The sequence below is a fragment of the Stegostoma tigrinum genome, chromosome 12 (genome assembly GCF_030684315.1).
Source record: "Stegostoma tigrinum isolate sSteTig4 chromosome 12, sSteTig4.hap1, whole genome shotgun sequence".
Classification (NCBI taxonomy): domain Eukaryota; kingdom Metazoa; phylum Chordata; class Chondrichthyes; order Orectolobiformes; family Stegostomatidae; genus Stegostoma; species Stegostoma tigrinum.
In genome coordinates this window covers 71,359,762-71,648,119 of record NC_081365.1, presented here as the reverse complement: position 1 = coordinate 71,648,119, position 288,358 = coordinate 71,359,762, and the positions used below count along the sequence as shown (strand labels likewise).

The 288,358-nt window shown below is 40.5% G+C and overlaps 4 protein-coding genes and 2 long non-coding RNA genes across 9 annotated transcripts in view; 4 read left to right on the top strand and 2 right to left on the bottom strand.

Moving 5' to 3' along the window:
• kpna3 (karyopherin alpha 3 (importin alpha 4)) overlaps positions 1-31,919 on the top strand; it is a 97,902-nt gene extending 65,983 nt beyond the window's left edge. The window contains exons 10-17 of the mRNA XM_048540400.2: positions 2,435-2,479; positions 6,074-6,205; positions 11,204-11,332; positions 14,755-14,859; positions 15,995-16,066; positions 23,552-23,714; positions 23,899-23,993; positions 29,828-31,919. Coding sequence (XP_048396357.1) covers positions 2,435-2,479; positions 6,074-6,205; positions 11,204-11,332; positions 14,755-14,859; positions 15,995-16,066; positions 23,552-23,714; positions 23,899-23,993; positions 29,828-29,926 — 840 coding nt within the window. The 3' untranslated portion in view covers positions 29,927-31,919. The remainder of the gene's footprint in view (positions 1-2,434; positions 2,480-6,073; positions 6,206-11,203; positions 11,333-14,754; positions 14,860-15,994; positions 16,067-23,551; positions 23,715-23,898; positions 23,994-29,827) is intronic.
• A 15,841-nt stretch (positions 31,920-47,760) lies between these two features.
• On the bottom strand, positions 47,761-68,211 carry spryd7b (SPRY domain containing 7b). Its single transcript, XM_048541133.2, has 5 exons — positions 68,061-68,211; positions 56,993-57,109; positions 55,379-55,545; positions 53,132-53,234; positions 47,761-50,902 (listed from the first exon to the last, which is right to left on the bottom strand). The coding sequence occupies exons 1-5, from the start codon at positions 68,164-68,166 to the stop codon at positions 50,805-50,807; spliced, it is 591 nt and encodes a 196-aa protein (XP_048397090.1). The 5' UTR covers positions 68,167-68,211; the 3' UTR covers positions 47,761-50,804.
• A 23,697-nt stretch (positions 68,212-91,908) lies between these two features.
• trim13 (tripartite motif containing 13) lies at positions 91,909-117,856 on the top strand. 2 transcript variants are annotated; one of them, XM_048540636.2, is made up of 2 exons: positions 91,909-92,052; positions 115,271-117,856. In XM_048540636.2, exon 2 carries the CDS (start codon positions 115,402-115,404, stop codon positions 116,371-116,373), a length of 972 nt encoding a protein of 323 aa, XP_048396593.1. In that variant the 5' UTR covers positions 91,909-92,052; positions 115,271-115,401; the 3' UTR covers positions 116,374-117,856. The 2 variants fall into 2 exon arrangements, with proteins under 2 accessions (XP_048396593.1, XP_048396592.1); XM_048540635.2 differs by having other exon boundaries at positions 115,210-117,854.
• A 9,984-nt stretch (positions 117,857-127,840) lies between these two features.
• Positions 127,841-146,987, top strand: LOC125457277 (putative potassium channel regulatory protein). Its single transcript, XM_048541266.2, has 2 exons — positions 127,841-128,508; positions 145,695-146,987. Exons 1-2 carry the CDS (start codon positions 127,937-127,939, stop codon positions 145,948-145,950), a joined length of 828 nt encoding a protein of 275 aa, XP_048397223.1. The 5' UTR covers positions 127,841-127,936; the 3' UTR covers positions 145,951-146,987.
• Positions 146,988-159,650: 12,663 nt separating this feature from the next.
• LOC125457013 (uncharacterized) lies at positions 159,651-208,807 on the bottom strand. Of its 3 annotated transcripts, XR_009446570.1 has the most exons (9): positions 208,581-208,807; positions 208,447-208,482; positions 207,585-207,936; positions 178,632-178,762; positions 170,805-170,848; positions 165,165-165,246; positions 163,653-163,898; positions 163,352-163,387; positions 159,651-159,879 (listed from the first exon to the last, which is right to left on the bottom strand). It is a non-coding gene; the product is annotated as an uncharacterized LOC125457013 (long non-coding RNA). The 3 variants fall into 3 exon arrangements; XR_009446571.1 differs by lacking the exon at positions 165,165-165,246; XR_007248553.1 differs by lacking the exon at positions 207,585-207,936.
• On the top strand, positions 196,654-238,881 carry LOC125457014 (uncharacterized). Its single transcript, XR_007248556.1, has 3 exons — positions 196,654-197,337; positions 201,006-201,150; positions 238,320-238,881. It is a non-coding gene; the product is annotated as an uncharacterized LOC125457014 (long non-coding RNA).
• The last annotated feature ends 49,477 nt before the right edge of the window (positions 238,882-288,358 follow it).

Below are 288,358 nucleotides of genomic sequence, written 5' to 3'. Positions count from 1 at the left end.
CTCCCTCGCCCTCCCTCGCCCTCCCTCGCCCTCGCCCTCGCCCTCGCCCTCTCTCGCCCTCCCTCGCCCTCGTCCCCTCCCTCGCCCTCGCCCTCGCCCTCGCCCTCGCCCTCGCCCTCGCCCTCGCCCTCGCCCTCGCCCTCGCCCTCGCCGTCTCTCGCCCTCGCCGTCTCTCGCCCTCGCCGTCTCTCGCCCTCGCCGTCTCTCGCTCTCTCTCGCTCTCTCTCGCCCTCTCTCGCCCTCTCTCGCCCTCTCTCGCCCTCGCCCTCTCTCGCCCTCGCCCTCTCTCGCCCTCGCCCTCTCTCGCCCTCTCTCGCCCTCTCTCGCCCTCGCCCTCTCTCGCCCTCTCTCGCCCTCGCCCTCTCTCGCCCTCGCCCTCCCTCGCCCTCGCCCTCCCTCGCCCTCGCCCTCGCCCTCCCTCGCCCTCCCTCGCCCTCCCTCGCCCTCGCCCTCCCTCGCCCTCGCCCTCCCTCGCCCTCGCCCTCCCTCGCCCTCCCTCGCCCTCGCCCTCGCCCTCGCCCTCGCCCTCCCTCGCCCTCGCCCTCGCCCTCCCTCGCCCTCCCTCGCCCTCGCCCTCCCTCGCCCTCGCCCTCCCTCGCCCTCGCCCTCCCTCGCCCTCGCCCTCCCTCGCCCTCGCCCTCGCCCTCGCCCCCTCCCTCGCCCTCGCCCTCCCTCGCCCTCGCCCTCCCTCGCCCTCGCCCTCCCTCGCCCTCGCCCTCGCCCTCCCTCGCCCTCGCCCTCCCTCGCCCTCGCCCTCCCTCGCCCTCGCCCTCCCTCGCCCTCCCTCGCCCTCCCTCGCCCTCCCTCGCCCTCGCCCTCCCTCGCCCTCCCTCGCCCTCCCTCGCCCTCCCTCGCCCTCCCTCGCCCTCCCTCGCCCTCCCTCGCCCTCGCCCTCGCCCTCGCCCTCCCTCGCCCTCCCTCGCCCTCGCCCTCCCTCGCCCTCCCTCGCCCTCGCCCTCGCCCTCCCTCGCCCTCGCCCTCGCCCTCCCTCGCCCTCGCCCTCCCTCGCCCTCGCCCTCCCTCGCCCTCGCCCTCCCTCGCCCTCGCCCTCGCCCTCGCCCTCCCTCGCCCTCGCCCTCGCCCTCCCTCGCCCTCGCCCTCCCTCGCCCTCGCCCTCGCCCTCCCTCGCCCTCGCCCTCGCCCTCCCTCGCCCTCGCCCTCCCTCGCCCTCGCCCTCGCCCTCCCTCGCCCTCGCCCTCCCTCGCCCTCGCCCTCCCTCGCCCTCGCCCTCCCTCGCCCTCGCCCTCTCTCGCCCTCGCCCTCTCTCGCCCTCGCCCTCCCCAAACCTGTGTTTGTCTCTTCCCCCCCCCGCCACCTCTGTCTGTCTGTGTCTCTCTCTTCTCTCCCCCCCACCTCTGTCTGTCTGTGTCTCTCTCTTCTCTCCCCCGCCACCTCTGTCTGTCTGTGTCTCTCTCTTCTCTCCCCCCCACCTCTGTCTGTCTGTGTCTCTCTCTTCTCTCCCCCCCCACCTCTGTCTGTCTGTGTCTCTCTCTTCTCTCCCCCCCACCTCTGTCTGCCTGTGTCTCTCTCTTCCCCACCCCCTATCTCTCACTCTCTCCCCCACACCTTTGTCTGTGTCTGTCTGTCTCTCTTCCCCCGCTCTCTCGCGCGCGCGCTCGCCCTCCCCCCTCCCCGCTGAAAAGCTTAAAGTCTATTTTGTTTCCAGTTTTGACTGCAAATGTGCATAATAATATAGCAACCATCATAATTGTCACTAGGCTACATCAGCTTCTCAAAATCTGCCTCTTTCACTAGGCTTTTGATTATTGTTTTGAAGTTTTCTTTTGTTGCCCTGGTGCCCATTTTTGTTTCATGGCATCTCTGTGGGACTTGTCTGCCGGCATTATATTTGACTTCCTCCCAGAACTCATTATTTTAGTTTTTCTTCCCTTTCCATGTTTATTCTTGAAGTTTGAAATGGTACTGTTCAAAGTTCTGCACGTGTATACTAGTAAGACGGTTATTGACCGTTGCAAAAAAGTTTTACTTTGTTTATCACATATTATTTCAGTGGTCTTTTAACCACAATATACTGGTTTATTAAAATATTATTTTCAATTTAATTTTTTAAAAGTCTAAAGCACGACTGATTATTGCCAGTTGTGCATGAATATATTCATGAGCCCTACATTAAACTGATCTTTGAAATATAAAATAAATTGTCATTAATTGGTATTTGTACCTTCATTCATAAGAGATATTGAAAATTGTGCATGCTGCTTGGTGTCAGTGAGTGGAGCCATAGTAATATGTCTGTATAATGAGTAAAAACCGCCAAATTGTATAAGTACTATTGAGTCCAGATTGTAACTAGTTTGTCTTGAATTGGTTATAAAAACATGTTAGTGCATTGGATCATGTTTAGTTTGTGCTGTTCCATAATTGAATTGCAAATTTAATCACTGAATAAATTATTCAATTTTTCCCTCCACAGATCCTACCTGCACTCTGCGTGTTGATATACCATACAGATATTAATGTAAGTAGTGTACTAACTCCTGGCAAAGAAGATGTGCAACCTCCATGTTTTCAGAATAGCTGATTTATTTTTTTCTTTTGAAAGATAGGAAGTGTGTTTGTAATGAGGCCAGCATTTGTTGCCTATCATTAATTTCCCTTGATAGTGTTTCGGGTGCAAGGGGATTTTCATGACCGTTTGGGACATTTTAGCCAATAGTAAAGCAGAGTGTAATACTTCTCTTCCCTTTTGGAAGAATGTTGGTCTATTTTAGATTTTAATTATTCAAATGTTAAATGGATTTTTAAAGTGGATTATATTCCATGAGTTGACTTATTTTGCATACTTTTTTTTAAACTTTTTAAATTTGAAGTGAGTTGGCCTCCTTCAATGCACGTAAATTTTCCTGATCTTGCATAGTATTACAGTCAGTAATGCAGAATGATTGTCTATAAATCTATACATGAGAGTAGTTACTAATTGCACGCCTTCACTCTAACAAAGAATTTCTGAGAGACTAATAACCAATTATCATGCTGTTAAAACAAGTTCAATTATAATACAAGCCCAGTATAGTGCACAGGTATAGACAGGGTGGATAGCAAGAAGCTTTTTTCCCCCCCAGAGTTGGGGGCTCAATTACTAGGGGTCACCGTTTCAAGGTGAGAGGGGAAAAGTTTAAGGGAGCTATGCGTGGAAAGTTCTTTATGCAGAGGGTGATGGGTGCCTGGAATGTGTTGCTAGTGTCACTTCAGATGTATCTAGACAGATAAATGAATGGACAGGGAGTGAAAGGATACAGATCCTTGGAAAATAGACAACAGGTTTAGAACATATAGAACGTTACAGCACGGTATAGGCCCTTCTGCCCTCGATATTGCGCCGACCTATGAAACCAAACTGAAGCCCATCTAACCTACACTATTCCATTACCATCCATATGTTTATTCAAAGACCATTTAAATGCCCTTAATGTTGGCGAGTCTACTAATGTTGCAGGCAGGGCATTCTACACCCTTATTACTCTGAGTAAAGAATCTACTTCTGACATCAGTCCGATATGTATCACCTCTCAATTTAAAGCTATGTCCCCTCATGCCAGCCATCACCATCAGAGGAAAAAGGCTCTCACTGTGCACCTATCTAATCCTCTGATCATCCTGTATGTCTCTGTATTACGTCACCTGTTAACCTTCTCTTTAATGAAAACAGCCCCAAGTCCCTCAGCCTTTCCCCATAAGACCTTCCCTCATACCAAGCAACACCCTGTTAAATCTCCTCTGCACCCTTTCCATTGCTTCCACATCCTTCCTATAATGCGATGACCAGAACTGTATGCAATCCTCCAAGTGCAGCCATCCCAGAATTTTGTACAGCTGCAACATGATCTCATGGCTTTGAAACTCAGTCCCTCTACCAATAAAATCTAACACACAGTATGCCTTCCTAACAACCCTACCAACCTGGGTGGCAACTTTCAGGGATCTACGCACGTGGACACCACGATCTCTCTGCTCATCCACACTACCAAGAATCTTACCATTAGCCCAGTACTCTGTATTCCTGTTACTCCTTCCAAAGTGAATCACCTCACACTTTTCCGCATTAAACTCCATTTGCTGCCTCTCAGCCCAGATCTGCAGCTTATCTATGTCCCTCTGTAACCTGTGACATCCTTCTGCACTATCCACAACTTCACCGACTTTAGTTTCATCCGCAAATTTATTCACCCATCCTTCTACACCCTCATCCAGGTCATTTATAAAAATGACAAACAGCAGTGGCCCCAAAACAGATTCTTGTGATACACCACTAGTAACTGAACTCCAGGTTGAACATTTCCCACCCTCTGTCTTCTCACAGCTAGCCAATTTCCGATCCAAATCGCTAAATAACCCTCAATAGATAGAGGATCTGGATCGGTGCAGGATTGGAGGGCCAAAGGGCCTGTTCCTGTGCTGTAATTTTCTTTGTTCTTAATACTTAATTTTTTAATGAGTCAGTAGTTTGTTTTCAAGTTAGAAATATCTGTTGACCTGTTTTTAACTTATCAGTTACGACAGTGTAACTGCGCTGAACGTAATTATTCTTCTGAGGCTGCCAGCAACTTCTGACTGCACGCATATTAAACTCCAATCAAAAAATTGTTGTCGATGTATTTGTCCTCCCTGATGCACTATTGAAGTTCTTGGAGACTGTACCCAATTAGAAATTATTGAATTGACTAGAGCTTTCCCTTTCTGCATTTAGACTGTCTGTCTGTAAGGACCCCTGATTAAGTTATCATTTTTTGAATGTGGTAAAGCTAGATTTTTAAAAGCTCGTTAACGTATTAATAACTTGAAGCAAACCCTCTGGCCACAGAAGGAGAATTTGTTTGTGGAATATCGAATTTATTTTTATGGTGCAAAACTTCAACATTTTTCATGTTTTATATTACTTTCTCCTAAAAAAAAAATTAGACTTTGTCAAATCTTTTCACTTTCTATTAATTGGGTCAATTCACAAGAAATTTATTCAAAAGTAGAAACATTCGTTTGGTATAAGGGGGAAGTGCTGATTAGTTATAAACAAAGTTGGCTGATAAATTGTCAGTCATTAAATGCTACGTTTTCCGTGGCAACGTCTTTAACATTCAAGGTACACTTGTCAACCAGGTAGCACTCTTCATTTGCACAGTAAAAATGCTTTTTTCCCTTTAGTTTGGTATTTCTTGCAAATTGTCCTGATGAGACTAAGATGAAAACCTGGGACAAAATGTTGTCTTCTCAGCAATTCTCAAGTTCTTTATTGCCAGACGATACTTAAATGTTTTGATATTTCAGCTTTGACCTTAAGTATGTTTGTGTGACTCAACCATTTATTTTGCGTTTTCTAAAATAATTAAAAAAGGATAATCAGTATATTTTACTTGCTCCTTTGCTTTCTGTTTGCAAATTTGAGTCTTATTGTTTGCTTGCTCTGCCTGGTGATATCACTGTTAGATGCCTGGATATTCTCTGAAGTTGACTTGACATTAAGTCTGATGTCAGTAAAAGAGCTAATGCAACCCATAGAGATCTCTAGATCTTTTGTGGGCAGCTTTCTTCAAGCTTGGCAAGTGTTGATAGAAATCCTGGAAGTTCTTTCTGTCACTGGTAAAAGGTCAATGTCAGTCACTGCCCTAAAAACCTTTTTGATCTGTCCACAGAAGTAGAGATATTTTGGTCTTTTCTCCTCTCCTTTATGTTGGTACCTGATATGAGTGTCATCAAAAAGAGGCTGAAAACTGTCAGCATCTTATAGCATATTGCAAGTTAGATAAATTTCCAAGTGGCAGGCTGTAAATGTAAATTTGTTGTCTTTTTTTTTAAACCGTAGCAGAGGTTGTGAACCAATTGGTGTTTCATTGTACTGTGTCATAGCATGATTATGTAGTTTTTCCTTCTTGGAAATAAATCAGTACAGACCTTGGACCAAGTGATTCATGTTGCACACTCTTCTCACTTTGCTTCATCTCACCCCATCGACATCAGTTATCTTTTTTCCCCCTTGAGTGCAACAGTGTCCTTCAGCTCTGTGTGAGTGAGTACCACATTCTAACTTCTTTCTAATTTTCATTTCAAAATATTCAAGATACTCGTGGACACAGTGTGGGCTTTGTCTTATCTGACAGATGGAGGTAATGAACAAATACAGATGGTGATTGATTCAGGTGTGGTGCCTTTCCTTGTTCCACTGCTCAGTCATCAAGAAGTCAAGGTTCAGGTGAGAAAAGAGGTTTTTTTTAAAAAAAACCTATGGTGTCTAGAATATCTTGACAAGATTTTGATCTCAATTAAGGCTAAGATTGGATGCAAATTAAAGCCATTTTGAGCTTTGGGGAAAGGGAAGGGTAAAACGACAAGAAGTATTATGTCAAATAGAAAAGAAAGCAGCAGGTTAACACGCTCAGGAGGGTTTAACTACATCGAAGACTATGAAAGAAATTAAAAGGAAGGAAAAGGCGGGGGATATTATTAATGGACATGTTAGAATTCAAAACATATGGTATTAAAGCTACCATCAAATCACTTTACCTGAAAGCTTGTAGCATTCAAAATGAGGTAGATAGTTAATGGCACAAATCATCACAAATGAGTATGATTTAGTAGCCATTATGGAGACGTGGTTGCAGGATGGTCACAACTGAGGGTATCAGACAGGAAGGTAAGCAGGGTGGGGGTGATGCAGCTAAGATACTGTAAGGATGGCATCAGGCCTGTAGTAAGAGATGATACAGGTTCTATGACGAATTAGGTTGAATCCATTTGGGTGGAAATTAGAAATTCAAAATTCTAAGAAGAAAAAGTCACTGATGTCTGTAGGCCTCCAAATAATAACGTCACATTGTGGCGGGCAGTAAACGAAGGTAACAAATACCTTGTGGCATTTTAATCTGTATGTCGATTGCCTTGGCTGACCTGGTTCGACCAGCCTTGAGGAGTTGCTTATTCAATGTATCTGCGGTAGTTTTCTTGAACAGTGTATAATGGAACAGATGAGGGAGCATGCTATCCTAGTTCTGATCATTTATAATGAGACAGGAATGATTAACGATCTCCTAGTTAGAGATCCTGTTGGAAAGAGCAATCACTGTATGGTTGAATTTGGATTACAAGTGGAAAGTGAGGAGGTAAAATCCAAAACCAGAGTCCTGTGCTTAAACAAAGAAGACTACAGTAGGATGAGGGAGGAGTTGGCTAAAGTAGACTGGAAGCAAAGAATTTATGGTGGGACCATGGAGGACTTCCAAAGCAATTTTTCAAAGTGCTCAGCAAAAGTGTATATCAGTGAAAAGGAAGAATTGTAGAAAAAGTAGTAATCAGCTGTGGATGCCTAACAAAATAAAGGAGACTATCAAATTGAAAGGTAAGGCATACAAAGTGGCAAAGACCAGTGGGAACACGATAAAGGCCAACAGAAAGCCACAAAAAAACTAAAGAAAAGTAAGATAAATTTATGAATGGAAGCAAGCTCAGAATATAAGGACAGATAGCACAACTTTCTCCAAATATATTAAAAAAAGAGTGGCTGAGGTAAATATTGGTCCTTTAGAGGATGAGAAGGGGAATGTAATAATGGGAAATGAGAGAGCCATGGCATTGAACAGGTATTTTGTGTCAGTCTTCACAGTGGAAAGCAAGAATAACATGCCAGTAGTTAATGACAAAGAGATCAATGTAGGTGAGGACCTAGAAAACAATTATTATCACGAAAGAGGTAGTGTTCGGCAAGCTAGTGGAGTGAAAGGTAGACAAGTCTGCTGGCCCTGATGGAATACGTCAGAGTACCGAAAGAGATGGCAGGAGAAACAGCAAATGTGTTCATGTAGTTTTACAAAATTTGCTGGACTCTGGCGCAGTTCCAGCAGATTGGAAAACAATAAATGTAATGCCATTGTTTTAAAAAGGAGATAGGCAGAAGTTGGAGAATTACAGGCTGGTTAGCTTAACTTCAGTGGTTGGGAAAATGTTTGAATGTGTCATCAAGGAAGAAATAGCAAGACACCTTGCAAAAAATGGCAAGATAGAAATTGTCCCATTGGACACACACAGTATGAGTTCATGAAGGGCAGGCCATGTTTAACCAAATAAATGGATTTCTGTGAAGACATTGCAAGCATGATGGACAATGGAGACCTAGTGGATGATGTGTATCTAGATTTTCAAAGGCATTTGAAAAGGTTGTGCACAAAATGCTGCTAGATAAGATCAGTGTTGGGATTGGAATTGTTTACAATTTACATAGATGATTTCGAGTTGGGGACCACATTTGTTGTGACAGAGTTTGCAGATGGCACTAAGATGGACTGTAAAGCAAAATGTGCAAAGGCCTCTTAAGTTCGCAAGGAATATAGATAGTTTAAGTGAGTTAGCAAGGGCTGGCAGATGAAGTAAAATGTTGATAAATGTGAAGTCATCCATTTTGGTAGGAATAACCGTAAAAAGGACTATTATTTGAACGGTAAAAATTGCAATATGCTACTCTGCAGAGGGAGCTGGGTGTCCTTGTACATGAATCACAGACGGTTTGGTTTGGAGGTGCAATAGGTGTTTAAGGAAACAAATTTTGTCCTTCATTGTGGTAGGGATGAAGTTTAAAGGGAAGTTATGTTGCAGCTGTATAGGGGACTGGTGAGCCCACACCTAGGGTACTGCCTGCAATTTTGGCCTTCTTACCCAAGAAAGGATGTACCGGCACTGGAGGGGATGCAGAGGAGGTTCATTGGGTTGATTCTGGAGTTGAGAGAGTTGGCTTATGAGAAGAGACGGAGTAGACTGGGACAATACTCATTGGAATTCGGAACAATGAGGGGGGGATCTTAGAGAAATAGAAAATTACAGAGGGGATAGATAAGATAGAAACAGGGAGGATGCTTCCACTGGTGGGTGAAACTGGAACAAGAGGGCATAGCCTCAGAATTAGGGGGAGCAAATTTAGGACTGAATAGAGAAGGAACTTCTTCACCCAAAGGTTTGTGAATCAGTGGAATTTCTTTCCAAGTGAAGTAGTTGAGGCTTTTTTTTAAAGCTAAGATAAATAATTTTTTGAACATTAAAGGAATTAAGTGTTATAATGAGAGGGTGGGTAAGTGGCGTTGAGCCACAAAAAGGTCAGCCATGATCGTATTGAATAGTGGAGTGGGTTCGACAGGCTAGATGGCCTACTCTTGCTCCTGGTTCTTACATTTTTATGTGTGTTGCATTCCTGATTCCAGCTTTAATGTTTGAGCTAAGTTGAAATAAATTGTTATATTTGAAAAAGAGTTCAACATAACGCAGAAAATACAAGTAAATCTTATTCTTTGTTGGAAAAAGTAAATGCTGACTTAAAATATTTTGTAAATTGTATATTTTCTCAATTTATATATGTAAGCAAATTTGATTTCATTACACCATTTTTATTCTGCAGTCTAGTGCATTTTTTTTTAACGGGGCAGAGTTCGCTTTACTCGAGGCTTGATGTCTCATAATTTGTTATAAATAGATTGAGATTTAAAACAAATCTCTCTGCCTATGCTCACCAACTAACTATAAGCAAATTGTGATTGTGTTTCCCTGTTAAGTAGTGGGGGCATATTTTCCCCCACCCCTTTTGGTGGACTTTTGACTTTTTAACTTGCATTGACATGACTTTATTTTGCAACCAATTCTATCCTTAAGGTAATAACAGTAAATGCCAGTAACTTGGATTTGGTATGACTGAAAAATAATTTAAAAACTCTGAAAACTACGAACATATAAAATGTAAGCATTCTTCCATAAATATCAATAATGAAAGTGCCTGCATATTTATTGGCAAGGTCAACACCTACACAGAATTGTGGCAACCAGCCTGGAAGATGGGACAAATCAATTGAGCTAAAACAGAAATTTACCCTTTTTTTAAGATAGTACACGCAAAAGTGAGATCGAACTCACAACTATGCTGTGATATACTCATACTCAAACCAGAGGTACAGTTTATTGTACATATGAGGGTGCACTTTCCAGCAGGAGTGCCCTGACAAACATGTGGAGAGAGAGAATTGGAAAAGGTGGAGATTATTTAATTAGGCAGAACTTAAGTACAAAAACAGAACCAAGCAATACTAGTTTAATCATGTTTTTGCTTTTATGGTAAGTCCAAAAGGGGAGTTGGTCTAAAATTTCTTCTTATTATTCAGCCATGGGGCATGACATTGCTGGCTGGCCAGCATTTATTACCTAGTTGCCCTTGAGAAGGTGGCGGTGAGGTGCCACCTTGAACTGCCATTGACCTATCATGCTATAAGGAAGGCAATTGCAGGATTTTGACCCAGCGACAGTGACAGAACGACGATATAATTGAAGTCAGGGTGGTGAGTGGCTTGGAGGGGAATTTGCAGGTGGTGGCATTCCTATGCATGTGCTGCTGTTGTCCTTCGGATGGAAGTGTTTATGGTTTTGGAAGGTAATGTTGAAGATTCTTTGAATTTCTGCAGTGTGTCTTGTAGTTAGTATACAATGGTGCTACACTAAGTATTGGTGGCAAGGGAGTGGATGCTTTTTGATGTGATAACAGTCAAGCAACTACTTCGTCCTGGATGGTGTTGAGTTTCTTGATTGCTGGAACGGCATCTGCCCAGACAAGTGGAGAGTATTCCATCACGCCTCTGACTTGTGCCATATGGATGGTGGACAAGCTTTGGAGAGTCAGAAGGTGAGCTACTCACTCCAATATTGCTAGCTTCTGATCTATTGTTGTAGCCACTGAGTCCAGTTGAGTTTCAGGTCAGAGGTAACCCCAAAGATGTTGGTAATGGGGGTACTCATTGAGTACTCAGTGATGGTAACACAGTTGAATGTCAAGGGATGGTGGTTAGATTGGCTTTTATTGGTCATTGCCTGACATTTGTGTGGTGTGAATGTTTCTTGCCACTTGTCAGCCCAAGCCTGGATATTGTACAGAGCTTGTTGCATTTGAACTTGGAATGCTTCACTATCTGAAGAGTCGTGAACGCTGCTGAACATAGTGTTGCAAATAACCAAGGGTCTGTAACCCGTTTCAGAGGTTGTGCTAAGTTATTAACGCACCATCTTTTGAATAGGTGTGACTTGCAAATTTATTTAGTGGGTTTCTTGCAGATGTGGAGGGAATAATAACAATGAAGTAACAATGCCATCATTATCATTCATACTTGAAGACATTTGCAAATAAATCAAATCCCTCAAAGTCTTTTTATTTCTTCCCCTTCTTATGCAGACAGCTGCACTGAGAGCTGTGGGCAACATAGTGACGGGTACTGATGAACAGACGCAGGTTGTTCTCAATTGTGATGTACTATCACACTTTCCAAATCTTCTAACCCATCCTAAAGAGAAGATCAACAAGGTAAGTTGGCAGCCAACTTGACTTACGAGGCTCTGCTAATTTCACTGTACAGTCTTTTGGCAGCAAAACAGTTTAGCTTCCTAATTTCTATTTAAATATCTGTTGGTGGATCTCCATAATTGTCAACATACATAAAAATCTGAGCATTGTGGTGACCTGTCTTGCCACTGTTGTTTTTGGGGAAAATGGGGAATCCCCCTTTTTATCTCCCTTCCCTTCTGGGGGGAAAAAATGTGCCCTAAGTCACTTAGATCTACACGAGCATTTTCAACTGTTGAGCTTTCTGTAATTCATTAAGAAATATTTGCAGGTTGCAATCTGCACAGTCACATTGCCTGTTCCCCCTTTGCCCCATCCCCATTAAAACTGTTGTTCTTCATTACATGTCCCTTACTCCACTCCCAAGGCGCATACAGTTTAATGTCTTTGGCAGATAACAAGTTAGCTGCTGGTCATTGAATTTGGTTGGGCCACATAAAGCCTCATTACGATTTGACCTCTCAAACCTGTTTTTTATTTTAAGGTCATCTGGAATGCAGAAAAGACCTCCCAATACAAACCATCTTCTTAAACCAATTCCTCTCCTGGTTCTTCCAACCTCATTTCCCACAAGAAGTGTAAGGCATTTGTGGACTTCATTATGAAAATTTCAGACATCCATCCAGCTGTCTTAACTGTTTCCCTCCCTTCCCCTCACTGACTGGGCCAAACTTCCAGAAAGGTTCCCTCACAATTTGCTTCCAGTTTCAAACTCCACTTTCTCTAGTTTATCTCTCATCTCCCTTCATATGCTCTTCAAGGCCCTTTTGCCTATCTCCTTCCATAGCTCTATTCCGTAACAGCGCTCATGTACATTCCAGATATCAGTTATTAAAAGACCCATTTATGTGTATTTTTTTCTTTTTCTGCCAAACCGATGTTCTCCTATCTATGCTAGTATATCATCACTCCATGGCGAGTTCTTACTTTGCACAATAACCTTTTAAGTGGAACAGTGTCAAATGCCTTTTGAAAATCTGTAGCCTCCCCTTTAATCTATCGTGTATGTTACTCTTTCAGAGAACTGGAATAAGTTGATTTCCCTTTTACAAACCCATGCTAATTCTTTCTGATCACTTCGAGTGCCTAGCTATAAGCTCCTTAATGATCAAATCTTAAAACCCTACTCAAGACAAACTTTGTTTTGTACTGTGATAGAACCTTTTCAGAATCGCATTAATTTTGAAAAATTAACACCAGCGTATCTGCTACCTTGTTAGCCACCACTTGTAAGATCTTGGCATGAAGTCCATGAGGATCCAGGGACTTATAAGCCCACAGCAGTATAATTTGCTCAATACCATTTCCATCATAATTGTAATTTCACCAAGTTCCTTTCCCTTTTCCTGATATAACAGCTATAACTGGAATGTTTTTGTATATCTCCAGTGAAGACAGCAAAATATTTGCTCATTTAATTCTCCATTTCTTTATTGTCTATCATCATGCTATTCTGACTCTAAAGAACCAACACTCAGTTTTTCTTTTACTTTGTTATTCCCTGCCTTTTTTTATATTCTATTCAATCATTTGACCTGTGTCATTATGCAGCTGTATACTTTTTCTTCCTGTTTGATGCATTCCTTTACCACTCCTCTAAATAACTACAGATAAAGGGTCCTTCCGTTAGAATTTTTTTAATCAGTTATAACAAGTGTATGGAAACACCCCATAATGGTCTGCCTGTGTGTTTGTGTTGATCTGTCTTTTAACCTGGCATCTCCGTTCACTTCAGCTAGCTCAGCTTTCATGCCCACATGGTTTCCCTTATTTAACATTAAAAAACCATTCTCACATTTGAATTGGATGGAAAATTCAGTTATGTTTTGGTTGCTGGCACCATGGGTGCCTTAACTAAAGTCATTCATTAATTGTCATATTGCACAACAGCAAGTTTAATATACCTCTCCTTGAGTTTTGGTTCAGGATGTGCTGCAATAAAGTACATTCTGTGTACTCTTCATCTCAGAATTCCCTAGAATCCTATGTTTCTATGCCTTCAATCGGATTTCTTACCCTGCTACAATACCAAAGTAGCACATGTCAGAGTCAACTGTTTTACCAATGTTTTTCTGACTGTAGTAATTATTACCATGTCATTCTTAACCTGTCTATTGCCTTTGGCATCTTTTGTCCAACAGCATACCTCTTTCCCCAGCTCAGTGAGACTGCACTTGACTGCTTCTATTCTGGTCTATCCAGTCATAGCTAGAGTCACTCTTAACATGCACGTTGTCATCTCTGGAGTCTCCTGAGATTAAATCCATGCCATTTCCTATTTCTGTGATAATGGGAACTGCAGATGCTGGAGAATCCAAGATAATAAAATGTGAGGCTGGATGAACACAGCAGGCCAAGCAGCATCTCAGGAGCACAAAAGCTGACGTTTCGGGCCTAGCCCCTTCATCAGATGTCTCTGATGAAGGGTCTAGGCCCGAAACGTCAGCTTTTGTGCTCCTGAGATGCTGCTTGGCCTGCTGTGTTCATCCAGCCTCACATTTTATTATCCGTTTCCTAGTTCTTTTTTGTTGCATCATCCAAAAATATGATGTCAGATTTCATCTTGTATGCTGACAGCAACCAACTCTTCCTCACCGCTACCCCCACCACCACATTTTCCCTATCCACTATCTCTAATTTGTTACACTGTTTCTGATATCCAGTATTGGGATAAACTAATTTGTCATCAAAATACTGGGAAGGTGAAAAACACTTGTTTTTGGTCCAATTTTCATAGATGGATATGGCAGAAATGCACAACTTTGCTTTGATGGCTCATTGGGGATTAATTAGTCTAACTGTAGCATGCTGTTTCTGTAGTTGCTGTGTTTGTGATGTTTTTGAAGTATTATTTTAATTACCATTAATTTGGTGCTTTAGAAAGCAATTTTGAAGACTTCTCAAAAGAGCTATATAATATGAGATCAACTGTTCTTTCTGTTCCATTGGGTATAATATATATTAAAACTGAAACAATATTTGAAAATGCATGTGGGTGACGGAGAGAGAAGGACCATCTTGTGTGACTCATCCAACCCAGCTATAGCACTTGCATCATATGAAACCGCTGACTCAGCTGAGAACATCCCAGTTAAGGACTATATTTATTTGACTCCATCCAGCATAAAAGACATGCGTGTCTTTCCCATTACCGTAAACCTATTTCATTTTGTCTCTCTGATTCTGTGTAATGCTCTGCTTGAACATTTAAAGGAGTAGGTTGAATCTGAATCAGGTGTGCTTTAAAGAGCAATCCCTGGAACAGTTTCTAAGCATTTCTTGCTATTATATGCAAACCAAACCTAACCTGTTTTTTAAAAAAATGCAAATTGATAGGTGATTGGAATACATCATTGATGCTTTGCCTGACTTGTTTTCTGTAGGAAGCTGTGTGGTTCCTCTCCAACATTACAGCAGGAAACCAGCTACAAGTGCAAGCTGTAATAGATGCTGGTTTGATTCCTATGATTATTCATCAACTGGCTAAGGTGAGCAAAATATGAAACCAAATTCAGTATGCAAATCAGACCACTTTGCGCAGCTTAAAATCAGATCAGCATGAATGTACGTTACGTAAAAGTAGTATTAAATTGTCATAGCAAAGTGTCATCAGTTATCCACTACCCTTTCTTGAGCTATTGGGGATCAGCAATAAATGCTAGCTGGAGACACCTACACCTTTTCAGTGATTTTTTTTGCTGTAACTTGAATATCCCTGCATATATCCCTCCTAGGAAAATGCAATCCAAACGGTTTGTGAATTGCACCTGAAATGGTGGGTCAAAGTGCACAGGCATCTTGGAAGAAAATGTTTCAATTTATGTAATTTTAAGAATGTTGACCCTTATTGGTTGTAGATGAGAAATTGAAAAATCAGTGAAGATGGGAGAAAGAACGGATGTTCATCTATTCTCATGATATGGAGGTACCAATGTTGGACTGGGGTGGACAGAGTCTGAAATCACATGACACCAGGTTATTTGAAATCACAAGCTTTCAAAGCCTAGTCCTCCTCCAGGTGTTAGTGAGAGCGGTAGTATCAGACAGAATTTATAAGTAAAAGATCAAACGATCACACCATTGAGGATGTACTAAACAAACCTAAGATGCAGTTAAATCTTCAATCAGTTCGAAGGTTTTAATTGATTAATATGGTTAATATTCTCTCAGGACTGTGACTTGAAAGGAATTCGGGGATTTATATATGCATATTAATCAATTAAAACCTAACTGATTAAAGATTTAACAGTACTTTCGGTTTGTTTAGTACATCTTTATCAATGGTATGAACCTTTGACCTTTTACTTACAAATTCTGTGTCTGATACTACCTCTCACTAACACCTGAAGAAGGGCTGAGGTTCTGAAAGCTGTGTTTTCAAATAAACCTGTTGGACTATAACCTGGTGTCATGTGACTTCTGACTACATCCTATTTTCCTTTGCAGTTCGTGTGCACAATCTAGGTGGAATGATTCCATTGTCTACTTGTTCATCTATTTCTCCTGCTAAAATAGGCTTTAATCAATATTGTCTTTTGTTAGGCAAAATGAGAATCTTTTAGTCTGAAGTAGCTATACTCCTGTTGTTGGATTAATGAAAATTGAACTTCTTTTTTCTTGCAGGGAGATTTTGGAACACAAAAGGAAGCTGCATGGGCGATCAGTAACTTGACAATTAGTGGCAAAAAGGAACAGGTAATCATTTGTCAAGTGATGCTTGCCAGATGTATCTGCAATGCCATCTATTATTAAGTACCAGCATATCACTACATATGTTTGTGCAGGTTATAAATTGTGGAGATGTAGGCAAATAAAGGAGTAATTTTGAGGCTATAATTGCACAATGCAAAGGTATCACACTCAAATATTTCCTCTCCTGGGGAAGTTTAGTTCTGATTTTCGCTTTGTGGTCTGTTCTCGGAAGTAAAACTAAGTTCCTTTAAGCAACACTTGTAATAGTTTAAAGAATTTAGTAAGAGGAAGTTTTGCTAATTGGTCACCTCAAGGCTATTTTTCCACTTTCTCCCTTTTATTTCTCATCTAACTGAGGGTATACTGCAACTCTGTGTAGACTTCATACCTGAAATAGGGGAATAATGGAGATAGACCACAAACAAATCCTTTTTGTTCAAACATGCTCCATATCTGGGAAGCTAGAATTTAATGTCAAATAAAGTCCCAACATTGCTTCATCTTACAGATCCAATTTTTAATTTGCCAAATGGATTTATCCATTGTAAGGACTACATGTATGTTTTTGGAAATACAAAATGGACAAAAAGAAGTTGAGTTTATCAATTTTTTTTAAACTGACTTGAAGAGAAAGTTTAACCAAATGGTATTCTTTTGCTGAAACTGGACTTCATATCCAAAGACGTGATCTGAACATGTCTCATAAAAGTAGCTGCTAAAAAACAGCTTGTGGATTAGTTGTAAGTGGTATTTTGACAACAAATTGAGAGGAGAACTTTGCATTGGGACCTCCAAAACCACTTTCTCTTTCCTTCTCTTTTCTCTTTTGAATGGGAAAGTAAGATTACTCAGAGCCTTCACAGGACAAAGCAGCTGCTAGCTTGAGACAAGACCTAGGTTCATCTGACCAGCTACCAAATTTAGGATCACCACAGTTAATGGCAGCATGGTAGCTTTATTAAATACCAAACATTATGAGAAAGTCATAACATTTTCCTTTGCACTTGGGTTTCTTCAAACTTTGATGTGCAAAATTTGTGCCTTTTTGTCTGTATATTTTTCATTATAATCTTCCTTTTAAAAAAAAATGTCTATTGGTCTTGTCCTTGCTGTCATCCTCTCAGTGAATGAATTTGTGTGTATGCGCGCACACATTTGGATTTAAAGGGGGTAGATTAGGTTTGCAAGCTAGTAATTCATTTTCTTGCCACAGGTTGAGGATGAGTTAATTGCCATAAAACCGTTTTTCCTCACTCATCGTAAAACCTGGTGTTTGTTTATTTTATCACAGATAGTTGTCACTGCAGGTATTAACCATCCTAGTGATTAGATTGGCATGTCTCTCATTGTGCCAATTTGTGGAATAGCAAGGGGTGACACCCAGCATTATGTTCCCATGACATGGATTGGAGTTTGGTGTGGAATCTTTGAATGTGAGCATGAACATGAAGTAAAATTAATTGGTAAAGCATAAAAGGCCGGATACCAGGTAGCTCATACTGTAAAATGAGATGGCATTAGAAGCTGCCAAAACTACCCTGCAGGTTAGAGGAAAGTAGACCTGACTGATTTACAAGATTTAACGAAGGCGAAGTCCATAAAAATTGGCAAATAAGTTTTATAGGTGGAATTTCCTGCAAAAGCTAAGAAGGAATAAATCATTAAAATATTAGCACAGCACTTAGCCCTTAAGAAAATATACACGCAATCAGGTTCGCAAGTGTTGCGAGCAACTGTGAAAGTGAAAGCCGTGAGGGAATTCCCTGTTCTGAAAACTAAATGGGAAATCATGAGGTTTCTAGGATTTTTAAAAAAAATTAAAGTACTATAGCTGCAACTTTTAACAGATTAATTGTGAAAATATATAAAAGTTCGGAACAGATTTTTGAGAGGCTTAAGGCAGTCCTAATGAATAAACAGGTGTTGGCCATCCCTGATTTTTCTAATGCTTTTGAAATACTAATTGGTTGTAACTTTCTGATGGATGTGGTCTTCATGCAAGATAATAATCAGGAGTAGAGAAACCAGTGGAGTACTTTCCTTTGCAGAAACTAAACCAATGTCAGAAGTAGTATTGTCCAATCAAAATGGAAAAACATGGGATTGTTACTGGCTCTTGAACATCTTGAAGTTTATCTGTCACAATCTCAACATTCTCAAATTTGGTGAGGCAAAAGTTAGAACACAAACCAATGCTCTTGTGTCAGTGATTGTTGACGTTAGGAAGATTTTCTTTCAGGCCTTCTTGAACTTAAGTCAGTGGAATGCTCATCTGATTGTCAATGTCTAAATTGAGTTAGAGTTGTATAGCACAGAAATAGACCTGACACTGACCAGACATCCCAATTTGACCTAGCCCTATTTGCCAGCATTTGATCCCAATCCCTCTAAATCCTTCCTATTCATGTACCCATCCCAATGTCTTTTAAATATTATAATTGTACCACCGCCACCACTTCCTCTGGCAGTTCATTTCATACACACATCACCCTCTGTGTGGAAAAAGTTGCCCCTCAGATCCCTTTTAAATCTTTCCCCTCTCTCAGCTTAAACCTACGCCTTCTATTTTTGGACCCCCTGACCGGGGAAAAAACACCTTAGCTATCCAACCCATCCATGTCCCTCACGATTTTAGAAATGTCCATAATGTTACCCCTCAGCCACAGTGCTCCATGGAAAAAAGCTCCAGCCTATTCAGCCTCTTTCTATTGCTCAAATCCTCCAACCCTGGAACCATCCTTGTAAATCTTTTCTGAACCATTTCAAGTTTCACAACATCTTTCCTACAAGTAGGAGATCAGAATTGAATGCAGTATTCCAAAAGTAGCCTAACCAATGTCCTGTACAGCTGCAACGTTACCTCCCAACTCCTACACTCAGTGCATTGACCAATAAAGACTAGCATACCAAACACCACCTTCACTATCTTGTCTACCTGTGACTCCACTTTCAATGAACTGTGCACCTGCACCTCAAGGTCACTTTATTTAGCAACAGTCTCTCAGGCCTTACCAATATGTGTATAAGTCCTGCCCTGTTTTGTCTTACCAAAATACAACACTTCACACTTAAGCACATTAAACTCCATCTGCTGCTGCTGGGCCGATTGGCCCTTCTGATTATGACTCAGATGCCATGATCCACAACCAACTATGGATTTATTCGTCAGTTGTGAGGAATTATGGGCTTAACATCAACCTGAAGGAAAGAGGTTTGTTGTAGAAACATGTATTCAATAAATTGTACATCCAGTTGGCCACTGATGCTGAAGAAATTGAACGCCATGCCGTAATGGACTTTTTAAATTAGTTCTGAAGGTGTGGTCATTGCTAGCTAAGCCAGTATTTGTTAACCTACCCCTAACTGTCCTGGAGAAGATGATGGTGAGCTGCTGCCTTGATCTTCAGCTTTCCATGTAATTTAAGGATGTGAATCCATTGTGGTTTGGAATGGAGTTTCAGGACTTTGTTCTTCACTGTTAGCAGGGTCAGCGATTGTAGTTTAAATTGGACTAGTGCCTAGTTTGGAGGGGGACTTGTAGATGGTGGTGTTCCCGTGAGCTCTCTAGATATTATCGAGCACTTGTTCTTGTCAATCATGAAGTTATGTGCTCACATCAGAACCATGAGTTACTCCTTTTTGCAGGTTTAAACAATGAGTCATTTAGCTTGGCATCAATTTTCACACTAAAAATAATGCTCCAGGTTTATTACTTGCAAGCCCAAGTGCTGTGAATGCTTATGGCTCAACATCAAGTACAAGTTCCTCTTCAAGCTCATGATGCACTCCAAATGCTGTGAACATAATCAATAAGCTGAAATGTGGAAAATCAACCACTGTCAAGACAGCACAATAAATATGGTTTTGCTGGGAAGGACTTATACTGTTGGTGAAAACTGACACACATGCTGTGCAGTGAGTTAAGTCAAGGTAAACGTTTACATGGTAGACAAATTTTAAAACACTGTAAAAATGTACAGAAACTACTACATTGTTGCAAACAGGATGAAATACAGAACTATAATCAAGAGAATAATTTTGCTATCAGCAGCAATTGAGTGACTAAAACCAGTATTTATTTACATGCACACTAGACTAGGAGACCTAACTATGCATAGCTCCATTGAAAAACAGCAATTCAAACTTGGTCAAACCAGTGCATTGGTCTAAAGGGATGTGTGTCACAAAGTACTTAATTTCTGAGCTTTTGAATCACCAGCACCAATGATTGATCCTGAAATGTAGCCTTGATAAGACAGTACAGATTTGCGTGTACTTCCCTTTTGGTTCAGTTTGTTGATGAATATGACTTTTTTTTTGTTCCCATATTGCACTTTGGTTTACCTTTGACAAGGTTTTACTAATCAGTCAAACCAGATTGCATAGGATTCAGGGTGAACTCATCAATTGAATACAACATTCTCTTGACAGAAGCAGGTAGAGGATGGTGGTAGAAGGTTGATTTTTGGACTTGAGGCCTGTGATCAGTGGTATTCCATAAGGATTCGTACTGGTTCCACTTTTTTGTTGGCATTGTATAAACTTTTTGGATGAGAACATGATTAGCAGTTTTGCGGATGACACCAAATTTGGTGGTATAATTGGACAGTGAACGAGGTTCTCTAAGATTACAAAGAGCCTTTACCAATTTGGTCCATGGGCTGAGGATTGGCAGATGGAATTTAATTTGGATAAATGTGAGGTATTGCATTTTGGGAAAACAAACAAGGGCAGGACTTGCACAATTAATGGCAGGGCCCTGGACAGTGGTGTTGATTGACCTACGGGTTCGGGTACATAGTCTTTGAAATTTGTATCACAGATCGACAGATGGCTAAGAAGGCATTTAGCACACTTACCTTCATTGCTTGCTCCTTTGAGTGTAGGAGTTAGGATGTCAATGCGAGGTAGTACATTGGTGAGGCCTCTTCTGGAGTACTGTGTGCAGTCTGGTCACCCTGCTGTAGAATGAATATCATTAAATTGGAAATGATTCGGAAAAGATTTATTAGGATGTTACAAGCTATGGAGGGTTTGACTTGCAAAGATGGGCTGGAAGTTCTTTTCCTGGAGCATAGCAGGTTGAGGGGTGGCCTTACAGGTGTTTATAAAATGGTGAAAGGAATAGATAAGGTGAATAGCAAGGGTCTTTTCCCTAGGTGGGGGAGTTCAAATTTAGGGGCCATATTCTTAACATGAGAGGAAAAGGATTTTAACAAAGACATGAGGGGCACCTTTTTTTCACTCGCAATCGTTCACATGTGGAATAGCTATGAGGAAGTGGTGGATGTGGTTACAGTTACGACATTTAGAAGATATTTGGAGAAGTACACGAATAGGGAAGGTTTGTGGGAAAGGCGGCCAAACAGGCCAAGTGGGATGAGTTTAATTAGAGAAACTTGGTTGACGTGGACGATTGGACCAGAAGATATGTTTCCATGCTGTATGACTCTACGTTGCAGTATTTGTTGAAGATCTCAGGATCGCCAACCTTACAACATCTTCAAATGCAGACCAGAATCTCCTGGGTATTTTGCTCCTTCTGAATTCAAACACTGTTCAAGAAGGGGAGTAGAGACAACCCTGTTAATTATAGACCAGTGAGCCTTACCTCAGTTGTTGGTAAAGTGTTGGAAAAGGTTATAAGGGATAGGATTTATAATCATCTAGAAAAGAATAAATTGATTAGGGATAGTCAGCACGGTTTTGTGAAGGGAAGGTTGTGCCTCACAAACCTCATTGAGTTCTTTGAGAAGGTGACCAAACAGGTAGATGAGAGTAAACCGGTTGATGTGGTGTATATGGATTTCAGCAAGGCATTCGATAAGGTTCCCCACAATAGGCTATTGTACAAAATGCGGAGGAATGGAATTGTGGGAGATATAGCAGTTTGGATCGGAAATTGGCTTGCTGAAAGAAGACAGAGGGTGGTAGTTGATGGGAAATGTTCATCCTGGAGACCAGTTACTAATGGTAGACCGCAAGGGTCGGTGTTGGGTCCACTGCTGTTTGTCATTTTTATAAATGACCTGGATGAGGGCATAGAGGATGGGTTAGTAAATTTGCAGACGACACTAAGGTCGGTGGAGTTGTGGATAGTAACGAAGGATGCTGTAGGTTGTAGAGAGACATAGATAAGCTGCAGAGCTGGGCCGAGAGGTGGAGAATGGAGTTTAATGCAGACAAGTGTGAGGTGATGCACTTTGGAAGGAGTAACCGGAAGGCAAAGTACAGGGCTAATGGTAAGATTCTTGGTAGTGTAGATGAGCAGGGAGATCTCGGTGTCCATGTACACAGATCCTTGAAAGTTGCCACCCAGGTTGACAAGGCTGTTAAGAAGGCATACAGTGTTTTAGCTTTTATTAATAGAGGGATCGAGTTCCGGAACCAAGAGGTTATGGTGAAGCTGTACAAAACTCTGGTGCGGCCGCACTTGGAATATTGCAGACAGTTCTGGTCACCGCGTTATAAGAAGGATGTGGAAGCTTTGGAAAGGGTGCAGAGGAGATTTACTAGGATGTTGCCTGGTATGGAGGGAAGGTCTTACGAGGAAAGGCTGAGGGACTTGAGGCTGTTTTCATTAGAGAGAAGGAGGTTGAGAGGTGACTTAATTGAAACATATAAAATAATCAGAGGGTTAGATAGGGTGGATAGGGAGAGCCTTTTTCCTAGGATGGTGATGGCGAGCACGAGGGGGCATAGCTTTAAATTGAGGGGTGAAGGATATAGGACAGATGTCAGAGGTAGTTTCTTTACTCAGTAGTAAGGGAATGAAACGCTTTGCCTGCAATGGTAGTAGATTTGTCAACTTTAGGTACATTTAAGTCGTCATTGGATGAGCATATGGACGTACATGGAATAGTGTAGGTTAGATAGGCTTGAGATCGGTATGACAGGTCGGCACAACATCGAGGGCCGAAGGGCCTGTACTGTGATGTAATGTTCTGTGTTCTACTTCAGAATATGTTTGGATTGGAATAGCATCTTTCACTTTGGGGGGGCAAATATCACTTGGATGTTGTATCTTCTAAAGCCGAATGGTTTTTGTGCTTTGGTTTAATTCTTTCTCTCAACCTGCATTCGCTTCTTGAAAACCTGTTAGGGAGAAATTTGAGAAGGCTTTTCATATTCCAAAATTCATCCACTCCTGAGATTACAGCATGGAAGAGTTTAATATCAGACATAGATCTGACGATGCCTGAGATGCCTCTGAATTTAAAACCTTTATGGGTATGAAAGTCAGATGCCCTTTTAATGTTCAGCAATATTTAGGATGATTTTTTTTTAAAGGCTCGTACTGTAAAATGAGTTTAAAGAAGAAAATGTGATACAAGTACAATTTAAACTAATTTATAATTCATTCTTAATTATCTACCCATAAAACTGCCTTCAATACATTGTTTTAACCAGAAATGTTAAATGTCTTTTATAAATAAGTTTCACTGACTGGAATACTTTGACAGCTTATTTCTTCCCTTTTTATTCTAGGTTGAGTATCTTGTGCACCAGAATGTAATCCCCCCTTTCTGTAATTTACTGGGAGTCAAAGATGCTCAGGTGGTACAGGTTGTACTTGATGGACTGAACAATATTTTAAAAATGGCTGGTGAGGAAGCAAGCACGATAGCAGAAATGATAGAGGAATGTGGAGGTAAGCTTCCAGAACTTGTGTTCTTATTGAAATCATTGCATTTTTGCAGACCCCATTTAAATCCTGTGAGCTGAAGAAACGTCTGAGTTTCAGGAAAAACTCAGTGCCAGTCCATGTTGTTTTAATCATATTTCTAAATGTTCTTCGCAATTGTTTCACTAACTTATAATGTTCTTTTTGACAGGTTTGGAAAAAATAGAAGCCTTGCAGCAACATGAAAATGAAGAGATCTATAAACTAGCTTATGAAATCATAGATCAGTACTTTTCTGCTGATGATGTAAGTACAGAATTGATTTGATGAGCTCACAGAAAATTTGTAGGAAAGGGCCAAGAGAATGTTGGAAAAGTGTATTTTATTCCTCAATTCCTCTCTTTAATCTAGGCACAAATGCAGTGACATTAATTCAGCAGTGAGTTCAGTTCTTGAGGGTGCCAGTTCTGTATTCTTGGATGACATAGGAAATCACTGCCTGGCTTTTGCTTGTGAAATAGAGAAGTACTTTTGTTGCAAGTATGCAAATGACAATTAACTGCTTCCTGTTGAAATTTTGAGTTGTAGTTGGAATTATGGAAGTAAACATTGTTATACCTGTATTATCAACCCTGAATTTAAAACCCTTATGGGTATGAATTCAGATGCCCCTTTAATGCTCAGCAATATTTAGGATGATTTTTTAAAAAGGCTAGTACTGAAAACTGCACTTAAAGAATTGCACCCTGATTTTTTTTGTTTCTAAAATTCGGAAGTAGATTAATCCAGAGTAGGATGCTGCTTGTGCGTTTTATATCTTAGTGTGGCCTATTACATTGTGTGATGAAGAGACTACACTAAAGGATGAACCTGTCCATAATGAAAATAGGATGACCCTGTATGTAACGTAATGAAAAAGTTTTATACATGCTTGTCCCTATATTCTTCACCTTTGCTCTCCTTTTATCACTTCTGACAGAAAGCCAAAATGATTCCTGGCCACCTTTTGGAAGTTGTCAAAACTTTTCCCCTGATCCCCTTGATTTTACAGTCTCAAGACTAAATTTGAAAACCTGAATCCAGTTCCTTCCAAGTCCAGTGTTTCAGGGCCTCTTTTGCAATTTTCCACCTAATTTTTGTGTTTGATTTTTGAATGTAGTCACAGTTTTTCTTTTACAAATGATTTAAAATAGAATGATAATGGTTACAGCAAGAGAAAATAATTAAATCTGTTATTCAGAATAAGTTCTCCACGACAGAATTCAGATACTCTACTCATTCATCTTTTCTCTGTAATCATGCAGTTTAGTTTTTTATGCTTTCAGGAGCTTATCCAGTTCCCTTTTGAAATTCACAGTTGAATCTGTCTTCACCCTCTCAGGCAGCACATTCTAGAACTTAATGACTCACAGCATTAGAGATAATAGGAACTACAGATACTGGAGAATCTGAGATGACAAGGTGTAGACGGATCTAGGCCCAGAACGTCAGCTTTCCTGCACCTCTGATGCTGCTTGGCCTGCTGTGTTCCTCCAGCTCTACACGTTGTTATCTCGGATTCACTGCATTATTCTGTTTTTTTTAAACCGATTACCTATCACCAAGAGGAATACATTCTCTTCTGAACCCTTCTTTCAATCCTTCTCAAGGGACAAAATTTGTTTTGCGACTGCAGTGTACAGCTGGTTTTTACTTAATTTGAATGACCAAGGTATATTTTTCATAGGATCAAATCAGGTGCTGTGCTCAGTAGAAATATCAGTTACTGAGCGAAGGAAACTCTCTTCACTATTTCTTTTCAAAAAGTTAATTCTTGGGATGTTGGTAAGGCAGGTGCTCATTGGCTATTCCCAGTTCCCCTTGAGAAGTAGTGGTGCGCAGTTATCTTGAAGGTGCTTTGACAATGCTCTTTAGTAAGGCACTGCAGACTATAATGCATAGGCTGTGAAGGAATAGCAAAACATGTCTCAAGTCATAGTGGCCTGTGAATTGGAGATGATATTCCCATCCAAAATGCCTTTGTTGTAGGTGGTGAAAGGTGAGGATTTGAGAAGTGTGGCCAGAGAATCATTGAGGATTCACTAGGATGCATCTGGTATGTGATGCTGCTGTAGCAATGGGTACTGATCGTGGAGGGAGTGAATTCCTAGGGTGTGGTTTGGATGCTAATCGAGTGTGCTGCTTTAGTGCCTTGTATTTCTCAAGTGAAATGCAGGTGAATTCATGCAGGCAAATGAAAGCACATTCCATTTTGCTCGTGATCTTTACTTCATAGGGAGTAGTCAGGAAGTGAACCACATTAGGTCATTCAGCCTCGACTGTCACGCTGTTTACATTGCTGATTTTTGCTCAGTACTTACTTCCAGGCTGGTGGTGTTAGCGCGTTTCACTGGTTGCTCTCCTGAGGAATTGTTGAACTCCTCACGGCTGTCGGATACAGTGGACGCTCAGTCGAGACAAATTTCAAGTGAAATATTGAAATTAAGCCAGATAGTGTGATATGTAGTTTTGGGGTGGCCTTTGTAATGGAATTACTGATTTATTTTTCACCTTTCAAGGACAAAATTTAACTAATTAATGAAAAATAATGTCCAAACCCCACCTTCCCCAAAGTGTTTTTGTACTGCTTTCATTTTACTGTGTTTGTTTTTAATATATTGTTTTCATTGATTCCCCTTGAACTTTTGGATTAAATTTATTTTGTCAGCTACTGTCCTAAATCAGTATCTGATACCAAATATTGCTGCTTTAAGCTCTTGTTTTCCAGTTCTAGTGTGTAAAATAGAAAGTGATAAGTATCAGAGATAATGGGATCTGCAGATGCTGGAGAATCCGAGATAACAAGGCGTGGAGCTGGATGAACACAGCAGGCCCAGCAGCATCAGAGGAGCAGGAAGGCTCCTAAGATGCTGCTTGGCCTGCTGTGTTCACCCAGCTCCACACTTTGTTATAAGTGATAAGTATCAGTTCTCTTTGTGCTTGACAGTGGAAGTACAAAGACCCGTGATAGATAAGGATACTGATATTCGGTGTTAAAATTTCTTTTTGAATTAGTGATTCATGAGCAAGAAGTTAAGCTTGAAATCCTCAAATGGATTGAATATCGAAAGGAAAATGGATTGCATGTGTTCTCAAAATAACTTCTGAATTGTTGAGGAAACCTAGTTAAGCAGTTTAGAGGAAAACTCAGTACTGTTTGAACAGTGGTATTTTTTTAATAAAACGGAAATGGGTGAAAAGAATTTTTTTTTAAATAGCAAGGTGTAAACAGAGCAGGCCAAGCAGCATCAGAGCAGCAGGAAAACTGACGTTTCGGGTCTGAACCCTCCTTCAGAAAAAGAAGGGCCCAGGCCTGAAACGTCAGCTTTCCTGCTGCTGTGATGCTGCTTGGCCTGCTGTGTTCATCCAGCTCTACACACCTTGCTATCTCAGATTCTCCAGCATTGGCAGTTCTTACTATTTCTGAATCAGTTTTTTAAAGATGAAGTTAAAGTTACATTTGTTATATAAACCTAAGAAGCAGAAGTTGGCCATTGGACTCTCAAGCCTACTCTAGCATTCAGTAAAAATCATGGCTGAACTTCTACCTCAATAATACCACCTGCAGTAATCCCATAAATCTTGATTGCATTATTTACTCATGATGTTGATCTGTGATTTGAAGGCTCTCAATGACCGAGCATGACCGACCAATCACTCTTCAGAAATAAAGTTGTAACTTCTGAAGAGTCATATCAAATTCAAAACCTTAATTCTTTTTCACTCTACAGATGCTGTCAGCCCTGCTAAGTTTCTCAAGCACTTTGATTTCTAGCATTTGCGATATTTTGCTTTCATTTTCAAGTAAAGGCTGCCAAGGTATGAGAATTAATCACCCTTGTGCAGTGATTTGCCATGGATTTTGATAGTGGGGTGTCAGTATTGTGCAGTGGGAGGATGCTGGTAGAGGCTGTTTGTATTCCACATGTTTAGCCCAAGGCCTATTCTTTCATATGCCTCCATGAATGTATTGACAGTAGCTTAGACCTCAGCCTCTATGTGCATATGCAAGCATCTTCTGAGCACTGTAGCTTATTGACAGTTAGGTGTGGCCTCGTTCTTGGATTGAAGGTAGCATAGGCTTCCTACTTGTCCTGCAGTTTGGCTTCTCACTAGAGGAAAGTCTAATGGATGTAGGGGAAAAATTGCTCTAAGGAAGGTGGAGAAAAAGGACATTGTTCTGATGGTAAAATGTGAGGCTGGATGAACACAGCAGGCCCAGCAGCATCTCAGGAGCACAAAAGCTGACGTTTTGGGCCTAGACCCTTCATCAGAGAGGGGGATGGGGTGAGGGTTCTGGAATAGAGAGGGGTAGGTGGACCGAAGATGGAGAGAAAAGAAGATAGGTGGAGAGAGTATAGGTAGGGAGGGGATAGGTCAGTCCAGGGAAGACGGACAGGTCAAGGAGGTGGGATGAGGTTAGTAGGTAGGAGATGGAGGTGCGGCTTGGGGTGGAAGGAAGGGATGGGTGAGAGGAAGAACAGGTTAGGGAGGCAGAGACAGGTTGGACTGGTTTTGGGATGCAGTGGGTGGAGGGGAAGAGCTGGGCTGGTTGTGTGGTGCAGTGGGGGGTGGGGACGAACTGGGCTGGTTTAGGGATGCGGTGGGGGAAGGGGAGATTTTGAAGCTGGTGAAGTCCACATTGATTCTATTGGGCTGCAGGGTTCCCAAGCGGAATATGAGTTGCTGTTCCTGCAACCTTTGGGTGGCATCATTGTGGCACTGCAGGAGGCCCATGATGGACATGTCATTTAAAGAATGGGAGGGGGAGTGGAAATGGTTTGCGACTGGGAGGTGCAGTTGTTTATTGCGAACTGAGCGGAGGTGTTCTGCAAAGCGCTCCCCAATCTGTTCTGATGGTGCAGCCTTGCTGACCCCAGGTTACACATTTATTGGGTCTATGGTAGAATTGTCGGTAAGGATTTGGGCTTGCTTACCATTGTGCTACAGACAGAGAACGGTGATGAATTTCCGTGAACAAACAAATTTCAGGGCACTCCACAGTCCGTTTTAGGAAATGAGTTGAAGGCCTTTGTGAAGAGAAGGAAGGCAATGTATTGAGGCTGCTCCTGCTGTCTGCACTTTTCTTGAATTTGTGAAGATCATATCAACTGTGCCTTCTGGATAATCATAGAATATTGAATCCCTACAGTGTGGAAACAGGCCGTTCGGCCCAACAAGTTCACACCAACCCTCGGCATTCAATCCAGAACCATTCCCCTATAACCCAACTAATCTACACATCTCTGAACAATAAGGGCAATTTAGCATGGCCAACCCACGTCGCTTGCTCATCTTTGCACTGTGTGAGGAAACAGGAGCACCTAGAGGAAACCCACTCAGACAATGGGAGAATGTGCAAACTCCACACAGACGGTCGCCAGAGGGTGGATTCAAACCCGATTCCTGGTGCTGTGAGGCAGCAGTGCTAACCAATGAGCCACAGTGCCGCCCCTAATAGTCCAATATAGGTAAATAATATAATAATAATAATAATAGGCAAAATCCATATTGCGACCTCTGGAGGAGCTCTTCACCCATTACAGGGTGGTAGTTGAGGGCAAATTTTGGTGCTGGGCAAAACGGTGTTTACGATCTATCTTGGTATATCTTGAATCAAGGTTTACGTTAAGTCTAACGTTTTTGGAATCTCAAATGTTGGTACTTATGACAGGAGACCCCTCAATAGTCTGCTATATATGAAAATGATTCAAGTTTAGTTTCACCTCTTAACATTTGTTGGTTAACAGATGACAATGAATGACTGCTTGATGGAACAAAAAGGCATCAACTACTTTGGATTGTTCTCGGCATTCCAGTTCCTCAGTAGGTCTAAATTCCGTTTTTCCCTGAGTATAATTGAATAGGAAGCAGTGAAAACAGGGCTTTCATCTTGTCTAAGGTTTCAGACTAAAACGTGAAGCCGTAGCTCAATGTTTGATAGTTTATAGTTGCTGATGAGGTGTGAAGAGCCCTGAGCAACTGTTAATAGTTACCAAGAAGTTATGAGACAATTTAGATCATCCAAAATGTTTCCTGAATTAACCACTTTCAAACAGTACAGGATAATGCTTTTTTTAAATTATATCTCCTCTCAATAGATTGATGAAGATCCAAGTCTCCTTCCTGAAGCGACACAAGCTGGAACTTTCAGTTTTGACCCCACAGCGAACATTCAAGCAAAGGAGTTCAATTTCTAAACTGAGAAGATGCTGTAGCTTCCCTGCCCCTTGCCAATCCAAACCACCAAAAAAAATTCACCAAGCAGAAGTGTGATGGAGGCTCGAGAGACATCTGCGCATCTACATTTGATGCTTTTTGAAAAGCCTAATTATCAATCACTCAGCAATTGCCAAAATTTGCTACCACAGGGATTGTTGACACGTGTGCATGATTCTTGTGAGCCCATGAGTAACTATCATATCAACAAACTAGAGTAATCCCCAACATTGCCTGTGATTCTGCCTTTCCCTCCCTGGTACCTCATTCCTGTGACAGTAGTAGCAGTCTCACTTACAACGTTGCATATTAGGCACACAAGATAGTAGCTGTCTACGTAGAACAGAAAGATTTCTGAACGATTAGAAGTTTAATAATGAGACTTGCAAAGAGACTTGGCTTTGATGTGTGAAATAGGCTTCTTAGAAGATTTTACACCGGGGGCTTACAATAGAAGGATTTGCAAATGCCGTAGAACCATCATTGGCCAGAGTGGTCCATGGATGAACTAAAACCAGGATTTTTTTTCTGGTAACTGCAACAACATTTTTTTGCTATAGGGTGGTCTAACAAAAAAAAGTCCTGCTTGCATCCATATTAGGTTGTTATGCTTGCACTGCCTCTCAGACTAGGCTGGAAACTAAACTTAATGAAGGAGCCAAGTTTAACCACGACTTCTTGACAGTTTGTGCAAGTCTGTGAAAAGAGCCCCAGCCGATTACTACAACCACTATTAGGAACCTGTGTTTTAATTTTCTCTCCCTGCTCTTTCGAAGTACTTATCAAATGCTGTGCATGGTGTTTTACCTGAGCTGCAATTATTATATCGATGTGACTTGAGCCTCTGCTTTAAGCTGAAAGCAAGATTCACCCACATTTCATGTTCACATTCAAGTTTTTTGCTCCATTAGGTAAATCAGAGTCTGTACACTTGAAAAAAACTTAAAATTAACCATTTAATCTGCTGCGAATCTTGCTTCCAACTATTAGGTGAATCAGTATTTTTTTAATTTCAGGTTAAGCCAATCCAGTAGTAAAATAAATTGTTGGACTTTTAATGGGTTTAAACTGTGGAGCTTCCATGTTTGCAGTGACACACAGTCTTACACAGTCGTGCATCGTAAATTGACCGTTCCTTACTGTGGATACTGCTGATAGCTGAGAACTAGCAGCTATTTTATTAAGATTTGGTCATGGACTTGAGTATTATCGAGAAGAATCTAAAACCACACTTTTTATTCAAATGATTAGAAGCAAATTTGAAAAGGAGTAAAATGTACGAAAAGGAGTGTAAATCTTTACAGGGAATGTAAGCATTGTATAAGGCTGTACAGAAGCTTACAGTTAAGTGTACATCTGGTCCGTTAATGTTGAATGCTTTATTTACTGTATTTAATACGCACCGGGAGGTTTTTTCATAGGTATTAGACTAGTTGACACTATTCAGGGATGGGGTTTGTTGCTGTGGTGACTGGATGTAAACTTCCCCTCATGCATTAATGTAAAGGGACAGATTGCATTTGAGCTAACTTAGTTAACAAGTGTGGGCAGTATCTACTGTAATTGAATCTGAAAAATGCAATCAAGCTCTGCTGATGAGTTGTTTCTCATTGATGAACAAAATTGTGCAGGTTTATATCCATCTTAATACCTTGCCGTCAAGACTGAGCCACTTTAAAGACTACCATATCTTGTATCTTTAAGGATACAAGCTTATATAAAACTGCAAGATTTTTACTTGCTGATGAAACTGTTTTAATGATACGAATAGTGTTTTGGCCTCGGTTATTTATATCCTTTTTATAAATTTTAAATTAAAATCTCTCTTTAAGGTGGCTCATTTCAGCTCTTCTGCCTGAAGAATGAGTTGAATTTCATTGTGCCTTTGTTTTTCCTATATATTTTTATGTTGTAAAATCTGCTACATATGGTAACTGCATAATATCCATTCGCACAATATAGAATTTAAAATGTTTTGTGTGTGATTTACTATGTGGAAAGAGACATTCAGTGTAAAATAAGTGTAGAATCTAAAGTGCAAACTCGTTTAAAATCTACCTCTTGTTTTAGAAGTGTGATGGTCAACATATATTCCCTCGACAACCCCACCGCCCCTACCAATCATTCTCCATCCCCAACCTACCCACCCAAATAAAATTCCTCCTTTTCCTTGCAGTGTTGATACCTGACTGGGATACAGTTCAGAGGGTATCTCATCAGCAGCTCTGGAACTACGTGAAGCACCAGAGTCCAGCCATCCAAGCCCAGCAGCTCAGTGCTATTTGCAGTAGTCACATAATGATCTGTCCAGTTTGAATTTTCTTGTCTTGGGAACGTGTGTGTTCATGGATTAATCCTCATTAGAAAATCACAATCTATGCAAATTAATTGAGGCATTTAAATGTCACATATGCCCTGCAAGGATCCTTGACACATGCTTACTTAGCTCGTGATGATAGGTTCTAGCACCCTGAAGATAAAAGACAATACATAGTTTCAGCTTTGAAATATCAGTGGTGTCTGTGGAGTATTTCATTCAATGGTATCATGTTATTATTTAAGGTGGAAGTCTTGTGTCGTAGGGATTTATGTTTTAGACTACATGTCTAACAATGTGGTCACGTTTTTCCCTTAAGCCTTGAGCTGTTTGGCATGATATATTTTGGAGGGGTGAACTTAATATGCTGTTTCCTGCTTTTATTGGGTAGCTTGGTTGCTGTACCATTTGAGAGTTCTGGTGGAAAAGTGCTTATCTCTTCCTGTGCTTTATTGTGGAAGAACATTCAAGGTTTGGTTTGTTTTGGGAATAAGGAGTGATACAAGTCCTGGGAGTATATTTCAGAGCCAGACTCTTCCCTTGCTATTTTTGCATTACAATATCCAGAATGTTGAAGATATTTTAAGTCATTAAAATAATTTTGCAAGTTAATTCCTTCGTGATTTTTGTAAAGTATAAATGATATTAAATGACCTGTCAGTATCTCCGGAAGGTGAAAATACTGTCATTTAGCAATTTATTTTATGGTTTTTGTACAAAGGTTCCTGTTTTAAAAAAAAACTTCCTTTGACACTTCGGGGAAAATGGTTAAGAAAATTGGGAGATTACTAGTGCTTTGATGTAGATGGAATACATCAGTCAGCAGAATTTTGACTAAAAGCAGTTATGAATACTGGTAATTTGAAATAAAGCAGAAAATGCCAACAACTCAAAGTTTCGACCTGACGCATTTCCCCTATTTTCTTAGAGTTTAACAGGCCATGGGTTTACCAGATTTGTGTATGCCTCAGTTGAATAAATTGTATCATCATTGGTAAATTATTCACTAATTTGTAACTTACAGTTCTGAATATATTACACTTTTGCAAAGTTGACTTAAAATTCCAAATTAGGAGTACTTTCCCAATATGTACAAAAACTGACAATTGAAATGAATGCAATTAATCACAGAATTAATTCATTGATAGCTCTGACAGTTATTTTCTTTAAAATTAGTATCTCAGAAATACTGTCTTTAATGTGTCAGTGTGTTCACTTGACAAGACCGTGCAATTTTGCACACTGCTTTTTTTTTGAGTTTTCCCTGAAGTCGTCATTGCCAGGCCCCACTGATCAGTTAATTGGAACTTGGGATTGCAGTAGACTGCCGTATTTTGCCTCTGAGCTCCTATGTTAGAAAAGGGGAAAGTTCAGCTAGGGTTTCTACTCATGAACTGCTGGTATCGCTGGGCATTGCACAGTATTCACCTTGGCCCTGGTACTTCCATTGTTGGAACAGCCGGTGCTGCTCATTGTGCACAAGTGCCCATCAAGAATGGCCACTTGGATGAGGTATTGTAGGAATTCAGTTGCAATTGGGGTCCTAGCCCAGTGTTATTGGGTTCGAGCAGACTTGCATTGAAATCTTAAACTGATGATTTAGGACACAATACCATGCCACACAGGAATAACTGGTTCTGATGAAAAAGTGTGGGTGTAAGCTAAGCTTGTATAGTTAATTTGAACTGGTTTTTTAAAAAAAAGCTAGAATTTAAAAAATGTTTTGTAAGCTTTTTCTGAAATATATGACTAACCTCTCTGGCTGCCTTCACTTGCTTGTTATCAACATAGCTGTGCAGATATACAGATATTTGTAGTTTTCAGATCCTTGTTTCTACCTGTGGTTTTATCATGACCTGCTTTTATTAAAATGTTCATCGTATTACATACAGTTCTATACCGCAGTGAAATGTATGTTCGGGTATTCCAGGGGAAAGTAATCAGATTGCCACTCCACTTAAATATTGAAGTGTTTATATAAGCCCTGAATTTCCCGCCAGGACCTCCAGTCTGGCTCCTTAAGAAATGTGGGGCTGAAATCAACACACATCCCACAAAGTGTAGGATAGTCGGGGGAAATTTAAAATGCTCCCTTTTGAGGCAGTCATTGAGCTGTGTACTGAAGTTTAAATATTCAACAACACAACCAAATGCTTTAACAGCTGCTGTGAAGAGGTAAGTACGTAAACTATGTGTGGGGTTATTGTGGCAATTGGTTGAGAGATTGAGGTTCCAGGTAACTACTGGAGTGCTCGTGGTGGGTTGGACTGGGATGGGGAAAGTCCGTACTGGGTCACGTACAGGGTTGTATTAGATTGGGAAGGCTGGTCAGGGGTGTACCAGGTTTGGGGAAGTTTGTATGGCATGTTGGGATCAATAATTAACCAGGAATTAGACTAGTATGTCATTGTCTGACTTTTCCCTCCGTAACTTAAATGAGATTCTTCTGCGTCCTCTGGTGTTAAGGATTTATTTTTTGGATAATTCCAGATTCAGGGGAATGACCTATTGAAATCTTCAATTTCCCAGGCAATTCCCACAGATCTGGGATTCTGCAGGATCCTGATGTGCAATGTAGACTGTGCTGCTATGGCAATTATCTGGTCATTGAAGTGTTTGTGCCAAAATTTATCACCACAGCTATCTTCAAATCATCTCTGCATTCCATCCCTTCCATGGTTGAAAAAGACTGTTTACAACCTTGGCATTCTGATCAACAAGGCACATCAAGTATTGACCCCGTTTCAAAGTTTGCATATTTTCACGACTGTGCTACTGAAATGCTTTGTCACTGAGTCAATAACTTCAATCTCCTATCGTCTGTAAACTGCAGCTCATGAGTAAATTTTTTGCTGACCAAACGTAATCTATTCCCCGCCCAGCCCCCAGTGTTTCATTCTAAAATTCTTGCATAATGTTTAAATCTCTCCACAATCACACCCTTCTCTGATTCAATTTCAAGCCCAATAGACCACCTCCCAAATTTTCTGTTTCCCTGACTCGTGTTTTGTATATCCTCCTCCTCCTCATTAGGTCCTAGGAGCAGTGCGTTTGGCTCAATCTCAATCTCAATCTCAATTTCTGTCATTCACAATTTAAATATTTTTGCTTCTCTGCCATTCTAGTATATGAGCCTCTGCCCATTTATACCTCTTGTTTAAAGAGATGCCTCTGCAATGTTTTTCCGTGTCAGTATAAATTCCAGTTGTTGTGTGGGTTGCTGTGGTGCAGTGTTCCTGTTTCTGGGCTCAAAGACCTCGGTTCATGTTTCACCTGTTCCAGAGGTGTGTCTGAATAGGTTGATTAAAAAGTATCTAAATGCAAGCTGTTAGTGCATCATTTGGGTTAGAAACTCTGCTACTAGCATTCTGTATAAATGAATGATATTCATTCTGAAAAAGCTGGGTTTTGCCAGTGAGGAAGGGCAAGAAAACTATAATATCTTTATTTCTGGATTTTGCATCCATGTCCTGAAAAACCTGTCTCAGCCTGTGAAATATCCTGACTACCTTTGGGGCCAATCAGGCCTGACTAATGGATACTTCAGAGGGAATATCCTTTTTCTCCATTTGCTGTGCTTCAGTTCATTTTTTGTTGTCGGTAAACTAACTTGTTTCAATTATGTCATATTATTCCAGAAAACACTGGGTTTTTATTCAAAGGGGGAATTCGTCTCACATCCATCACCACCACCACCTCCAGATAAAGTAAACTGCAGTAGGATGCAGCAAGTTCGTCAGATGACCTTACCTTGGTTCTCAAGTTTAGAAGGTGGCCAATTTGTTCTAGAGAAGTTTGAACTTACATTCGGATGATGAAGTCTGTATCATCTAGCCCAGCATTCACATGTTAGAGGTGCCTTACCAGTGATACTCGTAATATCTTTGGCAGTCTCCCAAAAAAGTGTGATGTTTTGACCTTGGAACTATTTTTCAAGTATAGTACCCTAATTTATCTTTGGAGTGAAATTTATTGGTAATAAGATGAGAAAGATAAGCAATTAAAGGTGGGTAAGCTACCTAAAAGCTAAATGAATAAATGTTTAAAAATTCAAACCTTTTGGTTTAATAAAGGGGTGCATTGGACCCTTTTCCTCATTCGGAAAGTTGCTATTATTTATTGCAAAAAAAATCTTGCGAAGTTGGCCATTTAATTTCTTTGTGGATTCTGGGATCTAATAAAGTCAGGGGATTCCAGCTTAATCTAATTCTTTTTTTCAATTCTAGAATTGAATATCAAAATAGAGAAGTTCTCATGTCTATTCATTGGAAATTACTTAAAAATGTTAGTTAGAAGCTGGAGTGATGAGAGTCATATCTTTATAAATGAGGATATCATGAGAAGGAAACTGAAGAATTCAGATGGTGTAGGGTTTTCTTAAAATCCCTGTGGAAAGTGATAACTTTCAAAAATAAACTTGAACTTCCAGTTAATAGTTGAGAAGAATGACAAACCAAGATTTCACATCACTAACCTTACTGTACCATGATTAAAAAGGCTAAACATTTTTTGTAGGGAACTTTAAAAGTTCAATCCTTTCTGCCATTTTAAACTTCTGATATAAGTACAACGTCTGAGTCTATGCAGAATTATAGTCCTCTCCAAAAAATAGTCCGTAATCTCTTTCAGCTACCAGTACATTTCCCCCCCCCCCCCCACCACACCCCATCCCCATTTTACCTAGTAGTGACCTTAAATGACAACTTCCAGGTACTTCCAATCAGTTTTAAGAGTTTCCAAAATCCATTCCTGCAGCAAAACCCATTGTAATGATTCTTCTGGAACTCAGCAGTGTTCTCCCAGATACCTTTCACTGTGGAATGCATCTCTAAATAGAAACCATTTAATTCCTGCATCAGTAACTTGTAAAGAACCAGGAGTTTCTTTCTGCTGATTACACCAGCTGTTGTTCTTTACATGTCTTTCATTTCTTTTCTGCACAAAAGTTTTGAGGCTGACAGGTCTGTGTATTGTTAGCACAGCTGCTTTTTGCCTTTTGTTCCCAGGTGTCAGTGCTAACTACACACTTGATGAGTAGGCCTCATGACATAGCCAAGCTTGTCTGGTCTGATTTAGAATAGTTGAATGACTCACTTCATATTAACCTAAATGCAAAGAGGCAGGAACAGTTTTAAACACATAATTGTAACAGTTTCTTAGATGTAGATCTTTTTTAGCCAGACTGAACAGGGCGGCAAGGTTTCAGAGTTTTTGCTGACCTTGACAATTGTCAGTTGGTGCTAATTTTTTTGCGATTTAGAAGCATGCATTTCAGATTGTACCTCTGCTTCCATCAATTCTGTGGTAGTGTTTACAAATGGTGAAAGCATTCGTTCAGCCAGAAGAACAACTGGGGATTGTTTAAAAACAAAAATTTGATTGGCAGAACTCAAAAGCGAATGCTGTGCCTTTGTGGCACACTTTGACAAAAGTCCAACTTGATAGAGGTGTACAAAATGATCAGAGGTATAGATAGAGTGGACAGATAGAGCCTTTTTCCTAGGGTGGAGGTAGCTATTACGAGGGGGCATAGTTTTAAAGTGAGTGGACGTAGATATAGGGGAGATGTCAGAGGTAGGTTCTTTACTCATTGGTAGGGACGTGGAATGCATTGCCGGAGAGGGTAGTGGAGTCGGCGTCATTGGGGCATTTAAGTGGCTATTAGATAGGCACATGGAAGATAATGTAAGGTAGGGGTGGAGTTTAGATAGACCTTTAGGGTAAAAGTTCGGCACGACATCGTGGGCTGAAAGGCCTGTACTGTGCTGTACTGTTCTGTATTATATGTTCTAAAAGGGTAGAGAATCTAACTAGTTTTACATCTCTACTATAGTAGCAAGGTCTGGAAGATAACCAACTAAATAACTCTGTGAAGGAAAAGACAGAAATGAAAAACTGGGATAACTAGCTAATTTAATATCGACTATGAGCAAATTTGAAACATGCATAATGAGTGAGCTAAGGATAGATAATAAATATCTAAATTATGATGCAAAGTAGGCAGTAGGATGTTCAAGCATACTCATCAAGATCATGGCTGTTTGTACTCAAAGTTCCTATCTATGCCTGATAACTTTTGATTCCCTTGACAAAAATCCATCTGCCTCCCCCTTTAAAAAATATTCAATGTCTATATTTCCATTGCTTTCTAAGGCAAAGTTCCAAAGTGTCTCAACTGTCTGGTAAATAAAAAATGCTCTGCATTTCTGTACTAGAATGGTGACTCCCAATATTAAAACAATTTCCTTAGTTTTGGACTCACCCACACAGTTAAACCTTTTTCATGTCCAAGTTACCAAGACCGTTCAGGACCTTTTAAAATTCAATTAAATCTCTCCTTGCTCCTCTAACTAATGAAAACAAACGTAGCTGATGTTTCGTAATAAGACAGCCCGCTAATTCCAGCTATCAATCTGTCTTCAACGCATTTACAACTTTTCTTAAACAAGTAGACCAAAACTGCATACCGCCTGTGAGGTGTGATCTCACCAATGCCTAATAACCTTTATGTTCAGTTCCCCTCATAATAAAGGAAAAATCCCATACTTGCTGTAACTGGCATAATGTTTTTGTAGACCATGCGTTTAGAACACTTGTATCTCCTTGTACCTTAGAATTCTACAGTTTAAATAATACTCTGCTTCCTTATTCTTCCTGCCAAAGTGAACAACTTCACTTCTTTGTCAGGTTTTTTGCCCCACTCAGTTATCCTGTCTACCGTCTGCATCCTGTTATGTCATCTTCACAGTGTTCTTTCCTGCCTACCTTTATGCTTTCTGCAAATTTAACCAGCATACCTTCAATGGTCTCGTATGTTATTGATGTAAATTATAAAAAAGTTGAGAGCCTGGAATAGACCCCTGTAGGACCCTATTATGGGTAAGTAGTTAAATGTTTTTTTCTGAGGAAATGATTCAGTAAAGAGAATGCAGTAGCTGCATTCAGTCATTTTGTGTCACAGTGATGCCATCTGCAAACGAGGAGGAACACCTCATATTCTGCCAAGGGAGCCAACGGCCCAATGACCTTTGAACATGGAACTCACCAGTTTTAAAATCTCCCCATCCCAACCTTATTCCATGTCCAAGCCTCCCTCTCATCTCCACCTCCTTGACCTGACACAACCTGTCCATCTTCTCTCCCACCTAGTCCCCCCTCACTGATCAATCCCCACCACTCCCTACCTGCACTCACTTATCATCCCACCTACCTTCCCCAGTCCCACCCATCTTTATTTCCCAGCTTCCTTCCCCCCCCCGCCCCATTTCTGAAGAAGGCTCCTGATCCGAAATGTTAACTTTCCTGCTCCTCTGATGCTGCCTGGGTGTTGTGTTGTTTCTGTCTCCAGCATCTGCAGTTGTTGCTATCTCTCAGTAAGTTGCCTTGGTGTTTTGAAAAATTCAGGTAATTTGGTAGTGGATAGACTAATGGGCGTTAGGTAGGTTGGAGATGGGGTAGACTTTGGTGTTCAATTTTTTTTAATATAATTAGATACATGTTGAAATGTGCTGGTGACATTTTTGGCAAATGGGGAGGATTGTGAAGACCTCAGGAGGACATTGACATGTTAGTGATGTGGGCAGTCAGTGGCAGATGTAATTTGGGACAAAAATTGGAGTTGAACGAAAAGGTGTTTAAATATGAGGTAATACTGCTATGAATTTGTGTAGTTTATTTTGGAGGTCTTGGTATATGAAAACTAATAGGTTTTATCAGTAGAAATATAGAGATCTAAGATTGTTATTAGGAAAATGCAAGATTGACCATGTGCATAAAAATCCATATAGTGTACTGTAGCAAAACCAGAAAATATCAGAGTTGATAAGTTATTTTGAGATATTGTAAATCAATTTGACTTTGATCAATTTGCATTGGAGTATTGAAGGCCAAGGAAAAAGAAAAGGTAATAGAAATCTTTAAAGTTGCAAAGGCATTTTGAATGATGATAAAAGGCTATTTCTTCTGATCAGTTAACTAATGATCAGGGATCATTAATGTAAATTCTCAAGGTGAGAGAGAGAGATCAGAAGTAACTTATTTGTGGTATAATGGGACACTTGATTGCTTTACTTAAGGAGTAGTAATGGCTGAGATGTTGGATCCTTCAAGGGAGCAATAAACATTTTGCTGGAGAGCAAGGTATAGGGTATTGGGTTGAGTACAGTAACATTATTAGTTTTGTGTGCTGGTGCAAAGGTGTAGTATATAAACAATGGGCTGAATGGTCCTTTTTGTGCTGTAAACATTTGGTTATTTTTAAAAATTCTTCACCTCTGAAATAAACATTGTTCCTTTCTATGGGTGCTCACTACAATTGTCAGGTAACTATTAAGGTACATCCTAGACCCCTCTTTGGGCTCAATTTTGGAACTCCCTAACAATATTGTTAGTGGACCTGCACCCCACAGACAGCAGTTGTTCAGGAAGCTGTGTCATCAACACCCTCTTGTGGGCACTTAGTCGGGCAATAAATGCTGCATTTTGTGAAAGAATAAAAGACTGTGTGTCACATTTTTGAATCATGAGCAAGTTTGAATGATACCTGGAATTCTTCCTTTCATCACATACAGAGGTATCGCTGATGTCAAAAGTTTTTTTTGTCATGCCCTCAACAGGACAATTCATAAGATGCCGATTTAAGGGAAAACCAACATTTATACTGGATGAAAGGAGAGTAAAAATTGATTAGCAGGAGGACTACTTATACAAATGCAGATATCCATCAGAATTGGTGCATAATCAAGTCCCCATACCACTTGTTTTGCACACATCCAGTTTTGTGGCAGTCCTATTAGTAACTAAAAGCTGTAGACTGAAGTGGGCATCTTTCTGCTCTTGAATAAGCTAAACAATGAAGGGAAATATACTAGCCTGAAGCCTTGGGTTTCCAGTTCCTCTTTTAATTATGAAAAAGTAGAATCCAATTAAACAATCCTTGTATGCAAGTACACTTGATTTGGGAGAAGTAGGGTAAGGTCACAACAGAATCATCTGAATTTCTCGTATCGGATCATAATTCACATGATTCTTAAGCAAAAATTCATCTGAGTCAATTGAATAGACTTGCAACTAATTACAAAAGATGAGAGGATTTGATGGCTACTGAAACAATTTTTTACTGCATTTCACTTAGTTTTAATTAGATTGGGTGGAAGGGACTGTTGTAAACTCTAGTTTATCAGCCAAAGAACTGTTAGCAAATAAATAAAAGGGAACGATATCTAAAATTTAGAAACTCGATCATTACAATGTATTTTTATGTTAGTTAAATTCTTAAGATTTATTTATACTCCAGGCTACAAGGGAAAATTTGCGTTCAGGTAAGATTGAATATTTTCTTAACTGAAAAGGTCAGTACTATCACAGTTGACATATAGGTGGCACTAATGGTTGGGTGGACTAAAACATTTATTGAGGGTTCAGAGATAAGAAACGTCACAGAATTGATTTGTGCTCTGTCAAGTTATCTAATCTCTGTGGACATGCTCGGACAAAATTTTAAGTCCTTTCTCCTCCACCTCCAAATTTTTCTCAATCACCAAGCTCTAATGCTGCTGGAATATTTGTGTAGTTATTGGATGGCCTGCTGAGTTATTTTGAGTAAGTTCACATGAAGACTGGCAGGTTGGGTAAATCACATTCCTATAATTGTTTGTGAGTAAGTCACTAGATTACGTTCCACAGCTGAGAGAGTGCTGAATTATTTTGGTTCTACTGATTTTCATTTCCAAGTTAATGCTTTAATAAATTCCACTTGTTTATTTTGTTTTATTCTTAACATTGCATGCTGGAAGTAAACTTACTTCACAATCAAGAATGTAATGTTCTGAACCACTTCCCCGATCACCTCCCATTTCAGACCCCTGTTGTCCCCCTAAATCACAATTGCTTAAAGCCTTTTTAATAATACCTTCTAACAAGATTTCTTCTAACAAGATTTATACTAACAAAGTCTAACCAACAGAGGGATACGTGTTCATACTAATTCCACATGATGAAGTATTACTTAAGGAAATTTGGCATTATTTCCCTCATTCTGTAGCCAAAGAGATAAGACGACTTAATGCTGTGGCTGTTGGTGAGTAATGTCAACCATGGTTGAAAACTCAGTGCAACACATATGTGATATTAATTTGATGTTCATGAACTCTAAAACTGGACTGAGTTATCTGCAAGTAAAATTTGCATTTATCAGTTGAGGGAATAATCATATCTGTAGATTTAGCAATATTCTCTGAACAAATTTGACTCCGTTGCTTCCTTTGCATTTTCTGGAAACATGATTTAAGGAAAGGCACAGAATATTGAGTTCGGATCAGAAATTTGAGGTTGTCAGGAATGAAAGCATTTGAGATTTTTGAAAAAAAAATTCATTAGGGTATGGAATTTGCAATGAGAAACTGATGGGAGCAGAGTCCAATCTATACTTTCAGACCCAAAATACACTTGTTGGACTGTGTGACCTTTCTCTGCACTGCAACATTTCTGTAATGTTTTATGATATTAAATGAGTTATAGATTACATGTTTTTCAACTCTAATTTCTGTTGTATACAATATAAACTACTAAGAATAACAAGCTCAGCATGGCATTTAAGTTGCAGTTTTAGTTTAGTCAGTTTGTCGTACTGTGACATTCAGGTATACCTTGCCACTGTCTCTAGTCTGTCACATTTTTGCCAACATTCAATATTGGACAAACAGAACTTCCCTCTAAATATTAGGAATCGGTGCTAGGTACCTTATTTGTCATACTCATGGGGATGATAAGTTTGCAAATGACACAAAGATTAGCCGGGTTGTTGATGGTGATGAGGAAGGTGTTAGGTCACAGGAAAGACATAGAGCAGATTAATGGGAAATGGAATTTAGCCCTGATAAATGTGAGCTGATGCACTTTGAAAAAAAGAACAAGATGAGAGAAATCAATGAATGGCATACCCTAGAGAAGCTCAGAAGCAGAGAAATCATGGGTGCTTAACCACAGATTCCTGAAGGTGGCAGGACAGGTTAATGGGACAAATGAAGTGGCAAACGTGCATTTATCAATTGCACTGTAGATTATGAGAGCAGGTAGATCATGTGGAATTGTACAGAACTCTGCTTAGGACACAACTGGAGCACAGTCTGGTCACTACTCTCTTGGAGGAATGTCTTTGCATTGGAGCGGCTGCAAAGGAGATTCATCATGATGTTGCCTAGAAAGGAGCATTTTAGCTATGAGGTGATACTGAATAAGCTAAGTCTGTTTTGCAGTTGTTGACTTGTTCACCAAGCTGACATGTTTGTTTGCAAATGTTTCATCACCGTACTAGGCAAGATCATTAGTGTGCCTCTGGTGAAATGTTGGTGTTCTGTCTCGCTTGCTATTTATGTTTCTTGGTTCACTGGGGTAGGCAGCATCACTTCCAGATTTGTGTCTTTGTGGCTGGTGTATAGGGTCCAGCTCTACATGTTTGTTAATGGAGTTCTGGTTTGAGTGCCAGGCCTCTAGGAATTCTCGAGTGCTTTGCTTGACTTGCCCTCGGATAGTTAAGTTGTCCCAGTTGCACTGGTGATCTTAGTATGATGACAAAACATTTGCAAACAAACTTACCAGCTTGGTGAGCAAGTCAATAACTGCATCAGTAACCTGAACTATAAATCTTCTCAAAAACTTTGATCAGTCTGTTTTGTTTTGGAGTGAATAATTTTGAGGAAGTACTTGATAGAGGTGTATAAGATATAGGAGCATGGACAGGGTAAATCGAGAACAGATGTTCCCCGTTAGTCCAAGGAGGCATAATGTTAGAGTGAAAGGCAGGCTGTTTAGAGGTATTTGAGGAAAAACATTTTCACCCAGAGGGAAAAGACCCTTCAGTCTATCTAGTCCGTTCCAACCAAGTTCCCAAACCAAACTAGTCTCACTTGCCTGTGTTTGGCCCATAACACTCCAAACCTATTGTTCAAATGTCTTTTAAATGTTGCAGCTGTACCTGCATCCAGTACTTCCTTTTGCATTTTATTCCATATACAAACCACACCTATGTGAACAAAAGAAAGTTGCCTCTCGAGTCCTTTAATGTTCTCCCAACTTTTAAACTCCCTCACCTTAGGTTAAAATCAACCCTTGCTATTTCATTTTATCCATGACCCTCGTGATTTTATAAACCTCTATAAGGTCACCACTGAACATCCTAAGCTGCAGTGGAAAAATGTCACACCAACATGACCTCTCAACTCCTCTCTTCAAAGGTTTGAGCAATGAAGGCAACTGTGCTAAGTGTCATCCTCACTATTCTGTCTACGTGTGATGCAAATTCAAAGAGTTATGTACCTGAACCCCAAGGTCTCTCTGTTCTACAACTTTACCCAGGACTTTACCTTTAATTGTATAAATACTGCCCTTGTTTTACTGAAATGCATTACCTTGCATTTATCCAAATTAAACACCAGCTGCTATTCCTCAGCCTGTTGATCCAATTCATCAAGACCTCGTAATCTTAGATAAATTTCACGTCCACTATACCACCAATTATGGTATCTTCCACAAACTTATTAACTACGTCCCCTAAATTCTCACTCAAATCAATCATACAGCACAGAAACGGACCCTTTGGTCTAACCAGTCCATGCCGAACAAAATCTCAAACTAAACTAGTCCGACATGCCTGATCTTGGCCTGTATCCTTCCAAACCTTTCCTATTACTGTACTTATGCAAATATCTTTTAAATGTTTTAATTATACCCACATCCACCATTTTATCAGCAAGTTCATTCCACACGTAAACTACCCTCTGAAAAATTTGTCCCTCATGTCTTCTTTACATCGCTCCCGTCTCACCTTAAAATGTGCCTCCAAGCCTTGAAATCCCATCCTCGGGAAAAGACAACTAGAACAAAGAAACCTACAGCACAGGAACAGGCCCTTCGGCTCTCCAAGTCTGCGCCGATTGAGATCCCCTGTCTAACCTGTCATCTATTTTCTCAGGATCTGTGTCCGTTTGCTCCCTGCCCATCCATGTACCTGTCCAGATATATCTTAAAAGACGCTAACGTGTCTGCGTCTACCACCTCCGCTGGCAACGTGTTCCAGGCACCCACCACCCTCTGTGTAAAGAACTTTCCACGCATATCTCCCTTAAACTTTCCTCCTCTCACTTTGAACTCATGACCCCTAGTAATTGAGTCCCCCACTCTGGGAAAAACTACTGTTAACTCAATCTACATCTCTCATTATTTTATAAACTTCTATCAGGTCACTTCTTACTACGTTCCAACGAAAAATGTCCCAGCCCTTCTTTATAACTCAAAACTTCCATAACTGATAACATCCTGGTAAATCTCTTCTGAACCTTCTCCAGCTTAATAATAATCTTCCTATTACTGACTAGAACTGGATACAGTATTCCAGAAGAGACCTCACAATGTCCTGTACAACCTCAACATGACTTCCCAGCTCCTATACTCAAAGGACTGAGCTTTGAAGGCAGATACGCCAAAAGCCCTTTTAACTATCCTGTCTGTATGTGATACAAACTTCAAAGAATTATGTACCCACACCCCAGGTGCCTCTGTTCTACAACACTGCCCCAGGCCCGACCATTAATTGTATAAGCCCTACTCTTGTTTTTTGTACCAAAATGCAATCCCAGATTGAACTCCATCTGCCATTTTTCACCCCATTGATCAAGATCCCTTTGTAATCTGCGAAAGCCTTACTCAGGTCTACTATGCCACCAATTTGGTGTCATCCACAAACTTACTATGCCTTCTATATTCTCATCCAAATAATTTATATAGGTGACAAAAGTGGACCCAGTACTGAGCCCTGTGGAGCACCACTGATCACACACCTCCAGTCTGAAAAATAAACCTCCACCGTTACCCTCTGCCTCCCCTTATTAAGTCAATTTTGTATCCAATAGGCAAGTTCTCCCTGAATCCCATGTGGTCTAACTTTACTAATTAGACTACTATGCTACCTTTTATAAAAGGCTTTACCATGTAAACAATGTTTACTACTCTGCCCTCATCAATTTTTGGTTACTCAAAAAACTCAAACAAGTTTGCGAGACAATTTCTCTCGCACAAAGCCATGTTGACTATTTTAATTGTTCTTTGCCTCTCCAAATGCATGTAAATCCTATCTTTCAATATCACCTCCAACAACTTACCTACCACCACTGGGGATTTAGAATGTTCTGTTTGGGAGGGAAGTTGAGACAGGCAATCTCTACTTTTAAAGTATTGGATGGGAATTTCAAGTACCGTAACATTCAAAGCTGTGGCCTCGTGTGGAAAAGTGGGATTAGTGTAGGTAGTAGTACATTTTTCATGGTACAAACTCGATGAGCCGAAGGACCTCTTCTATACCGTATGAATCTATTAAGTCTCAGCTGTTGTCTTTCGTTCCTCCCACAAACTCGTCTGTTTTCATTCCTGGCAAGTGTCTTGAGTTAAGCTGACCATTTGCAACTAGCATTGTGTTTGATCTTAACTTGAGTATCTAACAACATATCCACACTATCACCAAGACAACTTCCTTCCACCTCTTGAAGTATTGCTATACTCGAACCCTTCACAGATTATCTGCCGCTGAAACTCTCTACCATGCATTTGTTACCCTCTAGGCTTGGTTATTCCAAAATTCTCCAGAATGACTTCTGGTTTTTCATTGTACATAAACTTGTGTTCATTAAAAGCTCTGCCTTTGCAACACATTTCACCGCTAAAAGGCCTTTGTGACCAATGGGCTCCCTCAATTCTGTTTCTTGCACTTGCTTGATTTTTATCGCTTTGCTCGTGGTGGCCAAGATTTGTTGCCTTTCAGCCCAAGGTCTGGAATTCTCCCCTCAAATCTCAAACTTTTTCCACTTGCAAAATGATTTTTTGTTTCAATAACCTGTATTTTCAATCAAACTTTGTCATCTTCTCTAATTCTCAATGTCATTTTTTTATTCATGTCATTCTTGTTCAGGATCTTGGGGCATTTTAACCAAATTAACATTAGATTTATGCAGCACATTTATTGGCAGAAGATGATTTAACCAGTGTGTTAAAACTAGTACTGAAATTTTTAATACTTATATGCTGAATAGATTTTACCAAATGAATTAGATATTTGGTAGTGGTTTTTACTTCTGTGTAAGGTGCCTATGTCAGCCAGAATGTTTTTCAGAATTAATTAGTATTTGTAGTATCTCAAAGGAGTGTGAAATCTTTAGCTTAAGTCAGGAATGGTAGTCCTGAGATTGGAGAACTGAAAAGAAACCGAATAATGTAAAGTAATATTTCTGCTCCATCCATGTCACACAGGCCTGTCACATCAACCCCAGATGCGTGCAGCTAGAATACTTTCCTTAAAAAAGGTCATGCAAAACCATTCCTGGTTGCAGCATCTTGTGTATGCTAAGGTCAGTAAAAGCGACAGATAAAGGTTGAGCAGAAGTTGTACAGATGATTTAAAGACTATATTCCCGTAAATAGTCTGTTTGACCTCAAAAGATTTTGTTACAATTCAGAGTGGAAAACCAAAATTTATTTTTACAAAATAACATTCAACTTACTTACATCCCAAAATCTATTTTTTTACAATTATAATAACTAACAGGCAAAATGTCAATGTTTATTATGTCACAGCTGTCACAAATTAACAGTACATTTCAAACAGCAGCTTTAATTAAATGTACACTTTAGTATTGTTATGCTAGTGTTGGCCACACTGACGACATATTTCATATCCTTGGCACAAACCAGTTTTGCCACTTTGCTTGAGCAATACAAAGCAAACAAAATGAAATACACAAACGGTGAACTCACATTCCCTTCTGGCTCTGAGTTTACTGTGACAATGACTTCAAGAGTTGATAGCAATTGAAAGAACAGTATTTCAACACGTTCATACCCCTGAAATTTCTTTTCCAAACTTTAACTCAAGTTACCTGCATTTCTCCCCCAACTGCACGATTCTGCTTAAAACCTATCTCTTCAGTTATGTGTTCTTCCACCTGTTCAAGTTCCTGTCCTTCATAAACCACTTGAATTTTATTTGTGGCAGAAGTCAGCAGTCATACATGTAAAACAGTTCATCAGATTTTGAACCCTAGCAGTATATACATGTGGAAAGTTTATAGTTATAAAATAGGTCTTGGGAATATAATCAAACTAACCAACTGGAGCTGCACCACGTTTTGTACAATGTAATCATCAGAATCTTTTTGGAGTACTTTGTAAGGGTCTGTAAACTACTTTTCAAAGCTATGTAAAAATATTGGATTAAGGAGGGAAGAGCGAGGAAAATATTCTCATTCTAGACGTGTGGAATAAAAGCTCAATTTCTACAGTTGAGAGAGAAGATAGCTCAGAAGAATACTAGATGATAAACTGGATTAGGTAAATTGTGCTAGGACAGCAATTCATTCAAGTAAACTAGTGAAAACTTAATTTAGATCTAGTGAGGGAGGGTGTTGTTTGCATCAGGGGCTTGAAAGAAGCTATCTGGAGGCTATTATCCTTGACTTGACCACTTTTCTTCCCAATGCCTTAATTTCTCTTTTAAAAACACACAACAGAAAAATGACTATCACTAGCAATCAACCAGTTTCAATGGCATGTTTCCAGTATTTGGATAAAAATCCATTATTCTTTTATCATGATAGCTGTGATAATGATGGCCTCTGAAATAAGATAACACATCAAAATGTTCATTACACAGTTCCACTTAAAAACTACAGTCCTTTTCAATTTTGTGTTTATGAAGTACCAAAGATATGGTTCTTCAAGAAGTGTTTAAATCCCTGTAAAAGCAATCTTAACTTGTCTGAACCTCGAACACTGCTCAATGATTTAATAAATAAATATTGACTCTGATTATAGCCAGTTTCTAGATCACTCTGAAGTGTCATAACACTAATATACTAACCCTCTTTCAATTCTCGAAAGTTTTTCAGAAAACTTAACTCTCAAATATTATGCACAGGATCCAATTTTGCTTATGCAACTGACCATAGTGTTTCCACTATACACTATTAATGGTTTTACACAACTAGTGATATAAAGGTGGTACTAGTGACATCTGTGGATACTCCAGAGATCTATACCATGATTTTTATGAAAGCGATTAAAGAGTACACTTTACGAAGATCAATCGCCTTCTCAACTAAATACAATTCATGCCATTTCTGAGATATTTGTTTCTTAAAAAGTACATGATTTCACAGAAACATCACATAATGGATCTAATTCACATCTAGACCTCAGATGTACAGTGTGCCAGGAATCAAGATTCTGCATGATCTTAATGATTCATCAAAGCTGAATTTGGAAGTTCTTTGAAAGTAAGGGTGAAGCCGTTTAAAGTTACTGGACCTAGCCATTTTCCACATCAGTCAACAAAGGTTTTTTTTGTCAAAGTTAAAATTAATTGAGGGGAATGTCTTACTTTTCTAATTCTCCTTCTATTGCTTAATCCTGGCACAGGCACCCTTAATCTCAGGGTCAAACGTGACAGTGATAATTTCCATCGTCAGTCATACTCATGATCTAATAACATCTAGTAGTTCCATCTAGAGAGTATAATTCCTGCGAATAAGGCACCAATGACCCAATTAAATAAATAAATTTTAATCATTCCTCAACTCTAACACAGACAAACTTCTTCCATTTGTTTCTTTTCTCTGTCACTCCTCCCTGGTTTTGTATTTGCTTAAGATTTATTTATTTATAACATTTTCTGGTTATGATAAAGGATTATTTAACTTCAAAGTTAAATCTGTTTATCTTTCAACAGACTGTCTGATCTGCTGTATTTTTCTTTTGAAACTTTCTATGAGGGAAACAAGCCCAAACGTGACCAAGCTTTTGGGTTCTACTATTCTTGTTTAGATGATAATCGTCTTCTGAACAGTTGACAGTCTGATCATAGGTTTCAGGTTAGTTTTGTGTCAAAATAACGTAGGCTTCAAGTCCTGAACGCTGGCTGTTTCTTTGCAAATAATTTATGTGCAATGCTGTACTTGTGACATTTATCAAGAACAATTCAACAGAATGAAGCAGCAAAGTGAAAGGTCAATTACTGTAAAGCTGATGACTGTAACAGCGAGAGAATTACATAGGAAAATAAATCAACTGCAGGGAAGAATACATTTAAGGATAGAACATGCTGTAATGAAAGGAAAGCACTAAAGATGAGAAATACAGCCATAGGATTAAAACTATATCAGTACTGTAATCTCATTCCTTGAAAGTACTGCGATCATTGTGCTGTATTCCACTGGGAGAAATAGCTGTAATTTTCTTTATCTTCCATGGAGAACCACATGCATAAGAGCTAATATTTACTGCACATCATGTTTATACATCATTGCTCACTTTAAAAAAAAGTGCTGTTGCCCTTAACGAACAACACAAAGATGAATGCATGATAAATGGGAATTCTGTGTTGCTAATTCAAACAACTAACATTCAAAACTGCAAACAAAACAAAAATCATGTTACACATGTCTGGGCAGGACCAGGCTAGCTAAGAGTGCAATTGTGTATATATGTTTACACAGTGAAAATCAGAAGATCTGCTGTTCAAACAAAATCTTTTCAAATCCAGGAGGTGGAGGGCTGTAAAATTCACTGAACTGGCAATCCAAAATTGCACTGTCATCAACTGGAAAAGAAGATGAAAAACCATCAGACAACTACATGCAGGTATGCTTGAGAGGAATTTAAAAATCGAATATAAAATGAGGTAACCCAATTTTTTACAGATTAAACCAACAGTTCTTACTCGTATCATATGAAAGCAATCAAGTTTGTATCATGTGAATTTGATGCTGATGGAGGAAAACAGACAGCCAAAGGATGTGTTGTCAGCAACTGGATCAGTGAGCTTCTCCATTGAAACAAGTTGGACTCATTTGGCTCCATTTCTTTTTCCACAAAAGCTGTCAGACCTTAATGAGATTTTCCAGTAACTGCATGAATTTAGAATTCATGTCTGCTGAATTTGTTTGCCTTACCATACAAACAAGTGGAGGCAAATAACAATGGGACCCTGATGTGCTGTGTCCTGACTGTCCTATGTGACACCTTAACGTAGTGTTATAACATAATCCTATACTATATCATGCATTACACCTGAAATACTTTGGCAACACTGCATGAGTGTTGTTTTTGAAACAAAAATACCACAGGGCAATTGGTACTCTTAAGAACTAGCCGCGAATCCTTCAAAAGAGAACAAACAGGAAGAAAATAAGACGGGTAAATAAATCAGTTTTTAAAACACTTTGATTTCAAATCCAATCAATATAGAATGCTTTCTGAAACAGGGAAATGTTTAAAACACCATTTACATTAAACGAAAAGTACATCCCATGCTGATCCAATAACTGAAAACAAAGCACAATGCCAGCTCAATTTCACCTAACAACTGTAAATCTTAGCACCCCCTAGTGCTTCAGAACTCCCCTAGTACTGCTGTGAAATAGCAGCACTATCATTGAACAATTTAAGTTTTTGGCCTCTACAAATTCTAATACTTAGACTCTTTATCATTAAAACAGAATTCCAAACAACTCACCAAGGGGGGAAAATAGTCTTTGTTACTTAACTGAAGCAAGGTCCACGACAGCTTCATGTAGTCCATGGTTACAGATTTCCAAACCCCCATCTTTTGAGCATAAATAATTTCCCCATGATCGTTCCTTCTGACTTGGCTTCCTACTTAATTACTAATTCAAGTTAAAAAGAAAATCCCAAGATAGAGGGATGAGGTGGTTTGCTGTATGAATTTTTGAATTGAATCTGGTCTAAGATCCTGGCATAATCTGTTTCAGGGGCAAATGGGCAAAGTGTACCTTGTTTCAATGTATACAGAAAAAACTATAGGGTAAATCACTTTGAACCAATACACACACACATGACGTAGTTCAGTTGCTGCAGTGCAACTTGCAAAAGTACACACTGCTGCTACACTGACGATTGGGGCCAGCGTGGCGGGGGGGGGTGGGATGGTGAAGAATTGTTGAAGTGTTAATTGAGGTGCCCATTAAGCAGGTGGCTCTTCCTTAATTTTGTGTTGAGCTCAGTGTTTTTGGAGTTGTACTCGCCCAAGCATACAGAATTCAATTACACTTGTGTCATGTAGTTGTAGGCGTTGAGCAGGGCTTTTAAGGAGCTAGGTGAGTTACTGTCGTTGAACACTCAACCTCTGACCGTTTCTTGTAACCACAGCAATGGTAATACCACAGAACGTGAAGGGGCAAGTACTGGACTCTCTTGTTGGTGATGGTCATTGCCAGGTACTCGAGAAGCACAAATATTAATTGCCCATCATGGCAGGGGAAGGAAAAGGAGTAAGCAGTATTTTTGAAATGGGGCAATGGGGATTGAATCAATGCAGAGGGCTCAAGAAAATTGAGGTTATCTGTAGTTTGCCTTCTGAGTGTGCAAAATAATACTAGAAAGTATGCCAGCCATGGTCACCTTGAACTCTAGCCTCTTCTCTACAAGGCAGCCTAAGAGGGTAGCTAATTGTAGTTCTGGATCTTTCAAATATTTCTTTTACCGAAATAAATAACAAAGTACATTTTGGTGGAGTATCAGAACTCCTCGCTCTTAGAACCTGTAAATCTGACTGTCAAAGAATAAGCAATTCAGTATTGTATTTATACATACTTGCTGTATGTTCTCATTAGGTTTTATGGGCCTCTATTTGGAAAGAGTTGCATTATTAGTAGATATAAATTGGGACATCAGTTCTGCACTGCCAAATACATGCAATTGCAAACAAATTTTAACATTGTATCCTCAGAGACCACAAACAATCATGTGAGTGGGTCAAAGACAAATGTAGTATAAGAATCTTTAAAGCTCAGTGCACAAATTGACTTACCATACACAACTGGGTAAACTGTGCCCCTAATTCCAGATGCTGGACAATGCATATTTTTTCCATTCAAATAAATGTTCAGTTCCACATGATCATAAGTGAGTCCCTTTGGGGAAAAGAATTAAATCCACTTACTTTATTTAGCTACAGAATGATAAAATAATGTATATATCAACAGAATAATTCAAGATTGTGTATCTTTAATTATGCATCCCTTCAAATTACCTCACTACCACACTTGTCACTCATGGAATAACAAATACAATACAGAAGAATTAGGTCAAATGACGATTTGATAACAATATATATCTGCAGCCAGTTTATAACTGAAACAAGAGACCTGAAAGATGTGAGTTTATAATTCTTGAAAATCTGAATGATTTAAACTTCTTTCTTTTAAAAAAAAAAGTTTTAGTCTGTGTAGGAGAATATAAATTATTCTGGTTCTACATCAATGATTCACTTGATGGTAAATTCCTAGTATCTTTCTAGGGGCAAGCAAGATGCACTGGATAACTATCAGGCACATCAAACCTACACAAATGTTTTCCCTACCTAGTTCAAGAATTACAAGGGTAGGTCCAGCACATCTAGGGAAGTGGTGATGTAGTAGGAATGTTCTGTGGACATGGGTCTGATACCTAGCACGGCATTCGGTGAAATCTGAATTTGCTCAAATCTGGAATTTAAAAAGTAGCCCTGTGACAACCGTGTAACTAAAACTAATTGTTATTAGTAAACCACTTGGGGTTTTTCATGTCCTTCAGGGAAGGAAATCTGCCTTCCTTACTTGGTATGACCCACATGACTCTAAATCCACAGCAATGACTTAACTGACCTCTGAAATGGCCAAGCAAGTATCTCCGCTCTGTTGAACTGCTACAAAGTAAAAAGATAGGGCGGCAGATTCTTGATTACCAAGGGAATGGTAGATTATCAAGGATATGAGGCAGTGTGGAGTTGAGGTTAAAATCAGTGTCATGATCTTACTGAATGGTGGAACTGGCTCCAAAAACTGCTTCTCTTGTACTCACTTCATCCACTATGCCTGTTCCCTCAACTGCTAATGACCTCTGAAATAAGTTATCTCAGCAGAACATCTTGTTTTATTCAGCATAAAACAAGACAGCATAAAACAAAATGCATTAACTTTCACTTTCAGATGAGTTAAAGTCTGAAAGAAATTTTGCTTGGTTAAAAGTGTGACCACCTAGTGTAGCAGTCAATTCACAATCACAGTACACTGTACTTTAATAAAAAAAAGTATTGCCCAAGTTTTTAAAAAGCCAACAGCAATACATTTACAAGGTCACATTTCTTGTTTTCTTTTCTTGGCAGATAGCATAGTTAATATTAGTAATTGGGTGACTTAGCACGGCCTGATACAATATTACTGTGATATTAGTTACAGTGACGGAATGAACATTACGTTTTTGTCAAGCAGGAAAGTTAAATCACCTTCCCTCGGAATTTCCAATTTAAAAGAACTTTCCAGATAGCTGCCTGAAATTAACACTGATTTGTCTTCAATTTGTAACTGTACATGCAATCATTATGTTGTCTTTTATTAACTGGAAGCCATGGCAATGGTGGCCTACTGTCCACTTTTTAAAAATTGTTCATGGAATGTTAGCGTGGTTGGAAAGGTTGGCATATATTGCCCAAATCTAACTGCTCTTGAGTAGACAGTATGAACTGCTTTCTTGAATCTTTGCAATTCATATGAGTAAGTGAACCCTCCAATGCTGTTAACTAGGACATTCCAGGATTTTAACCATGGATCAGATGCATGAATTAAGATTGTTTTAACATGGCTAATAACCTACACTTGCATTGTGAATCTAAAATAATAAAACTTCCTGGGCTGCTCCATTGGAAACACTATCAGGAAGTGTGGTACTGCCACATAAGAGATTTTGAATCAGGTATGCAAAAATTTAATCAGAGTAGATGTTAAGAAACATCTTAAAAGGGGAGTGGATATTTAGTGAAGAGAATTCCAGAGCTTAGATACCAGACAGTTTTGGTACCCTTGTCACCATAAGCATTGTCTCAACTGAAGGCTGAAGTTGCAGAGGTGAAATCATCTTGTATAGAAAGGGATGCAAATTCACTACCACTTCTTTTGAAGCAGCAGAGATATCAGGGATAATTATCCAAAACAATGCACTAAAATTAAAGAACTTTGAGGAAACCATTGAAAAGCAAAAGCCATAAATAGAATCTGCAAATCCTAAATTCTTTACGTACCACGACATCTCCTTCCTGAGGAATACTGTTAGCTGGAAGTCTGTTTCGTTCTTCATTATTGTGATAAATGGCTCCATCGTGCCTAAGCACTAAACTTTGTGCATCCCGACCAAATGGAATCTGATTAAGGTTAGCTTTTTGGGTAGCCACCCCAACTCCCCAGACTCCTGAAACAGAATAAGTACAATGTGGTTACAATACAACTTCATGTCCTCAAGTCTGAGCTTCAGCTCAGTTTGCTTCAATTTATTGAGTCACAGAATAGTACAGCATGGAAGCAGATGCTTTAGTCCAACTCGTTTATGCCGACCAGATATCTAAATTAATCTAGTCCCATTGGCCAGCACTTAGCCCACATCCCTCTAAATCCTTCCTATTCATGTACTCATTCAGTTGCCTTTTAAATGTTGTTGGTGTACCAGCTTCCACCACTTCCTCTGGCAGCTTGTTCCATGCACGCATCACCCTCTGTGTGGAAAAAGTTGCTCCTTAGGTCCCTTTCAAGTCTTTGCCCTCTCACCTTAAATTCTTGCCCTTTAGTTTTGGACTCCCCAGCCTGAGGAAAAGACCTTGGTTATCCACACTATCCGTGCCCCCTCACGACTTTATAAGCCTCTTTAAAGCACAGTGTGATTGAAAAACATCCTTGGAAAATTTAGCACCTTAACACATCACAACCTGATTCATAATCCAAAATTCCCTTGCATTTGAAGCTAAAACCAAATAATTTAAGAAATACAATATTCGACTTGTAACAAGGATTTTTTTTGGGTGGAGGGGGGAAGACAGCAATAAACAATACTGACGTACCAGAATATTATGCCCGATGGTTATGTGTGGGCTGACACTTAGAATAGCCTGCACCATTTAGTTCATTGTTTCATCCAATTTATTAAGGAAAAGGAGAAAATAAAGTATGGGAACACTAATATTCCACAAATGCACAGAGGGGAAATAAAGTAGGCACTCTGGGCTGCTTGCTCACTTAGTGGACGGACTTTACGGGCAATGGACCGGGTCACCATTCTGTCTTGTTTTTGAGACAAGTAAGAGTGTATGGGTGTGTGGAAATTTGTTATCAAGGTTGCCTAGTTTTTGTTTTGAAAGACAACTTAAAAATGGAAGTTCCTTCCAGAACTTGCTTACATTTATGAAGAAATGTTTAGCATGGAGGAAAAAAAACTAAAGATCCCAAGATGCTGCATAGAAACGTAATTGGAAGAGATGATTAAAGAAAGGGGTTCAATAGAAAAATAAGTTTGTGCAGTAGAATTCCCCACACAATCACATGGCTAACACAACTAAAGGATGATGGTTGGGGTAAACCATGTGGAAAAAAAATCCATCAGATGCTAGAGTCAATACATTACTGGTTTCTTTTAGAACTGAAATATTACCATACTAAATTTCATCTTATGTTCCAGTTGAAAGTTTATTGTTCACTTTGAAATAAGACTTCATTTTGGTTCCAGCTTAGAAAATATACACTACAGGTGGGATAGCAGAATTTTGTTTAGATGCTTAAAGGGAATGATGAAGGTTAGATCACAAGTGACACAAAATTGCCATTAAAGTAATACAGTAGAGCCACCCTTGTTCTTGCATTTTACTGACCTGTTGACTGGACTTTGAATTCAAAGTAACTTTTGTTCTGATGCAAAGGTGCGTTGGCCAAGCAGCCTCCTGTACCACATATTCTTCTCCCATTTTTCACAATAACGACATCGGTTCCTATGAAGATAGACAAAACTAATAATCTGAACAAATTTTTAAAAGTAAATTCATGGTTATAGAAAGTCTTGCATTTGTATACTGCCATGCATTACTAAAGTTATATTCTACAAGTGTTGGATGAAGGCTAAATATTGGCAGCAAATTCAAGAGAACTCCTATGAAATGCGAGCTAGTTAGATCAGTTAGCTCCTCAAACCTCCACTACCATTAAGATAACGGCTGATTCATGACCTCAATTTCATTTTACTACAAATTTTTTCCCATACTATTCACAGCTACCGTGGACTTAAATATATTTAAAGCCTCTCTGTACAGAGTTCCAAAGAATCACGATCCCCTGAAGAAGAAATTTATGCTTACCTCAGTCCAAAACAGCTGCCCCCCTAGGTTACTGACTTGCTCACCGAGCTGGCTTGTTTTCGCTCAGATGTTTCATCACCACGGTAGGTGACATCAGTGGAGCCTCTAATGAAGCTTCATTGGAGGTTCCATTGATGATGTCACCCAGCATGGTGACAAAACATCTGAATGAAAACATGCCAGCTCAGCAAACAAGTCAACAACCTCACCCACAACTTGAGCTATAGATCTTTGCCAAAACTTTAAGCTACCCCACCTTATTCTGAAACTAGTCCTAGAGATAAATGTTATTTAAATTAATATCACCTCTCGTTTTTTCTAAATTCCAAAGTTTAGACCCACTCTACTAAATCTCCCTTCATAAAGTGACCTTCTCACCCCAGCAATCAATCTAACAAATTTTTCTGATGCGTACCTTCTAAGGCAACCATATCCCTCCTCACGTAAGGGACCAAAACTGTGCACAGTAATTCAGGGTGACCTCACCAAAGCCCTGTACAGTTGCCTCTTTTTCCAATACAATGATTTGCAAGTCCACTTTTTCCACTCTTATTACCAAAGTGAATGACCACCTATTTCCCTTGCCTCTCTTGTTTCGCCAAATTAACCCATCTATTTTTAAAACCATCAATGGGATGTTGCTGGCTAGCCCAGGAATTTTTGCCCATCCCTAGCTGCCCTGGAGAAGGCTGTGGTGAGCTGTCTTCTTGAAGGCTGCAGTCCATTTGGTGTAGGTAGGCCCATAGTACTAATAGGAAAGGTCTTTTCCAAATAAGGATGATGAATGGCTTGAAAGGGAACTTGCAAGTGGTGATGTTCCCCTGTATCTGCTGCCCGTGTCTTTCTGGATATTGGAGGTCCATGGGTTTAGAAAGTGCTATATAGTGGATGTTGGTGAATTTCTGAACTACATTTTCCAGAATGCTGCTGAGTGTCAGTGGTGGCTTCTTTATCCTGGACAGTGTCAAGCTTTTCATGTGCCTTTGGAGGTGCATTCATCCAAGAAAATGGGGACTATTACATCAGATTCCTGACTTGTGCCCTTATGGATGGTGTATACACTCTGAGGAGACAGAAGGTGAGTTACTTGCTGCGGGATTCCTAGCCTCTCACCTGCTTTGCAGTATTGAAATGGCTAGTCCAATTCAGTTTCCGGTCACTGTTAACCCCAAGGCTACAGTGTTGCAATCCCAGCTGATGTTATTAGTGGACAAATGGTCTCTTGCTGAAACATAAGCACACAATGCTACAGATTTTGATTTAACAATAAAACATGAAATTAACAAAAGAAAGAAGATTAAAAATAGAATTAGCTAAATTATCTAACAAAAAATCAAATATTTTTGAAACAGTAAAATTATAATCCCATAACACCCCTTTTATAAATTGAAATGAAACAAAACAGCTTTTGTAAAATACCTAAAACCAACCGCAATACGGTATGCGAAAATCTCAAGTCATACAATCTTTACAGCAGAGTCCCTGTCAACAACACCTCAAATTGTTAAACACACTTGACATTTTAACTTAGGACGCTGACAATTATGGGCAACTATGCATGCGTGCCAATCCAGAAACGTGCATGTTCCTGCTTCCAAAACCCCTTAAGTCATTGTGTAAATGTCAGATGTTGTCATACACAAATTCTGCACTGTGTATGAACAGAGAAACAAGATTTTGATACAGGGTTCAGCGATGTGGAGTTAGGATGTACATTTGGGGGGAGAAGGAAGAGAGTGTGATGGCGTGATTCCCCTTTCCCCAAATATGCATGCATTTAAGTGGTACATAGCATACATATGGCGGTATCAACAAATGTGGCCTTTAACTTGTAGGCTGGAACTGCAGGTAGCTCCTCATTAAGTTACTATACACCTGACCTTAAGTGAACTCTGCTTTAAGTAACTTCTTCAGGGTTTTATTCCACACTTCAAGTCCAGGTTTAGGACGAATACTAGCTCTTTAAGATGATTTAGTTTCACTCTATCCTTTCCTTCTCAGGAGCACTATGTTCATTCAAGTGATGCTCGACTATTAATCTGGGCACTTGGGTTCAAATCCCACCAAAGCAGATGGTGGAATGTAAATCCAATATTTAAAAAGTCTGGAATTGGGAATCTACTAATCACCATGAAACCAATGTCAACTGTTGGAAAAAAAAATCTGGTTTACTTAAGTCTTTCAAGGAGGAAAATCTGCCATCCTCACCTGGTCTGGCTTACATGGGTTTCCAGACCCACAGCGATGTGGTTGACTCTCAGCTGCCTGCCAAAATGGCCAAGCAAACCATCAGTTGGACTAAAGACTACAAAGTGGCAATGAAAAGAAATCAGATCGATCACCTGGCATTGACCTAAGTACCAAAAGGGCAACGCTGTAAAGTCTTCCTTACCAACATCTGGGGACTAGTTCAAAAATTGGGACAGCTGTCTCACAGACTACTCAAGCAACATCCAGACATTGTCTTAAGCTATGATTCCGAGTGTATGGATATGTCATGTCCCACCCGGCAGGACAGACGCAGCAGAGGCGGCTGCACGGTGGTGCACAGTCAGGAGTTTCCCTGCCAAGCAAGTAATAGCTAAGTGACCCCACAACCAATGGATCAGATCTAAGCTCTGCACACCTGGCACATCCAATCATGAATGGTGATGGATGATTAAACAACTCACAGGAGCAGAAGGCTTTCCAAGTATCCCCATCCTCAATGATAAGACCATAAGACAAAGGAGTAGAAGTAAGGCCATTCGGCCCATCAAGCCCACTCTGCCAGTTAATCATGGCTGATGGGCATTTCAACTCCACTTCCCTGCACTCTCCCCATAGCCCTTGATTCCTCGTGAGATCAAGAATTTATCAATCTCTGCCTTGAAGATATTCAATGTCCCGGCCTCCACTGCGTTCCGTGGCAATGAATTCCACAAGCCCACCACTCTCTGGCTGAAGAAATGTCTCCTCATTTCCGCTTTAAATTGACCCCCCTCTAATTCTAAGGCTGTGCCCACGGGTCCTAGTCTCCCCGCGTCTACCCTTTCTAAGCTATACATTATCTTGTAAGTTTCTATTAGATTTCCCCTCAACCTTCTAAACTCTAATGAATACAATCCCAGGATCCTCAGCCGTTCATCGTCCATGAACGGTTAAATCTACCATTCCAGGGATCATCTGTGTGAATCTCCGCTGGACATGCTCCAGGGCCAGTATGTCCTTCCTGAGGTGTGGGGCCCAAAATTGGACACAGTACTCTAAATGAGGCCTAACTAAAGCTTTATAAAGTTTCAGCAGCACATCACTGCTTTTACATTCCAACCCTCTTGAGATAAACAACATTACATTCGCTTTCTTAATCATGGACTCTACCTACAAGTTAACCTTTAGAGAATCCTGGACCAACACTCCTATATCCCTTTGTACTTCTGCTTTATGAATTTTCTCACCACTTAGAAAATAGTCCATGCCTGTATTCTTTTTTCCAAAGTGCAAAACCTCGCATTTGCTCACGGTGAATTTCATCAGCTATTTCCTGGACCACTTTCCAATGATGGAGGGCCTAGCAAATCAAAAGATAAGGCTGAAGCTTTCACAGTACTCTTCAGTCAGAAGTGCCAAATGGATGATCCATCTCAATCTCCTTAAGAGGTCTCCAGCATTACAGATACCAGTCTTCAGCCAATTTGATTCAATCCATGGTTGGAGACACTGAATACTTCAAAGGCTACAGACCCTGACAACATTCCAGCAACAGTACTGAAGACTTGTCTTCCAAAACTTGCTGCTCCCTAGCCAAGATGTTCCAGTACAGTTACAACACTGGCATATACCCGGCACTATGGAAAATTGCACAAGTATGTCCTGTAATAAAAAGCAGGGCAAATCCAACTGGCCAATTACCACCCATCAGAGTACAGTCAAATCATTAGTAAAGTGATGGTAGGTATCAACCGTACTATCAAGCAGCACCTGCTCAGCAATCACATGCTCAGTGACACCCAGTTTGGGTTCAGCCAGGGCCACTCAGCTCCTGGTCCCATTATAGCCTTGATTCAAACATGGACAAAAGAACTGAATTTTAAAGGGGAGATGAGGTCAGTGTGACAGCCTTTGAAATCAAGGTTGCATTTGACCAAGTTAGTATTAAGGAGCCCTGGAAAAAGTGGAATCAATGGGTATCAAGGGCAATGTCTCTCGTGATTACAGTCATACCTGACACATAGGAAGATAGTTATGGTTATTGGAGGTCAATTATCTCAGCTCCAGGACATCAATGCAGGACATCCTCAGGGTAGTGTCCTCGGTCCAACCATCTTCAACTGCTTCAATCAATGACCTTCCGTCCATCATAAGGTCAGAAATGGGGATCTTCACTGCTGATTGCAGTACGTTTAGCACCATTTACGACTCCTCAGAAACTAAAGCAGTCTATCTCCCAATGCAACAAGATCTGGACAATATCCAGGTTTGGTCTGATACTTGGCAAGTAACATTCATGTTACACATGCCAGGCAATGACTACCTTTAATAACAGACAATCCAGTCACTGGCCTTTCACATTCAATAGTGTTACCATCACTGTGTCACCTGCTCAAAATTAGAAACTCAACCGGACTCACCACATAAACTTAGTGGCTACAACAGCAGGTTGGAGGATAGGAATACTGTGGCAAGTAACTCACCTCCTGACTCCTCAAAGCCTGTCCACCGTCTACAAGGCACAAGTCAGGAGGATAATGGAATACTCACCACTTGCATGAGTGCAGCTCCAACAACACTCAAGAAGCTTGACACCACCCAGGACAAAGTGCCCCACTTGATTGGCACTACATCCACAACCATCCACTCTACACACTGCTGTGACTGAGCATCAGTGGTGGAGACTATCTACAAGATGCACTACAGAAATTCACCAAAGATCCTTAGACAGCACCTTCCAAACCCACAATCACTTCCAAGGACAAGGGCAGCAGAAATATAGGAACACCACCACCTTCAAGTTCCTCCCCAAGCCACTGAACACCGTGACTTGGAATTATGTTGCCGTTCCTTCACTGTTGCTGGGTTAAAATCCTGGAATTTCCTCCCTAAGGGCATTATGGTAGGACCCACAGCAGGTGGACTACAGTCCTTCAAAGCAGTTCACCACCACCTTCAAGGGTAACGAGGGATGGGCAATAAATGCTGGCCAGCCAGCAATGCCCAGAGCCCACAAAATGAATTAAAAAAAACTTCATGTCTGCTTAAAACTGGGAGCAAAACTGAAAGAAAAAGAATCTCTTAAGTTTGGGTGTTTTTCCTAAGAGTTTTTAAGTTCCTAACCTTCTAAATTGCATCTCATTTGTTTTGTTCAGTTGTAAAACTGAAGTATTTTACTGAAAAAAACATACTAAAGCTAGGCTTCAAAACCTGTTTTTAAAAAACAAATCACCATGGCTACAGAAATACAGAAAGTTAATTAACTGCAGTTACACAGAAAACCTCAAGTACCTCGCTAACCCACAATCCAAAAACCCAAGTAAATGATACTAAATATACATAGATCACACCGTTTACTTCATAACCTTCTGCCCAAAGAACAGAAAAACTGTATCTTCAGGGCATTTTCATTATTCACCAACAGTCATTTCATGAGTTCTATTAATATTTGCAATAATTATTAAATATACACCAAAGCACACAAGTATGTTTTTACTTATCACACAGTAAATAAAGCATCTGTGATTACACTTTCTTTTCCAATCTTGTAATGGTTTTCACGTTATATATTTGGCATGTTGAGCTCCATTGAAATAATAGTAAATTCTTGTACAGAAAATCAAAGGATTGTGGTCTATGTAAATAAGTTTCTTCTTCCATGTTTTTGCAGATGTGTATTTCAAGGTGATGCACAGCGAGTAAAGACTTACCGTCCCTTTAATAATGGTTAATTTTTTGTTGATATGTATTTTTTGTAAAATAACTGATTAACTGTTCCACCCCCAAATCATTAACTTGCAATAAAACAGTCCCTAAAAAGCTGTCTCTGTTTTCAACTGCTGGTTTCAATAGCTTTACATAATTCAGCCAGTTAAAACTACTGCTGTTGGCAGTGCAGCATTCATATTTTCATACACAACTTTGACACTCTTGTATTCATTCAAACTTTCAGCCTTTTTTCAACAAGTTTAAGGGTGCAACAACATTGACAATGTTTGCAACAAATGTGATAGAATCCACTCATGCCAACATAATGTAAAATTTCACCTTTCATCTTAGATCCAGGAAAATCCAAACTAACCTTTCTGTTTGCTTCCCTACGTGTGAACTGACCTTGTCCCAGGGTATGGCCCAGATAAGTCACCTTGACCTTTCTAAATTCACTTGTGGCCAAAATTAAAGCTTTTTGGCTTTTTGTAGCTGATCAGCCAAAAGGTGAAAATGCTCCTCCCCAAGTCTGGCTAAAAACTGAGAGATTGTATTGTTTCCATCAACAATGTCAAAGTCCTGTAATTACTTTACTGGTTAATTGTAGAAACAGCAGTGTATTTTTCATCACAAACAGCATGACTGCACTGAAAGTCCATCTAGTATCATAAAATCCAGTGTTTCATCAGCTGTCATAAGATTACAAGACATAGGAGCAGAAGTGGGCCAGTTTACAGAGTCTGCTCCATTATTAAGGGCATAGCAGGTTGAATAATCCTCAACTCAAGTGCCTGCCTTTTTATAATAATCCTTGATTTCCTCACAGATTAAAAATCTGCCTATTCCAAACCTGTATCTACTTTACCACAGAGGGCTGTCGAGGCTGGGTGGCTAAGAATTTCACTGATTCACTATCTTCACAGAAGAAATTCCTCCTCATCTGTGTTAAATGTGTGACCCTTTACTCTGAGATTATGCCCTCTGGTCGCAGACACTCCAACAAGCAGAAACCATCTTTCTGCATCATCTAACCTGTGAAACCCCTAGGAATCCTGTATGTTTCAATAAGGTCATTCTTCTAAATTCTAATGATTACAGGCCCAGTCTATTCACTCTGTCTCACAAGACAGTCCTTTCATACTTGGTTTCGGCTTAGTCAACCTTCTCTGTAGTACTTCGAACGCTGGTATATCTTACCTTAGAAATGGGGCCAAAACTGTTCACAATACTCCAACTATGGTCTGGCTAATGCCTTGTATAGTTTTCGTGAAACTTCCCTACTTTTATTCTCCATTCCTTTTGAAATAAAGGCTAGCATTCCAATTGCTTTCCCTTTTACTTGCTGAACTTGTATTCCAGCTTTTTATGATTCATCTATTACATAAAATTAACATATATATAATTATGCAACATCAGCAGGTGACATAGAACATAGAACATTACAGCACAGTACAGGCCCTTCGGCCCTCAATGTTGTGCCGACCTGTCATACCAATCTCAAACCCATCTAACCTACACTATTCCATGTACGTCCATATGCTTGTCCAATGACGACTTAAATGTACCTAAAGTTGGCGAATCTACTACCGTTGCAGGCAAAGCATTCCATTCCCTTACTACTCTCTGAGTAAAGAAACTACCTCTGACATCTGTCCTATATCTTTCACCCCTCAATTTAAAGCTATGCCCCCTCGTGCTCGCCGTCACCATCGTAGGAAAAAGGCTCTCCCTATCCACCCTATCTAACCCTCTGATTATTTTATATGTTTCAGTTAAGTCACCTCTCAACCTTCTCCTCTCTAACGAAAACAGCCTCAAGTCCCTCAGCCTTTCCTTGTAAGACCTTCCCTCCATACCAGGCAACATCCTAGTAAATCTCCTCTGCACCCCTTCCAAAGCTTCCACATCCTTCTTATAATGCGGTGACCAGAACTGTACACAATACTCCAAGTGCGGCCGCACCAGAGTTTTGTACCTGTTTAACATTTTCCTTTAATCTTTTATTCTAAATTTTGTCTCTGAGTGGTACCACAAGGTTTAATTAACAAACTGAGCCACAGCAAAAATGCTCCCTTTCAACAGAATGATTCCTTGGCATTGTACAACTAAGTCGTAAAATATGAACATTCTTTGTCTAGGGCATATAAGAAAGCTCTCAGTTATACGTAACAAATGACAATTACAATTGTTATAAAGTTTACGAAGTGTAAATTGTAATAATACTTGTGTTCCCACAGCACTTGAGCCTTAGATTAATTAGGATGTGCCGAGTAATGAGGAAATGTGAAGGATTGAAAACTAGAACTTATTTTGGCTTAAAAATGCACATAATGCAGCAAAGTATGGATACTGCCATAGAAATAAGTAGTAATCGTACAGTTAAGATGTAGGAAATTGAAACATTAAAATGCTCACAACGTAGAACAGGAGAAGACACTAACTTGAGGCTGTGAAACTCAGAGGGTTTGTTTCTGATGTCAAATCTATGTCAGAGTGAATTAATGGTGAATAAAAAGGGTATAAGACATTATATTATGATGGATAAATGTGACTGTTTGATCATGTGAAAGACAGAGAGCGGGAAGAGAACGCTAGGCCTAATGCTACAAAGCTTTTCTTCCTAAAGCCTCTACATATTTTTAAAATTGAATCACGGCATTAGGGAAGTGTGTTACCATGACTGGAATCACTGTTAATAACACAGCTGATATACATCATCCATGATGTTATAATAATTATGAACCATATGTTGTGAAAATGTCTAATTTCATGAGTCACGTGCTGTAGGTATCTAACATCTCCTTTTTGAGGACAATTTAATTTTTAAATACAACGTAATTGAAACTCTGGAATTCAGGAAGGTGTCAGAACACGCAAGGTATTTACATATTGTGGATCTTTCCATGACCTATGAGACCAGGCCTATGTCTCCGGCACAGACGTGGCAGTTACAGGACTGGCAGTGATGGCACTGGTGGGTCCATTACAAAGACCCAGCTGATGTCAAGCAGTGAACGGAGGAGTAGCAGAGGGTAACAAGAGGAGGAGGGAAAGATGAACACTGCAATAAAATCTTGCATTACATTGTGTTTTCAGACAGCAGCACAGCATGGCAATACTGTGTTTTGCATGTGAGAAAACACTTTTCATTGTATTTTTATTTACAAACAACAATAATTCTAATTCTAAAAGATCAACGTTAAAATGCTGAGAGCCTAAAACAGATGGGCCTCTTCAGATGGAGAACCAAAGACAGCAAGCCTGAGAAGAACTTCCCTGTCTTTCTTAGACAAACAAATTATTTACCTTTCATAGATCAAAACAAAAGTATAAAAGCAACCAGTAAACAGGAGATGGTCTTAAAATATCCATGTACTTGTTAGATCAAAAGCCATGTCTGGGAAGTTATTTAATTAGTTGGCACCTCCATCTGGGACAAAGGGGTGTCAGATAAATTACAATGGGGATAGGTTACAGAGGTAGACTGTGTTTACTTTGTTTTTTTCCCCTCACACAAGTAAAGAAAGAGAGAGAAAGTTGCGAGCATTGGATGCTTGGGTAGCAGAGATCAGTAGTAGAGCGCTAATGGAAAAGATTTATTTTATTTTGAAGTCACTGAGCAAGAGAGCAGTGAAACTCTTCCTTGAGCTGCAGTGTTTACAATCCTGAAGTTCTCAAATGAGAAGTGGAGGTTCAGCTAGTTGACTGCTAATGGAAAGACCCCTAAAAAGACTCAAAGTCAGAGAACACCAAGATCATGGAGGGACATGTAAGCAAATTCCTTAGAGTAGTGTGTTCTTCAGTTTGGTCCCAAAAGTAAGGAATCTTTAAGGGACTGAGGTGTAAAGGGAAGTCTTTGATGGAAATAAAATAGACTTTTGGGATTAAAGAATGAGGGTTTACAAAACATAGCATTGAGTTAGTAGTGCGTGCTTTGTTTAGTTGTTTTTATTTAATTCGTTCCTCAGGAGTTACAATTTCGATTTCAACTTGTCAGTCTCTCAAGATCATAACGTGATACTGCAATTATTTTTCTTCTGCTGTTATCTTTTCTACATTTCAAATAATTAATTATTTAACAAATGAATACTATTAATTGGTATTGCTTTGTATCTCAATGCCTATTGATACACTGGTACCACAACCCTATCAACAGCACGTAACATCAGAACATCTAATGACACTTCCTGATGCCACAACTTAACAACACTGTCACAAAGATGCCACGATATCCAATATCGCCCAATGGCAGAAAACTAGCCACACATTGTGCTACTAACACTGAGATTTTCAGATTAGCGTGACTGAGTCAATGATTCAAGTTAGACGCGTATGTTTAAAATTGGGAAATTACGATTCTAGTTAGTTAGAAACCGCAGGAGACTCCAATGAACATCATTGCTAAACAGAAGTATTCAGTAAATACACTACAGTGTAAGTTAAAACAACTCACAAGCCGAAGGGTCATATAACAACAGCGTCTAAGGAGTGGGCTGCTATACATATGTGAAGAACCGTAGATGTGTTTAATTTTAGATGGTGTACACCAAACGTGCATCCGCATCTTCAAACAAATTGAGTGGCTGGCACCCAGTGTGTCAGGAGGGGGGGTGTCAACATCAAGGAAGTAATTGACATTCTGAGGTGAACCCTAATCATGGGCGTTAAATCTGTCCGCTTGCTGACTTACCCATGTGCTGCGTGTCTAACTGGACGGCGGGCATTTCTTTCAGCTGAATGTGTCCAGAGCCTCCATCTCCACACCATCTCAAGCAGCACAACACCGACGACGCCATCTTCCCAACGTTCACCTTCCCGACGTCACCGGTTCCCGAGCACGCACTGACGTCACGGGCCCCACGCTGACGCCACGGCGGTTTCACGCGGCCATCCGAGCGGGCCGCCCTCCAACGGCGCGACTTGGGGTTACTGCGCACGCGCTTTATCGCAGGCTGGTGGTCTGATTGGAAGTGCTTCTATAGACAAAGCGGCGACTTAATATTGGGACAGAATCCAAAACATTTTTCAAGCAGGGGTGAAGCTGGATGAACACGGCAAGCCAAGCAAGGAGCACAAAAGCTGACGTTTCGGGCCTAGACCGTGGCCGGGTCAAAATTGCTGAGAATCCCAAATTTGTCAGCACGGTCACCTTGACGACTGCAGCAGTTGGGGAAGATCCTACCGACTGCATAAGGGTAAAGAGGATTGGCCAAAATACGCCTACTTTCCCAAAAGTAGCTGCACCCTCAAGAAATGACAAAGACTAGAGTCAATTCTCTAGAGGTTTCACAAACCAAAAGGAGAGTAACGGCAATTCAGTGTGCTGTAGGTAATTTTATTTTAGGGAGGAATAGTTGGTCAAGTTTTTTTTTTATTTATCAACAGGATGAGGGCGTCGCTGTTTAGGCCAGCATTTATTGCCCACCCCTAATTTCCCAGAGGGCAGGTAAGAGTTAACCGCATTACTGTGTGTCTGGAGTTAGATGTAGTCCAGACCAGATAAAAATGGCAATTTCCTTCCCTAAACGGCATAAGTGAACCAGCAATCGACAATGGATCCATAATCATTAGACTCTAAATTCCATATTTTTAAAAACCGGATGCAAATTCCACCATCTGCCACGGCAGGGTTCAATCCTGGGTCCCCAGAACATTAACTGGATCTCTGGATAAACAGGCTGTCACCTCCATGTTGGCTGTTCTTCATTAAATATAGCTTGGGATATTATGTTCAGTAATAGGGTATGGGCAGATAGCGAGATCGGTTAGATTAGTTGGCTAGATAGCTGGTTTCAGATGCAGAGTGATGCCAGCAGTAGGGTTCAATTTCTGCATGGGCTTAGTTTACCATGAGGGACTCTCCCCTTGCCTTGGGCTTGGTGACCCTCAGGTGAAACCGTGATCATTTGTTTCAGTTGAAACAACAGCTCTATTCTCCAGTTGGACTACGGTGTACAAAAAAGTTCACAGTTTTTCCTCTACTTAGGGTCACATCACAAAGATCTCCAAAAATGTAGCATTATCCTGAAGCCCATGATAGCCAGACAATAAGGAACTACCTGTTTTAAAGTATGCTTATTTAAATACAAACTTTCATTTTTAATTTTAAAAAGTAACTCCTTTGTGCTTCCTGTCAACTGCCCAGCTTGATGGGATTACCTTGGCACAATTCTAACCTTGCTATACGATCAGAGAGCATTTCCAGGAATCGATTCTTTTCTTTAGTCTCTGAAGAAAAAATTTCTTCTAATCTCAAATGGGTGACTCCTTATTTTTAAATAGTGACCTTTAATTCTAGACTCTTCTACAAGAGGAAACATCTTTTCAATATCAACCACATCAAGACCTCTCAGGATTTTAAATCTTGCCTTCCTCCACCACCAACAGGCAGTGGTAATTTTCTAAGAGTCTTAGCCAGCACCTTCCAAACTCACCTCATGCTGACATGGAAATATATTGCCATCCCTTCAGTCTGCTCTTTAGCAATCTTAGCCACAGCCATGGGTTGGTCAGAGTGTCAGTATCTACATATAAACTAATAATATCCAGTTTTGAACTGCAGTTACTTCCAGTTCAATGTCAGGAAAATGAAAACCATTGCCTTTGGCTCCTGTTACAAATTCCATATTGTAAGTGATTTTGTCATCCTTCGTCAGTGTCCAATTTGATCTTAGTCTGGACTTCTTACACTAAATCCTCTCCATTAAGACATGGAATGTCTACATCCACATAAGTAAATATTGACCAAAAACCCACATTACTACTTCCAGATATATTTTTAGGTCAGGATGGTGTGTGGTTTGGAGGGGAACTTGGAGGTAGTGGTGTTCCCATGTTTCTGCCACCCTTTAGAATTAGTCATGCTTTGACTCATTACTGAAGCTGGTTGTCACACAACTCTCAAAAAAGCTCTCTTAGGTCAGACTGTTTTTTTCAGTTCAATGTTTATATCAAGATTTACATTCTTCATTGATACAGGGAAAAGTCTGCATACACCTGCAAAAAAAACTCGTAAGATAACCAATGATTCACTCTGCAAAGTGGCAAGTTAGTTGTTTATTTGTAAATTTGATCCGATCTCTATAAATCAGTCCAAAACCAAAGTACTGCAGATGCTGGAACTTTGAAATTGAGTCTATGACTCAGAGATATGCAGCAGGGAAACAGATCCTTCGGTCTGCCTTGTCCATGACGACGAGATGTTCTATTTGAATCTAGTCCCATTTGCCAGCATTTGGCCCAGATCCCTCTTAAACCCTTCCTTTTCATGTACTCATCCAGATGCCTTTTAAATGTTATAGTTGTACCAGCTTTAACCATTCTTCTGGCAACTCATTTAATACATGCACTGCCCTCTGCATGAAAAAGTTACCCCTTAGGTCCCTTTTATACCATTCCGCTCTCACGAGTTTTGAGAAGATTTGTAGCTCAGGTTGAGTTTCTGGAAGTGAGTTTGCTCGCTGAGCTGGAAGGTTAGTTTTCAGACGTTTCGTCACCATTCTAGGTACATCATCAGTAAGCCTCCGATGAAGCGCTGGTGTTATGTCCCGCTTTCTATTTACCTAAACAGATAAATAGAAAGCGGAACATAATACCTGTGCTTCATCGGAGGCTCACTGATGATGTTACCTAGAATGGTGATGAAACGTCTGAAAACTAACCTTCCAGCTCAGTGAGCAAACTCACATCCAGATTCCCCTCTCACCTTAAACCTATGCCATCTGGTTTTTAGACTCCAACACCCTGGGTAAAGACCTTGCCGGTTTACCCTATCTATGCCCCTCATGATTTTATAAACCTCTGTAAGGTCACTCCTTATGCCTTCAAAAGGAAAACAGCTCCAGTCTATTCAGCCTGTCCCTATAGCTCAAACCCTCCATCCTGGCAACATCCTTGTAAATCTATTCTGAACCCTTTCAAGTTTCACAACATCCTTCCTATAACAGAGAGACCAGAACTGCATGCAGTATTCCAAAAGTGGCCTAAACAATGTCCTGTACAGCTGCAACATCACCTCCCAACCCTATACTCAATGTACTAACCAATAAAGGAAGGCATATCAAACACATTCTTCACTGTCCGATCTACCTGCGACTCCATTTTCAAGGAACTATGAACCTACACTCCAAAGTCTCTTTGTTCAATAACACTCCCCAGGACCTTACCTCTAAGTGTATAAGTTCTGCCCTGATTTGCCTTTCCAAAAATGCAACACCTCGCATTTAACTAAACTAAACTTCAATCGGCCACTTCTCAGCTCATTGACCCATCTGATCAAGATCCCATTGTACTCTGAGGTAACCTTCTTTGCTGTCCGCTGCATCTCCAATTTTAGTGTCATCTACAAACTTACTAACCATACCTCCTATATTCACATTTATATAAATGACAAAAAGCAGTGGACCCAGCACCAATCCTTGTGGCACACCTCTGATCACAGGCCTCCAGTCTGAAATAAGAACAGAAATACTCAGTAAGTCAGTCAGCAGCTATGGAGAAGGAGAAAGAATTAATAATTCAAGTTAATGACTTTCAAAAGCATGAGGCGTAACTTGATTTCTCTCTGCACTGACTCTCAATATATCGGTCATTTTTCAACTCTTCAAGATATTCATAATTAGTTTTCATTTATAGTTATGTTAATCAAACTGTTCAGACATGATATACCTCAGAGGTAAGTGGGACTTGAACCTAGATTCTGGTCTACAGATAGGATCATTACAGCTGTTCCACAAGACCCTTGGTTTTCATTTAGATGATTAAACTTTTCATGAAAGTGATTATTAATGCCTTGGCATAAAAGTCCAGAGGGAAGCCAAAACCTTCTATGTCATTAAAAAAATTCAGTTCAGGTTATTAGGTTTTCCCACTGAACTGCATTCCATATTTTTACATAATTAATTGACTTTTGCTGCCATATTTAATGTCATGTCAAAAAGTATGATAGAAAGGTAATCCTAATGTAGGACCTCATATTGTCCACCTACACCACGAATGACTCAATGCTGTACTTTTCTTTGCTGATCGCTTTGGATTCAACTCTACAACCAAATTCAAAAGGAAGGCAGAGAGAAACTGGACAGAAATTAGCCCAGCTGCTGCTTTCTCCACTGTTGCCTCTGTTGCTCCTTGTCAAGAGACCTGAGATGAAGAACTTCAGTTATGTGGACAGAATGGAGGAATGAGCTAATCTAATTTGGGACAATAAAATATGTATCCCCTACATGGGATGTGCAAAATGATGAGTGGTCTGGGAGAACAGATTGGGAAAAAAAAATCTCCCAGTGGCAGAAGGATAGCAGACCACAGACACAAATTTAAGTTGATAGGCAAAGGAAGTAATGTGAAGAAAACTGTCTATACAGTGAGTGATTAGGGCCTGGACTGCATCACATTAGTGTCAAATCTGAAGGAATGAATAAATTCCTGTCTTCTCACTCACTGTTGTTATCAGAGTTAGAACTTTTTAAAAGTTATGCTTTTTCAATTCAGTGAGTATGTGATCATCTGTAAAGGGATATCAGCAGTTACCAGGCATGGATCCTCAATTTACTGTGACGTGGGTGAGTGAGTAAGTAACTGGCTCTCTTTTTTATTCAACCATCATCACAGTTTGGCCTTAACAAAGTTTAACATAAAGGATCCTTTCTCTTTCCCAGTGCCATTGTTAGTATTTTTTAAAAAGGAGCCAAGTTAACCAAGTTTTGAGTTAAAGGGTGAGTTATTAATATGCAAGAGAAATTATATGCAACAAACATACCCATAAATTAGAAATGAGGATTGAGTAAAAGGATGAGTTAAAAATGTTGTGGGCATCAGTTCTTGGTTTGTCCCCACAAAAAGGGGAGAGGTTTGCTGCTTTCCCTTATGCTGTGGTTTTTGGGTGCTCTATTTGTGCAAATGTTATTGACATTGTAGGATTTTGACAGTAGTTTGAACCAGCTTTTGCATGACAGTGGTGCAGTGGCCGAGTGGTATTATCACTGGACTGTTAATCTAGAGACCCAGATAGCATTTGGGGACACTGGTTCAAATCCTGTTGTGGTGAATGATGACAAAAGAATCTAATGATGACCATGAATCCATTGTCAATTGTCAGGAAAAAGCCATCTGGTTCATTAATGTCTTTTAGGGAAGGAAACTGCCATCCTTACCTGGACCTAGAATTAGAGGAATGCAGATATCTGTCACTTTTTATTTCAACTAGGGTTTAAAAGCCAGAGAATCTGAAGGAAACGGGTCTATGATTTTTTTCTTGATTTGTTTTAGAGTTAAAAAGATAAAAGCACTGATCAAAATAATCAAATGCATTACGAAGGCAGCCGATCTGTAATCAGTTCCGAACCATGATTTCTGATTCAAAAATATGATTAATGGCCTTGCTAGTCCATGAGGTACAAAGTGTTTCTTGAAGAATAGTCTAGAACAATATTAACTGGCAGGCTTCCTCCTTTGGGATTCAAGTTACGCACATCACTCTCATTCCTCTCCAATATGATCACCCGATCAAGTGAGTGATTGCAACTGCCATAAGAAACTGAAGTAGAAATGGAAGTTTGTAAACTGGGTTTAAAACCTGTCTTTTGTCCACAATAACTTATGTCATGTGGTAGCTTTAAATTAAGTGCTTCCCAGGAGCATTATAAATTAGACATTGAGCCAAATAAGGCAACATTTCAACAGGTGTCTAAAATCTTGTTCAATTGATAGATTTTAAGGAGTGCCTTGAAGACAGTGAGGCAGGAAGGTTTAGGAAGGAGCTTTCAGAGTTTAGGGCCTAAGCAGTTGAAGGCATAACGATTAAAAGAAGAGTAAGTAACTTCAGGGTTGTTCATGAGACTAGAATCAGATTAGTGTAGCTATATTTGAGAGATTGGACAAGAGGATATTACAGAAATAGATAGATAAGGGGGAGGCCATGGATTGATTTGACAATAAGAATAACATTTTTTTTTAAAAAGCTATTGCTTGATTGGGAGACAATTAGGTCTTTGAGCACAAGGGTGATGAACAAATGGACTTGAAACAAATATCGGGTACAGTCTGGATTACTTCAGAAGGGAGAAAGCGGGAGCCGAATTGAAGGATTAAAATATTATAACCAGAATTTTCAACATAGACTTTCTAGAGAATTTTGGAAGAAACAAATTTGAAGGATACCAGATCTGAGGAATATGTGAAATTTTGCCTTTTCTTCACAAATTTTTAAACAATTGCACACTTTTTCAGAGAAAAGAAACAGTAAAGCTTCCTTATATTCCATCCTGATAATCTGCTTTCCGAACTTTCTCCCCTTGATACAATTCATTTTTTGTACCCACATCAACTCTGTTTCTTGCGTTTTTGAACAACATTGCCAAGTGAATGCCAGGTTGTGCTGGGTGATGTCAATTTATTTGTCAGATCCATGCTTTCCAAATCATGAGTTGATTCAGTCTAAATTTAGAACCAAAATACAGAGAAGGCCATTATTCCATTGTCCAGGTTTGATATGAAATCAAGCCTCTGAGGTGAGTGGGTAGTGTTGATAAACAAATAGTTTAACACAGGATGTTTGAGATTCCAAGGCCCTATTTTTTCTTCATTATAAACATGCAACTGATCTTCACTGAGAATATCTTAAATGTAGCTCAAATAAATGTAAAATAAACAAAACAAAATTATAACATTTAGGGATAAATATTATGTAGTTGAATGAGAAGATTTTAAAAAAAACAATTTGATGTCAAACTGAGATATCTTGGATAGATAAAGAAAGTCAAAAAACAATAAATAATTTAAACATGCAGATAGGATATGCTTTGAATGCAGAATATGGGAGTGAAATTTGCCACTCCTTCATGTGGTGTGGTCAATGGTGTGAAACACGGTGAAATGTGATGAGAATAAACTAAATCGGAAATCTCAACAAAATTCTAACTGACTTCTGTGCATTTGAATGTTATCAAGAACACAAATAATTTTTATACAGTCGCAGGTAGACAGGGTTAGTAAAGAACATGTTTGGCATTTTGCCTTTATTGGTTAGTGCACTGAAAACAGAGTTGGGAGGTTATGTTGCAGTTGTGCAGGACATTGGTTAGGGACTTTTGGAATACTGCATGCAATTCTGGTGTCCCTGCTATAGGATAGATGTTGTGAAATGTGAAAGGGTTCAGAAAAGATTTACAAGGATGTTGCCAGGATGGAGGGTTTGAGCTCTAGGGAGAGGCTGAATATGCTGGGGCAATTTTTCCATTGATGGCAAAAGGGGTGACCTTATGTAGGTTTATAAAATCATGAGGAGCACGAATAGGGTGAATAGACAAGGTCTTTTCCCCGGGGTAGAGGAGTCTGAAACTATAGGGCATAGGTTTAAGGTGAGAGGTTAAAGATATAAAAGGGACCTAAGGGGCAATTTTGTCACGCAGAGGGTGGTGCATGTATGGAATAAGCTGCCACAGGAAGTGATGAAGGCTGGTACAGTTATAACATTTAAAAGGCATCTGGATGTTACATGAGTAGGAAGTGTTTAGAATGCTATGGGCCAAAAGCTTGCAAATGAGACTTGATTAATTTAGGATATCTGGTTGGGTGGACAGGTTGGACCAAAGGGTCTGTTTCTGTGCTGTACATCTCTTTGACTCTATGAGCTTTTAATTCTCTCCTTCCTCAAGAAACTAGATAGCACCAACTCCTGATACAAATGTCTGAGCAGTATCCTGGTGGCAGCAATTTGCTGCTTGCTCCTCTTGGTCTGTCTTCATCACGTGCTCCATAGACACAGTTCCCCTCCACCCTTCATTCAAGCAAGTGGTCAATGGCAAAACATCAGCACTTAATCATGCCTACTGTCACATCAATTCTATAGAGTCCCTACAGTGTGGAAACAGGTAATTTGGCCCAGTGAGTCCACACTGACTTGCCAAAAGGCATCCCACCTAGACTAATCCCCCTACCCTATCCCTGAAATCCTGCATTTTCCATGGCTAACCCACCTAACCTACACATTCCCGAACATTGTGGGTAATTTAAAATGGCCAGTCCAACTAACCTGCACATCTTTTGACTATGGGAGGAAACTGAAGCACGCAGCAGAAACATACATGGATATGGGGAGAATGTGCAAACTCCACACAGACAGTTGCCCAAGGGTGGAATTGAACCCAGGTCCTTGCCACTGTGATGCAGCAGTGCTAAATCACTGAGCCATTGTGCCTGCCAACTCGTATACCACTTCATTTCTAAGAAACATCAGTTTGCAGCTCAGGCACACTTGCATATTTCTGCCAGGCCTCTTTGCATGTTGTGATGTGCGTGCAACTCATGCATCTTTATAGGATACACCTTATAGCGCTTAGCTTTATTTCTTCATGCTCAATTATTTTGTTCTTACTAAGGGGGTTCCAGCTTCTGTGCCCTGCTTTGTTTTCTCATTCTTATGGTGAGGTGGCACCTTGTCAAAACTCAGATAACTGAACAGTCAAGGTCTGGATGTGTTCCTGTGTGGCACCATGTTATGTCAATGTCACGCATACAGCATGTGCTTTGGCCAAACTGCCATGCATCAAAGTCAAAGAAAATCAACCCTTATTGTAGTCAAGTAGGGCTACAGTCAGACATGGAGTGCTACCACAATCAATCATAGGGCTCATCTAATTCCAGTCACAGGCTGGCCACTATGAGTCCTACAAGTCGGGTGCAACCAATCAAGGGATTGCAGGTATGTCAATCAAGTGTAATGGTGAAATCAGTCCAGGGAGTGGGCCAAAGATTCCTTCAAAGACACAAGAGAGAGATTGAGAATGATAGGTGTGGCTTAGAGAGTTGCTAGTGGTGATGCAGGGGTAGGACAGGTTGTGAAGTTTCTCCAGTAAGTGAATAGGAAGTGCAGAGGCCAGGAAGGGTTAGTAAGTAGTTTGGTAGGATGGGTTGGACAATTAGGTTCTGGTAAGGAATAAATGGGCAAATCTATGCAATAATGAGTTGTCACTCCATCAGTCTTGATGAATAGTTTGTGCAGTAGCAGAGTTAGAGTGAGTTGTGACCCTATCAGTGTTAATTAGCAGACTGAAGATGGTGACTCCTTGTGGAGTACAGAAGATCATTAATCTTCTTACTGCACTGTTGTGCATTGCATTTCACTTGGGATGCTGTACCAACCCAGGCTGTTATCTTAGTCCAAGCTGGTTGAGTCTGGTGACGGGGCTTACTTCGGTGATTAGCTAGATATAGCACGGCCCTCCTCTCCAAATTGTCCGTGCCTGCAACTCAAGACCTTGCTGGCAAGCTGGGGAGCTAATTTGCCTTTTTGGGCTGTTCCCTTAGGGTTAATGGTGCAGGACCACAGTGCTTAGACCACTTTCTGATTTGCAGTGTCCTAAGAACTATGGATCTGGGAATTAAGTATGATGCAAGTGGTATGAATATTGAAAATACTCAGCAACAGTGAGCATTTCCATCTTTCCAACTGTATGATTTCATCAGACGCGTTGGAGAAGCCAGGTGCATGGTTAATCAAAAGATCAGCAGACATTTGTATGAGAAAAGTAGACATGGGTCATAGTGGACCAGGCGCCATGCATTTCTTGAAAAAAAATCACTCTTCCACAAATGGAAAAGTCCAGAGAAATATTTTAATTACTGCATTCTGATATCCAGACATTTATAAACAATCAAGTGCTGTACTATGACTTACATTTACAAAATGGAGAGAGTATCACAGTTAATGTTTAAGGTTAGAACCCGGAAAAGTTAGAGATGTAATAGATTGGAAACAGGTAAAAGGGAGAGGATGACTAAAAAAAAAGAGAATTTCTGCAATTGGATTAAGGTGAAGTAACAAAAAGGTCAGTGCTGTAAGGCCAAAGGCAGAGTTATGTGACAAACAAAGAAACAAAGGTACTGAATAACAGAATGATGAACAGTTGTTACACAAAAGAAAAATAGATAAATGTGGGATAATAAAGTGTGAAGCTGGATGAACACAGCAGGCCAAGCAGCATCTCAGGAGCACAAAAGCTGACGTTTCGGGCCTAGACCCTTCAGAGAGGGGGATGGGGAGAGGGTTCTGAAACAAATAGGGAGAGAGGGGGAGGCGGACCGAAGATGGAGAGAAAAGAAGATAGGTGGAGAGAGTATAGGTGAGGAGGTAGGGAGGTGAGGAGGTAGGGAGGGGATAGGTCAGTCCAGGGAAGACGGACAGGTCAAGGAGGTGGGATGAGGGTGCGGCTTGGGGTGGGAGGAAGGGATGGGTGAGAGGAAGAACAGGTTAGGGAGGCAGAGACAGGCTGGGTTGGTTTTGGGATGCAGTGGGGGAAGGGGAGATTTTGAAGCTGGTGAAGTCCACATTGATACCATTGGGCTGCAGGGTTCCCAAGCAGAATATGAGCTGCTGTTCCTGCAACCTTCGGGTGGCATCATTGTGGCACTGCAGGAGGCCCATGATGCACATGTCGTCTAAAGAATGGGAGGGGGAGTTAAAATGGTTCGCGACTGGGAGGTGCCCACAGCCGACGACCTCATCGCTCCGCCCACAACCTCCACAGCCTGCAACCCCAGAGAAGACAGCCACACTGAGCCCTGCCGCATCTTCACCATCCCCCCAGACCTCCCACTGACTGAGGACAAACAGTCAGTCCTAAGCAAGGGGCTCACCTACAACCACACATCAACGAATACCAGTCACGTTTGGACATCGAGCAGTTTTTCCGCCGCCTTCACCTCCACGCTTACTTCTTTAACCGGGAACCCAACCCTCCTTCCACTGACCCTTTCACCCACCTCCAATACAAGTCCTCCTCCTGGACACCACCCCCAGGCCTCCTACCCTCCCTCGACCTCTTCATCTCCAACTGCCATTGAGACATTAACCGCCTCAACCTCTCCACTCCTCTCACCCACTCCAACCTCTCCCCCGCAGAATAGGCAGCCCTCCGCTCCAACCCCAACCTCACCAAAAAGCCCGCAGACAAGGGAGGCGCAGAGGTAGTATACCACACTGACCTCTACATCGCTGAGGCTAAAGGCCAACTCCCCGACACCTCCTCCTACCGCTCCCTTGATCATGACCCCACCTCCGAGCACCAAACCATCATCTCCAATACCATCCATGACCTCGTCACCTCAGGGGACCTCCCATCCACAGCCTCCAACTTTATTATTCCCCAACCCCGCACGGCCTGTTTCTATCTCCTTCCCAAAATCCACAAACCTGCCTGCCCTGGTCGACCCATTGTCTCATCCTGTTCCTGCCCCACCAAACCCATCTACACCTATCTGGGCTCCATTTTCTCCCCTTTGGTCCAGGAACTCCCTACCTACATCCGTGACACCACCCATGCCCTCCACCTCCTCCACAACTTCCAATTCCCTGGCCCCCAACACCTCATTTTCACCATGGACGTCCAGTCCCTATACACCTGTATTCCTCGTGCAGATGGCCCCAAGGCCCTCTGCTTCTTCCTGTCCCGCAGGCCCGACCAGTCCCCCTCCACCGACACCCTCATCTGCCTAGCCGAACTCGTCCTCACCCTCAACAACTTCTCTTTCAATTCCTCCCACTTCCTACAGACAAAGGGAGTGGCCATGGGTACCTGCATGGGCCCAAGCAATGCCTGCCTCTTTGTAGGTTACGTGGAACAGTCCCTCCTCCGGACCTACACAGGCCCCGTCTTCCGCCGTTACATTGATGACTGTATTGGCGCAGCCTCTTGCTCCACAGAGGAGCTTGAACAGTTCATCCACTTCACCAACACCTTCCACCCCAACCTCAAGTTCACCTAGGCCATCTCCAACACATCCCTCACCTTCCTGGACCCCTCAGTCTCCATCTCAGGTAACCAGTTAGAAACTGATGTCCATTTCAAGCCCACCGACTCCCACAGCTACCTAGAATACACCTCCTCCCACCCACCCTCCTGCAAAAATTCCATCCCCTATGCCCAATTCCTCTGCTTCCGCCGCATCTGCTCCCAGGATGAGGCATTCCACTCCTGCACATCCCAGATGTCCAAGTTCTTCAAGGACCGCAACTTTCCCCCCTGCAGTGGTCGAGACCACCCTTGACTGCGTCTCCCGCATTTCCCGCAACACATCCCTCACACAACCCGCCACAACCACCGCAAGAGGATCCCCTTCATTCTCATACACCACCCCACCAACCTCCGGGTACAACACATCATCCTCCGACACTTCCGCCATCTACAATCCGACCCCACCACCCAAGACATTTTTCCATCCCCACCCTTGTCTGCTTTCTGGAGAGACCACTCTCTCCGTGACTCCCTTGTTCGCTCCACACTCCCCTCCAACCCCACCACACCCGGCACCTTCCCCTGCAATCGCAGGAAGTGCAACACTTGCCCCCACAACTCCTCCCTCACCTCCATCCCAGGCCCCAAGATGACTTTCCATATTAAGCAGAGATTCACCTGCACATCTACCAATGTGGTATACTGCATCCACTGTACCCGGTGTGGCTTCCTCTACATTGGGGAAACCAAGCAGAGGCTTGGGGACCGCTTTGCAGAACACCTCCGCTCGGTTCGCAATAAACAACTGCACCTCCCAGTCGCGAACCATTTTAACTCCCCCTCCCGTTCTTTAGACGACATGTCCATCATTGGCCTCCTGCAGTGTCACAATGATGCCACCCGAAGGTTGCAGGAACAGCAACTCATATTCCGCTTGGGAACCCTGCAGTCCGATGATATCAATGTGGACTTCACCAGCTTCAAAATCTCCCCTCCCCCACTGCATCCCAAAACCAGCCCAGCCTGTCCCCGCCTCCCTAACCTGTTTTCCTCTCACCCATCCCTTCCTCCCACCTCAAGCCGCACCTCCATTTCCTACCTACTAACCTCATCCCACCTCCTTGAGCTGTCAGTCTTCCCTGGACTATCCCCTCCCTACCTCCCCAACTATACTCTCCTCTCTCCATCTTCGGTCTGCCTCCCCCACTCTCCCTATTTATTCCAGAACCCTCTCCCCATCCCCCTGTCTGAAGGAGGGTCTAGGCCTGAAACGTCAGCTTTTGTGCTCCTAAGATGCTGCTTGGCCTGCTGTGTTCATCCAGCTTCACACTTTATTATCTTGGATTCTCCAGCATCTGCAGTTTCCATTATCTCTAGATAAATGTGGGCTCAGCCGAAATTTATGTAGTCCCTTTTGCAAGATAAAAGGTCCCAAGGTGAATCACAGGTAGTCAAATGAAAACTAGCATTAAACAATGACGGAGAAATCAGAACAGATGGAAACATTTCTGGGTTCAGTTTTAAGGCGGTTTCAAAAAAAAGCGAATAAAATAAAGAGATAATGGGAACTGCAGATGCTGGAGAATCCAAGATAATAAAACGTGAGGCTGGATGAACACAGCAGGCCAAGCAGCATCTCAGGAGCACAAAAGCTGACGTTTCGGGCCTAGACCCTTCATCAGAGAGGGGGATGGGGTGAGGGTTCTGGAATAAATAGGGAGAGAGGGGGAGGCGGACCGAAGATGGAGAGAAAAGAAGATAGGTGGAGAGAGTATAGGTGGGGAGGTAGGGAGGGGATAGGTCAGTCCAGGGAAGACGGACAGGTCAAGGAGGTGGGATGAGGTTAGTAGGTAGCAGGGGGTGCGGCTTGGGGTGGGAGGAAGGGATGGGTGAGAGGAAGAACAGGTTAGGGAGGCAGAGACAGGTTGGACTGGTTTTGGGATGCAGTGGGTGGAGGGGAAGAGCTGGGCTGGTTGTGTGGTGCAGTGGGGGGAGGGGACGAACTGGGCTGGTTTTGGGATGCAGTTGGAGAAGGGGAGATTTTGAAACTGGTGAAGTCCACATTGATACCATTAGGCTGCAGGGTTCCCAGGCAGAATAGGAGTTGCTGTTCCTGCAACCTACGGGTGGCAGCATTGTGGCACTGCAGGAGGCCCATGATGGACATGTCATCTGAAGAATGGGAGGGGGAGTGGAAATGGTTTGCGACTGGGAGGTGCAGTTGTTTGTTGCGAACTGAGCGGAGGTGTTCTGCAAAGCGGTCCTCAAGCCTCCGCTTGGTTTCCCCAATGTAGAGGAAGCCACACCGGGTACAGTGGATGCAGTATACCACATTGGCAGATGTGCAGGTGAACCTCTGCTTAATGTGGAATGTCATCTTGGGGCCTGGGATAGGGGTGAGGGAGGAGGTGTGGGGGCAAGTGTAGCATTTCCTGCGGTTGCAGGGGAAGGTGCCGGGTGTGGTGGATTGGAGGGGAGTGTGGAGCGAACAAGGGAGTCACGGAGAGAGTGGTCTCTCCGGAAAGCAGACAGGGTTGGGGATGGAAAAATGTCTTGGGTGGTGGGGTCGGATTGTAGATGGCGGAAGTGTCGGAGGATGATGCGTTGTATCCGTAGGTTGGTGGGGTGGTGTGTGAGAACGTGGGGGATCCTCTTTGGGCGGTTGTGGCGGGGGCGGAGTGTCAGGGATGTGTTGTGGGAAATGCGGGAGCCGCGGTCAAGGGAATAAAATAAAGAACTGTGGATGGTGAAAATCTGCAACAAAAACAGAGGGAGGGTCACTGGATTTGAAACATTAGCTCTGTTTCTCATTCCACAGATGCTGCTGGACCTGGTAAGTTTCTCTAGCAATTTCTGTTTTTACTTAAAAATAGGAGACCAAGGGTTAAGGGAATGATACATCAGGACATATACAGCCAGAAGGTACATCTGCCAGAATTGGGGAAAGGAAATGGGGCATGGACAATAAGCCAGAGGAAAACAATGTTGTAGGACTGTAGGATGCCATTGTAGCAAAGGGTGAGGCCATAGACAACCAGAACTCATTCAATTTTAGCTATGCGTAAGAAACTAATAAATGGACAGATTCAGAGGATGAGATAAAGTAAATAATGTGGTAGGAGGCTCCAGCATAGAGGGTTAAGTTGAGTGGCCAATTTCACTGCAATAAACATCATGACTGTCTAATTACCACATTTCACAATTACTGCATTACGCTGCTCAGTCTTCAGATAATTCTTTTCTGTTGTATGACATTTGTAACATTGTTAAAGTTACATAAATGTAATCTTGACTTCATCCATATATTAAAAAACCCCATTCAATGCATGAATTCTTTGGATTTATTTTTAGTTTAAGTGACTAAAAAGGAATTTTTGAAAATTCTGATTAAATCTTACATGATTATTATTCAAATTAACCTAATTATTGATTATAGGGATTAGATACATTTGATACTTGAGACTTTAGTGAATGAGCTTGGGTCTTTACCAGCCACTGTTTATTGAGGTCCTAATCTTATCTGTGCTATAAGGAGGTACTGAAAACAAGCCAAATATTTCCCTGAAGGGCCGGGTGAAAAATTAGAGGTTATTTGCAACAACACACAATTCTTGCATGTTTCTGATGCTGATTTAGAAACATTTGGTGTACAATCACTAACGAGCGCAATTGTGAATATGGTGGTACAGTTTTAGCCACATATACAAATTTTACTAGAAATACTTCATATGTGCTCACTAATTACTACACTTGTACACATTTATTAATACACATCTATCACTGTTCGGTAACTAAGGAAGTAAACCAATCACAAGATACTCAGACATTCTACTTCTCGTTTTACTAGCAAATGCATGAAAAGGTCAAAGTTCACAGGCATGCATTTTGCAAATAAGAAGAAGATATGGCTAATGACAAAGTTTAATTGTTAATTCAGAAATGTACTTAATGCCTGCCAATTAGCTACATGTGGTGAGTGGCTAAAGTAGCATTAAGACAGATTTGAGAATAGCATAGATACCAACTGAAGATAAGCTGAGGTTAACAAGCAGTTATTGCAAATATACATCAGAACAATAAAACCACTTTGTGATATATATTCTGGTATTTTCAAATATGTGTTCTTTTCATATTTTGTATTTAAGAGGATGTTCTGAAGTCAGTTTGAAGAGAGGATAAAGACCTAGAAACTTGTTGACCCCCGACACCTAAGATTGAATTATATTGCTTATAAAATTGGTAAAGGTTCCAACAACAAGAACTTTTGAATGAAATGAGGGTTAGGGCTTTGGCATATGCAATTTGGAGACCTTCCCCTTTTTAAGAAGCCCCTCTGCAAAATTTGGCTGCCATGAAGAATTCTTCTACCATCTCTACATGCCACTTAATAACTAAATGATTTAGCTTTCAGGCCTTTAATGTCTATTGACCTGCGAATGAAAACCCTGACTGGTTGGAAGAAAGGTTTTCTCAGTTGTTCAACTGAAAAAGGATTCTGCCAGCTGTCTCCTAGCAGTTTTCTGCAGTCTCATTCTTCTGGAACCCTTGGCATTGGGTACATCATGGTTATCCATAAAAATACTCTTGTAATTGAAGGCAAAACAATGAAGGAATAAAGACAAATAACAGAGGTGCACAGAACTAGGCCACTCAAAAGGAGAAATTTTGTGTATTTGATTTGCCAGGAAGTATCCTTCAGCCAGAGTTGAAAATTCACAACAACAATTTATATTTATACAGCATCTTTAATATAATGAAACATCACAGGTACATAAAAGAAGCAACATAAAACAGAGCATGACACTGAGCTACATAAGGTGATAATAGTTCAGATAACTAAAAGTGTCTTTAAAGAGTGTTAAGGTGAGATAAAAAGGCAGATAAGTATAGGGAAGGAATTGGAGAGCTTGGGATCTAGACAACCTAAAGCATAGTCACTGATGGCAGAGAAATTTAAATCTGGGAATTTTGTTTTAGTTGTTCATGGGATGTGGACATAGTTGACAATGCTCATGCATTCATTGCCCATTCTTAAATGCCCTAAGGAGAGTTTGCTAAATTGCTGATGACACAAAGCTTGGCAGGAAAGTAAGTTGTGACGAGAAAATAAGAAGGCTACAGATGATATAAATAGGTTACATGAGTAGACAAAGATTTGGCAAATGGCATATTGTGGAAAAACGTGAAATTATCCATTTGGTGGTAAGGAAAAGAAAGCATGTCTAAATGGTGTGAGATCATTGAGCCCCCAAGATGCAGAAGGATCAGGGTATTCTGGTGCTTGAATCACAGAAGGTTGGTATGCAGGTACCACGGTTATTAGGAAAGCAAACAGTAGAGTCTTTGAATCTTTTTAAGGCTGAGATAGTTAGCATCTTGATAAGTAGTGGTAAAGGTCATGCTTAAAGTCTTAGGTCCAGTGACCCTTCTTCAGAAGGTATTCTGAAGAAGAATCACTTGACCTGTAATGTTAACTCTGTTTTCTCTCCACAGATGCTGCCAGACCCACTGAGTTTTCCCATCTATTTCTGTTTTTGTTTTGGATTTCTGGGATCTGCAGTTCTTTGATTTTTGTTTTGGTTGGGGTAGTTGAGAATGTGGAGATTGACCACATCCATAATCTTATTGAAAGTCAGAGTAGGCGTGAGGGACTGTGTTACCTGTTCCTGCTCCTAATTTGTGCATAGATTGCGCCGTCATTGTAATCTGTTTGTGCTAGGGGTAGGATCTCTTCGGGAAAATCTCCTTAACCTTTCAGGTAGCCTCATTCCGTGTACCTCTATAATCTCCCCCTCTTTCCATTATACTGCTTTCATTATAAGTGCGTTTGTATGGATGCCCAAACTGAACTCTATACTTAGGGTTCCATTTCAGAAGAATGGGAAGACTGCCGAAAACTATTGAAAAGTGGTTTGCAGAATCCTTTCTGAGTGCACAGCTGAGAATTTATTTTTCCAACTAATACATTCAGGGTTTTGAGACAAAAGTTGGCTAACATCCAAGGCTCGAGAGCTAGATCACTTACTAGTTTGACAAGATGTGCAAGTAACTTATCCCTTTTCTCTAAGGCTTAACTTAAGCCAGGTTAAATTTTTATGGAAAGAATAGTAGATCTGGGACATCGGCATTATCCTATAATTTGCAAAAATGCTCCATTCTGGGGCAGGTGCATCCTCTGCATGTAGACAGTTTTTTTCAAAATTTAGAGAGGGTGTAATTCTTGTATTCATGACCTTTGGCCAGATTTGTTCCTTGGAACAAATAGGAATTTTGAACCATATTGGTTTTCAGGAACCAAATAAAAAACATTTTTTTATGTCGTTGAGAATTCCTTCCTCAATTCTCTCAGTAGAAATGAGCCCCTCTGCTTCACTTTCACATTTGCTCAGAATACTGTAACCTCTGACTCACCATGAGAAAAGCCACAAGAGACCTATTTTATATATGCAAATCTAGCATTTCTATTGTATTCAAGAACGTCAAAACTAGGTGTCTCACTGTTGTAAGAACCACATAAATGGTCCTGCATGGGAAGAGGCACGATTGATATGAAGTCAGGACCAGTGATGTATTAAGTTTGGGTTGGTGTGATAATCCTGAACAAGCATGTGGACCATATGAAAGCTGCAAATTCAGAAACAGTGAGGGAGCAAGAAGTGCGCTCCTCCTTAGAACAGTCAGAAGAACTGCTGGAACCCATAGGTTCATCCTCTCCAGTAAGGGTTGATGGGACTTCTGAATCTGAGTTGGAAATGACAGATGTAGCCGAATCAAAACCTTTGCCGACAGAAGGAGAGAGTGAATTTTTACCGCAATGATTCTGGCGCAACAGGTAAGCTCCCATGTGTAATATGCCACCTGTATTGGAAGCTGAATTGAATGAACCTGGCGCTCCAAGAAAATATGACCAGCCTATGTCCTCAGACTTACAAGAGGAGAAATGCAGCGATTGTAATGTGGTCAGCCAGCTGGACCTCACAGAATATGAGTTCCTTGATTGAGGCTTTTAATCCGGTCCAATCAGGAAGCCCTGGCTGACAAATTATGAACAGGAAAGTCAGTGATTCTGACATTCTTAGGTGGCTGACTCCGATCAGGCTGTGGCAGAGTCAGGACTTTGCATACATAAATAAAGGGCAACTTGGTGACAGAATATTAGTCCTGTGAAGCTTTTCAACCGTGTTATTAGTATTCAACATTTTGAAAAAAGACAAGAAATAGTAGTCATTAATTGGCCAGCAGCTTTAAATTTGTGAGAAATTACAATTCCGTTTTAACAACTTTGCTTATAAAAAGGACAGGTTAGAAGCTCAACATCACAACTGTTTCCAAGACCTGAATGTTCCAATGAGTGATTACCAAAGAAATTTATTTATCTTGCTCTTTTCCAGTTTAAAGGTTTGACTATTTTTAAATGTAATAGATCAACACTGTGCCACACCCTAGTTGGTAACACATTATCTTATTTGTATACAAATCTTTAATGATTGAAAATTTTCTAAATATAACAGAATAAAAATAATGGCAATGCATTGTTGTTTTGAAATTTCACAGGGCTTCTCTCGGCCTCTTGCCAGAATCTCCAGGGAGGTGGCATGAACCGTGGTGTTTAGCTTCCTCCATTGGAAACAAGGTGAGAAAGCAACAGAATTTCAGAACTAGTATCTTTCCTCAAGGAATGCAGTTCTATAAAAATTATTCACCACTGCATGGAATAAAATTTGCACTCAATGGCTTCAAAGCAAAGGCAGTATTTCTGATCAGAGATAATGGGAACTGCAGAAGCTGGAGAATCCGAGATAACAAAGTGTGGAGCTGGACGAACACAGCAGGCCAAGCAGCATCTTAGGAGCACAAAAGCTGACGTTTCTGGCCTAGACGCTTCATAAGGGTCTGATGAAGGGTCTGGACCTGAAACGTCAGCTTTTGTGCTCCTAAGATGCTGCTTGGCCTGCTGTGTTCATCCAGCTCCACACTTTGTTATCTCGGATTCTCCAGCATCTGCAGTTCCCATTATCTCTGATCACAATTTTAACCTCACTGCGAAGCCTCTTCCAGGGATGCCTAACCTGAAGAAGTTACCCTCCTCCCTCTGGACCAACCTCAGGGAATCTCTCTCCCACTGCAACTCTCTTGTCATCTCTTTGGCAATATTTCTGAGCTCGATTTTGTGTAAAAACCGAATATCTAACCGAAAATCTATGGAGAGAGAAAAATAGAGTCAATGCTTCATGTTGATGACCTTTCATCAGAAGTGGGTGATGTTGGAAATGAATAGTTTTCAACAAGTGCACAGCTGGATAAAAGGAGTAGGGGAACATGATGAAGAACGAAGAGGAGGATGTGTGATTGAGTAAAATATTAAAATGACAAAAGGATGATGGTGCACAGCAGAAGTAAAGAAACAAATATTAGGTTGAGAGGAAATGTGAAAGGTTATAGCAGCACAGCAGAATGGGAGCTAATCATAAGCAATTCCTGAAAAGTTCTAATTTTAAATTTATCCTTCCCAGTTCTGTATTTCTGCATCAGAGGAAATAGTTTTTCAGGGCACAATCTTATAGGGGCCTGAGCAATAATGGCTTGAGAGGGATTTGTAGCAAAATCACATGGGAAGTCTGGTGAAGCCTATCTCGAAGTCAGGAGCAACTCGTTGCTTCTTTTATTCATTTGCAAAGCAGCGGAGTAAGTTTTTCGCTAGGCAACAGTGAGTTGTCAGTTATTACTTGTTAAATGCATTATTAACACCACAACTCAGCTCACTAACGGTCATCTTCCTATCTTACCAAATAGGCTAAACAAGCTGGACTTCAAGAATTCTCAATACATACATCAGAGCAAATACCTGGTGACTAGAGCTTGCCTTTTTCCCAGGGCTATTCAGCCACTTGAGGTTGTTCTTCCACTCAATAAGATCGTGGCTGATCCAACATTCCTCATGTCCATTTTCCCAGTAACCCATCAAGAATCTATCTCAGCCTTAAATATACACAAGATCTCCTACCCAACAACTTTCTGTGGCAAGGAGTTCCAAAGACTCAAAACTCTCAGAGAAGAAATTCTTCCTCATCTCAGTCTTATATTGGCACGCTTTTATTCTGAGATGATGCTCTCTGGTTTATAGACTTTCCCATGAGGGGAAACATAATCTCAGCATATACCTTAAGAATCTTTAAGGCACTTAAGAATCCTATATGTTTCAATGAGATCATCTCTCATTCTTCTAAACTGCAGCGAAGAGAGTCCAAACCTGTTTAGGTTTTGCTCGAACCAGGGATCATCCAAGTGAACCATCTTTGAAATTCCTCCAAAGAAATGACTTATTTTTATAAATAAGGGGAGCCATGATGGGGAAGTGCCAGTGTTGGACTGGGGTGGACAAAAGTCAGAAATCATATGATACCAGGTTACAGTCCAAGTGGTTTATTTGAAATCACAAGCTTTCCGAGTGTTGCTCCTTCGTCAGGTGAAGTGGTTACAGTACATTCACTTCCGCCCTCAAAGATCGATAAAATAAAATATAAAAACATTTGCAGTCCCAGCACTGATTGCTGTGGAACCCTGCTGGGCACAAGTCACCAAACTGATAAAGCATCCCTTATCCCCACTCACTGTTTCCTGCCCACTTCACCTGGCAAAAGTGTGGGGCTCCAAAATCTTGTAATTTCAGATAAACCTGTTGGACAACAACTGGTGTTGTGTGACTTCTATGTAAGGGGAGACAGTATTCCAGGTGTGGTCTCACCAGCACCTTTTACAGTTGTAGTAAGACTCCCTTGCTCTTATACTTCAACACTCTTGAAATAAGGGCCAACATTCCACCAGTCTTCCTGATTACCTGTTGTATCTGTGTGCTAGCTTTCTGTGTTTTGTGCATAAGTACCCTCAGGTTTATTTGTGCTGCAGCTTTCTGCAATTTTATTCCATTTAAATAACAGTCTCTTCTTTTATACCCTCTTCCAAAATGAACAAATTCACATTTTCCTCCATTTGATAACTTATTTTCCACTTATTTAAGCTATTGCTATTTCCCTGTGAAATAAAAAACAGAAAGAACTGCAGGTGCTGTAAATCAGGAACAAAAACAAAGTTGCTGGAAAAGCTCAGCAGGTCTGTTCTGAGGGTCACTGAAGCTGAAACGTTAACTCTGATTTTTTTCTTCACAGATGCTGCCAGACCTGCTGAGCTTTTCCAGCAATTTTGATTTTTCCTCCCTGTGAAATGTTGTACTTGATTTTTCACCTATTTTTGAGTTGTCTGCAAATTTGGCTGCAGTACATTCATTTCTGTCCTCAAGGTCATTAATGTGTAATGTAAACAGTTGCAGTCCTAGCACTGATCTCTGTGGAACCCCACTGGCCCAAGTCGCCAACCTGACAAAGAATCCCTCATCTGCACTTGTTATTCCCTGCCCCTTATCCAATTCTCTATCTGTTCCAAAACACTACCTCCAAAACCATGGGCTCTTATCTTTTCTCTTAACCTTTTGTGAGGTACACTATCAAATGTCTTCTGGAAGTCTGAATACAACATGTCTGCTGGTTCCCCTGTATCCACTGTGGTTGAGAATTCCTCTAATAACTCTTCATAATTTATTCAGGCACTATTTTCCTTACATGTTCAAGTGGCCAGTAATGCTATCTCTGATAATTTCCATATCCCCTCCTTTCTTAACTCTTGGAGTAAGATTTTCTAATTTTAATTCAAAAGGTACAGGTCCTGAATTTTGAGACAAAGGCTCAAATCTTCCGACATGGGTTGGAATTTCTATTTCTGTTAAAGATTAGAAAAGAAAAGTTGCACAGGGACTTACCTGTAAAGATTCAGTCCATATTCCAATAGAGAATCTGGCAGAAATCTCCACAAATTGTCTCAGCAAACAGTACAGGAAATCTGTGAAAACTACCTCTTAAAAGGAGACTAGCAGCTGTATTCCAGTAAGTAAACCAAGTTCAAGGTTTAAAGCCTCTTTGAAAAGCTACAGAGAGAGTACGATTCAGGAGCCATGTGAACAGGTAGGTCAGATCAGGACATCAGGGAGGGGTGTTCAGGTGAGGTAAAATTGGGTCACGGGGGTGGGGGGCGGTGTTATTCTGAGGAAGGGTCCCAGACCTGAAACTCTGATTTTTCTTCACAGATGCTGCCAGACCTGCTGAACTTTTCCAGCAACTTCTGAAGTTCCTGTTCCTGATTTACAGCATCCGTGTTTTTTTCGGTGCTATTGGAGTCGGGAGTGACGCATTTAGGGAAGGTCCAGTTGGTGAATTGGGGGATGGTGGGATGGTGAGAACTAACGTGAATGACTGAGGGGGCCAGTTGTAGAGTTATCCAGGAGTTAGAGCTGATTTTAATCCTGTAACCTTGCCTGAGTAACTATCCAGGTCAGAATCCCCTAAAATCTGAGAGTTTAACTCAAAGTTAAACTTCTGGGATGGTTTCAGATGCTGTGTAATGTCCGTCAGAACTTGAAAGTTCTTTTTGTGTTGTAAATTTCTATATGATCTATTGAGTATCCAGCATTTTTCACATTTAGTACTTACTTAATATGTCTGCTCTCCCTCCCTAATCATTCATTTTCGTCTTGCCTCCACTATCCCCAAAAAGGCTAACACTTAACCCCCTTTTTTGTATTTCTTGTACATTTTTAACTTCTGTTGCTAGCTCTGTCCCTTTCAAGAGGTTTTATGTTCTACTTTTTTTGCAATTTGGTACTTTTTATAATTCTTAGTTTGCTGGAATTTGACCTCGTTCCCCCCCCCCCCCCCCCCCGTACCCTGCATGGGGGTATGAATACATTTACAGCATTAGAGTGTTGCTTCGTGTGCACTTGAACATTTTGACGCTTGCTCAGTGCAGCCGTTGTACTGAACAACAAAGCGACACACTGGCGCGTCGCAAACCTGTGGTGATCCGGTGACAGGAGAGAAGACAGCAAATGCACCGTTTGGGGTAAGCATGTATTCAATAAAAGTGCAGGAAACGTTGGTTTCCGCTGTTTCATTTGCAGTATATGTTATTTGTAACCTTGTCTGCTTTTACAAAAACAACCGCTAAAGATGGGTGAGGGGAATGTGGCCGACACTTCTCCTGCCATCCAGACGGGGGCTCGCAGTCAAACCAGGAAGTTGGAGTAGAGAGAATGAAACTCCATTGTATCAGGGCGCAGCGCTGTTCCCGGTTGGGGAGGTTGGCGTTTGCTCGCTGGTTAGACGCTGCCAAGTGTCCAGCAAGCAAAGGAATAACTGACAATCTAGGAACAGAAAACGGGTTATGATTAGGACACTTGTAAAATAAATAAATGCCTGTAGTGCAGGATTATGAACCGTGGGCTTGACAGTTCAAAGGGTGGGGAGCGCAGCCGAACTGTTCAACTCGGCTTCTGAATTTCGGGGCCTGATTCAACAAGGGTGTAACGGTTTGCTAAGTGCTGTTAAGGCCAACGGCATTCGCTCGGAGACAAACGTGCATTTGGTGGTTAGAGGAGCCAAACCTGATTTTAAAACATCTGACGCCTACCATTCCAGATGATCTGGTAACTGAAAAATAAATTTGCTGCAACCGTTTACTTTGCAAGTAACTGGTTGATTCCATATTTTTAGCACAAAAATGAGCAGATCGATCAGCAAATACTATGAAACAGATAGAGTTTTTACTTTTTATACCTCCAAATATAAATACCACTTTGGATTGAGACAGATATTGTGACTTATGTCATGATTCATTATTGCGATGTCGATGGTGGATAATGGAATCAAAATTATATTTATAATAAGTTGGAACCAAACACTCATTTTGATGTCATCTTGCGGTTTAGCTATTGGCAAAAATTGGGTGTGGGGGTGTGTGATGTATTGATATATTCCCTTTACTAGTTGTATTTTGGTTATTAAGATCAGGGTATGTATTGTAGACCATACCCTTAAAGCTGCCCCAGCATTTTTCTGAGGAAGGGTCACCTTTTTTTTTCCTTCACAGATGCTACCAGACCTGCTGAGCTTTCCCAGCAATTTCTGTTTTATTTCTTTTTTAACAGTGGCTAAAAATCTTATCTAACTTATGACTGGTATATCAGCTGCGGACATGGTCTTATAGACTGTGGTAATCATCCCTTTCCTATGTAACCTCCAGTGCAAGGTGGGCAGTATACTTGATTTGGACAGTGAATTTCGGCAAATTGTTCAGTTGCTAACTATGGTCCACCATGCCTTTCTCCACTGATCCACAAGTTTACCTCCGTCAGAAGCAGCAACTAGTTGTGAGTGTGGATGCAAATCAATATTGAGGATTTATTGTAATGTTACAAAGTCATAGACATGTTTGATTAGATTCTTTACAGCCCTCTGAACTCTATTAAGTTCAATAATTTAATACCGTAAACTCTGTTCTCCATTTGTTTCTACTATATGCTTTCTTTCATTGCTTTGCTTTTAGCTACAGTGCCCCTGCTGCAGGCACATCATGCTTTATTTTTCTTACTCAGCCTCCAATTCCTCTGACCCTGAAGCACTAGCTCTCAGTGAATCTCTTCTCATTTCCACCCAATCAAAGATCGACCTTTTGTTTTTGTTCTTGTTCCACTCAGCCCTTGCTCAAAATCTAGTACATTCCTAACTTTCCCAGTTCAGGTGAATGGTCACAGATCTGAAGTGTTAACTCTATTTCTCCCTTGACACAGATGTTTGTGTTTTTTTTCCAGCATTTGGTTTTTATTTTGGATTTCCAGCATCCGTAGAAATTTGTTTTCATTAAGGAATGATTTTCTAAACTGTCCCTGTTTAATCATTTTCACAAGAAGGGGAATAAAACAAACTAGTTACAGTTCAAAAAGTTAGTAAGTATGTAGACATGCATAGTAACTGTTTGTTGATCACCCTTACTGTCTTCTAGTAAATGTCCTGATGTATACGCTGTGAGCTGTTTACAATGCCAGATATTGATGTGCCCATTGCTGTATTTTGTTCTTCATCCCTCTTGATTCCCTTACTTTATTCTCCCTGTGATTTCAAAAAGCAGCAACTTACACTGGACTCCCAGTGCATGTGTTGTGAAGCTCTGTAGTTCATTGTATTATCATTTTAAAATAAAGACCTAGTTGTTCAACTTGGAAGGTTGATTGACTATGGGACCCTTACAACTGAGGGTGACCATGTTCTTGAATCACATTTACATGCACCAGTGATCGTTTACAAAGAGCGTAGAAGCAGATCGCTTGCTAACTTTTCTCCGCTTAACCCCAAACACCAAAATTCTGAATTTTCTTCGTAATGCCTGGCTGCTTCCTTGGTTGATTATAGCTGACAAAGCACTGACCATCTCACCTAGGAGATTTCCTGTATGACAAGGATCACACCAAAAGATGCATTTATCTACTGAGCTACTTGACAAAATGCAAAACCTACAACACGCATGATTTCCATTGTCACATTTACTATTGTATCATTATTTTAGAGTTAGCTGTCCGGGAGGATCAAGCGACTGGACTTCTGGTTCCAAAGTTCTCCCCAATTGAAGTTTGCAATATGTCACAAATTGATTGCTTACAGGCAAATTATGAATTACAGTTTCCTGGATGGGTGTTGGGTAGGGGAATGAGAATATCCAGAAAATGAATCTCCAACTCTCCAGGAAATCTGGTTTTATCTAAGAGATCCCTCTGGCCCTAAAGTGGTTCCCATTTGTAGGTGGTAAACGGTAGAGCCAGGAATAGGCCTAGTTCTCATTTGAAGCAATTGAGCAAATCCACCGTACAAAATGGCAAGAGTTCCAAAGATTCAAGCAAACCGTCTCTCGAGATCTAACTTTTCAGCTGGAACCAATCTATTCTTCAATCACTTGTATACCTCAAACAGAGCACCTTAGGTCTACGTATACTGTAAAGTCTTAGCTTAATCTATCTAGATAACTATATTGAGTATTAGTCTAGGAAGTTTCCTGTTCACAGTATCAGAGCCTCAATATGATACACCATCATGTCAGCGACCTCAACTGGACATGATATTCAAAGGCTTGACCAAGATTTTGTTCGAGGATAAAATAATATCTGAATACACCCGAACACAATATTTCCTTCAGAACATTGCTTAGGTATTATTTGTACCAAAGGTTAAAGGGCTAAGTCTTGAAGATGGGCTACACAATTTAGGCTGCGCAGTTTGAATTTCCTTTGGTATTGAAGACTGAGAAGTGATCTGATCAAGATGCTTAAAGTAAAATGATTCGATGAGGCAAAACAGTAAAAACTGATGTTTTTAAAAGGGAATATAAATGAGAGCCAGGCATTTTAGGATTGAAATCAGGAAACACTTTTTTTTTTGTAAGAGGGAAATCTGGGACACTCTCCATTAAAAGGCCATCGATACAGGTGATTTGTGGTTTTTAGGATTGACATTGATAGGTTTGTGTTGACTAAGGATATCAAGACTTTGGAGTTGATATGTTCACAGCTATGTGGCTTGGCTGCTCAGGTGTTTTATTTTCCCCTTTTTGACAGTTTGCATTTATATAGCACTTTAAAAATGTAAATCATTGTCCTGACTGCAAGTTGAAGGATAATAGTTGTTACTCTTCCGAGGGGCAAAGTGGACTGCAGTGTCTTGTTTGAGAAATCTTCAGTCTGTAATCTCAAAAAGAGGGGAGGGAGGGAAGAATTTTTTTCCCCTCCAGTGGTGAGGCACTTCAATGCACATCACAAGGATGTTAGCAAACGAAACCAAAGAAAAATGGCACACTCTTGTCTGTGTCACAGTTCTGCAACGTCTTAAAGCTCTTCTAAATCATTGCTTTTGAAGTGCAGTCTAAGCAGATATGGCAGCTGGTTTATCTGCTGAGATCAACCAAGTGAGAAGAACTAGTTATGTTATTGGTTATGGGAGGAATGTTGACTGGGACCCAAGAGAACTTCTTGTTCTTTGAGTGGTGCTTTGGGATATTTTCATAGGCATATGAATTGAAAGTCAGTGCCTTTGGTTATGGTTTGACGCTGTTTATCTAGACACTGATTCCAAGTTTATAAGGAATGAGCTAAGAGGAAAGATGAGAGAAATTCCAGCCAATGTGCGAAACAAAAAGTATAAAAAGACATTAGCTAAAATGCATCAATATTAAATGCAGCATGCACAGTTGTTCCAGAATACTGCTTAAAAGTAAAATGGGAAAATATAATAGGAGTGCCGGCACCGTTTTAAGGAAGAAAACAAAGTTATTTGTAATCATCACGGAAATGTGAAATGGGGAGGACATGGCCTGGTGCTATTCTTGCTAGACCTATTTAATCCACAAGCTCAGCTAATGTTCAATTGTTGGAAAAACCCGTCTGACTCACTCTGCAGACCCATAGCAACGTGGTTGACTCTCAGCAGCCCTCTGAAATGGCCTAGCAAACTGTTTAGTTGTACAAGATAACAAGGCGTAGAGCTGGATGAACACAGCAGGCCAAGCAGCATCAGAGAAGCACGAGAGCTGACGTTTCGGGCTGAGACCCCTCTTCAGAAAGTTGTACAAATCGCTATGAAGTCTCAGCAAAGAGATAAAATCAGACAGGTCACCTGGCATCAACCTGGGCACTGGAAAGGACAATGACAGAAACAGCCCTTTTGGCCCTGCAGAGTCCTCCTTACTAACTACTGGGGCTCGTGCCAAAAATTGGAGAGCTGTCTCACGGACTAGTCAAGCACCAAGCAACACAGTCATATTCATGGAATCATACCTGACAACGTCCCAGACACTGTCCCTGGCTATGTCCTGTCTCAACAGCAGGATGGAAGGACAGTGGTATACAGTCGAAAGGGAGTTCCCTGGAAGTACTCAACGTTGACTCCACGAAGGTTTGGCAGCAGCAGCATGGTTGGATAGCAGCTATACTGGGTCTGCGGCAGGTGGTGAGGGAGCCAACAAGAGGGGAAAATATACTTGACCTCCTCCTAATCGATCTGCCAGTTGCAAATGCATCCCTGCATTGTGAGAATACCTTCCAGTCATGTTGTGTGGCATTATCATGCGCTAAATTGGACAGATCTAGCAACTCAAGTCTGCGCAGCCGTGAGGCGCTGTGGACCATCAACAACTCGAGCACAATCTTGTGGCCCAGGCATTTACCTCAGTCAGCTATGTTGAAGATAAACCCTATTCAATGGAAAGTGCAGGATGTGCCAAGAGCAGCAACAGACATACTTAAACATAAGGTGTCAAAACAGGTCACTCATGTTCTCAACAACATAAGCAGCAAGTGGTGGACAGAGCTAAATAATCCCATAACTGTCGCACTGGATCGGGTCTAAGCTCCGTAGGCCTGCCGCATCCAGTCATGAACTGTGGTGGAACTCACTGGATGAGGAGTCTCCACAAATATCCCATCCTCAGTGATGGAAAAGCCAAACACATCAGTGCAGCAACCTTCAGGCAGAAGTGCCAAGTGAATGATCCATCTTTGCTTTCTCCAGCGGCTCCCAGGATTACAGATGCCAGTCTTTAGCCAATTTAATTCACTCCATGTGATATCAAGAAATGGTTGGAGGCACTGGATACTCCAAAAGCTATAGCCCTGACAGCGTTTTGGCAATAAAACTAAAGACTTGTGCTCCAGAACTTGGCACTCCCCTAGCCAAGCTCTTCTAGCGCTGGCATCTACCCACCAATATAAAATTGCCCCAGCTATGTCCTGTACATAAAAAAGCAAGACAAATCCAACATTGCCAATTACTGCCACATCAGTTTCCACTCGACCATCAGTAAAGTGATGGAAGGTGTCATCGACAGTGCTATCAAGCAGCACCTGCTCAGCAATAACCTACTCAGTGATGCCCAGTTCGGGTTCTGCCAGGGTCACTCAGTTCTTGACCTCATTACAGCCTTGCTTCAAACATGGACAAAAGAGCTGAATTCCTGAGGTGAGGGAGAGTGACAGCTCTTGACATCAAGGCTACATTTGACTGAGTGTGACATCAAGGAATCCTAGCAAAACTGGAATCGATGGTTATCACCAAAGATCCATAGATATCACCTTCCAAATCCTTGACCACTTCCATCTAGAAGGAGAAGGATAAGAATGGCAGATACATGGGAGCATCACCACCTGCAAGTTCCCTCCAGGCCAGTCAGCGTTCTGTTTTGGAAATATATTGCTGTTCCTTCATTGTTGCTGGATCAAAATCCTCCGATTCCCTCCCTAAGGGGAAAGCTCTGCAATGGTTGTAGTCATACCTGACACACTGGAAGATGGTTGTGATTGTTGGAGGTCTTTCGTCTCCACTCAAGGACATCTCTGCAGGAGTCCCTCAGGGTTGTATCCTAGGAAGAATCATCTTCAGCTGCTTCATCAATGACCTTCCCTCCATCATAAGACTAGAAATGGGGATGTTCAATCATCAATGAACAGTGTTCAGCACTATTCACTCCTAAGATACAGAAGCAAACCTGTGTTCAAATGCAAAAAGATCTGGACAGTATCCAGCTTGGGCTGACAATTTTCAAGTAACATTCGCACCACACAATTGCTAGGCAATGACCATCTCCAATAACATATAATCTAATCACTGCCTTTTGACATTCGACAGTGTTACTATCACTGAATCCCTAACTACCAACATCCACCAGAAGCTCAATTGCACCTACCACATTGACATGCTCTATAGCCACTAGGTTTAAGGGTAGGAATACTATGGCAAGTAACTTGCCTTCAGATGCACCATAGCCTGTCCACCTGCTACAAGTCAGGAGTGTGACGGAATACTCCCCACTTGCCTGGATGAATGCAGCTCCAACAACACTCAAGAAGTTTGACACCCTCCAGGACAAAGCAGCCTGGTTGATTGGCACCATTTCCACTAGCATTCCACCACTGACACTGAGTTGCAGCAGTATACACTATCTACAAGATGCACTGCGGAAGTTCACCAAAGACCCTTGGCCATCAGCTTCCAAATCTATGACCACTTACGCCTGGAAGAACAAGAGCAGTAGATACAGGGGGACACCACCACCTGCAAGTTCTGCTCCAAGGCACTTTACCACCCAGGCTTGGAAATATATCACCATTCCTTCACTGTCACTGGGTCAAATTCCTCCAATTCCGTACCTAAGGGCGTTGTGGGTCACTTTAGGGCACAAGATCTGCCGCAGTTCAAAAAAGCAGCTCACCACCACCTTCTCAAAGGCATCTAGGTATAGGCAATAAATGCTGGTTAGCCAGCAACGTCAATGCCCCATGAGTGAATGTAAAATAAAATTGTGTGCAAATTGTCTGCAGAATTTGCTACATTTTAAATATTTTACAAGTGCATCATTAGCTGTACATTTCTTTGGGACATCCTAAGTAATGCGCTATATAATGCAAGATTTTTCAAAAATGTAAAACCAATATCAGGAAGAACTTGTTTTTTTTTACCAAATATGGATGTTTGAAATAACTTATTGGACTTTGTTGGGGTAAAAATTTCAAACATTATGATTGCAACTAGATGATACAATAGAAAGTTGGTTTATTGGAGGGACAAGCTAAATTAAACTGAATGGTTGCAAGATGATTATACATAGAAATTGTCAATATCATCAGGTCCCCTTTTTTTAGCTGCATTGTGTGCAATTAGTTGCTTACCATCATTTTAACAACCCACACAGAGAAACAATATGTTTATGGGAAATGATTTCATCTTCGTCTTATTAGTACAAGTTCCTTATTTGAAAGGTCAAAGTGATATTTTGGGTGTGTAAAGAATGCCACCTCAATTCACAGCTGTGTGAAGTGCTAAACTCAATAATTTCACAAACTATTATAACGAAAAATGCAATGGTAGTTTATGTTCAAATAGCTTATGATTTATCAGCAGGTGCATTGACCATTGGATCTACAAGTCATCTCACTCTCTCAGATCCATTTCACTGTAATCCCTTCAAATTCTCTTTCTCAAGGAACTGTATGAATTGTGCCTCAAGGCTTTTAATACTGCCTGCTTCAATATCCTTCGTTGATTTCTCGTTTTCACTGTCTTGTTCCTTAGATGGAATAGTTGTTTCCAGATTTTACTCATTTTAGAATAATTGAATCAGACTGTACTGGTCTCCTCTTTGAAAATAAATCACTCCACTCATCTGCCCTCTTCCTTGTAGAACTACAGCGTTTTATTTTCATATGTGTGTCCAATTTTTCTTTTGACGACATTTAAGTTCGCTTCTTAAAATCTTTCGGAAAGATCATCATGCTTTCCTCATTTAAAAAAAATCCTTTATCTTCAGTTTGGTTCCTTCACCAGTCATCTTTAAAACCGTGACATCTGATTACCAGCCTTCTTGCTAATGGAGACACTTTCTCTTCTTGGTTTTAGTCAAAATTTTTCATGATTTTGAACATCTCGATTAAATCTTCCATTAGATTTCTTGGCTCTCAGAAGATCAATCCCAGCGTTTCTAGTCTGCGCTTACAATTGATTGTATGTTAAGCACTTCCCGTTTTAAAAAAAAATTTTGCTTCCTGGCGCTTGAAGTAATAATTTCCCTTGACTACTTTAGGAAACATTCTTCATGATTATTTTTGCTTGGATCTTATGTCAGTTCTCTTCAGTTTCCTTGACCTTTTCTTGGAATCTGATTTATTTTTGCTGCTTAGATCGTGTACTTCAAGAATACCAGTATCCTTCTGACCATGTCATTTAGATAAGCAGCGTTGACAAGGCAGAGTTCCCTGTTGTTTTTGGTTCGGCCATCAATGTTGATGGTCCCATATTGTTCCCTTTTAAACTTTTTAGATAGATACAACTGAAGGAATTGGTGGGTCATTTCAGAGTAAAGTTAAGAATCAACTATATGGGTTGTGGATGTGGAACCACATGTAGACAAGACTAGGTAAGGAAAGCAGATTTCCATCCCTGAAGGTAAGCTATTTTACACAAGCAAGTACATATGTCAAATACATTAGAACATCATTGCAGCTGTTGGGGGCAGCTGGGTGGCTCAGTGGTTAGCACTGCTGCCTGTTAGCACCAGGAACTTAGGTTTGATTCCAGTTTCGAGTGACTGTCGGTCTGTGTGGGAGTTTGCACAATTTTGCCGTGTCTGCCTGGGTTTTCTCTGGGTGTTCTGGTTTCCTCCCATAGTCCAAAGATGTGCATGTTAGGTGGCTTAGCCATGCCAGATTGCCGTGTAATATCCAGAGATGAGGGGTTAGGTAAGTTAACTGTCGTAAAACCCCAGGCCCGAAACATCAGCTTTTGTGCTCCTAAGATGCTGCTGTGCCTGCTGTGTTCTTCCACACTTTATTATCTGTGTTAAAACCCCATGCAGGTTTACAGGGATAGGGTGGGTCTGCGTGGAATGCTGTTCAGACTGGATGGAATGAATGGCCCCTTTTTTCACTGTACGGATTCCATGATTCATATCAGATAATCCAAGCTAATGTTTTCAAGGAGCTAGGAAGCCTGACTCATGTATACTATGGCTCTGTGCATCAGGTGACCTCTCCTATGAGTTCTAAGTGATCTTCAAATCTTTCACCTATTTTCAAGAGTACAATCATGTGTTGGAGTTGTAGTTTTTAACTTAGTTTGGTGCCGACCTATCCATTCAGCTTTCATGTGATCAGATTTTCTAGAGGAGGAACGAATACATGTTCGCATGGAAACTAGAGTGGATTGATTCTAAAATGCTGTAAATGATACATCAAGTATTTGAATTGTGTATCAGTATTTTTGATGTTATTTATTGTGTAGGCTTCAAGATTCGTCAGCAGGGAATTTAATAAGAATTGATGAATTAGCAATAACATCATCTTATTCTTCCCCAGTTTTGTTGGCTAAGTTCAATCTGGTCATCATTTTGTTTGTAACTTTTTGCAACTGGTGGGTTTACTTTCCTCCCTGTTTTTAAGCAGACGTGGCATTTGCAATCCTCTGAAAGCACTCTTGCACTTAAGCAGAATTGGAAGATCTAAAGCTACAGATAACCATCCTTTCCTCAGCAAATTAGGATCTATGCCATATAGTCTGTCAATCTTTTAAGCACCCCTTTCTCACATATTTTAGAAGTGGTATTATTGAAAATGATTACTTTTTCCTTTATAAAGGCTCTATGAAGGTTTGATTTGGAAGCCTATAAACTGCTAGTAATCTAGCACCTTTGTTAAATGTGTATGATGTCAGAAACAGGTTGTGTTTACAGCTAGTCTATATATACTTGACTCTGATGTTTTAAAGGTACAGCATTATATTACTAATCATTTATAGTCAGTGGACAGAATACCTAGCCTAATTTTTAGTGGTAGATGGAAATAATCAGTATTATTTCACTGACACATAAGGAGACTATTTAGCCCATCATTTCTTTGATAGCTCATTCTAATTTGTCCCATTTCCTTAGCTTGTCCATGTCATTACAACTTTCTTCCCTTCAAGTATTTATCCAGTTCCCGATGAAAGTTATTATTGAATCTGCTTCAGCGCCCTTCCCAGCGCTAAATTCCAAATCACAACTTCACATGCAATTCTTATCTTTCCTCTGGTTCCTTTGCAGCCGAGCTTAATGTTGTGCCCTCTAGGTACTGACCATTCTGCCACTAAAAGCAATTTTTCGTCTTTATCAGAACATGTTATGATTTTGAATTTCACTATCATATCCTGCCATAAACATCTCTGCTCTTAAGGAGAAAAGCCCCAGTTTTTCTTTTAAACTATCAGTGTAACTTGTGTTCTTCCTACATCTGCAGTACCATTTATTCAAAACTTTTCTCTAATGCCTTTTGAACGTACTTGGTAAAGGAAACCAGAATCTGATGTCATGAGTTCGCCTGGGCCTAACCGGTTGTTTATTACGATTTAGTGAGGGTTTCTTGTTTTTGCACTCTGTGCATTCTGTTTTTAAAGCCATTTATAAAATGTATAAATTTCTGACATTAACATTATATACTTCTTTAATAGCCTACCAACTAGGTCTGCCAACTTGACAAATTAGTGTAGATAACATCTAAGCATCTGATTTTACATACCTATTAAAACTGTAACATTTGGATTTACACTATTTCCCTTCATTCTTCATGCCCAAAAAGTATCTCTTACCACTTTGCTGCTTTGATGTTTTTTGCTATTCATTTGTAGGATGTGGGTGTCCCTGGCTGGGCCAGAATTTATTGTTTGTCCTGAGTTGCCCTTGAGAAGGTGGCGGTGAGCTGCCTTCTTGAACTGCTGCAGTCCACCTGCTGTGGGTTGATCCACAATGCCTTAAGGGAGGGAATTCCAGAATTTTGACCCAGTGATAGTGAAGGAACGGCGATATATTTCCAAGTCAGGATGGTGAGTGGCTTGGAGGGGAACTTGGAGGTGGTGACATTCCCATATGTCTGCTGCCCTTGTCCTTCTCGATAGAAGTGGTCGTGGATTTGGAAGGTGCTGTCCGAGGACCTTTGGTGAATTTCTGCAGTGCATCTTATGTGTGTACTACTGAGCGTTGGTGGTGGACAGAGTGGATGGTTGTGGATGTGGTATCAATCAAGCGAGCCACTTTGACCTGGATAGTGTCAAGCTTCTTGAGTGTCGTTGGGGCTGCACTCATCCAGGCAAGTGGGGAGTATTCTATCACACTCCTGACTTGTGCCTTGTAGATGATGGACAGGCTTTGGGGAGTCAAGAGGTGAGTTACTTGTTGCAGTATTCCCAGCTTCTGAGCTGCACTTGTAGCCACTGTGTTCATGTGGTGAATCCAGCTGAGTTTCTGGTCAATGATAACCCCCGTAATGTTGATAATGGGGGATTTAGTGATGGTAGCACCATTGAATGTCAAGGGATGGTGGTTAGTTGGCTGTTATTGATGATGGTCATAGTCTGGCATTTGTGTGGCCCGAATGCCACTTGCCGCTTGTCAGCCTATTTGCCCTGTGACTACACAGAACTGTGTTCTCCTGTTTTTCCCGTCTCTTCGTTTCCTCCCACAGTCCAAAGATGTGCAGGTTAGGTGGATTGGCCATGGGAAATTGTCTACAGTGTCTAGCGCGAGAAATGCAGGGATAAGGTAGGGGCTCGGTCCGAGTGGGATGCTCTTTGGGAGGGTCAGTGTGAACTCAATGGGCAGAATGGCCTGCTTCCACACTGAAGCGGCTCTATGAAAAAGAGTGGTTGACATAATACCAACCACTGGGGACTCCAGTGTATTAGTCCCTGCATTTTAAACAAATTGTTCATTGCTTCTGCCTGGTTACTGTGAGTCACGTTTGTGTCCATCTTGTCACTGCTGCTTTGAAACTAGATCAATGAATGAGGAAGTGACCCAATTTTGATGCATTTCCTACAGTACACTTCAAATACAGTTACTTGTAATAGAAAGCAGCTTTAGAAATATAAGGCTTGTCTTTTTTTCAGTAAGTGTGTGTGGTATTTAATCAAATCCCTTTTTGAAAATATATATACCCAACATAAATTGAATTATCTTCACTCAACCCCTCACCAAAGAATTTAGTAAATCAAACACGGTTTGCTGAGTTGGCTGTCATTTTATTCATCCTTACTTTTCCCAATGAGAATTAAACTTATCTTGGATTCTTCTTTCTCTGCATCATCAGCATTGGACTGACTGGCTGTATTTTGCCTGATTTATTTCTCTCCCTGTTTTTAAACAGCTGTGACATTTGCAATCCTCTGGCACCACTCTAACACTTAAGCATGATTGGAAGATCTAAAGTTACAGATGTCCACCCCTCCCTCAGCAAATTAGGATGTATCCCACATAGTCTGCCAATCTTTTAAGTACCTCTGTTTATATATTTTTTAAATCCTGTCCAATTTCTATACTCCCACCTTGTCTGTTGTAACATTAACAGCGTCCTCAACTTTTAAACTTTGAGTTTGATTAATTGTTGTCATATGTACCGAGTTACAGTGAAAAGTGTTGTTTTGCATGTTTTTCAGGCGGATTGTACTGGACAAAGTGCATTAGGGTAGTAGAACAGTGTACAGAATACAGTGTTCTAGCTGCAGAGAAGGTGCAGAGAGAGATCAAATTAACATTTGAAAGGTCCGTTCAAAAGTCTGATAACAGTGGGGAAGAAGCTGCGCTTGAATCTGTTTGTACGCATATTGAAACTTCTTTATCTGCAAAGTATTTAACTAGAATCTCAGCCGTGGCTTTTTTATTGCTAATCAGCGCCTCCCTTCCTTTGACTGCATTCTTTATTATTTATATTTTCAGGTTCCCATTTCTGTTACCTTCTATTATATTTTCATGCAGTCTCTTTGTCCTTTCTTTCATTTTCAGTTCCTCTTGTACTTTCTGAATGCAGCATGGCCTTCTACTGGATTATGAACCTGACATTTATCACACATCTTTTTCTGTTTCATTGTAATCTCAAAGGCTCTGGTGATCCTGAGAGCTTTGGCTTTTTGTGTGCTCCCTTTCCTTGATCTGAAAATACCTTCGCTGTAATCCACCTTGAAAGGCTCCCATTACTCATGAAAATATAACACAGAACTGTGGATGTTGAAGATCTGAAACAAAAACAGAAACTGTTGGAGAAATTCAGCAGGTCTGGCAGCATTGTGGCCACCACAGAAGAAGAGCTAAATAAGAGATAATAAAAGCTAGGAGTGAGAAAATGGGTGACTGTGCCAAAAGCAACCCACATTATAACAGAGATAATGGGAACTGCAGATGCTGGAGAATTCCAAGATGAAGGGTCTAGGCCTGAAACGTCAGCTTTTGTGCTCCTGAGATGCTGCTTGGCCTGCTGTGTTCATCCAGCCTCACATTTTATTATCCACATTATAACAGGATCAGATGTGGAGTGGGCAAAAAACACGGAAGGATGAAATCAGGCTGTACAGATATTGAACTTGATATTGAGCCGTAGAGGCCGAAGGGATCCCAAGTGGAAAATGAGATGTTGCTCTTCAACCTTGTGCTGAGACAAGCTGGAATACTGTAGCAGGTCTGTATGGCAAATGTTGGAATGGGAACACGATGATGTGTTGAAGTGGCAGGCAACCAGAAGCTCAGGGTCACTTTTGCGGACAGAGCTTAAGTATTGTGCAAAACGGTAACCCAGTCTCTCTTTCATCTCCCCAGTGTAGAGCACATTGTGAGCAGTGAGTTCAGTTGACTAGATTGAATGAAGTGTAGGTAAATTAATGCTTCACCTGGAAGGTATCTTTGGGGCTTTCAACAGTGAGGCGGAAGGAGATAAACAGCCAGATATTACATTCTTCTGCAATTGTGTGGGAGTGTGAGGAAACTTTCTTCAGGCCAAATGTGTGGCTATTTGTGCCTACAACTCTTGGTCCAGTACACTGATCAGTGCTGTTTCCCTCTCTTGTCTGGAATTGGAAAAAGTTAGCAATTTTATTTCTAACTTTCACTTTGCTGTCATCTGGTCTGTCTCTGACTCCTCCCTTCCTTTCCTCAACATGTGTTCTTATTTCTGGGGATAGGCCGATCACCAATATACACTACAAACCCACTGACTCCTGCAATTAACTCGATTATACATCCTCACACTCTACTTCCTGTAAGGACTCCATTCCATTCTCCCAGTTCTTCCGTCTCGGTTGTATCTTTTCTGAATATGCCAATTTCTTCAGGGCTCCTCGGAAGTGTTCACCATTTTCCTCAACCGAGAATTACCTGCCACCATGGTCGACAAGGCCCTTATCCATATTTGCCCAATCTCTCTCATTTCTGCCCTTAGCCCTCCTTTACTTCCCACAACAGTGATAGGGTGCTTCTGGTCCTCACTTAGCAGCGCCGCCAGTCTGCCTCCGAAGAATTGTAAGCCTCTATTTCTGTGACCTCCAACAGGATGCCATGACTAGACACAAATTCCCCTCCCCTTTCTTGTTAGCATTCCGCGGGGACTGTTCCTTTCAGGACCCTCCTCATCCATTCCCACATTTCCACACACTCTCAAGGTTCCAGCCCATGCAATCACAGAAGATGGAATACCTGCCTGTTCACCTCCTCCCTCCTGACCATCTAAAGCCCCAGACGTGGTGAAGCAGTGATTTACCGGCACTGCATTCAATCTACTCGACCGAATTCACTGCTCACCACGTGGCCTCCTTTACACTGGGGAGATAAAACGCCATCTGTGTAACAGCTTTGCACCACACCTAAGCTCTACTGCAAAATGACTCTGAGTGTCCAGTCACCTGCCCCCCAAACATGCTCCCACGCCAACATTTTTGTCACAGACTCCAGTGAGCCTTAGCACAGGCTTGAAGAACAACATCCCATTTTCCACCTGGGGGCCTTGCAGTGTCTAGGACTCCATATCGAGTTCAATAACTTTACAGCCTGATTCCATCTTCCATATTTTTTACCCACTGCACACCCAGTCCTTTTATGATATGGAAGGGTCACTGGACCCGAAACGGTAACTCTGTTTTCTCCTTCACAGATGCTGCCAGACCTGCTGAGCTTTTCCGGCAACTTCAGTTTTGTTCTTTTTATGACATGGGTTGCTTTTAGCATTGTACTCCTTTGAAAGTACTCCTGGCCTATTATCACATTGTATGGGTTGCATTCAGCACAGCTAACCCATTTTCTCACTCTCAGCTCTTGTTATCACTTATTCAGCTTTTCATCTGTCCTGGTCTGCTATCCATAATCTTGGTTTGCCTATCCGTTTCATAACTCTCCCTGAAGGCTCTGTCTCCACCTATCTGCTCAGCTCTCCCTCTTTCCCACCCCTGTCCCATTTCAGCTTCAGTTTAAAGGTCCAGGCCCGAAACGACACCTTTTGTGCTCCTGAGATGCTGCTTGGCCTGCTGTGTTCATCCAGCTTCACACTTTGTTATCTCAATTTAAATACCATTTCTTTTTATCTACTTACAACTTTGGTGAAGAGTCACTGGTCTCAAAATATTAACTCTGCTCCCTTCCTACAAATGCTGCCAGACCTGGGTTTCCCCAGCAATATCTGTTTTTGTCCCAACACTCATTTACTGTTTTATCTGCCAATTTTTGATTCTAATCTACCTGGATTGTTTAGCTCATTTGAAATTACCGCCCTTCCAATTGAATATTTTCACGTTTGATCTACTTCCTTTTTCAAAAGTGATTTTATGATGAAAACCAAAGAACTGTGGATGCTGTAAATCAGGAGCAGAAACAAAGTTGCTCTGAGGAAGGGTCACTGGACCCAAAACGTTAACTCTGTTTTTTCCTCCATGGATGCTGCCAGACCTGCTGAGCTTTACAAGCAACTTTGTTTTTGTTCTTGATTTTATGATTGTTTTCCAAATGCCCAACTGCTGAAGTATGTTCCACTTGCTTCACCTTATTACCCTCAGCAAGACTGCCTTCTGGGGTGAATTTCCATCTGGAGTAGTGACTGTGAAGTGAACCAGTCACCCATCTGAATAATGTGAATTTACTCTTGAATTTTAGCTTTTGGGCTATGTTAGAATAATTGATGCCTCTCATTAGGGCTAATCTATACATGAGTATTGCTGGGAAAGAGACACACTTTAAATAAAGGTAGTAGGAACTGCAGATGCTGGAGAATTCGAGATAACAAGGTGTAGAGCTGGAAGAACACAGCAGGCCAAGCAGCATCAGAGGAGCAGGAAAGCTGATGTTTCGGGCCTAGCCCCTTCTTCACTTTATTTAAACTTCATTCTTGCAATCATCAGGACAATTTGTAAGAAATACAGCACAAATTTTTCTTTCTTTGAATTGATATGAGAGCATTGTACTGATTTTGTATAGGTGTTCTCATGGAGAATGTGTCAGTTAGATTGATTTACAGTAATTGCCAGGCTTTGCTCAAGTTTTAAATCAGGCAGGTTGACTCTGGTCAAGGTATTGTCCAGAGAAATGAGCTAGAGAGAGCTTTATTCTGTACTTATGAATGACTGTTTAATCTGTACTGCTTACACCTTAAAGAAATTTTCATGGAAATTTCACAATCTCCTTTTTATTTGGTAACCTAAAATATACGTGCATAAGATTAATGGCTGCTATATTGTTCCTTAAGTCCAACCAAATAGATTTTGTCTTGGAACCACGAAGTATACCATCCTTCTTCTGTGCTGTAACAATATGATCAATGCTGCCACTGGCTTTTTTTCTTCATTATCTTTCCTAATGCATTATAGCCAGGAATATTGTCTCCATTCCTGTCCTGGTTTGTGACAAATCTGCAGTTCTCCAGTTTTATTTACTGACCTTTGTACATTTGCTTCAAACCTGTTTCTAGTATTCCTCGTTGTTTATGAATGTAACCGACACTAGATAATGGAAAAAATGTGCACTCAATTGGATTGGAATTCAAGTAAGTATCAAATAGGTATTAGATTCACAAGTAGGTCTTTGATTGTACATTGCAAAGGTAGAACATTGGTGGAAGAGGTGGAGATTCTGTTTTACTTTTTAAATATATCTGCAGTTTATGGGGTGAATTTCCATCTTAAGCAGTGACTGATGGAGTGGAACACTCACCCGTTTATATTTCACTCCAAGAAAAACTTCTAGTCACTTACCTGTATTATCACCAAGACCACTTCTTTCCACCCCTGACACAGTTGCTTATTTAAAATGAGATGAGTAATTTGTTTTCACAGAGGGTGGTCAAGGCTGGGTCACTAAGAATAGCTAAGGCTGATGTAGACAAGATTTTTAATCCGTAAGAGAATCAAAGGTTGTGGAGAAAAGGCAAGAAAGTGGAGTTGAGGATTATCAGATCAGCCTTGATCTCTTTGAATAGCGGAGTAGACTTGATGGCCTCCTTCTGCTCTGTCTTATGGGGGAGTTTGCAAACAGCCATGAGATTTGCACTCCACTTAGCTCTTTATTTCAAAAAGAATGGAATATAAAGGTAGGGAGGTTTTGCTGAAACTACACAAAGCTCTAGTCAGACCACAACTGGAATATTGTGAATGATTTTGAGCCCTTTATTTAAGGAACGATATACTGGTATTGAAGACAGTTCAGAGAAGATTCACTACATTAATCCCAGGTATGGAGAGATTTTTTTTAATGAGGAGACGTTGAGTAGGTTCGACGTACTCTTATTTGGAGGTTGGAAGAATGAGATCTTATTGAAAGAAGACTCTCGAGGGACTTGACATGATTGCTGCAGAAAGGTTGTTTCCGCTTCGACAGTCTAAGACTAGAGGTGACAATCTCAGAACAAAGAGTCAGAGATTTTAAGACCAGAGATGAAGAGGAATTTCTTCTCTCAGAATAGTGAATCTATGGAACAGAGGGCTGCTGAGGCTGGGTTTATTAAGCATGTTCAAAGTTGAGAACAGATCTTTAATCATTTAAGGGAATCGGGGATTATAGGGAAAAGTTAGGAACGTGGAATTGAGGGTTATCAGGTCAGCCATAATCTTGTTAAATGGCAGGGCAGCCTCAATCGGCTTCTTGCTTTCAATTCCTGCTATCTCTTGGTCCCTCCAACCTCTGCATTCTCTTTCAATAACCTGCTGTCTTGAGCATCATTACATTTAATCAGTCCGCTGTTTGCTAGCTGTACCTTTAGTTGCCAAGGTCCTATTCTTCCTCCCTCTCTGCTTTCTCTTCTTCCTCCTGTAAGGTGCTCCTTTTAAACATTCCTTGACCGAGCTTCATCTCTGTTTCCAGTGCACTGACTGTATTGGTGCTCCTGCAATGAGCTGGAAAGTTTCATTGCATTTGTTTCCAGTTTCCTCTCTTTTCTGTCCAATACATCATCAATCTTCCTGTTCCATCCTTGGCTTCTTTGTCCATTTCAGGAGATTGCGAGATAGTCAATGTTCATTACAAATCTGCTGACTCCCACAGCTACCTCAACTAATTTTCTCATGTGTTGCTTCCTGTCAAAGACACTACTCTCTTCTCCCTGCTGTTCCTTTCCTCTTGCAGCTATTCTGATGATGCTGCTTTCCACAGCAGCACTTCTGCTGCCTTCCTCATCCAGAGATTTCAACTCTGTTTGGCACCTCCCAGTATTTCCAATCCACACCTTTTGATAAAGTCCCGCATAGGAGATTGGTGAACAAAATTAGGGCACATGGTATTGGGGGCAAAATACTGAGTTGGACTAAAAATTGGCTGGCTGACAGGAAGCAAAGAGTGGTGATAAACGGGTCCCTTTCGGAATGGCAGGCAGTGACCAGTGGGGTACCACAAGGTTTGGTGCTGGGACCGCAGCTGTTTACAATATACATTAATGATATAGATGAAGGCATTAAAAGTAACATTAGCAAATTTGCTGATGACACAAAGCTGGGTGGCAGTGTGAAATGTGAGGAGGATGTTATGAGAATACAGGGTGACTTGGGCAGGCCAGGTGAGCGGACGGATGCATGGCAGATGCAGTTTAATGTGGATAAATGTGTGGTTATCCACTTTGGTGGCAAGAACAGGAAGGCAGATTACTATCTAAATGGAGTCAAGTTAGGTAAAGGGAAAGTACAACAAGATCTGGGTGTTCTTGTACATCAGTCAATGAAAGCAAGCATACAGGTACAGCAGGCAGTGAAGAAAGTTAATAGCATGCTGGCCTTCATAACAAGAGGAATTCAGTGTAGGAGCAAAGAGGTGCTTCTGCAGCTGTACAGGGCCCTGGTGAGAGCGCACCTGGAGTATTGTGTGCAGTTTTGGTCTCCAAATTTGAGGAAGGACATTCTGGCTATTGAGGGAGTGCAGCGTAGGTTCACGAGGTCAATTCCCGGAATGGCGGTACTATCATATGTTGAAAGATTGGTGCGACTGGGCTTGTATACACTTGAGTTTAGGAGGATGAGAGGGGATCTGATTGAGACGTATAAGATTATTAAGGGATTGGACACTCTGGAGGCAGGAAGCATGCTTTCGCTGATGGGTGAGTCCAGAACCAGAGGACACAGTTTAAAAATAAGGGGTAGGCCATTTTAGAACAGAGTTGAGGAGAAACTTCTTCACCCAGAGAGTGGTGGATATATGGAATGCTATGCCCCAGAAGTCAGTGGAGGCCAACTCTCTGGATAGTTTCAAGAAAGAGATGGATAGAGCTCTTAAAGATGGTGGAATCAAGGGTTATGGGGATGCGGCAGGAACAGGATACTGATTGTGGATGATCAGCCATGATCATAATTAATGGTGGTGCTGGCTCGAAGGGTTGAATGGCCTCCTCCAGCACCTATTGTCTATTGTCTCTCAACTCTATCTCAACCTTATTCCATTCTCAGACTGTGATAAGGTTCCGCTTGTCCTCGCCTTCCTTTTGATCTACTCAGAATTTGATAGATTATCCTCCATCTTATCACCAGCGCCAGCATGATGGCATGACAAAATGCACGTTCCTCTGCCTTTCCCTTTCAGCATTCCGTAAGGATTGTTCCCTCCCCAACTCTGTAGTCTACACCTCAAACATCTCCCATCCCTCCATCTCCTACACTTGCACAGAAAGGTGATGCAACACTGCTGTTTCACTTCCTTCCTTTGCACTGTCTCAGGGTTCCAAACGCTCCCAAGTGAAATAGCGGTTTATTTGCACTACTCTAAATTTAATATTCTGTATTTCCTGCTCATGATGTGGTCTCTTCTACACTGGGAAGATGAAATGTTGACTGGTTGACCACTTTGAAGAACATCTCCATTCTGCCCGTCCACCTGTAGTGTTCCGGTGAAGCTGAATGCAGCCTCGAGGGACTGCACCTTATCCTTCAATTCTTTACTCTACAGCCTTCTGGGCACTGTTAAGATCAACAACTTTTGCTCATAACCATTGCCTCCCTATTATTCAGTTGCTTTTGTGTCTTACCCTTTGTTTTATTAGGTTGGATTTAATAATTTTCTTTACATCCCCATATTGTAATTGACACCATCTTAGTTTCTTCAATTCATATTCATTATCACTCTGGCTGTTTTGTCATGAAATTTTGTTATTTATTCACTGTGGTGCTCCACCCTAACACAGACCTTTTTATTCCTCTTGTCTCATCCTTGCTTCCACTGGATTAAAAAAAACTTTAAAATCTCTTTTTAGGTTGATGACCTTGTGTCAGAACAAAAAAAAGTTGATTCTGTTTCTGTCCAACAATGTTATCTGACGTGCTGAGTTTTTCCAGCCTTTTTTCTTATCACACTTATGACATCTGCAGTTTTTGCTTTTGTGGTGCCTGTGTGCACAGTAAAGGACTATGTGACACATTTTACTGCTTTTAAGTGCACTGTGCTGCAGTATTATTTCAAGGGACATTCTGCTACAAAGTTACAAAACCCTGTATATTCTCAGACTGGCATTTCAAATGGAATTTTCCCATGCACTTTTTTTTTTGTCTTGATTTTAGTTGTTATAGAACCAGTTTGGTCTTCAGATTAATGTTGTGATCAGTGCCTAATCTAGATAACTTCTCACCCTTTAGATTTAAACAGCTAAAATTCTTGAAATTGCATTCACTCGAGCCACAGCATTTTCACTTCCGTTTTTAAATTCTCATTTTTTGATACGACATTATGACAGAAAGATTGGCATAGTGGTAAAGTAATTAGCACTGCTGCCTCTCAGCACCAGGGATCTGGGTTTGATTCCGATCTTTGGTGACTCTATGTGGAGTTTGCATATTCTTCTTGTGTCTACATCAGTTTCCATTGGATGCTTAGGTTTCCTCTCGCATTCTAAAGATGTATAGGCTGGATGCATTTGCCGTGCTAAATCACCCTGTAGTGTCCGGGGATGTACAGGCTAGGTGGATTAGCCACGATAAATGTGGGGTTACAGGGATAGGGTCTGGGTTGGTTGCTCTTCGGAGATGCAGTGCAGACTCAGTGGGCTGAATGGCCTCTTTTTGCATTGTAGGGATTCTGTGAATCTATGTAAGGAAATAATTGAGCAAAGAAACTGAAGGTGGTCTTATTGCTGTTTTCACATTGGTGTCTTAATAGTGTCTTTATTGTGACAAGTACTTCATCTTGCTTAACTTATAGATTTCTTTACAATTCTTATTGTTAGATTGTTTAAAAAAAACTTGAATTATTAAATTATATTCTTGCCTTTACAGTTTACCTTTGGTCCACCCAGTCTTCTGTTTTGCACTATTTTTTTAAAAAAATTTTTTGTTTATCTTTGTCCAAGAATTTAATTAACTTTAATTGCATTAATTTCCTTCCTTGGTTTTTGTTTTGAATCCAGGCCACATGAATTAGATGGAACTCATGGAAAGAACTGTTCACTTTGGAGAATAATGTACATTATGGAAGGAAATCTGCCATCTTTACCTGATCTGGCCTAGATGTGACATGAGTCACAAACCAACATGTCTCTTGTCTCTGAAGTGGCCTATCATAAGGCTGTCTTTTACTGAATGAGTTACTTCAGTAATTCGTTATCTTCGGGATATATTTAAATGTGGTTGTATGGAGACTCCTCTTTCAATGTAGTGGAGGCCTGGCTGCATTCTGTATCTAGAAAGTAGCTGACCTCCAGTTAATCATTTGTCCCTGCTGTGGTGCTTCCTCAAAAACAGGCATCAGATTACACCTCCACCTTCAAAAGCCTACTCACCACTCTTAGAGACAGTTTCCCTGTCAAATTATGTCAGTTTAAGGAGTAACCTATATGAAAATCTTGAAATTAATCATATTCCAATGGGAAGCAGGTTTAGAGAAAAACCGACCTGACTCCTGATTCCTATGTCTTTTCTAACAAAATAGTTAAGAATTTTAAACTTTACTGTTTGTCATTTTTTTTAACTTCCCATTCATCATTTCCTGATAGTTAATAACATTGCAACTTTGGCATAATCCTTAACTCTTCTTTGCAACCTTTCCAATACTTCTACATGGTTTTCATAATATTCATTATTGATTAATAAAGTTCTGTCTTTTCTCTCAGGGATGCCATATTCTATCCCAGCTAAAGCCAAGCTAGTCATATGCTGTCTATTATTTGTCCTCAAATTCATTTTTAGAAGAATGAAATGGTTTGACCTACCCGTGAACTGTTTTCTGTCTCTTTGTCTATTGTTTATGTTCATACTAACGGCTGGCTGAGATCAGGTGGTCATCAGGAGAGTATAAGTTCATGGTATTTCTCAACAATTTATCTTGCTTCAAACTTGTTATTCCACTTAAGGTTGGTTCCAATACCAACTAGCCAATTATTTGTAATAATTTTGAATTTATATTTAGTATATTTTATAATTTTAATTGTTTTCTGTTTTCCTTAAATAGAACACAATGGAATTGTTTGAAGAAGAATTGACCTGTCCCATCTGTTGTTGTTTATTTGAAGATCCACGGGTTCTCCCTTGTTCTCACAATTTCTGCAAGCGATGTTTAGAAGGCATCTTGGAAGGAAATGGGAGAGGTCTGCAATGCAAAGTCCCTTTCAAATGTCCAACCTGTCGCAAAGAAAGCCCTGCCATGGGAATTAGCAATTTGCAAGTGAATTATTCACTGAGGGGAATAATAGAGAAGTACAACAGAATTCGGATCATACCTAAAGTTCCAATCTGCAAGAAGCATAGTGGACAACCACTGAATATCTTTTGCTCAACAGACCTTCAATTAATCTGTGGATTTTGTGCTACCATGGGAGATCATGAAGGACATTCCTTCTGTGCTATCAAGGATGCCTACAAAGAGGAGAGAGAAGCTTTTGATGGACTTTTCCAAGGCTTAGAAACCTGGTGTTCTGCTGATGTTCAGTCATGTCTTGAGAAATTAGAAAGTGACAAGAAAAAGTCCCTGCAGTTAATAAGCAAGGATGCAAAAAAGGTGATAGAATATTTTACTAAGTTGCAGCATACACTAGAACAGAAAAAGAATGAGATTCTTTCCGATTTTGAAACCATGAAGCTGGTGGTAATGCAGGCCTATGATCCAGAAATAAATAAATTGAAGATGATTCTGGAAGAACAGAAAAGGGCTTTTGCCTTGGCAGAGACATTTAAGAATGAGTCTGATCCAGTCTTATTTCTACAACAGATGCAAGAGTTTCGCAATAAAATGAAAATTGTAAGGGAAACCCCATATTCCTGCTCTGATGGAGAGGTGCATCCTGTAATGAAAAATTTCAATACCAGCCATTGGGATAGGGTGAGGCTGAAAGATGTTGATAAAGTTACTCTACCTACAGAAACTTGCACCTTCAGATTTAAAACTCCCACCAAAAAGTCAGGTAGAGTCCTTGCAGTTTCTGTTGTTTTCCTCCTACTTTTTATCATGGCATTCTGTCATTGTGAGGTAATACAGAGCTTGGAGACTTTGAAAAGTCAGATGACCACACTCACTGACTTGTTGTATCATAGTGAGATTATAGATACATTTTCATTTGGGCGTAAAAGCACTATCGCAGAGCTGTGGCAGTACGTAGCAGAATTTCTGCAAATATAAGATGCTGTAACTAGAGTGAAATATCAGTGCTGAATCTGCAGGTGCAACATCAACCATGTTGGAGATGCATCTGAGATCTCTAGGACCAGATATCTTTCACTAACAAGGTACAATAAACCACAGTGTCATCAATATCATTTCAAACATTTTTGAGTATTTTAATGAATTAAAAGATTATCAGTTTTCGATTCATTTTCAAAGTTACAACAATTGTGATTCTAATTGTCATCAGGTGGACACGTTTTAGCTGTTTATACTGTGTCTACATGACTGGAGACTGTTGTAACTGAATAGTGGTCTGTCCTTTCAGATTTATTTTATCTTTGTACTGATGATCAACATAGGATCCAATAGAATTAAGTGTCTTCTATGAATAATAATCATCAGTTTTCTAAACTACCACTTGAATTGAATATTCCCGATGTACATGCGTGCACACAGTGATGCATATCTATTTCTGTAAAAAATAATGTTGCAACTTTTCTCTCTACTTGTTTCACCAAAATGAATGTAATGTTATTTTTTATGGTCTGGGTATTTTTATCAATGAACACAGCGGGCATATTATTAGGAATGTACTTTACTATTCTATCAGTATGGTGCATATGCAAACTAAAATTGATTCTGGGTACTTGTGTTTAATAAATGTTTTACTAATTTATCACTGTCTATTATTTGAGAAATCATTTCAGGAATACTTAGATTTATTATAACAGTGTAATATTTACATATGTTCCCAGTAGATTATCCAATCTTAGTGTATCAATAAATGAAGTGGTGGTTTCTACATAATTCAGTCTGTAGAAGTAAAAAGCATAACCCCTATCTCCATTCTGTGGTTCTGTTAAAATACTCTTTATTAATTTCCTCAGCTTTTTAAAATGTTAGAAGTTCCATCACTGTGGATTACCAGCAATCAAGAATAATTAAAATGTTTGTATGTTTGGCACAACACAGTATTGAGCTGGAGGAATACGGCACGTTCAGAATTCTGAAGAAGGGTCCCAATCTGAAATGTCAACTTTCCTGCTCCTCTGATGCTGCCTGACCTGCTGTGTTCCTTCAGCTCCGCACTGTTTTCTCTGACTCTAGCATCTGCAGTTCTTGCTATCTCTGAGTATATTTGGCACAGTCTGATTTTAAATTTTGATAGGGACTAGTTGTACAGGGCCAAACTAGCTGTCGGATTCATACATTTTTCTCTCCCTTTTTTCTCCTCTTCCCAACCCCCACGCCCATGTTAACAAAAAACTGTAACATACTCTCTAGTTAAAACATCAACAATTTTTACCGTAAGCAATCTCAAGGTTTTCTTGAGTTAAAGAAAGAGTAAGTTTATTACCTGTGTATTCATATTGTGCTGGCATTTGGGATCCTTTTGTTATCTCCTTTATGCTGTCTTTTACACTCAAACAAAGTTAACAGTAGATTGTATCCAATACAAATGAATTTTTCTTTATGTACAGTTTAGGCATCGTCAAGGCTTAAGATCTTAAATTGAGACCATGGTTGGTTAATTGATGTAATCAGCAATCGTAATATTGCAGTTATTTTTAAAGATTCTTTGTTCTCTGCATTATTTTTCCCCATCTCCAGCATGTGAAGATTCTCAATCGTGTAAATCCAAACAGGAGAAAGAGATGTTTTTACACTTCTCATGGGGCCTGACTGTCTTTGGTTTTATGAAATTTGGACAATCTGTTTGGGTCAGGTGATCTCTGTAGACATTTGTTTAGTATTTTGGTTCTTTCTCAGCCCATATAAGTTCTAGCTGTAAACTCACCCAAAGGAATCCAGTGATCAAAGTTCCATATTTTATGCCATCCCAACATGCATAGGCTAACTGTGCTTAGAGTCATTTTCTTAGGTGATGACTGATCCATACTTATATTTCCCTGTTTTTGTTCCATATTGCTTAATACTGTTTCCTTCAAATAAAATGTATCAATCTGAGTTTTAAAAAGAAATAAAACTTTAACTGGATTTCAATGCCTTTTTTCAGAGAGAATTACAGATCTCCACCATCTTTTGGAAAATGTGCTCCCTGATTTCACTTGATTTTGTTAATGTAATTAATTATAGCCCACTGACATGTTTCCAAAACTTACTATAGTACTCATAGAGCCCCTATAGTGTGAAAGCAGGCAAATCGGCCCATCAACTCCACATCAACCCTCTGAAGGGCAGCCCACCCTGCATTTCCCATGGTTGACCCACCTAGGCTGCACAATTCAACATGGCCAATCCACCTAACCCACACATCTTTGGACTGTGGGAGGAAACTGGAGGAAACCCATGCAGACACAGGGAGAATGTGCAAACTACACAGACAGTCTGAGGCTGGAATCAAACCTGGATTCCTGGTGATGTGAGGCAGCAGTACTAACCACTGAGCCACCACAATGGTGGCTGACCAAAGTTCAGAACGACAGCAACATTTTTGTATTACAACACTCTTGAAATAAAGGTAACTTTTCTATTTGCCTTTTCGGTTACGTTTGTAGTTGTCTAGGGATTCATTGCAAAGAAAAAAGATCAATATTTCAGACATTTGGTGCTTTTAATTTCAGATGTAGAAACTTGCCACATTCTAATTCCCCTGGCATACCCCACATCTTCACAATGTAGAATGTATGTCATTTACAAAACTGGTTGCAAATATACTTGAGTTATCAATTGAAATGGGCCCTTCAATAACACCCTTAGAGTTAGGAACAGAAATAGGCCATTCAGCCTCAGGTCTGTTCTACCATTCAATGAAATCATGGCTGACAGAGTAATTCTCAACTCCACTTTCCTGCCTTTTTCCATAACCTTTGATTCTTCTACTGATTAAAAAAATCCATCTACCTTAGTGTTGAATAAACTTAATAGCCCAGCCTCAACAGCTTTGTACTGTAAAGAATTCCACAGATTCACTGCCCTCTGAGAGGAAAAAATCCTCCTCATCTTTGTCTAAAATAGGCAGTTCTTTATGTTGATATTATACTCTGATCCTAGATTCTCCCACACGGTGAAACTCCTCTCTGCATCTGCTCTCTCAAGCCTCCTGAGAATTGTATATGTTTCAATAAGGTCTCCTTTCATTTTTCAATACTCCAAATGAGCAGAATTCCAACTCACTCAACATTTCCTTATGACTGGCTGCGTTAGCACGCTGGAAATTGAACTCTGGCATTTCTGGAGTCATCACAAAATTAAGATTTTAGAAAGAATGCAAAGGTCCCCAGTTCACATGACTGTCAGACCCAGACTGAGAGAGACTAGGTTTCTATATTGAACAAGAACAGGTATAGGTATAGCTGCAGCTAAACCATTATAAACCATTGGTATGTAACATTACTAATTAAAACTCTAACTCAGCTGCCCCTTACACATATGTGCAGACAATTAAACAGACAGGGTAAAATATGTTACTTATGGGAGGAAATGGGGTATACAATTTCAGTAGGCTTTGTTTCCATGTTCTGTTGTTGCATTGCTCCTTTTTAACTCTCCCGCTGGCTAGCATATTTCTTCAGTCATCTCAATCCAGATGCTTCCACGAACTGATAAGAGATGTAAGGTAGCTGGCTCACTGGGGCGGGGGGGAGGAGGAGTCTGACTTGCCATTTAAAAGTTAAAGCTCACAACAACTGTTGCAGGAAAGATAAACTGGTTTATTCTGGGTTTATGGTGAGTTCTAACTGTAGAGAGCAGAGATACTGCTTTTGAGTCAGGGAGAAAATGAACACCTCTCTATTTCACTTGTTCCCAGCTCCAAGTTGTTCAGTTGTGTGAGAATGAACCACAGTTGTTAGCAGGCAAAAAAGGTTTCTGTTATTAACAATTGGTTGTTAGTCCGTAGAGCAATCAACTTCTTGCTGCCAGCAAATGTTGTATCTGTACACCTCAATGGCTCCAAAACATCTGTAACCCCAGACTTCAACTACTTTTTGATCAAACTGTTGTTGACAGGGCATCTGCAATGGGAGTCAGTACACACTTTCAAAATGTACAACCTGTCTATCAAACACTAGTTTTGAAAAAAAATCTCTCATTTCAGTCCATAGATTTTTGTTTGGAAGAAACACAAAACAAAAAGACACAGTCCTTAACAATTTGCTTGTAAGAAAGTCCATCCATACCAAAGTCAATCTCTGGACTGCCTCCAATGCAAGTATATCATGCTTTAGACGGAGGGACAAAAACTGTTCATGTATTCCAGCTGTGGTCTGACTAGTGCCTTTTCCAGTTTTAGCATGACCTTTTTTTATACTTCATTCCCTTTGTAATAGAGGACAACAATCTATTTGCCTACCCTATTGCCTAATGAATTCAGATACTTGCTTTTTGTGATTTATGCAGGAGGATTCCAAATCCTTTTGTTTGGCAGCTTTCTGCAGTCTTTCACTATTTAAATAATATTCAACTTTTTCACACTTCCTACTAAAGTGCATAGCCTTATATTTTCCCACATTTCCACATCGTTTTCCACTTGCAAAGTTTTGCTGACTTATTTAACCAGTCTGTACCAACTGTGTCATCTTCACTACTTGCCTTCCGCCTTAGTGCTGTGCCGTCTACAAAGTTGGTGATAGTACATTCACCTCCCTCATCCGAGTCATTAATATATATGGCAAATAATTGCAGCTTCAACACCAATTTGCATGACCCTCTACTAGTTACAGGTTGTCATCCTGAAAATGCTGTGTTTATCTTAACTCTCTGTCTTCTGTTGTTTAGGCAATCCTATATCCATGCTACTATACCGCCACTGACAATATGAAGACTTACCTTATTAGGAAGCCTTGTGTGGTACCTTATCAAATGCTTTTTTGGAAACCCAAACATATTACATCTACTTGTTTCCTTTTTATCTAACCTGCTTGTTACATGTCCAAATAACTTTAATAAACTTGTCAGTCATGACTTCCCCTTCATAAAGATTCTGCTGGATTGCATCATTTACTTTCAAATGTTCCACTGTTGCATCCTTTTCATTAGACTCTATGATTTCTGTGTTAGCCAACTGGCCTATATTTCCTGTTTCTGTTCTCCTTTTGAAAGAGGTATAGGCAATTCTGAAATCTTCTGGCACTTTTCCAAATTTTACATCGTTAGTTTCCCCAGTACTTTTTCTGTAATGATAGTCACTATGTTTGTTTTTTTTTCTTTACTTAGTCCATTAAATATTCTAGCATTTTTTTGGAATTTTATTAGTGTTCTACAAGGAACCTATCTTCACTTAGGCCTCTCTCTTCCTTTATATGTAATTGAAGAAGATCAAACTGTCCATTTTTATATTACTTACTAGTGTGCTTTCCAAGCTTATTGCTTCCCTTTTTACGAACATCTTTTGTTGGAGTTAAACTTTTCCCGATCCTCTGGTTTAATCTTTGCCACCTGGTATGTCTTTTATTTTCAGTTTGGTACTCCTAACTTTCTTGGTAACCATGGTCGGTTTATTCCCTTCCTAGAATCTTTGTTCCACACTGGGATATATCTTTGATCTGAGTCATGGATTATTTTCTTGAACATCTGCCATTGTTCTTTAACCATCCTTGCTACTAAGCTCCTTTCTCCATTTGCCTCCTATCGACTCTACATTCATCCCTATGTAATTAGTTTATATAAGTTTTGAATAGTTGTTTCCAACCTAAGATTCTCAACCTTTAAAATGAATGTGAAATTCTACTATGAAATGGCCACTTTGAGATCATTTATTAAACCTTATTACCAAATTAGCCTGATCGTCGGTTGGATCCACAACATATTATTGTAGGAAACTGTCCCAAATGTAAACCATGAATTCTTCTTCATGCCTGCCTTTACCAATTTGATTTTCACAATCTATGTGAAGATTAGAGACACTCTGATTGATCTCCGTGATAATGGGAACTGCAGATGCTGGAGAATCCAAGATAAAAAAAGTGTGAAGCTGGATGAACACAGCAGGCCAAGCAGCATCTCAGGAGCACAAAAGCTGATGTTTCGGGCCTAGACCCTTCATCAGAGAGCGGGATGGGGTGAGGGTTCTGGAATAAATAGGGAGAGAGGGGGAGGTGGACTGAAGATGGAGAGAAAAGAAGGTAGGTGGAGAGGAGAGTAGAGGTGGGGAGGTAGGGAGGGGATAGGTCAGTCCAGGAAAGACGGACAGGTCAAGGAGGTGGGATGAGGTTAGTAGGTAGGAAATGGAGGTGCGGCTTGGGGTGGGAGGAAGGGATGGGTGAGAGGAAGAACAGGTTAGGGAGGCAGAGACAGGCTGGGCTGGTTTTGGGATGCAGTGGGAGGAGGGGAAGAGCTGGGCTGGTTGTGTGGTGCAGTGGGGGGAGGGGACGAACTGGGCTGGTTTTGGGATGCGGTGGGGGAAGGGGAGATTTTGAAGCTGGTGAAGTCCACATTGATACCATTGGGCTGCAGGGTTCCCAGGCGGAATATGAGTTGCTGTTCCTGCAACCTTCGGGTGGCATCACTGTGGCACTGCAGGAGGCCCATGATGCACATGTTGTCTAAAGAATGGGAGGGGGAGTTGAAATGGTTTGCGACCGGGAGGTGCAGTTGTTTATTGCGAACCGAGCGGAGGTGTTCTGCAAAGCGGTCCCCAAGCCTCCGCTTGGTTTCCCCAATGTAGAGGAAACCACACCGATACAATGGCCCAATTTGGACCCAACCGTGACCACCTCTACACCCAGAAAATTCAGACCTTTCAGAAGCAATTCTCCCTGCAAGTCCTGAAACAGACACTCGCAGCCATGGGCCAGCACCTCCAGGCACTGCAATCCAACCTGCCCCAGCTCAGAGCCTCCCTCTCCCAGACCTGCAAAGGAATTCTACTGTTTTTTTATCCTCCGCAGGACCCACAGACTGAACACCCAGTTCTACTCAGCTTTACTGGACACCAAAAATCGTAAGTACAACAAACTCACTTGCTCCTGCCACCCACAAGAGGATTCCTGCACCTCCCTAATCCCCAGCCTGTCCCTGTCCCTGTCTCTGCCCCTCCCCCACCATGCACCCGCCGCCATTGACCATGAGGACACGGCCGGAGACCCCATTGATGACGTCACATCCGCCACCGCCGGGCACACCACTTCCGGGACCGCTGCTGCCGTCACCGCCTCCACTTCCAGTTACAACACCACACATACCACCCTCACCGCTGCTGCTGCCACCCACCCCGCTCCTCCCACCGCCGACGGAACCCCGCCCACGGCCGATGCTGACGGAATCCCGCCCACGGCTGACGTCAACGGAACCCTGCCCACGGCCGACGCCACGATGAGGCATTCCACACCCGCACATCCCAGATGTCCAAGTTCTTCAAGGACCGCAACTTTCCCCCCACAGTAGTCAAGAAGGCCCTTTCCCACAACACATCCCTCACACCCCGCCCCCGCTACAACCGCCCCAAGAGGATCCCCCACATTCTCACACACCACCCCACCAACCTACGGATACAATGCATCATCCTCTGACACTTGCGCCATCTACAATCCGACCCCACTACCCAAGACATTTTTCCATCCCCACCCTTGTTTGCTTTCCGGAAAGACCACTCTCTCCGTGACTCCCTTGTTCGCTCCACACTGCCCTCCAAACCCACCACACCTGGCACCTTCCCCTGCAACCGCAGGAAATGCTACACTTGCCCCCACACCTCCTCCCTCACCCCCATCCCAGGCCCCAAGATGACTTTCCATATTAAGCAGAGATTCACCTACACATCTGCCAGTGTGGTATATTGTACCCAGTGTGGCTTCCTCTACATTGGGGAAACCAAGCGGAGGCTTGGGGACCGCTTTGCAGAACACCTCCGCTCGGTTTGCAATAAACAACTGCACGTCCCAGTCGCCAACCATTTTAACTCCCCCTCCCGTTCTTTAGATGACATGTCCATCATTGGCCTCCTGCAGTGTCACAATGATGCCACCCGAAGGTTGCAGGAACAGCAACTCATATTCAGCTTGGGAACCCTGCAGCCCAATGGTATCAATGTGGACTTCACCAGCTTCAAAATCTCCCCTTCCCCCACCGCATCCCAAAACCAGCCCAGTTCGTCCCCTCCCCCCACTGCATCACACAACCAGCCCAGCCTGTCTCTGCCTCCCTAACCTGTTCTTCCTCTCACCCATCCCTTCTTCCCACCCCAAGCCGCACCTCCATTTCCTACCTACTAACCTCATCCCATCTCCTTGACCTGTCCGTCTTACCTGGACTGACCTATCCCCTCCCTACCTCCCCACCTCTACTCTCCTCTCCACCTATCTTCTTTTCTCTCCATCTTCAGTCCACCTCCCCCTCTCTCCTTATTTATTCCAGAACCCTCACCCCATCCCCCTCTCTGATGAAGGGTCTAGGCCCGAAACGTCAGCTTTTGTGCTCCTGAGATGCTGCTTGGCCTGCTGTGTTCATCCAGCTTCACACTTTATTAACTCTGATTAATATACTGCCTTTTTACGTGCCCTAATTATCTGCTGAGTTAGTCTCTTAAAACAGCTATTGTTACGAAGTCTACACACTACTCACACAGATCTCTTCTCCCCTTTGTTATTTCTTACCTCTAACCATATGCATTGTAATTAACCATACAAATATAGTTTCATAAAAACTGAAAGAACTGCGGATGCTGTAAATCAGAAACAGGAATAGAGATTGCTGGAAAAGCTCAGCAGATTTGGCAGCATCTGTGAAGAGAAATCAGAGTTAAATGTTTCGGGTCCGGTGATCGTTCCTGCATTCTGAGGAAGGGTCACTGGACCTGAAACATTAACTCTGATTTCTCTTCATAGATGCTGCCAGACCAGCTAAGCTTTACCAGCAAAGATAATTTCATTCTTTCCTTCAGCTTGAAGCTAATTCACTGCCCTTCTGATCCTGACTGTCCTTTAGTTAAGTCACATTTATTTAATATCTTTGATCTCCTTGCATCCACCTCTTCGTAATAGATACAAGATCCTACGCATTAACCCCTGTTTGTGCCTTCATTAATTTATTATTTTTCAAATTCAATGCAGATTTAAGTAAAAAACCATTAATTTAGCCTTTTTACCATTTCCTCCCTTTAATGCTACTTACTGTTCTTTCTAAGTTCATGCACACTCTATCCTTTTCTGTCCCACATTGGGTATCAGTGTCAAATACTTGCCCCTCAATGCCACCATATTCTTTTGCTTTGAAAACCAACACACCACAAACTCCTCCCTCCTCTAAGTGATCTAAAGCCCTGACAATCTGTTTCCTCACAACAGCAAAAATAAAACGTAATTCAAAATGTTTGTTTCAGTTGGAACCTAGGTACCGAGGAAATGTCAGAAGTGGGATGAGAACCCATTCTCTCTAATGCAAACCCATTACTGGGTATTGCCAGATTAAAGTTGGGCACGTTGACAGCCAGATTACCCAAATTTCTGACGATGCAGCAGAGAGCCTTCAGTTAATTGATCTACATTCATCCATGTACATTTTAAAAGAAAACCAGTTGGAGCAGTCTGTTTCTGGAATGCCTCACCTGCTTCATGTACTCTAGAAATGGTTTCTCTCTCTGTCTGGTTTCTGCATAGATTAACTCAATTTAATCTTCCTCACCACTACCTGCCTCCTCCCTTTAAATTTGTTTCAGTATTTATTTGTTTAATTCTAATTCCTCCTGTTCAATCTTCAGTCAGAAGTTTAACTCCTACATTCCCCAAACAGGAAACTAAGACTGTTGTTCGAAAAGCACAATAAATATCTGAGAATTAAGCAGAGGCATGAAATTATTTCAGCAGAAATACTTTGGCTGGCCAGATTGAACCTTTCTGGGAAATTCTAGAAAATCCATTAAATAAGATTTAAATCACCTGAATTTGATATACTTTCCAGAATTCTGCTTTGTCAATCATGATACCATTTGGAAGTGTTATTCAAAGAGCAAAAACTTCCCAGCAAAAACAAAACTGCTGGGAAGTTTTTGGAGCAAACATCAGACTGAAACAAGCACAGACATGGAACTGATTTATATGACTCTACCACTGGTATGACAGTGGGACAGTACAGAGAGTTGAAGTACTTTCTCATCAAAATGAATTAAATATGGAACAGAGACAGAAAATGTTGGGAATATTCAGCACCGTGTGGAGAAGCAATTGGTAAGCCTAGGTCAGATATGGACAAGATCACCAGGCCCGAAATTTGAACTGATTTCTTCTTCACTGAGTGCTACCAGAAGTGCTGGGTTTTCCCAGGGCCTGAAGAAGTAATACTTTGCACTGTCATTCATCTTTTTGTTCTGATTGGCGATGTACAACTAACTAAAACTACACAAGGAAAAGAACTGTGGTCGAGTCACTGAACTTTTCGTTGGCTGATATCTTAGTTTTTATGTTGTAGCTATAAAATCTGTTGCTGAAGGACACAGTTTTGTAAGGGTAAAGGGTGTCATGTCTCACTTAAATCATTCATTAAAGACTAGTAGAGATTGTGTTTGTTGGTGTGAAAAGAGAATACTGGAGAAATTCAGCAGGTGTGGAGAGAGAAACAGAGTTAACTTTTCAAGTCCAGTATGACACTTCTTAGAACATGACCCCATCTACATCAATGGAACTGAGGTGGAGAGGCTGAAGAGCATGAAGTTCCTCAGAGTGACAATAACCGACAACCTTTCCTGGTCTTCCCACATAGATATGACAGTGAAGAAGTCATAACAAGGCCTCTTCATCCTCAGGCAGCTCAGGAAATTTGGCAGGTCTATAGGTCCCTAACCAACTTCAACAGATGTTCCATTGAGAGCATACTGTTGTTGCATAGCAGCCTGATCTGGCAACTGCTTTGCCCAGGACTGTAAGAAACTACAGAAGGTGGTGTGCACAGCCCTGACCATCATGGAAGCCAGCTTCCATCCATGGAATCTATTTACATGGCTCGCTGCTGTGGAAAGGTGACCAACATCATCAAAGACCCATCCTGCCCTGGGAATGATCTCCTACAACTTCTTCTGTAAGGCAGAAGGTCCAGAAGCCTAAGCACAGGCACTCCAGACAAAACAAAACTGCAGATGCTGGAATTCAGGTAGGCAAACTGGAAGCTGGAAGAACGCAGCCAGCCAGGCAGCATGTGCATGGAGGGACTGAAGAAGGGTAATAACTGAAATGTTGACTGCTCCTTTCCTCCAGATGCTGTCTGGCTTGCTGTGAACAGATGCACTAGCAGATTCTGGAAGACTTCTCCTGGGCGATTACTTCGACCCTCAAATAACGCTGGTGTTGCTAACGTTGATCTCGCCAGTGCAATGTAACCTGTATGAGTCTGTGGAAGCCTTTGCTGACTATGATCTGCCTGTACCGCTGATTAACAAAGGTTTTCACTGTATTTCGGTACAGGGACATTCAGTTAGTCAATCGTTATTCCTGTTTGTTGAGGATTTCTTGGCAGCAACATTTCCTGGACACCGTCGTCTGGTCTGTGTACAGCGGAGTTGCTTGGAAACGAGTCCAGGCACGAAGTTTGTGTCTTTCAGTCGCTGTGGGGTGTCAGAACTGTGCACTCCCGGAGGGAGAAATAGTGTCATCGGAAATAGGGTTGAAATAGTCAAAACCCTGCAACAATGAGCAAAGGAGAGATAGTATTTCTGAACGTGGGTGGCATGAAGTTTACTACCTTTGTTGCTACACTTAAGAAATATCAAGACTCGAAATTGGCACGCGTGCTGGACGGAGGCGACCCTGACTTCCGAGTGGTCAACGGACAGCTGTTCGTGGACAGGGACGGCAGTTTATTTAAGTACATCCTGGACTTCCTGCGGACCCGCCAGGTCACTCTTCCTCCCGGATTCTCGGATCATGACAGGCTGGTGAGGGAGGCGGATTTCTACGACCTGCCCTCCCTGGTTGATCTCCTCAACCAGGATCGGCTCAAGCAGAGGCTTGAGATTTTGGAGGTGAGGTTCTCCCTCCAGGAAACCTACTCCTACTTCCGAGTCTTCTGTTCTTGCAACAGTACCATTGAAACATTAGCCGGTCGCATTACAGTGTCTGCCGAGCAGCCTAATCAGAACTGGAATCATTCTTTCTCCGCTCACAGACCCTTGGTTTCGATTCCATTGCAGAGACCTTCTCACCACGATCTGGTCTTCCAGTGTGGAACCGACTATTCGGCTGGGGACGAGTTCTCGACAAGGTAAAGAGCCAATCCCCCAAACGCCCTCTTCCAACATATCTGAACACACAGGAAAGATCACCGGTTCATATCTTTCACCGCCTGTATTGCATCCCAAAGCAATTTACCACCAATTGTTATTTTGAAGGGAGAGATTTTATAGGTAATGCCGCAGTCAGTTTGTGCTCAGAAAGTTGTCACGAAAACATTTGTGGTAATGGCAGCAGTTTTACATATTTTCTAATCAACAGGTTCAGACATGTAATTGCACACCCCTGGAACACGTAGAACTTGAACCTGGACCTTCTAGCTCAGATATAGGGACACTACCACTGTGTCACAAGATCCCACAAGACTTTATTTTAAAACTGATATTGATGGAGGGTTAAATATATTGGCCAGGGCACCTAGGAGAAATTTGCTTTAAAATAGAATCTGAGGGGGCAAGGAGGACCTTGGTTTAACATTGCATTGATGAATTTAATTATTCATCCTAAGAAACCAAATGTGCATTTTATTTTTAATTTTTAAATGTTTAACATTTATGTTTGAGGGTTACTGACAGTAAAATGCAACATGGGTTTACCTAAATATGGATTACGAGGCCTGATAAGGACCACTTTCATTTGTTTGACTGTGCTCTGAACAATTAGGACAGATGTGGCTTTAAACCAAGGGACTGTAGAAGGTGTTGAAATTTCTTGAAAAAAAACACTACTAGAACTCACTGCGTTTATATTGCATTACCACTGAACTTGTTCACATACAAAACCAACAGAAATGTGAGCTGTGTCAATAATTTTGCCTTATTCAAGCAGAGGGGGAGAATGCTAGATGCCTCCGCTCATTGAGTGTGTCTTCAGGGCAGCTTTGTGGGCCTACCGACATGGACTACAGCAGTACCAGAAGGCAGCTCATTACCACCTTCTCAAGGGCAACAAGAGAAGGTCAAAAAATGCTGGACCAGCCAGCTATGGTCATGTCTCACGAGTAAATAAAAAACAAAAACACAAAGGAATGTCCAGCATGTGAAAGGGAAAGCACATAAACTCATTAGTCTTCACACCTTCTACGAGTGGAGAAGTACAATAAAGTACAGAGCAGCTAGCCACTCTCTGCAATTTCTCTTCTTGAAAAAGAAAAGGGAAGCCACCTTCAGGGAGTTTTAAGGGGGTGAATCTTTAACCAGTGAATTAAAGATTGGGAATCAGTGTGTCTGCATTAGAGTTCAAAGGAATCGGAAGAAAACAACTAATCAGTGCCTGTAATCCACAAGAACTGTGGTTCAATGACTTGATTGTACCTTCTCACCTGTAATAGTTGTTTCTTGTCTCTTTCTGTATCCTCTTGTATGTGTATGGGAATATTTTAAAAGCAGTAGACTTAAAGATTCATTAGCAAATTTCTTTTCTGCCTTTGGTTAAAATTGTTTGATTGCAATAAACAGCAACTTTCTTATGAATGATAAAGTCCTGGTTTCATATTCTTGTAACCTGAATTAGGCAGGTAAAACTGGGGAAATTTGAGGGTTTTAATCAAATGTTCACATTTCTGATGACACTGGGCTGGGCCTTGATTTGGAGGGATGCATGACAATATATATTATTATAGTGTATATCGTGTAGATTAGCTCTAGCCACCTTGATTACAAGGGGAATAATAGGTCACACTGTTTTAATGAAAGCTTAAAAAAGTTCAACTCTATTTCCAATTAGTTTCAATAGCAATTAGATCAATTTCTGCTGGTTTTGTATGTGAACAAATTCAGTGGTAATGCAATATAAACAGGCAAAGAGTTTCTGCATTGTTTTCATTTGCCCATTCTCTACATCAAGTATCTAAGGAGATGTCAGTTAACTGAGCCAGTTAAGTATTTAACTACACTAGGTGTGCCATATGAATGCACATTATTGTTTTTCTGGATTTCAATTCAATGTACTCGTAAGACTGCAGTTATGCTGCTATGTTTAAACCTATGTAAGCCAATTTTGGGCACACATCAAAACCAAACTTCATAATTTTGGCATCCGATGCTTTGTCTTTTGACAAGCTTAATAGCATGATCTATTAAACCGATTTTAATTCAGATAGACTTCTGCTAAGTTCAGGGAAGTGACCCCTTCTTCTATAGGATTACTTGTAATTCTAAGTGTGTTTCAAAAGTAATAATTTAGCTGCACTATAGTTGGGAAGCTCTCTGCAGATTCTATATAAACACAGCGTCTCCCAATATTTACACACACATGTGGCCATCTGCAACAAGAAGTAATCTAACCATTGTCCCTTAACATGCAGTGACATTATTATCACTCGGGTTATAATTGACCAGATACCTTACATCATGGATACTGCCACATACTATAATGTAAAATATTCTTCGTGTAGGGGTGGGACTTTGTCTCCATAAGGACTGTATTGTAGGAACTTTGACAAATTCTGTCAATGATAAACGAATCTGTGCTAGTCAGATTGGTGAGGATGAAGTCAGTTTTTTATAACAAAGTTCCTTCCAACTAAAAGATGCTCCTGTTCACATCAACTCTGGACGGCTTCATAGAATAGATAGGGAGAAATTGTTCCCAGTAGTAAAACAAACAAAAATGAAAAGGATAGATTTAAGGCAATTTTCCAAAGAAGGGTGACATGAGGAAAATAAATATTTTTAACTCAGCAAGTAGTTAGGGTATGGAACACACACTGGCTAGATGATTATTTGGATAAAAGTAACATACAAAATTATGGGATAATGCAGAAGATTGACACTTTGGCTCATGGCACAGAAGGTTCATCATCCCTGCACAGGCTGTTCAAATGAAATAAGTATCAATCTTCTGATGATGGTATGATGTACTTTCTGTGTCATGATTCAGAGATCAGTTGTATTAAAGACGTAAGAATAGGCCTAAGAGTTTGTTGGGAAATGGAACTGCACTAGCCATATAAATACAGAGTAAACAAGAGCAGGTCAGAGTCTAGGAATCCTGCAGAAAGTAACTCACCTTCTGACTTCCCATAGCCTGTCTGCCATCTACAAGGCACAAATTAGGGTATGATGGAATACTTTCCACTTGTCTGGATGAGTGCAGCTCCAACAACACTTAAGAAGTTTAAAATTATCCAACATACTTAATTGGCACCACATCCAAAAATGTCCCACTCCTTCCACGACTGATGCTCAATAGCAATGTGTACCATCTTCGAGACGCACTGCAGAAAATCACCAAGGCTTTTTAAATACTGCCTTCCAACAGATGACCACTTCATTTCAGTAGGTCAAGGGCAGCAGGCACACGGGAACACCACCACCTACAAATTTTCCTCCAAGCCAGTTACCATCCTGACTTGGAAATATATTGCTGCGTCATTGGGTCAAAATTCTGGAGCATCTTCCCTAGAATTATTGTGGGTCTACCTAAGGCACAAGGACTGCAGTGGTTCATCACCTATCCAAAGGCAACTAGAGATAGGTATTAAATACACACACAACCAGCACTGCCCACATCTATAATGAATAATTAAAAACTGCTCAGTTAAACCCCACTCCCCCATGTTTTGAGTTGGGGACTGGCAGTGATGGTGGTTTTCACCTTAGGGCGTATTTCAAGAGTCGTGGCCATTTTTACTTTTAATAATTCCATTCATTACTTGGCAAATTCAATATGCAATGCTCTCAAAACAGGCAAGACCACCACCACTGATGCAAATGCAAAGGTGCATTTTTACTGCTACTTCTGTATGACTTTGAAGAAGTTTCTGCATTGTAGTGACATAAAAGTGGCAGTCATTCCAATGTAAGCTCACTCATCTGATTCTGCTGTGTATTAAAGTGGAGAAGTGAAACCATTGGCAATTGGAAAATTGAAACAATTTTTCACTCTGCAGGCAGTTGTATAACTCTAGTTTTTGGCAGGCTGTGTTTTAGGGAAGCTGTGCTTATTTTTACACTGGGCTATATACTTCTTGCATGTGAGCAAAAGCAGTGTGAGTGCCAGCATCTGCCTGTAGTAAACTGAACATAGATAGTCAAGAAAACCCAACACTGTTCTGTCAGTCCCCAGTGTCCCTTGCTACTGCCCTCACCATTTCGTTTCAAAGCCCTTAGCTCCCTTGCGTTGCCTCGACTACTCCTGCAGTCACTTGCTGCTTCGCCTCTTCAGAAGCTGGCATCCTATCACCAATCACCCTTTAATTATAAGTGCGTAGCCTTTGACAATAGCCTCTTTAGTGACTGAGGCATTCAAGGCTCAATATCCCTGACATTCACTGTTTTATTTCAGTCAGGTGTCCCTGATTGGGATCAGATTAACAGCTCCAATTAGGGAACTCATATTCTACGAGGCCAGGCTCACTGACTTTGTCACGATCACTACATTATTCTTTTTGAGTCATTACACACATGGTGTTCTGATTCCTGGGGCGTTTTAACAATAGCTCAGGTTTATCCAATTCAGAATCTGACACAAGAGGCGCATGACAATGGAAGCTCACCTCTTGACCTGGTGCACCTAGGTAGACTTTCACTCCCTTCTTCCAGAGGCAGAAATGGCATGGCAGCTACCTCCATCATGCCCATTTCTGATTCAGACGACTTGACAGTGTTTGATGGAGAGGGTGAATCAACAGGTCCCTGAAGTATTTCTGAAAGTTCCAAGGAGCAGGGCAAGTCTTGCTCCCACCCAGTCTGCTCCCACCAGCTTTCAAATGGTCCACATGCTTATTCAGAACAGTCACACCTACCTGAACTTTATAAGTCACTAGTCTTGATTTCACAATTGTTATGCCTATTTGGGCATGATGTATTTGGGGCAACTTCCATTATTCTTGCACGAAACTTTGTTCCCTGTATCAAACTGTCTTTCTTGTTTGACAGATTTTTGGTTTCAGCATTGGAGTTCCTGAAGCTGTTTAACCCCTCCACCATGGTCCAGCAAGATCAGAGATAGCCTGGTGTGACATCTACTAATTGTTAACAACTCTGCTGGTGTTGTCCCTATAGTTGCATGTGGTGTCATTCTATAAGCAAACAATAACTGTAATAACTTACTATCTATGGTATCTAGTGAGACTAGATTGTTTCGTCAGTGCAGCCTTCAAAGTTTGCACTGCTTTTTCTGCCAGGCCATTGGTATACAACTGTCCTAATATGTCAAATCCCATTCATACCTCCCATTTAGGAGGTAACTAGAGTCCCTTTTGGTAAACGACAGCCCGTTATCTGTGACCAATTTCTCCTGAACTCCAACAGATGTGTACAATTTTTCTATTGTCAGTCCACTGTTTGATGAATAGACTCTGTTCACGTCCAACCACTTTGGGTGGGTGGGCATCGACAATAACTAAAAGCATTGAACCCATGAAAAAATCTACATAGTCGATATGTAAACAAGTCTAAAGTTTAACCGTCCATTCCCATGGATGTGTCCCACCAATGTGAACATGTCTACGTCCAAGCAGGCCACTAGATTACTCCTTGATGATATCCTCATTTTGGAGACCCCCTGGAAGAGTTCAGACAGTATATGACGGTGACTTTTGCTTGGGACAATCACTCTGGTTTCCCGTAACAATATGCCAATATGTAAGCTGATCACTCCAGGTCCAAAAAAAGGTTTTAATTCTAGCTGCAATTGCCATTTGGTTTCCCCACTAATACTAATTGTTTCAGTTTGGAAAGGATTGGATCTATTCTGTGTCCAAAGTCTGAAATTGTTAGCTGTGACTGGTAGCATATCCAGAAAATTCACTGCCATGACTAACTCTTCCACTATGGGGGTGTCACGGGTGATTTATCTGCTAACGGAAGGTGGCTTAATACAATTGCATTCACTATTCGGTCTCCTGAACAGTGTTCTAATTTGTAATTATAAGCACTTAATATTAGAGGCCACCACTGAATGCAGCCTGAATCTATAGCCTCTTCAAGCAGGTTAAATAAGGGTTTGTGGTCTGTGATTATCATATATTTCTGCCCATAAATGTATTGGTGAAATTTTCAGACTCCAAATGTAACTGACACTTCTTCTTTTTCTTTTTGGGCATATTTTTTCATGCCAAACAGAAAAAGCAGCAAGCAACAGACAGAGATAAGCAATCCCACAACCAACGAATTAGTTCTGATCTCTGCAATTTTGCCTCATCCAGTCATTAATGATTGAAGACAATTAAACAATAAGATGGAGACTCCACAAACAACCCCTTCCTCAACAATTAAGCACCTAGCTCATCAATGCAAAAAATAAGGCTGCAGTATTTGTAATAAACTTCAGCCAGAAATGCCAAGTGGATGATCCATCTCAGCCTCCTTCTGAGGTCCCCAATATCACAGATACTAGTCTTCAAGTAAATATTTTCAATCCAACAATGTGAACAATTGTGAATCATTAGCAAATTTGGGAACTATAACTCATCTAAGTTATTTGTTTAAATTGCAAACATTTGAAATCCCAGTGCCAATTTCTATGGTTCACCACTCATTACATCTTACCAACACTCGACATTAGCAAAAGTGCTAGAGGCAAAAGCTATTGGGCATTCCTCTCCAGTGGGACACCAATGAGATAACACCATCCCAATGCCATATGGGGAGGCAATGATTCTGAATACCAGACCTTTCTTGGGATCATACTGTGATCATGATGGTCATTAGAGCATGACAGTTGTTTCTTTACTTCATCGAAAGCTAAGGCTTGTCTGTTGGGCCATTTCCAAGGCTGACCACTTTTTAAGAGTTGATGCAATGGTGCATATGAACTTTCCATAATAATTTACCAGACCCAGAAATAACCTAAGTTCCTGGAGAAACAAAATGACCAAGGTACCTTTGCTCCCCCTCACTTTATCTTCCAATGTTTTGTCAACCCTGTAATTCAAGTAAGTCACTTGAGGGGCCTAGAACACACATCTTTCCTTTCTTTGGCATATGCCTGCCTTGGAAAAACACCCAAGACTGTATTCAAATTCTCTAAAGATCCTTTACTAGTCTTCCTTGTTATCAGGGTGTCATCTGGGTAAATGGCAACCTGAGGTAGAGCTCAAAATGTTTACCATTATCCACTGAAAAACTGAACAGGCTGACGGTACACCTAGTGACAGTCTCGTATATTGATACAAGTCCTATTAATTGTAGCATACTTCTGAGAATTCTAGTTAAAATACGGTTACACCTAAGCATGGCTCATGTCAAGCATCATGATGCATAAAACTCCTACTAGCTTTACATTTAAATCCTCTATCCAAGGAAATGGATATGTACCCAATTGCCAAAAACAGCTGACTGTTTGTTTAAAATGCCCACAAAGATGAACTCATCCCTTGGGCTTCAAAATTTAAATGTTCAGTGCTGCCCATTCTGCAAATTGGACTAGTTTGATGATTCCTTCACTTTCCAGTCAGCTGAGTTGCTTCTACTTTTGCCTGTAGGGCAGATGGCACTGGAAGAGCCTTGCAATTTTGTGGAATTGCTTCCAGGCCAACATGCAAAGTTGCATTGGCTCCTCTGATAGTCCCTAGACCTTCCCTGGAAAACGTCCGGGTATTTAAAAGGACTTCACTCAGGCAGCCATTTTCTAATTGAAAAATTTTGAGCCAATCTAAATGAATCTCTTGCAACCAATTTTGTCCCATCCAGTTTGGGCCCCAGCCTTCTACTATAGGTTGTAACCATAATCTGCAAAAGTTGAAAGTTCTCAGTCTATCTGAAATCTCGCAAAAATTTAAGGGCTGGAGGCCAGAGTGCATGCTATTAAAAACTGATTAGTTGATCACTGATACAGCCATGCTAGTATCGACCTCCATTTGAACTGGATGGCCATTTAACTAGCTGTTTATGTTGATTGGTTCTGATTTGGATGTTGCCAGGCAATTCAATTGTTCCAAACCAGATGCAGGTAGAGTTTTCAGGGCATTAACTCTCTTAAACACCACTGTGGATACTGGCCTATGAATGATCTTTCTTCACTCGTTTAGTAGGACTCTGTAGCTGTCATGAAACCCCATATTGACAGCATTTACAATGTCTTGCCAGGCATGATCGTGAGAAAATTCTAACTGTTTAGCCAAGACTTGGCTTTGTTTTGGAGTTTTAGAGTTACTCTTATCAGGATATTTTGTGAGTGAGGCTGTGTAGTTGCCTGCATTCAGGTAGTGTTCCCCAAGCTCGTGGGAGCTGACGAGGGTCTCCACATCCATTGGAATAGCCTGCAACTCATGTGATCCCATTGCAGCATTTTCCAATGATAAATCCAGTTGTAGCTCCTGTTTGAAGTTCAGCTGAGCTACAGTTAGTATGCCTTTTTGCATAGTCAGATCATTACTCCTGCAGTACTAGACATTCTCTAAATATCTCACGTAAGGTAAAACCAAATTCACAGGCTTCTGCCTGTTGCCCTAACCTAGTCAAAAACCTCTATAAAGATTCCCTGGTTCTCAAATTGCCAAGTAAAAGTGAAAGCGCCTCAGAATTTAAGGAGGCTTGGGATCATAATATTCCTTAACCAGGTCAATCAATTCTTGAGATGTTGGACTCCTAATCACTGAAAAAGCTGAAGGACCAGGTTGTCAAGAGATTTACTCGATTTTTTAAAAATCATCTGCCACAATATGCTTTGCATGGAAAAAATAATGCATTATTTTCACATACCGAGCCTAGGCCTTGACAGCAGGATTGAATGAGTCAATACTTCCCAAACATAAGCATGAGATAAGAAGATGCTTGCCTCCAACTTCAAAACAACTGCTGCAAGTGATTTCTATAGTATCATTCTTTACTCTCACTGCCACTGAAATAAATCTTTAGAGGTCAGCATCCCATCACCAATTACCCTTTATTTACAAATGAAATAGTCTTTGACAATAGCATTGCCTCTTCACTGAGTCAGGTAGTCAGGGCTCAATATCCCTAATATTCACTATTTTATGTCAGACACACTGCCCTGATTGGATTAGTTTAACAGCCACAATTATTGAACTTATGTTCTATGATGTCCAGCTGGCTGACCTTGTTACACTCACTGCACCCTCACTTTCTTTCCAACAGATCCATTCCATTCACCCTTGCTACTTCCTTCAACATTAATTTGCTTCCAGAAAAGCAGGGACTGGATGGGATGGGAGAAATGAAGGTAGTGGCAAGTGGCTGCATGGGGTGAGGGACATAATGTTAACAAGTTGGAAAGGCTATCTTGACACAAGTCACAAGCAATGAGCCAAAAAGAATTTTGAGAAGCAAAGAGAATTTGGTGATTTATAATAGCGAACGAATCCCAGAAATTCTCAGGTACAATTCAAAGTACCATTATGCTATGAACTGTCCCAAAAGGTTAAAAAAAAGTATTCAAAACTAAGCACAAAATGGACCATTTGAACAAAAAAAAATGGACTTACAGTCCAAAGAGTGCATTGTAACGGTCAGAAGACTGTTCAACAATGGCAAATGGAATTTATTCCTGAAAACTGAGAGGTGATGCATTTTGGGAGGACTAAAAAGGCAAGAGAATATACGCTGAATGGTAGGATCCTAAGAAGTCCAGAAGATCAGAGGGACCTTGGTGTGCATGGATATTGATCCTTAAAGGCAACAGGATAGATAGATAACAAAGAAGGGTCTAGGCCCAAAACGGCAGCTTTTGTGCTCCTAAGATGCTGCTTGGCCTGCTGTGTTCATCCAGCTCCACACTTTGTTATCTTGGATTCTCCAGCATCTGCAGTTCCCAGTATCTCTGAGGACAGATAGATAGGTGGCTAAAGAAGGTAAATGGGAAACTTACCTTTATTCCTCAAGGCACTGAACACAAGAGCAAGGAGGTTATGACGAAGCTTTATAAAACATTTGTTAAGTCACAGCTGAAGTATTATGTGTAGTTCAGGTCAGCACACTACAGTAAGGACGTGATTGCACTGGAGAGGACACAGAGGGGATGCACTGGGAAATTGTACAGTCTGGAGTGATTCAGCTATAAACAGTGACCAATAGATTGTGGTTGTTTTCCTTAGAGCAGACAAGGCTGATTGAGATTGAGATGTATAAAAGTTCTGAGGGGCATAGATAAGGTAGATAAGAAAAATGTTTCCCTTTAGTAGAGGGATCAATAATCAGGGGCAGTTTTAAGGCAAGGAGTAGGAGGTTTAGAAAGCATTTGAGGAAACACGTTTTCACCAAGAGGGCTGTGGGTAGCTGGAGCTCACGGTCTAAAATGACAGTGGAGGCAGGAACTAACATGAGATTTAGTATTTAGATGAGTACTTTAGATAAAATGCCATAACACTCAAAGTTTGGCACTGAGTGCCACTGGGATTCAAATAGATAGATGCTTGATGACATGGGCTGAAGGGCCTTTGACTTTGAGCTTTGCAAGAAACACTGATTGTCAGCGACAGAAGTAAGTCTACCTTGGCAAGAGATTTCAATGACATAGTGCCCATGGATTTAAAGGTATGGGATGGGATATAGTAAACAGCATTTTCATGGTACATTTTGGAGAAATTGCAATCAGAGCTCTGTCAACAACAGTCCATAATAATGAAAAGAAAATAACTGTGGATAAGATAATGGAAAAATGGACAGGGACTGCACTTGGACCACTGGTGAAATTTCTCATTATAATAAGGGTCAGTTTGGTCACGATGAGTTCAGAAATGAGTGTACAAATATTGACATAATAGCTATGAATACAGCAGAAGAAATCTTGTAGCAATGGGGTATGTAAAAGGATCCTTGAAATGATTCAATAAATTTTTGCCAGATCAGTAAAACTGTAAAGTGTCTCCACTAATGTGTGCTATACAAGATGGAATTTGTTCCAGATGATGGAAGGATACTAGTCCATATCAGTTGGTTTTGGTATGAATCCTAAAGACCCATTAGTAAAGCGATCAAGCAGCACCAGTACAATCGCCCCTCCCCAGTTTCAGAAAGGGCTACAATTAGAACATAGAACATTACAGCACATTACAGGCCCTTCGGCCCTTGATGTTGGGCCGACCTGTCATACCGATCTCAAGCCCATCTAACCTACACTATTCCATGTACGTCCATATGCTTGTCCAATGACGACTTACATGTACCTAAAGTTGGCGAATCTACTACCGTTGCAGGCAAAACGTTCCATTCCCTTACTACTCTCTGAGTAAAGAAACTACCTCTGACATCTGTCCTATATCTTTCACCCCTCAATTTAAAGCTATGCCCCCTCGTGCTCGCCGTCACCATCCTAGGAAAAAGGCTCTCCCTATCCACCCTATCTAACTCTCTGATTATTTTATATGCTTCAATTAAGTCACCTCTCAACCTTCTTCTCTCTAATGAAAACAGCCTCAAGTCCCTCAGCCTTTCCTCGTAAGACCTTCCCTCCATACCAGGCAACATCCTAGTAAATCTCCTCTGCACCCTTTCCAAAGCTTCCACATCCTTCTTATAATGCGGTGACCAGAACTGTACACAATACTCCAAGTGCGGCCGCACCAGAGTTTTGTACAGCTTCACCATAACCTCTTGGTTCTAGAACTCGATCCCTCTATTAATAAAAGCTAAAACACTGTATGCCTTCTTAACAGCCCTGTCAACCTGGATGGCAACTTTCAAGGATCTGTGTACCTGGACACCGAGATCTCTCTGCTCATCTATACTACTAAGAATCTTACCATTAGGCCTGCACTTTGCCTTCTGGTTACTCCTACAATTAGTTCTACATTTTCAGAGCACTTGAGTGTACTGCAGTATTGCAGTTGAACAAAGGGAACTATGGAGCTGTGAGGGAGGAGCTGGACAAAGTTCAATGGTTTAATACCCTATCAGGGATGGCAGTGGAACAACAATGGCAGGTATTTCTGGATGTAATGCAGAAGGTGCAGGATCAGTTCATTCCAAAGAGGAAGAAAGATCTTAATGGGAGGCAGGGGTGGCCGTGGCTGACGAGGGAAGTTAAGGACTGTATAAAGATAAAAGAGAAGCATAACATAGCAAAGATGAGCGGGAAGCCGGAGGACTGGGAAAGTTTTAAAGAGCAACAGAGGATAACTAAAAAGGCAATACGTGGAGAAAAAATGAGGTACGAAGGCACGCTGACCAAAAATATAAAGGAGGATAGTAAAAGCTTTTTTTTAGGTATGTGGAAAGAAAAAAAACAGGTTAAGACTAAAATTGGGCCCTTGAAGGCAGAAACGGGTGAATTTATTATGGGGAACAAGGAAATGGCAGAAGAGTTGAATAGGTACTTTGGATCTGTCTTCACTAGGGAAGACATAAGCAATCTCCCAGATGTTGTAGTGGCTGAAGGACCTAGGGTAATGGATGAATTGAAGGGAATTTGTATTAGGCAGGAAATGGTGTTGGATAGATTGTTAGGTCTGAAGGCTGATAAGTCCCCAGGACCTGATGGTCTGCATCCCAGGGTACTTATGGAGGTGGCTCTACCAATCGTGGACACATTGTTAATTATTTTCCAATGTTCTATAGATTCAGGATCAGTTCCTGTGGATTGGAGGGTGGCTAATGTTTTCCCACTTTTCAAGAAAGGAGGGAGAGAGAAAACAGGGAATTATAGACCGGTTAGCCTGATGTCAGTGGTGGGAAAGATACTAGAGTCAATTATAAAAGATGAAATTACGAATCATTTGGATAGCAGTAACAGGATAGGTCAGAGTCAGCATGGATTTACAAAGCGGAAATCGTGCTCGACTAATCTTCTGGAATTTTTTGAGGATGTATCTATGAAGATGGACAAGGGAGAGCCAGTGGATGTAGTGAAACTGGACATTCAGAAAGCCTTTGATAAAGTCCCACATAGGAGATTAGTGAGCAAAATTAGGGCACATGGTATCGGAGGCAAAATACTGACCTGGATTGAAAATTGGCTGGCTGACAGGAAGCAAAAAGAGTAGTGATAAACGGGTGCCTTTCGGAATGGCAGGCAGTGACCAGTGGCGTTCCACAAGGTTCGGTGCTGGGACCGTAGCTATTTTCAATATACATTAATGATATAGATGAAGGCATTAAATGTAATATTAGCAAATTTCCTGATGACACAAAGCTGGGTGGCAGGGTGAAATGTGAGGAAGATGTTATGAGAATACAGGGTGACTTGGGCAGGCCAGGTGAGTGGACGGATGCATGGCAGATGCAGTTTAATGTGGATAAATGTGTGGTTATCCACTTTGGTGGCAAGAACAGGAAGGCAGATTACTATCTAAATGGAGTCAAGTTAGGTAAAGGGGAAGTTCAACGAGATCTGGGTGTTCTTGTACATCAGTCAATGAAAGCAAGCATGCAGGTACAGCAGGCAGTGAAGAAAGCTAATAGCATGCTGGCCTTCATAACAAGAAGAATTCAGTATAGGAGCAAAGAGGTGCTTCTGCAGCTGTACAGGGCCCTGGTGAGAGCGCACCTGGAGAATTGTGTGCAGTTTTGGTCTCCAAATTTGAGGAAGGACATTCTGGCTATTGAGGGAGTGCAGCGTAGGTTCATGAGGTCAATTCCCGGAATGGCGGTACTATCATATGTTGAAAGATTGGAGCGACTGGGCTTGTATACACTTGAGTTTAGGAGGATGAGAGGGGATCTGATTGAGACGTATAAGATTATTAAGGGATTGGACAATCTGGAGGCAGGAAGTACATTTCCGTTGATGGGGGAGTCCAGAACCAGAGGACACAGTTTAAAAATAAGAGGTAGGCCATTTAGAACAGAGTTGAGGAGAAACTTCTTCACCCAGAGAGTGGTGGATATATGGGATGCTCTGCCCCAGAAGGCAGTGGAGGCCAAGTCTCTGGATAGTTTCAAGAAAGAGATAGATAGAGCTCTTAAAGATAGTGGAATCATGTGTGATGGGGATAAGGCAGGAACAGGATACTGATTGTGGATGATCAGCCATGATCATAATGAATGGTGGTGCTGGCTCGAAGGGCTGAATGGCCTACTCCTGCACCTATTGTCTGTTGTCTATTGCATGCAGGCAGGGAGGCTTTCACTAAAGTCAAAGTCTCAGAAAGAATTTGGCAACTCTTAAGCTATAAGGTCAGGTTATCAGAAACTAGTTTCAATCCGGAATATATGGTTTATTATAAGAGAGAAGGAGCTTAATGAATGGAGCAGTCAATTGAATAGCATGGGAATCAAACTGTTCAGTTAACTCAGTTGGCTGGTTTGTGATGCAGAGGGATGCCAACAACATGGGCTCAAATCCTGCATTGGCTGAGGTCACCACAAGGACTCTCTTTCTCAATATCTTCCCTTGCCTGAGGTATGTTGGCACTCAGGTAAACCACCATGAACTATTCTTCTGTAAGGCAGAACAGCCCCCATGGGGTACATACCTTTACTTTATAGAAAATACCATAAATACCCAAATGTTGAACAGTTCTGAGAATCAGACTGCCACAATTGACAGTTTGTCCGATGCTATGCAGATCAGTTCTGATAGCCAATATGAGGCCATTTGTTCTAAAGAACAACAGCCAAAAGTGGGTATCAAAGTCAAATATTTAGCAGAAGGGGCTAGTCAATGGAGAAACATGACTATTATAGGTAGAGTGGGACGAACACTGGAAAATATATAAGCTGATTTTGAATATACAGGATAGAGTGTGGCAGTGCAGGAAGTTAAGATAATGGATTGGGAACATGAAGTACAAAGGTAGAAGGCAAGCAAATATAGTACAAGCTCAAATAGTATGTCTGGGAGGGCCCAAGTCCCGAGAAAGAGATCATGAATCATTGAAAGAAATCGTATTTAAAAGAGGTCAAACAATAGCCATCCAAAAAGCGGTAGAAAGCAGGATAGAAGATGTAGTTTAACAGGACAAAAAAGGAAAATTACTAGGAGCACGATCTCTTGTGATTTGGAAGTCTTCTTGATCACAGACAAACTAGGAGGCAAGTTAATAAAAGATACCAAACAATAAGAACTACAAAGCTGCAGAGGATTTGGGGTTTAAACAGAGGTGCCAGATCGGGGTCATACTTACCTAATACATATGCGCACAAGCACTGAATAGGCACGATAGCACTTCTAAGGCTAAAGCAAGGCTAGTGATATGACGGTTTGATGAAACTGGGGGAGAAAAATATGAATAGATTAACTGACAGCAGGAAAAGCATTTTGAAATTATTTTTGGCTTTGTTAGCAACAAATGCTTACAAATCCAGATCAATTTATATTAAAGGTGCATTTCTGCAGGGAGATCAATTTAAGAGGGAAATGTTTCTTTGTCCCCTAAAAGTAGCACCAAATATACTGGACATAGTTTAAAAAAAAGTGTATCTGGCCTAAATTTTGCCTCTAGAGTTTGGTACTTCTCAGTCAGGTCTGTCTTATTAAAATTGTTATATTAAAAGCTGACCCTATCGTGTTTTACTGGCTTCATAAGGCGCAGCTTTTAGGTATCTTTACACTGCATGTAGATTATTTTTTGTGTTGTGAGAACGAGTTTTAGAACATTGTCAGAAACCGGCTTAAAGAGAATTCAAATTGGAAGTCAAGCTTCTGGGGCTTTTAAATATAGCAGCCTGAAAATCAGGCAGAATTGTTACTATGCATTGGCCATCTTATTTGGAAAAGGTAAGACTCATTGCTATTGGTCAAAGTCATAGTCATAAGACAACAAGCAGCTTCCAAAACTGAAATGGAGGACTTGTGAAGCCTAATTAGAAAGGTGAATTAGCTGGGCACCCAAACAAGGCCAGATGTGGGATTTGAAGTATTAGAGTTGAATCATATAATCCCTAGAGTATGGAAACAGGTCCTTTGACTCAACAAGTCCACATTGAGCCTCTGAGCAACCCACCTCGTCTACACATCCCTGAATACTATGAGCTATTTAGCATGGCCAATCCACCTAGCTTGCACATCTGTGGGCTGTGGGAGGAAACCCACGCAGACACAGCGAGAATGTGCAAACTCCACATACAGTCACCCGAGGGTGGAGTCAAACCTGGATCCCTGGTGCTGTGAGGCAGCAATGCTAACCACTGAGCCAACATGCTGCCCAACTGAGTACAACTATGAAAAATTAAGGTAGAGAATATATTATTTTTACAGATAAAACATTGGAAAAATTAAAAATGGAATCTTTTTTGAAATTATCATCATTGGGAGTTGGCAGGAACATGAAACTTATTGTTTTTAAGTGATCCTTCTCATGCAAATCTTTGTGATAAGATCTTCAGCACAGGCATGTTTACAGTTTTTCTTGTGGCAAAGCAGGACAATTTTGGAAAATGAACACAGATCCATCTCTTATCCCTACAGCCATCTCTTTCAATACGCTTTGATGAGGCTAAACAAACGGGCAAAAACTTAGCAGATGGAATGCAATGCGGAGAAATGAGATTATCCATGTCTGAGAGAAAAAAAATGAAAGTGTTTCCCAAAAGGTGGGAGTCTGGGAAGAGTTGAGCTTCAGAGGAACTTGGGTGTCCTTGCTCATGAGTCACTGAAGGTTAACATGTAGGTACAGAAAGCAATTAACAAGCCAAATGGTATGCTGTCCTTTATTCAAAGATGATTTGACCATTGGAATAAAGGTGTCTTACTGCAATTATATAGCTCCTTGGTGAAAGTCCACATTGTAGAGACCAAAACTGCACGTAATTCTCAAAGAAAGATGCACTTGCCATGGAGACAGTGCATCAAAGGTTCATTAAACTACATTCTGGGATTGAGGAGCAGCCATATGAAGAAAAATTAAACAGATGAGTCCACATTTTCTAGAAGAATTAAGAGGTGATCTCATTCAAATGTAAAAACTTCTTACAGGGCTTGACAGGGTAGGTACAAAATGAATATTTCTAGAATCAGAACATATACTGTCACAATAAGGGGCAGGCCATTTGTGACTGAAATTAGGAGGTATGTTTACACTTGGAGATCACTGAATCTTTTGATTTCTCTGCCTCATAAGGCTGTGGAGGCTCAGGGATTGCATATGTTCAAGACTGTGATTGATAGATTTCTACAAATTAAAACATCAGAATGGTGTAAGAAAAAATATTGCTGAAGTAGATGATCAGCCATGATCTGTGCTGGTACAGATGTACTGTACCAGCTGTACTGCTTGTTGAATGGCAGAATGGGTTTGAAGGGTTAAATGGTGTCAGTCTTTTCCTGTTTGCTATCTTCTTAAACAGTTTTGTTCTGAATTCAATGGATAAATTCATGATTAATAATTATTAATTCCTCTAACAGTAATTAATAAATTGTATCATTTATTTTCAGGTATGTATCCATTCAACCTGATCAAAGAAAGCTTATCAATGGCAGCAATGTCTTGGGATTATTTGTAGACACTTTACTGAGAGAAGGGTTCCATCTTGTGAGTACTCGCACAGTTTCTCCCAAGGAGAAGATTGAATGTTACACATTTGAACGAACCAGGAGAACTGAACTTCTCAACATGTCAGTTGAACAAGAAGGAGCAAATCAGAATGCAACACAATTCAAGGCAGAAAAATCGCAATCTAAAAGGAAGTAACGGATTCCACAATATAAGAACTCCTCGTCTTAGTTGCTATTTCCTTGAGACCGAGGATGACAATTTGAGTAAACATATACGGAAAGTATATGGAAACTGGTAGCAATCTATCATCTTGGTCATGATTCATCCACTACCTGCATCCACCTATCATCATCCCACCTACCTTCCCTCAGCCCCACCCCTCTTCCCCTATTTAATTCCCAGCTCACCCCCACCCCAGTCCTGATGAAGGGTCTAGGCCTGAAACACTGATTCTCCTGCTCCTCTAATGCTGCCTGCCCTGCTGTGTTCCTCCAGCTCCACACTGTGTTGACTCAGTCAGGCCAACATACTTCAAAGCTCCTGAAAAAAAACAGGTCAACAACAGTAGATACTTTGGTAATTATATTATGTAACTATATCCCATCATATTGTGGAGCCCCTTCGTTAGTTTCTCTTCAGTTATCACATGGAATGGTGGATGTATTGTGCCTACTACAACCAAATAATTTCCTGAAAGCTGACAATGTTTTTCATGTTTTGAACCATTAAACATGGAATGTTTGAGGAGAAAGAGATATAGATAACGCATAACTTTGACTTACAGCAGTCCACATTTTGTTGTTTCATGAGAGAATATCTACTTATGTGTACTGGTAAATCAAGCTTCTAGGTGGGATATAAACTCTCTCTAGAGTCACTTGCAAGCCTAAGAAGCATAAATATGTTCCCCACCCTTAAGCAGAACACATAAAAACAACTTTAAGTACCTGGACAGTTTGGCTTTAATAATTAAGAACCAGGAATCAGAATCTTTGTCAGATCATTCGGTGTTTTGATGGAAAGGCAAAAATAATTTTTTTAAACTCATCTGCAGGTATGATTGTCTGAACATATTGTGTAAACAGCCTGAAGGTATGCAAGCCACTTACACAATAACTTCTACAATATATATGGAAGGATTTAATCAATTAAAGAGTAATAGAAATTTAGCTTATAACAATGTTTAAAAGGAAGTTCTAGACACCATAGAAATCCTGCTTATTTTAGTGGAACTAAATGCCAAACACACAGTGGAGGTGCTTAGCAAAACTATTGACTTGCTTGTCGTGGGTCAGGTGCTGATGTTAAACTGCCTGAACTCATCAAGCATAAGAAATAGGCATCTTCTGATAAATTCGTTAATAGGGTCTTGCAGATGCCTTCTGTATGGCAAGAGTTGAAATCTGATAATCATGAATTGAATTTCTACAGTTCATCTGTTTTTGGAAAACACAGATGCATTCATTCTCAAAGCTCATCCTTTACAATGGCAAGCAAGATTTCAAGAGATCTTTTCTCATTATGCCTTGAGTATCTATAATTCCGTAGAAGTACAATTACGGATTGGAAGCCAATTATGTTTACCTTCCATTCCTTGTCGACGAGTGTTGAATTTGTTGATGTACAGTACTCATTTGCTTTGATTTTCCTTTCATACATTTTGGCTTCTCTCCTTTTATTTTTCCCATTGCTGCTTCTGTTTCACTGTTTTTCACTCTTGTTGCTCCTTTCCTAGTTTTTAAATCACTTTTAGACCTCATTCTTAAGAGAGAGGATTGTCGAGTTCTATTACTAGATGGCATTTGTGCCAAATAAGAATTGATGACATCATGGGGTGTTTCCTCTGCCTTATGCCAAATCAGATAGAAAAAAAATGACAAAGCCAGCCAGCCTCAGTACAAAGGTAAGCATGGTTAGATTAGAAAACTCTTTTAGCATTTCAAGGGCTGCACTTTATTTAGAAGAGCTCTATATTTATTCCATGAACGGCCTTTGATTGCTTTCTGTTTCCTTCTAAATAAGAAAGTAGGCTCATAGTTTGTTTTTAAAAACAGAGACAGGGCTTACATTTTAAGCAGAAAGTAGGTCTGACATTGTTGACTTGCCCCCAGAGCTGGCTTCTTCTCATTAAGAATTTTCATCACCATACTAGGTGACATCATCAGTGGAGCCTCTGATATCTGATGTTATTATACTCCGTTTAGAATCTGTACCATTACAATTTATGACTACTGAATAACATTGCATCATTGGAGGCTCCATTGATGATGTCACCTAGCTTGGTGATGAAATGTCTGTACGAGAAAGCCACCTCAGTGAGCAAGTCAACAAACTCACCCACAACCCGAGCTACAGATCTTTGCCAAAACTTTAGAAAGTAGCTCTCCCTTCGGACAATTGAATTTTACAGATCTCAACACGGAGACTGGTGCTGTTATTTATCTGGTTGCTTTGGAACTCAGAGCTGTCACCTAATTGGTGTTTAACAAGGTTTCCAAGTGTCTACCACCAAGAACTTGGAATCTTCTATAAAGAGCCACTGTTACTTACCATGATGAGTCACTGTGATGTGGCCTTTAATTCTAACAGGTTATTGTACCCTTTGGGATAATGCTTCTGTGAGTTCTTGTAATTTAAGAACTAGACAGGAGAAATGTAATACTGGAAGATTTAACATAAGCTTATTACTGTTCCTAATATACACATATAAAATGACAGGATCAACTATGTCTGAGCTAATATTAAGCTCGTCGGTTACAATAATGACCATACTTCCATCTGTGTCATGCTTCAAGTAGCCCCAGTTAAGATGGAATCTGAAACCTTTATATTTTCAGGTTACATAGTTATGATATCTTGATCATGTCTCTTAAAGCTATACTGAACACTAATTGAGACACATAACATAGCAACATGGTGTGAGTTTAACAATATGGAAAGCTTGATCCTCTTTTGAAATTTGCCTTTCACTCTGTTCATGTATACTTCATCCATGTACGTGTGTGTGTGTGTGTTAAATATTTTTAATGGCATCAGTTTTATGGAGTTGTATGTTGTGTTGGTCACTTGTATCTTGTTCTGAGATCAGGATTAGCCTTTTGAACCATATTTCCACTGTGTACATGCTCAAGGTCCTTTGGTATGAAGGTAAGAAGAAAAGTTGCATAGTTTTTGGCTATGTGTGACAAGCCGTATTTGTTAGAGATCATGCTGGTTTGGTGTGCTTAGACTGTGGCTATAATTTTAGTTGCACCTAATAGATGTAATTGTTTTTGGCTTGCAACCATGGCTTCATATTTGCATCCATCTGAAATTAGTGTGTCAATGGAATGGCCTTTTCTCTTGCCCAGAAGATCCAGCTTGAAGTTTTCAACTTATGTAGCGTCAATAACTAGCTCATTGATTCTCTGTGAATTACATGTTGGAAAAGTTACATTTATGTCCTTTGTTGCACTCTGACAAACTAGTCATTGACTTTTGGGATTGCCATCTGTACATCAATATGGAACCTGTTATTCCTGAAGTTAATTTTTACATTGAGCTGGTCTTAGAAAGCCTTCCAGATCTTAAAGGACCATCCACAGAAAGAGTAGATGTACTAATTCTGTGAAGTCCTTTCTTATCAATCACAAATAAGATTTGCAGTGATAATGGGAACTGCAGATGCTGGAGAATTCCAAGATAATAAAATGTGAGGCTGGATGAACACAGCAGGCCAAGCAGCATCTCAGGAGCAGTACCCTCTTCTGCAGACCATCTATTGCTAGATCTGCAAAGTAGAACCACATGCATTGCTTGCTACAATTGATACCATTGGTTTTCAAGTCCATAATTAAACGACTGCATCTTTATTTTAGACGTCCTTGCTTTGTTCTTGGAGTAGAATGCGATGCAGTGTTTGTTTATTTCTTTCACTGGTTTTGCTTTTTTCTTTATTTTCCTCCTTTCTGCCTGCCCCTGCTGCTTTCGTTGTAGCTGCACATTTCAGCCATTAGATAATGCTCATGCAGAATAAAGAAAGACTTCACAATGGCTTCCCTCCACTTCTGTGAATTTTGAGTAGAATGGTGGAACCAACTGATCTTTATACATTAGCCAGTGTACTGATATGGCACATGCAGACTTCCAAAGGCATTTGAAACAGCACTGCACAAAACTCAAGAGAAAATTCACAATTCATGAGGTAAACCAGACAACAGCAACATTTGGCTGGCCCAGCATTTATTGCCTATGCCATTTTGCGGCACTGTCTTCTCAAACTGTGTTGGAGTTAACCCAGTGGCACTGATGGGTAGGCAATATATTTTCAAGTCAGGATGATGGCTGGCTTAGTGGGAAACTGGTAGGTGGTGGTGTTCCTATGTATCTCCAGCCCTTGTATTCCTGGATACAAGTACCCATGGATTTGGAATGTGTTGTCTGAAGAGTCTTGGTGAATTTTTGTGGTACATCTTGGAGATAGTACACAGTGCAGCCACTTTGCTTCAGTGGTAAAGGGAGTGCATGTTCAAGGGTGCGCTACCAAACAAGCAGGTTGCTTTGTCCTGAATGATATTAAGCTTCTCAAGTGTCATTGGAGCTCCACTCATCCCAGTATGTTGGCTGGGTGGATGAGGAGAAATACCATTACTCTCTTGATATGTGCCATGTAAATGGTGGTCACAGCCTTTGGTGAAATTAACATGGGTTCTGAATCAGAATTTATAGCCTCTGACCTAGATATATGCCTACACAAAGCAGGTAAGTTTCTGGTCAATGGTTACTTTCTTTTTCTTTGGAAAAGAGTCACCGTCTGGCACAAATGCCACTTCCCATTTGTCTACCTAAACCTAAATATCATCCAGGTAAAGCTGGATTTAATCACAGACAGCTGTGGCACAAGTAGTGTTAAAGATTGTGCAATCACACTTCAGACATTATGATGGAGCTAAGTTCTCAAATGAAGTGGTTGAAAATAGTTAGGTCTAGGCTATTACACCGATATCCAAAAACCAACACAGTGGATTTTCAACAACTACAACATTTTTCTTTCTGCTCGGCAGGACTTCAAACAGCAGTCCACCTTCCCCTCTCCCCGGTCAACCCTGCAGTAACAATAGAACATAGAACATAGAACAGTACAGCACAGAACAGGCCCTTCAGCCCACAATGTTGTGCCGACCATTGATCCTCATGTATGCACCCTCAAATTTCTGTGACCATATACATGTCCAGCAGTCTCTTAAATGACCCCAATGACCTTGCTTCCACAACTGCTGCTGGCAACGCATTCCATGCTCCCACAACTCTCTGCGTAAAGAACCTGCCTCTGACATCCCCTCTATACTTTCCTCCAAACAGCTTAAAACTATGACCCCTCGTGCTAGCCATTTCTGCCCTGGGAAATAGTCTCTGGCTATCAACTCTATCTATGCCTCTCATTATCTTGTATACCTCAATTAGGTCCCCTCTCCTCCTCCTTTTCTCCAATGAAAAGAGACCGAGCTCAGTCAACCTCTCTTCATAAGATAAGCCCTCCAGTCCAGGCAGCATCCTGGTAAACCTCCTCTGAACCCACTCCGAAGCATCCACATCTTTCCTATAATAGGGCGCCCAGAACTGGATGCAGTATTCCAAGTGCGGTCTAACCAAAGTTTTATAGAGCTGCAACAAGATCTCACGACTCTTAAACTCAATCCCCCTGTTAATGAAAGCCAAAACACCATATGCTTTCTTAACAACCCTGTCCACTTGGGTGGCCATTTTAAGGGATCTATGTATCTGCACACCAAGATCCCTCTGTTCCTCCACGCTGCCAAGAATCCTATCCTTAATCCTGTACTCAGCTTTCAAATTCGACCTTCCAAAATGCATCACCTCGCATTTATCCAGGTTGAACTCCATCTGCCACCTCTCAGCCCATCTCTGCATCCTGTCAATGTCCCGCTGCAGCCTACAACAGCCCTCTACACTGTCAACGACACCTCCGACCTTTGTGTCGTCTGCAAACTTGCTGACCCATCCTTCAATCCCCTCGTCCAAGTCATTAATAAAAATTACAAACAGTAGAGGCCCAAGGACAGAGCCCTGTGGAACTCCACTCACCACTGACTTCCAGGTAGAATATTTTCCTTCTACTACCACTCGCTGTCTTCTGTTGGCCAGCCAATTCTGTATCCAAGCAGCTAAGTTCCCCTGTATCCCATTCCTCCTGACCTTCTGAATGAGCCTACCATGGGGAACCTTATCAAATGCCTTACTGAAGTCCATATACACCACATCCACAGCTCGACCCTCATCAACTTTTCTAGTCACATCCTCAAAAAAACTCAATAAGGTTTGTAAGGCATGACCTACCCCTCACAAAGCCGTGTTAATGACTCCACTTTATCAACAGCTGTTTTAATTCACCACTTGGTCAAATGTGTCCATAATGCCAAAAGAACAATTATATTACTCTCACCTCTAAAGTTAAGCTTTTTTGTCCACGTGTGAAATAAAGACACAATGAGGTCTGGAACTGAGCAGCCCTAGCTGAACACAAGCAGTGCATCGGTGAACAGGTTATTCCCAAGTAACATTGGTGACCCCTTCCATTACTTCACTGATGACGAAAAGGACACCAATGAGTGGTGATTCACCTTGCTTTGTGTACAGAACATACCCAAGCAATTTCCCAAATTGTCCAGTAGGTGCTAATATTGTAGTTATACTCAGTACACAGCAGGAGCATGTCTTCAATTCTATTGCCTAAATGTTCTCAGGGTCCATAACCATTTTCTGAAATCATGTTGAGTGAATTACATTGGCTGCAGATTGATATGTATGATACTAGGAAACTCTGGAGGCTGAGGTGGATCATGCAGTTGGCCCTTCTGGCTGAAGACTGTTACAAATGCTTCTGTCTCATCCTTTGAGATATATACTGGGCTCTCCCAACAAGGAGGATGGCACTATTTGGAGGAGTCTCCTTCTCCAGTGAGTCATTTAATTGCCCACCACCATTCATCAATAGATGTAGCAGGACTACAGAACTTGGATCTAATCTGTTGGTTGTGGAATTGCTTATTCTTTTATCACCTGCTGTATTAGTAGTCAATACTTATGCCTAAAACTGAGGTGTCAACCTGATGAAGCTACAACATTAGTTGGCATGCATGTAGCTACTTACTTAATGTGGTCCCTACTCTTCATTAAATCAGGCATGATCCAGTGGCTTGATAGAGCAGAGGAATAACTTGTGTTGGGAATACTATTTTGTTGGTGGTGGTGGCAGCAGCATAAAGCAGCACCTCAAAAATGCAGTATCACGAACTGGAAAATGGTGGAAAAATCCTCACATTTGTTTGTATTCCCTTGAATTTTGAAGACTGAAGTGTAATCTAATGGAACTGTGTAAAAAGTAATAAAGAGAGGAAATATAGGAGAAATCATTTCCTCTGATGCAAAATTAAGAATAAAGGAATAACCCTTAAGACGTTTCATCAGCTTTTGTGCTCCTGAGATGCTGCTTGGCCTGCTGTGTTCATCCAGCTCCACACTTTGTTATCTCGGATTCTCCAGCATCTGCAGTTCCCATTATCTCTAATAAAAATTTAAATCCAGAAGCACATTAACTACACAATGCAATAGAAAAACTCTTAAAATGTTCCTGAAGAGGCCACGAATGCTATTTCAATTTAAATCCTCCCAGGAGATCAAGAACTTCCTAGTTATGAGCATCAAGGCATATGGACTAAAAGGTGAACAAATGGTGTGGATTTATGACTCAAATAAAGCTTAGGTTGAATTGATTCTTAATCCTATAAAAGGATTCAACAATGTAAAACAATACCTTTGAAGTTTAAGAAGTTGAATTAAGCATCAAATAAAAAGGAAGGTGACCTTCTGATTTGTACAGAACAAAGAGAAAGGTTTTTTTTAGGAAAAGATCAAATTCATTTATAAACTAAGTAGGGTCCAAATAAGTGGGGAATTTGTAGCTTGTAGTAAGAGAGACTGCCTAAACATTCACAAGATTAATTAAAATAGTCCAGTACGTTATACAGCAGATCTCCGCGTCCTTTGTTATTTTGCTTAACTCTAGAAATCAGCAGGAGGATGGCAATATTTGGAGGAGTCGTCTCCTCCAGTGAGTCATTTAATGGAATCATTCTTCAGTTAATTGAGGAAATCTGGCAAGCTGGTTTAAACCTGTCTGGGTTACACAATTACTTATATCGCGACAGGAACCCTAGTGGGCACAATACTTTCCACTATTACCATAATTTTATTCCAATTGATCTTTATGTAACTTTACCACTCTGTAAATCTAACTTTTAAAAACAGAATTTTGAAAACACTAAACTATATTCATATTTAATGATAATCGAAAATTGAACTTGCAACAGTTGTTTTTCTATGGGGTAGTTACTTACTCTACGCTCCAATTCAAATAGCATTCATAATGTTGTATCAGAGATAATGGGAACTGCAGATGCTGGAGAATCCAAGATAACAAAGTGTGGAGCTGGATGAACACAGCAGGCCAAGCAGCATCTCAGGAGCACAAAAGCTGACGTTTCGGGCCTAGACCCTATTCATAATGTGTTTGGTAGTTAGTAATGAAAACTTCAATCCTTTTCTATTGCTTTCCAATTTTAATGTGCTCTATTCCTTAGTATGGATAGGATGGTGAATCTGCAGATTTAGAAGTGGCTACACTTTACCATTAAAGAAATAAATTGATAACTGAAATTATTTGAATATGAAGCCAAACACCCACTGTCTCTGGAGAGATGTCTTGCATTGTTTATATGCTTAATCAAAAGCACTTTGGAATGCTTACAGAAATAAAAAAGGTAACTGTTGCAAGATTACTTGTTGATAAAAGTGGAAGTTTAAATAATAAAATCTGAAGTTATTTCGATAGGGAAATGTTAATATTGTAGAATTTACAATGATTTCAACTGCTTGCAATAAAAGTTATAGGACAACCATGCTATGTGTAATGGTAAAGTTAAAACTGAAGTTAATTGAATGAATTGAGGCAACTTCCCTGAAGTTCACTTAAAACTAAAGGGTTTTTGGGGGTACTGTGAATGACTTGTAGACAGGGTGGTTAAGAAGGTGTTTAGCAAGTCTCCACTGCTCAAATCAGTGAGTCTAGGAGTTGGGACATCATGCTGACATTGTACAGAATGTTGGTGAGAATTCTTTTGGTGCACTGTCCAGTTTTGGTCACCCTCATAGGAAGATTGAGCTGGTGATTGTTCAGAACAGATTTACCAGGAAGTTGCTGGAAGGGAGAGCGAGAGCGAGAGCGAGAAGCTATTCTTCTGAAGGAGCTGCCACACAATTTGCTGTCTACTGGTACAAAAAAAATGATGTTTGCTTTAAGTGACTGACACCCTGGGTGAAGTCCATTAAATTCCAAAATGAATAGATGTCAAAAATCATCCACATGAAAAAAAATAAAATTAAGAACCATCCACATTTTCCTTATAATCAGACAAGAACTGGGATGATGTGGTGGCAGAGACTATTTGCAAATGAGGACGACTACAGGCCTGAGAAAACAGACAAGTGGCAGGGATAATTTCTCGTCAATTAATGAGGTGGTAATTCTTTTGGGAGAAAGAAAACCACATGGAAGGAGTGTATATTTGAATACCAAGACAATAAACATTGCTACTGTAATTTGAGGATATTTCTCAGGTATTGTCCAGTGGAAATACACTGGTTGAAGTTAGAAATAAGAAATGGATGATCACACTTATGGGAACATACTATAGACCCAACAATATAGTCGTAGAAATGGAGGAGCAAATATGTAAAAATACCAGATGGATGTAAGAATAATAATGTTTACTAGTAGGGGATTTTAATTTTCCAAACATTGACTAGGACTAGGTTAAAAGTTAGGATGGTGAGTATTTGTTAAATGTATTCAAGAAGATTTTCTTTATCAATATAAATGTTCCTACTAGAGATGGAGCAAGACTTGACCTTCTCTTGGGAAGTAAGGCAGGGCAAGTGACTTAAGTGTTAATAGAGGAACACTTTAGGACTAGTGATCATAATTTAAAAAAAACTTATGGAAAGAATAAGCTTTCCATTAAAGTTAAAGTTCTTAACTGGAATAAGCCAAATTTAAATGATATGAATCAAGAACTTTCTAAAGTTGCAAGCAGTAGACTGCTTGCAGGTAACGGGTTAACTGACAAGTGGAAGGCTTTCAAAAGCTCGTAAAAACAAAGTTCAGAGGCATTATGTTCCTGTTAGGGTGAAAGGCAAGGCTGACAAGATTAAGGAACAATGGATGAAGATAGATATTGAAGTTCTAGTCCAGAATTTAAAAAAAACCTGTTAGAGAGACACAACTGGGATCAAATGAACCAAGTATAGAATAAGAATAAATATTAAGAGGGGAATAAATATTTAAGAGGAAAATCAGGAAGGTAAAAGAGGGGATGCAATAGCCTTGGCAGATAAGGTTAAGGATAATCCAAAGACATTCTACAAGTACATTAAGGGTAAAAGAACAATGAGAGAATGTAGGGCTTCTTAAAGATCAATGAGGTCATCTTTGTGTTGAACCTCAAAAGATGGGAGAGATACTAAATGAATATTTTGCATCAGTTCTTATGTGGAGAAAGAAATGAAGACTAGATAACTCGGGGAAATAAATATTGATGTTTTGAAAACAGTTCACCTCACAAAAGAGGAAGTATTGGAGGTCTAAGATAAAAAGGTGCATAAATCTCCAGGACCTGATCAAAATGTATCCTAGGATGTTATGGGAACTTGGGGAGGGACTTGTGGGGCCCCTAGCAGAAACATTTGTATCATTCATAACCCCATGATAACCAGAGGCAGGTAGGCACAACATTACCCTTCTTTTAAATAAAGATGGTAAGGAGAAGACTTGTAAATTTAGACTAGCAGGTCTGAACATTAGTGGTGGGCAAAATCGTTGGAGGTGATTCTGAAAGATGAATTTACATGCATTTGGAGAGGTAAGGAATGATTAAGGATAGTTAGCATGGGTTTGTACCAGGGAAACAGAGGCTCAAACTTGACTGACTTGAGGAAGTAACCAAAAAGATTGTCTACTGCACTTCATCCTCATTGTTTACTTGGACTTTAGCAAAGCTTTTGTGGTTCTGCATGCTAAATGAATTAGCAAAATTAGATTACATGGATTTCAAGGTGACCTCGCCAATCAGAAACAAATTGGTTTTATAGTAAGAAAGAGAAGTAGGTGGAGGAGGGTTGTTTGGTTTTTTTGGGCTGGAGGATTGTGGTCAATCGTGTTCCACAGAGAGTGGTACTTGGTCCACGTTTGTTTTTCATTTATGAGGTATTTGGATGAGAATATAGAAGGCACGGGTAATAAGCTTGCTGCTAACACCAAAATTAGTGGTATAGTGGACAGTAAAAGGTTATCTAAGATTACAAAAAAGATCTTGATCAATTGGATCAATGGGCTGAAGAGTGACAGATGGAGTTTAATTTGGATAAGAGATATTGCATTTGGTAAAACAAACAAAGGCAGGCCTTATACAATTAAGAGTAGGATCTTGGGTAGTGTTACAGAACAGAGACATAATTCTTTGAAATTTGCATCGCAGTTAGATAGGGTGGTTAGGAAGACATTTAGCACACTTGCCTTCATTGCTCAAACTTGACTATAAGAGTTGGGATGTCATATTGAGATTGTAAAGGATGTGGGGAGGCCTCTTCTGCAATATTGTGTGCAGTTTTGATCGTCCTGTTATAGGAAGGATATTATTAAACTGGAGGGAATTCAGAAAAGATTTACAAGGATGTTGCGAGGAATGGAGGGCTTGAGTTATAAAAATAGGTGAATAGGCTGAGCCCTTTTTCACTGGAATGAAGGGGGTTGATGGATGACCTTAGTGGCATGGATATCGTGAATAGCAAAATGTCTTTTCCACTAAAGTGGGTGAGTTCAAAACTAGGATGAGGGATAACTTTTTAAAAAGTAATACAAAGTGATTTGTGTATGGAATGAACTGCCAGAGAAAGTGGTGGATGCAGGTACAATTACAATTGCTTAAGTCATTTAGACAAGTCCATGAAAAGGAAAGAAGAGGGATGTGGGCCAAAGAGGGACAACTTTTTTTAAAAAAAAATGCAGAGTGGTTGGTGTATGCAATGAACTGTCAGAGGGTCTGTTTTCCTATCTAATGAAAGACTCTGAATTGCGTGGATGAACAAAAGAAAGGTGATCCAAAAGTTAAAATTCAATGTCTCTTCAAGAACTGTGTAAGTAAAAATCACAAAAAAAAAGCAAAAGTCTAGGCTATATAAAAGGGGGCATAAATTGGTAATGCTGTAATTATACTATATAAAGACAGTATACTAATGCAATGGAGTGATCCATTAAATCATAAAAACATTAAAGCCACAAATCAGTGTTGTTCCAGATGTATTGGGAATCTGAAACTATAGTTATGAACATAGACTGGAGACACTGGAACTATTTGAACTGCAGCCAGTGAATACCAAGATGAAAATCAAGTAGTTTTATAAATTATGAAGTTTTGATAGAAGTCTATAGTTGGACTGCAACTTGCAAAGAACTTTGAATTGTTGAGGACAAAAGCTCAGAAAAATTTCTAAACAGAACATTGTTGATGCATGGAGCACTTTGTTGCAAAAGGTGGATGAGTTACAAAACGCTCCCATTTGAGAGACAGTTGAATGTAACAAGTGAAGGAAATCAGGACATTCATCTAAAATTTGAGAAAAATACAAACGCTGGTATTTTCACCACTTACCACGCTGCTGTCATTTGCTTTACAAATCTCTTATCAAGAGAATAAATTAGCTGAGAATTTAAAAGCATGGATTTGTTTCAACACAACTATTCTCCTATGAAATAAATTACTTTGCTATGACAGTTAGTTGATTACAATATACATGCAGATAGAAATACATTGCCTACTGCCATATGCCAACTCTAAACAGAGCTTTTTGGAAATATTGAGGCCCTCTTGTGGCATAGTGGAAATGTCCCACCCCTGGAGCAGGAGGTCCAGATTCAAGCCCTACCTGCTTCAGAGGTGTGGAATAACATCTGAATATGTTGATTAGAAAACAAACAGGTTAAATACAAAAAATATGGTAAAAACTAGTATGCGTTTATAAATCGTTATGGTCAATTGTAACTTTATAATCTCAAAGTCTCAGATCATTCAGATTCTTTTTCCCCTTCCCACTGCGCCCCCAGCCTTTGAACATTACCAGCAACAGATGTTTTATTAAAAAGTGATTGTTACATTTCAATTGTGGTAACCAAAGTAAAATCTTTTTGTCAAAAAGTTAGGATTACTTAATACCTTGATCTTACACAAGTAATAGTGAAGTTGAAATCCACTGTCTCACTATCGGAATTGTCAGGTTGGAATATATTCCTGCCGATCCTGCTCCTGAATTTATGCAAAAGGATCCTTAACTTGTGCAGACACAGGAATTGAACAGTTGTCTTCTCTAATATGCTATTATATAATCCAATCAATTGTGTTTGGACCAAGGCTGGTTTTACTTCAGCAATGAAAGGTGTGGTAAGTATAGGTGTCACATTGATTAGCATTGTGAGGTCCCAGTGCTAGAAACACAGGCTTCATTTCAGTCTTGGGTGAGTGTGGAAATTTGCATTTTCTTGTGTCTGTGTGGGTCCCCACTGGGTGGTCTGGTTTCTTTCCAGTTCCATGTGGGGTTATAGGAATGGGGTGTTTTTTGGAGTGTTGGTGCAGATTCTACCGCATTGTAGGAATGATGATTTTACGTACAGTTTGGATTTCACAACTAAGTGAAGAGTCAACTTTTACTCGAGTAGTGGTCAGTCTTAGGTATGTATGGCAATAGTTGTATTTGTAAAAATAAAACAAATCTGCGAGCTGCAGTAATTAATTGAATCTTAATTATTTATTTCATATTTCAGTATTAAAACATTATAAATATCATTGCCATAAACAAATACAAACTGGATTCTTTTAAACTAATACAAGAGAATATTGCCTTTCAGTGTGCAATACAATAAAGGTTTGGGCAGTAATTTCAGCTGCCCTCTGCATTTACATTATAAACAGATGCACTCCAGGTTAAGTTTGTCTCATATTGGAGAGAGTTAGAATTCTGTAATTTAAAGTGCTCACATTAATATACTTCATTTTGTAAATTATATCAACTTACAATTCAATTACGTTAAAATGTACTAAAAAAGTGTCAGCCCAGTGGCAGGTTACAAAGTAATGCTAAGATTTCTCATTCTGCAAAATAACCATTAACTTTACTCATCATAGATGAATGCTGTGAGACTCCTGGCAGTGGCAGAAGCAGTAGCAGTCAGCCTTGCTCCAGCAGCACAATCAATATTGGGGACATTCACAGGAGCTTAACTCCAATATTTACGTGCTGCTAAGGCACTGCTGATATCAGAATGTTGTCTTTGCTTTCAATGTTTAGCATTACTAAGCACCAGGCAGCAATTTAATTTGAAGATGAAAAGACACAGTAATGAAATCAGATAATGCTCCTGTCTTCATGTGGCAGCACAATATGGCCTGCATCTCCGTACAACTCACAAACCATTATGTGCTGCTAGTTCACCACAGGATCTCTACATATAAATTTTTCTTCTCAACATTTTATGCAACTCTTCTTTACCAAGGGAAGAAAATACATTTGTATCAAAGTTAGCTATCTATTGAAATCAATTGTGCAAAATGATCAACTAAAATATCAGTTAATTATCTTAATAATGAAAGGATGGATAAGATCAGAAATACATTTGTGGTTAAGCTATTTTATTTTAAACTTGTTCTCTACTCTCAGTAGAGAAGTATTACAACATTATACGAACGGTAACTGGTTCCAGTCTAAAATAGGAAAGAAAATATTCAACTTTAAGACCTTAAACTAAACATAGCTGCATAAACTCTAGAAAGAATTTTCAAAATATTATACAGTACAACAGCTGGGTTTAGCTCTAGCTTGTATAAATCCACTCCAGGAAACAATTAACAAGGTTGAATAAATACTCATGATTCAGTGTATTGTACTCCTCTACAGAAAATAGAGTGAGTTACTCTGCACAGCAACAGACCCTTCAGTCTAAGCTGACCATAACTGCAAACTAAACTAGTCCCACCTACCTGTGAAATTTCAAAAAAACAAGAGAACTGCAGATGCTGTAAATCAGGAACACAAATAAAATTGCTGGAGAAGGTCAGCAGGTTTGGCAGCATCCTTGAAGGAAAAAAAACAGTTCGTGTTTCGGGTCTGGTGACCCTTCCTCAGAACTTTCCAGTCACCAGACCCAAAACATTAACTGTTTTTTCCTTCACAGATGCTGCCAGACCTGCCGAGCTTCTCCAGCAACTTTGTTTTTGTTCCCACCTACCTGTGATTGGTCCATATCCCTCCAAACCTTTCTTTATGCACATATCCAAATATATATTTTAAACATTTAGCGGTACCCCCAGTTACCTCCTTCACTTCCTCTGGAAGTTTATTCCACACATGAACCACAAAAAAAGTCCCTCGCGCACATCTTTAAAATAATTCTTCCTCTCACCTTAAAAATATGCTCCATATAGTCTTGAAATCCCCCATCTTTGGGAGAAAAAACCCTGCCATTCACTTGATCTACACCCTGCATGATTTTATAAACCTAAACAAAAAAGTCAACCCACAACCTCTTACAGTTCAGTGGGAAAAAAAGTTTCAACCTACCCAGTCTCTGACAACTCAAACCTCCATGCCCACCAACATCCTGGTAAATCTTTTCTGTAAAATGTTTATTGCTGCTGTCACATGCATAAGACAAGACAAAACGGCATCTTGTTTTAAATGCTGGACTTTTGAGATTAATTTTAGGGATGAGTGTTTTAGACTAGCAATCACAATCACACAAAAGCAGAAGTTACTGGAGACACTAACCAGATCCAACAGAATCTGCATAGAGGTAGCACAGTTAATGTTGAGTCTAGTGACACTTCTCTACTGGGAGTCAAAACATTGTTCTTTCTTTCCATGGATGCTGCTAGACCTGCTGAGATTCTCCAGCAATTACTGTTTTTGTTTCAGATAGAACAAAGAACTGACTCTATCACATTCGGAAAAGTTCCACCCAGGATGAAGCTTAGACCACCCTCCAGGAATTTTGTACTTTTGCATTCTAACACGTGAATGAACATGGAAGAGTACTAAGAGTACTGCATATTGTTCAGACCCTGCTGGAGAAAAACAAACTAACCACAAACTCATTCTTGTAGTGGCACAAAAGGCCTATGATATATCTAAGAACAAAGAACAAGTTTTTGATCAGTAGTATAGAAGTGTAACCTTGTTATAGTTGGGGAAGTGGTAATATTCCTATTTAACTGCCAGTGTGAATATTGGACCTCCTGGCTGGAGGAACTGAAACTGATTGTTTGAAAACAGACTCATTCAGGAACTCATGACCAATATAACCCCCAGCCTCTGACATCATTGTTTCTGTCTGGTGAAACAACTAACCTATTATTAACATCACTACCTCCAAGATCCTCTACAGAAATTAGGAGTGGGACCCTTAAACCACCTTATGAATGTCAAATTGGATTAGTGGTTGATTGGATTAGGCTGCATACCACGTTAATCTTCCACCTCGTTGAGAGATCCTTGATCACCAATTTTAAAAAATCCTTGGACGCTACTCCTAAAAATGACATCTTGCCTTCATTTCTCATCTCAACCAGAACTGCTTTAATATCCTGGCTTCCTAAACTTAGGCCTTCCCTCTCAACTGTGCTTATGCCATTAATTAATCTCTTAGTTTTTCCTAGATTCCTTTCTTTCCTAAATATCACATGCCCTTTAAACATTCAGATTTGAAAATCACAGCCTGCAGTCACAACATTGATCTGATAGCCGGCATACTCCTTTCGTGTTAATTTATTCAGTTTGTTTTGCTGTGAATGTTATGCACGGATAGCGTTTTTTTGTTTTGTCCTTTTTAGTAACCTTCAGCCTAATTTACTTAGGAAGGCATACAGAATACAAATCTATTACAGCCTGTCTAGCATTTCCCAGATTAATACCATTCTCTTTTGCTCTCCTCCCCAAAATATTTGATCTAAAATGCTCTTGACATTCTAGTTATGCAGCTTGTTGGAACACTACCTCCAGCATGGTGCAAGTGGAAATCGTTCTAATGGTACAACTCCACTTTCGCCAGACAAAGGAAGCACTGGCCCAAACCTGAACCCACTTCTACCACCTGTCTGTGAGTTACTCATTAATTTTTCTGCACATTTCTGCCCCATGCCAATTTTCTTGTAGCTCATGTACTGATGGATATCCAATGCATTTACATGAATCTAACCTGGGGCTTACCACTGATGAGAAGTGGAACTGGATTAGCCATATAAACACAGCAAGCTTTTTATTAACTGGCACATATGGGACCAAGAGAATGCTGGCTAATCAAATATTCTGGATTTAAGATTTTCACATAATCAACAGAAAAACACACGCTAAGTAATAGAACTTTAATGCAGGGGTACACAATTCATGGTTACACATAAAAATGCAACTTTACCTTAAATTCAAAAAATATACTCACCAGCTGAGAGCCTGCTCGCTTGCACTTTCAACTTGACTACTTCGACATCATGGTATTGGAAGAGAAACAGAATCAACTGTTGATATTGTGTGGCCATTCAATTGAGCAACAAGCACATTTAAATGGAGGTAAATAAACTAACACAATAATAATTGACAGAATGGTGCGGCGAGATTCACGGTATTTGAGGTATATGATTTTTGCCATTTTAGAATGTTCTAGTTCATGAGGTCAACAAAGTTAGTTATAATGCTTATACAATAGTAGGTCAGGAGCTAGGAATCCTGTATGGGTAACGCACCTTGGTCTCCCTGTCCATGATGCACACACAATCAGGTGGGTGGTAGAATACTCCTCAAATGCCTGGATAAAGTTCAACTCTTAACAATCAGGAGGCTTGACACCAACCAGAACAATGCAGGCCACTTGACTGTGGATCTAACGCCATTCATTTCCTTCACCAATGCATAGTTGCAGCATGGTGAAGCACCTACACAAAATTTACTGTGGCTCATTAGATATCATCTTCTAAACTGGCAATCACTACCTGAAAAACAAGGGCAACAGATGTAAGTGAACTTCATTAGCAAGTTCCCCTCGAAGTCACTCTCATCCGGATTTGCAAATGCAATTGCTGCTCCTCCAGAGTCACTGTCAATATCCTGCAACTTCCTCCTTAATAGCATTTTACCAAACAGTGGTTCAAGGCAGCAACCCTAACCACTATATTAGGGCAACTCTGAATAGGCAATAAGTGCTTGCTGGAGTCTGCAAAGCCTACATCCCATGAACGAATAAAAGAAAAATCCACAGAACATCTTTAATTTTGATTTTTGCCTAGAAACTCAATGAATATGAAGAACCTCCTTTTATCCTACCAGTGTTGTTGACACTAACGTGGACCATGATGACTGGAACCATTCATTTACATTGCAATATACTGTCTCCTAATACTACTGGATTCCAGTTTGCTACTGGCTTTCTGCCACATGAGCAGATTGACCAGCTCATCTATTTTGCAGGCCTCATTTTCATCCAAACAAGCTGAAAGAACCTCAGACATGCACAACTGCAAAGCAGGAGATTCCTGACCTTTGGGACCCTCCTTTCCTCACTTGCAGTCACATCCTCGTTTTTCTAGCCAGTGACCTAGAAAGGATTGTGATGGCTTCCTGGATTAAAATAACCTGATAATTCTGCCCCCACCCCCTCTGATGTGCCAGAGTTTGCAGTTTGATCTCCAATTTATAACAGCCTGTTTAAGCTGTACACTAATTGCACTTGCCCAGTGATCTCTGTGCCTTAATTAATTTTTGTTGTTGCCAGAAAAGTGGACTAAATTTGTACTCTAGTGACATTTTGCTTATCCTGTCAGTTTTAGACAATCTGAATTATGAACTCCTACAGGAGTAAACCTTGCTGGAAACTGATCTGACTCCAGAAAATGTGAATTATGTCTATACCTTTTACTGTGATCACATCTGTATGTCATAATCAGCCCCAAAGTTGGAATGCAAGAATAAATCATTTTTATTTTAACTTGAGACAAAGCTTCTCAAATGTGACTTCAAGAATGTACCTCACAAATAAAGGGATGGAGGGTAACCTAACGGCTATCTATTTCAAAAAGGAAAAAGAAGTAAACACTTCTGCTTATGGATGGGGAGGGGCATTTAAAGTCAATTTCTCTCTCACTATGTATATGAACACAAGAAACATGAAGTATGGCATGCTTTAGGTATTAATACAGTGTCTAATAATAACTGAAGCAATTACATCAAACACCAAGAGAAGACACTTTCATCCTACTCACCAACTGAAAATTTTTACAGTCATAGATGAATCCACCAGAGCAGAGCAATCTGTCCCTGTCATGAGTGACTGAATCAGAATCCCTATAAAAGTGGAAACAGGCCCTTCAGACCAACAGGTCAACACTGACCCTCCAAACAGCATCGCACCTAGACACATCCCCACAGCTCAATTTCCCTGTAACCCACCTATGAGCAACTGTACATTGGCCAATCCACCTAACCCGCACATTGCTGGACTATGGGAGACAGACGAGACACACAACTGGGAGGTCCCAGCAGAAACCCATGCAAACACAGGGAGAACATGTAAACGCCAGACAGAGTCACCCATGGCAGAAGTTGACTCCAGGCCCCAGGCACTGAGGCAGCAGAGCTAACCACTAAGCCACTGTACGACCCCTTGGGGGCCATATCCTCATGATTGACCCAAAAAAAGGTCAGTTGAGCGAGGCAAAAACAAAAGGAACATAGAGAAAAGATTATTTTAATTGCAAAAGAGAGTATTGCTGGAGGTGGGAAGAGGGGGGAAAGAAAGAGGGGTTAGTTATTTTTGTCAAAGCTTTTTGTTTTGCACTCAACAGGGCACATCACAAGAATATGAATTTAAGGGGCAAAAATCAATTCTACTACACAAAAGTAGTGTTTTTGAGAAGACCCACCAATTGAATACCTTTTGCCAACCACTGACATGGAGAAAAAGATGCCCAATTTAACTGTAATTACCTGGAAGGGAAACTTTGTTTACAAGTTTGACAAATGAGAGAAGCTACCTGTTTGCTACCACTACTGTGCAGTAATAGGAATGGTGTTTGCCATTAACAATGCTGTCAAGTCAAAAAAGATATTCTGCTTATCACACAAATGAGTAATATTGACAGTGATCACACAAATGTATGGACATTAATTCACATTTGATGTCAGGGTTGTAGCCTGTGCAATCTGGTCTTTAGCATTTAAAAATCAAAAGTCTACCCCTTCTGTCATTTGCAAGTACTAAGGTACAACCGTATCAGCCTTTCACCCACTTGAGAAAAACTTACAACTTGCCCAGCATTAGAGGTTATTCTACTATATACAACACTTGCTTGATAATCCAACTGTGCAAAGAATTACACTGAATCAGTTTAGAGTTGGTTCGGCTTGCATCATAAAAACCAAAAGAACTGTGGATGCTGTAAATCAGGAACAAAAACAAAAAAAAAAAGTTACTGGAACAGCTCAGCATCAAGGTGCATTTGAGTGTACTGGAAGCTACATTCATGAATATACAGGGACCTGTTATTTACAGAAGGACATGTTAGTTCTGCTTCAATGCAGGCCAAATAGGGAACAATAATTTCTCAGGGCAATGGTATAACAAAAAAAATTGACAATTGACTGTCAAGCAGCATTAATATAAGTGCATTAAGCAAAAGGAACAAACCACCTCTATCTCCACTCAGCTCCTTAAGTTGCCTAACTCCAGCACTCTACTGCATGTCCCACTCAGTTAATAACTTATGCTCCCAATACAATTAAAAGCCTTGAAAATAAACAAGCTAAAATAAACTGCTAAAATAGGTTAAGGGTTAGATCAACAGAACTGCAACAGCAGACATTTTAAACAGGCTATTTTGGATAGTTGCTTTCCAATGAAGAAACGAAGTCACCGTTCATAATTATATTTAAGCTTAAAACACCGCTTTGGAACCCAATGTTCTCTTTCAAAGAGAAAGTAAACTTCAGTCATATCAGGACTGCTGCTAATTATGGGCACCTTTACTATTAGGATTAATAATGGAGATGGGTCAATACTAGGTTTAGTAATTTGCTTTATGGTTGGTTTCAAAACAGGATCTAAGAAGCTACCCTGAAAATATTGCACAAACTCATCCAGGACAGATTTGGCCATACTGATTTTTCAGTCCAAAATAAAAAAACATGCATTCCTAATCAAAATAACTTGCAAAATAAGTGGTATAGTATGGTTAACTTTTTGCTGCTGGCAAAGATCCTTAAAATTCCTAAATTTACATATAACTGAAACTTTGACTGGAAAATTGCAAATAATTAACAATCACTCATTCACTGCAGTTTTAGGCTGACCAGGCTCCATCTAGTGGCACAAAAGTTGATCAATGGGAGTCCCACTCATCAGCTGCACTCAAAATATGCCACTAGATGGAACCCAAGACTTCAAATGTTGACCCAAAAAGAACACAAGCTGGCATCTAGCAGAAATCAGCAGCAAAAACCGATGGGTAGGAACATACACTTAGATACCTTAATGGTCCGAGCAAAGGCAAAAATGGGAGCTGGGGAGTAAAGGGGATGGTACAAGTTTGAGAGCCAGGGTGAATCAGGAAATTCAGCTAAAGTCACTGGTAGTTGGGATAAAGGGGTAACCATAAAATAAGAATGGATGGTCAGAACTGGAGCTTCCAATTAATGTAGTTAATGAAATGGTGAAAGTTGACAAGCATTTCATATTTTCTGTGCAGTTGATGCCTTCAAACAGGAACAACATTGCTTTTGTAAAATCCATTAATGTTGGCACTTTTGTCAAATATTGTTCACATCATCATTCAACTCTCATTGATAATCATTGTTTTGCCACAATCATGTGGCCCCTAGCTTAAAAAGGCTTACATGTCTTGGATCTTATGTTTCACACAGGGTCATGGCAAAGAATTGCTAAACAAAATGCCTTTGCCAAATTGAAGGAGGAGGCTGGGATACGGGAAATTGCAATATCCGTGATGCTCCCTCCATTAGAATGCAAAACTCATCGTAGGTGGAGGTGCAAGAATTTATTTTTCTTAACATTCATTCATGGGATGTGGGAGTTGATGACACCAGCATTTATTGCTCATCCTTAACTGTCACGAAGAGGTGGAGATGAACTGTCTTCTTTGTGGTATTGTTACTGCAAAGGAGGAGGCCATACAGCCTGTTATGCCTGCTCTATTGTCGAGCAGTCATGTCTGGTCTTCTTTCCCCCATCCCTACCACACTATCCCTGCACATGTCTAATCAGATCAATCATCCATCCAATGGCCTCCTGAATGCCACAACTGAACTTGTCTCCACATTTCCAGGCAGGGTATTCACAAGGCATTTAGTTAAGGAGTATGGGAAGAGCTTCTCTCATCACACTTGCTTCTTTTGCACATCACTAACTCTGTTCTCCCCACTAACTCTGTTCCCCCCTTTTAAAACAAGAGTACAAATGGGGACATGTTCTCTTTATTTATTTGATCCAACCCACACCTGACTTTCAAAGCCTCAATCTCCTCTCCAAGGTTGACAGTCCCAACGTCTTCAATCTATCTTCATAACTGAAATTTCTCATTCCTGGAAATATTCAATGCATTCATATCTCTGCTATAATGTGGCACCCAAAACGACACATGATATTCCAGCTCTGATCTAACAAATGTCTTCTACAGGTTCAACATACCTCCTTGCTCTTTTACTCTATACCCCTAATAATAAAGTTGAGAACAGTACGTGCTTTATTAACTGCTTTCTCCATTGGTGTTGCCACCTTCAAATGATCTATGCACGTATACACGCTGATCCCTCTGCTTCTGCACCCATTTCAAAACTCTCTCTCTCTCTCTCTCTCATTTTATGTATCTTTCAATGTTCTTCTGGTCAAAGTGCATCACCTCACTTCTCTGCATGGAATCTCATCCCCTATCCTATCCATCATCTCCATTTGTTAATGTCTATCAGGAGATCTATACTGTCCTCCTTACAGTTTATAAAACTTGGAAGAATTGCATCATCTGCAAACTTTTGAAATTGTTCCCTGCACAATGATCAAGTTGAGTAACATTTTAAGCAAAGCAAAAAGGCTCCATAGAGGAATTCCACTACAAATCTTCCTTTAACCCGAAAATTAACCACTGACCATTTGTTTCCGGTCACAACCAAATTTTGTATTTTTGAAGTTTATCATATTTCTTGAACCACTGTAACGCTCAAAAATTAAGCTAGTCCTCAATAACTAAAGGATGCCCCATTTCAACTCTCCTTGTTTAAAGTTTCTTCGCTTTAAAATGGTTTCTACTTTTAAAATACCCTCTCACTTCAAGTACTATTTCCTGTTTATCATTCCATACTTCTCAGTTGTATTTTGCCTCATTGATGCATCCTCAGCAATGGCAAAATGGGTGCTCCTAGAGTTGGTGCCCATTTCTGTGTCCTGCAGCTGACGATTGTTATTTTTAAACAATTCTCTTCAAGTACTGAAATAAACTTGATTTGAATTTAGAAATTTCAGGAACATAAGCCTGAATTTAAGTGAGGGTGTCCTGTAAAGTTAATGTATTTCATTGTATTCTTTAGTGAAAGCTGAAATGCTGGGACTGGCAACACAAAATCAGTAAACCACTTTAGCATTACATTGATTTAAAACAAGGCCTTTAGAAACAAACAGCAATAAAAGTCATTGACAACAAATTTAAAAATCACCCATTTAGAAGAAGTTCATTTACCAAAATACTGTATTTTGACATCACTTTTAATAAAAAAGATGGGAGTTTTAATGTTCATTATTTTAAAAAAAAATCAGGAAATGGCAAATATGTTTTTAAATATTAAGAAATACTACAGTCAGAAGACTGACTTAAAATATTCAAATCGTAATTTAAACAAGGTACCTTTCGCCTATTATTTCAAGGCTAGCACCCACCACCGTGACCAGACTTTTATCAGTGATATTATCAATACCGCAGCTGGAGTCAAAAGACATTTTTCTTGATCCAAAGCAAAAAGAAATCAAGTATTTTTTCACAGCACTTGAAATGACACTTTAAAAAAGTAGAAGCCAATTTAAAGTGAAGAAACTTTAAAACGAGCAGTGTTGAAATGAGGCATCCCTCATGTTAAGTTATTGGGACTAGTTCAGTCAACAGATATTGCTGTTCACAAGAGAACTATATGACTGTCAAAAGTAATATAAACGTATGACTTGTGACCTACTTTTGCTCCATTACACCCTTGAGCGTGCTCCACCATTCAATAAAATTGTGGCTAATTTGTGTTGCGAGTTACACATTCCTATCCTCCAAAAATCTTTGTCCAAGAACATATTTACTTCAAGCTTACATTCAATAAGATATTTAAGCAAGGACTGAACAATCTCATTTAGCTATCCAGCATAAAGGCAGGATGTGTATGTGTTACTTGCACACAAGTTGTATGCAAGTATCAAAGAGTGCATATTAGGCAGAATAATAAGGCATCTTAAAGCACAAGATCGAGTGCTCATGGAATTTCAGCTGAAACAGTGACTTAAGCAAGCTATGTATTAAGCATTGATAGAGATGTTTTAAACTGAAAATCATGTTAACTGTGAAACAATTACATTGAAGAATTTTCCTTCCTTGGATAACAAGAAATACAGCAACACATTAAGCTATACAGGACAACTGACATTCAGATAAGGAAACAGATTTTTCACTAATATCGTCTAAAGGTTTCCTGAAATTTCATTAGAGCAATCTCATTTGAGCAATTTACTTTTGAAAATCCTGACAGTACGTAGAAACAGATGGCAATGCAAATGGTCTCAGCAGTGTTGCTGAGAGATGGCACAAAATTGATCCACTTCTCATATGGTGATATCCTAAAGTGATACAAAGTTCACTCACCTAAATCGTGACACCTTGGACCAAGGCTGTATGTGATTGTGAAGCTTGCCAATTTTCAGGCGGTGATGGAAAAAAAAACACATGTTAATTCAAAAAGGAAAAAGGAGAACAGGAAAATAGGACTAAAGAACTTTAGGTTGATAGCTGTGCCACCAATATTGATTAATTTCTTCAGACATTGGAGTGCATAATATGGAGTTTCATGCCCTCTCTCCACTTCTATAATAGTTTAAAAATGAGGAAACGGTCAATAAAAGTCTAGTTTTTGGGTAGTCAGATTTAAGTGATAGTACCGATTTTACTGGTAGTAAACATGCCGTTGTTTCATTTAATCAAATACCTTCTAAATCTTAGACATACGAAGCGTAGAGCTGGATGGACACAGCAGGGCAAGCAACAGAGGAGCAGGAGAGCTGACATTTCAGGCCTAGACCCTAAGGGGTCTACACCTTATTATTTCAGTACAAAGTTAGTGATGAGCTTATTATCACTATCCCCTCCCCCATGAAAAAGATCATATAACAATAACTAAAATGAATACATTCATTTATTCATTTTGTGTGGAGTAAAATCCTGAAAATTTCTTTACAAAGTAGATCTGATTCATTTGGTCTCATTCTAGGTTCTCCCAACTACAGTATTCAGTTCTTTCTTAAAATGAAAGAGTTGCAACTCCAATCTTCCTGACAAAGCTGTTCGACTGATCCTTTATGCAAATATTTCCATTCAGCAGTTCCCAAATGGCTTGCAACCCCTAAAAGAGGCTGCCTGTATAATGCTGAAATTATTTAAAACAAGAGACTCCGTATCAATTTCAGGGAGATTTCATGACGTGTTTCCCTTCAAGAGCTCTAAGATCTCATGCAGTTCTCCACTGTTCACTTTGTATGCAGTACACCCTTATGGTGTTGCTCTTGAGATCATCAGTAGGGCTGGGACATTCCAGGTTTTCCACTGTTGGCACCGTGTTTAAAGCCTGCTGTTGCATCAGGCAAACATTTACAGTAATGGGAAAGTGATAGCACAGTAATCCAGAAAGTCAGACTAATACTCTGGAAACATGGTTTCTGTCTGAGTAGGATTCCGTATGATTCAGTCCGAGCCCCGTAGTCTCATACAGCTTGGGGAATGCATGCATGGTTTGTAGGTTGGCCCTTGTGTGACACCTGCCTGTGTGCACGCATTTATATAGAGCAGCTTGACAGGAAAAAAGTGGATGGTTTGGTTCTGGCCTGGAGGTGAAGGCTGATGTTGAGGTTGGTTTGCTTGCTGAGCTGGTTTGTTGTTCTGCAGACGTTTCATTACCATGCTTGGTAACTTTCTCAGTGCAGCCTCTGATGAAGCATTAGTGGGTTTTCCCACCTGGTTTTTAAAACTCTAGGGTCTGTTGCAATGAATTGCCTTACTTCCGGGTTTCCTCCCTAGAGGGACGTATATGGGGTTGAAGCTGAACAGTTTCCTGCTTGTCCTGTAGGTCAGCTCCAGAGATGGGGTGGAGTGTGTGGTGAGAAAGATGGAGGAGTGTTGGGTGCAATGATACAGCCTTTTTTGACTCCACTTTGCACTCACAATGGGCATGTGCATAGCATCGAAGCAGGCAGAGAATGTTGACAAATTCCTGCAGGAAATCACAATCTCTTACAGCTGAAGTTGAAGGCCACTGTGGAGATTGAAAGCCACGTAAGAGGTTGGTGCAGATCCCTACACATTTCTTGGATTTGTCATGCTCTGAAAATTATGACTATGGTACCTTGTGTTGGGCAGACATTGTACTGAAACCCAAAGAGCTCTTCAGCACTGGAGGAGGATTCTTGTGGTGACGTTTCTCAGAACAAACAGTGGGGAAATCTTTAATTTTTAACAGTTGGACCAGTTTCTTTTCTTGTAGAAACTCGATCTCAAATCAGGAAACAAAGACTGGTTTGACATGAATGTTTAGGGCATCTAGGATCTCCTACAACACAAAAAGTCATCCTGAACTGGTGGCTCCAAACTCAAGAGGAAGTAAGCCATCAGGCAATTGCAGCTTGAAGTATCAAAGAAAATAAGACCTGATCGTTGGTTGAAAGAGTGCAGGTGACTTTGTAAACTGCTGACAATTACAATGTGTGCGGCTTATTCAGTGCCACCTCTGGTCTAAGGAGCAGGGATTATAGTCAGAGTTAAAAATGAGAGAAGTAGTCAAAGCCAGCTAGAGAAAGAGCTCAGATCACCTCTGCAACCAAGGTGCAGCCTTTGATGCCATGCTCTCCACATCATTCTACACGGCCCAGTGGCTCAGTGGTTAGCACCGCTGCCTCACAGCACCAGGAAGTAAGTTCGATTTCACCCTCGGGCGACAGAGTTTGCACGTTCTCTCCACGTCTGTGGGTTTCCTCCGGTTTCCTCTCACAGTCTAAAGATATGCAGGCTAGGTGGATTGGCCATGCTAAAATTGCCCATAGCATTCAGGGATATGTAGATTAGGTGGGTCTGGGTGGGATGTGCGGATGGTCGGTGTGGACTTATTGGGCTGAAGGACCTGTTTCCACACTGTAGGGATTCTATGATCACCATCTCCAGTGCACTTCCAAGCCCCTAGGAGGATGGGGGGAGAATCTGACAGGTGAGAGGCGAGGCCTCTGGAATCCCTGTTAAGTATTCAATTATGATGGGCAGGCACTCTTGATACAAAGCCATGACCCTTGCCTGGAAGAAAGTGAGCATGCTGGACATCTCGGATGCTCTAATCGTGACCATCTTCAAGATAGGAGTGGGGTCAAACTGTGGAGGTTTGCGCAGTCTGAGACCTTGGATTGTCTGTGTGATTTGGGGATTACAGGTGGTAGTTTGCCATTACAGGTAACCTTTAAACACAACTATAATTGTGAAACAGAAGTAGTCATGACCAGTGACATGGTCAGGATTGTTTGTGGCCAGGATCACCATCTCACTTAGAAGGTCATTGCACGAAGTTCAAATGCAGAATTCTCTAATTACAGATCATGTACGGAATGAGCTGTCAGTGGAAGAAGTAGAGAAGGGTACAATGACAACATTTAAAAGGCATCTGGATTTGTGTATTAATAGGAAGGGTTTACAGGGATACGGGTTACATGCTGGCAAATGGGACAGAGTTATACTGGAATGTCTGGACAGCACTGACAAGTTGGACTGAAGGGTCTGTTTCTGTACAGTGATTAGAACCAGCTGGATCCTTACTATGAGATCCTTGATTGGTGTTGTTAACCTGGGCCAAATATCAGGAAAGTTCTTGCTGACCAATAACCAGGAGATTTAAGAGTTGCCTCAGTTTAGAAGACTGAGCGAGCTGGCTGGCCACAAGCCAGTGAAAAAAATATGAACAGTGGCTTTAGAATCTTCAGGAAAAGACCCAGGAGATTTAGAATCTCCTCAATCATGGGGACTAATTCTGAGCTGGCTGGCTGAAGGGATACCAGCCTGTGCAGTTATTTAACTGATTTTCTGACTATGTCATGAACCTGCACTGTGCAAGCACCTGCTTTATTCAGTCAGAAGTGCTGCACATCACAGTCAGAAAAAAACAATTCACTTAGTCCACTAACTATGGTGGCAGCCATTTTTAAAATTTTTGTAAATTTGGAATTCAGGTGAGGATGGATGTAAGCAACACAGATAGCTCTTCAAAATGAATTGCAGTCTGTCAATCTACATGACCCACTCCCACAATTATTTCTTTCCATCTTGTACTCCTTTTGACACCTTAAGGTTTGAGCTTCCATATGTTCCCTTTCGTTTATGCCCCACTTAACTCAGAGCCCAAGGTAGGTCTACGGCTTAATAATGAGAAACATTATGCACTGATGCCAAAAGTCAGGATGGTGGTACCGACTATTCTCCACCAAAACAACCCAAACTCCCAATGCTCAATTATCTCCCAACCTTAGATGTCCCTGCAGTTAATTTCCCCATCATATACCCTTTGATGCTCAAATGAATACCTCAACAGTGACCATCACCCAGCACAATTTATTTGTAAGAACCCTGACTGATAGCAGAGAAACTACAGAGTTACCACTAAATTCTTGCTGGCCTGCCCACCACCACTATTTGGACTGAACCTGTAGGAATGGCCATGACTCAATCCCCATGATGTAACACTGCAGAACCCCTGATCCTAAATCCAAGTGGCTAACTGACCATTTCTATGTCCCAAATGGAGATTGGATAATGCCTTTGAATGACTTTGGTGATATCTCCCGATTGTCTAGAGGCCACTTGGACTTTTACTACTCCTTTTTGAGGCATGGCCATTTGGATTAAGTATGTTAAGCATGTTTGCTGCACAAATTAAGTATATAAAACATAGGTGTGGTAGTGATGTAGCATCGTCTTGTTTAGCAACATGCTCACCTCGTTGACTGATTATTTACAACAGCCATGACAAGTTGCCTGGGTTTGTGTTCATAGTAGTTCTATTCTATATGGGGACTGGCCAAAAATTAAAGTTGATGGCAACATTCAAATGCAAAGCTCCCCCAAAGAATTTTCAGCAAGCCATAATCATCCATTCCCAAGACTGGATGGATGAAAGAAGTTGAATAGATAAAATGAGAAACATGGAATTTGAGACCAAGAGGGCTATGCAAAGAAATCTGCCAAAGATATGTTCAACATTCACATTGTCAACATTGTAATCAGTGATAGGAGAGCAACCAATGCTGGCATGGAAGCAACTCCAAGTGCTCAAGTGATGTTCCAACTCTTGGATATGTATGTATAAACCTCAAAAGATAATATCTAAAAAGGTTGGACATATAACCAAACTAGTTGATGACTAGACCATCCTAACCTATTCGGACTCAGCCAGTGATTTTGTAGGATTGTGATCCGAAATGTTGCTGTTGATTGGATATTTTTGTTAGATGAAATGCATATAGTTTGTGAGCATTATAAACTTAGTGTTAGCAAATTACTATAATTTTAAATATTGATTTTTATTTTATCCAAATGATTTCAATCCCTCAAAAAAAGTTACTTGCTTAAAAGTCAACCACATGTCATCTAGTACAAGGAAAAGGAGTCCAAAACATGTGGCTCTCATACAAACAAATACATAGTTGTTGGTGGATTCCAGAAAGTTTACATTACTGATGCACCACTCGCTTCACATGGACCATATTATGGATTGGTGAAAATATCAGTTAACTAATTGTTGCAATGGCATCAGAGTTTTCTTCCCACTCATGCATCGTCATGTCACACATTGATCCTTTCTGGATCTCATCTACATGTGGTCCGTCAGCATGATCCTCAAACACACTGGTTAGCACATACTGAAAAGGTACTTCACCAGTTCCCATGCAAACCCTCCACTGTTTAAACAGATTGTTTCTGTAACATCCATTGTCAGGAATTTTCTCCAAATAAATATCAAAGGCCAAAATCATTGCTCTCTAGCCACAGACTCAATTTCTCTTCCTGGTAACAGTCTGACATTGAATTAGTGTCTGCAGTCATGGTGTCAGATTTGATCCTGTGATGAGCTTCCAAGCACATATATGCCACCACCCTGTCTGCTTAGGTGTTTGTTACCTCATCTTGACTATTTTATATTCTTCTGGTTGGATTCCCTTTTCTCAATAAATGTTATCTAAAATCCTGTTTCCTGCATCCTACCTTGCACAAAGCACTATCAACACATCAATAAATACCATACTTGCAGATCTATTGTGGTTGTCAGTTAAGCACCAACATGATAGAAATTTCTCATCCTCCTATCTAAATCCTTCTATGGCCTCATCCTTCCCTATCTCTCTGCTCCTTCTGACATCCTGATTTTAACTGCTTTGCCGTGGGTGGCTGCATCTTCAGTAACTTGGGCCTGACTTCTGGCATTCCCTATAAAATTGCTCTGCCATAACCTCTTTCTTTCCTTCAAAACAGTCCTTAAAACCTACCTTTGGCTAATATCTAGGTCATCCAGTCTAGACTCTACACTGCATAAAAGCAAGTTGACACTAAGCAATGTTTTTAAAGTCAAAGTAGTTGCTAAATTCAAGGGGATGAAAGTACTGTTCTAAACTGGTTTTTAGCTTTTTCTTTCCGAGTAAGTGTCTAAGCAAGAAAGTCAGATTTCAAAAGGTCACAGATTTTCCCAATTCCTCATCTAACTGACACTCCCCCCGCAAAAAAAGGAGAGATTCAAATTGAAGCCGATTGCTTGCTCAGGGTCCATCTAGCAATGCTGCCAAGAGTTGCTACTCAATCCTACAAGGCAAACAAACTGGACAATAAACTTGAGACAAACCTCACCTGATCACACTCCTGAATATGGTTCGCAAATGTGATTGATCAGCTTCATTCATTGAAATTTAGCAACCAACCAAATCTTCTCAATAGAATTTGTAAGTACATTGCTGAAATGTGTCTAACTTAATTGAAAGCATATTTCACTGACACACAAATAATGAAGGAATTACAGTCCCTTAACACTGGGTTTTATGCTGTAAAATATTCTTTAACAGTTGAGTAGCACCTTTGAGTTCCGTAAAGTGATCTTCATCTGGCCTCAAAAGAAAAACAGCAAGACCAACCTGTGTACTGCACAAATCACCAGAATCATTTGAAAGTCAGGGAGGCTGTTCAAGAAAATCTTTGATCCATGGATTACCAAAAATGACAAAGTACACCCTTTCCCTTCAGTTCTTCTCTTGAATGCAGCTCCTTGTATTGTAGCTAGATACTTTTACCCAATGTAAATCTTCTACAATATTACCAAGTCCGCTAGCATTTAACAGCACTTTGAGGGTGGGGAATGAACATTTGAGGTGATGAAACAGCAAGTGAGGGAAACAAAGCAAAGCAAAAAAAGTCTAATGACTAAACTGCAAAAAATTTTTAAAAAAATTATCAATACCAGATAATCTCAACAGAGAAAAAAAATAAAGCAGTGTTTTGGATTTTAAATTTTAAAAAATTAAAAAAAACTTTGACAAAAAGAATCTGATAACTGGCATTAGGCATGAAAGCTACTTGAAGCATCTCTTCTCCCATTAACTCTAAATCAGCAGCTACTGTGGAGAATTTTGTTTGATTGCAAACTTTATACATCTTCAGGAGTTTTGATTTATGGATGAACAATTTTGGGGGTGGGGTTGTGGGGAAAGATGTGAAGTATGAAGTATTTTGCTAAGATTCTGGCACCTGACAGGGAAACACCATATAGTTTCCACTTTTCTGTTCAAATACAGTTTCATGTTTCTTTTTCAGTGTAAAAATAAATAATGTTTAAAAAAACCAAGTCAAAAGCAACAGCAAACTGGAGGAGGCAAATCGTTGCAGTTTTTACTGGAAGCAATATTCTAAACCCTGTTACGAAGTGTACAAGATGGCAGTAATGACAAGATCAAGAAAGGGGTTTATGGGCATCACTTGTCATTAATTTCTTTATAACAGCTTGCTTCAAATAAGTCAGCAGTTGAAATAAGCCTCCAACCATCAATTTCTAGCAATTTGGATTGTGTGACAATTCAGTAACATTTATATTGCTGTTGAATTTTAGTACACATTCTTTATTAAAGCAAAGAGGGCTTACCATTGTATTTTAATCCCTTCAGACTTCCCAATCATTTGTTGTTTTCCCATGCAATTCAAAGTCAAAGTCAAGTAGTGGTTTTAAAGGGTGTGGTTGGCAATGTTTAGAAAGATCCATATTTCATACATGGAGCAGAATTTTAATAACTCATACCTATGCAGCCCATTAAAATTTCTGCACCCACTTTCAGTATAGAATAACTTAAATAAATAGAGTACTGACGTGCTTATCAGATGCCACATGCCCATAAAACAAACAAAACACCTCACCATTGACAGCATTTCCAGGTGCTCTTGCAAATCATACAAAGGCTCATTTCAGTCAGTGTGGCTCATCGTAGGGATTTTACAAGCTCCTTTCAAATTCTCCTGTAAATCCTTTACTCTCATCATGCACAATTCTGTAAATTATGATTTTATATTTATTAGCTTTTGGTGTCAGTGGAAGACTCTCAAAAAGCACAAACAATTTTTATACAAGTATGACTAACTTACTGCTTGATATGTCACTACTCAAATCAGAATTCTGGTTGTAACACTGGCAAAATAATTCATTCAATCTCCAGTAGCAAACTTACTGGGTTAGTCACTGGAAAGTAGGCAGCTGAATTCAGAACCTACATATTCCAGCTTCACCCTGTTCTGATAATTTTGTATCTATTAATTAATTCTTTTATGATAGGCCTCTGTGCACAATGAGGCCACTCCATAGCATTTTTTTTGTTACTACTACTTTGCCATGTGCAAATCATTTGTACATTCAGGTGGTACAATTATTTGCCAAAGCTTACAACCATATTCATATCAACAGTTCATGATCCTGATTTCCATTACGCTTGCAATTTACAATAAACACAAGTTTAAATGCTTTGCACCTTGGGTTTAACATTTAATGTTATATCTAGAAGAGTTTCAGAACAAAATGAAAAGATGCTGAAATCAATGCAATCAAGACGGGAATATCTTACTATTCAACCCTAGGCTGCTGTAGAATTTGACAAGATTCCAAAATTCAAAATCCTAAAAGATCTGAAAAGATAAATCTGAAACAATTGTGTAGCAAGATTTTAATAAATAAGCATAGTAGGACATTTCATGTTATGCAATACTATTCATTTAAGACAGTGGCTTTCATATTTAAGTCACAACGATACGCAACTTCAAGTCTGAATACAAAGGATTTTATTTATACCCAAAATGATTTAATTTTTGTTTCTCGATTAGCAACTTCCTTCCTAAATTTAATTTTAAAGAAAAGCAGTCAAAATCTTAAGAGCACAGTTGGGTTTCCACGCGCCCCCCCCCCCCCCCCCGGTTCAGTACACAACTAAAACGCCTCTGGTCTATCAGATGTCTGTAATTTAGTGTACTTTTGCCTTTCATAGGTTGATTATTTCACGTAGTTCTTTTGAATATATACAAACGTGCTGTCATAAGATAAAATGAAAAAATGAGCATGGAAAAATAAACTTTGGCAAAAGGGAAAAGGAAACCAGAAAAAAAAACTCATCTGAATAAAAATTGTTCAGTCATTTGTAGTATTGCATGAAATGTATGCCTGATTTTTCCAGTGTTTTAAACAGCATATCAGATGAGTCCCATGATCTAACAATTAGAAAAAGGAGCATAGCCGTTTTCACCTTTGTTTCTGTAACATCTTGCTTTAATAAAGCACAAACAGATCGACTGCCAAGCCTATCTGACCAGGCCATGCCAGCTCCCTAATGACATATCTTGCACTGCATACTATTTTCACGCACACCTGATTCTTTCTACAAGACACACACACAACAAAACTATGTCAAGTGTCTAGAATAAACACCAACTTTTATCATGTCAATGCAAAACCAAAGTTTAAGGAGATTCTTACATGGCAACTTGCCAAAAGGCGTATCTTTCTCAGTCAATTCATAATAAGAATGTGGGTGGGTGGTTGGGGTGGGGAAGGCGGGGGGAAGAGGGAAGGAGGAGGAGCAGCTTAGAATTTGAGAGGAAAAGAAAGGAGGGACAATTGGTAGCAGAGAAGAGATAAGAAAGAATAGAATATTTTACTTTGGTATTCTTTAACCTGAACACAAAACACAAAAAATGGACTTTCTTTGCAGGGCATGGGTAAGAACATGTACTTAAACTTGAAGCCTTTCATATCGCATGTAAATAAATAAGTAATAAAATCTCATGAATGGATGACTAGAAATTCAAATATCTCAATACTTAGTCTGATTACAAGATAGACCTTAAAAGTATGACATTAAAATGTTAATCCTGAAAATGTTTGTTTTCCAAATTTCATAAAAAGGAAAAGTGAACTATACTAATTTTTTTTTAAACGACAAATCCAATTTCTGTATAACTGCAACCTTTCAACCTGCAAGTTACAGGTCTTATACACGAAGAAGTGTATTGGACACTTAGCATCAAAGAAAATGTAGCTGACTCAAAAATGATCTATACCCATTTTCTTCTTTTACAAGCTCAAGACAAAATGCTATGTGGTATGTACAGAATTATTAAAAAGGAAAATGTCACCATCTTATAAAAGCTGTCATTCCCAATTAAGAATAGATCATATTTAAACTATCAATCTGATTCACTGTAACAGGCCATAATCAGATTTGAAATTTCTCTCATGTTTGTTTAACTTGTGTAAAATTTTAAATTTTGTTGAAGATTGCACAGAAGTTTACAAGGTCAATAACTACATTTCTTCAAAGTGCCAGTTTGTTTCTAAAAACTTTGGGTTCAAAATTACCACAATTTACCTAAACCAATTTGTATTTTAGTACAATTTTCAAAAATTGAAATTTACTTTGATTTCCCAAAAGAACACACATTAGTAATGTGTCCCATACTTCAGTTATGTATAGCACAAATATAGCATAATTTTGAGTGGCTAAGAAAAATAATTATATTTGTGCCTGACTAAGATCTTTGAAGGGTAATCCTTGTTAGACATATTAACATCCCTCAAAAATACATGACAGTTGGGTCAGCTATGAATTTATCACAAAAAAACTAAAAAAGCCTCAAACTTCCCTGCTTGAAGTTAAAAACACACTGGTGACAAAGTACTTGCGTTATCATTTTCAGCCACAAAAGCTGAATATAGGCAAGTTTCATTTTCCGAGTACATAAACCTATGTAGTGTACTTTTGGCACATTAGGAGATCTGTTGAAACAAGACGAATATGAGCATTAAAACTCTATTCAAAGTGGAAGTCCATCATATTAAACAAAACTAAAGTCATTAACTGGACAGTTCACAGAAATTTTTGTATTCTATGGTTCCTGCCACCCCCATAAAACATACCATTCAGTTTTAGGAAATTGAAAACCGTACGTGAAGTAATGACCTCAACATTTAAAAATAATTCAAGTAAAAGGATAATTTTTATGTAACATGCACATCAACTATTACTAACTGATGTTCAGAGACATTTTAAACAAAAATCTGTTAAAAACCAGCGGGCTAAAATGGACATCTTTATTCCTTAACTGAATACATTGTCAAATACCATCTTATTACCCCAGAAAGCATATGCAAAAACTATTTTAACCATGCTTTAAAATTTCTCTTTCCAAAGTCGGGGTACTAGCATGGACAACATTCTTCAACAAAAAAAGGCTTAAATGAAGTAATATCTTGGTATACTCTATGAATTACAGATGTCAAGATTAAACAAAAATCATATGGAAACAAGGTCAGGGTCAATATGTAGTGATTAATATTCTTCAAATTTAATACTATTCTCCCACCGCCCCCTCATCCCTAAACTAGCAAAAAGACTGAGGCAGTAAACAGCCAGAGACTTTGCAACAGCCACCATGTTTATATAACAATTGAAATCAAATGAAATGACTAAAAATTTAATCTACCAGTAATTCAAAACTGTATTCACATTAATGAAACTTGATATTCAAAATCACAAGCTTTGCATTACACATGATTCATTTCCCTTTCTTTCATGCCTAGAGGGCATAGTTCCAACTAGGTGTCCTATATGTACAGCATCTGACAATCTGAATGTCTAAACATATGCTGCAAGCAGCAACATTTTAAATATTTAAGACACTGATAAGTAGCAAGATGCAAAACATTTTAATTTTAAAAAGTAGGATAAAATCTACACCCACCCCCTCGAGCTGTTCTATAGAAAGAATATGCAAGTTTGCAAAACAAAAACTACTCATCTACCATTTGTAGAAGTTTACTTTATGCCAAGGGAAACTGTTATTTCACTTGCTTAAAAACACACTGCACAGCTGCTCAGTAGAAATGTCACCAAAATTATAAAAGGTTTGGTTCAAACAGAACACAAGTTAAATAACTTTAGTTGGGTATTAATTAAAAATATATTGATTAATAAGCTAGATGTTGTGATGACAGTTAAAAAGCTACAACTATCCCATTCTCAACTTTCAACATCAATTGTTAATCCTTTCAAATTAGTACATGCAGTATGTACCTAAACTTGGTTACTTACCATCTTAACCATCTAACAAATTTGCATTGAGCAATGCAAATAACACCACAAAAATTGGAATTTTTAAGTCTAGTCCTAATGGAAATTGAACAGATCAAGTTAAAATGTGTTCCTGACCTAAGACGACACATAGATGTACCTCTTGAGTTGTACCTCAAGAAGCATTTGCTTTCTTTTTGAAGATTTTCAAAATATAGCTTCCCCTCCCACTTAAAAATACAATCCAATTATTAGCTTGGATTATATTGCTAATTGACCAAAAAAATTTATTGCCAACTTGGTCTCTTGCAGCTTTTTTTTTAAAACTGCAGAAGAAACTTTCAAATTAATACATGTACACATATTCCATGATTTGAGTCAGCATGCAGAGTTCTGTGGTAAAGACCAAATGTGGCATACTTCTGCACGCCAACTGCAGGAATGGAATTGCAGTGGAAATGACAGTTTTACAGCAGTGGATTAGTTAATTACAATCTTAATTTCCAATGAACCACATGGTGAGATTCAGCACATCTATAATTTAGATTCACTATTTTTCAATTAGGTTTATTGGGCAATTAACTAAACTGATCAATTCTTAATAGCAAGTAACTTGGTAAATGTGCTTACAGTACTCTTTCTACCCCCCTCACCCATATCATGTAGAAAGGTTTTGATATGAATAAAAAGGCACCTATTGGAGAATGAGTACAGAACAAAAATCAAAGGGAGCACAATTTTCTTCAGGAAAGTACATTTTCTGAATTATAGACCTTTGATGGGGTTCAGTAATGTGTAGTTTACCACCATTGTGATTTGCTAGCTTTGCAAAATTTGTACCATGTAAAATCTGTTTTTAGGCACTTTAAAACCCAGCAGCCAAAATTGTGTAGCAAGGGGTGTTCAAAACAGTTTTATTGAAAATGACAAGATCTGTAGTAGTACTAGCTTGCCTAGTCCATGGATGAAGTTAACACCAAAGTAATTTTCAAACCATATCAAGAAGCTGGATTTCTGATAGGATGCTTTGTGCATGTTCATGACAGCTGTTGGATGGAGTGAAGATATGGATCAATAATACATAGAATAGGTGTCTTAGTAACTAAGTAAATAATGCAGTTTACTAAATGGAGACATGCTCAGATCCCTGGTTCTTGAAAGGATGACATCCACATTGTTGCTATACTAAGAGGATCGAACATCTGCAGCTCAACCCTTAAATGCATTCCTCACAATACAAATCATTAAGAGGAGCAAGGAATTTGGCTTCAAGCCTGTTGCGGTAAGAGCATGGCTGATCTGATTTTGACCTCAATTCCACATTCCTGCCCATCCCAATAAATTTTGGTCTGCTTCCTAATGCATCAAGTGCAACAGCTGCAGGTTTGTTTGAAAATGCAATCACCGTGCAATTATACTTTATAATTCATCACACCTCCAAATTTTCCCAAGCCAAAAGCTGAATGCCTTTTGTCAAGTTGATTCAAAAACCATCAAGAGGAATCCAGTCAAGTCATCATCGATTCACTAGCCAATCAAGGATCAAAGTTGAACTGAGTGGAACAGGTGGATGGATAAGAAAAACCCTCCGTAAAAAAAAAGTGAAACGTAATGCTTCTGATGCTGCTTGGCCTACCTTGTTCGTCCAGCTCTACACCTTGTTATCTCAGATTCTCCAGCATCTGCAGTTCCTACTATCTCTGAAACATAATGCTGCCCTACTTGACATGGAGGTTTCATCATCAAATCACCTTAAGACACTGTTGCACCGCATTTCAAAGTGAAAAATGGAATACGATGTTTAATGGATGCATAGGATGATTTTATGGCAAAGAGAAGCTGCTAAAAGGCAAAAAAGTGCCATATCCGATCCAGTGTAGGATCCTCAGGTAATTAAACTGAATTTGATGAAATCTGCATCGGATGCTGCAGATATTGGAGTTTGAAAACACTATGCTTAAAGAGTATTTGCAATATTAATATTCCATATTAATTGAATAAATTAGAATATTCTCCACTTGAATGAATGTAGCTTCAGTGTTGCTTAGACATTCGAACACCATCCAGAACGAACAAAAACAAACAAACGTCTACTTGACTGGCACAGCATTCATAATATTAAACATTTACTCCTTCCTCAGACAAGCAAACGGCAGGAGCACGTACTTTTTACAAGATTACAGAACTCCACTTTACCTTCCAACCCTGTGACCATCACGATTTCAAAGGAAAAAGGGTAGCAGGTGCATGGGAATCACTACTTCCCCACCAAGTCACACATCATTCTGACTTGGAACAATGTTAGTGTCCCTCCACTGTTGCTGGATCAAAATTTTAGAACTCCATTCCTAATACACTGGCATATCCAACTCTAATGGACTCAAACGGTTCAAGGTGGCTGCTCACCACCTCCTGCAAATGCAATCAGGGATGGATAATAAATGCTGATCTAATAAGCAATGGCCACATTCTAAATAACAAAAACACTCATGAATTTAAAAAAAAAATCAGCATGGAAGTTGACACTTGTTTTTAGAAGGTTGCTTAAAGACAAAAGCACTCTAATACAGCGTAACCTACAACAAGTGTCTGAATTCAGGACAACATTACGGGCCCCCTTTTAAAATGTAGCAACATTAAGTAATAGATTTGTAAAGTAGTATAAAATAACAATTCCACTTAAAGATAAAGTTATTTTTAATAGTCTTCATATACAATTCAGTACTCGAGCAACTCCAATTGTGAAAATGTTTGCTTGCTATTGAGTACCATCACGAACAAACTTCAAAGCTTGTGCAGATTAGTTATAAACATACTGCAATATTTATCACAACTGGAAATGAAGACCCATAAGATTGATACTGGAGGTCTGAATAGTACTGCATTGTGCTAAATGCGTGCTCTTTTCCATAGTTGCAGAACCACTGTCGGTTCCGAGGAAAAAAAACAATAACTCAACTGTTCAACCAACTCATCCTGACATCTGTTGCACTCTTGCAACGCGAGAAAAATAGCAGGGTCAGAAGTTCCAAAGAATATCAGCATTCTATAATAATCTGTTTTGCTAGGCATTTGAAAGATGCCAGTCCTGCAACTTTATTTTAGAGTTTTTCAAAAAAAAAATCAGTTCTAAGAGTATTTTCTAAACAACCTGCTCAGAGATTTTATTATACACCTCTGTAGCAGGAGGGACTTCAGCCCAGATCTCCTGGTCTAGAGGTGGGGACACCACCCCTGTGCCACAGGCACCTCCATTGGTCAGCTCTGATCTTTTAAAAAAGATAACAAACCTGTTCAGAAGGAGTTAATAAGCTGCTGGAGCAGGTGGGATTTGAACCTGGGCCACAAGCTACCACTCCCCTGCCCCCAAATCAGTGAGCTCCACATTGTCCACTAATTTAGCTGCACATCTGAAGTAAACTGAGCATTTTGAATCTCAGTAAAGTCAACCATAGTGAAAGATCTGATATGGATCAACTTCATTAAATGAGCAATACAACAACAACCATTGCCACATTAAACAGAAATTACTAGTCAAACCTGTTATTCTGATTAACATTTTGTATTGAATAAGATTTAATATCTAACTTTTGGGTCACAACTTAAAAACAGTGGTCTTAATATAAGATTTGTCTCTTGCCCGAGCAACGAAACCACTCAAATATAACATGTTATTTCTTCATTCCCTACAATTATTATAATCAACTTATTTTTAAAAAAATTGTCAATTTAGATCTAGATAGCTATCTCAGTTTTTATTACACTTGAGAAATATAATGTAGGGCATGGAGTGTTTTTTAATGCCAATTTTGTAAGCAGTGTAGTTTGAAGATATCAGGGCATATAGTAAAAATGATCTCAAAGCAGCAACAGTTCACAGAAGTATGCCATTTGCCTTCTTCCTCATTGAATCTTAGGCTAACAAGACTCTGCTAAACTGAAACTTATCAAAACTGACCATTTTCATGCAGAAACACCTTAAAAATATGCACAGTAGTTGTACAAATTATTAACATTATGCTCAAGTCTTCTTTCTAGAACTGACACTCAAGTGGTTCTTTCACAGAAAACAGGGAAGCATTTTGATTTGAGGGGGAAAAAACACCACAAAAAAAGTGTGGCCCAAAACATACTGTGATACCTAAAAGGATGCTTCCAGAAGCTCAAGCTAAACAAGTAGCTCAAAGAGAGTTCTCAAACCTGTTAGGCCACACTTCTGCATCCAGTCTCATGCACTGTCAAGGTTTTACTCCTGACTATATCACCACAAAGTAATCCTACATATTTTGCCAACTATATGTTGCCATTAAATCTACCTCCACACCAGTTTTGATTTTACTTTGAAATTACAGAAAAATAGCCTCAGCTTTGTGAATATAAAATTAAGGCAATTAAACTATTTGTGTTCATAAGATGTATGAGAAATTTCTGTTATGGTATTCATTGATATAGTAATCTACGTGTGCTGTTTCTGGAATTCTGAGTGACATAATCCAATTAAGTCACTGTGTATAGTCAATGTAAAAAAATTGAACTACAAAATATACAAATCCACATTTGTTCAGAGCAGAAGTAGATCATTCAGTCCCTTGAACCTGTTCGGCCATTCAGATTATGGCTGATTGGTGTTTCAAATTCCAAATTTCCACCTACTCCGATAACCTTTGGATATTTTTAAAATGGAAACAGACTTTTACTAGGGGAATGAGTGACACTACCTATCTCCACCAGTTTAAGAAAAAAAGTGTATTCCAGGCACGTAACTCAAAACATTTCCAATCTGCCCTAAAAGCCTTTAACTATAAGAGCTTCTAAAGAATTTTAAGGGGGCAAGGTTTAGGGGAAAATCGCAAACCTATAAAATCCTAACAGATATACCTCATGGCTAAAAGGGATCAAAGGGTATGGGGTGAGGGGGTGAAGAGAGATAGAACTGGGGTATGGAGTTTGAAGATTAGCTATGATTACACCAGAGCAGAGCAGGCACGAAGTCAAATGGCCTACACCCACTCCTATTTTCTATGTTATTATGTAGAAACTGTGCCCCCAGCTCTGTACTCACCCACAAGGAAACACTTTTCATATTCACCTTGTCAAGTCCATTTAAAATCTCATGAACTTCAATTAATTCAGTCTCCACTAAATCCCAGGAAAAACCAACACATTCTGGCCTTTCCTAAGACCACGACTAGCTCACTTCAGGTATCAATCTAGGAGGGCTCCTCAGAAATCGTTCCCAATGCATTTACTTCTTTCATTAAACAAAGGGAACAAAACCACACAGGTATTCAAAATGTAGTCTCATCAGTATCCTGCAGAGCTACTTCATTTTTATGTCCAATTCTTCTAATAAAAAGACATGATTCCATTAGAACTTAATTACATATTATACCTGCACGTTAATCTCATTGTGACTCGAGCACCAAAACACTAGGAGGGTCCCCACCCAAAATGTCAGCTTTCCTGCTCCTCTGATGCGTTCCCCAGCTCCACTTACTTTTTAAAAATTCTTCATGCCAAAGCAAATAATTCCTCATTATCCCACATTGTACTTGCAGATTTTGCCTACTTAACTCATTTCCATTTGCAATTTCCTTATGTCCTCTTCACACCATACCTTCATCTTTCTCATTTGTAAATTTAGTTGCCAGGCTTTTGCTCCCTTCCACAGTCACTGACAAAACTGTAAAAAATCCCACAGTCCCACAGGACCATGCTCATCACATCCTACCAAAATCAGGAAAATACCTATTTATGCATACTGTTCGTTATTACATTATCCCCACATCCACATGCTACTGCTTTGCACAATAACCCAATGTGTCACAATGCCCTCTGGAAATCCAAATATAGTATGCCAACGGGTTTCTTTCTATCCACAAGAGATTATTCCTTCAAAAGAATTTAAATACAAAGAAAAAATTACTAGGGTTTCAAATTTTACATGCAAAAAAAAAGTTGTCAAAATATTTTGGTTGCCAGGCATGCCTGAATCTCTTCATTTCTAAATGTCAAATGGAATTGAATAAAGAAAGTTGTAAACATTGTAGAATAATTCGATTAACTGGCTGACCAGGAGATCAAGCCAACAGCTGGTATCAGATGATCATTTGAAATTGTACTTGCAAAGATTTCAATGTTATTTAAAGGAGGATAAACATAGCCTGTAAATTCAACAAGTTAAAAATCAAAAAGAAGTCAATATATTGAGTAATAAAGATGATAAAACCAAAATCAGTAGGGAACAGCTACTGCAGTGCATTCATACAAATAGTTAAAAACTGCAATTTGAAGGGTGCAAGTTAAAAACAAAGATTTTACAATATTACTTCCTTTTCCTCCTGCCTAGTACAGTAGTGGCACGAAAAATTTATTTCAGTGTAACAAGGATAACGAGAAAAAAGGAGGATAACCAAAGTCCACATTCACCACAAGCGTGCTGTCAGGTATCTAATCTTGGATCCGGGGCAAGAAGCCTTTGTCTAGATCTCATGTGAATAACACTCCTTGGATTGTTGGTGGCCAGTCTCATGCATGAAAAGGTGATCATTTGGCTAAGATTCTGCAGTTTGTCGGGCTATGCTTCACGATTTCCCAAAGTCAGAGCCTTGAGGTGGGGTGGGTTGAAGCAGAAAACTGGCAATACAGGAGAAGTAAAGAAATAAAAAGCAAAGAACACTAAAGTTCAACTAAGATCAATGCCCCTCCAAATATCTAGCCTTTTTTTTCCCCATTTATATTTTAGTTTTTGCAACATTTACCTTCATTGTTCGCTTGGACAAATTTGTTCCTCATACAGTTTCATTATGGATTATTTTCGTTATGTTAAGAAATGTTGTGACAGTAGAGAAGCTGGATAGCATTGTAAGCTTTAAAATCTTGAGTCATAACAGCTTTCAGTGCTATCATGGATAGCAGATTGCAAGTTATTGGCAGGAATGTTGTGCCAATCAAATACACAATAATTCACAGGCAATTTGAATTAATGAGAAATACTAATGTATCAACTTCCGATCTGACCATTTAGTAGCCTCTCAATTTCTATTTCTACAAAATTAATTGCAAAAAAAGGGCATAATAAGTCTCAAATCAGGCCTTGCACAATAACCTAATGTGGCACCTTGCCTTCTCAATCACTGTTAGCTATAATGGCAGACAATGAATCTATCAAATGAGCTGTCTTAGATCTGCTGTGCAGAAATTAAAGTCACATTGCATGTATCAGATGACATCAATCATTAAAGTTCTAAAACAGTGCATCCAGGAGGGTCAAGAAATATTCAATTTTACACCCATGAACTAAGGAATCTGCTTGGAGTCTCTTATAGCACAAAATGAGGCCATTCAACACACCAAGACCATGCCAGTACTCTGTTGAACAAGTATCAGCCAGTCTCATCTTTTACTCGAGGCATGTTGTCCTGTATGTTTATTTCCTTCAAAAAAGGTGTCCCTCCAGTTTTTTTTTTGAGATTGATAATCCCAGTCTCCACTTGCCTCTGAGAGAAACAAGTTTCACATCACTACCAACTTACTCATATCTGTTCTTGCATCTCTGACCCAATCACATGCCCTGGTCAGCTTTTGGAAAGTTGTTTTAAAAACAAAAGTGTTTGTCTATCTTATCAAAATCTGTAACTTTGTATACCAATACCAAGACTACCCTGAATCTTTCAATCCAAAAGGAGACGATGAAAGGCTTTCCAAAATAACCTTGTAGCTAAAATCCTCACCTTTGAATCATCCTGATTAAAATACAGTCTACATCCTGTCAAGGATCCTCATGATTTTCTTGAATTGTGACAATGATAACTGGAGACAACATCCCAGTCAAAGCCTCACCAATGCTTCATAAAATGTTTAAAATAATTTCCATGTTGTAATATTCAATTCTTTTATTTCTGAAGTCCAAAATTCCATATGCTATGCTATCTACTTTGTCGAGATGCCCCTGCTACCTTTGAAGATATACCTTTGTAAAGTTTCCCCAGTTTCCATTCAACCTGGACATTAAAAGAGAGTGTTTTTCTATACTGCCTCTATCCTGTTTGCATCATTTCACACTTCCCTGTATTAAACTCCATCTGTCACTTGTCTGGCCATTCTGTTAGCCTGTGTCCTATTGCAGTTCATTTAAAGCATTCTTGCTTTCCTCCACCCCCGCTCCCCCCACCCCCCATTCCATGCTTGGGATCATTGGCAAATTTCAAAATTTTATTGCTAATTGAATTTCCCAGGTGAATTATACATTTTTAAAAATGCAGTGCTTCCTAACCTTTGAGGAATAACATGCCTGAACATCATCTAGTTTGATAATAACCATTTTTCATGAATTTGTTTCATTCATTTGTTGCTACTACTAAGATACTAAGAATTAGGCCTTTAGTTTGACATGGATGCTTCTTAACACCGCACTAAATAAAATATTTTATGATAAACAAGCTGAAGCGATCCTCAGTTTCATCTACAGATATCATTAAAAATCTAGGAGAATGATAGAATTTAATTGTGATTATATATAATCTAAATATTACTGCAATCTCAAAGTGGTGTGAATTTTCAGAATTAAAAATTATAATTCAGGAGTGATTGGCAAATTCAGTCGAGAAACGTGACAATAAAAGTGAACAATGACAAGTGGAAATGTTTCCACATTGCTATGTAGGTACTCCTTTGCGGCTGAGACACAGTTGATCTATGCAAGTGACTTTACTTAGTAATTCTTTGTTAGAGAGATTTAGGGAATATGTAACATTAAAGTGATTATGCAACGGATCAAGAGTATTTAGTCCAACTCAAAACTATAAATCCTGCAGCATTCCACAAGAAAAACAAATTAGTTTCTAAAACAATTTAGAAATTCATAAAATGTACATAAATTTCAAAACATGTTTTGCACTGCACATTTCAGTGCTGAAGGGGTTAAGAATCAACTTCTAATGCATTTTACAAAGTAGGAGACGCTTTCAACATTACAGGCATTGCTTCACTCATTTTGCACCTCCTCTCTCCACATACAACTCTACATTAGTAGATCTTTAGTAAATAAAAAGAAAGAAAATAATTGAAGATTAAAAGATGTACAGTTGAACTTAAAAGTCCAGTTTCGAATTAGATCTAGCTCAAAATATAGCAATATAGTGGGGGGAAAAAAGACTTCTCCAAGGTCCTAGTGCTTTCAATTTTAATAAAACAGCACAGAGGCCAGTTTAAAAATTAAGCATTAGTCATCACACTTGAAAGTGCAGCAAATTCACAAAGCAGAACTAATATGGATGCATATAATTCTAAGAAAACTTATACCAAAGAAATATTAGTTTTCCCTTCTATAATTTAGAGGTACCTGTACTTTAATAAAATAAGTTATAGTAAACATTTTGTGACAATCTGAACTATAATTTCACTAACATTTTGCAATTTCAATAACCTGGACAGGAGTGCAAAAAAAAATTAGGCTAGTGAACTGTTAGCTCGCTCAGTCTCTGTTCATACTATTACATTTTTCAAATCAATGGATCAGATGTTCATAAGCAAACCTTAAAATGCAATGAGCAGAAATCACTTCAAATTTATAAATGTTAACAGACACGAATGCAATTCAAGATACGACACAGTTAGCCAGAAATATTTCTCAAAGTGTAGTGGTTGCTATTGTGCTGTTCTCTACAATTCTGAAATGTAGATTTAAAAATAATCTGCATTTTAACTCGGTGAATGTGTTTTACAACTTTTTGTCACTTACTCATTTACCTTTCTCCAATAAAATTTAGCTTTCAAATTGGTACAAAATTATACTAAAAAAGTAAAACCAAATTGAGACAATGGTACTGGTGTAGAAGGGACAGGAAAGACTACAAGTCTGAGTACTTGCAAATTAGAATGCTTACCATTTTGCAAGATAAAAATCAGAACTGTATTGATAGCTATAGTTAATCCAGAGGGAACCTGATAAAGTAACTAACCTATTGTGCAAATACCACGATTTTTTTTCTGATGAGAACAGAACTACAATAGACTACAAAAAATAAATTACTATGTCAATGACAGACAAAATAAATGTAATGTATTTTGCTGGAAATTTTATATTTGTGTCTTTTATAAAATTTGTATCTTATAAAAGGAGATTTTGAAAATGTAAAAAAGCAATTTTTCACAACCAAAAATTACTATCTGTATTCTTCTTGATAAAGAAAACTTCCATGTGGCTTCAAAACTACAAATTATTTGCTTGCAATGCAAATCTATAGCCCAATGGTGCAACTGTAGGATGCTTAATACCTTGTAAGTCTGTAGGAATTATACAGAAATAGGATCCAAAAATATTCAGATATTAACAGCAAAAGCTCAAAATGGTGTAACTTGGTTGAGAAGTTAGCAAAAACGTATAATTTAATAATCATAAATGCACATTCACTTCCAGATTTGCAGCGTCATGCTAATGAGTGGAGATTACTTAAAGCCATACTGTAAGTGACTTCCCTCATCGTCAAAAAGGGACATAAACCAACCGTAATTTCAGCCAGTGTTCCAGACAGCACACGCATCGTTGCTAACAATCCCATCATTGATATAATCTCAATTGGAATCTCACCTCATTAGCTAACAATAAACTGATCTATAACAGCAAGTCATCTAACAATTTTCCTGGGGTTGTTTCCACAACCTTCCAAATAGGACTTCAGAAAAAAGGAGTCGAGGTGGCAGGGAGGCACAGCTCACTGCCTTCAGCTTTAGGCCACATGAGATTAGAAGGCCATTATGTAGCTTTCCTTTAGAATTTACCACAACTTCCATTCTGAAGCAAGACAAACATTAAATTTTAGATGTCCCTTTGCTAATTAACAATCTATGACATTTGGGCCAAAAACTCAAAGATGGCGAGTACAAAAACTTTTCAGACATTTAAAAAGAGGCATTATGTATTTGGTGGTTCCATTAATGAAATATTTAGAAGATATCCAAGAAAATTTTACAATCAACATTTAACACATTGTAGGATTCTTTAATAACAAGCCTACCACCATGTCATTTAGTCATTCTGATAAGTCTCACTTTGATTCAGACTGGTGTTGCTCAAGGAAAATAGAGTGATGGTTTGTCAATATGAATATACTGTCTAGGAAAAATTATATTCATTGTTGCACAATACAAATAAGTACATTTTACAAAAGCTCGATTATCTGAGGCTGTTTTCACATTATTAATAGAAGATTTATTTGCTAAAGTAACAACAGGCAAAACTATTATATACACATACACACACATCTGAAGGCTGCCCTATAAGCAACTGCAGTTATTTCTTGATAATTTTCTATTTTGTTTTAAGCCAAAAACGAAAACAAAGAAGCACAGCACAGCTAGTAATACAAAAATACTGACTGTACTAGCGGAGTAGTTTTCTTTGTCCTAATTTTTTTTCCCCCAAAAGGCTGTTTTATTTTGTCAAGAATTTATGAATATATTCTTTAGAAAAGGCTGCGCACCAATACTGCAACTTAAACCACATGCAGAAACTGGGGGAAGACAGTTAAGAGACAGCACCATTCCAACTTCACGTTGTAGTGATTTTGAGAGGTTAAACACCAATGAATTTCCATTCGCGGCCTTGACCTACTACAGATGAACACGTTTGGAATAAGTGGGACTCAAATTATCCTGTAGCAAGTGTAATTACATTTTAATATGGCTCAGTCTTATGTCGCAAAGCTTTTAACTAGGTCGAAACAATCTCAAAATATTTTTATATAGCAATCGCTCAAATACATTGAAGAAATTACTAGGAGAGATTTAACCACGTACAACGACACCAATTTTACGGGCTTAATCCGGGGCAACGTTTTAAAACCCGAGTATATCTGGAACGTACTGTATGATCCACATTTACACTTTCAGCAGGACATTGTATCGGATTGTTAGGTACACCACCAACCCCCCCCCCCAAACTCTCAGGCGTCCCAAGAATTACTTGCTTATGGGGAATATGCAAAATAATTACTTGCGTTTCACAATTGTTAGTACACATGTTTAAAAATCAAATTTAGTCCAGTTTTCACAGGACTGGGACATCAGCTTTCAATATCGATCTACTTACTGCCACACGTTACATTTCTTTTCTATATTTCATCCTCATAAAACTACTCTAATCCATCTCAGACATCAGCCAATAACGGTTTTCTGCGATTCAAAGATTTCATACGTACACATACTCGTTTGCGCCCACGCCAGCAAGGGAAAAAAGTTGTCAAATACCGTTATTGTCGCAATTTAAAAGTCACGAAATATCCAAAACTAATTCTAATTTTAAAAAAAAATGCAACTTCTAACTCACTTCATTAAAAAAACCAAAGGTTTCGGGAAAATAAATGTGGGGACTGGGTGGGGGAAAAATACAAAAAAGGTTGACATTTATTCATGGAGACGTTAGGGAGTGGGGTAAGCGAAGTTGGAGAAGAATATTTCAGATGAAACTACGGTCTTGACACGTCGAGTAATACCGAAAATACATGCACGTTAACAGACAGGTACCTTGGATCGTGAACTGTCCCCGCCTTGAGACTCTCTCTCCCCCCAAAGATCGATGAAAAGTGCAGAATGCTTTTAAAAATTGTTTCAATTCTTGACACGAGGGGTTCTGAAGAATTCAGTCCACCCAGAAGGGGTGAGGGGGAAAATAGCGAAAGTTGTGACCCGAAGGGGGATCTAGTGCCTCGTTACTTGGGGTAAACTCCACTGGTCGCCGTACTGTACTTACTGTAGCCGGGCGGGTAGGAAACCCAGGTCGTCACCCCCATTCACCGTTAAAATCAGACTCACATATACTTCAACACATTTTTAAAAAATAGCCAAAAGCCTTTATGTTATCCTTAATTTGAAAACAACACTTACCAAACAGGACTGATTTCCGAGAAAAACGATAACTTTTTCTGGGAGGGGGCGCGCCATTTGACCAAGTACATAGAAAACGGTGCGAGTTCGAGATCCCCTCGCACTGTCACATACAATAAAAACTTTCCCCAGAATCAGCTATTTTTGTGTGCATCTGCCCATCATCGCGTTGCCAATTTTTAAATATTGCACCAATTACAACTCCCCAGTCATTCGTTGCGACAAGCCACCGGATTCAACGTTCAAGTTCCACTTTCTCCTTTTAGGAACCCTATTTTCCCCTCCGTCAGGACAAGGGATAAATTAAAACAAATTTTAGAAGTGGTGCCGGAGGACAGAGGGGGAAATAAAACATCCGTCCCGCTCAAAATTACTCTAAAACTTTAAAAAAACAAGTGCCAACTGACAAGAGACAGGAAAGAAACAAGATACAAAAAAGGAACAAACCTGCTTCTTCCGTACTGGGCGGAAGATCTGCGTCTTTTATCCTTTTGCTCCTCTTACACTGGTTTAATTATTCGAAGTGGGGTTAAAGGGAAAAAGACAAGGTCCCCTTGGTCAGCGAAGGGGTTATCTGTATCCGAGCTGCTGCTACCTGTGTGCGAGCGGCTTGACTTCAGTTCTAACCTTTCTCGCCTTATCCCTCCCTAACACCCTCCTTTCTCGTCTCATACCCTCTCCCCGCCTCTCTCCTCGATCCTCCTGAGAACTGTCCACTCTGTTTCTCTTCATCCTGTGTCTGTATGTAGTACTGCTGCGGTGTTTTTTTTCGCCCCAGTCGAAAATGGCGCCGAAAACCGAGATTCGACTCAAATTCGTTAGTAGCGGGGGTGGGGGTGGGGGAGCTTCTGGGCGGGGGGGGGGGGGGGGGGTAAGAGAGAGAAAGAGTACGCGGCATGATGGGTAATAGCGGCTCCTCGCGCTGACAGTTTGAAATTGGGCTCCAACGGCAGCGGCGCGAGTTGCTGCCGCCACTCGGCCAACGGTTGTTCACATCACAAAACAAGCTCCGCCACCAGTTTCCCTCCCTGCAGCCTCTCACCGCACTGTCACTCATTTCAATGAAGACCACTTCAAACCACACCAGACCGAACGATTCAGCAGTACACCATTCGCGCCGAGCTTTCATATTGAATTCATATTGGGCCACGTCTTTTGCAGGTCTGTTTTTGTTTAAAAAGGCACTATTCCGTTTCTGATGAATATTTACAAGTACGCAGTCCTGATCGGTTTACTACTCTTAAAGATTGGCGTTAAGGAATTCAATTGTTGCTTTAATTTTAGAAGGCGATTATTCATTCCCGACCACCCCCCCCCCAACTTCCATTGAGGTTCTGTCAAAACTTCTCCATGTTAAGTATGCCATTCGGAAAGATCTCGAAGCTTGTGTGTGTGGCTCCACTTCTGCCTCCGTGTATTTGGTATGCATCTGGAGTTTGTGGGTACCACTCAGCAATTGCGAAAATGAAAAAATCGTTTTGCAGTCACGGGAAACTTGGATAAAACTGGCGTGTCAAAGTGAATTACTGAGGTCTCCTTCTACCGGACCATCTAGGATGACCATCTGCAATCATGAGTCCTACCAAACATCTTACCAAACATCTGAATGGAATGGCATCAAGTCGCAGGTAAGGCAATCTGATGAGATCAGGCATTGAGTTCAGGCAACCCATTACGCTTTAAGATATGGGTAACCCTCTGGAAATAGAAATGCCTCACAATATATCTTAAAATACTAATAATCTGAAAGTGGCTACCAGGCTGCAGGTAATTTGTTGCTAGTGGGCTAAAAGAAATAACTTGTAATGTTCACATGCCAGATTGCTGAAATCTTTTGAGCAAAGATCAGAGCTCTAAATGTTTGTAGGAAGTTAGTTATTTCCTTGCCCACACTAGGCTTGATAGATGTGGACCATGGAACCTTGGGTTATGTACAAAATTTAAAATCAGTGTTTTAGTTGATTTAACTCTATCCCCATTGTTGCTACTATTGGATATTGGTACTCAGATTAGGATTTGTTCAACAGGGTCTAAAAATTACCTCTTTACAAGATCTACATCTATTCAAGTATAGGAAATCAAACAAATAGAACTAAATTGCCAGGGAAAACAACTTTTGGCAGTCCAGTTGGTTGTGTGATCCATAGGCTGAAGTTTGAGGACCTATGCCTCAAGTAGGATGCCACAGCACTATCAAGATCTTCCTGATAAATCTCTGATTACCTAAACAATGATTTCAGGATTGATAAATCAATTTCTCTATTAGAGAATGGAAATTTTATTTTGGAGCTCTCCTGTTGCGATAGTTAATAAAACCAATTTGTTATTTTTCTCTTCCCCCCCCCCCCCATTTTGCCATTGTTTTCATAAATTGTCCACAACCCAGAGTGTTCAGCCACTACTTGAGAATTTTTGTGAAGTAGCACAAAAAGGTTCATATTTGATATTAATTTTCAACCTACAATGTGAAAGGGAGAGGCAGGGTAGATCTGAAAATTCCACAGGAGACAGGAAATGCACAGTAAATCAAGTCCAGTGTTTTTACACAGTTACTAGTTATTAGTTATGACCTACACTTGTAGAAAATTGACTAAAGACACTTGGTTTCTTTTCCCTCAGATATTAGTTGCTTGACAAGGAATTGAAGATTTTATATTTGTTTCAGAGATGCCAAAGGAACATCTTATAGAAGTTTATCCCTTTTCTGATGTTGCAAAACAATTTAGTTTAATAGAGAAATAGCAAGGAAAATTGGCTATAAACATGAGAATACAGTCCAATATGAACGCCAGCAGCCCTCCATTCTTCTATGGAATGTTTGTAACCCAAGATACGTGTCATTATTTGAGGATAAGTACTAGATTAAATTTTTCACAAACATGACTTTTTTTAAAAAAGGGGAGGGCATGGAACTCCTTTTCTTAAAAAATTTGTGGTGAATGATTATGGGTAAATCATCATGACAAATATGCCCTCGCAATTAAGTGATTGCTTATTGTACTTGGCAAGTCATTTTTAAAATTTGTTGGAAGAAAGTCAGCTTGATAAATAAAGTTAAGAGCAAGTTTAAAAATAATAATTTTCCTCAACTGTCAGAATGCATTAAAACTATAATTATGGCAAGTTGACTTATCATAGATTAGATTAAATCAAGTAAGTTTAATTTCACTGGTGAAAGATCAGCCCTTTTCACTCAAATGCATTCAAGCCTTAAATAATACTAGCAACAGTTTCTTTGCAGTCTTCTGCTTATGATAATAGTTCCAGGGAAGGGGAAAAGATAGTTGTTTGCTCTGTCAATCATGACTGATCTGATAATTCACCAACTCCACTTTACTACCTTTTCCACAATAACCCCGAATTCCACTACTAATTTAAAAACTCACAGTTAGCCTTGAATATATTTAATGACTCAGTTGACACCTTTCTGCAATAAAGAATTCCACAGAATCACAAACACTGATCCCCTGACTGGAAATTCTTCACTTGTTTTAAAATGTGAGACCCCTTATTTGGGTATAATGCGTTCTGCTTCATAGACTAGCCCATGAGGGCTAACAATCATTCTGCATCTATCTTGTCAGGAGAGCCAAGAATCTATTTTAACAAGAGTGCCTCATTTTTTGGTTTTCCAAAAAGTACAGACTCAATCTATCCAACTTCTAAAGACAGTCCCTCCACCACAGGTATCAGCCTAGGAAACCTTCTCAGTGCTGTCTCCAATGCCGGCATCTCTTTCCTTAGAAGAGGGGGGCCCCAAAATTGTTCAGTATTCCAGTTGTGGTCTGGCTAGTGCTTAGTACTTTAGAGTTTTAGCAAAACCTCCCTACTTTTATACTCCATTACCTTTGAAATAAAGGCCAACATTCCAGTTGCCTTCCCTATACCAGCTGTACTTGCATGCTAGCTTTTGTGATTCATGGATGAAAACTCCCAAATCCTTTCTGCAGTCTTTCTCCATATAAGTAATCTTCATCTTCCACTGAAGTGCATCACCTCATTTTGTTCCATTTGCCAAGCTTTCGCTCACTTGCTTAGCTCGTCTATAGCCCTCTGCAGACACTCATCATCCTTACTATTTGCGTTCCCACCTATTTGTGTCAACTGCAACTTGACATGTGTATATTCACTTTCAAAATCATTTGATTGATATAGTGTGTAATTGTGGTCCCATCACAGGATCATCATGGCACACTGCTAGTTAAAGATTGCCACCCTGAAAATGTCCCCCTTATCCCAAATCTATTAGCATGGAGGGGGGACTGGCTAATACCTTACATTCAACACCATGGACCCTCATCTTATTAAATGGCTTGATGTGTGACACCTTATCAAATGCTTTATGAAAATCCAAATATTACATCTACTACTTCCACTCTATATATCCTGTTTTTTTACCTCCTCAAAGACTTCTGTAAATTTGTCAAGCATGATTTCTCCTTCATCAAGCCAAGCTGAACCATTTTAATTATATTTTGTATTTCTACATGCTCTGCTATTTCATCCTTTATCATAGACTAACATTTTCCCAATAATTGAAATTAAGCTAATTGGCCAGTAGTTACCCGCTTACCTTTAGAAAGTTTAAATTTGCAGTTGTCCAATACTGAGATTTTTCCCAAATCTAAGGAATACTGGAAGATTACTACCAAGATATTCACCGTCTCTATAGCTACTTTCTCTAATATCCGAGGAATGCACCACATCAGGTCTGGGCCTTATTGCTCTTTAGCCCCACTCATTTCCCAATCTGGTGTTGTTACATTTATTTCCTCCTCACCTTTTGCCCCTAGAATATTTAGTAATTTTGGAACGCTTTAGATTTGATGTGTGATGAAGATCATTAGGGGTCTAAGCTAATAAAGAAGCTATTTGCATTTTCAAAAGGGTCAAGTATTAGAGGATATGGATTTATGATGATTGGTAAATGAACAAAAGGCTGCTTGAGGAAACTTCTGTTTTTTGCTAAAAGAAAGAAAAACACAGCAAAGAACGCACTGCCTGAGAATGTTATAGCCATCAGTGGCTTTAGAAGTGAACTGAATAGGCACTCAAAAAAAAGGGGAAAAAATAGCACGGCTGCTAGAATGGTACATGGGAGTGGGACTGGTTGAGTCACTCTTGCATAATAATCAGTATGGACAAAAGCATTCTGTGACTCACTTGGAGAATAGTATTGAGTGGTTGTAGTATTCACATGCTAGTCAACAGTCTGACAGGTGACAACATAAAACTTTGACTGTACTCATTTTACATGAACATGGTGGTTAAGGCTACACCTTGTTTAAAATTTCAGGGGTTGCATCCAGTTATATTTACATCGAGGGGAGCGTCATGCTGACTATTACAGTCCCAATCACCACTTGTCAGCACCAAATGCAACAAGGTTCAAAATGCTAAACCTCCTGACCTAATGTGAATGTGATCATTAAATCTTGGAGGTGAGTAGCTGTAAATTCCATTTATAATGATGTATTAAAGCTAACTTATCATTGCTCTGAGGGAAGAGAGTTTCTACTTCAGGAAACCAGAACTAAAGAGGTGAGAATTAGCACTGTTTATTATTGACAGTAGTTTCAAGATGGTTACAATTGGCTTCAGTTGAGAAACAAGGTCCGATTACACAACTGCTTCAGTTCTACTGGCACCTATTTTTTCCCATTGGTCACCAATTTGCAGGAAAGTTAGTGGTTTAGGAACACTAATTGAGTAGACTAGGATGATAATATACTGTAGAGGGAACAGAGAAGGAAGAGCTTCTGAAGTGTATTTGATAGGCTGAAAACAATGATCAAGAAAATTCTAACAGGAACAGAAACATTATTAGATTTGGATTTGGGAAGATATCAGGGCAAAGTTTGAAGAACCGTGAACATATTATTGTAGCTGTATATTGAAAGGATAAGGAGCAACAGGAGTCTAAAAAAGATTCTCATTTGGAAGAGGATGAATTTCATTGGGGTGAGAATAGATCTGGACAAAGTAAGTGAAATCAACAATTGCCAGGCAGAACTGTAACTGCATTTAAAGAGGAGATGGTTCATGTACATTCTCAAACAAAAAAGGAGATGAGAAAGACAACTAATGCCAGAGTTCACTGCATGACAAAGATGTGGTAGAATATGACAGGTGTCAGGATAACAACTGAAGTGTCAACCAGGCAGAATATTTATAAGTACAGAGGCAAAATGAAAAAGGAACCAAGAAAAATAACAAGAGGGAACTATTAGAAAAGAGAATCCAAAAATCTATGGGGATATAAATAGTAAAAATACAGAGAAAAGGAGCGATGGGAGATAATAATGTTACATAGAGACAAACTGTTTCCAATGGCAGAAGGATCAAGAACAAACAGACATAGATTTAAGAAATAAGAACAAATGCAATTCGAACTTTTTTTCATACAAACAAGTGGTTAGGATCTGAAGTGCACTTAGTGGTGGTAACTAATTTAATTGTTGCTTTTTTATTTAAAAAAGTGGTGTGTGATTAGTACCTGAAGAGAAAAGCTAAAAAGTTTAGGGAAAGGGTAGGAAATTGGGACTGGCAGAGTCCCTTTTGCCAATAGCAGGCTGACGAGATAGGTTGAAAGCTTGATGGCTCCAGTTATTTTATGATTCTGATACTAAAACTAGTCACTAACATGTAACTAGAACCCTTAACGTTAGGTAAGACCTGAATCCCTTTACAGGAAGAATAAAACAACAAAAATTGATCCACAAGGAACTATTGGGGTCAATGTCTAAAATTTCCATTAGTAGCAAGGCTAGAGGCACAACTTAAAAGCTAAAAAATGTGGTGTCTTCAAGAATTTTGGGCCTTGGAAGCTGAAGACGTTGTTGCCAATTGAACAGCTCATCTCAAAAGCGTAAGGTTCAAGGAGATTACTGAGATGTGAAGTGTTGAGATGAGGGAGTGATTTGAGAAAATAGAAATAGAATCTTATCATTAAAAAGAGGTATTGCTCAATGGGAAACTACTCTAGGTCAAAGACAACAAAGTGTAGGTTAAAACATGGACAGCAGAATTCCAAAGTGACAAGATTGGAGGGTAGACTCCTGAATGCTGTTCAGAACAGCATTGGAATACAGTTTCTGTACTGAAGTGGACATGCACTGAAGGAGGCTAGAGTGTTCAAAGTATAAAGTGTTGCAGATAGATCGAGAAAGAATTGGCAACCTTTGTCACTGTCACACAAGATGACATTTGTAATAGAGCCGTTTCAATGTGGTGGCAGGAGTAGAAACTTGATCAGAGGGATTCTGAGTTCTGGGGTAAACAGGCATGAACTTGAGAAGAGAGCATGTTTAATGGCTTTGGAAAGGGAGATTGGAAGCAGGTCCACAGTTAGCAAGGTCAGGCATGTCAGGTTACCGAGAGGAGACGAGCACTAACGAGCAGATAGATAATGGCATTTGAAAGTCAAGCAAGTTTGTTCATTTATCAGTCTTAAGTGTTACCAGAAGTCTTTGGAATTCTGCTGTCCATGTTTTAACCTACACCCTGTTGTCTTTGACCTAGAGTAGTTTCCCATTGAGCAATACCTCTTTTTAATTATAAGATTCTATTTCTATTTTCTCAAATCACTCCCTCATCTCAACACTTCACATCTCAGTAATCTCCTTGAACCTTAACTTTTGAGATGAGCTGTTCAATTGGCAACAACGTCTTCAGCTTCCAAGGCCCAAAATTCTTGAGATGAGCACTAAAGAGCAGATAGACAATGGCATTTGAAAGTCAAGAAAGCTTGTTCATTTATCAGTCTTAAGTGTTACCAAAAATCTTTGGAATTTATTATAAAAGTTCAAGTTTTACAAGTGCAGAAACAGAATGAGTGGAGAATGTGTTTTTAAAGAAACACCACATGAGAAAAGCAGCAACTGTCCAACCAGTTCTTGTTAAGTTACAAGAAGTGTCTTTACTGCAGCCACACAGTGCTTTCAGATACTTTTAATCAACTTGTTCAGACATGTTATAACATTTCTGAAGCAGGTGGAACTTGAAAGCAGACTTTTGGACCTTACTCTAGCCCCAGAGAGTTAAGTAGAGTATCACTGCCACCAGACCCTCAAGCTTGATGCACCCGGCATTGTCAGATGGTCTCTGAGCCAAAGTACTAACCAGACTCTGGACTGGTTAACTTCAAAAAAAATAAAGAAAACACATTACACAAAATAAGGTGTTTTCAGACTAGTACAGCAATAGTCACTGCCACTGAAGTTATTTTTAATGAACTTGACATGACATGCTTGACACTTTCAGGGCAGGTGGGGCTTGAATGCGAACCTCCTGGTCCAGAGATAGGAACACTATCACAAGATTCAAAACACTAGACTTTGCCAGAATGGAATGAACCAGTGACTGTTAGGTCTTCACTGTAACACTCTCCCAACTGAGCTATTTGAGCCATTGATTGTAGTGCTGCTATACAGTGGGCTAATTGAAATGTCAAGCAATTAATAGGGAAGAAAAGATGAGGGTGGAAGTGAGAGTTTACTTATTATGACAATGAGTTGAAGTTCCTGTTTACTGCATGACAAAAAATTAAAAGCAAAATATTACACATACTGAAAACCAGAGGCAAAAAATACTGGAGAAACTCACCAAGTCTGACAGCATCTCTGGAGTGAGAAACAATTAGCATTCAGTTCAGTATGGCTCTTCCGAGTGCTGAAGAATCTTACTGGACTGAAAACATTAGCTCTTCTCTCCACAAATGCTGGCAGATCTGCCGTGTATGCTTTATATTTAGAGTTTTGGGATTGAGTTAGAGGATCCACTAACTCACTACAACACACATTTCCTGAAAAGGAAGCAAATAAAACGACCCATGTAACTGCATAAAACTAATAGAAAGGGTAAATTTGCAACTTTGGTTAACTCATGGCTTCAGGTCAAGGAAGCAAATGTAAAGTGGCAAAATGCAAGGCAGTGATTAAAATAGGGATATACTTACTCTTGCCAGAGAATCAATACCTGGATATTCAGAATGCAGTGGAGGAGGCAAGAGTGATGCAAATGTTCTAGAATCTGATGGCTGCATAGTAGATTTCTGTAGCTTTAGATGGGCTGTAAGACCATCCTTGTCTTGAGATTTGTACTTTTATCAAACAAAGGATGTAGACAGGAGTGAGTTTACTGTAAACAATTATAATGGAACAGCTTTGACTTACAAATGTAAAGTGGGTATCAAACATTGAAACTACATATTGTCTTCAGCTTTGAGATAGTATGAATATCATATACCAAAATATTTTTTGAAAAATAAACCTGTACTTGTGAATTAATCTTCAAAGTTCTGGAGTTAGTTATCCAAACAAAGAAAACCAATACAGCCCCTTGTACTTCACAACCTTTTTAGCATTTGACACCATTGATCACAACATTCTCCTTTAACACTTATCCATTGTCATCCAGCTGGGCAGCAGTGCATGCCTATTTCTAGTCAGTCAATCACAAGAAATAGCTTATGTTCTTGATCTGCCCCATTATTCTGTTACCAAAGAATCTAACCTGGGATCCCTCTACATCTCTATTGTCCCTCAGCAACAAAAAACATGAGCATGTAAGCTGTTGAAGAACAACTGTACCTCATCATTCCCTCCTTGGAACTCTGTCTCCAAGCTGTAGGACAACTTAACCAACATTTAGTACTAGAAAAGCAGAAATTTACAACAAAATACTGGGAAGACCAAGAGAGGAATAGACTGCAACTATGATGTCACATCTGAACCAGAGATGAACTCCCACCCACACATCCATTCTATCATCTAATGTTGCCTATTTTATATCCAACGTTGCACAACTCTCTCTCTGTCCCCACAACATCTCCACTCCCTATTGTGGAAACTCTCATCCATGCCTTGGTTAACTCAACTAGTCGAAGAAAAAAAGGTACAGGAGTAGACTACTCAAGCTTTCTCCACTATTCAAGATAATGACTCATCTGATCACTTTACACTCCCAACTACCCCAGTAACCTTTCACTTGTGCTTATTTAGAAGCAGTCTTCCTCAACCTTACAAATGTTTCAAAGACTTTGCTTTCATTTCTGGAGAGAGTTCCAATGACTCTCAATCAAGAAATTCCTATCTGTCTTAAATGGGTGACACCAAGTTGTAGATTCTTTCATAATAAGATAAGATCTTATCTATATGCACTGTGTCAAGACCCCTCAGGATCCTATGTTTTAAATCAAGTCACCTTTCAGTTTACAAACTCAAGTGGATACATGCCTAGCTTGTCCAATTTTTCCTCAACAGGACCCAACCAAAGCAGGTATTATTCTAAGGAACCTTCAAACTGCTTCCAACACATTTAGATCCTTTTAAGATGGAGATTAAACCATATATAGTTCTCTCAATATTATTGTTTTTGTATAGCTGAAGCACACAAACATTTCATGTTCCATTAACCATCAACGGAAAATTCTGCTGTCTCTGCCCTAATTTCTGTTTACCTGAAGCCCCCATGCTTACCAATGCAAATTGCTTACCCAGGAGCCAATACTTTTCAAAAAATATTCAAACCCAGATTTTGCCGTGGACCTGCATCTCCTTAATTGTGATCTCCAGCTGTGAAACCTGCCAATAACTGCTTCACCAATTCTAGTGATCCCAATTTTAAACTGTTTCAACATCATTTGATCTAGTCTTCAGCTGTCAAAAAATATAATCTAAAGTCCTGGACGAAACCTCGCCACCTATTTCCCTTTTCTCAACTCAAAGAGGCGTCTTCATCTTTGCCTCTTTAACCAAGCTTTTGGTCAGAGTAACATTGGGAGACATGGGGGGAGGGGGTTCAATGTCAAAGTTAGTTTCGTCCCAAATGTTGACTTTGCTGCTCCTCTGATCCTGTCTGAAATGCTGTGCTCTTCCAGTCTCTCACCTATATATTCAATGTCAAAGTTTGTTCGTTGAATGCTCCTGTGAAGCATTCTGGGATCTTACTACATGAAAAAGGGTACAACATTACGACCCAGGTGTTCTTACATGGAGGCCACGAACAATGATAGCTGTGCTCCGATTCTATGTAGTTGGAAAACATGTTCCAATAGCTAGTATCTTTTCGTTAATATTGGAGCAGTCATACCAATATAGATATCCGTTCCGATGAGTCCTTTAACGTTTGGAACTAAATCTAAGTCTCCGTTCATGAGAGGTGTTCTGTTTTGAAAAGGCCGGGGGCACTCAATTCCTCCAGAAAGCTCAACATACGGAGATAATGGGAACGGCAGATGCTGGAGAATCCAGGATAACAAAGTGTGAAGCTGGATGAACACCTGAGATGCTGCTTGGCCTGCTGTGTTCATCCAGCTTCACGCTTTGTTAGCTCAACATACGGCTCCGCTTTTAGATAGGAATAAATGTCGCTGTTAATTGAAAACATAAATACCATTATGCTAACATTCAAAAGTGCTCGTACTACAGTATAACCGTAGAAACGTTCAAACTTTAACTCTGCAGATTGTCGGATTTTTCCTGGTAGCTAAGATGGTGCTTGATATGGAAATACGCCCTTAAAATGCAAACAAACAAGGTTGCGGAAAACGAGCCGCTCACAAAAGTGCCTTTAAGTATGCCGTACAGATAACAACTTTTACTGGTCTTTCTTTAAAACAGTGATTGTAGCAATCAGTCAGAATGTATTTCTATAACCAGACTGCATGAGACTTTCTCTTAAAAGCACTGTATCTTGCATTTGTTGTACCAAACGTCCATCGGAATAAACATTTTCGGGCATTAAGGACTTGCTCTTCAATCGAGCTTGGAGTTGCAGTCGTTTAACCACGGTACTACTCGTAATATTTACACTTGGAGCACCAGTTGTTAACAAGAACTATATTAGATTATTTGTAAAGATCGTTTCTCCTAACTTTTAAAATAAAAATCCAACCCATCGTCAAGTAGTCCGGTGAAAATGCGAACTTTTGTTTGAAGCGATACTTTCCGTTTATTTCGTCCATACGCCGGCCTACTTGCCCAAGTTCTACTCTGAATCGGTCATTACAAAATACAACAGCCACCCTCTTCAGTTCTCAGTATTGTAAATGGCTTATTGTTTGCAACAAAGTACTCCGCGAAAGCGGATGTCCCACCCTCATGGCCACGCTGAACATCGATGATTGGGTCGGTGACGCCATCACTGTCCTAATTTGGAATTTTCCCAATTTTAGGTTGACTATTGAATGGAGGTCCGGTCTGTCAATCTCCTTACGCCGAGTACCTCTGTGTCAATGTAAATACGGTAGTATTATTGCTTATTTGTAATGTTGCCAGAATGCTTTATGTTACCTTGGCTAAGGTGCTTGTACATGCTGCATTATCAGGTGATATTAAATTAACAACAACGGTAAACGAAGAGCGGTCGTACATTTATTCTCTTTTCCCTTTATGTTTTAACCCGACTTCAAACAAATTTAAATAAACAACGTATCACGTTTCTCCAGTAATTATACGGAAATTCTAACATCAGTTGCACAGCTTTGCTCGACAGTATACGATGTGCGGATCAAGAGTGGACACATTATCTACGCGAAAATAGACAAACAAACCGGAGTATTATGTGCGACTGTCCTTTTGCAATATCAGCTATTTTAAAATTTAAATCTGTAATTGCGTCATTACGTCGTTAGGCATAATTACTACACTCAAGTTGATGCCCGATAGGGTGCGATTTAATATACTCCAAATATGCTTTTCGATCATGCACTGTTTAGGAATACGTTTTACACTTACCACGTAAGTTGAACGCTCCAAATAATCTTTCATGTACTAGACAAAAGAAACAACAGTCTTTGATAAAATTCACACAGGTACATGACTGAATACTTCCTGAGTTTTAATAGGAGAAAACAATGTGAGACACTTACTGACACTCGAACATCTCATGTAATCCAACTCTTAGAACGTGTACTCTTTAGAAAACAAAACTTCGCAAAAATATCGGGGCTCATGTTCTCTAACGTCAACATTTATCCTTTTATGCAGTTTCAGCAAGCTTCAAGGAAGTTGTCCTTTTGTTCTACTATTTATAGATTGCGTCAACATTGCGAAAAGGGTAGGCGGAGCGGTCCCTGCAGGAAAGCGCACAGCACACGCGACTTACCATCCAGTTGTAGTAAACCAGCGGGTCAAATTATCCCACGTGTTTGTGATAACCTTTGTAAAAGAAATTCATATCGCACTGTGGAACAAGGCTAGGTAACGAGTAATATTTTTGCTAACAGGTCATTTTGTTTTTATTACTGTTACACTACTTTAAATAAAATGAAGTCACACGACAGGTCCAGCAGGTTTATTTGAAATCACAAGCGCTGCTCCTTCATCAGATGAAGTCACCTGTCATCAGGCACCGCCACATCATTTAAAAAAAATGTATTCGTATTTACCTATGTGTACACATTTTGTGGAAAGGACTCCTAGACAGTTCGAATGTCCACTTGATATCCGCTATTACTAATGTTAATTTGTGACAGTTGCCATTGGTTTGCAGGGCTATGAGAGATAACTAGCAATGTTTAATTAGATTTAGTATCACGATGTTACTGTTGAGTCTAAATATGTAGTTAAATTTTAAAAGTTATGATTTCTCACTATAATTTTATGGAAAACCATCTGATGTTACAAGTATGTATTATTGGCAAATAATCTACAGCATACATTGTAACTCTCCTATCCTGTCAAATAATTTAGTTATGATGGCCTGCTTCTTCTTGTTGACTTCCGCACGAGAGAAGAAAATTATAATAAATTGTTTGGTTTTTCATTGATAACAGTCATAACTTAAGTGTCTTATGGTGTCATAGTCATTTAAAGCACAGAAGGTACATGTATTCATGGTTAATAGATTTAATAAGCCAGAAAGTATCCAAGTCTTTGTCCTTGTGATCACACTGATGTGTACTATGAGTCTTGGGTGTGACAATTATATCTCCTCATTAATTTGCAAATGTAGTATTTAAGATTGCTTAGGAATCTTGATTTTTCTAATCAACAAAATAACTACCAGAGCAGGAAGAATACTAAAAAAAATCCAATTCTTTTAAATTCACAAAATATTTCATACAGACTTGAGCTTCAAGACTGCTTGGGACTCTGACATCACCTGTTGGACATTACTGCAGAACACCAGTTTCTTATAAGCAGGAAAGGAGAAAAACAGAGATTTGACAATATCAAGTGAATTGGCCCTTTTCACAGACAAATTGAACAATATTTAGCACATGGTTTTGTATGAAGACTTGTCTTTTTGTTAAAACATTCTGAAGCCCACAAGATGCAAACTTAAATAAAGAACTGCAGATGAGCACTACACAATCAATGCAGTGTCATACACATCACCATTACACTCAACAGCATTACAATATCATGTATCCAGATGCTGAGACTCTGGAGAAACTATAGTGATTAGCATGAGTTAGTACTTGCACAAGAATATACTTTGAAAACATAGAAATATGTGCTGGTAGCTGCTTTCTAATCCGTTGAGCTGCTTTTTTGTAGAGGGGGTAATTTACAACGGGGAGTGCTGAAATACATGGAATTTACAATCAGAAATGCTTTTAATATATTGGAACACTGCAAGGCACTTCACAAAACAATGCTATAAATTAAGATGCCAAGTCACATAAAGACATGAGGTGGATTTTAATAAGTGCTTTAAAGAAGGAAAGTGAGGGATGGAGAGGTAAATGAAGCAATTCCACAACTTAGAACCTGGCCTCCTGAAAGTTTTGACCAATGGTGAAGCAATTATAACAGAGAATGCACAAAAATGAGTGCAGTTATCATGGAAAGTTGTAATATTGGGGGAGATAACAGAGATGGGGAGAGGCAAGACTGTGGAGGGATTGAAAACCAGGATAAGACTGGGAGTTAATGTAGTTCAGCAGGCAAAGGTGATGGGTAAGTGATTTGCTGAGTGTTAAGTAACAATCAGTGAAGGTTAGAGGGTAGAAAGTGCGAGTCCAGTTTGATGTGTGATTGAATAATTGAGACATGAAGTATCAAAGGCAAGGATGAGGGGTTCAGCAGATCAGTTGACAGAGTGTAAGGTCAAATATGTTATAGAAGTAAAAGCAAAATACTGTGGATGCTGGAATTCTGAAACAAACACAAAGTGCTAATGAAACTCAGCAGGTCTGGCAGCATCTGTGGAGAGAGAAAACAGAGTTAATGTTTCGAGTCCAGTATGACTTATTTTGAACTAAGTAACAAAAGTTCAGCAGAAAGTCATACTGACTTTGTTCAGAGAACTGAAGAAGTACTGTGAACAGATGCAAAATTAATATCAATTTATGAGTGTCAGTCAACTGTATGAAGACACAGATGTAAAGTCCAGTATAAATAGGTCAATATTTCACATTGAGAGATAGTAAGAACTACAGATACTGGAGTCAGAGAAGCTTTTTCTGAAGAAGGGTCCTGACCCAAAACGTTAGCTTTCCTGCTCCTGTGATGCTGCCTGGCCTGCTGTGTTCCTCCAGCTCCACTCTTTGTTATCCCATTATTTCACATTGGTTTAATTTATTCATTGTTATTGATTGAGACTAGCTTAGATATATAAATGTACTGGCATGCCTCATTGTGGTTACATGGGAGTCAGAGACTCTGCCATTGATACACACTGCTGCCATTGTGCATCATCCACAAGATGCATTGCAGCAACTCATCAAAATTCTTCCACATGTGCAACCTCTGTCATCAATAAGAATGAGATCAGCAGATGCATGGGAATATGACCTCCTGTATAATACTGTGCAAGCCACAAATCATTCTAATCTGCAACAGTCACTCCCTCACCATTGATGGGTCAAATTCCTGGAACTTCCTTCCCAACGGCATTGTCGACACCTTCCCACTCTGCAATATCGTATTTACTGAAGGGTTCAAATAGGAAAAACTAATTACGTTGTTTTCAACTATATATACATTTGACCTGTCTATATTGGGTTTTACATCTGTGACCTTATGCAATTGACTAAGACTCATAAATTGTTATTAACATTGCATCTGTTCACAGCATTTCTTCAGTTCTCTGAACAAAGACAGTTCTAATCCATAGCACAAAGACCTCCAGAATAAGGAGACTAGTCTAAAATCCACTCCAGCCATACTATCGACAACAGTCTGATCCACCCTGGCCACCCAGCCAGCTGGGCCAATTGGACCCTAGGGTGTCCAGTTTTCTGGAGCAATTCACTTGTATAATCACCCAGACTGTTTGGCCTTGTTATAGGCATGTCTTCCTTGGCCACCAACTCCTGGGGTGGGCTGTGAATCCAGAGCTCCGACTCAGAGGCAGGGTAACGATTCAATGAGCCACAAAGACTTCCTCTTTAGCATTATTGTTAGTGTTCAGTCGCACCTTAGTTAAGAACTGCATTCTATATGTGATCATGTGATGTTATAAATGATTCTAAATATTTGCTCACTTTGCAAATTACCTTCCCATTTGAGCACGTACCGGAAAATGCAGTGTACATCAATTGTAAATCTGTCCATTCTTTTTACTGTTGCAACAGATTATTCCTTCTCGAATTGTAGAAGTCACAAAGAGACCAGACTTTTTAACGATAAAAGCATTTTTTATATTTTTGCATTGTATGGAACACTGGAAAATATTTTTAATCAACTTGTTCAGGTATATTATGATACACCTCTGGTGTAGTTAGGACATGATTTTGGGCTTTCTGGCCAAGAGGCAGAGATCTACAACTGCACCACCGACGACAGTACTGGGAAGGTGCTTTGTAATTCTGTAATTAAGTGCCATTTGAGCCTTGCTGTTTCTAAAAGAAGATTTAAATTCCACTTGAGCCACTCAAACCAATTACTGAATGCAACACTTAGATGAGGGAATTATTTATTTCTAGAACTTTAACAAATAGGTCAGATATGTATTTAGCAGAGTTCTAGAAACAAGTTAGTTGCTTAATTTTTCAATCAGGAATTAATGCATGACCCCATAGTGAAGGTGGACAAGATCCTAGTGGTGTTATCACTAGAGTATTAACCCAGAGATGAGGATAATGTTCTAGGGTACCTGGGTTTGAATTCTACCATGGTAGATGGTGGAATTTAAACTCATTAAAAATCTGGAATTAAGAGTCTAATGATGGCCATGAAACCATTGATGATTGTCAGGAAGAAAACCCCTCTGATTCACTAGTGCCATTAAAGGAATAAACTCCTGTCCTTGCCTGTTCTATACGTGACTCCAGACCAACAGCAATTCTAGCTCTCTGGGCAGTTAGGAATTAACAATAAATGCTGGCCTAGCCCATGATGACCCCATCCTTTGAATAAATAAAAAATAGTGAGTGGAAGAAAAATAATAAAAATTGGTAGCGAAGAGAGAATCAAACATGAAATGTCATAGTTCCGAGACTTGTAAATGTTACCAATGATATAGCCTTATTCAATTTGATTGAAGGTCATTCTTATATAACTCTTGAGTAATATCAGCTCAATACTTGAGAATAATGCCCTTGTGCAAATGTTGGGCCAAAGTGCGTTGCTATGTAAACTGATTAATATAGATTTATTTGATCAAGATGCTGTTGGGAGATTATAGTATGTCGTCTGGTTTGGTGATCGTCAAATTTATTGCCCTTATAGGAATCTGAAGAAATAATGCATACTGTACCTGTTTTGCATCTAGTTGCTTGATGGTTAATTTGCTACGAAAGTCTGAGGTCTTGAAACTGTATGTGATCAATCAAGATAGAAACTTTACTAATAGATTTCAATAATAACAAGAAAAAGTAACACCTTATTCAGGAAATCATTTAATTTGAATGAAATTTGTTCATTCTTCTGGTTACTTACAGTTTTAAAGATCTTGGAGGACCTAATATTTTTACTTCTATCTTGAAAATTTAGTTTGAAATACTCATGACCTTCCCTGGAGAACATTTGAGCTGGACTTTACCAGCCTTATAGGGAAGGGCTAAGATGGCAGGAAGCCTAATACACAGGCAGCAGAAGGCAGGAGGGGTGAAACCTAACATCTTCCTGTCGCCACAGGTTATTCTTGCTATGGAATGACAAGTGATGGGCACCCAATTAAACCAATCAAGTACCTAAATCACAACTGCTTTCCACCCCAGCCAGCATTGTACTAGGCATCAGGTGGACTGCTGTTGCCTGATGAGATGCCAGGCCTCTCAGCAGTAAAGGATGGGATCTTTTTAATGGCATTTTCATGGCCAATGGAGGTGCCCGTTGGTGGCAGTGGCTACCCTGTAATTCTCTTGGAGAGCTGTAAAGCTCACAACTCCTTTTGTTGGGCTCTGTCTGCCTAAGCCTGGCACAGAAACTGCAAGCAGATGCCCGGCATTCTAGGTACCTCAATCTAGAGGCACTTTCTTCTACTACCTACAGCCTCAGCAGTAGTCACCTACATCTGATTGAGCTAGTAGCTCTGAATGTGGGCTGACAGTCACAGCTGGTGATATTTCAAACAGATTCCCGCCATCCATCCAAACAGATTAAGAACTTATTTTCAATCCTGGCAGTGGCAGGACAACCTGGCATTTGGAAATAAGGTAAATATTTAACACCATTATGAAAGTTAGTAGGCTATTATAGAAAATACAGAGGCATGGGATTGAGGGTGATTTAGCGATTTGGATCAGAAATTGGCTAGCTGTAAGAAGACAGAGGCTGGTGGTTGATGGGAAATGTTCATCCAAGGCCCGAGGGGACATAGCTTTAAATTGAGGGGTGATAGATATAGGACAGATGTCAGAGGTAGGTTCTTTACTCAGAAAGTAGTAAGGGGGTGGAATGCCGTGCCTGCAACAGTAGTAGACTCACCAACTGTAAGAGAATTTAAATGGTCATTGGATAAATATATGGATGATAATGAAATAGTGTAGGTTAGATGGTCTTCAGTTTGGTTTCACAGGTTGGTGCAACATTGAGGGTTGAAGGGACTGGACTGCGCTGTAATGTTCTATGTTCTATGCCCTGGTTTGTCTTACCAAAATGCAACACCTCGTGTTTATCTAGATTAAACTCCATCTGCTGTTGGCACACCGCTGGTCACAGGCCTTCAGTCTGAAAAACAAAACCTGTCCGTCTTCCCTGGACTGACCCATCCCCTCCCTACCTTCCCACCTATACTCTCCTCTCCACCTATCTTCTTTTCTCTCCATCTTCGGTCCGCCTCCCCCCGTCTCCCTATTTATTCCAGAACCCTCTCCCCATCCCTCTCTCTGATGAAGGGTCTGGGCCTGAACCGTCAGCTTTTGTGCTCCTGAGATGCTGCTTGGCCTGCTGTGTTCATCCAGCTTCACACTTTGTTATCCCTGCTATCACCCCCTGTCTTCTACCATCAAGCCAATTTTGTATCCATTTGGCTATCTCTCCCTAGATCCCATGAGATTTAGCCTAACTCAATAACCCAACATGCAGTACCTTGTTAAAGACCTTGCTAAACTCCATGCAGACAATGTCTACTGCTCTGCCCTCGTCTACTTTTTTGGTCACTGATTCAAGAAACTCAGTCAAATTTGTGAGACACAATTTCCCATGCACAAAGCCATGCTGACTATCCCAAATGAGTCTTTGCCACTTCAAATACTTGTAGATACTATCTTTCAGAATCCCGTCTAACAATGTACCCAACAAGAACGTTAGGCTCACTGGTCTGTAGATTCCAGGCATCTCCCTGCAGCCTTTCTTAAATAATGACACAACATTAACCACCTTTGGGCACTTAACCTGTGGCTGTCGCTGATACAAATATCTCCGCAATTTCCTCTCTTGGTGTGCTACAAAATTCCATTTCCGATGTGTATGTTGACCAATGAGGGTAGGTTTGCAGTAACTAATAGTAGCACACTCCCTGGCCAATTTCACAATTAGGACATTAAGTTAAAGAGACCTTATTTGACTGTTTATGAATTTAAGTGCATGGTGGAGTCTGTAAAGCCATGTAGCTGGTATCTTCTAGGGATCTGCGTAATGTGTATTTTAGTGAAATCTGTGATAGAATCGGGTGAACAGTCCAGTGAGGCCCATCACAACATCAATAGTAACTCGCTGCATCTTTTATGCATTTGCCAAGTGGTGATGCAATTTTCCCACTAGAAAGTGACAAGTTGCCAATCAAGGTGGGTTATATCTTGTTATGAATGCTTTATTAACACCACAAGGTACTTCATTACTAATCAGTTTCCTGTCTTCCCAGTGTGCCAAACAATCTGGTAGTTGTGAATTCTCAACAGGGTGCCTTGTAACTTCAGCTGGCTGCAAGCTGTGAAATGCCTCCATGTCACTTAGCATCAAACAGCATCTTAGGCATGAACCATGGGCACCAGCTGTATGCACCCAGCTTTCTGACTACATGGGCCTCTGAGGTCTATGCATGGTAGTGACTTCTGGAACTAGAACTCCTTGAAATGTGCTTAGAGGGAACATTACACACACTCCTCATCCACAGATATTGGCATTTGACATTTGCCAATCCCCGAAGAACATGATGCAGGCCACATATGAAGTATAGGTTTGCACTGCAGACCACATTGGCAATTAGTATTGAAAAGCTGCTGAAGGATATTTTTCATGCAGGGACCTAGCTCACGGATTGAATCAGGCTGCATTTCAGGACTGCTTACTTGCTTTCTTAGCGCTTGCTTACATGCTCACAGCATCTCTGTCTTGCCATATAGCACAGTCACACAGTCAGTTAGTTTGCCTTGTTGATCAGCAGTCCTCATCCAATCTTGCAGTACGGCAGTGTGATATACCACTTTTATACCTACACCATGTTACAGCAGCTTACACAGCAAACCGGCTATTTACAGTAAGCAAGCACTATATTTCAAAGTATTAGGGGAGTAGTCTTCACCAAAGTCCATGGAGGCATCCATCAGTGAGGGGATTATTACAAAGTGAGTCAAGGGCAGCCTCCCAAACAAGTCTTGGGAATTGGCCATGGTCAGGTGGTCTACACCTATGTAGTCTTCATAGCGTTGGTGGGTAGGGTAGGACTAATGCAGTTGGAGAGATGCAAAGCCATCAGTCAAGGGTCTGGGCACTACTCATCCTGGGTTGTCGAATTAAATTGGTGAAGGGAATAGGCTGTGCTTAGTCGATCATGTTATTCCATGGAAACTAAAGGGACGGGTGGATAGAAGGGTGGACCAGAGAGGTGCAGCGGGAAAGTGATTCTGGAATCTGTTCACTGGCATTGGGGTTGCAGGCTTTGGGGAAGATGGGACAACAGTTGTGAAGGGGAGGCAATGGTATTTATAAGGGGGAATACTGTAGATCATGAAATGGAAAGGGAGACAAGTGGATGGATACATGAATAGGAAGGGTTTACAAGGATATGGGCCAAATGCTGGCAAGTGGCACTAGATTAATTTAGGATATTTGGTCGGCATGGACGAGTTGGACTGAAAGCTCTGTTTCCGTGCTGTACACCTCTATGACTCTAAGTGGGATGGGTTTGTCCACTGTCAGCAGCATTCCTGACTTTGTGGGGAGGGGTTGGAAGGGTGTTTTTGCCATGTATGATCACATTTGGCACTGCTACTTAATTTCCAAGAAGCTAGGTCGGAACAATGGGCAGCCAAGGTTCATGTAGAGGAGTTGGGTGGAGATCTGGAGAGATGCAAAGCATCCTTCACAGGAAGGGCTGCTAGGAAGAAGATCTGGATATTTAGTGTTCACTAACACCCAGCAGTGAAGGCTAACAGGCACTAACCAAAGAGTGCTTGCTTGCTGTTGATTTTCATCATGTTGGAAATTAAAATATATAACAGAAACAAAAGAGTTGCAACCACAACCAGAATGAAAGGATAATTGTTTGCATTCAAAGGGAGGGAGCAGGAGTTACTGATGTGATACCATTTAAAAGGAAACAACATTTTGCACAGACCCATGCATTATACAGGATACAGACCCACGAGATTCCTAAATTCTGGCCTTCCTAATGCATTAGTTTCATATGTGTTGTGCACCTTCCAGTCTTGGGCATGGCCCATGAACTCATTTACACCAACAAGTCAGGATACAGGCCAGGAAATGAATATGAATATTGTAGGATCAGGGGCAAAGGTGTCAGCAGACTCACTGGCCTGTATTTGTCTACTCAGTCTGTTAAACAAACAGATGTAGAGCCAAGTTAAGAATTCACGTACAGTACAACATGACTGATGCCACCAGAGTGCTCTCAGTAGATTTTCTTCTTTCTGTCCCTCCGACTGTGTTATAGTGTAGTCCCTGATTCTGCAGCTAGTAGTGATGCAGATGCAGGAACGGTGGTGAGGTATTCCGAGGGAATGTTGTACTTCTACATTGTAAGAAGTGGAGATTGCCATTTCTTGTATGCCTCTTATCAAATATGGATGCACAGGTGCATTTGACAACTCCCATTGGCCATGGAAAGGTTCCTAGTCAAAACTGGAATGCAGAGCAGCAGATGAAAAATAATTTCAAGTTTTCCTATTGGGATAAAAGTTAGTCTTAGCCATTAACAGAACTCAAGACTGTACAGTTGTAAAGCGTGGTGGCTAAATCAATTAAGTCAAAACAAAGTGTAGAAGTGTCAGGAAGGGCTGTTGTGGTACAGAGGTAATGTCCCTACTCCAGGAGGCCCAGTTTCAAATTCTACCTGCTTGAAAAGTGTGCAGTATCATCCTTGAACAGGTTGATTAGAAAAATGGAAGTCTCAGGATGTAATAATTAGAAAATGATATATTTACTGGCATTCTATTGAAGCAAGCAGAACACCTCCGCTCGGTTCGCAATAAACAACAGTCGCGAACCATTTTAACTCCCCCCCCCACCAATTCTTTAGACGACATGTCCATCATGGGCCTCCTGCAGTGCCACAATGATGCCACCCGTAGGTTGCAGGAACAACAACTCATATTCCGCTTGAGAATCCTGCAGCCCAATGGTATCAATGTGGACTTCACAAGCTTCAAAATCTCCCCTTCCCCCACCGCATCCCAAAACCAGCCCAGTTTGTCCCCTACCCCCACTGCATCACACAACCAGCCCAGCTCGTCCTCTCCCCCCACTATATCCGAAAACCAGCCCAAACTGTCTCCGCCTCCCTAATCTGTTCTTCCTCTCACCCATCCCTTCCTCCCACCTCAAGCCGCACCTCCATTTCCTACCTACTAACCTCATCCCACCTTCTTGACCTGTCCGTCTTCCCTGGACTGACCTATCCCCTCCATACCTCCTCACCTATACTCTCCTCTCTACCTACCTTCTTTTCTCTCCATCTTTGGTCCGCCTCCTCCTCTCTCTCTATTTATTCCAGAACCCTCTCCCCATCCCCCTCTCTGATGAAGGGTCTAGGCCCGAAACATCAGCTTTTGTGCTCCTGAGATGCTGCTTGGCCTGCTGTGTTCATCCAGCTTCACACTTTGTTATGCTGGTACAGCATCTAGGTGAAAGCTTATTCTGTCCGTCTGATAGGTTTAGTAAATATACTGGTTTTGGCCATGTATAAAGTGTCAAATTAGGCAAGTTTATCTCCAGGAAGAATGAATCTAGCCACTTGCCAATGATGTGCAGCAGCAATACTTTCACCTACTGCCAACAATCGAGGTGAGGTCACCATTAACCAGTAAATGAACTGGACCAACCACAAAAACATTATGCTGCAGGTCACAAGAAAAGCTTGAAATTCTACAGGGACAATTTCACTTGATACTTCATCACTGACATAGCAAAAGTAAGTTGGAATACTCTCTACTTACCTGGATGAGTGCAGCTCCAAAAACATTCAAGAAACTCAGAATCATCCACAACAAAGCAGCCTGCTTCATCCACCACCTCAAACATTTACTTTAGTCATCACCAGTACACTAAGGTAAAATTTGACAAGGTGCACGGTGTTACAAGTAATATATTAGCATAGCCAGAAGATTGCTTTCTGTTAGTTGACCAAAGTGTAGGGATAAATGGGTGTATTTCTAGTTGGCGATCAGTGGCTAGTGGTGTCTCAGAAATCATTGTGGGACTGCAATAGTTTGTAATTTATATGATTGGGAGTGTGTCAAAGTTTGGGTGGTAGAGCAAAGTGTGCAGAGGACACTGAAATTCTGCAGAGGGATATAGATAGGTAAAGTGAGCAGGCAAGGGTCTGACAGATGGAGTACACTATTGGTGAATGTAAGGTCATCCATTTTCTAAGGAATAACAGCTATTATTTAAATAGTGAAAAATTGCAGAATACTGCTGTGCAGAGGGATCTGTGTGACCTCATACATGAATCACAAAAAGTTGATTTGCAGGTGCAGCAAGTAATTAAGAAGGCAAATGGAACATTGTCCTTCATTGCTAGGGGGATGCAGTTTAAAAATGGGGAGTTATGCTATAGCCATATGGGGTGCTGGTGAGGCCACACCTGAAGTACTGTGTACAGTTTTGGTCTCCTTGTTTGAGAAATGATGTACTGGCACTGGAAGGGTTGAAGAGGAGGTTCAGTAGGTTGATTCCAGAGTTGAGAGCGTTGACTTATGAGGAGAGATTGAGCAGACTGGGACTATACTCATTAGAATTTAGAAGAATGAGGGGGGATCTTGTAGAAACATATAAAATTATGAAAGGGATAGATAGGATTGAATCAGGGAGGTTGTTTCCATGGGTGGGTGAAACTAGAACTAGCAGGTATATGCCCAAAATAGGAGGGAGCATATGTAGGACTGAGTTGAGGAAGAACATTTTCACCCAAACAGTTGTGAATCTGTGGAATTTCTTGCCCAGTGAAGCAGTTGAGGCTACCTTGCTGAATATTTTTAAGGCAAAAATTTTTGAACAGTAAAGGCATTAAGGATTATGGTGAACAAGTGGGTAAGTGCAGTTGAGCCCAAAAAAAACAGCCATGATCCCTTTGGGCTGGATGGGCCAGATGGCCTACTCATGCTCCTGTTTCTTATGTTCTTATCTATATATCAGCTTTAAGATGTACTAAAAGTACCTTCTAAGTCTATGATCTCCACCAATACAAGAACATGGAAACACTCCACAACAGCACATTCCCCACCAAATCACAAACCGTTCTGGGTTGGAAATATCGCATAATTCTCTTCATTGTCACTGGGTCAAATCTTTGAATTCCCTGTCTTACAATACTTGGTGTATATACACCATATAAACTGTTGCAGAAATTAGTTTTGGATAATAAACACTGGCCTTCCAGTGACACATCCATACCATGAATGAATTAAAAAATGATTGCATGTATTATGGTGATGTAGCGATTGTAATGAGGTCAGCCAGGTAGACCTCATAGAATATGAGCTCCTGATTGGACCAGATTAACAGCCAATCAGGGAGCCCCAGCTGACAGATATAAAGTGTCAGAGATTCTGTTCACTCTGAGAAAGTTGGTCCAGTGTAAAGTACTATGCATGTATAAATAAAGAGTCACTTGGTGACAGGATACTGGGCTCTGTGGAGTTATTTCAGTGTCATTAGTTTTAAAGTGTTACGAATATCAAGACTTCTTTGAAATTTAATCCCCTTTGTGGATGACCATCAAGGTAGGGCAAGGTCTGGAAAATCATTGTCAGAAGAAGTTGTGGATGTGGGTACAGTTATAACATTTTAAAAGACATTTGGATAAATACATGAATAGGAAGGGTTTGTAGGGATATGGACCAACTGCTGGCAAGTTGGACAAGGTTGACACAGACTAGTTGGACGAAAGTGTCTGTTTCTGTACTGTATGACTCTATGATTCTACGTGGGGTAATTTGGGCATTGATATTTGAAATTCTTATGCCAAGACCAGACTATATCAACAGTGAGCTGAAGACCAGGTGTGAATGATGTGATTTGGAAAAACAGCAGGTAAAATTTAGTTCAGGTCATTAAAGTTGTAATTGTATGAATTTTTAAATTTGAATTTGATAGCAAGTGCATGGGGGTCAAGACATTGGAATTCTGGCAGGCATATCAGCATGGAAACTGGGCAGCAACTGAGGTCATTGCTGCATTCAGCTGCTTTGAGTGAAGCATTGTGCCTCACGTGAAAGTGGAGCAGTGCTGCTACAGCAATACACATCAAAGAGAAGGTGTTCAGGTTCTGGGCCCTTGTGGTCAAGGATCCATTGTGCAATGTAATTGCTGACATGAGTGTATTGAGAATGGGTAAAGTGAGATTATTGAATGAAACACCTGTTAGAAATCTGTTAGCCTAGTCACACTCTGCAAATTCCAACAACATGGAGCTCCTGCTCCCCCTCTATATACACCTAGTTAAGTGCTCATGAAATTATCTCTTAATTTTCATGTAACCCTCACCTACTTCCTATTTGAGTTTGGCATAAGAATCCCCTTCCAGACCCTACTAGATGAAGACAAGGTTCTCCAGCAAGGACAAAAAACAGAGAGAGCAACAGATACAGAGAGAAGGATAGCAGCAACATCATGGCAACATGAGAAAAGATCTTGGGTTGGGGTAGTGTCAGAAGGCTACAGATTGGGAGACTCCTTGTAGAGTGGATTTACAGACAGGACGAAATATCTTCAGATCTTGTTGCCAAGAGTCCACCTCTCCCACAAGCTGTCACAGATCATTATGCCATGATAGTAGAAAGCTAAGCCAAATTGAAGTTGTTAGTCAGCCAGTCACCCTTAATTTCAACAACCCCGATTTGTTCTAGGGGCTTAATGAAGATATATGGCATCCCTCAATAGCAGCACATCATTGTGACAAGTTGGTGACCGATACCTTTTCCAGAAGGCCTAATCAATACGTACATTTGTGCACTGACTCAGACAATCAGTCTAGAATAGCCAAAGGATTCAGGGCCATTGAATCATTGCTCCAGGTGCAAGGTGTGATAGGATGTATACATTATCAACAAGGCTTCCCCAGGCTATAAAGCAGCCTTTGTTCACAAGAAGAGAAGTGATTTCTTCCACCATTGGCAGAGCATTTATTCTTCTGAAGATGAGTTTTAAGTATCTGGATCACTTTAATGCTTGCACATCAATATACAATAGCAAGAACCTCCTGGATTACTTTGAATAAGTTGTGTGACAGAGCGGGAAAGCTTGACCAATGAGGATTTACTGAAATAGAGTCAGCATCAGACAAATAAGATGAAATGTAAAAGGATGACTGTGTGCAGCATTCAGAAAGGCATGAAAGTGGTGTGTAAAGGATGCAGTAGCACAGTTGGAGAAGAGATTCACAACAGCGTAAAAGTAAGAGTTTCTACAGGCCTTTAAAAAGGAACAGTAAGTCAAGTGAACATTGGCCTCTACAGAGCAAGTCTGGGATCTAATAATGGATAATAAGGGAACGGCACATGAATTGAACAGATATTTTGCACTCGTCTTCATTGGGGAGTATGCAATTGCCAACTCATATGTAAGTGTAAGTCAAGAGGTGAATGCTAAGGAAGAACTTAAAACAATTACAAGCACCATGGAAAGGATACTGAGCAAATTATCTGAAATAAAAACTGAGAAGTCCCCAAGGGTTACTGGATGCCAGCCTAGGGTCTTTAAAAGAAGCAGTTGCTTCAAGAATACCACCATCATGCCAGTACCAAAGAAAGTACTTAAAATGTATGAATGACTACTGTCCATTGGCACTGACCTCCATAATCATGAAGTGCTTCAAGAGGCTGGTCATGTCCCACATCAAGTCTAGCCTCCCAGCCTGCCTCAATCCCCTGAAATTTGCCAACTGGTAAAACAGGTCCACAGCAGAAGCCATTTACCTAGCCCTACATTCATCCCTGGACCATCTGGATAACAAGGACCCCCACATCAGACTCCTACTCCTAGAGAACAGCTTCACCTTCAATACCATAATCTTTTCCAGCCTCACCTCAAAACTCTGGGACCTGTCTTGGCTCTGCCCTCTGCAACTGGTTCCTCAGCTTCTTGACCCACAGACGGCAGTCAGTGAAGATAGACAACAGCACCTCACACACAATAATCCTCAACACTAGTGCCCTGCAAAGATGTATTCTTAGACCTCTAATGTACTCCTTGTGCACCCACAACTGTGTAGTCAAATTCTGAATGAACACCATCTACAAGTTTACTAATGATACCATCGTAGGATGAATATCAAACAACAGAGCCAGAATATGGGAAGAATATAGAGTGCTTGATGTCATGGTGTAACAGCATCTCTCAATGTCAGCCAAACAAAAGAACTGATCTTTGACTTCAAGAAGAAAGGAGGAGAAAACACCCCACCTAGATCAACAGAGCTGAGGTGTAGAGGGTCGTGAATGTCAAGTTCCTACGAGCGACAATAACTGACAATCTGTCCTGGACCTCACATGTAGATATGACGGTCAAGAAGGCACAACAATATCTCTTCGTTCCTCAGTGGTTTAGGAAATTCGGCATGTTCATAAAGAACCTCATTAACCTTTTATAGATACATCATAGGAAGCATTCTATCCAGATGCATAAAAGCCTGGTACAGCAACTTCTCCACCCAGCACTGTAAGAAGCTACAGAAGGTTAAGTGCATAGCCAAGACCATCTGGAAGCCAACCTCCCATCCATGGTCTCCAGGACCCTTCCAACCCTGGTAATGCTCTGTTCTAACCTCTTCTGTGGGGCAGAGGATACGGAAGCTTGTAAACAGCTTCTACCCTGCCATTATTAGGCTGCTGAATGGACCTCTCTAACTTCAAATAATGTTGATCTTGCTAATGGTGATCTTGCTTCTGTGCAGCTGTAACCTTGTATTGCTTGCTCTGTCTAAGCATCCTATGATTTGTAACCCCTTGTTTGCTCTGATCTGCCTGTACTGCTCGCAAAACAAAGCTTTTTCACTATGCTTAAGTACATGTGACTACAATAAATCAAAACTTATCAGCTGCTGTGATAGAACCTGAGTTGATGGTTGGTGGGCCGTGGAATGCTTCACTTATACAGGGCATTAGTGAGACAATGGCAGGAGTATTACGTATAATTTGATCTCCTTATTTACGGAAGGATGTTGGAAGCAGTTCAGAGAAGGATTGCTGGTCTGATATCTGAATTGTATGGTATTCTGTACTGAGCAATTACGAGGCTCTAGTCAAAACTAAAGATCGTATGAACTCGTCGTTTGCTACCATCCAACAGAGAAGTTCTTATTCTGCAGCTGTACACTCTGTAAAATGTCAAAACAAGTCAGGACAAGCTTGCGACCTAGCTAGTGACTCACCAGTGCTCATGTGATTCACCTCTTAAAGGGATGGGGCACTGAACTAGCATAACATATACCAACTATAAAACATAACACTTCTTTTTTTCCATTCAAGGTTCCCTTTAAACAAACAAACCCGGTATTTACATAGATCAAAATTCAAGATATGTGTAAAAAGCAGCAAATCTATTTACATGGACATGATACATAGTTTCCCTAAATACAATAAACAGGAAGCACCATTTAATAAGAGAACCTATTTGTCAGGCCCCTGTTTTCTTGTTTCTGTTGCAGGATTCATCTTAGAAATATTGGGAAGCACCAGTAAAGTAGGTTCATCCCAAGGAGGTGTACAGTCTCTTCCAAAGGGGCATTATCTCCACTGGCTATGGTGGGTTGCTCTAAGGATGCCATGCTACTTTCAGGAAATATGACAAAGGTCTCTTCTTGAGGCTCTGTGGTGATGGATGGTTCCAGACTTGGGGGTGTGCTGCTATCAAGTGGTCAACATGCCTTTGCCACAGTATCTGATGCTAGGTTTGGATATTGGACCTGTCTGGGCCAGGACCTTTGCAGATACTTACTTGTCAATCATATTATAGCTTTGCACCATTAGTTGATAACATTGATTAATTAACCTTGACTAATTGATTCTTCTCAACAATCTCATGCGTTTCTTCAGGTAGCAACAGGTTGAAAGTGGTTCATGAATTCTATTGAAGCAGCGAGTATGCCACCGAGTTCTGGGTACTGGAATGAGGTGCGCTTACGTACATGGCCAGGAAGCTGTTGATGAACTAATGATCCCTCTTTCTTTGCCACTTTCAATGAGTGCTTTAACGATTGCAAGATCTGTAAAGAAAAAAACAGTTAACGTTTCGGGCTAGGTGACCCTTTCTCAGAACTGATGGTGGCTGGGGAAATGTCAGTTTTTATGCAGAAAATAGGGAGGTGGGTGGAGTCGGGAGTAAACAATAGGATTGAGCCTAACGAAAAAGAAGAACAGAGATAATGGGAACTGCAGATGCTGGAGATTCCAAGATAATAAAATGTGAGGCTGGACGAACACAGCAGGCCAAGCAGCATCTCAGGAGCACAAAAGCTGACGTTTCGGGCCTAGACCCTTCATCAGAGAGGGGGATGGGGGGAGGGAACTGGAATAAATAGGGAGAGAGGGGGAGGCGGACCGAAGATGGAGAGTAAAGAAGATAGGTGGAGAGAGTGTAGGTGGGGAGGTAGGGAGGGGATAGGTCAGTCCAGGGAAGACGGACAGGTCAAGGAGGTGGGATGAGGTTAGTAGGTAGCGGGGGGTGCGGCTTGGGGTGGGAGGAAGGGATGGGTGAGAGGAAGAACCGGTTAGGGAGGCAGAGACAGGTTGGACTGGTTTTGGGATGCAGTGGGTGGGGGGGAAGAGCTGGGCTGGTTGTGTGGTGCAGTGGGGGGAGGGGCCGAACTGGGCTGGTTGAGGGATGCAGTAGGGGAAGGGGAGATTTTGAAACTGGTGAAGTCCACATTGATACCATATGGCTGCAGGGTTCCCAGGCGGAATGTGAGTTGCTGTTCCTGCAACCTTCGGGTGGCATCATTGTGGCAGTGCAGGAGGCCCATGATGGACATGTCATCAAGAGAATGGGAGGGGGAGTGGAAATGGTTTGCGACTGGGAGGTGCAGTTGTTTTTTGCGAACTGAGCGGAGGTGTTCTGCAAAGCGGTCCCCAAGCCTTGACCGCGTCTCCCGCATTTCCCGCGACACATCCCTCACACCCCGCCCCCGCCACAACCGCCCCAAGAGGATTCCCCTCGTTCTCACACACCACCCTACCGACCTCCGGATACAACGCATTATCCTCCGACACTTCCGCGATTTACAATCCGACCCCACCACCCAAGACATTTTTCCATCCCCTCCCCTGTCTGCTTTCCGGAGAGACCACTCTCTCCGTGACTCCCTTGTTCGCTCCACACTGCCCTCCAACCCCACCACACCCGGCACCTTCCCCTGCAACCGCAGGAAATGCTACACTTGTCCCCACACCTCCTCCCTCACCCCCATCCCAGGCCCCAAGATGACATTCCACATCAAGCAGAGGTTCACCTGCACATCTGCCAATGTGGTATACTGCATCCACTGTACCCGGTGCGGCTTCCTCTACATTGGGGAAACCAAGCGGAGGCTTGGGGACCGCTTTGCAGAACACCTCCGCTCAGTTCGCAAAAAACAACTGCACCTCCCAGTCGCAAACCATTTCCACTCCCCCTCCCATTCTCTTGATGACATGTCCATCATGGGCCTCCTGCACTGCCACAATGATGCCACCCGAAGGTTGCAGGAACAGCAACTCATATTCCGCCTGGGAACCCTGCAGCCATATGGTATCAATGTGGACTTCACCAGTTTCAAAATCTCCCCTTCCCCTACTGCATCCCTCAACCAGCCCAGTTCGGCCCCTCCCCCCACTGCACCACACAACCAGCCCAGCTCTTCCCCCCCACCCACTGCATCCCAAAACCAGTCCAACCTGTCTCTGCCTCCCTAACCGGTTCTTCCTCTCACCCATCCCTTCCTCCCACCCCAAGCCGCACCCCCCGCTACCTACTAACCTCATCCCACCTCCTTGACCTGTCCGTCTTCCCTGGACTGACCTATCCCCTCCCTACCTCCCCACCTACACTCTCTCCACCTATCTTCTTTACTCTCCATCTTCGGTCCGCCTCCCCCTCTCTCCCTATTTATTCCAGTTCCCTCCCCCCATCCCCCTCTCTGATGAAGGGTCTAGGCCCGAAACGTCAGCTTTTGTGCTCCTGAGATGCTGCTTGGCCTGCTGTGTTCGTCCAGCCTCACATTTTATTATCTTGAAAAAGAAGAACAGTTGCTTTGTCTGTTCTTCTCTCTCTTTAGGCTCCAACTATCATTTACTCCCTATGTCACCTGCCTCCCTATTTTCTGCATATAAATTGGCATTTTCCCAGCCACCATCAGTTCTGAGGAAGTGTCACCAGATCCGAAACGTTAACTCTTTTTTTCCTTCACAGATACTACCAGATCTGCTGAGCTTTTCTAGCAACTTTATTTTTGTTCCTGATTTACACCATCCACAGTTTTTCAGTTTTTACAAGCTTGAGATTTCCTGGACGTCTCGTTTTCAACCACCGATGCAATTAACAAATATGTGAAATAGATCTCATCTGCATACCACTAGGGTACAAAACTGGAAACAAGAATACCCAGTATGACAGACTGGACCATATAAATTCAGAGCAGGACAGAACAGCAGTGCTTCAAAGAAGGCTACACAGCACTGATGATGTCACCCAGAAGGGAGACAAAATGTTTGCACGAAAACCAGTCAGCTTGGCGACCCAACCAACATCTCCAACCGCAGCCCGAGCTACAGATTTTCGTTAAAACATTAAGCTTCAAAAGTGTTATCAAATATGGAATGAATTTGCTATAATAATTCATGTGACCCAGGAAAGACCTCAATTGGGACACATTAGTAGGCCAAGGAGTTTAATGATTGCTTCCATTTTCTTGCCTTGTGAAGTGCCTCGTTATTGATGACATGCCGTAAGTACTCAATTGAGTTCTGGAAGAAGTCACACATTTTCTTTTTAACTCATAACCTATGCGCTTGCAACCATTTTAAGGTCTCCTCCAGATTCCCGCTAATGCTTTTCCTCTATGGACTTGCTGATCAAGATACTATTGAGGTAGCGTTAAACCCTTCTTACTCCAGTTAGGATTTGGTCCGTAGCCATCTCAAATAAGGCTGGGGCTGACATGATCACAAGAGGGAGCTTTACATAGCGAAATGAGCCCCAATGAGTCATTATAGTTTGCAGGCATTGGATTCAACAGCCACTCCCATCTGTAATTAGGCCTGTGAAAGATCCGTCTTTGTGAATTTTTGTCCCCTGCAGGCTGCTGAACATTGCAATCACAGGGCAATAGGTATTTAGTGTCATAGAGCTGCACAGCATGGAAACAGACCTTCTGGTCCAAATAATCCATGTTGACCAGATATCCTAAATTTATCTAGTCCCATTTGCCAGCATTTGGCCCATATCTCTCTAAACCCTCCCTGTTTAAATACCCAGCCAGATGCCTTTTAAATGTAATTTTTCCAGCACCCAAAACTTCTTCTGGCAGCTCATTCCGTACGTGCATGACTCTCTCCTTGAAAAAGTTGACCCTTGGGTCCCTTTTAAATCTCTCACCTTAAACCAATGCCTTTTAGTTTTGGACTCCACTACCCTGGGGAAAAGACCTTAACTGTTCACCCTATCCATGCCCCTCATGATTTTATAAACTTCTGTAAGGTCACCCCTCAGCCTCTGATGCTCCGGGGAAATAAGCCCAAATTTATTCAGCCTTTATTTACAGCTCAAGCCCTCCAACCCTTTCAAGGTTCACAATGTCCTTTCTATAATAGGGAGACCAGAATTGAGTGCAGTTTCAAAAGTGGCCCAACCAATGTCCTGTACAGTCGCAACATGACCTTCCAACTCCTGTACTCAATATACTGACCAATGCAAGCATACCCAATGCCTTTTCACTTTCCTGACTACCTGTGATTGCATTTTCAAGGAACAATGAACCTGGACTCCAACATGTCTTTGCTCAGCAACACTCCACAGGACTTTATCATTTGTGTATAAATCCTGCCCTGATTTGCCTTTCCAAAATGCAGCACCTTGCATCATAAATGCAACATTTATCTAAACTAAACTCCATCTGCCATTCTTCAGCCCATCTGATCAAGGTCCTGTTGTACTCTGAGGTAATCTTCTTTGCTGTCCACCACCAGCGAATTTTGGTGTCATCTGCAAACTTACTAACCATACCCTTATGTTCACATAAAAATCAAATATTAAATGACAAAAGCAGTGGATCAGCACCGATCCTTGTGACACACAACTGGTCACAGGCCTACAGTCTGAAAAGCAAACCTCCACCACCACATTCTATCTCCTACCTTTGAGCCAGTTCTGTATCCCAATATAATAAAATGTGAGGCTGGATGAACACAGCAGGCCAAGCAGCATCTCAGGAGCACAAAAGCTGACGTTTCGGGCCTAGACCCTTCATTTATCTTGGAATCTCCAGCATCTGCAGTTCCCATTATCTCTGTATCCCAATAGCTAGTTCTCCCTGTATTCCACATGATCTAACCTCACTAACCTGTCTACTGTGCAGAACTTTGTTGAATACCTTACTGAAGTCCATATAGTTCACACCCACCTCTCTGCCTTCATCAATCCTGTTTGTTACTTCAAAACAAAAACAATCAAGTTAGTCAGACATATTTTCCCATGCACAAAGCCATGTTGATCATCCCTAGTCAGTCCTTGCTTTTCTAAATACATTTAAATCCTACCTCTCAGAATCCCCTCCAACAGTCCACTAGTCTATAGTTCCCTGCCTTTTCCTTACCACCTTTCTTGAATAGCGGCACCATGTTAGCCAACCTCCAGTATTCTGTCACCTCACCTGTGGCTATTGATGATACAAGTATCACAGCAAGGGGCCCAGCAATCACTTTACTAGCTTTCCACAGAGTTCAAGAGTACACCTGATCAAGTCAGGGGGATTTATCTACCTTTGTGTTTTATGATGTCCAGCACATCCTCCTCAGTAATATGGACATTTTGCAAGATGTTACTATTTATTTCATTACATTCTCTAGCTTCCATGTCCTTCTTTACATTAAATACTGATGCAGAATACTCATTGTGTATCTCCTCCATCTGCTGTGGTTCAACACAAAGGCGGCCTTGCTGATCTTTAAGGGGCCCCATTCTCCCTTATTACTCTTTTTGTTGTTAATGTATTTGTAGAATCTCTATGTATTCTCCTTTACCCTATTTACCAAAGCTATCTCAGATCTCCTTTTTGCCATCCTGATTTCTTGCTTAAGTATACTCCTACTGTCTTTATACTGTTCTAGGGATTCACTTGATTCCTGTTGTCTATATCTGGCATATGTTTCCTCCTTTTTCTTGACCAAAACTTCAATTTCTCTCATCATTCAGCATTCTCCACACCTACCAGCCTTGCCCTTCACCCTAACAGGAACATGCTGTCTCTGGACTCTTGTTATCCCATTTTTGAAGGCTTCCCACTTTTCAGCCATCCCTTTAACTGCAAATATCTGCCCCCATCAACTTTTGAAAGTTAAACCCCAAGGAAGTAGATAGTGGGGGATTAAATGATGGTAACAGTATTGAATGCCAAGGGGCTGGGGTTAGCTTGTCTGTTATTGGAGGTGGTCATTGCTGAGCATTTATTTGTATAGCACATACGTTACTTGCAACTTGTCAACCCAAGCCTTGATGTTGTCCAGATCTTGTTGCTTTTGAACATGAACTACTTCAATACTTGAGGGGTCATGAATAGTGCTGAACGTTGTGTAATCATTGTCGAACATCACCAGTTCTGACCTTATGATGGAGGAAAGTTCATTGATGAAGCAGCTGATGATGATTGGGCTTGGGGCACTGCCCTGTGGAACTGCTGATGAGATGTCCTGGAGCTGAGATAACTGACCTCTAGCAACGATAATCATTTTCCTATGTTTCAGGTATGATTCCAATTAGTGGAGAATTTTCCCCCAATTCCTATTGATTGCAGTTTTGATTAGGGTCCTTGATGTCCCACTTGGTCAAATGGTGGCCTTGAATTAAAAGCTGTCACTCTCACCTCATCTCTGGAATTCAGCTGTTTTGCCCATCTTTGAACCAGGCTGTAATGAGTTCAGGAATTGGGCATCACTGGTGGAACCCAACGGGGTATCAGTGAGGAGATTGTTGCCAGCCATGTGATGCTTTACAGCACTGTTGATAACACCTTTCATCACCTTACTGATGAGTGAGAGTAGACTGATGGGGTGATAATTGTCTGGGTGGATTTGTCCTAGTTTTTGTGACAGGTCATACCTTAGCAATTTTCCATATTGCCGGGTAGATGCCAGTGTTGTAGCAGTCCTGGATCAGCTTGGCTAGGGGTGTAACAAGTTCTGGAGCACAGATCATCAGTACTGTGGCAGAATGTTGTCAGGGCCCAACATTTCTGCAGTATCCAGTGTCTCCACCTGTTTCTGATATCATGTGGATTGAATTGCTGGGAACCACTGGAGGCTGAGATGGATTATTTACTGGCCACTTCTCGTTGAAGGTTACTGCGAATGCTTCCACCTTATACTCTACATTGATGTGCTGGACTTTTCCATTACTGAGCATGATGTGATAATTTGTGGACCCTCCTTCTTTAGTGAATTGTTTAATTTGTTCACCAGCATTCATGACTGCATATGGCAGGATTGCAGAGCTCAGATCTGATCCATTGATTGTGGATTGCTTAGCTCTGTCTATCTCTTGCCGTTCATGCTACCTGGCACGCAAATAGTCCTGTTTGGTAGTTTCATCAAGTTGACACCTTATTTTTTCGTATGTCTGTTGCTGCTCTTTGCATGCCCTCCTGCATTGAACCAGGCTGATACCCTGGCTTGCTGGTATTAGTTGAGATGTGGATATGCTAGGCCATTAGGTTGCAGATTATATTGGAGTACAATTCTGTAGCTGCTGCTGATGGCCCACAGTGCCTCATGGATGTTCCATCTTGAGTAATTAGATCTGCTCAAAGTCTGTCCATTTCAGCACAGTGATAGTGCCACACATTATCATCATTGGGGATTCTCAATGTGAACGCAGGACTTCGCCTCCACAAGGACTGTGCAGTGGTCATTCTTACTGATATTGTCAAGGACAGAAGCGTCTGCAGTCAGCAGATTGGTAAGGATGATATCAAGTATGTTTTTCCCTCTTGTTGGTTCCCTCATCACCTGCCGCAGACCCAGTCTAGCACCTTTGTCCTTTAGGACCTGACCAGCTTGTATAACCCTGTCAGATGGCTCCTGACATATTTTTGGGATGGGGTGCTGGGGTGTCATCCATTTTCCCCGAGCCCCCAAAATTTAATTTTCTGCCCATGTTTAGAAAGTATCCATAAACATGGCATGAATATTTGACTTTTCAGAAGGACAAGAGAAAAGAAAAAGATTGTTAGGTTTGTTTGTCCTCTGAGATAAAGATAACTGTATTTATGAACTGGAGTGTTTGGTCAGATTTTGGTGGGAATGTAGGTGACTACTGAGGCTGTTCTGCTGCTAATAGGATTGGATATCCCAGACAATTGAGCTTTGGATGAATTGCTGGCTTAGAGTTTCCTGTCCTTGTGTTTTCTCTCTGCTTTTGATATGCACTTGCTTGTGAAGGATTTTTAAAAATTCAGTTGAGGGGCATGGGATCACTGGCTGGCCAGCGTTTATTGCCCGTACCTAGTTGCCTTTGTGAAGGTGATGGTGAGCTGCCTTCTTCAACTGCTTCTTTCCATGTCCGGGAGGTATACCCAGAATGCTATTAGAGAGGGAATTCAGGATTTTGACCCAGCTGACAATGGGAGAACTGCAAAATATTTCCAAGTTAGGATGTTGACTATTTTGGAGGGGAATTTGTAGGTGGTAGTGCTCCCATGAATCTGCTGCCCTTGCCCTTCTAGAAGGATGTGATTGTGGATTTGGAAGCTGCTGTCTAAGGACCTTTGACGAATTTCTGCAGTGCACATTGTAGAGAGTACACACTGTTGCTTCATGGTGGAACGAGTGGGTGTTTGTGAATGTGGTGCTAATCAAACGGGCTGCCTTGTCCTCATCCAGGCAAGTGGGGACTATTACATTACACTCCTGACTTGTGCCTTATAGATGATGGACAGTCTTTTGGGAGTCAGAAGGTGAGATGTTGAACCATTTTTTTATTTAATTGTACCAGGTTCATCAATCCTCAGATTCTCCCAGGACTTGGAGGTAATATTAAAACTCCCAAGTGAAGTCTTCAGGCTGCTTTTGAGTACTTCCTTTAACTGTCACATGAGAACACCCCAGGCTCAACCTCTGCATTGAAGTTTGAATTTGATCAGTGAGTATCGGGTATTCTGGCTACTTAGCAAGCTGAACTGTCTCAAAATTAGATGGACGTTTGGCACGTCAGCTCGATAAGCACCTCGGTCTAGTATTTTGTCCCAGCATTTGATCTTCAGACCTTCTGAAGGCAGCTCAGTTGAAAGAGCTTGCATGATGCTGGTACACAATCTGAGTTTCAGAAGCATGTAACAGAGTGGACAGAATGTTTGCTCTAAACATTCAGTTTAGTGCACAAACTTACTGTTCTTCATTCCCTGAATGATGATTGAAATCTGCTGAAGGTTACATCTGCTCCAGCAATTCACACCCATGTCTCATCGTCAATATAGACAGCCAAGAGCAAATGTCACTGTTGTAAGTAAACTTAATCACTTACCAAGATTTGGTCATGAACAAAAATAGAAATTGCTGGAAATGCTCAGCAGATTTGGCAGCATCAGTGGAGGGAAATCAGAGTTCATGTTTTGGGGTTGAGTGCACCTCCCTCAGAAGTTCTGGCCATGAACTGAAATGTGGGGCTTGAGCTAGAATGTTCTTGGAACAGATTTGTACATTATTATTAGCCATATGAGCAAACAGGCAATTAGTATGTTTGTATTTTTCTCGGTCTTCTATTTTAGTGGCTTTGCTAATAATCATTAATGTAATGTGAGCATCTCCAGTACAGAATTAATTGATTATCCCTCAATGCGCTTGAGAAGATAATCTCAATAGCCTTCTTGAACCACTTCAGACTCAACAATGCTGTTAAGCACACACAGCGTGTTGTTAGGAAGAGAGTTCCAGAATTTTGACGAGTAATAATGGAGAAAGGGCAATGTATTTCCATGTAAGGATGATTTGTCATTTGAAGTGGAACGTAGTGGTGGTGATTGCTTGAGTCTGCTAGCCCTGTTCTTCTAAATTCTCCTAGTTTGGGGTTTTGGAGTTTTTGTAGAAGGAACTTTGATAACTTATTGCAATACATTGGCAATGTTACACGTAGCTGCTACGGTGATAGAGGGAGCGAATGTTTATGGTAATGGGTGAGGTTCTGATTAAGCAGATTGCTTTGTTTTGCATGGCATTGAGCTTCTTGAATGTTGTTGGAACTCATCCAGGCAAATGAAGATTATTCAGTCAGAATCCTGACTTGTGCCTTGTAGGGACATGTTTTTCTCTTGTCCCCACTGAAGTAGCTCTACGAAGGCCTGTGTACCATCATAAGCCACCTGTTATTTACTCATGCATAATATATGACACTCACCCAGTTAGCTCAGGTGGAGAGGCTTCTTCCGGTCAGCAGGTGTATTACTCACTGTAGAAGTCAGAGCATCTAACCTTCTCTCGTCGCCATTGTATTTATCTAGCTGGTTCATTTAGGTTTCTAGTCAATGGTAACCCACAAGATATTGATGGTGGGGAATTTAACAATGTTATTGTCAGTGAATGTCAAGGGCAGATGTATAGTCAAATTACTATAGTTCACTTTGTAGATTGCATCTGTTGTAGTTGTAGTGATTGGAACAAGGTCAGCCAAGTGAACTTCACAGAGTATGAGGCCCCTGACTGGCGCTGTTAATCTTGCCCAATCAGGGAACCCTGGCTGACAGATACAAGTGGGAATGTTATGGGTTCTGCTCACTGTAGAAGCTGAGTCTGAACTAGCTGGGTGAGTGTCATGTACTGTGCATGTGTAAATAAAGGGTGACTTATGATGGTACACAGGCCTTCATAGAGTTACTTCAGTGGTGACAAGCGAGAAACATGTCCGTGCAGAGATTTGCTGGCAACAATTGTCTCTTTGAGTTGGGTTAAGCAATGCTGGCACCAATCCACAATTTGGGAAACTTTGCTTGTTCAACCTACCATCGAAGATGGGGCCTGGTGGGTGAAAAGAATATGTTATTTTTTTCTGAGCAAATGGGACAGATAGGAAGCAACGAGTAATTCTCCTGACAGTGTGTGAACCCGCAGCTTTTCCAGTTATTAGGAATCTAACTTTCCCTGAGGCAACATATACTAAAACTTTTCAAGAGTTGATAGATCTAACTAAAGAATATTACAACCCCAAGCCTCCTCTCATTCTGAGATGCTATTGGTTTTATTCGACAATTTCAGAACCAGGGGAATCTGTAACAGAATTTTTGATGAGGTTAAGACGACTGACAAAGGCATGTGATTTTTGTTTAATCCTAAGTGAGATGCTAAGAGATTGTATGGAATGTGGAATTACTGAGGTGACCATGGAGAAGTGCAGACTAGCTGAAGCCCAACTGGACTTCAAACAGGCAATACAACAGGCTTTGTCATTAGAAGATGTGGCAGCTGGAGCTTATTAGTTTCAGGGTATGCTGTTGGAAGTGGACACCCTCACCAGGCAGACTGAGCTTGGGGAACACCGCTTGAGTGGGCAACTACATAGCCTCACTCAGGACATATCCTGGCCAGAGGTAGTCTAGTTCACCCCATAGCAAAACTCTAAAATAAAGCCAAACCTTGGCCAAACGGTTAAAATTTTCTCAAGGATTTGGACTGGCAGGCCATTGTAATTGCTGATGGTACGCATACTTGAGACAGCAAAAGAATCTACTTAAACCTGAATTCAGTAGAAGAACTCATTGAATGGTATCCAGGAGAGTGCGCACTCTGGAAAGTCTATGTACAGCTGGTTTGGAACTGTTGAATTGCTTAGCAACATCCAAATCAGAACCAATTTAAAAAGTGTATCAGAGATAATAGGAACTGCAGATGCTGGAGAATCCAAGATAACAAGGTGTAGAGCCGGATGAACACACCAGGCCAAGCAGCATCTTAGGAGCAGGAAAGCTGGCGTTTCGGGCCTTTGAAGGGTCTAGGCTTTCCTTCTCCTAAGATGCTGCTTGGCCTGGTGTGTTCATCCAACTCTACACCTTGTTATCTCCAATTAAAATAAGTGTTTTTTTAAATGGTAACCCAATTCTAATGGAGGTTGATACCAGAGTGGTTGTATCAGTAATCATGGATATAGTTCATAGAAGCTCACAGAATCCCTACAGTGTGGAAACAGGCCCTTCGGCCCAACAAGTCCACACTGACCCTCAGAGCATCCCTCCCAGACCCATCCCTCTAACCTACAGGCAATTTAGCATGCCCAGTCCTCCAACCCTGCATATCTTTGGATTGTGGGAGGAAACCAGAGCACCCGGAGGAAACCCATGCACACACGGGGAGAATGTGCAATCTCCATACAGGCAGTCACCCATGGGTGGAATCAAATCTGGGTCCCTGGTGCTGTGAGGCAGCGTGGAATTTATAGTGAATATCATTTGAAGTTAATTTAATTTTTTTTAATAATAATTTGCAGTTCGTAAAGTGAATTATAATCCTCCAATAATAATCATGCAACAATTAGTATTTTTTTAAATGACATTTCTGGGCCTGCCTAGAGCCAACTTTGTACAGATCTTAAAGTGAATATCTTTTGTATTTTTTAAATTTTGATTTGGTTAGATAATAACTGCAGAAATACCCGAAATGAACAAAGCTACCAATACTTAAGTGTGATTTTGAATGAATATAAAAAGCAGATTAGGACCAAGTTCTGGAGATGGGTCACTGGACCCAAAACATTTGCTCTGCTTTCTCTCTATAGATGCTGCCTGACCTGCTGGGTTTTTGCAGCAATTTGTTTTTGTTGGTGTAGGTGGTAGTGCACATTAAAATTTAAAGCATTGGACCATAAAAGGAGTGTCACAAAACAGCAACACAAATACTGAAAGCCAGTGGACATCTTCAGGAGGCTTCATTACTCATTAGTAACTTTCATCAAAGGTTAGAGGGGTTGAAATGAAGCACAAAGAGAGGTAAAAGGAAGAACAGAAAGCTGCTTGCATGACATGGGCCTGTAGGCTTGGGCAGTGTTTGTCGACACCAGACATCCTGAAAATGTCACGGGATGTCTTATATATGAGAAATTATGACCTCTGTATTCTCAGAGTGGAGAGGGAGATCAGCACCAATTCCAAATTGATATGGGATTAAAGGCGCTCATTGCCACTCATAGCATGCTGGGCCTGCCACTTAATTCAAAAACATCAGATACTTACAGGAACACAATTTTTTATATCGGCAGCCAGCCCAATGATCAAAATAGTCTTTACCAAAATTCTGTCTGGACTCCACCCCTTAATATTGCTAAAGGTCTTGGCCACGCTGAGAACCTATACCAGGGAACCTCTCAGATTAAAGGTTCAACTTCAGCTCTGGTCTGTTATGAGATGCAGTTTATTCAGTAAAAAGCTCAGGTACAAGCTTGATCAGTGGATAGGTGTGGAACTTGAACGGCAGGGGTCCACAGATTTAGGCCAAAGGGAATGGCTCCAAACACTAATTCTGAGAGTTGGGATAAATAATGCTGAAGACACCAAGGGTTTCCTGGACAGCCTCGACCATGAGGGATAAAATGTTAAAAGAGAGTCTTGCTTTCCTGGCCAGCTTCTGAACCTGATTTTGTTTGTATCCCAGCTTTTCTGACAGCATTTCCACTGCAGTGAGCACTCGTAGATTTCAAAGCTGGGACTGATCAGCGTGTTGATGCTTGAACCTGAAACGGCAGAAAACCAAACACAGCAACAAGAAGCCCCAAATGACGGCACATGACAAAACACGATGCATTGTTGAAAATTCATGAATCTTTACCGGAATCTTTCTGAGACATTCAGACAGTGCTTGCTGTAGAAGCATTGGCTGCCTGTATCAAGATGGAGCTTAGAGGTGTGTGCTGCATTTCTTGTGTGACTTTAACAAGGTGTGTGTCATTGGCAATCTCTGACTTTCATATTCAACTTTTCTAGACTGTATATGCCATCAATCTACACTTCTAACTGTGGGAGAGAAATGTTTTAAATGATTTTCAATTGTATAAATGTGAATCCCAGCACTTCCAGTGATTACCACAGAATATGCGGTAGATGTGAGAGTAAAAACATACTCCAGAAATTCAAATAAGGTCTGAGATCAAGGTCATGAATACATGGTGCCTTCGTTATTTTTATAACTTCTTATAATCTGGCAAAAAGTGCATCAATCCATTGCACAAGTGCTAATTGTATATAAATATATATATGGAAAAGTGAGTTGTGTATAATTCCTTAAATCTTCTGCAATAAAATGAAAAACATTACAATGTACATTTGTTTCTTATGTGTTTTCATTTAGTGTTAAACACTGCAGCCACACAGGAGGAAAGAATAGAGATTGGGCCACAGCAGAATCTGTGATGACAGGGAATGCGGAGGCAGGATCTGTGAGAATGACTCCCATCTCTCCAATGTGAAGAAGAGGAATTAAGGCCACAGGATCTGTGATGATGGAGAGTCAGGGGGTGAGGGAGCTGTGAGGCTAGGAGTTAGGGAGACATGTCTGTGAGGGCGGGTATCAGGGTATGGGGGCTGTGATGGTGGGTAATTGGGGTGTAGTGGAACTATGAGGGTGGTGACTGAGAGACAGGAACTGTGAATGTGGGAGTGAGATGGCACAGGGATTAGGGAGTATGGAGTCTGGGGACACAAGGCATCTAAAAATAAAAGACATAAGACAATGAACGTAATGCTCAAATGGATTTTATGTATGAGCACATGTATTCACAAGAAGTTGATAGTATGAGGTTTAACGTAGGAGTAATCTGAGTCCATGCTGAAAAGTCATGAAATCTATTGGCGTCAGATTTCTGACCAGTAGGTTTCTGACCAGTATTGTGGTCACCTCCAGTACAAATCCAGATCCGAGCATATCAAAGCAACTTTATTCCAATAGATCTCAAACTGGTTTCATATAGGTTTCAGAGATAATGGGAACTGCAGATGCTGGAGAATCCAAGACAACAAAATGTGAGGCTGGATGAACACGGCAGGCCAAGCAGCATCTCAGGAGCACAAAAGCTGACGTTTCGGGCCTAGACCCTTCATCAGATGACCCTCTCTGATGAAGGGTCTAGGCCCGAAATGTCAGCTTTTGTGCTCCTGAGATGCTGCTTGGCCGGCTGTGTTCATCCAGCCTCACATCATATAGGTTTCATACTGGTCTCTCCAGGCTTTTCCCCTCTAGGATATGCGCTCTTTAAAATTGTGTGGGCATCCTGCTTGCTTCATATGACTCTAAAGGCATAAATATACTCTTGTGTATTAATGAAGTCTTAGCAAGGGCATTTCTCACCATCTAAAACATGCATATTAAATTGGCAGATGTAGGAGTGCAGTGTCTACGTGCAGGAAGGTCACTTGCGTATCTTAACCCCTAATCACCCTGTTCTCATTGACTGCAGAGTTAAAATTGGCTGTTAATAATGAGCTTTATGCTTCTCTGAGCAGTTTAGCTGCTTGAATATCTCCTTTGTGTATTGGTGACCAAAAGTAGATATGATACTCAAGTGTGGCCAAACTTGTAGACGGTGCAGTTTCAGTATGACTTCCTCTGGCTTGTGCTCTGCTCTTTGGTAATGTAGCTCAGCATTCTATTTGCTTTGTTGATTCTAATGTTGAGAAAAAATTCCTAATTTTTTTAATAAAGATGAAATATTTCAACACATTGCATAAATTATTTACATATGCAAGCCATTTTTCTTCCTATTAGAAGTAAATTACATACAATAGTATTAAATTCCAAATGCCAAATGTTCTAAGTTTCATATTTTTTAGAAACGCATTTTGCATTTCCTGCAAAGTTAGTTAATTAAATGTTCTCCTACTATCTGCTCATGATTTTGAATCTGAAGAATCATAGTGGATCCAGAACATTAACTGTGTTTCTCTCTCCACAGATGCTGCCAGAATTGCTGAGTTTCTCCAGCATGTTCTGTGTTTGTATTAGCTGTCTAGCATTGGTTTAATTAAACAAAATAGAAATATCAGTCTCACGGATCATGGGTATTTCATCATCTTGGCTACTAATTTGCTAAAAAAAATTAAAGGATGGAATTCCATGATAGCAACCAGAATCCTGATGGTGATCAGGAAGCAGTGTACATTGTGTTATGGATTGAAAACAGTCAACTCAGTGCAGCAATACAGTCAACAAGATGGAGTTATGAAGTCCAGTGAATCAAGCGTTGGTTGTGGGTGAGAAGATGATGAAGGCAAGTACTGGCTACATTTATAAATTGCTGCCGGGCAACACCTTAGTACATTGCATTTTGATAGATGTAATGCTGCATATTTCACCTCATGATGTCAGGGCTCATCTATTAATACAGAGGATTGGCTAACTGAGAAGGTACAGACTTTTTAAAATTCATTCATGGGATGAGGGCATCACCGGCTAAGTCAGCATATATTGCCTGTCCCTAATAGCTCGGAAGGCAGTTAAGAGTCAACCACATTGTTGTGGATCTGAAGTCACATGTATGCCAAACCAGATGAAGATGATGGTTTCCCTCCCTAAAGGACATTAATGAACCAAATCAGTTTTTTAACAATTTGGCAATGGATTCATGTTAGACTCTTAATTACAGATTTTTTTCATTGAATTCAAATTCCATCATTTGCTGTGGTGGAATTTGAACCTGAGTCCCCAGAACATTATTTCGTCTCTAGATTAACAAACAGTCCAGTGATAATACGATTAGGCCATTGCATCCCCATTGTAACTAACATTGTCCTCAAGTAACTAGGGGGTTGCCAGGGAGATTAATGTTGGGGCCTAAACTATTTATGAATCAAATTAATGATATAGATGAATGGACCTAATGTATTGTAGAAAAATTTATTGGTAATACAAAGTTACAGCTATCTCCAAGAAGAGACATTCTCACCACTGCCTTGACATTCAATGATATTACCATCACTGGATCTCCCACTATCAACATCCTTGGGGTTACCATTGACCAGAAACTCAACTGGACTCGCCATATAAATACAACAGATCAGAGGCTAGGAATACTGTAGCGTGTAATTTGCCTTCTGATTTCTTAAAGCCTGTCCACTATCTACCAGGCACAAGTCTGATGTATGGTGGAATATGAGTATGATGGAATGTTCCCAACTTGGATTGATGGGCAATAAATGCTTGCCTTATGTGACCCCTGAAACCATCCTCATCTCTCTCCTGCCCTGAAGATTCCAACTCTCTGCATCTATGATCACCATTTGACCCTGACTCCCATTTGAGCAAAACACCAACACCAATGTTGCAAAGGTGCCTGTTGTGGGGCAGACACAGTTGAATGGTGCACACTCCTCCACAATACATGACAGCAGTGACAACTGCTACAGATTACGGATTACAAGAGACCTTTCCACCTAACATGGAGGCCTGGATGGAGAAAGCAGTGGAGACTAGCAGTTGTGGGGTCTATCAGCATACCTAGCAGCAGTATTGCAAGCGTATTATTGATTTTCTCTGCAGTGCCAAGGAGATTGCAATGAATTCTGAGAGAGCTGTGACTTTTATCTGGACAGCATGGGATGGACCTCATTAGTTAGAGGGATTGGGAGGCAGCGAAAGAATTTTATGCCCAGCTACAGATGCCTCATGAGCAATAGCTTCATGTTAATGTCAGGCATCTGCTTCTCATTACCAGCCTCCTTCAAGTCCGTTGAGGGTGGATATGTGGATGTGACATCTTCTGAGAGCCCCCACTACGTATCATTGCAATGACTGGTGATAATTTTGTGAAGCCTTACTTCTGCCAGCAGATAAGAATGTACACGATGTAAGAGAGAAGGCAAAAACAGGTGGAAGTATGCTGGAGATCCGTGCCCTGACGTCTGCAGCTGAGAAAGCATTCAATTTGACCTGGAGAGTACGGCATCTCGGCAACAGTGGGTGGTAAGATTAAGAGTACATTGTGGAAAAAGTGAGGAAGGCCCAAGCTTTGTGCCCATCACTGGGCAAAATGTTGGAGGTGATGGTATAATAGTAATAATACTGGACTAGCAATCTGGAAATCTAGACTAATATTTGGGAGGGGTAGATTTGAACCTCATTTGAAATTTGAATGCAATAAACTCTGAAATTAAATATTGGCCTAATGGTGATCATATTACCCATTGTCAATTGCCATAAAAATCTCTTTGGTTCACGAATGTTCTTTAGGGAAGGAAATCTACCATCCTTATGTAGCCTGGCCTATATGTGACTCCAGATCCATAGCAAATGGTTGATTCTTAATTGCACTTGAATATGGCTCAGCAAGCCACTCAGTTCAAGTGCAATTAAAGATGGGCAATAAATGCTGGCGTCTCAGGCAATTCTGACATCCCATGATTGCAAAAAAAGCACCTGGCAGACATATTTAGGAGGAGGAAATGTTTTCTGTTTTGTTTCTGTTCATCCTTATAGGTTTCTACACACTGGAAGGATGGGCTGCTGCTTAGAGGTGGGCAACAACTGTTTTTGAGAGAATCCAGGCTTACCTTATTCCTCGACACTCTCACATCAATGGGTATGAACCCATGACTGGATTCTGAGTCACAAACAGGTGAGCAACTTACAGGCTTGCATGAGCATCCAAAAGAGACAATTACAGGCCAGGGCCCTGACAGAAGACTGAACCTTGGGCTGATGATGGTGTCAGTCACACTGAGCTTACTGGGATGCAGCAATCAAAATGGAACTGTTTGATGGAGCTGCTGGACGCTAAGAATCTATCTAGGTCATGAGTCGGACATGTCTCAGGTATATGTGCATTCATCAAGAGGTTGGATATAAATCCCTTTACCAAGCCTGCTTGAAGTGGGCATGAGCCCATAAGTTTATATCTTCATGGCTCTTGACTCTGGTGCAGGTGCCTCATTCAACTGTTCCTGCTGTGACACCCCTGTAAATCAACATAATCATTAGATGAGCGTGTGCGGGTCTTCTCCCTCTGCTGTGCTAGGTTACACACAGTAAAATAGAGGACTATGATCTAGGAAAGTCTCACTGTGACTAATTGCAGTGCACCACTGAAATAGTCTCTTTATCTATTTTTTTTTCACTGGAATTGTCTGATCAACAGGATCTCATGTTCAACAGATCACATGTTTGCTTGATTATGGCTGGGGTTGACTTGTGACAAGCACTATAACTGTCCTTGAGCTGCAATACAAGGCTTAATCCCTATTGTTAATAGCTGTGTCTTGAATTGGTAATCCTTATCTCCAAGCATCCATTGCTGACGGTATGCATATAGCTGGAATAGCTACTAGACCAGGGAATGTCAGAGTTGATAAACATCATGAGTTCTCTTAGAGAATCAAGCATACAACTGCAATGTATTTTGGTGATCACATAGTACTTGACCGAGTAGAATCTCTTCATGTTATAAAAACTGCAAGCTAGTTTAAGGAGGTTTTGACTACAACATGGATTGAAAATGGTCCAGGCCATCAATTTCTCTAACGAGGTATTCAAGTCAGTACAGTGGAGTGCAAACTCTCAGGCCCTCTTGCTTGAGATTTATTGAATATATAAACTGGTGGATACGAAGTAAGAATCAATGTGTAGAAGTTCGTTGCATGGTGATATTCAGTACCATGGCCATTCAGGGCGACTGAGCTTCACGATTTGCAGATCACCTTGCAACATCATGCACGGATTGGTTACTCCCTCCCTTCGCAATAGTGTTCATTGGTGTTGGTTTGCTGATAACTGGAAGTTCGGAAACTTCTGGGACATGGTATGCCTTGCTTTTGGTCTTGCTCCTGCTGCCATTCCCCTCGGCATCCTTCTGTAACTGCCTAATCACAGGCTACAACTCCTGCTGCTATGATGACTTTATTGGTACTTGGTCCACCCTCCGTCTGCACTACTTCTCAGCTGATCAGATATCGAAGACAATGTTGTTGAGGAGAATACTGACATACAGGCTATTAGACTAGATGGGATTGAGGTTCATTCGGAGGAAGTGTTAGCAATTCTGGAAGGTGTGAAAATAGATAAGTCCTCTGGGCCAGATGGGATGTTTCCTAGGATTCTCTGGGAAGCTAGAGAGGAGATTGCAGAGCCTTTGGCTTTGATCTTTATGTCATCATTATCTTCAGGAATAGTGCCAGAAGACTGGAGGATAGCAAATGTTGCCCCCTTGTTCAAGATGGGGAGGAGGGACAATCCTGGTAATTATAGACCAATGAGCCTTACTCCGGTTGTGGGTAAAGTCTTGGAGAGGATTATAAGAGATAGGATTTATAATCATCTAGAAAGGAATAATTTAATTAGGGATCGTCAACACGGTTTTATGAAGGTTAGGTCGTGCCTCACAAACCTTATTGAGTTCTTTGAGAAGGTGACCAAACAGGTGGATGAGGGTAAAGCGGTTGATGTGGTGCATTTGGATTTCAGTAAAGCATTTGATAAGGTTCCCCATGGTGGGCTATTGCATAAAATATGGAGTCATGGGATTGAGGGTGATTTAGGGTCTTGGATCAAAAATTGGCTAGTTGGAAGAAGACAGAGGGTGGTGGTTGATGAGAAATGTTCATCCTGGAGTTCAGTTACTAGTAGTGTACCACAAGGATTTGTTTTGGGGCCTCTGCTATTTGTCATTTTTATAAATGACCTGGATGAGGGCATAGAAGGATCGGTTAGTAAATTTGTAGATGACACTAAAGTCGATGGAATTGTGGATAGTGCAGAAGGATGTTGCAGGTTACAGAGGGACATAGATTAGCGACAGAGCTGGGCTGAGAGGTGCAAATAGAGTTTAATGCGGAAAAGCGTGAGGTGTTTCACTTTGGAAGGAGCAACAGGAATACAGAGTACTGGGCTAATGGTAAGATTCTTGGTAGTGTGGATGAGCAGAGAGATCTCTGTGTCCATGTACATGGATCCCTGAAAGTTGTCACCCAAGTTGATAGGATTGTTAAGAAGGCGTACAGTGTGTTAGGTTTTGGTTTGGTAGAGGGATTGAGTTTCAGAGCCATGAGGTCATGTTACAGCTGTACAAAACTCTGGTGTGGCCGCACTTGGAGTATTGTGTACAGTTCTGGTCATGCAGTATAGGAAGGATGTGGAAGCATTGGAAAGTGTGCAGAGAAGATTTACCAGGATGTTGCCTGGTATGGAGGGAAGGTCTTATGAGGAAAGGCTGAGGGACTTGAGGCTGTTTTTGTTAGAGAGAAGAAGGTTAAGATGTGACCCAATAGAGACATACAAAATGATCAGACGATTAGATAGGGTGGACAGTGAGAGTCTTTTTCTTCAAGTGGAGGCTAGCACGAGGGGACATAGCTTTAGATTGAGGGGTGATAGATATAGGACAGATGTCAGAGGTAGGTTCTTTACTCAGAGAATTGTATGGGGGTGGAATGCCCTGCCTGAAACAGTAGTAGACTCGCCAACTTTAAGGGCATTTAAATGATCATTGGATAAACATATGGATGATAATGGAATAGTGTAGGTTAGATGGACTTCAGTTTGATTTCACAGGTTGGCACAACATTGAGGATTGAAGGGCCTGTACTGCGCTGTAGTGTTCTATGTTCCATGTTCTATCTTCGAAGTCTGGGAGGATCTGCCCAATGGTGACCTCAATTGCCCCTTTACTGGTTGCTGCCTCACATGAAATGTCCTCCAGTGGATCACAGGCATTCCAATCCACTAGTGTCATTATGTCTCGGTTTGCCTCTTTGAGGATATCTACCACAAACAGCTGCACTTCAGCTTAGTTATTTTCATGCACTCTCTTTCCTTGAGCCTCCTATACCATTCTGTAGACCAACCCACCTTGTTTCCTACTCCAACAGACGCCACTAAATTCTATCCAAATATTCTGTTGGTGTCAGCAAATGTTTCCACAGTGCTTGTCTGTATTTGTATGAAGTTTTCACTCCAGTTGAAAGCACATTGACAGTGGCTGATCTTCCCCTCAGCTCGGCTGGATACTGCCTCCTTTTGGGTGTTCAGTGATCTGATAGCATTTAATCTCCACACTCCTCATACTTAAAAAGCAGGGTACATTAATTTTGATTTATTTGAATACAATTGAACCCTAAATGCCTTTTTAACTATTTTATTTGCCTTCCTGTGCTTCCATGCAGTATCACCATCTGGCTGTTTTGCTCCCACTGGCACAATGCATTCCTGAGTTCCCAATATCGAGTTTCCAAAAAAACACTATGTAATTCTACAGACCAACCCACCTTGTTTCCTGTTCCAACACCCTCCATTAAATTCTGTCCAACTGTTCTGTTGATATTAGCAAATCTTTCTGTAATCCTTGTCTGCATCCCAGTAATTTGCTCGCTGTTATAAGTAGCTTCCTCCAATCTGGTACCCTAAAATTCCATAGAATCACCCTGAACCTGGATGAAAAATAGCATAAAATCGCCAATACCTTTATCATGAGGACTTTGACTGTCTCTGAAACTTTTCATTTGCCAAGTACTCTTAACAGCTGAGCAGCAGGTTCTGTACGTGCATCTCATGAACATTTTTCATGCAAAATGTGACTGCTTGTTATGAGCTCAGCCCAGAATCACAGAACTCCACAGATAATGACTTCAGAATGATCCTCCTGTCGGCAGCATCTTTCACCGAACCATCAAACGGCTTCTTATAATGAGTTTTGAGAAGATTTGTAGCTCAGGTTGTGTTTCTGGATGTGAGTTTGCTCGCTGAGCTGGAAGGTTAATTTTCAGACGTTTCGTCACCATTCTAGGTAACATCATCAGTGAGCCTCCAATGAAGCACTGGTGTTATGTCCTGCTTTCTATTTATCTGTTTAGGTTTCCTTGGGTTGGTGATGTCATTTCCTGCGTTGGTGATGTCATTTCCTGTTCTTTTTCTCAGAGGATGATAGATTGGCTCCAAATCAATGTATTTGTTGATGGAGTTCCGGTTGGAATGCCATGCTTCTAGGAATTCTCATGTGTGTCTCTGTTTGGCTTGTCCTAGGATGGATGTGTTGTCCCAATCAAAGTGGTGTCCTTCCTCATCTGTATATAAGGATACAAGTGATAGTGGGTCATGTCGTTTTGTTGCTAGTTGATGTTCATGTATCCTGGTGACTAGCTTTCTGCCTGTTTGTCCAATGTAGTGTTTGTCACAGTTCTTGCAAGGTATTTTGTAGATGACGTTCGTTTTGCTTGTTGTCTGTATAGGGTCTTTTAAGTTTTCAGACCATCTTTTAAGACCATCAATAATACCCTTACTGGCATAACATTCACAAAAGAGGAGGAAAACAACAACAAACTGCCATTCCTAGATGTCACAGTAGAGCGAAAAGTCAATGGGGAACTTCAAACCAGCGTCAACAGGAAGACAACACATACGGACCAAATACTGAACTACAGGAGCAACCATCCCAACACCCACAAACGAAGCTGCATTAGGACATTATTCCAACGAGCCACCACACACTGCAGCACAGAGGAACTATGAAGAGCAGAGGAAAATCACCTATACAGCGTATTCAAGAAGAACGAGTACCCAATGAACACAGTCTGCCGATTTCTCAGCAACAAACCGAAACAAACAGACAAAATGGGCTCAGAAACCATAACCACTCTCCCCTACATCAAAGATATTTCCGAAATGACTGCCAGACTACTTGGACCTCTTGGCATCAGGATAGCCCACAAACCCACCAACAAACAAAAACAGCAGCTAATGAACTTAAAAGACCCTATACAGACAACAAGCAAAACGAACGTCATCTACAAAATACCTTGCAAGAACTGTGACAAACACTACATTGGACAAACAGGCAGAAAGCTAGCCACGAGGATACATGAACATCAACTAGCCACAAAACGACATGACCCACTATCACTCGTATCCTTACATACAGATGAGGAAGGACACCACTTTGATTGGGACAACACATCCATCCTAGAGCAAGCCAAACAGAGATACGCACGAGAATTCCTAGAAGTGTGGCATTCCAACCGGAACTCCATCAACAAACAGATTGATTTGGAGCCAATCTACCATCCTCTGAGAAAAAGAACAGGAAATGACATCACCAATGCAGGAAATGACATCACCAACCCAAGGAAACCTAAACAGATAAATAGAAAGCAGGACATAACACCAGCGCTTCATTGGAGACTCACTGATGATGTTACCTGGAATGGTGACGAAACATCTGAAAACTAACCTTCTAGCTCAGCGAGCAAACTCACATCCAGGCTTCTTATAATCACTCATTTTCCACATTATGCAGTGTGTTCTCTGTGTCTCATTCTCCCTAGTCAGTAGAACAATACTCATACTAGTTTGGTAATAAACAGGATTAAAATAGGATGAAAAATATGTGACACTTACTATATACCCAAGATTTGAAGAGCTTCATGGTGAGGATCAGAGGCCAGTTGCAGCACTGCATGTTTTAGCTCTCATTTGTCTCTTTTCTCATCTTGCATAGTGCTGTCTTTCAAAACTGGATTTGGTAAGAGATTTTCTAAAGAAGGGTCCAGACCCGAAACCTCAGCTTTCCTGCTCCTCTAATACTGCTTGGCCTGCTGTGTTCATCCAGCTGTACATCTTGTTATCTCAGATTCTCCAGCATTGTCTCTTGGTAAGAGATACCTTCAGTTTTAATGACATATTGCAAGCCATATTGGGTGTACTGACAGGCACATACACCAAGAATTTACTCTCCCCGCTAAGCTTCTTACATGAAAATGTACTTTCTAATGAAATCTTGAGCTGTTAAGGTTATTGTGTGCTGCCTCATGTGCATTATGGCAAGCAGTTAAAGTGTTAACAAAGTATGGTATAAGCCACTGTAAGTGACAGATATGCTTAGTATAATATATTCTTTTAGATGGTACATACTTGGCTCCTTCTATTTTGTCTGATTTGCTAACATTAGCAAATATCTCAGATATCAAGATCATCTTCTTGATGATCTAAGCGTGCAGTTCCTTGCTTCCATTCTTCCTGGACAGCTCTTGTTGAGGACAAGTTGCAGAAAAATGGTCTCCCACATCTGCCCGACTATGACTTTTGCTACTTCATCAGCTTGGACACTTTGGCCTTGTTAAAATGATCAAATGTATTCTTATAACTTCTGAAGAATAATGATGATGTTCATTGTTATTTTCAGTTACTCTGGGTCTTTAAGCCCAGTCACATGACAATCAAACACCAATTGTAATAATTTATTTTGATATGATTAACAAATAAGACTCCCATTCATAAGTTAGATGTTTTAAAAAGTTTAACATAAATGTCCTATTTTAGAGGGCAATATTCCACTTGAAAACAATTCTTCTATTGTTCTGTCATTTGGTAGCTCAGATCTTGAGTATTGGTGAGACAAGGGGCATTATGTCAAAGATTTTCATCTTCAGGACATTTTGCAAAACTATAAGTTCAAGGGGAAAACTGCCATTTAGACTGCATGAGAGGATTGTACTAATTGAATGGCAAGTGGACTTCAGTTGGGTAGAGGCTTTATAATGAAGAATGCACTGATTATGATGGTTAACAGCCAACCACCACGCTTTCTTTAAATTTTAAAACAGGCAGGTTGAGTCTGATTGGTCAGTGCATTGCCTGAGAAGTGAATCAATGAATGGTTATCATCTATTCTGCTGAGTTGAAACAATGTATGAACATGTTCCTTCTGCCTTTAAAGGAACAGGGTTCTGTACATTAAGATATGTAGCCTCCACTACTTGCAAGTGCACTGTGCTTCAAGCCCAACCAACAATCCCAATTATCCAGCAAAAGTCATCTAATTGTGGAATCACATCCAATATTGAACACTGTTGCAAGTTTTGGAAACGTGAGTCAATACAGTCAATACCTTGATTGTTAGGATATGCTGTTTAATATAATCTACCATTCTTTGGCATGTACTTCAGCTTTATCTGTTGCTTGAACCTTTAAGATACCTCACCTTTCCAGGATAAGCTAACTATTACTATGCCAGTAAACAACACCAGTGGTGTTCATCACTAACAGGATGTTTCTTTCAAGGCAAAAAGACATTCTGCCTATCACATAAACAGGTAATGTGGGATATGAATTTTAGTGCCAATGTGATACAAGGTAGGTGTGTAACAAAGACTGTTGGATAATGTCAGGTAACATGTTATTTTGGCTGGCTGCATCCAACCAGCCTGTACTTACACAACTCCCAGCACAGTATCAAACATTAAATGTGCTCTACTATTGGACCACACTTGCTGGATAATCCCGAGTGTACAAAGAATTACACTGACAACCAATTTATAATTGTCAGTCAAGCTCACAGCATGGTGCACTTGTGTGTGTACATATTTTAATACACAGGACTATATTAATTTGTAGACAGAAAGAATGTTTACATGCACTGTACCGCTTCATCTCAGCAGAATTCATTTGCTCATTTCTCAGGACAATGCTATAAAACTGAGGGCTAAAACATGTGACAATAAATTAGCATTTAGTATTTACGTCAATGGAGACATTATGCATTGGTACCACTGAGTGGCCCAAATAGCAATGGACACTTTTACACGGAACACACTTCTGATTTCTCAAAGTAGTGCTGCCATATTCAGAATACGCACATTAAAAATGAACAAGTTTGTAACACATGCAAGGAAGAAATTTGTGAAATTTTGTATTGACTTTACTTCCTCTGTATAAATCCTGCAACACTAACAACACTTTCAATGAAAAAGAGCACCAAATTAGACAGATGTTTTAAGAATCAACAACTGTAACCAGATGATAATTAGCTATCCAGACCATCTGGGCAAAAATCAATAAAACTGTAGTGCCCAGCAACCCATCATACTTTAGTGTAAAGTGGGCAAGACATACATGTTATTGGGTTCAGTTGAAGAAGCCCCCTGAGGACATTTGTTTAACTCCTCTGACAAATCTAACATCTATATATTTATATTTTAATGTTTATTTGAACAGGCAGGCAAAATAATGATCTCCAGTCTCATTGTCGTACTTAGGCTCTCCAATATCATAATCATCAAGTAGTTACAATTCATAAGGAAGTAAATTAGCTCTGACATGCTCCGGTTCTATGAACAAACAAATAGCCAAGTGGCACTACCTAGCTTTCTCTTTTTCAGGCACATCTTCCTTTTCAGATAATATTCCAAATTCTTCTTAAATTCTTTGATTAAATCAACCTCCACTATATTCAGGCAATTCATTCCAGATTCCAAGCATTCAATATGTAAAAAAACATCTTTCCTCATACCTCTATTGCTTCTTTTGCCAATTGCTTTTAATTTGTGCTGACTGTTTGTGATTTTTCCGACAGTGGGAAGATCTTTCCTTGGCTACTGTGTTCAGAACCCTCAAGAATTTGTATACCTTTATCAATTCTCCTCTCAACATTCTCTTCTCAAGGAAAGCAATCCCACTCAGTCCAATCAATGTGTGTAACTGAAGTTTCTCAACCCTGAAACTAATTTTGTGAATCTTTTCTGTACCCTGATGCCTTCACACCTTTCTTAAAGTGAGATACGTACAGCTGGTTACAATTTTTCATTTGAGACTGGACAAATGTTCAATACAAAGCAAGAACAATCTCTTTGCCTTTATACTCTTATGCCACAAATAATACCCCTAGGATGCTAAAAGCTCTATGAACCACAGTCTGAAACTATCCTACCACTTTTGATTAATTATGCACCTGAGATGAAAAGATGCAGTGTTGAAGGAGAGAGATGTTGAGAGTGTGCATATGGCAGCGCATGGCACTGAGTGAGTGTAGATCTCAGGATGTGGCAAGAACAGCTGTCTGAGGAGCATTGTAGACCATGAAGATACCTGTGATCCTGGGTGAATTCGAAACATGAAGGATGAAATTTCAGTCGGAATCCACGTAGAGTAAGTCTGAGCCAGAGACTTTCACTGAAGAATGAGGTGCAGTTGTATAAGTGAGTTTTGGTAAATACTTCGTCCAACACTGGAAGGGACAACAAAAGTAATGATGGTTAACAAGAAGAATGATTAGAATGGAAATCCTGTTGGAGAAAGGAGCAGAACTTCTTCAAAATGAGCATACCTGAAAGAGATATGGCAGTGAGTTAAACACTAAAATAAAACGAAGAACTGCTGATGTTGGAAATCTGAAACAAAAACAGAAATTGCTGCAGAAACTCAGCAGGTCTGGCAGTATCTGTGGAGAGAAAGCTGAGTTAATGTTTCAGGTTCAGTGACCCTTCTTCAAAACTGATTACTGTCCCCATGTTTAGACCATAGTTTTAGAATAAATTTTTCTGAGTGGCACCTGTGATGTTCTCCGCATCCCTCCTCAGCCAGAAGTAAAACAGATGCAAAACTCATTATTCCTTGGAATTTCCTTCAGAGACTATGATTGGCCACATTCTAGAGCAATTGCTGAAAGATAATTGCTGGTTTGGTACCCAATGAGTAAACATATTGACTAGATGGTTTATCTGTCCAAATTATATTATTGTTTCATATTATCATATTTCCTCTTGTTGTTTCTAAATAGAACACAGAACACAGGTATGGATCCAAGTTTTCCCAAATATTTAAGATAATACTAAGAAGCCTCATTGAGAACCTGGCAACAAATTACAGATCCTCTTACTATTTGACAGCAAATTGTGAATTTCCTGATAGAAACTGCTCGATGGCTGTATATAAATTCCTTTTACAAGTGAATTATTTATTTTCTGTTGGCTCTGTATTGTTTTGATGATGATAAAGTGCAACTCTAAGAATGTTATTCTTCTGTGGATGCGGATATGGTCAATCTACAGTACAGAAAGAAGGAATGTGCATTATAAAGTTACATTCACGTTATCATGAAAGATAGTAAGAACTGCCAATGCTGGAGTCAGAGATAACACAGTGTGGAGCTGAAGGAACATAGCAGGCCAGACAGCATCAGAAGATCAAGAAAGTTGACGTTTCGGGTTGGAACCTTTCTTCAGAAATTGGGGAGGGGGAAGGGAGCTCAGAAATAAATAGAGAGAGGAGGAGTGGGGCTGGGGAAGGTGGGTGGGATGGTGATAGGTGAGTGCAGGTAGAAAATGGTGGGGAATGGTCAGTGTCATGGAAGGAGCGGATAGTGGGAGAGAAGATGGACAGGATGTGTCAGGCCAAGGTGGCGGGGATGAGAGGGAGGGTTTGTCATAGGATGAAGCCGGGAGTGGGGAGGTTTTGAAACTGGTAAAATCCACATTTAGGCCATTGGGCTGTAGGCTCCCGAGGCAGAATATGAGGTGCTGCTGATTGTGATACCGGAGGAGGCCCAGGATGGATATGTCAACCGGGGAGTGGGAGGGAGAGTTGAAATGGTTCATGACCAGAAGTTGTTATTGTTTGTTGCAAACAGAACGCCGGTGCTCTATAAATCGGTCTCCAAGCCTCTGCTTGGTCTCAACGATGTACAGGATGCCACATTGGGGGTAACAATGCAATTGACCACATTGATGGATGTGTAAGTGAACTTCTGTCTGATGTGAAAGGTTTGTTTAGTGCCTTGAATGGAGGTGAGCGGGGAGGTATAGGGTCAGGTGTAACACTTCCTGAGGTTGCAGGGAAAGGTGCAAGGGGTAGTGGGGCTAGTGGGGAATGGGGAGTGTGGAGCAAACAAGGAATTCACAGAGAGGGCAGACCCTATGAATGGCAGATAGTGGTGGGAAGGGATGTTATCATAATGGCCCAACATACTCCATGGACAATAAGTTACTTCTGAGATGTAGTTGCAGATGTTTTCCGGAAAATTTGTTAGTCAACTTACACACAGGATCATTCTACAAATTTAAAAGAGTCAATAATGTTTTTCTTTTAGTTATGTTGATTGGCTCGGTACATATTACTATGTTAAAGGTATTATATAAATGCAAGCTGTTTACTGTGAGCTCTCAGGGCTTAGGTTTGATGCCTTTGGAAGATGGCTCCTTTGATAATGTATTATTCTTTCAATGTTATGGTGGACTATCAACGTTGTTTATGTGATTACATTTTGAAATTGGACTCAAATCCACAATGTTCTGATTTAAATTAAGAATGCTACCAATTGAACTCTTTTGATGCCTAACTTATTCCGGTCTACAGACATCATAATAACAAAAAAATATAAATATCAATGAAATTTATCTGGTAAATTATTGCCTTATAGTTGATATGTGCTGACTGTTACAGTAGTGATGATAAGACCTTAGGTAGTATTCTACCACCAATTCTTCCCATGTCAGTCCAGAAGTGTGTGAGGAAGGATGATCAATGATTTGAGTCCCAGGTGATTAGATATGAATCTTCAGTAATAAGATTTATTAACATTGTCTATGTAACTTGCACGTAAATATTACTGAGGCATATTAAGTATACCCAACCGTAGGTAGGTAAGGCACATGTGTTTCCATGAAGAGACTGGGCCAGACTCCAACTGCTATCTGCCTGAACTGCCTAAGACTGCCCGATGTTCCATGATTAGCTAAATTATATATTGAAGTGGGCAGATCTTAGCTCAGATAACCCCTTTCATATCCATCCTTCACAACAGCCTCTATCCAAGTTTTTTTTTATCCATTAGTTAACCTCATACACAATCTTCTTAACATCAAATGTACATATACCACTACCTCTTCTCCTCCCAATTCTATGACTTCATACATTCAAGTCACGGGCCATTTATCAAAAAAAAAATAAGAGCCGTGGATGCCGGAACAGTGGAAGTAATGAAACAAAAACAAAAATTTCTAGAGGAACTCAGAAGGTCTCACAGCATCTGTGGAGAAAAAAACAGAGTTATCTGAAGAGCTTCTGAATAAGGGTCACTAGATCCAAAATGATAACTCTACTTTCTCTCCATGGATGTTGCCAGACAGATTATCTGACAATGTTTGCAGAATGGGTTCATTTTAAACTTATAAGATTAGTAGGTTGTTGGCTTAAGGTTTGTTGATCTTGATATTAATATTATTTGTTTATTTCTTTCACTGAGAACATGGTGGACCTTTGTTGTGGTAGTTGTTGGTTCATTATGCTTTCTGGAGAACATTTTGATTTCATGAATGTCATTCATAGAAGACAATTGGACTGATGAAATAGTATTTTCATTTTCAGAATGATATATTGGACACTCAACTAATCTGTTTCAAGAGACTGGATGTTTTCCATCATGCTACGTGTTCTTTTGTTTGGTGTAACAGATTTCTTTCACACTAATGTCATCTGTGGCATTGATTGTTCTGTGTCATCATTGTGTGTAGCCATGTGTAGCAGACTCCTTTGGTAGCAGTACTGGTATGTTACAAGTTCATCAATGATCTGCAGTGGACTCTATTGCTTAATTTTAGCAGTAGTATTTGTTGTCTCAGATTTTGCTGGGAGTTATCCTCTGATGATACTTTAGTGGTGTCAGGGATAGAAAGCATTTCTTAAAGCTCTATGCAATCTGTAGCTTCTTTACTGATTGTGTGAAATTAATCTTGGACATCAGTATAATTGATTTTCATTTGTTGAACCTTATCCTTCATATGGAACAGGTTTTGGACACCAATATAACTGATTTCTGTAGTTTCAATCCTTTTAGCTTCAGCCTCAACTCTTCGAAGGCCTATGAAGTTTTCCACTGGTTGTGTTTTCCTGAGTTGGTTGATGGATTTTTTTTTCATGAAGTGATGGAATTGCAAGATGCTGAGTGAAAACATCCCGCATTCTTGCTTGAGTGAGCTTTTTCGGTTTTGGATAACATCATGCTCTAAAATGTCAGGTATTCTTTATGAGACTTGTAACATTCTTTAATTTTAAGCGTTGTTTCACATGCGTTGAGCGACTGCAGATCTGTTGGTTGTAAATTCACGTGTTTTAGTCAAGGTATTTTGATTGTCCTTGTATGAGACTTAAATTATCAAACATAAGTTCAAACATATCTGTTCGTCATAGATTTCCTCCTTCCCCTAGGATTGCCTCAATTTTCTCTTCCAATGGAGGCATACCTTGAAGTGCAGGTATCCCTTCTGACAGAGGGGCTTAATCTACTGTATGCAATGTGTGTGTGTACCCCCATTACTTTCACTGTTCTGAAACTGTTTCAGACTTGTGCACATCTTTTGGAAGTGACCTATTTTATGGATTGGACACCGTCTTTGTCTTCAAGGCTTCTTTGTGCCAAAGCACTGACACTGATGACTCTTAGCATCTGATGATCTGACTACTTGTTTGTCTTAGTTTGTCATGTCTGTGCTTAGAGTGTTTGTACCTTATGAAGTTAATAGATTCTGTTGCACTCCGTACCAAGTTTGTTCGCACAGGGTTTCTCTGTGATTTTTCTTGGTCTCTATTTTCAAGGTGATTGGCACAGTATTTGCCAAATTTAAATTCTGTAAAAAAGACCTTAAAAGATCTGATAAAAACTGATCAAAAATTCTACGCCAATTTTGTCTCTTGTGAATTCTGATTGCATGGCTTTATAATCACAGGATTCATTTATTCAGTAGAGTCATTAATAAAATTGTTTGTAGATTCTCCTGCCAGTTGAACTCTTCTGTTAAATTTTGTTTATTGAAGAATTCTATGTATTCTTAGGTTGAAGTCATTGTTCAAACTTCTTTAATGTTATCAAAATTGTCTGTGTCTTTTATTTTCTGGCAGTCTTTTGGACCTACTGAATAAAGTAGCGTATTAGCTGTTCTGATTCTGATCTGATGTTCAATTTTGAAACAGTTCGGTCTCTCAGTCCTGCATAAATTCTAATGTTGTGTAATGTTAATAACAACTCTGTTGAATCCACCATGAAGTTCACGACTGTAACGATGTTCATTTTAAAGTAAGTATTTCTTTCCTGCTCCCTTTGATTTCACAGCCCAGGATTGTTCTGTACGGAATAAAAACTTAAAGAACTGTGGATGCAGTAATTCAGGAACAATAACAAAAGGTGCTGGAAAAGCTGAGCAGGTCTAGCAGCATCTGTGAAGCAAAGAAATCAGAGTTAACATTTCAGGTTCCGAGGAAGGGTCACCGGATCCGAAACATTAACTCTGATTTTGTCTGCTGAGCTTTTCCAGCAACTTCTGTTTTTATTGCTCTGTACAGTTAGGTTTTCTACCCCCTTCCTTAAGGATTTGACTTACAGCTGGAACTCAACTTCATCCGCATCTCTGTTAAACTGCGACTACGATCTGGTTCTTTAATGCCCAATTGTGACTATCTGTCACCCACATTCATTGTTTTTGGTACTTTTTTCTCCAGATCTGGCTGCTTGTTCACCTCAGTGTGCAACCATTTAGCTGTTTAGTCTTCCATGAGCCTGTGCTGACTAATATCTGTTTAATCACTTCCAGCTATTGACTGACTAGCTGGTTCTTTCTTAAAAGTTTGTGCCCTTAGAGTAAGAGTGCATTTTCTGCCAAATTTTCTTTGTTCCTTTTTGTTCAGATTCTTCTAGCTGTTTCCTTTTACATGGTACAGGTCAGATCTAAATCGCTGTTCACCATGCTATAATTGTGACGATAAATCTTTGGTACCTTCAGCAGAATGTTGCCAAAAAGCCTTCTGCATATGATAGCCTCGGGGATTCTGGTTTGTTGTGAAGGATGAACCAGAAATAATTTTCAGCAGAAGAGGCATTTATCTTTGATAACAAGAAAATGCTTATTATGTAGTATTTATACTGGTTACATAAATGCAGAGGCATGTAAAATATTCTGAACAAAAGATAGATCAGATACATATATCTTCATGATACTGGGCCAGATTCCAAATGCTGTCTGCCTAAGACCACCCACTGCTCAGAGTGAGGGGGCGCTTCACCTTAGCTCCGATTACCCCTTTCATACAGTGCTATTTGCCTCTTATTTAAAATACAACTAATGAATGATGTATTGGGCAATTCATAGAAGGTGGAAGTTATATTTCCATTTGTCATAATTTTTCACTATATTAATGTGTTTCCTTTAGTAGTATGCTACTCAAAGAATCTTGCTTTGTTTCACAATCAGAATTTGTACGTTTTCTGCCTTTTGAGTTGATAGAACTATCTGTTTTGAAGAAAGCATCATTGACTCTTTATGTTTATGGGAAAGCAGTGAAGGTTTGGCTAAGCTGATAACATCTGAATATCCCATCAAGGATTCCAATGCACAGATTCTGTAGAAATTAACTGCTGGACCTCATTATCATTTCTTTAGTTTGTTTCCCATCTGACAACGAGCCAACTTGGCAGCCTTCCTTAGTCTGAAATAAGTGTGCAGCAGGTCGGCATCACATGTGAAGCAGACTGGAAAAGTGGACCTGCTTGAGAAGAACAGCTGTAGAAGGGGATAAAAACTGACAGCAGACAGCCCCTTCAAACCTTTTCTAACTGCCAGATCCAAGTGTAATGTCGCAGGAAAACTTGACCGGTGGATATTGCTTGCATGTCTCTTTTGTTTTAAATCAAGTGGTTTAATCAGGGGATGTTGTTACAGATGAAGAGTACAGTTAGGAAATTCATTTTAAAAATATTTAACATTAAATTAACTAAACAGACTAATTCACTAAATAGAATAGAAAAGGTTGGGCAGGCAATGTGTTTCATCTGTCACATGGGGGAGTTGATTGAAGCTGGTCTGATCCAAGGTGAACAAATCTGAAGCAATTGTTGGCTGCTCAAGGAATTTCAGCTCAGAGATGAAGAGTGGCTCTGGACAGTATTCTTTGGAGCACATGAGGGTGGGGGAGAATTACTTGAACACTGTTTCAGGCGACACATCCCTTGGATTAACTACATCAAATTTGGTCTGTGGTCAGAGATGGGAGGGTGAGACTGAGTGAGGCAGGAATTGGGATCCAGAATTTAACTTTGGAGGTAACTCAGCCAATGCTATTATCCAATCTGCATGAGGTCTTACTACTGGTGTGGATGAGAGCACAGGTTGCAGGAAGGATGAGCGAACTGATTGAAGCACCATTTTGCAGGACATTTCTTCTGGGATGGAGAGGAACTTGAAGTGGAAGGGGAAGAATCCAATTATCATGTGCCACAAAGGTACCAATCACATTGGCAGGACTAGGAAAGAAGTTTTGTTGAGGGATTACAAGCAGCTTGGGCTAAATTGAAAAGCAGGACCACAAAAGGTCATATCTCAGGACTACTATCTGAGCCACGTGCAAATGGCGTAGTGTAAATATTGTTTGAGAGGGAAATGCGTTCTTAAAGATTGGGGTAGGAGAAATAGATTGGGATTAGGATTTGTTTCTGAGAGCAGCATGATGTATAACTTACCCAGGAGCAGGCTATTTTTGATCTATGACTGCGAATAGAGATAGGATTATTAAGAGATCACGTAATTAAGAATTTTTTATGGTGTGGCAATCACAACATGATAGAATTTCACCTTTAGTTTGAGGGAGAGCAACTTCGATCTCAATGCAGTATCCTCAACCCAAATAAGTATAATTATAGAGGTATAGAGGAAGAGTTAGCTGGGCTGGGAAAATAGACTAAGAGTAATGTCAGCAGATGAGAAGCGGCAGACATTTAACCAGATATTTCTTAACATTTATCAAAAATTTATTCTGGTCAAAAGAAGGACTTGATGAGAAGGATGAATTATCCATGGTTGACAGGGGCAGTCGAAGAGAGTAAACAATTAAAAACTAAAGCAACAAAGTGGTGAAAACTGGTGGTAGACCAGAGAATTGGGGTTTTTCTAGGATCCAACAGCGGATGTCTATAAAACAAATAAAAATGGAGAAAATTGATTATAAAGTAAATTGACAAGAAATATATAAACAAATATTAATAGCACCAGGGAACTAGGAAATTGATAATAGTAATTGGGTAAATGGCAGGTCATTGAAAAAATATGTTGCATCAGTCTTCATTATAGAGCACTGTTTAAATATCCCGAGGATATCAGATAAGCAAGATTCTAATGGAGAAAAGGTTTTGTAACAGTCCATCACGAGAGACAATGTATTTGACAAACCAATGGGCCCAAAGGACCCGAGATAATGGGAACTGCAGATGCTGGAGATTCCAAGATAATAAAATGTGAGGCTGGATGAACACAGCAGGCCAAGCAGCATCTCAGGAGCACAAAAGCCGACGTTTCGGGCCTAGACCCTTCATCAGAGAGGGGGATGGGGGGAGGGAACTGGAATAAATAGGGAGAGAGGGGGAGGCGGACCGAAGATGGAGAGCAAAGAAGATAGGTGGAGAGGGTGTAGGTGGGGAGGTAGGGAGGGGATAGGTCAGTCCAGGGAAGACGGACAGGTCAAGGAGGTGGGATGAGGTTAGTAGGTAGCTGGGGGTGCGGCTGGGGGTGGGAGGAAGGGATGGGTGAGAGGAAGAACCGGTTAGGGAGGCAGAGACAGGTTGGACTGGTTTTGGGATGCAGTGGGTGGGGGGGAAGAGCTGGGCTGGTTGTGTGGTGCAGTGGGGGGAGGGGATGAACTGGGCTGGTTTAGGGATGCAGTGGGGGAAGGGGAGATTTTGAAACTGGTGAAGTCCACATTGATACCATATGGCTGCAGGGTTCCCAGGCGGAATATGAGTTGCTGTTCCTGCAACCTTCGGGTGGCATCATTGTGGCAGTGCAGGAGGCCCATGATGGACATGTCATCAAGAGAATGGGAGGGGGAGTGGAAATGGTTTGCGACTGGGAGGTGCAGTTGTTTGTTGCGAACTGAGCGGAGGTGTTCTGCAAAGCGGTCCCCAAGCCTCCGCTTGGTTTCCCCAATGTAGAGAAAGCCGCACCGGGTACAGTGGATGCAGTATACCACATTGGCAGATGTGCAGGTGAACCTCTGCTTAATGTGGAATGTCATCTTGGGGCCTGGGATGGGGGTGAGGGAGGAGGTGTGGGGACAAGTGTAGCATTTCCTGCGGTTGCAGGGGAAGGTGCCGGGTGTGGTGGGGTTGGAGGGCAGTGTGGAGCGAACAAGGGAGTCACGGAGAGAGTGGTCTCTCCGGAAAGCAGACAGGGGTGGGGATGGAAAAATGTCTTGGGTGGTGGGGTCGGATTGTAAATGGCGGAAGTGTCGGAGGATAATGCGTTGTATCCGGAGGTTGGTAGGGTGGTGTGTGAGAACGAGGGGGATCCTCTTGGGGCGGTTGTGGCGGGGGCGGGGTGTGAGGGATGTGTCGCGGGAAATGCGGGAGACGCGGTCAAGGGCGTTCTCAATCACCGTGGGGGGGAAGTTGCGGTCCTTAAAGAACTTGGACATCTGGGATGTGCGGGAGTGGAATGTCTTATCGTGGGAGCAGATGCGGCGGAGGCGGAGGAATTGGGAATAGGGGATGGAGTTTTTGCAGGAGGGTGGGTGGGAGGAGGTGTATTCTAGGTAGCTGTGGGAGTCGGTGGGCTTGAAATGGACATCAGTTACAAGCTGGTTGCCTGAGATGGAGACTGAGAGGTCCAGGAAGGCCTTCCTGGACCTCTCAGTCTCCATCTCAGGCAACCAGCTTGTAACTGATGTCCATTTCAAGCCCACCGACTCCCACAGCTACCTAGAATACACCTCCTCCCACCCACCCTCCTGCAAAAACTCCATCCCCTATTCCCAATTCCTCCGCCTCCGCCGCATCTGCTCCCACGATAAGACATTCCACTCCCGCACATCCCAGATGTCCAAGTTCTTTAAGGACCGCAACTTCCCCCCCACGGTGATTGAGAACGCCCTTGACCGCGTCTCCCGCATTTCCCGCGACACATCCCTCACACCCCGCCCCCGCCACAACCGCCCCAAGAGGATCCCCCTCGTTCTCACACACCACCCTACCAACCTCCGGATACAACGCATTATCCTCCGACACTTCCGCCATTTACAATCCGACCCCACCACCCAAGACATTTTTCCATCCCCACCCCTGTCTGCTTTCCGGAGAGACCACTCTCTCCGTGACTCCCTTGTTCGCTCCACACTGCCCTCCAACCCCACCACACCCGGCACCTTCCCCTGCAACCGCAGGAAATGCTACACTTGTCCCCACACCTCCTCCCTCACCCCCATCCCAGGCCCCAAGATGACATTCCACATTAAGCAGAGGTTCACCTGCACATCTGCCAATGTGGTATACTGCATCCACTGTACCCGGTGCGGCTTTCTCTACATTGGGGAAACCAAGCGGAGGCTTGGGGACCGCTTTGCAGAACACCTCCGCTCAGTTCGCAACAAACAACTGCACCTCCCAGTCGCAAACCATTTCCACTCCCCCTCCCATTCTCTTGATGACATGTCCATCATGGGCCTCCTGCACTGCCACAATGATGCCACCCGAAGGTTGCAGGAACAGCAACTCATATTCCGCCTGGGAACCCTGCAGCCATATGGTATCAATGTGGACTTCACCAGTTTCAAAATCTCCCCTTCCCCCACTGCATCCCTAAACCAGCCCAGTTCATCCCCTCCCCCCACTGCACCACACAACCAGCCCAGCTCTTCCCCCCCACCCACTGCATCCCAAAACCAGTCCAACCTGTCTCTGCCTCCCTAACCGGTTCTTCCTCTCACCCATCCCTTCCTCCCACCCCCAGCCGCACCCCCAGCTACCTACTAACCTCATCCCACCTCCTTGACCTGTCCGTCTTCCCTGGACTGACCTATCCCCTCCCTACCTCCCCACCTACACCCTCTCCACCTATCTTCTTTGCTCTCCATCTTCGGTCCGCCTCCCCCTCTCTCCCTATTTATTCCAGTTCCCTCCCCCCATCCCCCTCTCTGATGAAGGGTCTAGGCCCGAAACGTCGGCTTTTGTGCTCCTGAGATGCTGCTTGGCCTGCTGTGTTCATCCAGCCTCACATTTTATTATCTTGGCCCAAAGGACCCGATGGGTTTCAAGGGTTGTAAAACAACTGGCTGCAGAGATCGTGAAGGCATTGGTTAAAATAGTCCAGAACTCACAGGAATCTAGGAGGGGCCCAACAGAATTGAAAACTGCTAATATGATAATCCAGTTCAAGAAGGCAGAAAGACAGAAAGCAGGACATTATAGAATAGTTAGCCTAAGATCTGTCATCGGGAATATGCTAGAGTCCATTTTTAAGGAAGAAATTGTAGGAATATAGAAAAGCTTAATGCAATCAAGTGGAGCCAATATTATGAATGGTTAATCAGGTTTGACAAATTTGCTGCTGTTCTTTGAGGATATAACAAGCAGAGTTGGTAAAGGGGAATTGATATATTTTGGGTTTGGATTTGTGTTTGGATTTGTATTTGGATTTCCAGGAGACATTTGATAGGAGCAACAAGATACAAGATAGGAGCTCACCATATTAGGGGGAATGTATTAGCATGGATTGAGGTCTCACAGTAGAGAAATGGATCATTTTTGGGTTGGAAAGACATAACTAGTAAATACCACAAGGATCAATTTGAGGCCTTAATTATTTACTATGTATATTAATAACTAGGAAAAGGTGGAATGTATCCAAATTTACTGATGATGGAAAAATAGGTGGGTGTAAACATTGTAATGAGAACATAGGGAATAATCAAGGTGATATAGATAGAATAGGTAAATGGGCTAAAGCTTGGCAGTTGGAGTTTAATGCAGGAATACATGAGGTCATGCAGTTTATAGGAAGATTCAAAGGTAGAATAGTATTGAAGTAAGACCTGAAAGAGTGCAGTGCAGAAGGATTTGGGTGTTCTTGTGCATGAAACACAAAGGTCTAGCAGGTAATTAAGAAGGCAAATAGAATGTGGATCTTTACTGCTGGGGGAAGGGGTAGAGTTGGAGGTTAAAAAAGGGAAGTCTTGTTTGAACTGTACAAGCTGTTGGAAACACTGCACTCGAAGTACTATGTATAGTTTTGGTTCTGTATTTAAGAAAGGAGATACCTGCACTGAAGGCAGTTCAAAAGATATTCACTAGGCAGATTCCTTGGATGAACAGTTTGATTTATGATGAGCGGCTAAATAAGTTAGTTCTTCAGTCATTAGAGTTCAGAAGGGGTGATCTTATTAAATTATGCAACATTTTGAGGGGTTTAGACAGGATTAGCATTAGGTCCATGTTGGAAGATATTTCCACTGGTGGGGAATCTCAAACTATGGACATAGTTCCAGGTTAAGGAGACATTCATTTAAAATGGAATATGAAGAAATTTATTTTCTCAGAAGATAAAGTGGATGCCTGGAATTGCCACTCCAGAGCATTGTGAGGCTAGATGACTGAAAGTATTTAAGGGAAGATAGATCGATTATTGAAATATCAAGAAGTTGAGGATTGTGAGGGTAGTTGGCATGAGAAAGGAGTTGAGGCATGGGACAGATCAGCCCCAGGCAGGCTTAAGTGGAAAAATGTCCTACTCTTGCCATTGTTTCTTATTTCTTATATTCCCCAGTGGTTGTAAATAATTGTGTAGCCTTAATTGTACAAATAACCTACTCCTGTTCCAATTTCTTATTTTCTTATATTTACCAGTGACTGTAACTTAAAATAAACAGCATCAAACTGAAGTAGGGCCTCTTTTGAGTGGCCCCTGGTAGACAGAATAGGTATGGTTGGTGGTCATGGCTGGGGTTGAATGAAGACATCAGCCAACAAAAAAGTCAGGTGCATCAATCTTTGGTGTTGGGGATTGGAGCGGTGAAGTCCTGCAGAGGGGCCATAAAGTTCCCTTGAGCGAGGGAGCACTGCTGCTCCTTTTGACCAACTAAGGGAACTTGTGCAGCTGGCTGACCCTGTCTCCTTTCCATTGTTGAGTGTCCTATCCCTGGAAAATCCATACAGCATTTAATTATATTAGTGAAGTCCCCTATTTCTCCACATCCTGGCTTTCAGACGTTTTGATGTTTGCCACCTTAAAAATGCTTGCGTGCTTGTGCATGAAATGTTTTCTGTATTTAAATCTCTGATTTCCCTCAAACTGTCTTCTACCCAACATGGAGTAGTTTATCATTGAGGCCTTTGGACTTGAACAAAGATAGTTAAAAGAAACATGCATTGCCAGCTGCTTTTTGATGTCCTTTTTTATAGAAGCGGGCCATTCAGCCTGTCGAGTCAATACCCTCTGAAGAGCATCTCATCCAGACCCACCCTCTACCCTATTCCCATAACTCTGCATTTCCCATGGCTAATCCACCTAGCCTGCACATCCCTGGACAACATAGGCAATTTAGCATGGCCAATCTATCTAACTTGCACATCTTTGGACTGTATGAGGAAACCCACACGGACAAAGGGAGGATGTGCAAACTCCACACAGACAGTGGTCCAACGGTGGAACTGAACCCGGGTCTGCTAACCGCTGAGCCACCATGCCAGCAATGTGAAATTTCAAATTTGATTACATTTCTTAGATTAAATATTCAGTAAATTAATTGATATGAATAATCCCACTTCTCAAAAAGTGGCAAGAAGCTAAAACATGAAGTTGGATTCTTTTATGGTTGCTTGGACAAGGAATGAGTGGTATGGTAATGATATAGTGAGATTGGCGTGGTGTGGTGCTGGTGATCAGTATTATCAAGGTTACATTGAGGAACTCAATTGCAACTTAACTTTCAGTTAGTTTTTTTGGAAAACAATTCTGCCTTACATTATCTGTTACATCAAATAATGATGGAGAACTATCCAGTTGCAATTTAAGTATTTTTGCTGAAGAAGAAACGATACATCTTGTTTTATCAGATTAAAATTTGTGGTTAACAGACATTAGTCAAGCAAATAAGATTACTTTCTGTTTTAAACAAATGGCATTCACCTGATACTTGACTGGAAATATAGTTTTCTAAACTTTTTTTGAAATTAATCATCAAGGCTTCTGGGTGGTCTACTGAGTAATGAATCAAAGAAAAAATTGTATATCCCCTTTGAAATAACTCTCCAGAGGTCAGTATCCCATCATCAAGTCACCCTTTATTTACACATGTACTGTACTTGACGCTAGTCCAGCTTCCTCAGAACCAGCTCTCAGAGTAAACAGAACCTCTGACTCTCTTGTTTATATCTATCAGTCAGGACTCTCTGATTAGACCAGGTTAACAGCCCCACTCAGGGAACTCATATTCTGTGAGTTCCACCTGGCTGACCTCATTACACCCTTTTGTATCCTCATAATTATTTAAAGCATATATAAGTAACTTTTTATTGTAATCACTTCTGTAATGTAGGGAAACATAGTTTCCAAGTTCAAGCAAATTTTTAAAAACATCAGTTAAATAAATTGAGATAATTTGTTTCATGACACTGGTTGATGAATTAATGTTTGTCAGGATATTGGGAATAATGTTCCCCCTGTGCCTTGGGATCTTTTATGTGCAGTAGTGACAGCAGTCTTTTTCTGGGTATGGGAGATCCAACATGCATCTCTTATTCCTGCATGAAATTGTCAATTTTTAATTCTGTGATGTGGCTCTCAAACTAATGAACTTCTTCTGACTCAGAGACAAGAATTCTACCATTGATCCAGAGGCTGGAAGAAACTAAAAAGAGAGAGTTACATATATATAGCATTTATATATTTTCATAGAACTTTCCATGGTGTTTTAAAGCTAATGACTACTTTGGAAATCTAGTGACTGTTGTAATGTACGAAATATGATAATTAATTTGTCCATAGTAAGCTCCTACAAACAGCAAAATGACAATGAATAAATATCCTGTTTCTGTGATGTTGAATGAGGAATAAATATGTGGAAACATCTGGTGATATCACTCCTAGTTTTCTTCAAAATAGTGCCATGGGATTGTTTATGTCTGCCTGAAAGAGGAGATCAGATTTCAGTTTAACTTCTAAATTGAAATATGATATCCCCAACAACGCAACACTCCCTCAGTAGTGTAGGGAGTGTCAACCTTGAATTTTATGCCCAAATGCTGGAGTTGGACTCAAACCCACAATCTTTTGACTTAGAGGAAAAAGTGCTCCCAAAAAAGCCACTACTGTCAATACGTGGAAGGTTTGAGATTTGATTTCTAGTCAGTGGAAGTTTGTTGATCTCAGCTGGGATGGTGCTGCTGTTCCGTAAGAGAGGAAAAATATCAGGAAATAATGTAAAACAGTACATTAATCATAGGTAGATTTAATCTTCATATAGATTTGGAAAATAAAATTTACACTGATAGTCATGAGGAAGAATTCATAGAGTCTATTTTGGATAGTTTCCTGGAATAACGTGTGTGGACCCAACGAGGGATCAGGTTATTTTGGATCTGGTGATATGTGGTGAAGTAAGTTTAATAAAAGGGATCTCAGAGTAAAAGATTCCCAAGTAAAGTCACCACAACATGGCAGAATTTAGCGTTCAGTTTAGCGGAGAGGACAGAGCGCGGAAAAGCCTTCAACCCTAGCCACTGTCAGCGTCAACACATAACAAATGTCAAGTCATCTTGGGCTCTCTGAATGTGATGGCTAAGGGCAGAAACAGAGAGGAGGAGGGGTGAGCAAGGAGTGAAGATTGTGGGCTGGGAGGAGAGCAGGGAGGAAAAAAGAGGACAGGGCATAGGGAGTCAGGATGTGGTCTGAGAGGGTGGGGCAAACTGGAGTGGTGGGACTGTGGGGGCAGGGCAAAGGGTGGGGAGGAGGTGGGGCTGAGGGGTTGAGGCAAAGAGGAGGAGGTGAGGCGGAGGGAAGGGGAAAATGGGAGAAGGTGGAGGGAATGGAACGATCATGGGGGAGGGTATGCACTCAGGGTGAAGGGACAGAGGTACATGTAAGGGGTGGGATGTGGAGTGGTGAAAAGTAGTTTAGCAGCAATGACAGTTGGGGAACAATGGCTGACATTTAAGAAAATAGTTCATGAATCACAGCAAAGATATGACCCATTTTCAGGCTGGTAACCCGCAACTATTAGAGTACCAAGGGGATCGCTGCTATGGCTATAATTATCTACAATAGAAAAGACTTGGCTGGCAGAAGTGAATGTAGTATCACCAAGTTTGCAGATGACATAAAAATAGTTAGGAAGGAAATTAATGAGGATGGCTCAAAGAATTTACGGAAAGATTTAGACAAGTTGAGTGAGTAGGCAAAAATTTGTCAGACGAATATATAAAGGTGTAAGGTAATGCACTCTGACTGGAAGAATTGCAGGCTGAATATTATTTAAATGGAGAAAGACTGCATAAAGCGGCAACACAGAGCAATGTGAGATCATTGTACATACATCACAAAAAGCTAGCATCCAAGTTCAGTTGGAAAAGGGAACACAAATTGATAGTTCGTCTTTATTTAGTCACACCAAAACTGGCATATTGTGAACAGCTTTGATCCCTTTGTCTGAGTAAGATTATACTGCTTTTGGAGGCAATCTAGAGGTTTACTAAGCTGATTCCGAGTATGGTGGAATTTTCTTATAAGGAGAGTTTGAGTAGGTTGGGCTTGTACTTGTTGGAGGTTAGAAGGATGATGAGTGACCTAATTGAAATTATAAGATTTTCAGAGGGCATAATAGGATAGATGCAGAAACATTGTTTCTCCTTTGTCATAGAGTATTGGAGTGGAGGACATAAGTCAGAGATTTAAGACTGAGATAAGGAGAAATTTCTTCTCTGCGAAGGCAGTGAATTTGTGGTATTCTTTACTGCAGAGGACTGTCAACGCTGTGTAGTTAAGTGTAGTCAAAACTGAGGTAGACTTCCAATAAATTAAGGGATCAATGGTTATGGGAATAAGGTAGTAAAGCAGAATGAGGATTAGCAGGACATCTTGTTGAATGGCGAAGTAGATGTGATGAGCTAAATGGCCCACTTCTATTCTTACATCTTATGGTTTTATGACACTTATGACTCCTTGTCTGTGAGCTAGAAAGAGAGAGGTTTGGTTTAGGTTCTTCCCCTTTTCTGAATGCTCTCCAATAAGTATTTCTGAAAGCACAGTGGGAACAGAATTGGTTTTATTATGAAGCTGTTGTGGTTGCTGACCTGTGTCTCTAAGGGTTACAAATGAATTATAGCTATTGGTTAGACTATATGTGGAACTCAAATCCAACAACTCCTTGTTCCCAGTGAAAGGTGTTTCTGAGGGGGAAAGGTAGCAGTGAAATATATGCGGTTGAAAAAAGTTCTGCAATAGGTAGAAAAGACAAATATAAAACCTTTTCCAGTCTCAGGAATTCCCAAAGTACTTTATAGGAAACTAAATACTTCTAAAAATCATAGTGTTTGAATGTAGAAAGCATGGCAGTCAATTTACATAGAGCAATGACTGGATCACTCTTTCTTAATATGATGTTGATTGAGATGTAAATATTGACCAAGACATGGCTCTTTTTAAGAAGTCATGCTATTAGAGCCTTTTATGCTCTGAATTTGGCTTACTTATTTCTTTAATTTATTAACTGCCAAGTTTTTTTGGCCTTCACTCTCAACCATTAGTAACCGAAATGCATTGAAGGGTTTTGTGTATTATAAGAAAAATTGAATGGCTAAGGAATTATATAATAATTAACACAGCCATAATTGTCAAAACAGTACTATCTAATGGGTAAAGTGGTTTGATGTGGTATATTTTTCTCCTCCACTGGTGTAAAAACACATTTACTCAAAATAATCCTGCTGTAGGAAAAATAATTTTGCCGCTCTCCATAACTTTGTCTAACATATAACTAATAGTTTCACAAAGGTGATCAAAAATACAATTTTGAAGTCTTTTACCACCAGAAAAATATACCTTATAGAAACAATTTTAATTTGATGAGAATATGATATGTTGTATCAGAATCATGGCATTACGACACTCATTTTGTTAATGTTAACTTCATACTGCAATAGATTCTAGCTATATAGAAGCATAGAATATAAAAGTAGGCCATTCAACCCCTCAAAGCCTTTTTTGCCATTCAATATGATCATGGTTGATCGAGCTCAATGCCCTATTTCTGCTACCTCTCTAATCACCATATCCTTTGACCTCTTTAGCTATACGAGTTACATGTCCCTATGTTTTGATAACACATAATGTATTGGCCTCAACCAGTTTCTGTGGTAGTGAATTCCACAGGGTCACCACCTCAGCTCAGTCCTACAAGGTTTACCTCTTATCTTTAAACTGATTCTGGACTCCACCACCATCAGGAGCATACTTCTGTATCTAACCTGTCGTGTTAGATATATGGGTTAACAATTATGATCTGTTGACATATAACTCTACTAGTTAAAACTACAACTGCCTTATGAAATTTCGCTTACGGACATGTATGTACAGACACAAAAAGAACTGATGTTAATGAAAGAAGGTAAAACTGGGAAGGCAGTCTAAATGTCTCTGTCTACAATGTTTACCAAGATGATCCTACCGAGATGATCCTTATGGCTTGCCAATGCTCCCTATTTGGTGATCTCTGTCTCTCTCCAGGCTCTTTCATTTGCTTGCTGGAGGCACAGAGTAACTGGTTCACAATTGTTAAAATCTCTAACTGTATAGTTAAATACCACAGCTTACATTCCCTGATGTGTCATGGTGTTTGAAGCTTCGACTCCAGATCATCAACTCCTGGCTGGAGTTCCTTAAGCAGCCAAAAATTGCTACAGAGATAGTCACTGTGAACCAAAATTGGGCCCACCAACTCATACATCATGCAATTACAACCCATTGCCTAACCTTCCAAGATAATACAGTATAGAGCTGGATGAACATAGCAGACCAAGCAGCATCAGAGGATCAGGAAAGCTGACATTTCGGGTCGAGACCCTTCTTCAGAAATGGGGGAGGGGAAGGGGATTCTGACATAAATAGGGATAGAGGGGGAGGTGGATAGAAGATGGATAAAGGAGAAGATAGGTGGAGAGGAGACAGACAGGTCAAAGAGCCGGGGTTGGAGCCAGTAAAGGTGAGTGTAGGTGGGGAGTTAGAGAGGGGATAGGTCAGTCCAGGGAGGATGGACAGGTCAAGGAGGCGGGATGAGGTTAGTGGGTAGGAGATGGGGGTGGGCCTTGAGGTAGAAGGAATGGTTAGGGAGGTGGGGGCGAGCTAGGCTGGTTTTGGGATGCAGTCAGGGAGGGGATATTTTGAAGCTAGGGATGTCCACATTGATACGCTTGGGCTGCAGGGTTCCCAAGCGGAATATGATATGCTGTTCCTGCAGCTTTCAAGTAGCATCATTGTGGCAATGCAGGAGGCCCAGGATGGACATGTCGTCCAATGTGTGGGGGGTGGGGGAGTTGAAATGGTTCGCCACTGGAAGGTGTAGTTGTTTGTTGCAAACTGAGCGCAGGTGTTCCACAAAGCGGTCCCAAAGCTTCCTCTTGGTTTCCCCGATGTAGAGGAGGCCACAATGGGAACAGCAGATACAGTATACCAATTAGCGGATGTGCTGGTGAACATCTGTTTAATGTGGAATGTCTTCTTCGGGCCTGGGCTGAGAGTGAGAGGTGTAGGGGCAGGTGTAGCACTTGCTCCAGTTGCAGGGAAAAATGCAGGTGTGGTGGGGCTGGAGGGGAATGTGGAGCAGACAAGGGAGTCACGGAGAGAGTGGACCCTCCAGAAAGCAGACAAGGGTGGGGAAGGAAAAATGTCTTTGGTAGTGGGGTCAGATTGCAGATGGCGGAAATGTAGGAGGATGATGCGTTGGATCCGGAGGTTGGTGGGGTGGTACGTGAGGATGAGGGGGATTCTGTTTTGGTTGTTATTGTGGGTAGGGAGTATGAGGGATGAGTTGCAGGAATGTGAGAGACACGCTCGAGGGCACTTTCGACCACTGTGGAGAGGAAGTTGAAAAACAAGGAAGTACACCTGCACATCTGCTTATGTGGTATACTGTATTCGCTGTTCCCATTGTGGCCTCCTTTACATCAGGGAAACCAAGCGGAGTCTTGGGGACCGCTTTGCTGAGCACCTACGCTCAGTTCGCAACAAACAACTACATCTCTCAGTCGCGAACCACTTCAACTCCCCCTCCCACTCCTTGGACGACATGTCCATCCTGGGCTTCCTGCATTCCCACAATGATGCCACCCAAAAGCTGCAGGAACAGCATGTCATTATAACTCTGCAGCCTAAGGGTATCAATATGGGCTTCACAAGCTTCAAAATTTCCCCTGCCCCATCCGCATCCCAAAACCAGCCCAGCTCATTCCCGCCTCCCTAACCATTCCTTCCACCTTAAGCCCCAACCCCATCTCTGATCCACTAACTTCATCCCACCTCCTTGACCTGTCCATCCTCCCTGGACCAACCTATCCCCTCCCTAACTCCCCATCTACATTCACCTTTACTGGCTCCAAACCCGCCTCTTTGACCTGTCTGTCTCCTCTCCACCTATCTTCTCCTTTATTCATCTTCCTCCCTCCTCCCCTCTCTCCCTATTTATTTCAAAATCCCTTTCCCCTCCCCCATTTCTGAAGAAGGGTCTCGACCAGAAACGTCAGCTTTCCTGTTCCTCTGATGCTGCTTGGCCTGCTGTGTTCATCCAGCACTCCACTGTGTTATCTGAGATTTTCCAGCATCAGCAGTTCCTACTATCTCTGTAACAAGCCTAACCTTCCACTTTATTTTGTTTACATGGTTGTTACTACTTTTTAACTTTCCTACCAGTCTTCAGTTTTTTTAATTATAACGTTTTCCTGCAATTTATGCTTGATCCAAAAGCAACTTATAATACATAATCAAGTTAACAGTTATTACCAACCAATGAACTCAGAAGTTTCCTGTCACTCTTTGGTTTGCGTTTTGCCCGCCAATCCTGGGCTTTAATTTATCCTGTTACGAAGACCTTACAAACTCTGAATCAATAAAAACAACAAAAAGCACCTCTTCCCTTTTGCACTGAATTCCATGCTGCTCCAGAAACTCATACCCACTTGGGCTGCGCCTCACTCCGGATGCAATCTCTCCCAATTGCTTGTACGAAGTTTACTGATCTATTGAATGTTGGTCTGTTTTAGGTAATCAACAAGTTGTTGCAGATAACTAAGCCTCCTAAAAATCTCTCCCAATCTTTCAATTTTTCTCAGATGATATCGTCTTCATGGTGGCAGTGTCAGGCCAATTAGTCTATACATCAATCACAATGAAAATCATATGCCCTTCAAAAAAATCCAGCGTTGTCAATATGGATTCTTTGCCATGGTCTTTCTGGTCATTCCCGTGGATGTAAAGATGCAAACAGAAGTAGGTTGTGAGCTCTTTTGCAAGCTGCATATAATTTTGGGGTCAAGCTCTAACTACCAAAAATAACTTGTGATTTTCTCCTTCATTCTGACAACTCTACAATGGCCTTTGTGTAGTTGAATTAACATACTTTACATAACTGTGGTGAAATTATGAACCTCATTCCCATAGGTAACATTCTCTTGTTCACATTGTCCTAGCTTCCGTGTGACATATTGCTTCAGTTCAGGGATTATTTCTGTGATCTTGCTACAAAGTACCTTATCCATCAATTTTCATAGTAATGGATCATTTCTCGTGTACTTAATGGATCCGGCCAATACCAGACTGTACTTGTTTGAAGTAGAAAATGTCTCCATTAAGACTGTTTGTAATTGATTCATTTGGCAAAGTTTATGTAGAGAGCCCATTAGCATTCTCAAGTAAGTTAGATGGCCAATATTTAATTGTATAAATGTTAGGTGATAGCAAAAATACCCACCTCAACAATATGGCTCACTGCTAGAGGATCTATCCTTGTCTGAGTCCTAAATGTTGTGGTCATTGTCCTGTTAGCAGGGTGAATTCCCAACCAAACAGGTACTGGGGAGTCGTGTAATGCCAAAATTTATTCCTAGAGCTTTCTCTATCTGCGCATAGTTCATTTCTGTTTTTATTAATGATCTTGATGCAAAAACTATCAGCATTGAGTAATATGTGAAAAATGACTGCTTCTACTCCATATGGTGCATGCCAGTTGCAAAGGAAATGTCGGGTGAAAACAGGCCAGGACTTCCGATTTTAATAAAGCCTGTTTGGCTTGTGTAAAAGCTCTTTTACATTGACCTGTCCATTTCCAATCTTTGTTTTGACATAGTACGTTATACAATGTCTGGAGAATGGTTGCAAGATTTGGGATGAATCTGCCATAGTAATTCAGCAAGCCCTAAAAAGATTGTGGTTAATTTACATTTTTAGGGAGAGTTGCCTTAGTTAAAGCTTTTACTTTTGAAGGTTACTCGTATAGTCCCATAGCATCAATGATATGCCCTAAATATTCAACAGAAGATTGAGATAAAAGTCACATTTGTCTTTCTTCACTCTTTGTCCAGATCCTTTAAATGTCTGCAGAGTAGCACTTAAATTATGGAGATGCTCTATTTTGTTTCTCTGCATGACTAATATATTGTCGAGGTATTGCTGGACTCCTTCCATTCCACTTAAAGTCTGATCCATGACATGTTGTAATATTGCAGGTGTAGATGAGCTTCCAAATGGAACTCCTTTATCTTTAAATAGTCCTTTTTGTGTTATAATTGGCAAGTATTCCTATGATTTGGGATCTACATTCATCTGTAGTTAAGTTTAACTAAGATCCATTTTATTGTAAAGCTAACCTCCGGCTAGTCCAGCAAATAAGTCATCGATTAAAGACAAGGGATAGCGATCAGCACACGTTATCAGATTAATAGTGACCTTTAATGTCATCGTAGATGCAGTGCAATCCATCTTGCCTCAACATTAGTATTATAGACAGGGTCCAATCACTCACAATAATGGGCTCAAGAACTCTCATCTTGACTGGCCTGTCTAATTCTTCCTCGACCTTTTGGTTTGATTGCAAAAGGCATTGATCTAGCCGTGCAAAATTTTGCTTGGCTCTCATTCTTAACTTTTAATTTGACAAGGGTCTTTTCCATGCTTCCCACATCCCTACTGAAAACAGTGACATGTTGCTTTGGAATGTGACAGAACAATCTCAGAACCTGACAAACAATTTACTTCAGCCCAGTTGAGTTTGATTTTCTGTGACCATGTTTCTGCAACAAAGTTGAATGATCTCCTTTGACAATGTGTAAGGAAATGTCTTGAGAATATCACATAACTGAAGATTCGCATTGATATATCCCCTCATGCACAAATTATTGAAGATAATTTTTGAGAATTGCAGCGCACTTTCATCTATTAATGAAACCTTTATACCACTGTCCACCTCAATTCTTACCAGTTTGCAATTCAGTAATGAGTAACTTGGTATCAGTTAGTGTAGCCAACAATGCCAGTTTGTTTAGTAACAGCTCCTTTTCAGACTGCCAGTTCGGATTTTTCTCATGCTCTTTTTGTATTGTGCAGATTTTGCTCCTACTTTTCAGTTTCTGTACTTTTACTGTACGTTGTTCATATTTCTTCCTTAGACATGCCCATTCAATGTGCCCTTTCTTGATGTGGTTTCTGCATACAGCTTCTTTATATCAACAATTTGGTGCTGCATGACTTATTTTTCCAAACTGATGGCAGTGTTGAGTCTGTGTTACTGCTTGTTTCTCAGCCGCCATTTTGTGTGTTCTGTCTTTTAGTGAGCTCTCATGCTTGACCTGGCTGCTTCCTTGGCTGCTAATTGGATCAAGATTATTACTTCCAGTGCTTTCTTTCAGTCTAAATTTCTCTCTGTTAGTAATCTCTTCTAGATTGCTTTACTCGTTAAATTACAAACCAGTCTGTCTGTGGACTTTTTAAAAGGTGGAAGTGCTGGGAGACAGAGTCATCATCATGCTGGTTGATTTTGTGGAATTTGAGCTTTTTAGCAATCACCAATGGTTTTGGTGAAATATGATTCGGTAGAATTTCTACTATTTCTTCATAGGTTTTGGTACATGGCTTCTCTGGCTGCACCAGACTCCTCAAGAAGCTAAAAGCTTTTCCTCCCATATTACTGAGGAATGGAGGGATGGTCTATATCTGCTTCAATATTGTTAGCTTGAACAAACTGCTTGTTCTCCCTTAATACTTCCATAACAGAGAACAAGTGGTTTGTGCTGAAGTTTTAGTGTTGGAGCACAGTTCTTTGTGGTTAGTTAAAATTTGATTTAGATTTGAATAGACAAGTCGTGGTCTGTTTAGTGGATAGTTAATATGTAGATACAGAAAATTGATACCTATCCGTGTATGGGAAAGTTGAATCTGTCAGCAAAATACCATATTATTGCATAACTTCTTGTGGCGCAAGGCCACACGGACAGCAACTTTCTGATATCCCCATGTAATTTTGCATGTATGGAAGCTTGAAGTTACTGTCTGATTTAGGCCTTGATGTTGGTGAACATTCATAACTTCGCCATTATTTCCACTGTTAAACTGGGCCTATATAAAGATGATTATTTTACTGTACATTTTGTGCTTCATTTCTCCAACGTATGAAACAAAAACACTATCCTGGAACTCATTTCCTAACAGCTCTATGGGTTTTCCTATATCCCAAGGGGTGCAGTGGTTCAAGAAGGCAGTTCACCATCTCTTTCTCCAGGGCATTAGAGATTGGCAATAAATGCTGGCCTAACCAGCGATGCCCACATCCCTTTAACCAATAAAAATCCATTAGTTTTGTAGTTTGCCTGAACTTAATCCACTACAAAGTGATTACAAAGCATTATCAGACTGTTTGCCCTGGAAAGATTACCTAAAATTAACTGTTAACTCTGGTTTCACAACTCTGAAAGGATGGTCACTGAAAAAAATACAGCTTCCAACTCAGGAGTTCTCAACTAGGCATTGGTGAGATCTGCAATCCCCAAATTAACTATGACTTTTTGACCTTGCAGCTGATACCTCAGCACAGGGTTAAATTGAACACTGATATATGCAAAACAAGGGAAAGGAAGAATAGCACATGAGCAAACCTTGGCGTAAGCAGCCTGATGCTACAATGACAGTGGTACGAGGCTGTGAGTCCCCACAGTACCCCTCCCTTGTATTCTACAATTGAAAATGTTATTGAATCCTCAACCATTTACCAAAAAACATTGCCAAATATCTGCTACTCGATGTCAAAGAACCACTGGAGTTTCTGGCTATGTGTTGTTACTGAGGTGGCCATCTTCAGAAAGGTAAGACTCAGACCTCAGAGCCTGTTGATGCAAAGACAAAAATTGTTGCGCATGGTTAGTGTGACCAGACATCATACACTCCTTTAAGTTTCACATTGAATAAATAAAGGAGAGGTAATAATAGAAATGTTTTAAACATGTAGCCAGTTTTTCTACATAAAATATATTTATGTTACAAATGCCTATTTATGTTACAAAATTTTTATAACACATGGGGTGACCTTGACAGTAAAAATGTTGGGAATCCCTGTTCCAATTCATATAAAATAAATAATAATATTCTGGCATGACAGAATTGTTTTTGAAACATCCTTTCTTCAATAAGTTACAGGAAATTGGATATTAAACAACTTCTACTTCATTAAGTTAGGAATTCTCAAGTTGTTAGTTATACCTTGCTATAGACAGACAGGTATGTCATGGGGAGATTATATATGGCTACAACCAAATTGAATATTTGATACAAAAACCGCAAACAAAAGTGGTCCACATTTTGTGGTAGTAATAATGACAGAATTTAGGACATCCACAGACATTGTTCCTTTGTAATTGAGAGGAACTTCTGGAGTCTGCACATATGAACATGGAAATTCAGAAGTTACTGACAAAGATTCTATTTGTCTAATGTGCACTGTTGAGTTCCACAAGGAGTAAAATCAATTAGAAATCATTCTCCTATTACTGTCACCATAAAAACTCTTAGTAAAAGTTATACTTTGTTAATTAGGATGTAGTAGGTTTTCAGCAGCATATTTGGTATGACCAGACATCATACATCCCTTCAAGGACAGGTATCCAAGAGAATACACACCCTGGAAAGTCCACCTACAACTAGCTTGAAACAGTTAAATGGCTTAGCAACATCCAAATCAGAACCAATCAAACTAATTCACTGTTTAAATGGTCACCCAGCTCGAATTGAGGTCTACACCTGCACAGCTGCATCAGTGATTGAGAATCAGTTGTTATTAAAATTCACTTTGGACTCCAACCCTTAAGTTTGCTTAAGATCTTGGCTAGGCTGAGAGACTATACCAGGGAACCTCGATCAGATTAAGGGTATAACTTCAGTTCTGGTCTATTCTGAGAAGCAGTCGGTTCAGTTACTACTGATTATGGTATAAGGCTCGAACCCATGCTTGGTGGGGCGAAATTGGTTGAGAAAGATTCTATTTGATTGGCTTAACATTTTTCAATTAGAAAATAACTGCCAGAGTGAATTCTAAATAAATATTCAAGTTTTTCAGATAGGTCTAGACACTATCAAAGGGGCCAAGGCCACCTTACACGTTGACCAAGAAACAGTTCCATGTCCTGCAATGTCCACCAATTGCCATTTGCCTTGTGTGCAAAAGTAGAAGCAGAAATCATGAAGCCAGAAATCAAAGGAATCATCAAACCAGTACAGTTTTTAGAATGAGTGGCACTGGTCATACAGATGTGAGGCCCAACGAGTTGGCTCGCCTTTTTGGCAATTTCAAACAAACGATAAACTACTTTTTGCAGTTGGATAAATACCCAATCCCTCAGAAAGAGAACATACATGCAAAGCTGGCAGGGGGCGGAGGGAGCTGTCCTTCATCAGGCTGGCCATGAGCCATGCATACCTGCAATTGCAATATGATAACCATTTCCGGAAGTATGCTACAAATAATACCCAAAAGGGTTTATACTAATATACAAGACTATTTTTTGGGGTATAATCAACCTGTGCCATTTTCCAGCAGATAATGGAGAACATTTTGTAATATTTACCCCAGATTTCCGTTTATCTGGATGACCTGCTAATAACTAGGAAAACCAATAAAGAGCATTTAGAGAACTTGGAAATAGCACTTAAACATTTCTCCAAGGCAGGAGTACACCCTAGGAGGGAATAAAGTATGTTCCAGGCCCCCCAAGTAACCTTTCTGGGCTTCAGAGTCAACAAGACTGGGTTACGTCCTTTAGAAGACAAAGTGAAGATGATCAAAGGTGACCTGGCTCCTTCATCTATACTGGACCGTAGGTCTTGTGTTGGCAAATTATTACGGAAGATTTATACATAAACTGCTCTCCAGCCTGATACTCTTACATTTGCTATTGAAAAAAGGCAAGCCTTGGAAATGGTTTCAGAGTCAGGATGTAGCCTTTAGGATAGTGAAGAAGCAGCTATCATCATCTAAACTGTTGACACACTACAATCCCAAGCAAAATGTGGTGCTGACATGTGATGCCCCCCATATGGTATTGGGATGCTGTTGGCTCTCTGTTGGCCCAGCAGAGAAGAATGCCCAACAGCATATGCTTCCCAGACTTTGGCTGATGCCAAATGATGATACACCTAGATAGAGAAAGAAGGTCTGGCGGTCATTTTGGGTGTGAGAATGTTCCACCAGTACCTTTGTGGACATATATTTACAATAGTAATGGACCACTAACCCTTGCTTGGACTATTTAAAGAGGACAGGGCTTGGCAGGTCATAGCTTTAGGTCAAATTGAACAATGAGCTCTTCTTCAGACTGCGTGCACTTACAAGTTGGAACATCGCCCGAGAGGTCAAATGCAGATGTCTTGAGCTGCTTCCTTCTGGCCAATGCACCACTGGTGAAACTGCCACTAAAACAGTCCATTTTGATTTTAACCATTCACTGCTGACTGTGGACACAAACTAATCCCAACCTGGAAAACCTAAAACAGCCTGGTGGCAATGGGGGAAATAAAAGGGATACCACAACCAGCACTGAAATCTTTCTGGATCTGGTGAGAACAAATCACCATTGAAGACAACATATTATTATGGGGAGCAAGAGTGACTATAATGAAAGGGCACTAGCAGATACTAGCTGAAATTTACCAGGGGGTGTCCAAAGTGAAAATGTTGGCAAGAAACTATGCCTGGTGGCCACGATTGGCTGCCAACACAGCCACATTGGTAGGGTAGTGCCCAGAGTGCTAATAAGGACAAAAATTACTGCCAGCAGTACCCTCACATATGTGGGAATGGCCAAGTAAACTCTGGACTCGATTACATGTTGGGAATGCTGGTCCTTCCATGGGCTGTTTGTTTTCACTTGTTGTGGATGCCCATTCAAAGTGGTTGAAATGCATAGAGTTGACTTATTAAACGTGGGAACAACAATTGAAAAGTTGCGAGTATCTTTTGCAATACACAGACTCTCAGAAATGTTGGTCACAGACAATGGGCCATCATTTATCAACAGGGAATTTAAGTATTCTTAACACCTCCATAACATCCGTTGTACAATGGTCTGTCAGAAAGAACAATCCAAACTTTGAAGGCAGGCTTAAAGAAACAGCCTATAGCTTCACTTGATACCAAACTGTCCTGGTTCATGTTTGACTATAGGACCACCCCTAATGCAAGTACAGGGACAGGTCCAGAGTTGCTAATGGGGAGTAGAGTCTGCAGTAAGTTAAATCTGACCTTCCTGGATCTGGGGTGGAGGGTGAAGCGGCATTAGGAATACCAATGCCAGACGTGAGATGCCTCTAAGCAAGAAAAGCAGTTTACTTCAGGGGATGAAATTTCATGTCAAAACCACTGGAATTTCCCTGCATAGGTAAGTGTCACAGTTGCTGTAAGGTCAGGTCTCATGACATAGAAAGTTCAAGTAAGACAGTCAATCTTGAACCAGCAATGCTCCACTTGAAAGCTACAACCTTGCAAATGGGGCAGGAACAAAACATACTCCACCCCTCAGATCATCCAGCAAAGCTGTCAGAGCCCTTGGCTGTTTTCCCTCTGCCTAGTGTGAAAGAAACTTGCGAGGGCAAGATGGACATGGCGGATGTCATGGCCTTGATACTGTTACCACCTGATGATGAAGAAGATGAGTTTAGGCCCATACTGTCTCCATGCAAGATTTGGGCTACAACCTGGTACATGCCACCAGTGTCTGAGGCAGAGTTGTAGGAGCTGAACTTGGTGTGAAAATTCCCAAGGTGATGCTGTAGGAGAAAGAACGGGACTACATTCCAGGAATTAGATGAGAAGGGTTATACTGTTTGTAACAATGCCAGCCAGGTGGATCTCATAGAATATGATTTGAGCTGTTAACCTCAAAAGGCATTGAGAATCTTTGAATATTTTTGAGTATATTGGAGTACTTATTGAATATATTTGAGTAGCTTTGGAGCAGAGGTGGATAGAATCTTGGTAAGCATAACATGATTGTGGGGTTGGGCAAAAGTCATCAGGGTGGGCAGGAATCTGGAGTAGGCAGATTGACTGCCATCTTAGTGAATAGCAGAACAGGTTTGAGGGGGTTTATTTCTGCTTCTAATCCTTACATTTGTACATCTCATATTACCGAATCCAGAGGTTCATCATCAACATGGGGCTCAGAATGGGACTGGTGCCCTGCAGTCCTCCAAATGTCAGACACCTGAGCTTTCATATCCTCTATCAACTGTTGACAATGTTGTCACCAGACTGTGAACAAAGACTAAGCTAGAATGTGCACAAACTGAGTGAAATATTTGTTTTGGCAGTGGTTATAGGTAATTGCCATGACAATGCATCCTTTGCTAACTGAGTCTTCAAGCTTAGAGTATATACTTGAGGTAGAGCTATGGGAAGGCTTTCTCTTCTGCTTGGTTTTGTTGCCAAGAGCCTGCAGAGCCAAACAAAAATAATTAGCTGACGGTTAGTATTTGGCCTCACAAATATTGTTATCCATTGTCTGCCTTCTGAAATAACTCCACGAATCCCAGTATCCCATCACCAAGTCACCCTTTATTTACAGTTGCATAGTGCACGGCCCTGATCCAGCGAGCTCAAAACTGGCTCTTAGAGTGAGCAGAATCCCTGGCACTCCAGCCAGGACAGCCTGATTGGACCAGGTTAAAACCCCCTCAAACCTGTTCTGCTATTCACTAAGATTGCAATCAATCTGCCTACTCCAGATTCCTGCCTACCCTAATGACTTTTGCCCAACCCCACAATCATGTTATGCTTACCAAGATTCTATCCACCTCTGCTACAAAACTACTCAAATATATTCAATAAGTACTCCAATATACTCAAAAATATTCAAAGACTCTCAGTGCCTTTTGAGGAAGAGAGTTCCAACAGCTCACAACACTTTAAAAGAAAAATAGCCTCCCAACCGGCCTTAAATGGATTATCCCTTCTTTTAAATGGCATCCTAAGTTCTAGATTCTCCCACTTCAGAAAATATTTCCCAAGGAGCCCATAAAGAATGTCAAGATTGCATACATCTTAATCAAACACCTTTTGCTCTTCTGAACTCTAGTAAATAAAATCTTAACTTATGTAATTTTCACTTATAAGACAACTTGCATTTCCAGGTTTTTCACATTTTCATAACATACTCCATTTGCTGGATCGGTGTCCATTCACTGAACCTATCAATATTCCTTTTAGCCACTTTACGTCTTCTTCTTAATTTACATTTTTATCCATTTTTTTTCGTCACCTGATTTAGCAGGTATACCTTTGGTTCCTTTAATCAAAGTCATTATAAAATGTTCAGGTTCCAGGACTCATTACATCTCGCAACCAGAAAATGACCCATTTATGCCTACCCTTTGTTTGCTGTTAGCTAATCTTCCAACTATGCCAATATGTTAGCCTACGACATGAGCTTTTACTTTTCACAATAATCTTTGATGTGGTGCCTTTCCAAATGCTTCCAAAAATTTACGTATAGCATTAACATTCTCCCTCGGCTGCGCATGCGTGCTCCAAAGCACGGTGATAGCCATTGGAATGCTGATCGTGTCATTGACCTCTGATTCCGGAAGAAAACAGCTGCCAAACTCATCACAGCCAGCAAGGCAAAACAGTCAGCAGTTTTTGACATCAGAGCTTTTGGCAATGGGTTAGCAATAGAAAAAGGATAGAGCAATTATAAAGGCACAAAGAAGGAGGAAGACTGATGGACTATAACACCTAAGGTGTCAAAGAGACTTCATGTTGACTGAACTGTAATTTTTGGTGACTACAAAGCTAAACATTGTTTCACAGCCCTCTGCTCAGCAGCAAGCCGCCATCTGAACAGATTATGTCTAATATACATTTAAATCCACTTTATTCATATATGATACAACAAGGTGTAGAGCTGAATGAATACAGCAGGCAAAGCAGCATCAGAGGAGCAGGAAAGCTGACGTTTCAGGTCTATTCTAGGCCTGAAATGTCAGCTTTCCTGCTCCTCTGATGCTGCTTGGCCTGCTGTGTTCATCCAGCTCTACACCTTGTTATCTCAGATTCTCCAGCAATTGCAGTTCCTACTATCTCTTAATCATATATGTCTTATTTTCATTGTGCTACTAGTTATCCACATGGTGGTATGCATTCAAGGATGTTCCATTTCACTTGTAATCAACTTTGGATGATTTGGTCCTGTGCATATACTATTTGAAGTCTCATATATTCAATCATGGCAACAAAGTATGCTTGGTAAAGTTTCAACCTTAGAATGCGCTGAAAACCGATCAAGGAGTATTCACCTGGTTTATCATCCCTCTGAGGTTGCTGCCCAAGTGTTGTTTGCAGCCATGTCTTTGCGTGTTTTGTTGCTGACCGCATGACAGAGTCCTTAGAAAGGTATTACTCCCATTTATAGAATATTTCAGTGAGACATGAGTGACTCACTGTTACATTAAGATTTCATGTGGCTTTCAGTGTGGGCATACAGGCTTGCTTGTGCTCAGGGCCCGCTGCACGTTTCTTCACAGGTGTCAAAGGTTAAAGGATTGTGCAGTGTTATGCAAGTAATGTGATTCTGTTGGCACTGACTCCACAGGAAGAATGTGTTACATTTCAAATTGTCCCATACAAAGGAGCACGATAACTTTAACACAAAAACATAAAATTTAATGCAGCCACCAGAATGCAAGGACAACAAAATGAAACAAAAATGGCCAACCACATCCCCTCTTCCAGTTCCTGAGTTTCCTGGGATCTTGCTGAAAGCACAGCCATGATTCACGTATCAATTCTTCTGTAATCAAAGGGTAACTGTAGAAAGGAGAATACACCTGATCTTGGACCTCATCTAGATGATTATTAGAGTATCCCTTCAGTCAGCAATTGTAGTCTCCTTTTACTTCAGCCACCTGAAAAGACCCTCCTCACACTTCACGATATCACACTTCCATGTCAACTGACAATAACGCTGGTGTGCATCGCCTTTCAGACATACTCCACCATCTTCTAGTCTCCCCGGCCACCCATTTACTCCTTCTGTCCACCCCCAATTATGCAACAAATCAATATAACCATTCCTCACCCAATCAACTTTGAATCTCAATTACATTTGATCTTATAATTTTTACAGTTGGCATGCCTTCTTTTCCCTCTGAGTCTATGCCTATTATTCTCCCCATGCTCACCCTGATCTTCACATGTCCTGTTACATGCACCAGCTCTTTTCTCCCTTTCTGTGACCCCACTAACATCCGCCAACTGAACATTACCCTGGACCTGCTACCCTACACCATCCCAAACACTGATCCCTACTCCTTTATGACCATCTCTGCCCCAGCATCTCTGACTGGAAATCTTCCCCCATTCACAGCATACCAGCACTAAAGACACAAGCCGCTTCCTTCCATCACACATCCTTGCACACTTGCCTTCTATCCTTGCCTCCCTCCGTGTACTGCATTACCTTTCAGTTAGCCTTCCTGAACCTTATCTCTATTCAATCTCAATCATCAGATTGTGGAACAATGCTCCCAATGAAAGGAAGAAGACAGCGGTTTCTTACTGTAAGTTGGTAAGCTCCGTTGCTGCATACCACGTATATGTGCTGTGACCATGGGTCAAAACCCTGAAGTACTGAGAATATTTTAAAAATTTAAGTGAAATGAAATTTTAAAATAGAGGTCTGATACAAACAACAGTTGGCTGTGAATGTAAATTAAGTGGCTATCTGGAGAAAGACTGATGGAATATAACACCAAAAGCGTCAATGCGACTTTGCACAGATTGAACTGTAATTTTTAGTGACTACAAAGCTAAACATCTGTTTGACAGCCCTCTGCTCAACAGCAAGCTGTGATCTGTACTGATTATGTCTCAAACCATAGGCATATTTTATGTTTTTCTCTTTGAATAATACAGGATAAGGATTAAAAAGCCAGTGTTAACTCTATTGTAGAATATTAGGGCAAGTGAATGCTCTTGCATTTACCAGCTTGCGTTTGAGCATTAGTGTGCTGTGATAGACACAGCTGAAGTCTTGTCCCTTAGTTACCCTGTGTTGTAGGTAAAGGATCGCTCTTACTTTGAGTGCTGTGAACCAGACAAAAGGAACTAGAACAACAAAAGGATTTTCTCTCATTCTGACTGCTGGAATTTGACCACAGGGAAAAGGAATCTGAACTATACAATCTCAACCAACCTGCAAAACTAAGGATTGTGAAGATTATTGTTCAACTACCAACATCAATGTTTCCAATAACCTCCACCACAGTGGCCACAGCATTGAACTATCCATTCTTCGTGAAAAATTAGAGATTGATCCACACATCTGTAATTTTTAAAATTTCAATCTTTTTGAACTCACTTCATATTTTCCAATCTCTGTATATATGTTAGTAATTCTTCCTGTGTTTGGTAATTAATAAATTCAATCATTGTTAACTGAAGAAAGCTTGATTAAATGAGATTATTTTAAAGCATCAATTCATTTGAGTCTGGGGTTAAAGGTATCCACAAGGGAAAAGATCTTTTTTGAATTAACCTTGTTACAACCAACCAGGAGGTTGGTAAATAAAGATGGGGAGTAATTTCTTTTCTCCTCACCCAGGAGCTTAACAATTCAGGATACCCCCCTTGGAACTGACGAATTGGGGAACCCCATGTGGGGTCTGACCATTACATATGCAATTGAGAATCTGAAGGCATCTATCACTCATTTGTAGGTAACATAATTTGGAAGGAGGACTTTATTCTGGTGAGATTGCTTTTCAATGAGCCTGCATGTCATTCAAACTCATGTACAGGGATTTCCTGATGCTTGCCATCAGGCGTTTCAGACCTGTCTTCAAGCTTCTCTGAGCTTAATTGCTTAGTTTCTTCCACAGTTGTGAATCTGAATTTTTGTCCTGTCACTCAATTAAGTTCTGCCACCTTCTTGCTTGAAATATAAAATGATGCTACTTAGGAAGCAGGTATCAGATCTAGCTATGCACATTCTCCCTGTGTTAGCGTGGGTTTCCTCTGGGTGCTCTGGTTTCTTCCCACAGTCCAAAAATCTGCAAGTTAGGTGGATTGGCCAGTCTAAATTTCCCATAATGTTCAGGGATGTGTAAATTAGGTGAGTTATAGGGGATGGTCTGAGTGGGATTCTCCGAGGGTCAGTGTGCACTTGTTGGGCCAAAGGGCCTGTTTCCACACTGTAGGGATTCTTGATTCTGTGATTCTATGCACTTGTCAGCTCTAGTTCTATTAGTTTTCCTGGCACTTTTTCTCTCATGGTAGTGAATATTTAAAATTATGTATTCCCTTATGCCTCTTGATTTTCTACCATTCTTGGATTATTTATTTGAGTTTTCTGCTCTGGCGAAAGATAAAAATTATGAATTCAAAATCTGTGCTGTTTCTTTGTTTCTTTTTATTAACTTACCAGTGTCATCCGTGAAGAGACTAATGTTTACTTTAGCTATTCTTTCCCTCTTCCTATGTTTGAAAAAGCTTTTAGTGTGTGTTTTTGTATTTTGTTCTAGTTTTCTGCCTACTCTGATTTCTCTCTCTTCATTTTGTTATCCTTTGCTGTCACTCGTTTTTTTTTCCAATCTCTGGCCTCAATCTTTGCAGTGTTGTTTTAGCTCTCAATTTGATCCAATCCTTAACTTTTGGAATTAGCTACAAATGTTGCCTTCTTCTCATAGAGTCTTTATTTCTCAGTGATAAGACACTTAAGAAGTATCTCCTTAATTGTCTTTGACTGCTTCTTACTGTATTGACTTTTAATCTGTATTCCTAGCCCAGAACTCTGTCTGCATACCCTTGTAATTGCTTTCAAGATATGAAGAAATAAGTACATGAGTAGGCCACTCAAGCCTGCTCTGCCATTCGACAGGATCATGGCTGATCCAACATTAATTGCATCTGATTTCCGACATTTTCCCATAACCTATATTCCCTACTGATCAGCATCTATTTATCTCAGCCTTAAATATGCGCAAGGACTCTGCTATCTCAGCTGCCTGTGGTTATGAGTTCCAAAGATTCACAACTCATTGAGAGAAGAACTTTTTCCTCTTCTCAGTCTTAAATTGGCACCCATTTAATCTGAGGCTATGTTGTCTGGTCACAGACTCTCCCTGAGAGAAAACTCAAGTCCCTTAAGAATCCTACATGTTTCAATGAGATTGCCACTCATTCTTCTAAACTCCAGTGAGTAGACTCCCAAACTGTCTAGCCTTTTCTCATAAGACAAAAGACCATCCTAATGAACCTTCTCTGAACTACCTCCAATAAAATGATATCTTCCTTGATTTAAGGGAACTGAAGCTGCTCACAGTAATCTAGATGTGGTCTCACCAGCAACATTTACTATTGTAGTAAGACTTCCCAGTTCTCACACTCCAAGCCCCTTGAAATAGGGCCAGCATTCCATTAGCCTTCATAATTCCCTGCTGCATCCATGTGCTAGCTTTCGGTGTACCAGTGCTCCCAAGCCCTTTTGTGTTGTAGGTTTTGCAATTTTTACCTCAATTTAAATAATATTCTGTTCTTTTGTTCTCCCTTCCAAAAATAACAACTTCAAATTTCCTCAAATTATATTCCATTTGCAAACATTTTGTCTTGACCTGATTTCT

Coding starts and splice junctions, on each gene's coding strand:
- trim13 (XM_048540635.2), top strand. CDS start 115,216: ATGGAATTGTTTGAAGAAGAATTGACCTGTCCCATCTGTTGTTGTTTA.
- spryd7b (XM_048541133.2), bottom strand. CDS start 68,166: ATGGCGTCGTCGGTGTTGTGCTGCTTGAGATGGTGTGGAGATGGAGGC. Junction 55,546..56,992: donor ATTCAAAGTCCAGTCAACAG/GTCAGTAAAATG, acceptor ATTCTGTTTCAG/GAGTCTGGGGAGTTGGGGTG. Junction 53,235..55,378: donor CTCAGGAAGGAGATGTCGTG/GTACGTAAAGAA, acceptor TTTTCCCCAAAG/GGACTCACTTATGATCATGT.
- LOC125457277 (XM_048541266.2), top strand. CDS start 127,937: ATGAGCAAAGGAGAGATAGTATTTCTGAACGTGGGTGGCATGAAGTTT. Junction 128,509..145,694: donor GGGGACGAGTTCTCGACAAG/GTAAAGAGCCAA, acceptor ATTTATTTTCAG/GTATGTATCCATTCAACCTG.